General features: G+C 39.5%; 1 protein-coding gene and 1 long non-coding RNA gene across 3 annotated transcripts; one reads left to right on the plus strand and one right to left on the minus strand.

Annotated features, from left to right (window-relative positions):
* The first annotated feature begins 12745 nt into the window (after positions 1 to 12745).
* Positions 12746 to 188088, plus strand: SPON1 (spondin 1). The gene is made up of 16 exons (XM_040067957.2): positions 12746 to 13035; positions 19609 to 19715; positions 46701 to 46834; positions 66825 to 66898; positions 67599 to 67721; positions 71606 to 71754; positions 157446 to 157510; positions 176063 to 176264; positions 177211 to 177351; positions 178475 to 178550; positions 178972 to 179154; positions 179478 to 179648; positions 180698 to 180865; positions 181738 to 181902; positions 183383 to 183646; positions 184362 to 188088. Exons 1-16 carry the CDS (start codon positions 12813 to 12815, stop codon positions 184523 to 184525), a joined length of 2409 nt encoding a protein of 802 aa, XP_039923891.1. The 5' UTR covers positions 12746 to 12812; the 3' UTR covers positions 184526 to 188088.
* A 62093-nt stretch (positions 188089 to 250181) lies between these two features.
* Positions 250182 to 273018, minus strand: LOC120754162 (uncharacterized). Of its 2 annotated transcripts, XR_005701329.2 has the most exons (6): positions 272968 to 273009; positions 264443 to 264554; positions 263359 to 263708; positions 262906 to 262952; positions 262552 to 262584; positions 250182 to 254937 (listed from the first exon to the last, which is right to left on the minus strand). It is a non-coding gene; the product is annotated as an uncharacterized LOC120754162 (long non-coding RNA). The 2 variants fall into 2 exon arrangements; XR_005701328.2 differs by lacking the exons at positions 262552 to 262584; positions 262906 to 262952 and having other exon boundaries at positions 272968 to 273018.
* Between the last annotated feature and the right edge of the window lie 7616 nt (positions 273019 to 280634).

Consider the following 280634-nt stretch of genomic DNA (forward strand, 5'->3'; position numbering starts at 1 on the left):
TATGCTGTTTGTGGTAAAATCAAAGTGTGACATTTTTTTCTGTCTTTGAAAAAAAATTGAAATGACGAAACAAACATTTAAACTCTTTCTAAAGGCTAAATTTATTGATTTTGTTGGTAATTAGATGAATGCTTAGGCATTAATGACCAGCTACTGTTATGTCCTGCACTTGATTTATTAGATGCTGATGTCTTTACAAAGCGAAGGTAAATTATGTTGTATATTTTCACAAAGTAGTTAAGACTTTGTGTGTGTAAGAGTGCATAATTTAGCATCTGTGTCAGGCTGCACAATGAAAACACTGAAAAAATGAGATTATTAAATAAAAAATTGAACACAGCTAGATTCTTAATTCTTTCAGGAGATCCTACTGATGTCTTTGCAGCTTTTGGTACTCAAGTCTTATCCTGATACCTTCCATGGCCATGCCAATGATAGTCTCCAAGTATCACCTGTAAACGGGCTTCAAAAAGCTGTAACTCTTTTAAGATGTAATTTTAAAGGTATTGTTGAACCCTAGTTCATTTACGGCCACTAACTCCAGGTACACAGGTGGGTGTTACTCTTAGCTTACATTTGATTACCTTATATTTGATTGTCTATTCCTCTAGAAATCTCATGATTTCTAGAGGAATAGACAATTTCTTCTGGGTTACTCTCTCAATTGCTGGGTTTTCTCTGATTCTGCAAAAGCCTACTCATATTTGTCTTTTCCTCAGTATGTTTCAACAGTTCTAATTCAAACCTATTTTGTGTTTCCTATGAACCCTCCCACACTGCATAAATTTAATTGTGAGGACCTGTATGTGACCATAAATTCTTGCAATCAGTAGAGCAAAGGAATACTCCAAGAAGTTGCCACTCCCAGCAGTAATTTTAGGTCTAATTTTCTCACAGAAAAGCATTTATGAGTGGCCCATTTTGTCTCCAGCTGTTCCTCATTATGCAAGGTATCTTCTCTCATGAACAAAGATTCTTCTAAATATTCCCCAGTAATTTCTCAAAAAGGTCATATTTCATCAAATGTAATTTAGATTTTTCCTGTGTGTGAGATATTTCTGCTTTAACAACCTGTTGTTCTTTTAGAGACATCTTGCCTGTTTCAGTGGGAGAATTTGTAAGATGCAGGAATGTCATTGTACTTTAAATTAGGGTGGAGCAGGTCCAGTCAAGGAAATCGCAGGTCCTTTAGTTAATCTTTTCACTTCCCGCTACATATTAAGATGCCCAAATGAAGGTATGTGAAATTTGAGGGAAATAGGACTGCGTGTCTAGGTAGAGCTAAGTCAGGCAACATTTTGACTCCCAAAAAGCTCTCCCTGCATTCTCAGGGTGTGGGATAGCTTTTGCTTCAGAGGTTTTGAGTAGTCTCCCTGTATGGTGGTTTATTCTTTGATGAAATCTCCAGGTAAAGAAGATAGCTTATTTCATTATTTTTCTCTCAATTTCAGTAATCTCAGACTTTAGCTTTTTAAAAAGGATATGGTTTCCATAGTTACAAGTTTAAATCACCTTTGATGCCATTGCCTTTGTGCACATATCTTACAAAAGCATCTTGCTATGGTTTCAGACAGCTTCAATTTTCAAATAATTTCTGAGGGCAAGCTAAAATGTATTATCTTTTCCAAGTGCTTTATAATTTTCAAAAGCTCTTATCTATATGTCTAGAACTTGAAGTAAACAGACTGCATGTATTTTTTTCATTATCAAACAGTGGAAAACAATATTGTCCTGCTAGGCTAGTTGGGATTTATTTAGTAACAAACCAAGAGAGGTACTTCTGTGCATGTTGTTATAAACCTTGACACTTCAAAATAATTTGTTGAAAGTTTTATAGCCTGAGCAGTGCATTCTTTGCAATGAAGTTTCACAGGATTGTTCCTGTGATCCAATCACAGTCATCAATAGCATGTTTGTCAATAGCTGCTGTTTCGATTAATTTTTCATAAATGGGTCTACTGTGGAACTGAGTGAGCAGTAACATGATTTATAGCACTGAGTGAAAGAGTATAAAGACTTTATTTTTACAAAATACTAAAAAACCCACTTTTTGGCTTCTGGATTACTGTCTCAAGTCATTTGTGGTGTACCTAAGGAGCAGAGGATGATTGTGAGTTCTTAATGGAACTAATGAGTGGATACGAAAGTAGGAGAGATATATTTGTGTACCTCTTGGAGAACTAACAAAACTTTTCTATGTGAAAGTTATTTTTTTCACACGTTTTGCTAATGAAATCATTTAACTGTCAAGGAGGGGAGAACCAACCCAACTGCAGATGCATTTCATCCCTGTGATAATAACATACTTTGTTAACCTTAAAGTCAATTTAGGATTTTCAAGGTCTTCATTCAAATAATTTGGGCAGCTGCCATCTTATAAAGTTTATTTTAACACAAGTTTACTTGACTTGTAATTTTGGATCAGATTTCTAACAATTATAAAGACTTTTGAAGAGCAGTCTCTACAATAAGTGTTTCAGGCCCATTTCCCTTAAGTTTGTTCTGACTAAAATATTTAAGTGAGCAAATTGAGCCTCTGCCATTTTTAGTCTGCAGTATTTTTAACTGCAGTAATTTTTTGCAATTTTTTTTTTTGTAATTTTAACTGCACTTACTAATGTAATTTTGTAATTTTAACTCCAGACATTAATTATTAATTATTTTAAATTAACTATTGGCAATTAACTATTTTAAATTAGCTATTAGCAATAACTTAATTAATTAATAAAATTATACATTATTATATATATACATCTATAAAATGTTATTATATCACATAATAACCAATTATTTATTCTTGGTATTTATTACTTATATGTTTATTAATTATTAAATATTTTGAATGCCATTACTAATGTAATTTTAAAATTTTAACTGCAGTCCTGCTGAAGACATCCAGGTGAATCTGTGAATTGGTTTTTTTGGTAGAGGGAAGTCTGTTTTATACTGGAAATTTAAAAAACGCTGCAATGCACCAATGTCATACCATTTTTAATGGCTTTTTCTGCAGGTATCTGTAAAAATGAATGAGGTATAAAATAATAAATAATATCTTTATTATTTTTGACTGCTAATGCTTTTCAGAGTTGATGCCACAGTAGTCTTCGCAGAACACTTTCCTTATAATTGCCAAATACATTTGGTAAGAAATACAATTGATCTGGTTTTGATCAACAGTGGCCCAAGAATAACTCATTTGTTGAAAAACTTCTGCCCTATTTGAATCCCACTGAAAGTGTTAACATTGAATGGAAGACAAGTTGTGGGTGAGGCTGGATTTAAAATGGAACAGAATTTGTACTGGACAACACTGTTTTTTCAGTGTGATATGAATTTTTTATGGAGACACCTGAGATTAGCTGAATTAGAGCGTGGTTCTAATAACACCGTGGCCATGGTTTTGATCCCTGTATGGACAAATCACTTCAGATCCGGACTCAGTGATCCTTGTGGGTCCCTCCCAAATCAAAATATTCTGTGGTATATAGGTCCATGTGCATAAATGCACACCTTTTTATCCTATTTTCTGTAATTTATAACTAAAATATACAGAATGCAATTACAGCTGACCGTGTTTATGTAAATGCTATGTTCAATATTAGAATAAGATATCATCAAGGTTTAAATATTTATTTTCATGCATAATACAGTTTCCGTACAGTACAAGTTTCTGACAGCCAATAATGGACATTTATTCATTTTTTAAAAAGACATTTCCATTGAATCAGATAAAAAAACCTAAACTTCTGACTGCTGAGTTTGTTCTGATAAGCTCAGTTCCACAATGCAATTTCCTCATATCCTTACATTTGAGAGTAAAGGACTACTTATTTCTCATAGACCCTTTCATCATAACCTTCTTGTGGAATTGTTTTGCTCTAAGAAAACCTCGACTTTAACAAAAAAAAACAAAAAAAAAAACAAAACAAAACAAAAAAACAACAAAAAAACAAAAAAAAAACACACCACCAAAACAAAACAAAAGTTACTTGTTCATAAGGAGGAATACAATGCTTATGAATTATATTCATTGACATTATTTGATATATTAGAAGTGAAATGAAACAGACTATTTTGAAAGAGAGGTTATAAGTGAAATGATACAACATTTTGAAGGATAGGAAGTAAATTAAATGTGTTTTACTAACAGCAGAAACTTTTAGTTGTCTGCATAGAAAAGAAAAGGTATTGATATAAAACTTTTTTTTCTTTTTGATACTGGTGTTTTACACTTGACTTTCTTATGTGACAGTACAAAGTAATGAAAAAAATCTAAATGACTGAAGGGGATTGATAAAATATGGTATTAAGTGATACTTTGCTTTTGGCGGGAGAAGGCAGGACACTTGGTAGTTTGAGAAATCCATGCTGTCTTTGCTTCTGTGATTTAATTTTAAAAAGGAAAAAAAAAAGATAGGTATGTTTTGTAAGTGTGTTGGATTCTACGCTTGTTTTGTACAGTGGGGTTCGAGCAGCATACATAATTCTGTGTCCAGAATTACCCTTGACAATTCTTCTGATTCATCCATAACCATTCCAAGTGAATTCCTGTCAATTTTCAAAACCAAAGTCTGGATAGAGCCTGTCAGACTTCATCATCTGCTCAGGCAAAAATGTGACTTGGGAAACAGATACTGAAAACAAAAAAACAAACAGTAGAATCAATTTGCTGACCATTTTGTCAGTCCTCACTGTGCTTGTGGTTACTGATGGATTGTGTGTCAGGGAATGGGACATCTCTCCCAGGACACCAGTGAACCTCTGGGGAGATCCATCAAGGGCATTACTCCCAGCTGCCATTCCCAAGCTTTTCCCAGTGAAGTGCATCTCTGTCTTTCTCTGTTCGTATCAATAAGGAAAACTTGGAAAATACTTTCCAAAGCTGAGCCTGCAAACCAAACTGTAGCAATATTTGGGGCACCAAAACCCAGAAGCTTGCTGGAGGCATATTTTTATGGCATTCTCCAGGACGGCTCTCCCATGCAAACTGCTCTTTATTCTGCAGGCTGTAAAATATCTCTTTCACCAACTCATCACTGTCCTCCTCTCTCCCTGGCATCTCCCTCCTTCCTCCCTTTTAGCACCCTCTTTTCTTCATAGGTACCAATTACCTCTCTCCTCAGAGATCTTCTAATGACTGTGTAGCCAGCTAAACTCTGAGAAATCATTGTGAGCATGCATTTAGCTTTGTAAAATAACTTCAGAAAGGCTGCTGTGTTTGAAAGCTTGGAGATTTTTTCTCAGCCATACCAGCTGCTCTGGGAAAAGATATATCCTCCTCCCAAAAGCCCTGTTCTGCATTACCAGCTTGCAATTTTAGCCTTGTATGCTGGTGACAATTAAAATATATCCACAGAACACACAATGAAGTACATTGCTAACGTACCTTTGCAAATTAACTAAGCAAGAAATGATAACTTTTAGTGTACAATAATTTTCCCATGTATATGGATATCCATATTTGAAGTATCTTCATATATCTATATTTTATCCACTTGCTGTCAGATAGTTTAGATTCCTTTTAAAATTGCAGACACAAAACTTCCTTTGATATAAGAAAGATGTGGGTCTGCAAATCTTCAGAATATTTTCACAAAGCTCCTTTAATATTTGAGCTGGAAATCCGAGATTTAAGAAACCTTCTTGGAGAACTATTGGGGTTTTTTTTTTCCAATATCCCCAGCTGCAGAATCCCTCTGCAGAGATTCTCTGGGCAGTGACTATTTGCTCTTCGTCTGAGCTCCTGGTGATCCACAGGAATATCTAGCAATACTTGACATAATTTGAATTTCACAAATAAACTGAAGGAAAACTTTCAAAACCCCTTGCATTGTGCAAAAGCTGCCTTGAAACCACGTTCTAACACTTGTAGAGCTTTAACCATTGCAGTAATAATTCACAGGTATTGTCTGTCCTTGGGTGATGTTTTTACCTGGAGATGTTCTGTCTCATAAGGAACTGAGCTATAGAGGGACATGGTGACCTCAGTGGCAGAATGAGTTCTGGAATCGGGTCTCCTCTGGGTCCTGAATTCTCAGCTTGGCCATGATCTCTCCTTGGTAGGACGTTGTGTCAGATGAACACTTGCCCCTTGAGAATTCATTGTACTTCCAAATATTTAAATTTGCATCTGGCTGGAGGTAGAAGTAGCTGATTTAGATTTCCAGGGACAATGGGTCTTGTAAGGGAAGTGTCAACAGTCCATAAACCACAGGAGTGCTGCACTTGGCAGCCTGAGATTCGAATAAACCTGCCAGCTGATGATGAAAGAAGATGCAATGGTCTAGCATGGTACAGTAAATATTTCCTTTAAAAGGAATGGCTGTTGAATACGGCAGGAGAACATGTGCAAAATAAATTCATAACACGTAGCAGGAGGTTGTTGCAAAGTGCTTGCTTTGGGAGACAATTCTATTCTGCAAATATCAGAGTGCTTGAAGTATAGCCCCTGTTCCCAAATGTGTCAGAGAGTTCACTGATGGCATCACCTTCTATTTATGATTTATTCTTGTTTTTGTCTTACTTGATTTCATGGTCAGTGCCAGAAATCCCAAAGAATTTTTCATCCTTCCCTTATCTGCTTGGCTGTGAGTTTTTGTTGGTTTTACTTTCTGGGGTGGTTATTTTTTTGTTTTGTTTGTTTGGTTTTTTCCCTGTTTAGTTTTGGTTTTGAGGGGTTTTTTTTTGGTCTCTGAAGATGATCGTTCTTGCTTTTGAGCCTGTTTTGTTCGTGGGATGTGTTACTGCACATTCTCCTTCCATATTGCAGTCCAATTAAGACCTATGCCAACCAGAGTTTACTGAAGATTTAACTACTTACTATACCACCATAAAAATGATTTTTGAAAAAGAGGATGGGTTGATTGAATAAACAATGGGCATGTGTAAAACTTTGTGGATAAACCATTCCTTTTCTTAGACAGTGTAAGTTGGTTTTTTTTATATTCTTCCTGGAAAAATTTCCAGCCTGAAATTTGGTAAAGAAATGTTTTCTTCTGTATGCAAAATTTTATTTATATTATGACTTTGGGAGCTCAGCTACTGAAAAAAAAAAAAAAAAATAGGAACTTTAGCACATACCTCATGTCTTGGAGAAATACAAATACAGAGTGAGCAGGTGAATGCAACAGCCAATCTACAGGTGTTGAGCAATTCAAGGATAAAATATGGTGATAAGAAAGCACTGAATAGCTGACTTTGAATAGCAAAAATGCCAAAAATCTGCATTCAGTTTGGTTATTGTTCATTAGTATTTTAGCCAGATATAGTCAAGTTAGAGGCATTGAGGTCAAGGCAGATAGAGAAGAACATGCAGTCATGTAAAATCAGTGACAGGGGATTCAATAAATTACCAAGATGCTGAATTTTAGGTTGGTATTGAGGTTTTAAATTAACACAAACTCCTGCAGAGTTATTTGTGTGGCTTAGCTGGAAGAAGCATTGATGAAATATTGGGGGGGGGGGGGGGGGGGGGAGGTGTGGTTTATGGTTTTTTCTGCCCTGTCTGTGGAAACTGGGAAGTTCCTAAAGGCAGAGGCTGCTGAGGGAGAAAGTTGGGTGTAATTGGAGGGGATGTGACCTAGAAATGGCTGCTCCAGGTTTGCAGCAGTGAATTTTCTTAGGGCTAAATGAAGCTCATACTGGTCTTGGAGGAACCGGTTGTTTATTCTGCTCTTGGGAGTTTTCAGGGATTCCCAAGATAGATCTTGAGTAGCTGTGTGGGATCAAGGGAGAGATTTTTTTAAAGAGCATGTTTATTTTCTGATATTGGAAGGAACCCTGAGTTAAATATTCCAAGAAGCCTGGGTCTTTCCTTAGCAAACCTCCTCCCTAAAACAGACTGTGTGTGGAAGATAAGCTTCTGTCAACTTTTGATCTTGAAAAATCCATTCAAGAGTGGCCTTATTTTAAATCACATTCTGGCTGTGCTATCCAGAGTGCTGCATAGACTTTTCTAGATCTTTTGCTGCCCCTGTGTTCTTGCAAAACATGTGTTTTGACCTACAGTTTTCCAGCTTCATTGAGGTTTTGCCCCAGTTAAGCCCAGGAGGAACCTGAATAGAGCTGCTCTCTCTTCCTCCCTTTCTCCCAGCATTGCAGTGCTCCTGCAGTTATATGTATGATGCTATTCTCACCGTGTCAGGGACGAAATATTTCTATAAAATTCCCTGGAAATGAAAACTCTCTGCATTGTCAGTGTGAAAATATGCTGAAGGCATGCATGACTGAACAGGCAAATATAACGAGCTGCTGGGAAGTTTAATTTTGGAGATACATGGTATTGACTGACAGTGGTGTAAATGGCGAGCAGACCTCTGCAAACATTTACTGTCATTACTTGTCACTGCTTGGATTCTTAAGAGAAAAGAAGTTGAGAACAGTGCTACAGAAAAGTAAGAAATAATTTTAAGTGTCTCCCAAGCTCTTTACTTTGTGTAATACGACAGCAGATATCTCTGGATCCCTTTCTCTTCATGCTTCAGACAGCATGAACTGTATTAGAAAAGCCTCATTCTTGCTGTAGATAGAAGGGGATTTTAATAGCAACAGGGTTATTATTCCATCTAAATCAATAGAGGGAGTTTCTATCTTGTGTAAGAAAAACTGACTGTGACTGCTGGAGCAGTGGGAAAAGAGAGAGATGCAAATTAGACTAATAGCTAAATCTATAGTAAGACACAGAGGTCTGAAAATGAGATAGGCAACTTTGAAAGTGCAGTCCTCAGATTCCCTTCTTGCCCTCCCAGTCACCGAAGGTTTTATTGCAGATTGTGTTGCAGTGTTTTTTCCCAGTCATCCAGAGCACTCTGCCTGAACAGCAGCATCCTCTGCCCCGGCATCTGTGAGCAGTGGAATATTTAGCTCATGAGGAAAAGTCAAAAGTCACTTTTGGTGACATTCCTCAACTTAGGTCTCTTAATTTGGTAGAGGTATTCAGAATGCACTTACTGCAAACTTTTGATACTAGGTAACCACCTGAACCCCTGGAGAGCTTTTGATCTCAATACAATTAATATCTGATGTTGAGAAGGAAAAGGCACCCTTGATTTGTCTCCAGAAAATCCATTCCAATTGATACAACACCCTCAATCTCCTTTCTCTCGTTTCAGCATCAGTTCAACTTTTAGAAGTCTAAAATTTCCATCGGGGACTGAGAGTGCTTTGAGAAGGTTTAAATTTTCACAATGAGCAGCTTCTTGAGAGATGAGGATCTGAGGACTTGCAAACCAAGTAAGGAGCTGAAACCCATTTATCTCTGACATTCTACAGGAATATTTTAATCATTAGCTCTTGCGGAAGAGCGGGTAACATTCCCACCAGCCATCTTGGGAATGAGATGTATCCCTCTGTTATTATTATTACTGTGCTTGTTTATAGAAAATTACAAAAGCTCCTGGGGTTAGGGAGGTGAATCCTACAGCCCAGAGAAGTTATCAAGCACCTGATGGTTGTGAGATTTAGGGCACCTGCCACACCACAGTATTTTATTTTGGCTGGGTTTTTTGGCCTCTGCTCTGGGAACTGGCTCTTTTAAGGGGTCTAATATTCATGTAATCACTTTAGATATTTACCTGAGGCATTTGTTTACTTTGAGGTATAGGGTCTCTAAAATCAGGTGTTGTGTGGCCAAGCGTTGCATTGCACCGTTGTTGCTTTGTAGACAATTCCCAAGACTTCAAACAACTAATTGAAATCACAGAAGCAGAAGGAAAAAAACCTATCAAATACCCCCTATCAGGAGTATTCTGCAGTAGTTAGGGCAGTCTTCTAAAATGTCACTTGAAAAAATGGGCTCATTTATTGGAGAAGCAAAAAGTAAGGAAGACTGCTGACATTGTGGAATGATTTTTGTTTGTTAGGAAAGCCCACTTTGTGGAGTCGAGGGGGAGGGGAGAGAGAGTTTCCTGCAACCATTACAGCTCCATCAGATGCAATATTATCCCAGTAATGATTGTTATGCCTAATAGTCATGGACAGCAACTTTATTCATCCTAGAAAGTGCACAAAGGAAAGCAGTGCTGCAATCTCTCCAAGATGTGAGGCTTCCTCTGTTAAATTTGCCATGGATGGTTGGGCTCATCAGTTTGCGTGCATCTCTGACTGATACATCATGCTGGATGCTTTAGGCAAACACACACTAATTAGTAGAGCAAATAGAAAACCTCAAGGATGCCCATGCTTAATGACATTGCCCATACTCTAAACCATCTCTACAGCAAATTACTCATTTCATGGCTGTAGGCGGTGCAGGTTAATTTCTCTGTATCTGTTGCTAAGTTGAAGCATTCACTTTTAGCAAGACACTGTGTCATGCCTTTCTAGGAAACTTTAAAGTGCTTTTGAACAAAGAGGTATCAGAAGTAACAGAACAGGCCATTTCAGGAATTAAAAAGTAAGAGATATAAAATCTAATGGGTGCTAAGAGTCAATAGATGCTGATGAATTAGTTACCATGTAAAACCCAAAAAGATCTGAAAAGGACTAAAAACACTTCTAGGAGTGTTGAGTTAGAGCACAACACTGGCTCAAAACAAAGGTGGATTGTGCAGAAGCCGGTGCAGTTCCTGTCAGGAATGCTTTAGTCAGGTAATTGCTTTTCAATCAATCTCAGCAAAAGAAATGAGAAGTCAAATACAGAGAATTAATCAAATTCACAGGCATCTTTGAGGAACCCACATAAAGCAAAGTTTGTTCTCATAAATGAATGGGGTGAAGATCATGGTCTAATGAGACCCAGGAGTTTATGACATTGCTGAACTGTAGTCACTTAATTGCCCACATGAACATGGGTCTTTGGAGGCACAAAACCTAAATATTCTGCATAACTGTGCCAACTCAAGGCTTCAGTAGCAAAAGCAGGCTGAATATTATTGCCTTAAAGATGATGGATCAGTTTGCCCTTGTACTGGCAGGTTGAGTGGGAGGCAAACAGTGAAGGGAGCAGACTGAGTGAAAACAGAGGACCTGGTGTTCTACACTGGAAAGCCAAGATTGCTCATTCTCCTTCCTCCAGTGGGATAAGAGGAACAGAAGAAGCATCTTGTGCTGCAAAGACCTCTTATCCTTCCCTAGCCAAACTCTCTTCTCAGCAGTGGAAGTCTCTGCAGTCAGCCCCAGCCACTGCAGCAGGTGTCTAAGCAGGCATGTCCTCACGGACAGGATTTTTCCACTCACTTTGGTACCAAAGCTTGACTGCCGCCTCTTCACAAACATGGAGGGGCATTGCCGGTAGCTCTGTGTTTGCAGCAAAAGCTAAAATCTCACCCAACCAATCCCATCCTTGTTAACATAGTCTTTAGTGAATGAAGAGTTTGAGGCTGTGACAGTTTATGTTCTTCATAAGCATGTAACAGAGACTGAAATATAAACAAGCTTAGAGTAGCAAAGCTCCTGGCAAGTGATCTTTCAGAAAATAAAGGTCCTGCATCCTCAGAGACATCTTATATAAACACCTCTGTTGACACCTTTATTCACACACAAGGTGAGGTTATGGGTAATCAACTTCCAAAGGTAAGTTCAGAACCCCCAAACTGGCAAATCTGAGGCTAACGAATGCCTTAGTGGGGTCCAGGAGGACTCCCAACTGCTTGCTGTTTCTCATACTTCTCGGGAAGTTGTGCATAAATGCAGTTGGATTAATCCATCTGCCACAGTCCTATATCCCTAGAACGGGATTTGTGCCCTCTTGTGCATCTGTCATCCTGAAAGTACTCAGGTCCTGCTTGAAGACCTTTCCTGCTTTCTCCTCCACCTACAAAGCAGCAGAGGGAGGGAGAGAGAGAAGAGCATTTTAGGATCAAACCCCTAAAGTTAGGGACCCCGGGGGTCTAGGTTCACTTTCTTTTTTCCACCCTTATAATCTTCTTTTGTGGGTTTAGATAAGTCATTCAGTGTCGTTGCGCCTCAGTGTGCCTTGTGTGAAGGCAAAACAATGAGCCCCGCTTTCTCTCGCTTGCATCTGCTGGGATTTTCCCGGGTGTCGGAGCGGACCTCCCACGCTCACTGAGGTGAGCACAGCCGCACACTCGCACAGCCTGCGGCTCTGATGGCAGGCTGCTGTGGAGACGGATCTCGTGTTTCTGGCACAGCCACCTCCCCGCATCTCCCCGCATCTCTCTCTGTCTCCTCCGTGGTACCCGAGGAGCTGCAGCCGATGCTCCTCGCTCGTCAGGCGTGCGGAGAGCGAGGCTGTCTCGGTCCGTTCGCGCTGTTTAGTTGGTAATGTTTATCATGTCTTCTGGTTCGGAGAAACAGGGGAGGGTGGAGGGGTGTGTCGGGAAATTCTTTGAGCCTTGTTATCCCTACAGTAACTATAGACTTTGTCGGGAATGCGGGTGATGAATGTCAGGTCTGTGGGCTCAGCCTGAGCGGCAGCGGCTCCGCGCTGGGTGTCTGGGAGACAGCAGCGTTCCCTGCTCCGCTCTTTCACCGAACCCTGCGAATTCAGCTCGCCTAAGTAAACACTACCGAGCTGCTAATCACACGCTCTGAAACAAAACAGCACTTCAGTTCGGGATCTGGGCAAGATCAGACTTCCCTCCCTCCCTCCTCCCCTCCCCTTCCCTGCCGTCCCCTCCCTCTCTGCCCCCTCCCTGCTTTTCCCCTCCCTCTCGCCGGCAGCAGCCGAGCCGGTCCCTCCGATCCGACCTGGCAGCCTCACGCTGGGGCCGCTGCCGGCTGGGGCTGCCCGGGAGCGCTCAGCCCGTCCTGCCGTGTCCTGCCTGCCCTGCCCGCCCTGCCCAGCCCCGCCGTGCCCCCCGGCCCTCTCCCACCGCCGCCGCGGCCGCAAAAAGTTGTGCGGAGCGCCGAGGATGGGAGCGCATCTGCAGCCGCTGGCCCTGCGGCTCCTGGCGCTGACTTTCCCCTTGGTGGCGAAGGGTTTTCCCGACGAAACCTTGGAGAAAGCCACGAAATCCGAGGGATATTGCAGTCGGATCCTGCGAGCCCAAGGCACCAGGAGGGAAGGGTACAATGAATTCAGCCTCAGGGTGGAGGGCGATCCAGAATTTTACAAGCCTGGAAACAGTTACCGGGGTAAGTTGGCCATCCTCTGCGTCCCATACTAACGATAATGGTGAGGATAAGTGGCTCTGGAGCTGTAACGTGTCTGCCTGTCATCCCTGGATCCCTCTTGGCGTGTGTGTGTGTGTGTGTGTAACTGTGTGGGTTAAGGCAGGGTAATATCTCCCCACGCATTACTTTATTGGGGATGCTTCCATGACAAGTGAGAGGAGTTGGGTTTCAGTGTATCACTTTACTCCCAAGCATTCCTCATTAAGAGGAATTTCCTTTCTTTTACGAACCCTCTCTGCCGGCTCAGCGCTCGCACAAGATCACAAGTTGCGGCGATGCAAAGCACACTCTTCCCCCGTTTACCCACTTCTGTGGGATTTCTTCCTGTCCCTTTAAATATAACCCGGCACATGGGAGAAGCTTTAATTCAGCAGGAAGGAGAGCAAACTCGGAGTTAATCGTTCTTGCCCTGAAATATGAATGTTAATATAATGAGTTAGCATATAAGCAAACATGATGCAGTGCACTGCCAACTTCCCACATTTTCCACTTGCGTTTATCCCACCCCCCTTTATTATTATTACTTTTTTTTTTTTTTTTTTTTTTTTTTTTTTTTTTCCTGGGTAAATGAACAGATGGTTCAAACAGGAAAGAGGCAGAGATAGTGCTAACGACCCCTGTAAATAAGAGATGGAGGCATTGGTTCTTCCCTGAGCATGTCACATACAACCCTTGGAATGAACTTCCAAAGAACATCTGTGTCTATTTTACTAATTTACAGGCAAATACAGGTTTTGGTCACTTTTCCTGCCTCACTATATGATGCTTTCAGAAATAAACCTTCTTAGAATGTACTGTTAATCTTGTATTATAAAAGCACTTTTAAAAGAATTTGGACGTTTTTAGGTACCATAGCTAATATACTTTTAGGAAAAAAAAAAAAATTGGGAGATTTTTCAAAGTGTTTCTTAGATCCAGGGTAAAGAGCAATGATTTCCCATTTCATGAACATGGAAATCGTAGTATATATAGGGAGAAAGAAAGTGTGCACGTAGCATAAATATTGTGTTTCTTCAAAGGCTGAGAAATACATCTGCAGCAGTGGTTCACCTGTTTTGAGCACCAGTCTGTAACTTTGCATGCTATCAATTTGATATTTTTCCCAAAAATTGTTTTGTTTTAACATGATGGGAGGGAATAAACATTACCCACAAGCTGGGTAACTGTTCCAGGCATTAGTACCCTGAGTCTGAAAGATTTCATGTGGCATGTCAGCTTGATACATCTACTAAGCAGGAAAAAGATGTGCCAAGTTTTTTGATAGTGGCAAATGCAAACATTCTTTAAAAGTTTTGGAATTCACTTCTGTGAAAACTTTACTGGTCAATTTCAGTCATCTGCCAAAGAAGTTTCTATTGCCTAGAAATGTCGGAAGAAAGAAGCTCCCAGATGAATTAGTAGAACTAATTTTCTGGAGATATTAGGTCTTGGCATTAGGAACTCAATTAATAAAATCACATTAGGCTATTATAGCTGCTTGTGAGTGAGAAAATGACTGCTAATAGTAAAAAGCTAAAATGTAGAGCAGAATATTTGCCTATGTTTCTGACACTTAGGAGTGAAGTATTCAGGTGGCACATTGGGGTTTGTAGACTGTTCTTTAAGGACACATTCCTGAATGGTTGGAAGAACAACAATAAATATTGCTGTAATGTAGCAGTAGTTTAAGCTGACAACATAAAGGAAGTTTTGAGAGCTTGTTTTCAAAGGCATTTCTACAGTCCAACTGGAATTTATTATTGTTTTATGCAAAGAATGAAAAATCCAGTTAAGGATTTAAAAACTGAGATATTATGACAGGTTTGTGGGGGTTTGTTTGTTTGTTTGTATTTATTTATCTGCAAATTACTCTGTATGCAACATGGCAGAAGGCTAGCACAACCTCCTTAGCACTGGAGCCAGATATTCCTGTTTCCATGGCCCCTGCTTGCATTGATGCAATCTGGGTCCTTGGCACATTCCCTAGTGGACTCTTGGAATAAACTAGTATTCTCAAGGTGGATAACACAGGAATTATCTGTACATGCAAGTGTACTCCACAGAGGTGTCAGTGTAGGGACATCCATTTATCTTCACACCATCAGCTGGTGTGACACATCAGACTTTAAAGCCGCAGTGACTGGAGGAAATATCTCAGCACTCTTGCGGTGTGCGACTCAGGAGACCACAGCTCACAGCTGCTGTTTGCCTCTGGGGGAGTTTTTGTGGCTCCCCTGCAGTTATTCACCTTTACATCAACCACGATCTATCTGTCCTGAGGGGAAAGTCTGGGTGGATCTGTGTGTAAGGAGCTGTGAGGCCTCGGTTTTTCATCTCTGGAGCTGTGATAGAAAACACGGGCCCTGGACACTGAGTAACTTCTCTGAGTGGGTTTTCACCTCCTCTGTCTGCCACTGGCAGCTGTAAATAAGGGCACGTTCTCCTGTCAGACAATTAAAAATGTCTTCCTGTTGAGCCAGGTCATTCTGTACGACCAGCTTTGTGGGCACACCATCCTAGGGTTGAGGTTCTCTCCTCCCTGCTGGGTACCCTCGACCTTGATGGAGCTGCTCTCTTCCACTGAAGGTCAGAGTTCTCACTGCATTCAGAGGCACAAATGAGCCTTGAGTTTGGATGGTGACACAAGGTAATGATCCTTGAAAATACTCAGTCCTGGCTTTATTGATTGTAGAGTTAGATTAATGGTTGCATGAGATTTCCATGAAAAAAATGAGGCTTCATGCTATTAAAATGTGAATAAACTTGCTTCCACAAAAAGGCAGTAGTGTGCCCATTTCACATGCTAACATGCAGTAGACATACTTTCTGGTACGAAATCACGAAGTTATTATTCTGAAGAGGAAAAAGAGTGCTAGACTAGTTGTAATCCTTACATATACCTTCTGTGTGGATGCTGCTTCTGGTTTTAATGGAATTTCCACTTGTAGGTCAGTTCACACTCTCGGTTTTTGAGGAAAGCCTCATTTGAGGTGCTGTGCTTCATTGCATTGGTTTGGGGACTTGTCTTCTAAGGAATGTTGAATCTTTTTCTTTCCATTTCTTTCTCCCCCCTCAACGTGCAAACACTGCACACAAGCTCTCATTCTCCAACTACATTAGCCATTCCCACATTTCACAAAATATGGATGAAATTTGGAACAGGTATGTCTTGGTACTTGTGCAATGTACAGCACAGGATGTGCAGTTGTGTTGGATGAGAAAAGTCAGATTTCCTGCCTGAAACCGAAAGAGCAACTGCTTTGATCACCCCAGCTTCAGCTTGGGACACCGGGGAAAGAGGAGCATGTTGAAGGCTTGTGCCAAAATGCAACTTGTGGAGTAATTAGAGGTTTGCCGAGGGATGGAAGCAGCCAAAAGTAGTTGGCTGATATGTAATCTTCCCTTTAAAGTGAAATCCTTAGCTCTGAGCCTAGCACTGAGATTTAACTGATCTTTGCAGGAAGTTCGTATTATTCAGTGAAAGTTAATTAGTGTGAGGGCGGTGTGAGCAGGACACAGCTGTTGTTTAAAATGGCAGAGTTTAGCCCGAGAGTTCGCAGCTCTTGCGCAACAAAGAGCCGCTCCCTTGTAAAAAACAGATGTGATCTGGCAGCTTCCCAGTGCTGCCCGTGCAGGGCGAGCCTCTGCCGTGCTGGAGCACCCGGTCCGGAGGCACAGACTCCAGAACCACCCCAGAATTTGGGAGTGCTTGGGATAAACCCTGGGGCTGTGGTGTCACCTGAGCACACGGATAGTTCCGAGCACTGACAGGAACCTTCCCAGCTCAGGTGTTACCCGGTGTCCTGGCCTAGCTCTGGGCCACCAAAGCACTCCCCGCTAAAGGTGTAAATCCCCCAGCGCAGCCCCTGCTGTGCTCGGGCGGCTCCCTGCCCTCCCGGTCCCTCCCCGTGTCCGTGTGTCCCCGGCGCTGCGCAGGGATGGACCCAGCTGAACCCTCCGGCTGGGCTTGGTTTGTTGGACTTTTGCGCTGGACGCGTTCCCGAGCCCAGCTGCGAGCACAGCTGCCTGGATGCGGCTGCTGAGTGAGCGGCATCGCTCCTCGTGGAGGGAGCGGGCATTTATTCGGGGTTCCAATGACTGGAACCCCAGCCGGGGGTATTGCTAACCCCAGGCATGCAGAAACTATGAGTCAGGCTTTGGAATTGCCGTCCTTTTGCCTTTTTTTCTGACGTTTCTGTAGCATTTCAGGTCTTCTCTGTTTTATGGCTAGGTGTTTAGGCTTTTGAAACCTGTTTGGTTTGATCTGTAACTTTGTGAGGGAAATGAAAACTGTTGAGTCAATTCACAGCTGGATTCTCTGTCTGCTTGCACACATATTTAAGTATTTCTGGTGTAACCTTTTACTCACGGTGATTTAGAGTCTTTAATTGCGTATGATATGGAAAAATTTGTTGCATGTAAAAGACCTTTATGGCAGTTAATTTCTAAGAATCACTGCTGAAGCAGGAGTAATGCGTTCATCTCTGTTGAGTTCAGCAGTGTGCTGTGCTCCGTTATTGCAACTGAGAGGCTGCCTATGGGTTTTCATTCAGCCAGAGCTGCAGAAGTTTGCAAAATTGAACCAATCATGCTAATTGTTGGGCAGAAAAACGAATTAATGAATTGGAGCAGTACTTTGTAAAGCAAGCAGAAATTTTAATGGGATTATGTTGTTATCCCATTTTGGAATATAATATGTGAAGTTTTCTTTCTCGCCCAAAATCACAACATTTAACCTCATCAGAAGCTTTCATGGAATGAAAATTGTGTTGAAAATCTTGAGAGCTGGGGGACTTGCTATTGTGCCAATCACTACCCCAGATTTGTACAGGTGTTTGCAGGTTTATAGATCAAAGCATGGCACACAAAAGTTTGAAAATTGAAATAAATCTCTCCAATCCTTTTTTTTTTTTCTTTCACATATAGTCAGAAAAGTTAGGTATTTGTACAAACACCATGCGTTTTAGACCCAAATACAGCTGCATAATGCTAGAAATTTTAAATGGTCTATTTTATATCTTTCCATTACTGAATTTCTAGACCAAAGAGCTCTCCATATGTTCCAAATGAACTCTGGGGCATATTTTGAAATCCCTGTCTTTTAAAGGAGATCTGTAATTTTTAGCAATGGGATTGAACCCCTCGTGTGGCCTTGGTCTCTTGTGGATACTCTTCTATGGAGCAGCCTTGGTAGTTGCGGTTTGCTCTGAAAACTGTGGGTGGGCTTCAGTTTTTATTGTGCCTGTCAGGGTTAGAGTGTGTGACAATAAAGTAGTATGAGAGACCTCTGCATTATGCTTAAAGCAAAAGCTACTTAAAACATTAAGAGTTCAATTTTATGTCTCTTTTAGCTTAATTCTAGAACATTTTTTTTTCCCCTAAAATTTACCCCTGTTTTGGGAAAGGATTGCTGTAAGTTGTTGAAAAGTTTGCCCCAAACAAACTTTGAAAGTTTGTTTTCAAAGTTCTGCCCCATTCTCTCTTTCTGAGAGTGTTCAAAAGAGCCTCAGCTGATGACCCTGAGATTATCTCAGCTGGTTAGAGCCTGCTGCTAAAAACGACAGTTCAATGCCTGTAGAGGCCATTCACTTAGGAGCTGGACTTGATGATCCTTCTGGGTCCCTTCCAACCCAGAATATCCCACAATTCTGTGAACTCAGGTGTTGCTGGGTGGTGCTTGGGTGCTGCTGATGGTGAGTAGACAGATCACACAAAGCTATCTCGCATTGGCATCAAATCAGGGATTTAATCCTGCTGCTGAGCATGGTAAAATCAGATTAGTCAGCACTGCATTACCTGTGCTCTGCTGCTGGCTCCAGTGCTGCCTTCCTGGTCAGGACAGGTGTATGAAGAGGAGTGTTTGCTGGTGTGTGGGGCTGGTTTGGCAATCAGAGCCGGCAACACAACCTTTAGGGGCCGTCTTCAGCCAGGAGTTGTATGTCGTGTCCTGTTTTGCCCTGAGGATGTAGCAGAGGAAAGATATTTTAAGATCCCCCATTTCCAGAAGCTGGAGTGCCTGTTGAGTGCAGCTGAGCTGGAGCAGGCTATGTGGTCATCTGGCATTACAGAGAGACTTTCTGTGCACTGAAGTGCTTTGTCTGTACTCAGAACTGGATAAAAAACTAAGTCAAATATTTAGGGATGCTCCTTTACATTTAACACCTCCTTACTCCCCAAAACAAACAAACAAAAAACCCTCACAAAGAAAAAAACCCAAAGTAGAAAAACCCCTTGCACGTGTCCCCATCCCCAAACCACCACCAAAACATCTCTCCTGTAGTTCTCAGCAGGTTATAAAACTGCTCTTAAAAAAAAAAAAAAAGTGGGGGAAAAAGAAAAAAGCTGAGGTATTTCATGCCAGTGTTTCTCAGTTTGTGTGGAAACTTGGACTGAACATTTTGTATTCTGGCTGGTTCGGCTCCCTGTTGTCAGTGCTCTAACTCTAGTTAATGCCAGCTTAGAACACACGCCTTGCAAGGTGTGAAATGATATGCAAGTGGCTGATTTCCCAGTTAATGTTGTGTTTTCGTTATTTCTCTGTTCATCACACCCCAGTGACGCTTTCTGCTGCCACTCCTGCCTACTTCCGAGGGTTCACACTGATCGCCCTCAAGGAAGGGAAAGAAGGCGACAAAGAGGAAGACCATGCAGGATCTTTCCAGGTGAGAGAACGTTCCCTGACCTACACCCTTTGGAGTCATTTTACTGCTTGCGTGGCTCAAAGGGGGATTTTATTTGCACAGCAGAATGCAGACCGCGTTCAAGTAAGCACAAATGTTTGTGGATGTTGACATGAGGGCAACGTAGCATGTTTTATATTCCATGCATGTTCGAGGAGTCAAAGCTCCTGTAGCTGGACTTCAGTTTGCCTTCCCACTTTCCTACAGTTAAAAATGAGGATCAGTTATTTGAACTAGAGCCTAGGACACCTGAACCTTTTATCCAAAGCGAATATCAAAAGTGTCCTATTCATATTTTGGTTTTTGTGTTTCTTTGCCTTGATATTTTTGTCTGCTGAGATGCAGAATGTCACTCTGAGAAGTGTTTACCGCGGCTGTAATGACTGTTTTATCATTCATAAATTAGATTCTGCTGTTTTATTTATGCTCAGTAGTACTTTACTTAATGAACACATTCAGTGGGATGAAATGCTTGTTATTAAAAGGATTAGAATCCAGAAGGATGATTCATAAACTGGTATTTTCAGCTACTCTATGCAGGGAATTCTGGAAACTGAAAATATATATCATATTTATGAAAGAAGGTAGAAATTGTGTATGCAGGTTTGATTCTCACATGAGGTATTGTTTGCTGTTTGACTTTCCAGGCTTAGGAGCATTGAATTGTGTTGGTTTATAGGATGCATAATAATATTGATAATAATTTTAATAATGATTTCTGGGTGGAAGATTTCACTTGCCTCAGGTTTCAAGGTTTTCAAGGGAAATAATTTCAAATTCCAATTTTGGTGATCTGCAAGGAGACAGAAATTAACATCTCTTCCTATATTTCTTCTATATTTTTGTATATAGCAAATACAATCTGCAAACTCAATAAGTAATTGCTCAGTTTTCCTACTGAGTTTAGAGGCCTCTGCCTGGTTTTCATACATTTTGTAAGACAATCTAGAATAAGTGAGGACTTCTTTGAGGTTGGAATAACTCCATCTTCCTTAAAATGAAACAAATTCTGATTTGGGAGAAATCTTTTTAATATGGACTTCTTAATAAGGTTGTGTTTTTAAAGAATTAGCTAGTTTTGAAGGATTGGCTCCTGCTAAGAAGTAGAAGTAGTGATGCTTCATCTATTTTAAAAGATGCTTGTCGCCATTAATTTCTTCATTTCAGTTATTAATATCTCTGTAGCTGTGGCTAATGGGAAAAATTTGGCCTGAGTTTTGTCTTTATGTCCAATTCACAGTGAGAAACTCACTAAGCTTTGCTGAAGTACAGAGGCATCTTGAAGTTAGCAGAATGGGAAGCAAATGGAAATTCTATATAGGGGGGAAAAAAACCCAAAAAAGCCCAATGGATCTCAGTGGAGGGAAGATTGTTTAATAAAGTGCATTGAATGGGTTTGCAGTCTGAGCTCAGTGTTCTTATTGGCAGGTGGGAGTTTCAAAGGTTATCCATAACTAAATTGGAATATCTGTTGGTTAAACAGTACTCACCGTGCTCATCCCACCTTAGCACAATTCCCTGAAGTTTATTCAGATGGTGTCTGCTTGTTCTGCCTCTGTGGATACAGATGTAAGGTTCTCATTTAAGTATGCAAAGATTGCTTGCAGTGGTAAATACAGACGTCCCTTGTACCATGGCTGGGTGGTAGCAACCAGAAGAAAAAAGATGTTTGCTTCAAGTGCTTGCGCTATGTTTTTGTTAGAAAGCAAAGATGCCAAGGGGGGCTGAGCAGCTGTGCAGAGTAAGGAAAAGCTGTGTGTGCAGAAACGTGAACGGCGCTCACAGTTTTGTTTTCCCCGCGTTCACAGGGAACATGTGTCACACAGTGCAACAGAACCCAGGGGTAATTCCTTAACAGTGGTGTGAGACTCTGTGCTGCTTTTGGGCTGCGCCTCTGCCTCCATGAGGAGACAAAAAATCCACTGCTCAGAGGGCAGTCAAACAAAGCACTGCATGAAGCAAGTGAAATTCATTCGCATTAGGAAACTTCCTGGTATGACCAGGATAGAGTGAAACGGGAGCTGACCAAATGAGACTTTCCTTCCATGGCTTAGAGACTGTAAAACACTTGACTTGCAAGCCTCTGAGTGCCACTTTCAAACTGTGAAGTGTGAGCTACAAGAGGTTTCATGGAGAAAACCTGACTGCACTCTGTGCTCAGGGCCAGATCTGTGTTAGGCAGTGCCTCCAAGCACTTTAAAAGAGCAGGTGCTGGAGCAGCCAGGTGGTGAAGAAGGGCTAACATTGAGTTTTTGACATGGACGCGGTATGCTTAGGTGGGGAAAGCACAGTTTTCAGGGGTCACAGCCCGGCTGGAGCAGGGGGAGTGCTGCAGCCCATCTGGACATGCACCAAGCATCTGCTGTAACCTCCTCATGGCTCATTTGCTCCTGTGAGACTCTGCAGCTCACCAGGTACAGTCAATCTCCATTAATCATCGAGCTTCAGGGTTGTGATCCTATAAATGGATCAGCTGTTAAAATTCTTGGTTGGACAGGTATTTTTTTCTGTACATGTTCTGGTTGCCTCTGTGCTTGAGACTTTTAGAGAAGTGTGGTGTGGACTCCATCGTTCTGAATGAGACTCCATCATTCTGAATTATTCTGTTCTCTTCTGAGACAACTGAGACTTTAAAATCTGATTTTACTTTTTGTTTACTTAATGCAGCCAAACTTCCTTGTTTTGTTGTCCTTGTAGTACACACAGGACAATCCAGCCTTAAAATAAATCATTCGATCTCCCAAAACCACACGTTAAATAGCTAAATTAAATACGGCTAGGGAATCCAAGATGCCAGATTCAGTCATAGAAATTTGGGGATATAGCGATAGGGTTCTTTTGTATGCCAGTGGTAATTGTGCAGCTCGGTGAGGCTCTGTGAAAGCTTTGGGTATCTGTCCCATTGGCCTCTTTACACATTCCCAGCTCTTGTCATGCAGACTGCTGATCCTTCTCTTTTGTAGGGTTTAGCAACAGTCTGCAAATCGTTTGGAAGGCAAATTAAACCCGAGGGCAGCAATCACTACTGACTGACTACAGAAGAGTGTCTGTATAGGCCATTTAAGTCAACATATGTATGCGATGTAATAGATTCGGTCTGATAAATAATGTAGAATATTAGAAATGTAGCGCTGAACCTCATCTCATCTATCTTCCTTGTTCTCTGAGGAAGGATACATATCCCAAGAAAATTTTTGGTGGATGTGAAGAAGAAATTAATCTCTCCAAGTTAAAACACTTTAATATATTATATTTAATAGGAAATTTAAGGAGAATTTTGTAGACCCTTTACTAACATCCAAACGGAGTCTTCACTAATAGTGATTAAGTTGCTCTCTTATAAAATTGTCTACCGAAGTTAAGAATTTTCTTGATAACCTGAGAGGAAGGTAGTCTGAAGTTTCCTTTATTCTCCCTCCAATTCCACACACACGCTACCGGTTCCTTATTCAAATTTTCATCTTTTCATTGTAGGCCATCTTCTTTCAGCTTTGCTTTTGCTGCGGTCAAGTTGAGATTCCAGTCTTATGTTCCTCAGAATGGTAGACAGCAGTCGATCTGGACTCTCAATATAAAATCATAGTATTTGGATACAATTATCCCTAGAGTGACGCAGAAAGAATCTCCCCAGACTGTGCTTTTTTATTCTTATTTTTTAAATGTAGAGCTTCATCCACTTTATCAAAAAAGTTATGAACTGCAATCCTGTCCTTCAAGACGCCCTTCATTCCTCCAAAAGATGGTACTATTTGTGAACATACCTGATAATTAAACACTCAAATAAAGAAATGGTGTGCAAACACGATCAGTTTCTCTCATGCACAGTGATAAACTGAATCACAAAGACTCAAAATGAAGCACTTCCTTGTACTGCTTTGGCATAATCACTTGTTAGATCTATATCTTATACCTGCCTTTCTGTGATAGTTTAGTGTTAAATGGTTCATCATAGTAGTTCTCCCGGAGGTGTGCTTTTGCCTGTTTTTTGCTCTAGAGTGGACCAGAAAAATTTTTAGTTTAGGCTGCTAAATTTAACGACCCACCGTGCAAAAGCAATTTAAGAAAGTGAGCAAACGCAGCAGCAGCAAGAACGAAGATTTCATTAAAGGTGTGGCATTTATAAAAGCTTGAGGCTGTGCTGAAGAAGAAAACGTTTAAGGAAAATTGGAGTACTCAGCTAAGTAAGGTAAGTGGTCCTTTATCTTTAGTCCCTGAAACAATAGCCCAATCATGTCCTTTGTTTTTGGTCACCTCATTCTTTTGATGCTGTTTAGTTGACTGATGTGCTCAGCAAGGCATTTAGATTAAAAGGTATTTTTACAACCTCTCAGAAAAGCAGCTCCTCTAATGCTGTGTTCCAGCATTTCATAGGAATCTTACATCTTCTTGATACAGTGCATTTTGAAAGAAGCAGTCTTAAAAGGCTTTTAGCCATTTCAAATGATTTAGTCTTGTATTTATAAGCAAAGTTTGTTTTATGGTTTTTAAAAGAATTAATGACTGCAATGGCTTTCTAAGCTTTTAATATTAAAAGTTCAGGTATACTTGGGTCATCTTGATGTTCTTTTAAGCTTGTATGTTTGGGGGTTTTTAAGCTTGTATCTCAATATGAAATCTTCAGGCTACTTTGTAAATAGTTTATTCTGAGGTGTGTGAATTGATGTAGTTTTCTTTACCAGGTGCCCAGAACTTAAAACTATTTCGCTCATGTTTGCATTCTCTGCATTCCCTGTCCCAGCATCTCATCACTGAAACAGAGTCTGTCATCTTACTGCTTAAAAGCATGTGGAGGTAATGATCCATAACTTTAATTACAGGAGTATTTTAAATAGAAAAGAATCAGAACATGCCAGGTATAGGATTTGTAGACTGAGGAGGTAGACAAGAATTCTGAGTCTGTAAAATTTAAATCTCTTGTTGTTTTGCATTTGCAAGAGTATTCCCAAATTCTCTTTCTATAAGAATCACTGCAAATATTATTCTAGACATAAACCCCCTGTATGTTATTATGGAAAACCAAACTTTAGTTCACCTTTCCAGTAGGGTGGAATTGTTTAACCTTGATGAATGCTTTAACACATTTTTTTTAAGAACTCCAAGTTCCATATCATGATATTCAGGGATTAAAAATGAGCTTAAAAATAAAAATCCCCCAAAAAAGTATCTGCCACTGCCAGTTTTAGCATTGACTGGAAAATGTGAACACTTTGAGTGAGATTAAATAGAAATATCTATGGTGGAGTGGAAAAACCTCAACCCAAACCACTTATAGGCAAGATTTTGGTTAAGAAGTTGTCTCAGGAGGTACTTATGCCTTCCTCTAGAACAGTAAAAGGTCATGTAAGAGAATGATGAGAACTGGGAACCTGCAGAACAGAAACAGCTTTGATTGTCATTATTTGCTACTTATGAGGCTGAGGAAAAAACAAACTGGATTCCAACTGTGCAGTTTTTTGCTTCCTTCCTTTACATTTTTGTTCTGGTTTCAGCTTGTGCTGAGTGAAATTAATGAGACAAAAAAAATCTTTATATTGTGATGTTCTCCAGGTTTTGCATGACCCAACTCTGGTTTGTTACACCTTGGGCACTCCCCCAGCTGATTGTGTACAGAGCTGCTGTGTATAAATGAATGATTCAAACTATAAAATTTCACAGCCAGAATCGAAAAATAGAAGAATTTTCTGAGTACTGTTTTGTTATGTATTTTATTACAGTGGATCTTTGGACTACTAACACAGGTACAATGAGGAAATAAATATTAAATTGTACTTGCAGTGTAACTTAGTTCACTGCTGAACAAAAACAGGATTCAGTCTCTTAGGCTGGGCCCGCTCTCCTGTTGTCAACTTGCTTGTCTCAGCTTTGCCGGAGTGCCTTTTCTAAGGGTTTTCTTGCTACATCACTACCATCACTTTTAAACCCAACTTTTTAAAGTTAATTTGGCTTTAGTTTATCTTCTGACATTTTTTTTCTTCACCCTTTCCCTATCTCCCTGCTTGGCTGTGAGAAAAAAAACATCTCTTGAGAATGACTTCAAATGATGATTGTGTCTCAGTCAGAGCTTATGTTTTTTGGAAAGGATTATGCCTAAACAAATATTTAATTTGTGATGATTCAAGTTCTGTTTTGGAAAAATACCAGCCAAAACACAAACCGGAGAAACCCTCTAAAAACAGTAAAACCAAAAACAGGAAGCAGGCTTTTTGAGATTGGTTAGCTGAAACTCCAGGCTCCTCTTCAGATCCAAGGCTTATCAGAGCTGGGTTATCTCAAGTGTAACTTCTGCCCTGCTTTGCACACTGCCAATGCAGCAGGGGCAGACTACGTCATGGTAAAATATCAGAATTGCTTAATTAAATCCCCTGCTCAAGAAAAATATCTATTAGTTTACTCTGTTCTTTGGATTAGCATTACGCTGCAAGACTTCCTCATTCTAAGAGGCTTCCAAAGAGACTCATTAAAAAATTGTTTCCTAGAATTTGGCACTTAACAGTTAACAAATCAATCCTCAAGAGAGGAAATTACACTGGAAGCACTGTTCCTTTCTGCCTTGGGTATTCCACTCGGACACACCGGTGTTCAGGCTCCCATTCTGGGTCTCTCAGGGTTTGGGATTATTGGATTCTCTGTTCAGGTCTTGCTTCCAGTCTAGAGGCCAGTTTTGCGTTTGTAATTGTCTCATTCTGAGACAAAGTCTGGATCCCTCTAACTCTGTTTTGTCAATCAGTACAAATGGTATGTTCTTCCCCAGGCACTGTTTAAGTGGACATATCTGTCTCAGTGACTCTAAGGGGATTGACTTCAAATATCCATTTATTTCCAGCCCAGGTAAACTGCCTAACTCATTGTTATTCCCTTCTCAGATAATCTTTCTTCAGATGGTGGCACCTGGGCCATGTGAAATTTTAGTAAAGACATTTAACCCCTCTGGCAACAGTCAGATACTTTACAGGTGCCGTCTGGCAGCTGTCACGGGCTATAACTCTAGGTGTGTGTAGGCTCCAGGTTCATTGAAACGTCTATTCAGCAGCTCTTTCTTCATTTATAATGTTGCCATTAGGTTTTCCTTCCTAGATTTCCCTTTTTGTCACCTATAATTCAGCAGCTTCATCTAAGGCAGCCATCAATTACTCTGCTGAGTTTGTTTCTCTACTGAGAGAGATCAGCATAGTTAACTCTCAGCTCCTATCCCCCTCTGAAATGCTCCAAGAATTACCTCTGATGTAGTTTGCCATTCTGCAGCATCAGGAAACCTTCAGCATGTCAGTTCCAATCAATGGGACCTTAGAGCAAGTGTTTGTTCTTTGCACTTCCACTTTGCATCAGGTTAGAGAGCATTTATCAGGTATTCCCTCCTGATCTGGGCTGTTTGAGCCATCACTGCCTGTAATCCTCACTATGATAATACGGATCTGGACATGTGTGCTACCCCCAGAATGACACAGGGCTTTAAAAGGAAGGTTTTTTCTGGGAAAATGTGTTTATTCCTCCACTTCTCTCCAAATAAACACTGCCAGCCTACAATGACAGGCTGTGGACATATGGAATTATGTCTGTGCCTGAGTGTCTTTTCCCATGATATGTTTTCTTTTCCCATCATGTGAATTGGGACAGGGGATAGAGGGGAGAAGGGTGAATGGAGATGATGATAAAGGCTGAGGCTCAGCTTGACAGTTTCTCCAGGTTATGTGGACTATAAGAAAATATTGTTGTCAGTCCTCTGGACTTCTGAAGGTACACAGATGCCAGTAGAAAGTCTCCCAATTAAATTTAAATTGTGCTGTCTTTCTTTTGTTATTATTTTTTTTCTGTATGTTTGTTTTGGTTTTGTTTTTTTTTTTCCTCCACTGTGTTGAGAGGTTTTGATGACTTAGAGGCAGAATGGCTCTTTTAAATTCAGGAGTTTACCTACCTGACTTATTCAGGAGTGGCTGCTGTAGGCAAAATCCTTCCTTCAGGCTTCATGGTCAGTTCTCGCTGCAACTCACTGCTGAACTAATTGCTGCTAGACTGAAAGTACTGCTTGCTATGCCTGTTGTCTTGAGAACTGCTTCCTGAATTCAGAAGGCACTTTTGCATTATTAAAGTGACAATATTTTTAGCTTCCATTATTCCAGGCTGCATATGTAGCCTTCTCTGACCTGACTGTGGACTGCCTTGACCAGTCCTCCTTCTCAACTCTTCCCTTTCTAATGAGGGTGGTGACCTCTCAGTGTTTGCCAAGGATATTGTTTCAGCTTCCACCGCTGCCCTGAACAGTTGTAATTGATTATTGTCTTTGCTGTGATAGCTCTGTCTCATGACCTAACAACCCAGGCTTGTTAGTCATCTGATCACTGTGTATTTATCCTGCCTCAGAAGGATACAAAACCTGGCCAGGAAATGAACATACCTTTGGGTTCTGGTGCCTTCAACATGTTTGCCTCTTGGTGCTTTCTCTTCACATACCTTCAGAGATGGCTTTGGTCGTTTCAGTTCTTGCAGTGATGAATGGAAATCCGTAATGGCGTCCTCAGAATGATGTGCAGTGGCTCACACAACTGAAAAATATGCCCTCTCATCCTAATCCCATCAGATGTTTTGCTTCAGTGCTAGTCTTTACTCAAGAGACTTTGCAGACGTGTTTCTCATCAGGATGCTCTGTTTTTCTTTGGTTTGTTTTCTCAGAAAACTGCGCAAGGTTGGGATGTAGCTTTAAGAAATTTTCTGTCCCTGACCGGGTTGAGGCTATTTGGAGTCCCAGACAGAAAAAGCCATAAAATGTTGCTCTTTCTTTCATACTTACACAGAATTTGTCACATTTGGCACAGTGCTGGACCACTTCAAGGTGAAGTGACCTTGTTCATCTGCATGAAGTCTGGAACTGTAAGGATATTTCTGGCTGAAAGTACTTACACAAAAGGTTCTCTTCAGACATACAGAACAAATTCAGTCCTCAGAATTTCTCCTGGTCTGTTATCTCACATCCTGATTTCTTTCAATCTTTGCTGTCCACCTCAACCAACCTCTGCTTAGTTATCACCTGAATGAGGTGCCCTTCCCTTAGAGTAAAAAATTCTGGAAGCATTTGGACAATGCTCTTGGGCATGTGGTGGGACTTTTGGGGATGGTCCTGTGCAGGGGCAAGATTTGGGCTCAGTGATCCTTGTGGATCCCTTCCATGTCAGCACATTCTGTGGTACTGTGACCTTTCCTCTAATCGCTCAAACCCATCCCAGCCTGTTCCCTGAATCTCGCTCTGTGGGGGTTTCCTGGCTACTGTTATTGCTGCTCTAAGTGTCATGCTTTCATGGATGCTTTCTCACCTGGTAAGATGAGAATTTTGTTCTGACAGCCCTGCTACCTGTGCAGGACTGACATCTTACTCAGTAGATGAAGCCAGGAGATCTGGCTTTCACTTCCATCAGGAGATGAAGTGAGATAAGGTTGTCTCAATCAATGCAAGGAGCGCTCTTGCCTTCTAAACTGGCTGAGCCAAGCACTTTCCTCAACCACTCATTTTTGTGTGTTTGGCAGGGAAACAGCAGGGAACAGCCATGAGTAGATGTGGCCTCACCACAGACCCTTCTGAGCTAGGTGGTTTGTGAAGCTGTGCTATGGATGTTCTCATTCCAGAGACTGGAATCAGGACTGACTTACACGACCTTGACTTACTAATCAAAGTCTAAAAATTCGAGGTTTTGCCTAGAAATAATGTACCACCTGCCACTATATTTACATAGTTCTGTCTTCTGAAATGATTCTTGACTTCTACTACAAGCAGTTGTGCCTTTGGAAGGACCTGTTATTGGGAGTTTCCCAAAGTGGAAATCTACGTACGAACAGTCATTGAAAGGGGACAGAAAATTTCTTTGTGAGTGATTGTGTTCCTCAGAAGAGGGTTGCATTTTTTTTTTTTAACCTATTTATCTCAAACCATCCTTCTTCTGCTCTGCTTTGTCTTCTTTTTCACTTGCTGTGAGAAAAACTGAAAATCATATATTCAGCTTCACTTTTCTCATAGATGCATGAGAAGGCAGGATGTGAATGTATACAATGTGTTCTGCACAACCAGAATTTTCTGGATTAGGTACCTTTGTTTTCAATGGATATTGACAAGTGACTCTGAAATGAATACTGATACAGGCAAGATATTTAAACAAGCTGTAATTACTGGTAATCTGTTGAACCTTTGGCACAAAAATAGTTATTTTACCAAATAAACTCTCAACCAGTACTTGCCAGAAGATACTTTCTATTTTTCATGCATAGTTACTTTTGATTCTTAAAACACCATTGAAATTAATTTTCAGGCAAGAATAAATCAAGAATAATAAAGAAATTCCCGATCCAGTTGCACAAAAGCTGATGTTTGGCTCTGGAGAATGCTTTTCATAGCACTCAGTAATTAGAAAGGGAAATTCCCCACTGGTATAGAGCTACCATTTTGTTCCCTGCATTGTTGCTGGGGGTAGGGTTATTATGCAATCCCTGGCAAGCTCATCCTACCAGACTGCTTACTAATTTGTAGGCTGTAGGTGTAAATTGAAAAGCCTTCATCCTGCTTCTGTTTACTTCACAGATTGAACTGGGCTCTAATTATTCACATCTATGTGAATTGAGGCACTGTTGCTGCTCTTGCCTCTTTTTTCTCCTTGTGGGTGGGCACAGTTCGTTTGAACCTGCTTTTCTTTTCAAAAGAAACATTTAAAAGAATGAGTGTGTAAGAGGTAGCCTTAGTACTTAGTGTTCTATAACTTAAATGATTATATATCTTGATACAGTCCGTTGTGTAGTAGAGGTTCCTTAGGACATTGCCAGAGTTTATTCATTATTTGTCAGGCACACCATCAGGGTTTTGTTCTCCCAGATCTCATTTAATCTTTTTTCTTTTTCTTTTTTCCTCCTACTTTCAGCTGGGTGAGTAAAGTTGACTCTGCTTGTATGGGAGACTTAATTCTACCTACTATTGCTCTCTTTAGCCTGTTAATCACAAACTTATTTTAGCTAACAGACTGCTTGTAAATTGGAAGAGTACAGAGTAAAGGAGACATAAACTAGCAAAAAACCAATAAAAATGCAGAAATACTTTTCACTACAATCTCTCTTGAGCAATAGGTCACTTTCCTAGGAAAATGAACTCCATATTTTATACCATTAGGTGAGGAATACCTTCTGGAAGCTTCAGGGAGGTATTTTAAATGGTTGCTAAGGCAGCAGCTTGTCTCTTGTTGCTGTCCTTTTGCTCCGGCCTCTCTTTACATGATGCTGTGGGAATCCCACATGTAGGAGTAAAGGAAAAACCTCCAGTCAGTAAATCACTCCCCCCTCACTAATCCTTCCTGTTAAGCAAATCTGCCCACACATTGTGAATAAATCCCAGATTAAGATAATCATAAATGTTTTCGGTATTAGCTGCATTGGGGTTTTTGACTGTGCAAAGTTTCTTGGCTTCCTTTAGAATCTTTCAGTAACCCAGTTTTATTGTCCATAAAGGTTATACTAAGTGCTTGTCTGAATTAGAATTGGGTTATGATATATTTAGACACTGGGCTTATATAATGGCATTAGCTTCAATACTGTGTGTTTTCCAAACAATAATTTCTTAGACACTATGTAAGATTTCCCCAAAAGATGAAGATGACCCATATGGTACCTTCTCAGAGCTCTCTATTTGTCTGTTTTGTTTTTTCTTTTTAGTTCATCTGATGTTCCACTGATTAAATTACTTGCGAAATGAATTAAGCCTACATTCTAAACAGTCAGCTTTGTGTGTGGTACAGATGTTTTGCAACTGGCAGCTTTGACAGAGAGAACATTTTGTACATGGCAGTGTTTTTTTAGGTTCCTGAATGCATTTGCCCTCTCTCTGTTGACTATGAGAGAGATTTGGGCTTTCCTCTTGGGAGGAGCAAACCTGATCCAACCTGTGTGAAAGCTGGTCTTGGAGTTTTACCATTTCTGGTCATGTTTTTACATCTCGACACATCATGCCCTCTAAAAACTTGGGATATGCCTGAGCCTAGATAAGCTAAACTTTCATAAATATGGAAAGAAATACGGCAGGGTTAAAAACATGATGAAAACATAAAGGCAGGATAAAATGCTAAACTCATTGTTAAGATACTTCATACATTCTCCTGAATTTTGAGAAATCATAACTAAAAGTTTTTCCAGTTAAATTTACTTAGTCTTGTCCTAATGCTTTTCCCTTGTCAGTGCTCCACATTTGCACATTTGTGGATATAATACAGCTCTCAAGCATTCTTTTATATTGTCTTTCTGATTAAGACTTCAAAGTTTTTACATGAACGAAATTCTGTAAATATTTTTCCTGGAATATGAATTTATGATATCCATTTTACAGAAGATTAGGTTTTGAAGGAACTTGCTCAAGATTATGTATCCCTCTTGAGCCATGACTAAACTTCAGGGGTTCTGCTCTTCACATGCAGTGGTCGCCTCCCAAGTTAGAAATGTTTCAATAATCTTCCTTCTCCTTGCATGTAAATGTCATCCATGTATAAAATAAGAAATGTTTGTTAAATGCATGACCTTCCAATCATGAGTGTGAAATATAATACCGAGATTTGAAAACAGGGGAGCACAGTCTAATTTTATATATTTGTTGGGAGCCATAAAAGCAATTCCAGTAATAATAGCTGTTGTCCTGGTATGTATCAAAAAGATAAGCAAATCTTTCCTACTACATGATTAAAGTGATGAAACCCCTCCAAATACTCTCTAGGCTTAGTCACTTAAATGAATGTGTTTGGATTCATACTATGTTTTAATTCTTCCTGTTGTTTGGCACAGAATCAGAAGCAGCTTCGTTTACATGTACTTTGGATTACTGAACTGGATGGTGTAATGCCTGCTGTGCTCTGTATAACATGGAAGTGTTGTGGTTTGAGTTTTTTAAAGTGAAAATAAGACATAATAAGAATCTCCTCTATTAAATATAATTCCTTGCCTTTAATTTTAATTCTACTCCAATTACATAGTTCATATTCTGGAGGTTAGCTGTCATTTTCAAGTGTTGGTATCGCCTGCAAATTATTTTTTCTTTTAGATGTGGTTGAATATCTGACCATCAGGAGCTGTTTTTCCCGTTCTGAACCAGGTTTTATTTTTATCCTTTTTGCTCAGGTTTTTTTGCTGTTGAACTCCTTACAGAATTATTTTCTCAAGGACCTGTGCAAAATTTGTATGATTAGTCTCCAAAAGATGGAAAAGCACAGAAAAATAACAGATCCAGGGTGCTGGCTTTGAGCTTTATACAGCTTTTCATTGAAATTTATTGCAAATAATTGAGAATTATATTGAAACTATCAAATTCCTGTGAACAAACACTGGTGTGATTGATTGTCCCTAACACCTGAGACAGATTTCCTCTATCACCAATATTCAGCTTTAGGAGGGAGAGATGGCTTGACACTCGTCATGAGTTAGAGCTGACCTGCAGGGCAATATTCAGTTTCTGCAATGAAAATATGAGTTATTTCTCCTTCTTCCATGCTCATGTTCTGCGAATGCTTAGATAGACGGGCTAGATTACTTGTGCCTGTTACAGTGAAATTCTCAGATAAAATCTTGCACAGTCATACACTTCAGATCCTCAAATGGGAGTCAAGAAGAAAGGGACAGCTGTTTATATTCCTACACACCGACACTTCATCTGTTTGAGAAGGTGGTTTTTGTCTGGACTCGTATTTGGTGCTGCACTATATAAGTTTTTTGGAGAGAAGGTTAATGAGAAAATGAAGTCAACTGGTTGAAAGAAGCTTTGTTCCAGGTTGGAAAACCTAGCTGTAGCAGATCAAGAGTAGGGAAAAAATGCAAGGAACTGTAAAGATACAATTTGTAATACATATAAAAAATGAGAGCAGAAATTCACTGAATGTCTACTTCATAAATTCATGGAACATTGTAGATTGGAAGAGGCCTTTAAAGGTCATCTGATCCAACTATTCATGTGAAAGGGGGTCTGGATTAAGTTATTTTGACCCTTGTCCAGACACTTCTTGAAAACCTCCAGCAGTGGAGACTCTACCACATTCCTGTGAAGGCTGTTTAACTGATTAATTATTCTCACTGTGAAATTTTTTTGATAGAATCACAGAACATGCTGAGTTAAAATGGACCCCCGAAAGAAAATTTATTTTACCATCCTCTCAGTCTATAATTATATATATTGAATTTCTACTCTTCCTAATGATACTTCAAATCAAACAATTTTATAATCTGGGGCAAAAAAAAAAAAAAAAAAATCACCAGAATTCAATGCCTTTGAGATTGAGGTAAATTTGTGGGTTTTTCTAAATTTTTTGTTGTTGTTCCATATGCGTGGATGGAAAGATGAGAGTACAGTTCTTTAATTGAGAAATCTATCCACAGACACAAAATTGACACACATAAAGAAAACTGTTATTTCAAAACAAAATGTGCCAAAGCAGCAGGAGCTGAAAACTTAGTCTAATGCTTTTATATAAGGTTCCTCTGAAGCTTCAGAAATCAACTGTCCCTTATGCAGCCTGTTTTGGAAATTGATTTAGAAGGTGTAAAAATGTCAGAAGCACATTTAACAAAATCACTGCCTTTCATTACTTGGTTTAAAAAAATTGTTTTATGCCAAGGTCTTGATGAAATTTGTGGCCCATGTGTAATATGGAAATAGCAGTAAGTGAACGTTTCATTCAGTGTCCTTGAGATCAGCTCAGTTATTACAGCGTTGATCTGTGTAGAAGTAGAATTTGAGACATTGCCATTTAATTTTACAGCTCTACTTTTAGAGTAGTTCAGTTTGCAGAGGGATTAAGAATTTTATTAGAAACCTTTACCAAATTTCTTTGTTATTCTACTTTTTTCAGAATCCTTTTTGCATGATTAGTTCCTCCAAAAGACATCCTAGATCATGGGGAAATACACTGCTTGTGTTCAAGACAGTAGAAAACCTCCTTGGAAAAAAGCACAGAAAGTCCCAAAATCAAACAAACCCGCTGACACACAACCTCACACGCAGACTCATACAACCCCTGAAGCTTTTACTTACTTTTCTGTTACTCATGTCACCGTTAAGTTCCCATAATGAACATTTAGTGCAAGACACTGTTCCAAGTAGTGTCTAAACCACCTTTTAATGTGGCCTTCTCTTTTAGTCTCAGCACTTAACTGACTTGAACTTCAGTCAGTGTTTGAGGAGAGCTTACCAAACTCTTAATAAAAAAATCTATTCTGCTCACAAGAGTCTCCTTTTTGCCAAATTATGGCTTTACTCTTGTCTCAGTGCAGTGTGTCTTTCTCAATCAGGATCCTCTCATACTGGAAGGGAGAACGCAGAACTTTCTGATTTCTTGGAAACTCTCAGCCTGCGGGTTTAGTTTGCTGGAAGGGTGCTCAAGGAAACATGAAATTTGGCTTTATATAGAGGCAGGCAGGGGAATTGATGATGAATAGAGCATATAATCTGTGATGCCCCCTAAGGAGGGAACGGGAGAAGCTGTGCATTAAGTTCATCAGCCTATCAAAAGTACAAGGAGCCAGATCCTGGATTATTATCTCTTACCTCGTCTAAACGTTCAAGCACACATTCACATGCACACAAAAAGCGTGGTGGCTTTATAATTGCTCACAACTCTTGCCAGTGCTGCCAGAAACCCCTCCTGACTTCCTGTAGCTCTTCTGCACCAGCAGCATTCCTGACCCGACAGTGGATGCAAATTGCACAGCAAAAGATTTGAGAGCTTTTTTAAGGAAGTAAATGCCTTCTTAAGTTTATCTGCACGAAGCGTGTAGTTCCAGATCACCGGTATTTCTGCTGTAAATGTGGTTTTAGCAGTGGATTAAGACTCTCAGAAATAGATTATGTTCTGTACACAGTCATCCAAAGGCTACAAGAATTTGTGTGGAATCAGCTTGAGCTAGGTTGGGATGTATATTTTGGCATTGAGTCACTCACAAGGAACATGAATAGCACATGTGCCAGAGCTGCTGATGCTTTAAAGCTCCAACACTGGGCAGGACAATAATGCTATTAAAAATATGTATTTTCTGTAATCCTTAAATCCCTTCTTAAGTGAGGAGCTCCAAGTGAGGTAGCTATTCTTGGCACTATAGTCATAATGCTGAGTAGTGTAATATTTCCTAAAACGAAGGTTGAATGAAAAACCTGAACAAGCTAAGCAACTGGGAAATGCTGATTCAGTAAAATGTGCAGACTCACGTTTTGCCATGTATTTCAAATGACCTTCATCAATTCTGGTGTTCCTAAGAGCAGAAGAGGCAATTCCATTGTACTTTGCTGCCTGTTGTTACGTTATATTGCAGAGAAGTGTCATCTCTCTAATAACATTATTATTGATTATGTTAGTGAAGAAGCCCCCTCAACCCTTAAGCCCATCTTGGACTTTATACTCCACAAAGTCATATTTAGAAAAGGCTCCTTTGCCTGGCAATTAATGCACTGACAAATGGAAAAGAGAGAATGGTTGGGGAGGAAGGCAGTCCCTTATCATTCCTCTGCAGGGAGAACCTGACACACAGAAAGGTGCTTCCAAGTGCCCAAGCTATGTATGTTGTTTGCCCAGCCACTATAAAATTTCTTCCTTATCAGATCTTTTATGTGCCTCCTCAAATTTAACATATTTTCTTTGATCCGTTGGTGTCACAACTGCGTTCTTATCTGTGAATTTGTTCCTGAAATAAAAATGGCAGTTCCTGAGTTTTAAATTGAATTGACAATAAACCTGGAGTTCCTTGCCACAGAAATGTAAATGAGGAATGCCAATGTGAGCAGAAGATAAGGTCCATGTCTTCTTCTCTGTGAGTCCACAGCAAATATTTCTGTGGCACCCACATTACTTATGCATTGCTCATTATGGGGCTAGGGATGTTGGTAATATGCAGCAATACAGGAACGATTATCTTATCAAAAGATAACAGTGTAATTAATTTCAAATGGCAGAGACACATCATCAGTATCATTTAACACCAACTTTATGAAAGTACTGTACTGTAGTAATTAGTCAGTAGGGACTCTCACCCAGCCCACGTGGTTTGTTCTGATAGCAAGGTCACGTTTTCTTGACTGCCCTGAGCCAGACTTTCTAGAACTGATAATAAAAATAGTGGATTTAGGATTAGCTCATGCCTTCTCTCAAGTATTGTTGCATTATGAACATGAGTGTCCTTTTTTTTTTTTTTTTTTTTTTTTTTTAAATCTCTTCACTGTGTGAGTGCTTGAAGCTTATTTTCAGGGTGAACAGAAGTTCTGGACCACTGAATTTAAAATATGCTATTGACTGGACCTCACTGAATGGTGACTGGAGGTCCTTACTAATGAAATATCTACTAGTCACAGTGGAGGCACATTCTTTCACGCATTTATAAATGGCATTTTTGTGCAAAAAATTCTGTGAACAGAAGCAAAGACACATGGGCTCAGGCAGATAATGACAGTCACTGCAGAAATTGAGTAAAATCCTGGTACTGGTATGAAAAGTTTCACATTATTTTGATGAATTAAGAATGTGCTGACAGGATTTTAATTTGCATTTAGCAAAAATTAAAATGTTGATTTTTGTCACAGAAATTAGATAGTCCTTCAGCTTTCCAAACACATGTCCATAAACATAAATCCTCTTTACCCTGGATTCAGTTATGCCAGGTACTGAGCACTCTGCATCAAACTTCTTAATGGCCTTAAATTTTTGCTTAGGATATGACCCGGAAGTTGGTTTAAGTTCATATTTATAAATCTTTGGTTTGTGCTGAGACACAAAGAATCTGAATGTATTCTTCCCCATGTGGATTTGGAAAATGTGTTTGAAATGTACTTTATGCATTGTTAGAGTTTGGTTTAGATGCGTGTGCCCTGGTTCAAGTCAGCACAGAAGGCCAGGTCTGGGGAGGAAACTCAGAGCCCTGTTTTGTCCCTTTTCAAACAAGGGCATTTGTGGGGGTCATAAATAAAAGCAAAAGGAGCTTTGTGATTTGTTTTTTGGTTGAACATTTTAAAAAGTTCAATGGTACCACTCCTAGAACTGATGCAATTGCAGTCTTGGTCTAGCAAGCAAATCCTAGAAGGAAATCTTAATATTTTGGGGAAACATTCTGGTCTCTTGTCTCCCCAGAAAAGCAGCACCAATATATTGACCTTTTTAATTGAATATATTGGTTTTCGCAATTTTTGGGGGGCAGGAAGACTTTTCTTCCAGATATAATTCCCAGCTTGAAGTAGAGATCCAACACGAGTCAGAGAAGGATTTATACCTGGATGGGGAGAAGGTTCAGGTGTCCAAGCCATTAGAACAACAATTGTACCAGAGAGGTCTGTAGCCCTAAAACATGCTTCTCCGCACAGCACCAGTCTCCTCTAGGACAGATTTCACTCAGCCTCTTTTCCTGCATCCCTCTCCTTTGGAAAACTGAACTTCACTAGACCAGCAGGGATGAGGCTGAGCGAGTCATCAAAATAAACAGGGCAGAGAGTTGAAGACACATTTCTAAGTGCTTTTCATTACCTGTCTGCCAAGCCAGTGTTTCCCCTTGGTTCAGGGCATACGTGGGGTAGAACAGTTCAGAAAAGAGACTGGCTGAAGGCTACTCATTCTGTAAAATCTTTCACTGACAGTGAACAGCCTAATTCAGAAGAGATTTGTGAATCTGCATCTTCTGTCTCACAAGCAGTCTTCAATGCTGGTCCCAGAGCACACTCTAATAGAATGGCTCAGCTTTTTGCAGGATAAATAAGGTACATAACTAAATCAGTTTTGTCTTCTGATCCCACTGTGCAGCCAAATGAAACTATAAACCATTTTTTTTTTCACAAACGGAGGTTCTTATTTTGTTAGCACTATTTAAATTTCCTCTTGCATTAATTGTGCCACAGTCCCTGGAAACGCTGAAAAAGCACTCTGGTGTAGAAGATGTAGCCATCAAACTGCAGCTCTGCCAGATTTGTTTTTGTTCTGCTTCCTGGGTTCTGTGAGCATCAATGCACCGAGCTGGGGGATCTTTGATAGAATTTGGCTGTTCTTTCTACGAAAGTGAGACAAAGGGTTAGTACACAGGGAGCCACTCCAACTTTATGTCTTCCTTGGATTTCCCTGGCTTAAATTCTTGTTGACTCTCTAAGCTACTTTTCCTTTTAATTTGAGCAATTGGTTCATCACAGAAGAGCCTGAAGATCTGGAATCTCAGAATTAATCTCTTCCCAAAGAACTCCTGTTTATGAAGCCTGAGAACAATTGGAGGTGTGACAAGCTGTTAAGAATAAGTAAGTTATCATAGAGTGTTTAATATATTGGTTTGAAAAAGGAGCTCAGTGTCTCTATCCCTGCTCCACAGACTATGCTGAAGTGGTTTGGGAAAGGCTGCTCAGCAATCCAGGTCACGTCTCACTTCCAGTCCAGGGTTGTGTGCACATTGCCTGGCTTTATATCACTTTCTTTTATGAGGCTGCAAAAGCATTTTGTTCTTTAAACAACTTCCCAAAGCTTTTTTATCTAACTAGAAAATCAGATTAAAAGGCACTCTATAATGTAAGGTAGCTAATTGCTTTTCATATATCTGGTTATAATGGTGGGAAATATATATAGGAATTAACAGCAGTTTTCTCTCTTTCTAGGAAAATATGTGCATTATGGACTTGAATGAAAGGTCCAAACTGTACAGACTGAACCAGAAATACAGAAAATCCTTAAACTTCTTTCAAATGATTTTTATCTAAAAATTCTTGATTTCTATACAGTATCCCCTTCAGCAAGCAATGTTTCTCCCAGGCTAAAACACTTGAGACATCGCCTATCAAAATCTATTTTTTACCAAAGAAATAATGTTCACTCTGAAATAGTTTGACAATGGAATGCTGGGTATAAATAATATTTATATTATAAATATATTTCTATATTGGAATACTTCCACAGAGAACCCTGCATGGATCTTTGTTGAGGTTTATTGTGGTTACGTTCTCATCTGAAATGAGTGTTAGTTTTGTCATCTTGGAAGAGCTGTTGGCACTCTGATCTCTCCATTACATGGAAGACAGAAATAAGAAATCCAGTGGGAGCCCTAAGTGGCTGTGCTCCAATTTTTTTCTGTTTTTCAGTGTTGGATTTAATTTTCTGTAGCTGCTGTTTTGGGTTGGCCTTGGCTCACCTGTCGGGAACTGGCCGGAGGACTGCTCTGACTAATGCTGCCTCTGTTCCCAGGGGCCTGCTAAGGGTCATCACGGCACAGCCTTCACTGGTGTCCTCATCATCCTCACTGGTTATTACTCTGTTTTAAGGCTGCAGTGGGACAGCTCTGCTTCCTAAATCTTGGAACAGAGTTTTGGAAGTAAAATGTCTTCATTTTCATTTTAAAGTCATAAAATTTACTCCTTTTTCATCTGCTATTTCTTGCTTCCTAATTTAAACTATACTTAGACCATAAAACCCCCTCTCATTTCATATAAAAGCAAATCCATTTCTTTAGCTACTGCCTAAATATAATGAAAAAAAACCTGTAACCCAGAAATTAATGTGTTTTAATTGGTCAGCACAATGAGTCTGACCTCAGTAAATTTACTCTAGATTTAGATCTAACTTGATTAAATTGTACATCAAAATGGGCCAGAAGCCCTGTTTCTTTGAACCAGAATTTTCAGTCTTTCCCAGAATCCACGCACATAATTTCAAATGCTTTAAAAGCTGCTGTGTAGACCGGAGAGTGGGAATGAAGTTAAGCCATTTGTCACGCAAGGCACAGAGTGACTCGCTGCTTTTGTGCAAAACGTCACACGGAGCTCCTTTGCACCATTTCCTCGTGCTGGTGCCCCTGATGCTGTGGGTAATTTGTATGCTCTGATGCTCGTGCCAAGGTACTCTTTTAGGCAAGAGCCAGCTGGGGCACTTTGGGTCTCTGTGTGCCAAGGTGTGAAAAGCAAGTTCAGTGTTCAAAATAATTCCTAGTTAATGCTGAGCATTGTTGGAGACCACTGGATGTGCTAAGGAGCTAGAATATTTGAAGGGATTTCAAAAGATGATGGAATTTGTAAAGATTTTGTCCTGTCCCTGCTGGAAATTAGTGTTTGCAAATTGCTTTTTAATATGAAATTAAAGAATTTTCCTTAGTCGAAGTAACTACTTCTTAAAGAAAATTATCAATGGGACCCAACGTGATTTATAGCTATGAGAATAATGACAGCATTCTGTGCCTGATAGAGTCTCTCTTTTAGAGATGATAAAAACAATGTTATCTAGGAAAAGCTGGATTATCTGCCAACTCCTCTCCCCAGTAATACAGTCTGACAAAGTAGTTTGACTCAATTTAGCAAACTCTTTTAAAAGAGATGTTAATGTTTTGGTCAAGGAGGAAACTTCATGGGAAACAAAGATGAAACTTTGGACCTTAGGTCCTCTCTTAGTGACTACTTAGGTGAAAACTGCCTTGATTCACAACAGTGCTCATTCAACTCTTGAGTTTTAATTCATCTCTTAATTGGCCATTTTAATTTTACAAGCATAAGTCTTCAGTGCAAGCTTTATAATTCAGCATGTTATAACTTTAACTAAGAGTAGTTCTGAAGCAAGAAAAATACACAGTATGGCATTTTACATTTACTAGATACTGTCAAGCTACTGTTACCTGTTTCTGGCAATACACATAGTCTCTTTACTCTTTTCATACATATTAAAGAAAGAAGAAATAGCTATTTCATTAAGCTCCCCACTGCCAGGCTTGGGCAGGAAAAGCTGCTTAGTAAAGCTGGTGGTGTGTAGTGTGGTATCTTTACTGCACTTGGGGCTCCCGTCACCCTGAACTGCCTTCTTTTTCACTTTGTTTGAGCTGCACCTCGAAGTAGACCCTGCAGCAGCCCTGCAGACCCTGTCTGCCCTGCAGGAATAAAATAGCTCAGGTTTGTTTGGACTGAAGAGCAAAACACAGCAGATTCTTAATAGATTTTTTTTTTTTTTCCTCAGGTAATGATTACAGAACCAAATTTGATTTCTAATTGCAACTTTGTGCGACGTCTACATAAAATTTGTACTGGAAGTTGGCAGAACGTAGTGATAAACTACAAGTATATTTTAGCAATGTCTTTCTTCAATAAATCTGTACTTTTCTCAGTGCTTCAGAGAAACCCTAAATCAAATCCTAGCCCTAACCCTTATCAGACAACTCCAGCCTTGTGGTGCATTGCTAAGGATGGACAATCTTCTGGGGAGCCCAGCAGTGCTCAGTGGTTCTGTACAACCTTGAATCACAATCTGCAAGACTGATTTACTGACACTGCATAAAAAAGTCCCTGTTTTGATTCTTCTAATTCTGAGCACTGACTCTGAGAGAAATGCTGTCCTTTAGTCAGACAATGTGAAGCATATCTTTGAGGTAGGGTTTTTAAACTGACTTTGTACATCATTAATTTTACATTCCATATAATAAGCTCTGTTCTTGATTAATCCCTAAAGGCCAAATATTATTGCTGTTACATAGACCCAATGTTCTTTTTATAATTGGAAAGTTTCCTCAAGGAGAAGACAGTTTTGCAACATTCATATTAGCTCTTCCAGAGAAGACATCTGCCCACAAAGAGGCTTATCTTGTGAACTTTAAGCTGTGTTCTTACTTTTTTTCCCCTTTAATTCTGTTGTTACAGTAGAATGCAGCTGTTTCAGTGGGTGGAAAGTGATGATGTGTCCACAGAACAAGAAATGGTTCTGATGGTCCTAGCCAGTGGTTTCAACTAGGGAAACGGATACAAGCCAGTAGAGGGTTTATGTAACTTCATCTCCTTTTCTACTCAGTGCTAATCCCTTTCTTTGTGACGTATGGTCTTTTGAAATTTTTTAACTTTTTTTTTTTTTTTTTTTTTTTTTTTCAGTACTAGTATAAATTTAAGGATAGAGAGTTTAACTGCTTGTTTTCCTTGACTAATAGTTTACAGAAACCAGAAACAGCAAGCTTTGTCACTCAGCATGAAATGTTCCAATTCTGAGAAAACCGATTGTGTGGGGTTTTTTGTTTGGTGGTTTTTTTTTGTTTGTTTGTTTGTTTGTTTGTTTTTGGGTTTTTTTGGTTTAAAAAACCCAAACAAACAAACAAACAAAAAAACACCAAAAAAAACCCCAAAAAAAAAACAAAAAACCCACAAAAAACCCCACAAAAAAACCCCCCAAAACAAACAAACAAACAAACAAAAAAAACCCAAAAAACCAAACCCAAAACACTAAGCAGTTTTCCAGTACTGCTTTTCAGGAACACCCAAAACTTGTCCTCAACCTCATCAGTGTTTGGAATATGCAAAGAATGTAAGACTGAACCTGGAGCTGGTAAATTTTTCCTTGTTGTTTCCCTTTTCTTATTTTCATGTTTGTGTATTTATCTAAGCAGCCAAATTCTACTTGTTGTGACACTCATTTGAATCCTAGTTAACTCCAGTAATCTTGTTCAGGATTTACACTAGTTTCCCTGAAGGATTAAATCAGTTCAATAATACCACCGTCATAATGGGGAAAAAACAAAACCAAACCCAAAACCACACACACAAAAAAAACGACCCATGGAAAAAAACCCAAAACCAACCAACCAACCAAAACAGCCCTCCCCAACCCCCCCACCAAAACAAAACAAAACAAAAGAAGCCCTAAAAACAAACAACCAACCAAAAAAACCCCATACCTAAACCTAACCAGAATATTAAAAATCTAATGTCATTGCATTTGTGTATTCAAAAGGATAAGTCACATAGAGATCATTTGCTCTGAGGTTCAGATTCCTTGCCCAAGTGTTCATTTTTTGGTTTTAGGATTTTTGTACAACACGTGGGTAATTTGCTGGTCCATTCTTGAAAACATAAGGCTTCCCATTACAGATAACCTGGGGTTTAGAAGCTATAATTTTGCAAATGCAATGTTTTAATCTGCGTGCCTTTTCCCTGCCAAATCTTTCCTTCACGCCTATGCGGTCTGACTTGGTTCCAGAAAAAAAATCAGGATTGCATTACATGTCTCTTTTTTCCCCCAGAATTGGCCAAGATACTGTTGCTTTTCTCCTACATAGGAGTGTAATAATATGATCCACCACCCTAAAATATCATGTCATTTGTAATCCTGGAGTATAAATCAGGATTCCCTTCTTATCACTCCTAAGAAACTTTTTATTAAAAAATTGAATCTCCATGGATACAGAAAAAAATCCCCCATTTTTTTAACAAATAGATTTGAGAGGGTTTATCTGAAATCCTAGAATTTGGAAAATTCTTGGGTTTATTACATATCGTAAAATGACTTTCTTTAATCATCTCAAATCAACTGGCATTTGAGCCTTTCCAAGTATTTTAGGAGTTCTGTACTGTATTCTGTCAACATTAGGAGACTTCACTGAGAAAGCTTCTATCCAATTTTTCTTCAAAGGAATGGTTTTTGGAAGACCTTATGATTTTATCCTCAGTGTTTTCTAGTAGACACTCATTGCATAAGTCTTCTGCTTTGATGGTTAGTGATGCAGGAAATCGTGATGTAGCCTTGAGGCTCAGCCACTTCCTGTTCTTCCAGGATCATGTTTTAAAATGCAGCCAGAGCTTTCAAATTAGTTTATTACAGAAATACTTGAGAAAACTCTTTACTTGCTAATTTACAGGAATCAGGTATGCAACAAAAGTGCAAAAAACGTTTCTGTGTTTATTTGCTGCAACTGGAACAAGGATGTGCTTCAATGTAATGGCTGTCTAGAATCCAAGCACATATTTCAGCTTCTGCTTTTGTGGGAAAGTCATAAATTTGGCTTGTAATAACTACTCACAGCTGCTCACAACTCCTTCCTTTGGTTTTTGGATTTGGTTTTGGAGTTCCTTGTGGTTCTGTTCACTGTTGGGGGAAGAAGCAGGATGGATTCAACTGCAAAATTCAACTGCTTTACTTAATGTTCAAATGTACACATGTAAGTCTACAATGATGACTGCTGAAGGAATGATCTTTAGGGATATGAGAGCAGCTAAGTTCTTGTTAACTGAAAACAGTGGTTTTATACTTGGAGAGCACCAATTCATTTCAATTGGGCTTCTCAAGAAACATTCATTGGTGGAGCATATGTCAGGTAAGAGCTCAGCTAGACTGGGAATAAGTTTCATTGGTCATTACGGAATAGCTTGTATCTGGTCAATCCTATTCATACTTACATGGAATTAATTACATAATCTTGACCTGGAGTGAATATAGTCTTAAAGTTTTTATTCAAGAGTGTGAGTTATACTGCAGCAGCATTTTGCATCTGACAAGGGAGCCAAGTAATTTGTATAGTAATTCGTAATATTTCCATTTTTTAAGAAAAGCTGTCCTTTTCAAGAATTTTCTGATGACCTCCTAAGAGCCTTTTCAGTGGGAATTATCATGCTTTTGTATAACGTGCAATAGTATTTTATTGTGTATGAGATGGTATAAAATCACTCATTCTTCTCTCAGAGCTGCCACCAAAATTGGGTTTTGATTGAGAATGAATTACTGTGAGATAGGGATAAAAGGTCAATTGAAATGGTCCTGAAATAATTGAGACAACCTTTCTGAGAGATAAGTAGGCAGTTTTATTTCTTTATTTTACTGATGCAGGAATAAGGCAGACAGAATAAGTACAGTTGGTAGCCGAAATGGAATTGTTGATCAGGGATTTCTTGGTGCTCAACTTACACACATTAAATTGTATCCAGCAGAAGTAGAAACTCTGCAGTCAGCTTAAGCCTCCACTGGATCCCACACTTCCCACTGCTTACTGTTAATTAGAACCCAGCAAATGTGCACATTGTGTTTGGTTACACAGATTCCACAAAGCATTAAAAGACTTGAAGCATATTAATGGCTTTAAATTTAAAACTCATTAGCCACTGCCCTGTTGACCAGCTGAAGAGAGTTTCTCAGCACTCCTCTGGGCCAGTGCCACTTCATTCTGTCATGGAAATACAGAAATGTTTGTTGGCTTAGCTAAAAATGTTTGGGAATTCTGGTGGCATCCTTGGATGAGATAGCGAGGATGCCTGCTCACTAAAGCGGATCTGGCCCAATTAAAGATATTGCCTCTTTTTTTTTTTAGAATGCAAAGGAGTATTTTTTCATCAAAATTCTTGTTTAATCTTATGTCTATTGCCAGAAGATTTTTTTTTTTTTTTTAAATATAGTTTAATTGGCAAAAGTGTATGTTTGTTTGTGTGTGTATGTGGTTAGGACCGGGATTCTGAAAAAGACCCTTCAGAGCTGAATCTTGCTACAAATTGATAAATATAGCTTTTTTCTAATTCATTGCCTGAATGTTGATCCAATGTTGTGTAAATTGTGGCTTCATCAAATGAAACAGGATCATGGAGCATTTTGAAGAGAAATTTTGCAATATCAGAGCATCACCAGTTTCCAGCTAAAACTTAACAGTTTCTGATGAAATTTCTTTGAGCTCTGATGAACAGAAGGCTTAAAGTACAATCCATGAAACACATATGCAGTGAGAAAGCTATTTTGACATGACACCTTTGAGTAAAATCCTTGGAACACCAATTCCAAATCTGCTTCTCTGGCTTTTGACTTGTACCATTTATACTTTTCTGTTAACCATCAATCAATCAATCAAAAAAGCAAAAAACCCTGCAGTTTGGACTAAATAATGGATTTTCAATCATCTGAAATGATGAATATTTTATTATTTTCAGTTCATTAGTATTTACAAGGAAGCTCCAGTAATCAGGATCCACAAAAAAAAAGGTTATTTGAAGCGATGCTCCTAAAACTCTAAATTCTCTTTACCCAAAACTGACTTATTTTTCTGTCTTTATTTTGTGAGCTTTTGGTCTTCAATTCAGTGGCAGCCTGCATGTTCTAAATAAATTCACTGAAGCAGTCAGTGCTGAGCTAAGCAGAGAGAATTAAAAATATTCTACACAAAGAAAACATGAACCGACAAAACATACAGGAAAGACGTTGGCCAGGCATGTCCTTATTTTTTCCCCTTCTCTTTATGTTTCCCTAGATCATAGATGAAGAAGAAACGCAGTTCATGAGCAATTGTCCCGTTGCTGTGACTGAAAGCACACCTAGAAGGAGGACACGCATCCAGGTGTTTTGGACAGCTCCTCCCTCCGGGACAGGATGTGTGATCCTGAAGTAAGTATTTTAAGGCATAGTAAAGTAAAATTCATTTAAGAAGTCAAATATTTATTGGAACCAATGGAGTTCTTAATTCCTTTTTTTTTTTCTTCTTGGACACATCTGATCAAGTTTAGTTCTGCTTGCACGGTGAAGTGTTGGCAATTTAAAGCCTAAATATTCAAAAGGAACTCCAAGCCTTCAATAACCATTGAGTCAGCAACCTTAATTGTACTTGATAACCTTTAGTTTCACATTAAAAAATCTAAAAATTCTTAATTTTTAAGATCAAAATTGCATCCCTCTGGTAGGTAAAAAACATACTCTTAGTTGAGAGGAATAATAGGAGTGTTCTGCAAAGTCATGAACAGAACTTTATCAGAAAAACCAGATCTGTATGTTTAGAGGTGAATCCTTTCATTTTAGACCTAGAGGTCATTTGCTGATATTTTCCTACTGTTACATACACTCATGTGAAATCATGCTTTTCAAGCAGTAAATAAAGATAACTCTATGTATGTTCACTTTGCTTTAGGGTTGTTCACTGGTCTGTAGAATTAAGAGTGCCAGAGAAATATTGTCCTGTCCCTTAAGACTTTGTTTGCTGCATTTAATTGGACAGATTGGTCAAATATTCATGGACAATTGGGATTTCTTTGCTTGCTTTAATCCATGTCTGGGAGAAGCCTTAAAAATTGCTAAGATGTGCCCTGCAGCACACCAAAGTATTTCAAAGAGGCTTTTCAGTGTTGGGGATAGTGAGTTTTGGGCTTTTAAGGAAAGGCTATCACAAAGGTTGTGCTGAAGATAGTTCAGGCCTATTCAGGAAAACGTTATTAGAATTGCAGTTCATTTCTGGACAGGCTGTGAAATTGCCACCAGCAAAAACGGTCCATGGCTGCTTTCTTTTCACCCTGCGCTTCACTTCCCCTCTTGCTGATGAGATGAGACAGACAGTTTCTCCTCTTTTACATCTCTGAGGGTTATTTAGTCTCAACTCTGGCTCTGGAAAGCTCTCAAATCTTTGTCAGTGTGCTTCTACTTTCTGCTTCTTAGTTTCAGTATAATAATTTTAAGAATCACCTGGTTTAATGTGTACTAAAGCAGCTCAAGAATATATTTACAGTCTTTACAGCACACTCAGACAAGCATACATCAGGCTGCAATAAAACCTGTTATAAGTTGTGTTATATTTATAGATGGAATATTTCAAGAGATTCTTTGGCAATCCAGAAGATTCCTTGAGTGTTGCTGAGCTTTTTATCAGTAATGCTCCTTAGTCTTTCCCCAGGACTGAGCCCCTCTTAGCTGCATAACCGATACTGCTTGAGGCACTTGCTATTTAATTTAATTAATAATAAGGTGAAGGTGTTTTATATGCTTTTTAAAGAGACAATATTTAAACTTTAATCCAGTAATGATATTCAACAACACAAGTTGATGGATTTATTATTTTTTTAATTACTGTCTTAACGGAAATTGCCATTACAAACAAACAAACAAACAAACAAACAAAAAACCCAAACAAAAACAAACAACCCCCGCCACACTCAAAAAAAAAAAACAAAAAAAAAAAAACCAACAAAAAAAACCCCACCAAACAAAAAACCACCACCAAAACACAAAAAACCCCACCCACAAAAAGCAAAACCAACCAACCAACCAAAAAAACCCCATTAAGGTCTATACTTTTCTCACTGAAACTTAAACATCTGTGGTTGAAGTTATTTCAGGGGTCTGTCTGTGTCTTTTCAGAGAAGGAGTGCAGTAAAATACCACCAACTGCAGGACCTTGATAAGTGTTTCTTCTCTCTACTTGCTGCTAGTCAGGTCATGCTGGGTGTTCAACAGTGATTTTTTCTGTAAAGTACTTGAATTCTTGCAGAAGAGTCAAGAGAGGCTACAAAATGTAGCAGTCATAACTGCATTTCTGATGTTCTGCAAATTAAAATATAAATTTGCCACTGTCTCAAAGAGTGTGCAGAGTGAACCAGTGGCTTACAACCTTCCCAGGCTGCTAGATGTGCCATCAAAACACTGAAGTACCAACAAAGAGCTAGATTAGCTGGCTGGCACCAGTTTTCATAACACATTTGGGAAAACAAAAGAGCAGCTTGGAAGTGCAAGTTCCAGGAAAAGGAAAAAATGTTGGTGTAATGACCACCTACTTACAGTGTGCTGTGGATGTCTTTGGTGTGTGCGCGCTGCTGAAGAGTGAAAGGAAGTTGATAAGTTACTTTTAGGAAAAATTATATGAGAAATAGAAGCTTCCTCCCAATGAATGCTTTGTTGACCTCAGAAGGTAAGGAGCAGCTCCATGCCCAGGGCTGTTTAAAGAAAGAATGACCATTATTAAGAGTTGCTGATGCCAGAAATTAACCCCATAATGTGGCATTTGTTTGTGCTGCAGTGCAGTCCTCCATGGCCCCATGCATAGCAATCACTTCTGGCATTAATAACATTTGCATTTTCTCTTTTGCACATAAAGATTTGATGGCATGTGAATTAGAGTTTGTAGTCAACCTCCTTCACAAGCCTTCTTTATGGTCTGCTCCCATAGAATAGAATGGAAATTTTGGAAATAATTTGGAAATAATTATTGGAACATCAGCATTGGAAAAAATTATTTCATAATTATTCTAGGTGATAAAAGCAAAAGTCTAAAAGCAGGTATTGTTTTTAAGAGTTTAGTCCAAACTCATCATGGAATAATTCTGAAATCTTGAACTTTAAGGGAAACTAACCCTCTGTATTTTTCTTTCTTCTGTATGTGATGGGAATGCAAATATTTCTTTAATTGTCAATATGTATCTGATTCAATCCTTGCAGACTATCATAACTTTGTTTTAGAATTTCCAGCACACAATGGCAGCATTTTGGAGCCTGTTCTGGATCATGAGGATTTACTTTTTTCCTATGTCCTGATCTACTGACTTCAATATATTGAAAAGTTGAATGTAACTGATCCATAAAAACTTACTACAGTTTAAGTGCCAAATAATGTCTTTTTTTTTTTTTTTTTTTTTTTTTTTTTCTAGTGGTGTAACCAAGTAGAGAGTTTTCCAGGAAGCTTTTCTTGAACTAGAAGTGAGGTTTTGGAACAGCGATTTTTCTGCAATTTGTGAAGTCTGGTAGCTTTGGTAGAAAGATTTGCTCAGATTTGGGTAGCAGTCTTCCCAGCTTTGGAGGCATAGTGCATGTGATCAGTGTGGCTGTGACAAGCCCAAAATGACACAGACAAATGGGAATTTCTAGCTGTAGGGCTCAGCAAGGGATCCTAAATCATTTGACATGTGCATGCCTGTGTGTAGTGCTAGATTTCCTTGTGACTGCAAAATACAAAGTTTAAGAGAAAAATATGTTTGAATTTGACTTATTGTCACTACCTTGCTTCCTAAAACATATCTTTCTGCATGAAGGCTTAGAATTGTGAGGAGAAAAAGAAGAAAATGGATTAACATATGATGTTGTGCTGTAATTGTTTAGTTGAGAATAATTCATTTATTTGCTTCATTCCCAACAAGAGACAACAGTGAAATACCCTAAAGGTTTGAGTCCTTCTGGACTCTACGGAAACTGCCAGCACTAAATGTGCTTCTGGAATGCAAACAATAGCTGAGGCTCCATTTATCTACACGCTTAGACCTGTGCTTGAATCTCACTGAAGACATAAGATAAAAGACTTTTATTTTACACACCTCAAGCTTTAAGCCCTCTTTCCTGTTTGTCTATTTGGATCTTCCAAGCTGTCATGCTCTGCACAGTCTGCTTGTTTCCATGTTCACAGTGCACTCTTTCTCTCCCTGTTTTCTTTTCCTTCTTGTGATTGATGGAGCATCGTGTCACATGTCAAGATGGGAGGGCCAGGTCATTCCTTCATCTTCTGATAAAAGTTTCTGTTTTAAGCTTCACTTGCTAAGTTTCTGAGCTCTTCAGTATGCGTTTGCTTTCTAGGATCTTTGAAAACCTACTGTTAAAACTTTCTTGAGAAAAGTTTATGTTTGTTTTTGCAATGTGCAATATTGCCAGAAACAATTACATAGACAATAGAGCTGTGGCAGAGCCTGGTGGTGTTTGTATCGTCACGTGAAAGTAGAGAAATTTTCAGGGTTTTGAACCCTGTCTTAGTCAACCTGTTTTAATATTTTGTTGAAGTGAGTGAAAACTGTTTTAAGAAATACCTTTTTTTTCTACATGTAAATTTTCATGCTTGGTATAGCATATTCTATTTTTCATAAAAAGTAGAACAGTACACATGCTTTTTTTTTTAATAATCTGACAAGCTTATTTATTAATAAGCTAATATTCAGAGGCTGTGCTTAATTCTATAAAAAACCTCCAAGTAATGGAAATTTATCTTGTTAAACAAGGAAAATCTGAAGTATAGATTTCAAACAGCGATTTGTCCCATTGAACAAAAAAAGACAATAAATGTTTATTGAAAGCGTCTTAGCAGTGATGGAAAATCACCCCTTTTAGGTTGCTTTGAGCCCCAGGTTTCTAGATTCAGCTGGTTTGTTGTGTTCCTCAAGTCAGTGTCTGAGTTGAGAGTGCCACTGAGCAGGGTAAAGGTCTGAACCAGGTAATTGGTGGGAAATAAAGAACAAACAGTTTTCTGGAAGTCCTTTAGAATTCTGTGATAGAATATAAGAGTGAAGAAAGTGTTGTCAAGTTCTTAGGTGGTCGCATATTAAAATTTCATGGTTGGGAGAATCTTGTTAATATCCAAATTGAGTAACTCTGTCAGATGGTGTAGATCTCATGAAGAGTCACGTACTGTGAGATGGTAATTATCTTCTCCTCCTTTAGCATTTGCTACTTTTCACTGAGGCTGAGATTAATTATTAAATTCGATAAATGATGGCCACATGCAGATAAGTTATATTTAATTTACTGTTTAGCGAAGAAACTGCAGTTGGCTCTTGAACTAATTGAGTTCTCAGACAACTTATGTGACTTGTATGGTAAATGTAGCAAAAGTTCCTGCAGACAAGTTATTTATTTCTGCTATACATATCATGCTTAAACAACCAACAAATTAAAATCTGCTATCTGTAAATACTGTTCATTACCATTAGTACTTGCAGAAATGCACCGTGTTCATCGTAGTGACTGCTGTTTGTTTCTGGAAATGTGTTCTGAGCCATCTCTAGGGAAATGTTTTATGATTCTTGAGGAAAAGTGTGGAGCTTCTTTTTTTTTTTTTCCCTGAATATGTAATTATCATCATGATTTTAATTACACTGGCTCTTGTTTGCATATAATCAGAGAGAAGAGGATTTTTAAAGAATTGCAGCCTTCTAAATAAAAACTATGGCATATTTAGTGTATGTCAAGCAAAGTCTTTTAGATAGTTGTGCTACTGGAGCAAAGCTGTCCTATCTACGAGGACAAATTCCATTTCAGTCCATGGGTCTGTGGGCCTTGGCTACAACACTCAGCTTCCAACCTCCTTGTGCGTAGATTAGTACGTGACCAAGTCATTAACACTGTGTTAAGAGGAATGTTTATGAGGAATGCCAAACTGAGGTGCTCAGAATGAAACCATATTTCAGTCTCTCTTACTAAAGGTGTTGGTATTATGATTCCCACAAAGCCAATATTGCATAACTTTGCTTCTAACAGAAAGAATTCCAGTTGCCAGACTGCTTTACATGGGTGGAAGCTGCAGTGCTTCTGAAACTCTTGCCAGTCATATAAAAACAACATCTGATAGATGATCACAGAGCTGAACTTAAAAAAAACCAATAAAGAACAAAGAATTATGTACACTTTCAGCTGAAAAATTTGTTTGGTACTTTTCATGCTTGTCCTAAATCCCTCATCAGTACCAATGAGCTGGCACAGGGAAGGGAAGTCGGACATGGTTTGAATTTATTCAGGTTACCTGACTAAGGTGATGAAGTTCTCTAAATAGATTCTTTGCTCCTCTCTGATGTTTCCACCACTAAAACATTTCCTTTGCTTGGCTCTACTTACCCAATACATAATTTTTTTCTTGATTTTTTGTGATACTTACCTGATTAAAATATAGCTCCACTCTTTCTCCATATGCTTAATTGGGTGTTTATGTAAATGCTTTGTGTGGAATGTACTCTTTAAATCAAGCACCCTATTTGCTACAAAAGATATGAAATGATGACCTTGCATGCTCTTTTAGGATTCCTGAATACTTTTGGATTATAATTCTTGAAGGAGATTGATGGATTTACACTTTTTGAAAAATCACACTGCTTATTTTGAAGCAGATGAGTACAAATGGCATGTGGTTGATGAGCTATGAGAAATTCACTCTAATGTTTCTAAATTTTCCAACTATAAAAACTAACAACACAGAAACCCTGTTTATTTGAATCAGATATTAAATTTGTTATTCTGTCTTTTCCATTCATCGTCTCAGATTGTCCAGACACTTCATGTCAACAGTTTTACCTGTTTATTAGAATACTAATAGTGGAGCAATTGAGCACAGTTGTAAAGCATTTACTGGCAGCTTTCCATGGTGAGTGAATATAACTGCCAAGGAAAAAGAGAGACCAACCTTCCCTCTTTGTCTAGCGAGAGCTCTGTTTATGAAACAACAGAAGATAACAGTGTTCATGTTATAATTAACTTTATTCTTTTTCCTAGTAGCATCACTGAGTCTTCTGTGTGCAGAGAAATTATTATAATATCTGTACTACAATTTAAAAACCAATCAAAATCTTTATCTTCTAGTTAGCTACCATATGACAGCATCTTCTGAACCTCATTTTTGATAGAGATAATACCAGTACAGCTTAATATTTCATAGCTTAAATAGAATATTTTATATAGACATTTGGGGTATACTTCTACACAATTAAGATACCAAACTAAGATATCTCCGTGCTTTCTTACAGTCCAGAGAACAAATGCCACCTTTGACAAACAAAAATGTGCACTTTTCGATATGAGATCCTTTGGATATGCCTTCATTTTGCCCCATTCTTCACTTTTAGGAGATGTAACAGAAATGTGCCCAGCTTTAAACATCATGGGGCATAGATTGAGGATGAATAGATTTGGGTCCATAGCTCTCCTTCAATGCTGGGTTATTACGTACAGCTCAAATAATTTTTCAATTTTTTTCTGTTTTCCCAAGAGCAGCTTACAGGCCAGTGACTCTTAGAAACCACTTCAGGATAGGAAAGCTTGTATTACCATCCTGGTTCCTTTAAAATAAATTAAATTTTTCTTTATCCAGCAATTTTATTTTTTTTTAAACGAATAGGACAAAAGTTTAAACTTTTCAATGAAACTAACTTAGAACCCTGTATTTTATTTCATAGGTGAAACACCGACAGGGAGTGTACTTGTGTTAGGAAGAAAGAAAAACCTCCATTTTTATATAGCTTCTATATTTATTAGCTCTACTATTAGGTGTAAGAATGCATATTTTATCCAAACGTATATGCTAGCATCAATCTCCTTGACACATCGACATTTAAAACCAAAAGCCATTTCACTTTCGTTTTCCCACAGGTTTAATATTGTTCCTTTAAATTCACAGTGGGAGCATGTGAATTTGGAGGGTGTTATAAGTGGTTTTTCTTATGATTTTGTGTTCTTCTAGATAATCTATTTTATGGTGCAATAATTAAAGTAACCCTATAAAATCTAGTTAGGTTCATTCATATGGTGTTTTGTTTGTAAAGCTGTAGTGTTGCAAAACAGCTTGATGGTTTTGCTACTGAAAGATGGGTTTATTCCTTGAGGAGAGCAAAGCAATAGGAAAAACAATGAGAAAAACAGAGCTAGGAGAAGGGTGGTGGTCTTTCTCGAGCAACAGGGGGAATGTAGTTATGGCTTTATTATGAGAGATAATATTTTAAAACTGTTTTAGACTCTACCTTGAAAATGCCTACAATAATTTCATAATTTTAAAAAAATCAGTGTTATGGCACATTTTGTGGTAAACTGAAGGCATGTGCAGTTACTTTCATTGGTCCTTTTATAAATATATATATATATATATATATATTCCCCCCCACACACACACACACAAATGTCTTCCTGTAAAACAAGCCATTTTGTAAAAAGAAAAAAGTTGTGCATCAATGTGCAGTGGGGTAGGAATTCAGGCACTGGGAATGTTCAACATGCCTTATAACAAGATACTGATGTCAGCTACATTTTTGATCATTATTATGTTTTCTACAGACTTTGTGGGGAAATACTTCAATAAAAAGTAATTAGTAAGGTTAACAGTGGACACAAACACAGAACCAGTCAGAATTCAACTGTTCCTTAATTTGGCATTTTACAAAGCCACACAGGACATTTAACACTTTAATTTTTATTTCCTAACCATAATCCACACCGAATTCCTTGATCCTTCCAGATTCTCAACACTGTTCTAAGGACAATTGTGTGTTTAAATTGTGTACTTCATAAAGTCATGAGAAGTAGAAAATGAAGTGCGGTGCTTTCTAGTGTTCTTACTTTTTGATCCCAAACTTGAAGATAAATAAGGAAGCCATAAAAAGTGATGTCAGAAGGGACTTTAGTGAACTACCCAAGCCCTTCCTGTCTGACTTTACTGTATGATAGTAGAGTGTATTACAAGCTTCCCCTGCACCTGTGTATTTACAAATCTAAATAGATGTATGGAAAATCAAGAAAATTTCTTTCCAATAGTTCCCCTTATTGACAAAATTTGCATCAGAGAAAGAGAAATCCTCAATGAATTATTAATTCTATTTACATATCCTAGAGGAAAATGCAAAAAAGGATTTAAGACGTGACAGGAGGGAAGTTCTCTGAAGTATCTTACACTGAAATCTGAATTTGTCTGTCATTTTGCACCCTGCAAGTGGGGAAATACAACAGTAAACTGTGATTTCTTTCTGGCTGAGTCTCTAGGAGAGTCTGCATTTTCATAAATTTCAAATAGAGAGATGGAGGGAAAAAATCAGCTCTGTAATTTGCTTGTTGTTTGCTGTTTGTAATGAAAATCACTGTTAATTTAGGAGCCTGACAGCTGTAGGACATTTGCCATTCGGCAGCAGCTGTCAGTAGCACTCTGGTTTATTTTGCAAACAGATGTTTAATTTGACTTCAAGGCCATTGTCATTTTGTGAGGGGGAAACAAAGAGAGAAAAGGAATAGGAATAATAATGATAGTCATAATTTGATTTCCTTTCAAAACATACAGATAGTCACTATTGATGACATCAGAAGTGTTGTCATTTTTTTTTTACTGAATGTTTGCAACTAGTTTTTTGTAACTGCCTGAAGTTATGCATGATAATTCATGTTAAGGAGTTGATTTGTCTTGTGTCAGGAACTGAAGGCTTTATTTTAATGAAATGTGATGCATTTTTAAAATGTGTATTTTATTCATGAATTAAGATGTCATACTATTTCTGCAGGTCACAGATAAGAGATTTTGGTCTCTGTATTGAAACCAGCACTCCAGTGGGCCCAAATATGTTTTGCATACTGTAGTATAGCGCTGTTCTTGTTGCACATCAGTGAATATGAAGGGCCAATTGAGTACAGCAATGATGAAAGGAGGTAATCAGAAAGTTAAATAGTGTAATGCAGTTAATTTTTAGTTTTAGTAACAAATGATTTTATCCAATATATGCCTAGTGATTGAGGCTTTAACAAAACTTGCTGTTTTAACATTTTGGCAAGATCCTCTGTTACTCAAAATGTCTATTGATCCAGATAAAAGAATGCGGATGAGCAGTGAATATTCTCAAATCTACAACACAACAGTAATTCCAAGGTCTAGTTTAAGTTAGTCATAAATGTGCCACAACTGGTCACTTGCTTCTTCGTAATACAATCATTATTTCAAGATTGTATTCTGTGAGGGTGTGTAAGCAGTCCTGCAGTTAAACGTGAGAAGCTGCACTGCAGGTATGGGAGAAAATTTTCATTAGAAAAATTTTTCTAGCAGGCTGATGTATGTATCTGGTGAAGTGTCTGCATGCCCACAGAAATCTAGAGCAGCTCTGCAGAGCAGGATTTGCAGTTACAATTTCAAGCACAGCTCTATTATAGTATGAAAGGCAAATGGATGAATTAACAAGGTGCTGGATTCTGGCCATCCTTCCTTGTATTGAATAGCATTTCAAGTCTCATGTGAGTTTACATTTGTGCACTGGGGAGTCCCTAAGAGTGGTCTGTAATATCATCAAGGGTCTCAGAACCTGAACACTGTATTTATCTTGATTCCTTGCTTCATGCGAAGCACCACAAAATCAATTCTGATTTGGTTCCTTAAAGGAGTAGCTATTTGTATTATTGCAGTTCTTTAGAAATTCTGAAAAACCACCCAGAAAAGGAATTGCTCTTTGCATGAACTGGCTGTGGAATTGATTGTTGTTGTCGTTCTCGTTACCTGGGTCGACAATTTTAAGGCTATTGTGAAAGGATCGAAACACTAAATTCAACCAATAATTGGGTGGGCCATTCCTTTTTTTTTCCCTTTCAGTAATTAGATACCCACTTTTCCAATTTTTCTACATCATTAGACATGCATTAAGGATCTTTGCTATCTGAACAGCAGCAGCCTGAATGCTTTTAGCCCTGCTTTCCTGAAAAAATGGATTTGTTGCTCCATCAGTTCACTGCTCCAGCAGAACACGGTTTGAAGCCTTGCCATGCACCAAAAAGCACATTTGATTTTTTTTTTTTTTTTTTTTAAATGGTTTCTGGGTTTCATTTGCTGCAGAAAGGGCTGGATTGGAGACCTGTGTCTAGGGAGGGACTCAGCTCTACTTGTTAGAGGGATAATGGGCTTGATGCTCTCTCACTGCTCTGTGTGGAGCCTCATGATAACCTTAATATCAACCAACTCATTTAAGTTTTACAGATTACCTGTCATATGGTTTCTTGCCCTAGATTCCTCTGACAATGGAATATAGACCAGATTTATATACACAGAAATAAATTTGTGCTCTCTTACGTTGCAGCTGCCTGGCAATGGTGGCTGAAGTAGATGTATGATGATGCGAGAAGCTCATATAAAAAGAATGTTCCACATGCAAAGATGTTCCATGTCATGATTGGTCATAAAGAAGTTGTCTTGCTCATCAGGCTTAATTTAGACAGAAAAACATTAATGAAAGGCATTTTTCTAGTTTCTTTGATTTAATTGTGGCCAAAACATTGTCTTCAATATGGCGAAGAAACACAAATAATTATCATTCTTCCTGCTTTTATAATAGTAATCTGTATTTTTGCCACACAGTTCTACTCACAAAATGCTAAATAGGTTCAGGCAAGTAAGTAAAATGAAGCTAAACTGAAGAGGAGGCAAATTTGACAGGTACTTGGATATGTATTGTCTGCATTGTCTTTTTCAGTAAGTGGCTTGGCTCAGTGAGAATAAAGTTCGGAGTGCTGTCCTTAAAATCTTCTGGTTTTCCAGTGGCCTCTCACGACTCATAAGAAATTCAGGCTGCAATTCCCTTTCTGATTAAGTGAAACTGAAGTTGGTAATTGGTTTCAGGAGAAGGTCAGTCAAGTGTCACTACAGTGTCACCTAGCAGAAGCACAAGACTGTGGGACACAGGTTTTCCAAAGACCCTCCATGTCAGTCTATCTGTTTTGTGGTTTTAGTTTTAAATTTTACGGTTTTAGTTTTCAAAGCATGCAACTTTTTTCTGACTCTTTTTCAGTTTGAATGTTTGGTGGGAACGAATGACTCCCCACAATAATAAACAAAGTCACATAGTTATACCTTATCTTTTTGTCTACAAGATCAGGAAATTTGTTTTCCTTGTTGCTACAGTTTCAAAGCCCTAGACCAACATTTGGAAATGTTTAGATGGCACTGCTTGGTTGTCAATCTCAAAACCATAATGGGCTCACCTCTGCCTGAAGGGTCACCCCAGATTTTCTCCCCAAAGTCTGAGCAATGAAAAGCTCTATTTACTTCTGTATCTCTAATCACACTTGGTGTATCTCAATTATCCACATTAAAACGTCTCCCTCTTGGAGTTTCTAATGAAGTTAAGAATCTAATTAACTGCACTTTTGTTCCAAATAAAATGTGGTAGGGCTGAATTCCAGCTCCTAGTCTATGCCTGCTTCTCAATATAAAGGGTGATTTATCATTCTAATCCCTGTCATTACTGCTTGCTCCTGTTCACAATGCTCCTTTAATAGTCTTATTCATGTGGTCTCCTTGTCCCGATGATTGAGGGAGATAACAGACTCTGGATCTTTTGCTTAATCCCTGGTCCTCTAAGCACAGTTGTAATCACTTCCTCTATGAAAGGCTGACCTTTATCCGGATCAACCAGACTTCAGGAACCCCACTGAGGCAAAAAGCTTCTTGAGACTGAAGGGTTTGTTTCCTCTCCCTGCTGCTGTATGTTGTTGTGTAGAAAATGCTTAAAATCGCCGTGAAAAAGGAATCACAATCTTCCAAGGAGTTTCATTAGCCCAGAGTGATTTGGTAGGGTGGGGGGTGTTAATGTTTATAATTTAAATATAATCACACCCACAGTCTGACAGTCTGCTGCTGAAGCAAAGAGATGTGCCTGGACTTGGTTCTCATCCTTCCTATGCATTTATCTTGGGCATTTATTGATCCATTTCCTAATCAGTTTCTGAATCATTCAACACTATTTACTTATCCCTAAGAGCCTTTTCCTGATTTTTGTATGTTTAGCAGGCCTTTTTTCTCCATCATTTGCTTGCTCTGTTGTAGCCAAAGTGCAATCAGTGCCACTGGCGCTGGCGGCTAATCAGCCATGAGAAGGTTGCATGATTTTGGCATTTTTAGGGCTGAAGTGGGAAGACCAAAGACCCTGATATATGTGTTCTCTACCGCTGCATTCTCCAAAAGCCTGTGTGTCATGACAGGTAGATGAACTATAAAAGAAAGGCCTCATAAAATCAGGCCTGATCTATTAAATTAATAGTAATATACCTCTTCTACATGTAGTTAAGCAATTTGCAAGTTCTCATGCCAAAACAGTCTTGATATGAAAACTCGTTATGATAGCCACCTATTCCGGGGTTTAAAAACAAATAAACAAATGCACCTGAAACAACAAGGGATTTGTCCCATGAAAATTGTAAAAAAACCCCCCAAAACTAAACAATACAAAACCTGAGAGATTTGACAGACAAGTAAAATATCTTTTAGTAACCAATAGAGTAATTGGCAAGAAAGCTATTAGTCAATTGAAGTTGCATACGAGGTCTGTAAAAACTGTATAAAATGAGTTGTGAAAATAAAGAATTGGCTTTTCCCTGCATAAGGATAGTAGAGTCTCAGCTAACTTATCGCAACACCTGCGTACCACAGTTTGGCAACAGTATTTGCTACAAATCCCTACTGCAAGGATTTCAGCAAGCAGAACAGTTGTAGGAGCTCGAGGCATTACTCTAACCCTCTTCTTAGCCACAAGCAAGAGTTAAACAATGGCAGAGAGGCTTGCTGAAAACAACCCTAACAATGTGGAGGAATTTAATAGATTAATTCTATTTCTTTGATAATTATGTGTTACATGAGCAGGGTGGTCTTTCAGCTGTTTCTTGAATGAAATTTGAATTTGCCTTCTTCCCTATATGCTGCCCCTTCAGGATGAGGGAAGTGGAAGAGCTACCAATAACAATGCTTTTACTGGTCCTTTATTTTCTTTCCTTTCCCTGCACTCCTGTCTTTCAGCATGAACACAGTGCCAGTGTCTCCTGGCATTATGTGGCTGAATGTTCAGTAGGCTCTGCAGTCCCTGCTGTCAGGGAGAGCTCTCGGAACAACCCAGGTAGATGAGTTCCAGTTGTTTCAGGCACTAATTCTTGGCAGATGAGATCCATGTCTCAGCTGCACTAGAGAACTGAGAAGTGTCTTCTGATGGCTCCAGTTCCACTCCTTAACCTCAAGTACTAAAGACACTGCATCAAAGACTTCCTCAGGGAAATACATTCACAACAGTAAGGTCTCTTTTAAGAAGCAGTATTAAGCATTTTAATATTAAATTAAGTTATCCTTGTTTCAGTGGGTGTTAATTTGTTCCATTAATTGTGGCGTTCACCTTCAGGCTGCTATTAATTCAAATGAAGACTTTTTTCGGATTTGAAAACATCAAATACATTATTCCAGTCTAGATTCCTGCTACTGACTATCCATTAATCAGTATTTGAAGAATGAGTGGGCTTTGTTAGGATATTGCTTTTGACAAATAAATTAATTTCTGTACAAGCAAATAGTTTACTTATTTAAACATAATTTCAACATCATGCTAGTTGACAGCTTTAAAAAAAATAATGGAATGAGAACTCTGTTATTTTTGTTTAATCTTCAAATTCTTCTTCTTCATCATTCATAAATATTAAAAATTTAGAACAATTTTTCTAAATTTTTGGAATTTTTTCTGGCTTCATTAACTGGGCACTCATGGTCATGCTTTAATTTTAATTCTTTTGGTTTGTGTGGTGTTTGAGTTTGGTTTTTTTTTTAATATATAAAAAAGTGGTGGTTCTTTTTTACTGCCCCAACCTGGAGTGGGAGAAGATTATTCAAGTGGGGAGGGGAATATGAGTACAGTATGAAGATTAAAAGCAATGCCATAAAAGGGAAAATATGCTTTTCCTGTATTTCAGCTGTCCACGTGGGCTGTGCAATAATGGCAAAATTCTTATTAAGAGAGGTTGAGCAATGACCTCAAATCAAGTAGGGAACTTGGGGACAGGTGAAGGGATATATGTGAGGGTTTGAGATACGGCCTTTGCCTGCGTGGTTGGTTTTCTTCCCCATCCTGCCGTATCAGGTCACACAGGCTGGCAAAAGGGGCATGGTTTGAAAACACAAAGAAATTAAGTGTTGAAGTTCCCAGTGTAAGTGGCCGAGTTTTACACGGGTTGCAGAGACCTTAAGCTGAAATAAATTGCTGCTTGATAAGGGTTTTTTTATTTTGCTTTATTTTTCATTTTGTTCTTAGGATTTGTTAGTTAGCACACGAGTGCTTTTCATTGGTTCTTACCACAGGTCAGCTCAGTTATCAGATAATATAACTTTGGGCTCACTAGCTTGAAAAAAACCCCATAGTCCCACCTTTGGTAGATTGTTTCAATCTACTCTATAAGAGCATTGCTTGGAATAACAAGATAAATCCATCCTCCAAACACTCAGTCCCATCCAATCTGTTCTGACTTGCCTTTGCCGTATAATTTATAATGCTTAGCTCTGAAATTCAAAGAGATTGCTTCAAAAAGTGGGGACTATAAAAGTGAAGATATAACCCATGAACAGCAATAGGCTTTAACTGATGTTGCTTTTTTTGTTTTAGTTTCTTTTGGGGATTTTCTTGCAAGTAACAGATGTAGCATTCCTGTCAGAAATTATCGTGTCAGTACGGCTTTTTATCCTGAAGATTTTAGTTTAATATTTATGTCCTGTGGCCATTCAAGCGAAGAACAGAGAGATTTTCTGAGGGAAAACAGAAGATAGCAGCATGCATAGCTGTGGTTTCCCCCAGAGCTTTTTGTTGTATTGTATTCATATATTGAATAGGATAGCCAAATTAGTCCTGAAGTCAGTGAGCCCCCGTGTAGTGTGTGGTGGCAGCCCCAGGTGTGACATGAAGGACACCAAAAGGGTTTGGAAGCAAGAGGAAATCTGTAAGAAAAGCTTTAGAGCTCTTTGCTCTTGCTGTGGCATTTCTCTGAATTGTATTTTCTGACAGTACATGTGAAATGCTGAAAAAATGAAACAAGGATAATCTGGTGTGCATTTATGTACTGAAGCTTTTAGAAGGGGAACATGTTTTATTGTTTTTCATAGGACTAATCTATTGGAGAAAAGATCCTCATACTGTACAGGCATGTAAATGTGGAATTATGGCAACACTGGTAATTTCATCTTTATTTCATCTGTTTTATCCGACATCAAATATCAAGTCTGGTTTGGGTTGTTTAAACTGCGTTAAAAACACACCTAAAACAAACTGATGAACAAACCCCACAAAATTACAATCAAAAATGCATCTTTTGTTTTAGCTTCTAAGTTATGCATTAAAAAATAAACAGTTTGATGCAATTTTTTAGAATGTTGGCACTTGTCAATGATGGCAGCTGACAGATTCTGATCTAGATGGAGCCTGTCATGGCTGAGACAACATATGTTCCTAATTGAAAATTATTTTTAAGAATTTGGTTGTCAAATATACTATTGGTGTAAAAAATGCTGGACATCTTTTGGCTGAAGGGTTGTATAGGCTTTCAGAGGAATTTTAATTTCTTTTTAATAAAAGTCTCCTAAATACTAGAAAAAGAAGTAAATATTGTTGGCAAACTTCTGTGAGTTTTTGTTTTCCCTGACCTTGTAAGTGCTTATCAGAAACACAGGGTTGGCTTGTTTTTAAAGACAACATAGAAGGAAATAAAATGAGAACATCCTAAATAATGCATTAGAATGACAAAACCCAATAGCATCAACAGAGTCGCAATAGATGTAAATTTGTGGTTTTCACATCACTTTCTAGTGTTAAAGTAAATGGTATATTTAGAAATTCTTTCTCTCCAAAAAACCCAACAAACACAAAAAAGAAAACTAACTTAACATCCTATTAATTGTTCTCAGTAGCTTTCTGGGTGGAAAAACAACTTATCATACAGTAATTAAATCAGTGAGGCATGGAATAATTAAATAAAATAATTTTGATAGCTAGAAGAACAAGACAAGTTTAACTCATGGGTAATATAGAGCAGGAAAAGTGTCTTATCTGCAACTCTGTAGATTATTATTCTTTCTCAACATCCAAGTAAACTTCGAGTATCCTCACCATCTCTGACAAAACCTGTTTTATTCAAATGTAACTCTAATACTGTACTTAATGGTTTTGATGTAAGCTTAAAAAATGTCATAGGAACAATTCTTACAAATCCTCTTCCCTACTTCTTTTGTCACATCACTACACCCACAGAGGTAATTTAAAATAAGAGTATTTCTTTTCATGCTAGGATTTGACAAAAGGATGAGGAAAACAATCTAGAGCTGTTTCTTCTGGTGTGAACTGGAGCATTTCCAAGGCTGGCCTGGATTTTTATGGTTTATGACATTTCCTGTTTCTTAATACCCCAAATGCCATTTCTGTGTCTTTGGCAGAGCTTTTCACAGGAGGGTGGTACAATAGTTGTGGGACTGGGCTGAAGAGGCACTTTTTTATTCCATGGAAATCTTTCAAGGCAGTTTTTTCCCACTGCCCTCAGACATGGTCTGACTAAACCAAGCCAGGATGGGGACATTACAAAGGGATATTGCCAAAGCAAATATTACAGAAGTAACCAGATATTCTTTCCTTTTCATGTGAGAACTAAAAATCAGAAATTATTACTCTTTTTGGTCAATTAATTTATTTGGTTTCCTTTATTAAAGAAGATGCTTTCAGGTGTAGAAATACCTTTACCTTAGCAGTTTTGCTCCTTAGTTTGGTGATGGAAAAGCTTAAGCATAAATCCAGAAGCCTTGCCTTGCAGAAAATGGGAAACAACCAGGTTTTTGAGTCAAATTTATTTCCTTCTTCCTTTATCTATCATTTTTTGATAGTCAGAGAGAAAAAGGTCAACAAGAAAATCAAGAAATTGAAGATCTACTTATATGTATTAATATGGGAGGGAAAGCAATTGGACTGCTCCTTTCCCATTAAGTTCAGAGAGCACTGGATGTTTGAAGTGGTGGGAAGGATTTATGTAAATTAAACATATGTATGCCTTGTGTAATTTTTTAAAAGCTTTCTTGCCTCTTCCTAGAAGTTCACCGTTCCATTTTTAGCTGTTTTTTGTAAGTCTTGAAGCCAAAGGAAAGAATCCTTGGTCCAAGGATCAGAACTTTTATAGAAGAATAAAAATTATGTCCAAAAAAGGGGAACAAAAGTAGCTATAAAAGCTAACAAATACTCTGAGCAGATGTTTTGGTCTGTGTTCAGTCTAAAAGCTGATTATTATAATAGTTAATATTTTAAAATGATTTATTACTGAGTATTTGTAGAGTTCTGTGCCTGCTTTTGGTATTTATGCAGCCATACAATGTGCCCACCCTGGTGCATTTGGAATCAGTACAAAACCTCCCATTTAAATTATTGGCTCACCATATAGTTTCAAACACAGCTGAAGTGACAATGACTCAGAAAGCTGTGAAGCTTTTGTTATTAGAAAAGGAACTGTTCCCTTGACATTTTACAGTGACAAGCTAACTGCAGCAAAAGGAATAATACAAGTACACTTCGGGCTTCAAAGAATCTTTCTCTATTTTCCTTTTTTCTGAAATAACTGGTAACTGCTTCTCAAATACCCGTTATATCTTTGTTATCTGCAGAATTGAGATCTTTGCCAAACAACTGATTTTGTATTTGTTTGGACTAAGATAATAGAATAATTCAGGGACTTCTGGAAGTCGTTTAGTTCATTCTCCTGCTTGAAGCAGGTGCTGAGCCTCAGTTTGGTTGTTCCCTCAGTAGGTTGCCAAGGCATGGATCTGAGCACGTTTTTTATATTTCTGGAGAGGGATGTTGCACAAACTGTCTAAGCAGGTGCCATTCCAGGGTTAAATCTCTTTGATTATCCTCATGGTGAGAGAGGTATTCCTTGTATCTGCATGACATTTCTTGTACCCCCACTTTCTGTCTCCTTGCAGTGTAGCATCCAAAAAGTCTTTGAATTCTGCTTTGGCTTTCAGTTTGAAGCCTGGAAGCTTTAAGGATCGTGCCACTGTCACAGTTTGGCCATTGGACTCTTATCCTTCCTGGCAGCTGTTCTGGTAGTTGTGTTTGTTCCATTTTCCCCCCTTTATTTCTTGTTAGAAACCCTGAAAAAGGTTTTTTAGAAAGGACGAAGAGTTTTTTGCACCCTTTTTGGGTTGATGTAGCTTTAAGAGGTTTGCTAAACTCAGTTATTCTCCCAAGTGCTTTGTAAGGTGAAAAGAAGGATTCCTTCCTCTCCTACACTGGCTTTGCCTCTTGGCAAAGGAAGCACAGCAAAATTGCATCTCATTTTTGGTAATTTTATGGCTGGGACGTTGTCAGAGGAAGGTTACATGACTGCAACAGCACATCTAAGCAGTCTTACTTCCCTTCTCACCTAAACTATCATGAGTGAGGAATAGTTCTAGACAGATTAAGATAATTATTTGACTAATACTGAAGTAAGACAAGAAATTGGCCCTTGCTGTTTAGAGTGTTAAATACAAGTGATGGTACAAAATGTTGCCAGAAGAATGTGTGCTTGTACTGGTGAACAAGGAACAGTGCCAGCTCCCAAAGCGTGTTGTCCTCAGGAAGCTCTTTGTCCATAGATTGTCTTTGAATTTAATCAAAATCTGCTTTCTTATGGAAAGAAAATAAAGTTTACACGTGAATTAATTTTTTATAGTTAAAAATGGTCAAAGAAGGTAGTTAAAGTTTAGTTGGCACTAAATCTATCCAGCCCCCTCAGCTGAGGAACTGAGGCACAGAGGCTTAGCAATTTACATTTTGTTTGAACTATAAGCCTCAATAAAATATTCCAGATTTAATTAATTTTAAAGCAGCTTGTCTTTTGGAACCTGTGAATTACTTTCAAAGACTTTACCTTATGCCAGCCTTTATTCTAACTTCTGTTTTATGTGATATTTGCACTGAGTTGCTGTCATATATCAGAAGTACTTATCTCTTTAGAATGCCATGTAATTTCCTATGAACAGCTGCTCACTATAGCTGTTGCATTTTTTGACTGAAATTGAATACAATTTTGGTATTTTAATATAAGATTTGACTGAAATATTGAATGCTCAGTTGACTGTCATGCATTTCAGTAGCACAGGTCCTCACCATATGCCTATGACCACTTCTCTAGAGGTAAATATATTTCAGGCTTCTGTAAAATGTGATGAAATGAAAATGCAAGTTGAAATAAAAATATCTTATCTGTAATTCTGTATTGTATTGTCAGTACAGGGACATATAACCATGTTTTAGCAGAAATCTATCACTCCTTTTTTGTTTGGGAAATCAATGTATTTCAATTTTTTTCCTCCCCTTTATAGAGCCAGTATTGTGCAGAAGCGCATAATTTATTTTCAAGATGAAGGCTCCCTCACCAAAAAAATTTGTGAACAAGGTAAGGTAAAGTAAGATATCTTTCTGATCTCCTCATTGTGTTTTGCATTTTTCTCTTAACACATTGTCTCAAACAAAAAGTTGGAGGTCTTGGACAGTTTCATCCAGGTTCAGATTTGGGATCTTCTATTCAGTTATGTTCTTCCTTATCAGATGTACTCCATTTCATGCAGTCTTCCTTGCCTCCCCCAAAATGTGATACTTGTAACTTTTTACCTGCTCTTTTTGTGATATCCACTGGTCTCCTGGGCACTTTGTTATTGAATCCTGGGCTATTTTATCCTTTCTCAAACCTAAATGTTGCAGCTGGTTATTGATCCCACTGGAGAGTTCATTCACTTTGTCTGTTCAGAAATTTCAAGCCTATTGTGTTTTGAGGTCAGCTGAGGTTGGTCCTTATCCAACAACCAGAAACAAACCCCTTTGGAATCTGAAGATAACTGAAATATTAATGCCTTCTGTTTGAAAATTGTGGATTTAAATCATTCCATCCACTTATAAATCTGGTAGAGATATTTCAGGGTTGTCGTTTAGTCTAACATTAAACTTAAAATGAAATTAAAATAAAGAAAAAAAGAAAAAAAAAAAAAAGAAGCATGTTTAACTCAGATTAACTTCCTGGAGTATTTATTATGGCAGCTTCACTGTCCTCTGGTTTGGAGTTGCAGCCATTTCCAACGGGTACTTTGATGATTTTTCAGACTCAGCCTCGGAAGGTGTGACTGACAAACCGATTTTAGACTGTTGTGCCTGTGGTACTGCCAAATACAGGCTGACTTTTTATGGAAACTGGTCAGAAAAAACACATCCCAAAGATTTTCCACGTGAGTATCACTCTTTTCCTTGTACCACACAGGGGCTCTGACGAGGGTTGGAGGTGGCTGTGTGACACAGCGTCACTTATTTACAGCTCAGCAGCGTAAATTGTGGCATATATGGAATCCTGCCGACACTCAGCATTGAAAATCAGTGCATCTTTCTGCACTATACATTACCAGTACATTCTATTGATTTGCCTGGCATTTTGAGCTGTGGTGTGTTTGAGATTGTATTTGCAAGATATCTTTGCGGGGAGAAAGGTTCCTTTCGTTTTGTTTTTTTTCTGACTGAAAGCTTAGAATGGCTTATAATGTAGAGGTAGGAAGCGAGATTTTAAGAAAAAGGACACGAAGGACAGGCAGGACACTAATATTGTGATTTTTCAGCTGTGCCAATCTACCTAGTTTGTTTTACTTCAAAGTATTTTGAATTATTTCAGTTAATTTTGGTGAGTTTTGAATCTTGCTGCCCAAGGATATTAATTGTATATACAGATATAAGAATACTCTGTCTTCTTTGTCATTGTTGGTTGAATACCCAGGTAAAAAGCACCTTCTGAACTTGGTCTGTCTGGGTTTTTAAGTGTCTGAACTACAGAATCAGTATTTTTGTTGCAAGTTTGCTTTCTGCAGTTACCCAAGTATCTGTAAAAAGCTGGAATTACAAAATTCTGTGTTAGTTGGTCTTTCATTGCTGAATCCACAGTCTGTGGAAAAAAAGCCAGAAAAATATTTAAAATATGAGTCACATTTGCAGGTCTTTAAACCTTGTTATGTTTTCTGTGGGTGATGTTTATTATAGAGGCTTTTTATGTTGATTTAAAAAAAAATATTATTGTCACAATGTCAGAATATCCTCATATAACTCAAATATGGTTTGTATCAGCTCACAGTTTTAACCACCTAAGCAATGTTGCTTGTGTTGAGTTTGAAGCACAGCTTTGTTCAAATACTATTGGTCAGCATAGCACGGGGGAGATAAAATAAGCAAAGCCAATAATTGCAGGAATGCTCTTTCAGGCTATTGGATGATTTAAATATCTGCTGAGTGTGAGCCTTATGTGCAGTATTTGCATGGATTCAGCCGGTGGTTAGAAATAGGCCATGAGAAAAGGACTGAGAGCTATGAAGTTACTGTGGTTGGTGATGTACTGTTGGGGATAAATGGCCTTTTCTTTTACCTCCAAGTCGGTGAACTTGTGAAGGATATGGCTGCACGATGGAAAATAAGCAAGTTGCAAGAGTTTGCCTGCTATCTCTCCCCAGTTAAAAAATGGTGAATTAAATCAGTGTCTGCCATAAACTGGAAAAGTGAAAAAATACCCATTTGATATGTGATACATGATTAATCCCAGCAATAACAGCTAAAAAGATTTTGAATTAAAATTTCTGAAAGTTGAGGGAAAGATCTCATCCAGATACAGTGATGTTAAAAATGAAACCTAGTCATTGGCATTATTCTTAAAAATGTTGAGCTAGTGCAGCAATTACATTAAAATAAAATGTTATTCATTGTGGTAGGTCACAAATTATTTGCCAAGCCACAGCATAAAATTTTCTGCTCTATTCTTGTACCATCAATAAGGTTGGAGTAGAAAGCAGATCATAAACTTTTTTTTTTTGCATCTCTTCTTTATCTTCTGATTTGCTTTAAAAAAGCCTGAAGGACGTGCACTTTGTGCGTTTATTTTCTCTGGGTGTCACCCATTTTTGACAACAGAAATCCATATGGTCTTCATCATGATATGATATGAGCACTTCTGTGAAATGTGTCAGAGGATAAATTCTGATGTTGTGATGGCACCTTGATTTTGCTGCAGAAATGCTCATGTAAGTGTATTGAGAAATTGAGAAACTACTCAAAGCTACAAGAATGTAATGAAATAACAGCATTGGAAAGCTGTCAGTGTTCTGCTGGCTCCCTTAAGACCTGGAGAGTGACATTGGATGCAAAACAGCTCTGGCCTCATGCTGCTCAGATTATGTGATGCAAAGAAGTTTCTTTGATGGTCAGAGGAAAGAGCTTAGGAAATACCAAGTTGTCTCTTTGTTCTCACCAGAAATGGACGGCTCGAGGTGAGGAGTGAAACATTTGCAAATGTAGCAGAGTTTGGTGAAAAAGTTGAGGGTAGGTGTGGTAGGACTTTGAACAGCTCATTTGGGCAGGTAGGTGGGCCAGGAGCTTTCTCTGCAGAACCAGTATTTTTAGGGAAGGCTGCTTGGTGGAACGGGCTGTGCTCTGATTGCAAAGGCATCAGGTGTTCCTGTCCTGGGCAGGGCGGGAGAGAAGCTTTGGAGCACAGGGGACAATCCCTTATCCTTTCAACCAAAGACTTAGGGGCACTCAGGTTCCTCTCTGTGGTGACCCGTTTCTGCTCTGTAGGGACTCTTCTCTTTCAAACAGCTTGGGTGTCACTTGCTGTGCCTCAGGGTGAGCTGCTGTCCATGGCTTGTGGGCCAGTCAGACCCCTGTGCCAGGAGAGGATGGGCAAAGCCAGAGTTCTCCTCACCAGGGCTGAGTGCCAGCATCTCTCTGGGCTTTGACATGGTGCCACTGTGTATTTAAGGAACAATTGCTAGATCTTGGGTCAAGAAACCAGCTCCTCACGTTGCGGTCTCTTTGGCCATGGAGGAGGGAAGGTTTAGTTTTGTTTTTTCCCACACATATGTCTTAATTACTGATTCGCTTTAGTTGGTTGTGAAAACATCAGGACTGGTACAGTTCAGAGCTCTGGAAGTGTATTTTGGTCCAAGTTTAGGAGGGAAACTATGAGGGCTCTGTTTGCTGCTCTGCTAGGCCATCTCCCTCATCTATCTATTCTGCTTCCTACATTTTTCTAGCTTTTTTCCCCTGCTGTTGGTGTTCATTTTTTTATTTCTAATCTATTTTCTGCTCTCCCATGATTAGGTTCCTGCATCTGACTTCATACAATTCTCTCACTGTCCTTTTCAATTTCATTGTTCCGCCTCTCACATCTTAAATTTGCATTCCTTTTATTTACTTCATTATTCATTTTTCATTCATTTATTCAGTTTGCAGCTGTTTTTTACTGCTGCTCTCTACCTTTCACACTGCAAAGAAAAATGTTAAACCTTGTCTCACTCCATCATTCTGACTCCCTCATCTCCTCTGGGCTCTTCCTTGTTACCAGACTGTCTGCTTATGTGAGCAGTTCATTTTCTCACCCTTTTCCTTTTAAGCCCATATATCTGCAGAAAGTTACTTGACACTTAAATGAATTCATTTTTATTCCTGGGACTGTGGGACTTCTGTGACTCCTTATTTCTGCTCAATTCTCTTTTCGATTCTGTCATACTTCCCTAACATATTTTTCTTTAAAATTTCATTTATTTATTTATTTATTTATTTATTTATTTATTTATTTTTCTTCAACAAGACGAGAAGCAAGATTGGGAATCCTTTTGCTTAGCTCTAAAGCTCTTACATTATGAGAAATCTGAGCAAGAAAACTCAGTGAAGATAGAGGTGAACACAGAAAAATTTACTTCTTCACTGCCTTCAGTAAGGAAAAAGCTTGCTTTTAAAACTGAGGGTGACCACTGAAGTCTCCCCTTGCAGGTTTCCTCCTCAAAAATATTTTACATAGAAACTTTAAATTAAAGGCAGCTTAAACTTCCTGAAGTGAGACCTTTGGTGAGGAAAAACTATTCTAAGCCTATTTGTTTTTTGGGGCTGCTTTATACTTGATTTCAGTCAGTCACTGGCTTGTTCTTCCTACTTGAAAGATGTTTACTGGTATAGTGAGAAGTGACATCATGCAAAACCCTCAGGCGTGGGGGCTGCAAAACTTTATTAAAAGTCAGGAATTGCACTTTGAGGCTGTCTCGATGGTTGTTTGATTTGTTTTGTTTTTTCCCCCCCCGGAAAGGACGCACCAACCACTGGTCTGCCATCATTGGTAGCTCTCACTCCAAGAACTACATCCTGTGGGAGTATGGAGGATATGCCAGTGAAGGTGTCAAGCAAGTCGCAGAGCTGGGGTCCCCAGTGAAGATGGAAGAAGAAATTCGACAGCAGGTAGGTGCATTTTAGTGCATGCTTTTAAAAAAGGATCCTCACTTGGCCTGCGAACAATTTGTCATTGACATTGTCTGTGAACGTGATTTTGCTGAATAATTCTCAGTTCAGTGGAGAAGGAGTTTTGTGTGTCTTTCTCCATTCATTCTTACCCTGGCAAGAGTTTTTGTCCAGGAAAAGACAAGTAAGTAGCAGCATTCTGGACTTTGAAAATCTGTGTGCCACTGAAAGCATAAATCAGAGGTAGCAAAGTGAAACTCACCTTTTCTGGCTTAATTGTGAAGACACTTTTTTACAAGAAAACTTCGAAGACAGCAAGCAATGCCTCTGCCTTAAAATAGGGAATGATTATTTGCCATTTAGATTCACTTTGCAGGGTGCTACGTTTTGCTTCTTGATGAATCACCTCATTTTGTGTTATACAAATATCTAAAGTGCTGTGTTTCCCTGCTCATCATTATTTATGTAGCACAAGCATTCTTTCCTCAATAATCCCTTCTTCAATGAAAATAATCTGTTCCTTAATGTTGAACATGTGCACAAACCCCTCTGTACTCTTCCTCACTTTTTCTAAATTTCTGTGGATCTCTCCTATGTTTGACACTTCTGAAGATGAAGTCAGCAAAAATAAAAACATAGTTCAAGATTATATTGTTGATTAATCATTCTCCTTTTTTGCTGCATGTTAAAGAGACAGTATTTCGAGACCTCCAGGGTAGGTTGTATACAGGGTTACACTGAGACTTAAAAAAAAAAAATAAAAATCAATTATATTTGTATAAACAGTGTAAAGCAACCTCAAAGACTGTTTTGAGAAAACTTGTACAGCAAAAGGCTTTGTGTGCTAAATTTAATTTGCTTTTTTGTGATGCTTTTGTGTATATAATCATGGTACAAGAACAGCTGGTGTATTTGACAAGAAACTCCCAAATCCAAGAAAAATAAAATAAAACCAGCTTATAACTTAATATATAAAAGGGATAGAAAAGGGATATGGAGGGGAAAAACCAATTTCAATGTGGGGTGAAATGTGATTGTGGTTACATTGTCTCTTTAAACCATAATAAACCTTGGTATACCTGGAAATAGAAAGTAGGCCTTGATGCTATGCAGAAAAGTGGTTGGATTTTATCCCAGCAATATAATATAAACCCAGATGGATTAAAATTGTAGCAGAGTATTGTATATACCACATGTAACTTATCATTTTTTGCTGCTTACTTGGGAAATCAATATTTTCTGGTACTAGGCCCACATGGAATGAAGAAAATAGACAATTTTTTATTGCAGGAGAAAATTTCTGTTACAGTCTTGGTGAATACTTTATAAATGGGGGTTTGGCACATCAGAATTGGGACTGTACAAAGATTAGGTCTTCTCCTGAAGCAGCAGGAGCAAGAGGAATGTGTTGGGTGAGGAGCAAGCAGGGGTGCACTTGTGAAAGGTCATTCTGAGTACTGAGAGAAGGGCGCAGGATTTGAAAGAAGTATGGAAAAAAATGAAAATCATGCCTGTGCTTTCCAGATCTGGCTTCTTTATGTCATTATGTGCCATGTATTTGCAAAAAGGGGATGTATTTATACACTGGATTCAGCTCAGAGGACATTGAGTGAATTCCAACATCGAGATGTCTGATTGGGTCATCCCTGCAGGAATTCCCCTGCTTCTCCTGGGTTAGTTTGTCCGAGTAACCAGCCAGTATTCTAAGTGGATCTCACTTAGAGCAGTGCAGCATATCATTGAATGCCGTAACTTTTTTTGTTGTTTGTTTATTTGACTTTTTTTTTTTTTCCTTCTTTTTAACATGTACTTAAACTGCACTAATATTTTTGAGGGATTTTGAGGTAAAATTCTGCAATGAAGACAGCAGAGTAATGGAGTAATGCCAGGTGCTAATTTGCTGACATTTAAGTCAGGCTGGTATTTTTCTTCTTTTTTTTTTTTTTTAATTGCACTTTGTCCCTTCCAATATTCCTACCTGCCTAGAAACTTGAAATTTGATAATTTTGTTTCCTTCCCCACATGTTGCAATCTACCTCAGGATTTATTTGCTCCTTTTCAATTTCTTATTTTACCTTTCTTTCCACACTCTACTGTCCTACCAGTCTTGTGGTGCGGATTGATGGGAGGACGCAATTCATTAAAATCACTCTCCAAGCAGCTTTGAAAATGCAGGAAAGGCAATGTTTTGTTTAATTCTGGTGCCTGGAGTCAGAGCTCACTCACAGCAGTTAATGCACTTCTTCCAAGGCCATGCTTGGATTTGGGAATCTGCTGTGTGTCTGAGTATTGTAGGCTGTTTCTTAGACAAGCATGCAGAGACATATTTATGCAAACAGCATTCATCACTGACATTGCCCAAGGTTCTATTAAAGGAAAAAAAAAAATCTAATTGTTCTTGTGTTTTATTACCAAAATATTTACGGCGTATAAAGGAAACAACAACAACAAAAGGTCTTTCTTTCAAGGAGCTTTATTAAGTAGTGTCTTAATAATTACTGTGCCATTAAATAAAATATCCTGAAGCGTGAGCATTGTGCTCCCTGTATGGCAGGATGCTGCATCATCAGCAGCTTTTCTCCCTGACCTGGCACCTTGGGCTGCTCTGGTTTGTGTCTTTGCTGCAAAGAGCCCGTGGGGGGTTTTTGCATGGATGATCCTGGGCACTGTAAACTTGCTCTGTATTTTGTTTATCTGGGAGATCTTAAAGGAACTAATCAGCCTTTTTGTTAAACTGTTCCTGGCAGCCTGGAAGGAAAGCCTGGGCACATAAGAGTTTTACTAAAACAATCTGTCAAGTGGTTGATGTGTACAATGGGATAATTCATGCGTTAGACTTCAGGGGTTATAAATGAGCAAACAAAGGCTGGAAGAGGAATTATGTGAGGGGAAGAATGTGCACTGACCTCACATACCTCTGAGATATATTCACACTTTCACTTTGTTTTGAGAAATTCTGATTTCTCCTGAACCCACTATTTGATAAACTCGTAGGAAGCGAATGCAGAATTTGAAAGGGAAATTCTGCATTCAGATTGGGATTGCTCTGTTTAAACAAATGAACAAACAAGATGGTTAAAACATGAATCAGAAGGAGTAAAATGTAGTTCTAAATCTCATATTCTAGGCTGATGAAAAGACTAAAATAAAAACACTGTTTTAAATATCTCTCTCCTTAAGAGGAATAATTTGGTTTTTGCCTAATTCTTGCTGAATAAATATTCAGTCGTTTTGCCACCAGTTCTTTTTTAAAGCAAGATAAGTAATATTCTGTAGCTCGCATCTTTCTCCAGAAAATGCAGTATGAGCTGTCTGCATGGTCCCTATGGACCCACAGGTGACATTCTTACAGGTTTGGTTTAATGCCCTCTGAAATGTCAGTCAGTGGGATGACTTTTTAGATTTTCTTCAGCATCCTCAGATGAAAGCTGAGAGTGCCTGAAGACCTTTCAGAACAGCAAGTGCTGTTTTCCAGGATGATGCTTGTGAAGTTTTAGACACAGGATAATTTAAATTGTCCATGTGAATTGAAGGTGAAACCTGAAACAGCAAAAAAAATCTATAGAAAAAATATGCAGTTGTTATGACCCAATGTAAACATTTATCTTTACAAAACAGTCCTGATTTGGATTTTTTTTTTTAATAAAAAGAAAGAGTAAAAATTAAAGTAAATTCATAATTGGATTAATCTTCATTGATTGATCATTTTTTTTTTAAGTAATTGTAGTTTTTATTTGAATAATTACCATTTTCTGGCCTGTTTTGTAAGGCAGTGCTGTATTCTTCCGCAGAAGAATGGGGTCATTAGATTTTCCTGGCTGAAGCTGGTAAATCACCTGAATTACAAAGAGGAATCTGCAGGATATTGATCATTTTTTTATTATAGCACTGGGCAAATGATTGTGTTTACTGAGAGAAGCTCCAAAGTTTGCTTTTTGAGTCAGCTGTTTTTGTGTGCTTAGGGAGGTTAAAATCAGCCTGGGAGGTTCAACTCAGTTGACTTGTGCTTGACAGAACAGCTGAAAATTCTCCCTGAACACTTCACCTCAGAGACCAGGAAACCCCTGACAATACCTGGCAATTAGGCTGGGAATCACACTGGGAAAGCTGATTTTTGTTGATATAGTTCGGTCTGTGTTTGTTTAAGGGTACTAAATTAGTGACAACATGGTGGCTTGGCCTTCCTCGGAGGAGGAGATTGGAACACATGAAGGGACTTTGGGTATTTTGCCGTTAAGTGATATTGATATTCCTGCTGCTGGTGTTACTCAGAGGAACCAGAAGGAATTGGCCACCTGGGATGTTTTACCTTTTCTTGACCAAACCATCTACGTCCCCACAGAGCCCCTTTCTCCTCAGTCCTCAGGGAGGGCATTTTTGTTCCCATCCAGATTCCAGAGGCACCAGCCTCTCCCTGTTGAAAAGACAGGAAAATTATCGTGGCCATAAAGCAGGCTTTATGAAAAGCATGGCTGCTGCACTCCCAAACAGTCCTAAAGCCCTTTTAGGTTTCTGTGAGAAGCCCACAGAATTTTTCAGTGGTTTTGGACTTGGTGTAGCAGTGAAGTAGCAGAACTCTGTCCCAGCATGCTTTCCACTTTAGTTACAGCCTGACAGCACGGTTTTAATGGGGTATTTATTCTAATTCTGGACAGATCAAGCTGCTCAGTCATAAATTGGCTTCTAGACTTCTGTTTGCTCAGTTAGACTCCTTTGCACTCCGTGCACACACCTCTGCTGTGAATTATGATACTTTTTAATGCCTTTTGAAAAGGCTAGATGGTAGATTTATCATGCTTTCCTTTTGGAAGATCTACCTTATATAATGATTCAAAATCTCTGGCATTTTGGTAATTAGAAATTTTGAAACCCTTGTGTACTCTGTTAAATTTCATAAAGTATTTCTGCCAGAAAGAAATAGTTGTCTACTTATGTCATAAAGAGAAGCTTTATGTGCCAATAAATAACTCATACAGCAGTGCTCGAACACCTCTTCTAGGGGGGCTTCCGTCTTTTGATAATCTTCTCTTGGGAGCTGTAATTACAATGATTCAGTTGGTGTTGTTTTCATTAAAAAAAAAACAAAACAAAAAAAACCCAAAAAACCCCCCAAAATGTTCATCCCAACTCCATTCTTCTTTAGTATCTGCTGATAATAAAGATATGCTTCTCTAACAAAAAATGAGCTGATGCTGCATTCTGTGCCACAAAGCACCTTTTCTTAGTCTAAAAGCCATTGAAGGTAATGTGACTCTTTCACAAAATTAAGTTCTGACAAACCATTTTTAAGCAGTGCATTATTTTCTGGGCCAAAACATGAAAGATTCAACACACTTTTACTAGTTCAGCCAATAAAAGCTGCATAGAAAAACTTGTATTTGAGTCCTCTGAAAATACCATTGTGCTAGGGGCAAACTCTCAGTGATTAGAGCACAGTCCTTGTGCCACAGTTGCTCCATGTGGGTTTCTTCTGTCTGTAGGGTCGTGAGAGCTGGCAGATGTTGAACACATTTTGTACAAAATGTCTTTTCTATTATCGTGGTCGTCTCCCTGGTTTGGAACACCAGCCAAAATGTAATTTCGAACTTTTACGTAGCCTTTGGTCAAAAACTTCAGCAAAATAGTGGCCTAGTTAATAATGCCTTATTTTCTTCATTCCTTCCTGCCTTCCCTCATCCCTTGCCAGCTGAAGGCTTTCTTTCTGATAATAGACAAGGAGATATAATATTTGGAAAACTAAACTTTTTTTTTGCTTTAATTTTCTGTGCCTTTAACAGCCATTGCTATTTGATTAATCAGTAAAGCACCTAAATTTTTAAAATTCCACCTTGTGAGCTCTCATCTCGCTTAATGAATTCCAGAGGTTTCACACCTCTAACTTTTATGAGAGTCTTTGAGATTTTGCCCTCTGAATAATTACTCAGTAATTGATATGAAATGATTTGCATAACCAAACAATGATTTATGGTGTTAAGTTAGCTCAACATTTAATTTCTCCTTCATTTACTTCAAATTGCCTTGCTGCTTATTTTCTTCTAGTCATCACAGACTCTCCATTTCTGATAAAACTGGGAGAAACACACCTTTTCAGTAAAATCCACTAATCAGCTTCTCTTTGAATAAAAGATCTTCAAACATTTTTTTGCAGAAGACAGACCTTCCAAGAATAAAAAAGTAGGCTTTACTCCAAGACCCGTCTTCTCAGTGAGTTCTGATACTAAGTTGTGTCGAAATGGGGCCAATCAAAATTCCTACCGTTTTTTCAATCTGTAATAGCTAAGAGTCCCATCAAAGCTTATGGAGATTTTCTCTGGCCCTTTGATATCTGTCTGGATTGCAGCAAAGCAATGCTAGAGGAGGAAACACTTGCTTCTGGTAGATCCATTCCTTTGGGTGGCATGCAGTAATTTTAGTTCTCCAGCAGACAGAAATAAAAATCACAAGGAAATGTCACCTGTTTGGGACAATATGATTGGATTTCTAGATATTATTTGCTAATTTTAGTTTTTTAAAAGATCTTGCCTTTTCATTTCCTGCAGTTAGATCTTATCATGCTGTTCTGCTGCCACAAAATTATTACCATCCTGTAGCAGATTTCTCCAGTGGAAGGATGTGATGGAATGACTTTCAAATAATTTTCCTTCAGTCAGTCACTGTAGTTTTTTTAAAACATGAGAATTTCAGATGATTCTTCATGTGCTGCTGATACTGAGGGACAACCAGCACCTGACAGAAGTTTAGCACTCCAAAACCAGACTTTGGTTAGAGAAGTTGGTTGTGTTAACTGCAGCTATTCAGGTTTGGAATGGCAGCTCTAAACCCTGATGGGGCAGAGCAGTTGCATTTGAGTGACTCTGAGGCACTCAGGAACCTTCTTGCAGCAGCACTAGCGGAATGTTAAGTGGCACAAACTGCAGAAGAGGCAATACCAATAATGTTGTTTTTGTCAGGCAGGCAGAGCAGAGTGTTGGGCTCCTCCTTCTGTGGGAGACACTGCCCAAGCTCATGTGGACTTCAGCAAACTTTGCTTTAAAGGGTCAGAGTAGCACTAAAAGTTAAATTAGGGACAAGTCAATTTCTCTCTGAACGCTTTCCTCTGCAGTGGCCCAAGCTGTAATTAAAATGCAGTGCCTGAGTAGCTGGTGGCATTCAGCTGCCTATTAAGGAGGTGCTGCAAAGGCTAAACAAAGGTCTGAACCCTCATTAGCAGCATTTGTCAGGAACCACAGGATCTTCCTTGTTTTCTCTCTTGTTGCATTGTAAATATTGTTCAAAGGAACAGCGTGCAATAACAGCTGAGGGTGAAGAGTCCTACTGTTGATTGGACTTGCAAATGCTTAATTGTTCAGACAAATCTTCAACATGAACAAAAACTGAGGAAATAACCCAGGAAGCAAAGTTTGTCATTCTGGGATTAACTTTTTGGGGGAGTTATTTGCTTAGGAACCTCAGTTCAGAACTCTCACTCTGTATCAAATGCTTATTTCCCCCTGAATTTCAGCAGAATACTTAGAAAAATACCATGTACAAACATATACATGGACATTTCTTAGTTTGTGTCCTTTTCTAAGACAGCTCTTCTCAATTCGATATCTAGATCACAGAGACTGATTTAAAATTTATTTACTGCCTTTAATGTTCGGAGAATAGAAACGTTCAGGTTTTGTGTTACATCTGTGTTAATGTGCAATGGATCAACTGGTTCAAGACACAGAATAGGGAGGATATTTATAAGTATTTAAATGAAGTTTTAACTTTGTTTTCCTAAATTGCTTTTCTAGCCTGAATTCTCAAGAGGTCTAATGTGTTACCGTTTCTGACAGAACCAGAAGCAGTAATACTTATTTTTAGTAAGGGGGGAGGTTAATGTTGTTGACTAGTAGCTCAGGAAAGAATGACATGCTTGCAGATTGTGTGCTTCTTTGAAGTTCATCAGTCAAATACGGATGGAAAATAGCATATGCATGAATTTAGGGGCTGGAATATCTGCTGCAACCTGAAATAGCTTCAAGGGCTAGCATGGGCTTGGATTAAAATGTCTCCTACTCTAATTAAACTGCTGGTTAATCTCTAGATGCCTCTCTAGATTAAAATTATGTTTCTGGATTCTCCCTTAGTCAGCTCTCTCCTTTAAACTCATCTCAGCTTATTATATTCTTGCTTCAGTCAGTGATATCTTCAAATAAATGCCCTCACTTAGAGCATGGGGTGTATTCTGCTCTTCCAGGAACAATCTGTGGAAAAAAAGCCACATAGAAGTTACTGGAAAGGAGACTAGAGTGGAGAAGGTCTTGTGCAAGTTGTTACTTGCATTGCTATTCATCACTATTTAATGCCAATATTTTTGCAAATGATACAAAAGGTTGGGCTCAAAGTAGGTGCATTCATAATTAGAAATATTCCACAGAAAATTTGTTTTCAAATTAAAATTTAAGGGAGATATTAGGCTGTACCACAACAAGGAAGTTGATGCTTTGCCTGGATAAACACTGAGTACCTCAAATGTGTATTTTCTTTCTGAGTGAGAATAGGCCAGCACTAAACCTGGAGCTGTCTCAGAGGAGTTTAAACACCTTAGACCTTACAGAAAGTCACCAAGTTTAGACAAATCAGTTTATACCTCTTAACACATTTTCTTCTATAAAATACTCCTCAATCTTAGGAAAGGACAAAAAAATTAGCTAAGAGACTGCATAAATTAGTCTATTTACAGAAATGGAAAGCATCTTAAAATTGTTTTCTCTGTTATATTCTCCTGTAAGCTGGCAATACTAATTTAGATGTCAAGGATTCAATGTTTCTCTCATTCTTTTATTCAAAATTCAATTGAATTTTTGAATACTTTCAATAATTTTAGTGCATTCAACGCTTTAAAAATATCTTTTATAAGTACCAGCATAGAGAATGGATTTTTTTAAAATTACATTTTTGAATTCCGTTGAAAAATGGAAAGAAGAAAGAGTTTATTAAGCATATTTAAATTACAAACTGAAAACATTCAGGATACACAATTAATGGTGCCATTTTTATTCACAAACCAGATCAATTATTGATATTATTTGCGGGTTTGAGGGTTGTTTATTGAATGTCTGAAAGATGCACCTCTAAAGCAAACAAGCATTCAGAAAGAGTGAGTGCATTGGTGCTTTAAGATGGTTTAAGTTAAATGATGTGAGATGGGATTTTAGTGCTCTTGATTGGATATATATCCCTACATTAGTTGACAGCAGAGGGACAGGAGAAGAGAATGGATGATTTCTTGAAGAGTTTAATTTTCAGCACACATTCATCAGAACTGTGAGTTTTCTGTGAGGGTAAGAGGAATGAAGACAAGGAAAAGGGCAGTCATGGGTTTGCAGAAGGTGGAAGACAAACCCTTGTACTTCTGATCCAGTTTGATTCATACCCACGAACTCTTTGCAGTGCACTGTTCCTTGTTCCATACATTTGTGCTTCAAGACATCAAAACCACAGCATTTTAGTTCTTCCAAAACAATTAATTCAATTTAAATACTCAGCTGTAACATTGTTGTTACTCCACGCTCACAGCTTTAGTTTCTCACAGCAATTTTCAAAACGTGTGAATTTTTTTGCTTTTTGTTCCTCCAAAGCTGGGTGCAGTGCATTCTGCCGAAAACTTCATGATGTGATTCATATTTTTAAAATAAAAGCCAAAGGAACAAATAGATCTTTGTCATCATCAGCTAGAAACAATATTCACAAAGCAGAATATTGTATATAAATGTGTATAATACACAAAGGCATACATGTCCATTTAATATACAGAGTTTAATGTTCAAACATGAGGAAACTGTTTATAATAATTTTCTTTTCCATGTAAACCACGTCAAAAGTCTGTAGCTAGACACAAAAATGTAACCAGGTACACTGTCTAAAATTTGCTTGAGCATCACTAGCTTTTCCACTTTTATTAATCACTTGTCATTGGCCAATATACAGCCATGAATAGTTTTCTTTCTAAACCCAAGATGCGCACATCTCCCTGGTCTTTCAATTAAGAAAGGCATCCAGCAATTTTTAAAAATTATTTGCCATTGAGGCTTATTGCTATATCTTCATTTCTCCTTGGCTTAAAAAAATCCATAATGCTACAAAGAAATAAAATCTCTTGGCTATTTAGGCTTTATGATGGAAAATTGAAAACTGATTTTTTTTTTTTTTTTTAATGTATAGGAATTTGAATCCCTCACACAGACTTTCTTAGAATTGTAGTAAGGAGGCTTTTTTTCATTTTGCAAATGAGAATGCAATTTTTTCTACATCCCATATAAATTCACTTTAATAATCACTCCCTAAAAGTAAGGTTTGCTATGTTATTAGTCAAACAAAAAGGTTTCATTTGAGTTATATAGGCAAAGAACTATACTCACGGTAGACACTTATTCATAGGATTAAAAAACCTGTCAGTAAATTATCTGTCAACTGCCACTTTTGATATTTCCTGTTTCTTTTTTTCTCTCCATAAAATGTTGGGTAGAATTAGGGCACGCGACATTCATGTCAATGATATTCCTGTTTCATAATCCAGTCTGGAGCCTCACAGGTGATTTATTCAGATCATTGGGGCTTTGGTAGACAAACTCAGAGTAAAAGAAAGATGGGGAGAGACTCTTTCCAAGGGTATTTAGTGACAGAAAAGGGGGGAATGGCTTCAGACTGAAAGAAAGTAGGTTTGGATTGGATATTAGAGAAAAAATTCTCTGTTGTGAGGGTGGTGAGGTCCTGGCACAGGTTGCCCAGAGAAGCTGTGGCTGCCCCATCCCTGGAAATGTTCAAAGCCAGGTTGGATGGGGCTCTGAGCAACCTGGGATAGTAGAGGGTGTCCCTGCCCATGGGAATGAGATGATCTTTAATATCCCTTCTAACTGAAGCCATTCTGTGAAGATAAGAATCCAGAGTTCTCTGTCCCGAGAGCTCCTGAGTAGAGGCATCTTTCCCTGAATTATTGCATGTAGTATCAGTGCTCTTTAGATTCGTTTGAGAGGCTCCTCATCACTTTAATCACTTGAATCAGCTCTTCACATTTTCACAGCAGGCCCTGTGATTTTACTTGGAAAGTTCTGTTAACTTTTTTCCTTGGAGGTGGCGCGTGGGTTTGGGATGTACAGATCTTTTGGGCTGTGTCATCTCATGTCACCTGACAGGGCAGCGTTCTAAGCCAGAAGTACTGAAGAAGCTAAAACCTCCCCATATGAAATTCAGGTCATCCTTTCAGGGTGAAATTCCAGGGGAGACAAGTATGCACTTTGATATGGGGTAGTATGTTTTTTCAGTTAAGCAGGATCAGAGTTTATTTATCTTTCTTTACCTGTTCTTTTGACCAAAAATTATTGTCTGATTGTTTTGTGGAATCGTGTTTATACTTTTGCAGTGCTTTCAGGAGAAATGCCACTCTGTCCTTTTGCAACAGTGTTAAGGAAAGTAGATGGAAAAGTTCATTTTCACTGAACAAAATAGGGAGAAAGCCTGCAGTGTTCCATAGACACAAGTTGTTTCAAATGCGTCTCTTTTCAAAAGTTAATTATGTGATTGCTGCATTACTTAAAAGCTGAGAAGAACATATCTGTAATGAGCAGAATCTGAGTAGATTTTTAATGCATCTCTTTCAGCTCTCCCTGTGGCTAGGAGTGCTTATTGAGTTGTTCATTTACAATAGATTACTGGTACTTTTTTAAAGTACTTTCCCTCTCTCCATAATTGATGTATTAGTATATCCCCTAAGCATATTTTCCTGCTCATGAAGATTAAACAGAGTGGTCATTAGATCATAAAGCAATAAAATATTCACTTTGCTACTTACTGCAAAAAAGCTGTCAAATATAAAGATTGACTTTGCCTTCAGGTACATTTTTAATGGTCCTTTAAATATAGCCCTGAACCACTGTAACACACAGTAACAGATGAAGGACTTCCTTCATCAGGGGAAAGTATATCTTAATTAGGTGTCAGGCCCAGAATTTTTCGCTCAGCCCATGCTCTTTTCTGTGAGAGATTTTTATCCATGGTTATATGAATTCATGGCACAGTTGCAATGCAGGTTAAAATTAGGGAGACAATTTAGACTTTATTGCTTGCTATAGGACTTTTTAATAGGTTTTAATTAAAATGTCAAAGATCATATAATAAATATATATATATGTTTGTTGTTCAAATAGCTGTGGAGAATATGAGTATGCAAAGATATGAAATAACCTAATTTTCAGTGTGCAAGCATAAATTGCATGTGTGAAGAGGTGTTCAGTCATGAAAAAACCCCCAGATTTTATGTTTAGAAATTTAGGCTTGCAGAATGGTGTATGTTTCCCTTACTCAGTGTAGCTCCTCATTACTTTTCTCCAACACCTTCTTCTTCTAAGAGAGAAAAAGAGAATGTAATGAATGGTAAGAGCAATTTTCAAAGGTCATCAAGGAAGACAGAGGATGCTTCTATTTTGGAATTGAATGCTAACAGGTATAAAATACATAAAATACATGCAAAGCTGTTCTTGTCAGTAAGGGTCATATTTACTACTCACCAAGCTGGATATAATTTGTGAAAGAAGTATGGTATAAATGACTGAGTAATTCTTATCAGGAGAAATTGCAGCCAGATTTATTTTGTTGATTATCTCTTTGTTGATATTGTCGTGTCTCCAAAGTCACAGTGTTCCCAGACATTCAGAAAAGTCTCAGTATTCACTAGTTGTGATTGTTACTGAGTGTGAGTTCTCTCAGTCAGTGCTGGTTCTGGGCCACTTTTTTGTCTGCCCTGAGATTACTGAAGTAATTAACAACTTGATAACACTCAGAATTATAATGAAAAGCTTTGGGATATTCTAGTTTATGTTTATTGGGTTTTTTTTAATGATGTTGCTAATGTCTAAAATACGTGAGGTCTTCCAAGGGAAAAGCCCTTTTCCCCAGAAGTCTGGTGTGCTACAAAGGCATTCTGTGATTTTATTTTGTTGGAGATTGTCTTGGGAATGGTGATCATGAAATTTGGTGTTTGATTCTTGAAGTAAGGAGAGGTTTCAGCAGAATGGCTGTTTTGGACTTGTGAAGGACAGACCTTGGCCTGTCTTGGAGACTGGTTGAATGAGTCCTTTTGGAGGCATTCCTGAAGGGCAAAGGAGCCCAGGAAAACTGGATATTCTTCAAGAACAAAATCTCAAAAAGCACAAGAGCAGGCCATCCCTTGTGCTCAAAGATGAGCTGGTGGGAAACGCCAGCCTGGCCGAACAGAGAACTTTGTCTGCAACTCATGAAAAGAGGAGAGCTTGAGACTGTTGGAAGAAAGGGGCAGGCAGTTTGGGAGGACTCCGAGGGTGCTGTGAGGCAATACAAGGCTAATTAACCTTCAAAATAACAATTCTTTGCCGTCAAAGCAACCAGTTACTTCCATCAATGCTTCAGTTTTGTCACTGCAGACCTTTCCTGAATGCTCCCAGATCTCCAGGGCTGCCTCAGCCCCCCACGGTGTTCTGATCTCAGCGCTGCTGCCTCTCCCAGCCCAGGGTGACGGTGCTCTTCTTTCCTTGACTCGGTGTTTTGACACACGTCCCTGAAGTTTGGGCTGCCTTGTCACTGATTGGAAGCACAGCCCCTCTGATGCTTTTGGCAAATGTTATTTCTCCCTTTTATCAGTTTTCCTTGGGTGGAAGCACATCCCTTGCTCATTATGTAAAAGAGATAATTAGCTGATTACTTGTGCTCCACTTAGCGGTGTGATTGGATATGTGTCACTCTTGTCAGTGTCGGAGAATCATCTTCAGAGGGGGACAGTTCCCCCTGAAGATGCTCTTCTAGTGCCACCATCAATATCCTGGAGACCCTGCTCGCCCTCTGCTGGGTTCCTTGTGTTGGTCCCACTGTCTTTTTATGGCATCAGACAACTCTTATGGCATTTTATTGCTCTTCTTTTTATGGCATTGGACAACTGCATCCACTTGACCTAAGCCCATCACTGTGCCTTTATTCCCCTTTTATCAAAGGCTCTGTCAGAGCTGGAGTAAAGTGCCTTGATCACCTCAGCGGAACTTCACTGGAGACAAGGGCTGGAATTATATTCACAATAAATAATCAAGATAATTTGATCCTTTGACACTTATCTGTGAATGTTTTTGGCAATGGCACTGCCATTTCGTATGTTTTTGTTGTGCAAACTAGAGGAAATTAGTTTTTTACCTGCTCAGTCCCACCTTTACTTTTCATCTCCTCTCTCTTTCTGATCTTCCTATATTTGCACTAAAAGAATTTAGTAAATTTGTATGAACTTCTTCTGAAATTGTATTCTAGGGTTCTCTCAAAGAGCACCTATGATTCACCTTCTCCCGGAGTGCGTCCCATTATTTGGCCAATTCTTTTGTACTTAACTGTAGAACTTTACAGGGTTTGAAAGGTATATATCCTTTTCTTTAAATAGATTCAAATGAAGTGAAATAATTCAGTTGCAAGCCATTCATTCATCCATAATGTTACACGAGAAAAAATTTCAACCTATTTGTTTGTTTCTGTGGAAGGCATAATAAACTAGCTTGTAAGTCCTTTGTCAGTTTTTATTTTTGCCTTTATGTCTTTACAACATCTGCTTCAGAACCACCAGGCTTTGTTTCTATTCCAGTTTGTTTTGGCCAGTGTGTACTGAAAAAAAGATACCGTTAAATTTACAAATAAATGATAAGAATTCCTATATACTTCTAATAGGTTTTGACTGTGCAGATGACAACCTAAACCTCTAACTTTTCCCATGTGCTGGTGACTTTAAAAAGAAACGAAAATAGCAACCCTCAAACAAATAACAGTTAACATAATGGCTTTTCTTACCTCTACACCACAGGTCTGGCATACAAAGCAGCAAAAATATCTTGTCATTTACAGAAAATAATAGATTTTTGTGATCCTGTAAAATTTAAGTTTTTAGTAGCAGAAGATTTTGGGTCTTGCCCACCTAACACAGCCCCGCCTTTGTTAGCTTGAAGCACCTGTAGCCAAACTTCCACCTAAAAACAAAATCTGTGGTATGTGGGGGACTGAGAGGAGCAATAAACTCTCAATATCTCAGTTACAGCTGAGGATTGTTTTGTTTTTCTAACCTGCTGTTGCTGCTGAAATGGAATGATCTGAATTCTGGTGGATATTTTGAGCTGGTCAGAAGTTGTGATAGCTACCTGTTATTTGCCTCTTAGATGAGCTCACTACTTTTCCATGTGACCCCATGTAGACCCAAGTTATTTTAAGGGATTAAAAAGAAAGACCCTAAAATATAGAAAAAGAAAGGGATATCCAGTTTGGGACTAGGCAGTAGTCTCAGACTTTACTGAGTCACCACTACGCTTGACATTGATTTTTCCTTGGGATAGTCACTTTTCTCCTCAGAATTTTATATATTTTTTGGGGAAAAAAAAGAGATTTTTCATCCTCTCCTTCTCTTTGTGTTGGGAGAAAAAGATAAAATACATTAATTTAGTGCATGTTGGTGAAGCATACAAAAATGCAGAGGGAGGGGCTGGACTACAATGTTTTATACATTTTGTTTAACTGATGACATAATTCCTTTGTAGCATCTTTAAAACAAGAATTATTTTCCCACAGAGATATCCAGTAATATTTTCTATTCTCAAAAGGTTCATCTAATGGTTTCAGAGCATGTTAAAACATTTAAGAAAATAAATTTCTTAATACTCAGACAACTTGGCCATAGAGGTTTTATTGGCATAGAGTGGTTAAGCGCCTTGCATATGTTATATATCAGAGAGTAAAATGGAAATTAAATTTTGGACCAATTTGGGTACAAATAAATTGGTAAAGATTTTCCTGGTTGCTCTGCAGAAATAGTTCATTACCTCCATCAATAAGTATTTTTCACGTTGATGTCTCTCCATTGTGTACTATCTCTAAGACCGAATTGTGAAAGAGGAGCATTGTGTACCAGTTTAAAGTAAAAAACAAGTCAAAGGGTCTTTTCTTTGGCCACTGCCTTTGAGTAGTGTTTTTGACTGTACGTGACTTTTGGGGCAGCTTGCTTGAGACTGAACTCCAATTATGAGGTGAAAGAGCAAGTTTAATTTGGATGGGAAGTTGCTGCTTAAGAGTTAGAGACATTATTGACTACTTAAACAAGATGGGTAATGTAGAGTATATTTTCTTATTTGTTTTTTTTGTGTGGGGACACAGGAAGTTGTCTTGACTTTTGTCTGAGGCAGAAAACAGTCAGGATTCCTTGGCTGTGGCCATGCCATTGCTTCCCTCCACACTGGGCTCTGCAGTCTGTCCTCTGACAGCTGTGGCAGTCAGCCTATGAATTCTCTGTGACGCGGGACAGGGATCTCCTGCGGCAGTCACTGTTGTCTGTGCTTCTGCAAAGCCTTCTAAAACGTTGCAAAGTACTTTTCATCTTCAAGAAAGGAAATCTGTGTGGGTCCTCTTGATACCCCATGCAGGAGTGAAGGAGAGATGGATCGTTCCAATATTTTTAAGGCAACAGGCAAAACACTCCATCACCGTTTGAGGAGGAAAAGGAGATTCTGTAGGAATTAATTAAAATCCTATTAAAAATTTTGCTCATCTGCAGACGTGAATGGAAAGATTTCAACCTGTCCTGTCCATGAGAGCTCACACTTGATGCTACTGCCTTCACTTCTCGCAGTTTGTGAGGCATGAGGAAATAAGATGGGTTCCAAGAAGAGGGATAATTCTATTTTCCACAGTGTGTGAGGAGAGAAAGGCTGCCATGTGTTGATGAGATCACCACTTTAATAGCAACCATTTATCTCTGAATGCTCTCTGGAGGTAAACACAATGATGACTTTTAAAGTTAAGAGCATAATTCAGCCTGGTTATTTTCCTAATCCTGTTCTTATTGAGGTGGATTGGTACACCTGATCTGCTTAAATGATGATGAATGCAGAATATTTTTTTGAAGAATGCCTTTTATATTTGTTTCACCTTGATTTAGGATTCAAGCACAGATTAAAAAAAACAAAAACAAAAAAAACCCCAAAAAACAAACAAACAAAAAAACCACAAAAACCAAACCAAAACAAAAACTCAACAAAAACATACAACTCCCCATCTTTTGAAGTAAAAAACTGATTTGGCTAAGAGGAAATACACAGGAAAAGAAAAAGCATTCTTCTTTATGCTGCACTTGGGAGGTGCAAAGCTGGCGAAAGGTTGTTTTGCAAATGACAAAAAAAAATCCTAAATTCTCCTCAGGAACAACAGAGATTGCTGCAATCAGTTTGGATTCTAGGAATAATGCTGCTTTGTACCCAGAGTAAACTTCCTGCTGAGGCATAGGTAGATTGAACCTTTTCACATTAAAGCAAGGATTCATACCTGCGGGAGATTTTTATTAGAAGCTGGTTGTAGATGAAGTTAGTTGAGATAAAATTATTAGAAAAAAGCATTATCCTCAAATCAAGAATACAGTGGTCTTGCAAGAACTTATTCCAGTCTGATATAGGCCCTGATAATAAACTTTTCCGCAGCTATTTTGGTTGCTGGTGCAAGGGAACCACAAGCTTTTGCATCCATACCTTCCATTTTGTACTTGAGAGGGTTTAATACTCCACCCTTTTTTTTTTTTTTTCTTTTCCTCCACTCCAATGAGATTTTCAACTTTCCTGTAGATCAGCATCTTATCGAGCTGTTGTTCCCTTTCTTTCCCTTTTTTCTGGGATTCTGCTTATACAGAGCAAGACCATAAAATGAGAATTGTGGTATGTTGCAGTGAGTTTTGTGAATGTTGGTGTTTGAGTGTTGGTTCACACTCACAATTTCATCCACAGAATTAAAGCGGGATCTTCTCAGTGTTAAAGAATTTCTCTCTTCAGATGTATTTATAAAAAAAAATAACTGTTTTTAGGGACATTTGTCCATAAAGAAGACACTTCCACAGTCATGTAGGACAATTTCCTGTCCTAAATTCAGACAAAATTCCCAGGATGTCCATCAGAACATTCACCTGGTGGCAGTTTGGGTTTTCTTATGCATATTTCTCAAAATTTCACCTGTAAATTTTGCAAACAAGATGAAGTGTTTATCAGAAAACTTTCAGTAAATTAATCATATTATTTCCATAGTTATTTATTCCCTAATATCCTCCTCCTTAATAAACAGCTCTAGAAGTTTGAGCTGTTAAAGTTTTCTCCTCTGAAATGAAAATACTGTTTAAGAATAGAACCCCCCCAACCTTGTACGTAATTGTCTACTTATCTTAGGTTTTTCCTTTAAGTTTTCACATTTACTTGACTTGAGTTACTGAGTTTAATAATGGTCAAGATGCAAGTATAGACATGAAAAAAAAAAGGGATACTTAACATTGAGGAGAAATGTATTGATTTAATTAAATTCCTGTCGTATGCCCTAGGAAGAAATGTCAAATTAAAGCCAGTTATATTGGTTAGATATTTCAGATGTGACATAAATGAAGGCTTTATTAATTCCTAGGTTCCTAATTGTTTTATTTGCATCACAGCACACCATAGCTCTTGGATATGGTTCTGCTCTTGCCCTCCCTGTAATTACTTAGGATTTGGGCACAGGAGGGAGAAACCCAAGCCTGTCTCATTAATTGCTTGGTTTCTTTTAATATCCATACATTACCTGCAAGATTTATTTGATGACCACTGCTTCTGCTGTTCCCTGAAGACTCAGTTCAAAATCTTTTTTATCTCACGGGACCTCTTGAGGGCCAGGACGTGCTCTTATCCCCAGTGTAGATATAAAGAATCAGGCACAGACAAAGTGGTTTGTTGAAAGGGTGTATGTGAAATCTTTGGTTCTTGTACTCATTCATTCTAATTTATTCACATGATTTCATACTAGTAAAATAGATTGCTTTTTTCTGCTTTTTAATTTTTTTTTTGCTTTTTTAGTTTCCATAGTTTTGCTGTTACAGTTTACTTTACATGGTTCTCAAAGGAGCATCTGAAAATGCATCATCACTAGTGTGTGATGGAGCAACATGCAGAATTAGTGATTTCAAACAAACCCACACACTTCAAATTAATAACATAAATATTTTATTTTAAAAATTGGCGATTCAAACAGGTTCTGATTTTCTTCCTAAATCTATTTTTTTGCTAGACTGATTTTTTTATTGTGATAGGAGTAGAAAACCTATTTCATGCATTGAAATGACCAACAGAATATGAATGAAAAATGTCACACCCAGCCTTTATGACCAACATCAGGAATACAAAGTTTTAATGTGGGACAGAAGAGGAGCCAGAAGAATTTGGCTTCAAGAACAAAATTTATATTGAAGAAGATGAAGTCCCTGTGAGAGATGATGGAAGAGAGGTCAGGACAAGTCTGGTTCTGCTAAAGCAGTAAACTGCTAGATTTGTGTCACATTAATGAGAATTATACTGGCAAACAGCAGATTTCCCAAGTTTGTAGAGGGAACTCCCTTGGAGTCTTGATAGGCAGGATCCCCCCCAAGCAAAAATCCTGAATCACAGTCAGATATCAGCCTGTGCCTACAGCGCTGATGTTCCAAAATCAACATTTCTCTCTTACCTTGGGAGCTTCTTTATCCAATGCACACATTCTTTCTGAATTACAGTGGGAAGCCCAGGAGAAACTAGAATTAAAAGAGTCCTGGTCCGTCAAGCAATTTTGGTTTTGCCTTAGTGGTTTTTTCTTTCTTCTTTTTTTTTTTCTTTCTTTTTTTTTTTTTTCTCTCTTTTTTTTAAGAGAAGAAACAACTTGTACAGTGCCAGACACAATTTTAGATTAAGATCTCTGCAAATGTCAATAGATTTTCATTTGAATCTCCCATGAGAGCATTTAAAACCTGATAGCCCTGTCAATTTTAAGACAATAAAATTTAAAAACAGCTATATAAATAGGAAGCTTTTTTTTTTTTTTTTTAATTTCTTAGGTTGTGAGAATCTTACTGTGCTCCAGCTGCAACTGTGGCACAAGGAAGTTTTGTCTATATGTCTTCTCCTTCGTCATCAAGCTTTTTTAGCTTCTGTGTTGACCTTGTAGTCTTGGCACTCTTGCTGCCCTCAATCTAACAAATAGGTGAGGCCAACACTGAGCCCTGATTTTTCTTGGCGTGCAAGGAAAATGTGGGGAGCAGTTCTGTGGATCCACCCTTGGTTTTCTGCTGCTCACAGGGTGTACAGCTCTGATCACTGCAGGATCTAAGAGTGTGGAGCTGCAAGCACAACACATCAGCCAGTTTCTAGACCTGTATCCTCTCGCATTACAGACAGAAAAGGGTTTTACTTTTCCATGGAAAAGTTATTACTGCATATATGCCTCTCCACTAGCACTGATTCTGACCCTCAGAACCTTTGGCTTCCTGTGAAATTAGACTTTTGTTTAAATGTTAATAACTTTTGAGTGGCTTTATGCCAGTTTCAAATGCAAAATTGTGTCAATAAGGTGGAAATAAATTTAATAGGCTTAATGGCGCCTGTAGAATAAAGCAGCTTGTCTGTGACCTCCTCATTAAGGTGTTTGCTGACAATGCAGACTAACAGCAGTAGGACATTAATACTACTGTGTGAGGAATTACTTTATTTTAAAAGACTTCAGCAAATTTCCATGCCTTTATCCGTCCCCATTCTGTCTGGCTGCTAGAACCTGTCAGTACTTCAAATACCTTATCTTCCTCCTTGACAGGGAATTTCTAAACATACATAAATCTATGGACTTAATTGCTGTTGAATATTTTTTTTCAAGCATGTTTCCCAGGAAACAGTCTGAACCATAAAAATGCTGCACCATAAAAGTGCCACGACTGTGAAGTTAAGGTATTTATGCCATCTACACCTTCACTCTTTTCTTTAGATTTTGGCATACCCACCTTCTTTTTGAAACAATTAGCGTTTTGAATGTAAAACCAGTGAGCAGTTAGACTGAAATTTAATCACCTGTTTCTTCTGAGTCAGCTCTGGCTTTATCTGAAAACAGAGCGTGCCTTGATGCAGTAATGGAAGCTCATGGTTTGTGCTGAAATGCTGTGCTCTGCATTATTCATGTGCAACACAACTTCTTTATTACCCCTAAAATAGTTGAATAAATGTAATTGGGAGGTCCTGCAGCGCTTTGGGTGTGTCAGGACTGTGTGTGGATGAACTTGAAAGGTGTGAGCCTGGCTTGAAGCGCTTGGGCGCAATGGTTTTCCAAATGGGATTTATTGGTGCATATCAGCTTTTGCACCGGTCTCGTGTTGGAATGGTGGGAAATGCACTTAATGCAATAATTTGCCAGAGACAATTGCAAAATTGACTGAGAGTGAGCAACTTTCAGGGAGTGATATGCTTGTCATGTCACGCATGTGGTATTAACAGATGATGGTAATGGAAGCAAGATTGAAATAGTCTGAGGTGAACCTTAATATTTATGAATTTTGTCAAAAAGTGAAAAAAGCCTCAATTACAAGAAAAACCTAGCACAGGATAATAAACCTTTCAGTTATACATAGCTCTTCCTGATTTAACAAAATCCACTAAGAGAGTTTTAAAACAAAAATGTTGCTATAAGAATGTGCTACGTGCTAGTACTTGAAATTCACATATTAGAGACTGAGCGAGAGTATGGTCAGCATTATTCAGGGAAATGCCTGTTGCATTTTATTTTCCTCAAGAGCTGCTTTTTTTATTTCAAAAAGGGTTCTCAGGTGCTTTACAAAATCAGTGTTTTTCTGCTGTTACAGCTAGAATTAGTGTTATTGTCTGGTTTTGTGTCACTGATTCTTCATTTCAGCAAATCATAACGCAACGGTTAACACTGACTGTAAGGTGAAATGTGAGGGCTCAACATGGAGTGTCTTATTTTAACACACAAATACTAAAATAAAAAAATTTAAAAATATATAAATATATATTTTATATATAATGAAGTTGCTTTTTCTTCAGAAATCTTTACACTTTTCAAATTCTTAACTTAAAATATTTATTCAGAGTAATTCACAGAGAAACAATGGCGAGTCTGGTCATGGAGCTTCATTGTGCCATGTAATTTAGGGATACAACACCTTTATTTCATTATTATCCTCAGGTTTTTCTGGGTTTATCTGATCATATATAATCAAAATGATGTTAATGGTTTGGAATAGAACTGCTTGAAATAAACAGGATTTTCTTTATGATTATCAAATGCCTTAACTCTATTTTTGTAATTTAGCTATTTTCCAAACCTATTTATTGCTTTGTAAATTCCACAACAAATTAGTGTTGTTCCTTAATGATACAGTCCTAATATAATTTACAGTTTTAAAAAAAACAGGAACAAAACCAAAACCAAACAAACAAACAAGCAAAAAAAAAAGGAAGAAACCAAATATTCCTTGTCATGAAAATAATCTTAAAATCAATTTGTAAGAGCAGGGGGAGATGAGGTTTAGAAGAAATAGAAACTTCCTCTTTCTGTGAGTGTTCATTTTTTTATTATATATTTATATTTCCAGTTACTGGACTACAAATAAAAGAAGTGGTTTTTTCTTTAAAAAAAATGAGGAAATTTTAAAAGTCACCCAAGTCCTTGAGATTTTGAGTAAGACCTTGAAGGCTGTAATAGCTTTCATAAAACTGCAAGATTTTCAACTGGGTATAACCTCCCATCTGTCCATATTTTACACCCTTCTTTACTCTTTAAACAAGTCTCTAAACCCAAGACTCTAATTCCTGCATTCTTCACAAAGTATTTTAGGGTAAAACATGACTAGGAAGCAGCTTGCCTCCTGCTGGCTCCAATATTATATATATACATCTTCAGTGCACTGTGGCCCCCTCCTTTAGCTGAATTTTAAATTCCCCACAGCATGTGCTGTGTTCTGCACCTATCAATTACAGAGGCCAGGCCCTGGGAGCACAAATGAGACCTCAGCTTCTCAAAGGACTTGAATGCTTGTTTTTCTTTGTCACACGCACTCGTTCCTCTTTAGCGTGGATCTTGAACTGTAACACTGTGGTTAAAATATCTGAGGAGCCTGGATGTTCATTTTTAGATTGGTTTCCTAAGAAACTGCAGTTTACGTGATTGTGCTGTTCATCTGTCAGCTGTAAATCTGAAAACTACTGAGCAAACCTGAACAAAGGGTAGAAAGTGAAAACGAGTTTGTGTTAGATGGAGATAATTAGGGAAGATTGTCAGGAGGTTAGAGGGGAAAGATGCAGATGGATTACCTTTCCCTGAGAGAAGGGCACTGCACAGAGAGATACTCCCTTTTGGGCTCTCTACTTCGTGAAGCAAACTTCAAGCTTGCCTTCTTGCTGTAGTCACGTTCAGCCACGTATTATGTTAATATTTCCTTTCTGAACAATATAAAGCACTTTCCTGAAGTGCCAGTGAAGGATTCCTGCTTCTTCCCCCTCATATTTCTAAGTGGAGCTTGAGCCATTAGAACACCTTCCACTGCTCTCAGTTTTCTGTATAAATAGAGGCAGAATCTCATTTTGTACTTTGCTGAAGTGCAGAAGCAGCTGCTTCCCTTGCAGTCAGAGGTCTGTCAGCTCAGGATGAATCCCCATCAAGGAACTGGTTTGGTAAGAGGGACTGAGAGAAAATAAACCCATCTTCCAGCCAAACCAAAGGGATCTCAGACTCTTATTTGGGTATTAAAACTCAAATCTTTAAAAAAGAAAATGCTTCAGCTTTTTTTGGTTTCTGTCCTTTTGTTGAAGGATAGACCTGGTTCAGATGATGACCATCTCACAAAATGGGTGTTGTCAGGTTTATGTCAGAGAGCCTGTTAGATTGACATATGGATTCCTCAACTGCCTCAAAACCAATAAAGCAGGTTATTGACTCTCTGGCTTCATTAATTCTCTATGCATCACCAACAAAAGTTTTCCATTCTCCTTGCGTATTCTGAAGAATTATGGAACACTGCTATTTATCTCCCAAAATGCAGAAGTGCGAAATTACGGACCCCGAATGTTAATGTCATAGCTCAGCTTTCATTATACTTCTTGTGCTTCAGGTAACAACTTTAAATTTCTTTGGTCAGCATGTTCAGGTCATCTTATAATTTGCAGTTATATCAGTAACATTTCTCAGGCTTTAAGTCTCCCCAGTGACTGGATTGCGACTGTCCTCTAAATGGTTGAGTTTAGGGATGAAGTTTCAGGGAGCAAAAATGTAACTACAGTGCACTACTGACTTAAACCAGTCCATGATTTGCTTTGGTGGTTGAATCTAAAATGTTGCTGGCCATTAGATTAAGCCTGTTAATTTCTTTATTACAATCACATTTTCTCAGCTTTTTAAATTTTCCCTTCTTGGTCATTAAAGTTAATGCAGAACCTCGGGTTTGCTGCTGCTTTCTATTCTGAATGCTGAGTGCGCCTAAAATTGTGTCACTCCTGGTGTTGGGTCTTTTCCTCTTAATTTATAATCAGTTAAACAAACAAATATCTCCTCCTGCCATCCTTATTGCCAGCATTCATATCAGAGATTCCTGGAGAATGTGTGTGAAATATTTTATTTACCTAGCATCATCATGTTGTACAAGCTTTAAAATTTTGGTTCTCAGTGGTCATTTCATAACCTAATCATGCCCTAGAGAGCCCATGACACTTTCAAACACCAGGTTTCCCTGTGCAGCATTTAATATTCATGAGGTCTCTACCAATCCTATTTATTTTCCTATTCTGTCCTTTAATAAATATTATTTTCTCCTTCATTCTTTTACCTACTCCAATATTCACAAAAATAGTAACTCTCTTGTTCCTGGTTTTATCTACTGTATTTTATATTAATTGCCTGGTTTTGTTCTATATCCCACTGAAATTCTATTTCTTTATGAAATGATTGACAAAAGCTCTGTTGCTCTCTTCATGATTCTCCTTTTGGAGTATATCCCAATATATATATATACACACACACACACATATATATATACATACACACACACACACATATATATGTATGTATGTATGACAATAATATGATGTTTCATTTTATCTAAGACCATAAATACAGGCTGTTCTGTCTACCAGAATAAAGGTGGCTTTTTTCTCTGAGTGCTTTACTGAAGGTAGGAGTCATCCTGTTTCTCTAGAAGAGACAGCAGAGACTTCATCTAATAGGATTATTGACTACCTGTAAATGCAGCTTTTATGCACATTTATGCCTTTCCAAAATACTTTTTTGGTGTTGGCAGTTTTTATAGTCTAGGTTTAACATTTTTTTGTGATTTGAATGCCTGATAGGATTAACCTAAGTGCCAGAAATTACTTGTTTTTCTGTTAGGATGCTGTAGACTCCCAGGTTGATGTTCAGTGCATGGAACACTCACAGTTTTACTCAGGGTTCCTGCAAAACCACTTCTGGAAATAAATATTCGTAGCCTGCCTTGCTTTCTCAGTTTCTTCCAAGCAGGTCTGAGCAGGAAACCTGAAAAGACAAGGATAATCTGGAACCCTGGAAGAGGGAAAGGGAATGAGGGGGAGCAGTGCTAAGAAACCCAAGTTTACTTTCTCTACTTTATGTTGTTGCCAAAAAATTGAGTACCCTGGCTTTGTTTCCCTCCTGTAAGGTGATGACTGTAGAAATCATGCAGATTAATTAATTGAAGACCTTAACGCAGTCATAAATGATGTTATTGCAGCCATATATGGCAAGAAATAATCAAACTGGTGTAAAAGTTGCAATGTGATAATTTTGGCAGAGTAGGAATCCTTGTAGCACTTCTTTTTTGTTTTGCCTTTTTTTTTTTTTTTTTTTTTAATGTAGCCTGAAATTTTGCCAGATACATATCTTGTTTTCATACTTTATGTAGAATCAAAGGATCATTTAGGTTGGAAGAGACTTTAAAGGTGAGTCCAACTGTGTGGTCCCTTATCTTTCCATTCATGATTAAGCAATCTGGTCAATTAAGTAATTGTGAAAAAAATAGTCAAAACACTTAAGGCTTAATCAAGTTATATTTCTAAGAGTATCAATACATAGAAATCACCAAATTAATAAAATTTAAAGCTTTAATTGCAATAAACAGGAAGAAAAAGCTACTAATAATTCTGGTTTCAGGATGTTTGTTACGTGCTGAGGAATCCACTGATCAGGAAAAAAACTGTAAAATATCTTTAATTAAATATTAGGAAAAAGTATGGTTGGATGCTACTGGTAGATGAGGCTTTCCGGTAAAGGAATTAATATGTTAAGATATATTTAGGAAAAACTTGAAGATGCCAAGTATTTGATGTGATAATTCATAAGAACTTAAACCCATTGGATTAATTAGTATTAATTACATTTTTACAATGCAGGGAATTAACTCTGTTTTTATTACCAAATAATAAACATGGAATCGATGAAAATTTATAATATCTGTCAGGGGATGCTCTGGAGAAACAAGAAATTGTTTTCTTTTTGGAATAAAAGGAAGGAAATTCTGACCAAATTTTACAAGCATAAGACAAACCCTGTACCTAATCTAGTGAACAGCTGAATTTCCAATAGCAAAGCTGCTTAGTTCTGTAGGCTAAATATGCTGTAAAGATGGTGGTTTATTATTTTACTCCTAGGGACGCTTTATTTTAGTGCTGAAGCAAAAGTAAAAGGAACACATTCTTGTTATTCTCCAAATTGTATGTAATATTTTTAAATATCATGAGGAAAAGGGAAAGGGAAAATCTGTTGAAAGTGAAAGAGAGGAAACTCTGGCAGAAGTAGATCTGCCAGTTTAGACCATTTTGTCTTGTCACGCAGTTACAATGTTTAAGTTAATAAAAGCACATCAAAACAAATTTACACATTTACCATGCTGCATCTGAGAGAATGCTCCTAAGGACAAAACTTTTATTGTTATGCTTTTGTTCAAAGAATTACTGGTCTTTTAATTGTAATAAAGGTACAGTTTCCTGGGTTTAAAATTAGAAACCAGCCCAGTGACCAAAGGGTCTGTTGGTAGCTAGATGAAACAGATCACAGCAAGGAGAGTGTTACGCATTGTCAACAGCTTCCTTTCAGTGAATGATAGCCCTAATCCTTGAGGTAAAGAAGATTTCTGTTCAGCTCACACACTTCTCGAGTGCAGGAAGCTTAGTTGGAGAGCTTTATCCCATCAGAGGTATCTCAACAGAGCTGGTTTTCTCCTGTATCCTATTGTCATGTATGAGCACTGAGGAGGCTTCTCCGACTTTCTGTGAAAAAAATGGCAGCAGCGGCATAAAGCAGCTCAAATGTGCCTCACACATCTTAACAGAGCAAAGAAATATTAAACCCTGCATAATGATGAATATATGGCATCCCTATATGGCATTTGGGGGGCCTAGAGCCTGATGGCCAGTTCAGGGAGATTCCTGTACCACTTCCTTAGTCCCTTCTCATCTCAGTCAGTTCTGCCTCCCAAAACCTTAGCAATTAATTTTAATCCTTATTTATTTAATCCTCCTGTTTGCTCCTGAGCACATCACCTCTCTTTCTACAGCAGCTCAGCCAGGATATTTTGCTAAGGCTCACTCTGGGGAGCAGATCCAGCATGATCATCCCAAAGAGGATTACTTCAGAAGGAACAAAATGAAAGAGGGCAAGTGGGATCACAGTGGCACAAAATTGCAACTGCATGGGTACGTGTAACCTCCTTGCTCCCACCGTGGACCTGCCAGGGTGGGGGAAGCTCAGCAGAGTTAATTGGGAAAGCTGATTCAGCATTTTCAAACTGAGAAGGCTGATTCACAGGGGCTCTGAGCAGAGGTGTGAGTGCTGGGTCATTCCTGCCCTGCAGCATCACACCATCTACAGCTGCAGTCCCCTCTCCACTGTTTCTTCAACAAGGAGTTTTTCCTGGTGGCTGGTCTCTAAAACCAGCTCTGATAGGGGCTGTCCAAGTTTCCTGCTTCCTGCCCAACAGAAAAAACCCAAAACTTACTTGTGACCTTTTTTTTTTTTTTTTTTTTTTTTTTTTTTTTTTTTTTTGAGGATATTTTAGGAGAACTCTGCATGTGGCATGCAGCAGCTCTCATCAGGAATTGAGGGGCATGAGGATGATCAAGTAGGTGAGGTTTCATCTGCACCTAGAGGAGTTAAAAAACATATATGGTTGTGTTCCTCTGCTTGTCTTTCATCAAAATAATAGAAATATAAAGCAAAATCTTGTTTAATCCTCGTGTGAGAAAAAATCTTGCGGTTTTACTCCTTCATGGTGAACTTCTGCTCAACCCAAATCTTGAGGTTTCACACGCAGCATGATAAAGTATGAAAATCTGATGTTTCTGTGTGGCAGGTTCTTTGAGGTCTGCTTGTTTCAAAAGCCAGGGCTAGAGCCTGTGCCAGGTTGTAGATGGGACTAAGAGATTTCATTGACCCAGACTGCAAAGCTCTCACAGGGACTCACTGAACTTTATTCTGAGTGTGGTTTGTGTATGGATCTGCCCACCTGAGACCCTTGCTCAGTGGCTGCAGCTGGGGATAACCAAATAATGCTTCCACGTTCAAATGAGCTTTGAAAATACCTTTTTCCTCATTTCCTCATATATTGTCTCCAAACAGGGCAATATACACAGAGCAGCCCTGCACTGCTGTGTATGAGCAAACCAGGCAAAGCATTAAAATCCAACAGCGCAGCTTCATGAAGAAACAGTTTCCTGATGGCATCTAATCCACTAGGCATATTTAGCGAGCACAAACCCCCAGATCTGGAACTCTTCAAAAGGGCTGCATGCTGCTGCAGTTCTGCCCAAATCCGTTTTGTTTGTACTGCCGTGTGGGTTTGAGCTCGAGCTGCAGAAGCCGAGTGTTTTACAGTCACAGAGGTTAATGCGGATTTTCTTGATGACTCTTCATGTTTTGTCACATTTTCTCATGCCGCTCCCAAGAAGGCAATGCATCTTCATTCCTGTGACAGGGCAGGTGCCAGCTGAATGGGAATAGAGCTTGTGCTTATCTGTTGATACCTCAACAGTGGGAATAGAGCATTGCGAAATCCTTCTTGGCTGTCAGAGGAGCGGAGGCATTTTCCTCGTCTCCTTTCAATTCACTTTTCAATCTCAATAGCTTATTGGAATGACAGGGTATCAAAACGTCTGGAAAGCTAAAACCATACATCAAGCACCTGTGTGTTGCAGAGGTCTGGCAGTGCCAACAGAATAGATGGATCTTATATAATCTCTGTCTCCTGAAAAGAATAAAAGGAAAATTTTATAGGCTTGACCTCTGATCTCTGAGAAATAGTCTGAGTTTTGTCTGGGTGGCTTGGCAGAATTGGGTACACTGAATACTATTCCACTTGGTATTTAATAAGCAGAAATGCCCCATGTAGAAGAGTAGTTGTGAACATTCAGTTAAACATGAAGGAAATCTTCAGAGCAATGGTCCCATTACTTAGAGCCAGATTTCATTCCAGTTGCTGATCTTGTTTCAGGAATTTGAGTTTCATTACCGCACTGCCTCTGACATGTTGATAAGCTGGGCATTTGAAAGAATCAAGATAACTTACCTCACCTCTTCATTTTCACTGAGACTCAGGAAAGCTTCCCTTGTTTCCTATTTTCTCTTTTCAACTGAAGTGAATTATCTGCTGCTTCTTTAACTCCATCCATCAGCTCAATACCTCCAGTCGACAGGACAAAGTGTAATATATGTGCAGCCCACTGAATTGCTGGGATGCTGTCCAGAAGTCCTCTCAGAGAAGGAGCACAGTTGGAAAAATGGATCCCAGCATCCATGGACTCAAAGGAACTTACTGTCTCTGCTGCCTGCCTCTTTTCTACCACTTTCTTGCAGTGTCTGCAATGGCAGATGGAATTCTGAGCTTGCATTCTGGGGATAGAGGTGGGGGTGCATTTTTAGGAGGACCAAGTTGTTCCAGCAGATCTTTATCTCACACAGCACAGCTTCTCCTACTGGGGAGCGACCAGCCCTGTGTGAAAATTGTTTCAATATTGATTCAGTGTCAGGGTAGCTGGGAATTCAGAGCTGCAAGTGGTAAGAACAGATCACCCAAACAAAAACATCCTAGGAGAAGTGAGTGCTGAAAATGTGTAAGATATCTGTGTGTATGTGGAAATTTGCAGGAGTAACACGGTTGTCTATCAAAGATCCTCATGGTGCTGAATTGAAGAAGAAACATATGTAATGTGGCTGTGAACAGGGAGGTTTGGGGAGCCTGCTGAATTATGCATTCTCTGGTTAAATTGCTACTTAGTGCTAGAACTTGGCTTATGGAGGATGCAAATATGCAGCATTTATGTAAACTTTGCCATGGAGGAAGAATGGTGTTATATACAGGACATGTTGGAAATCAGTATTTCCTCATGCACTGTAAAAATTAAACTGACTCAGTTTACCAAAATAGATTTTTCTACTTACTGCTAAGAGTGCTTGTTGCTAAGTTTGTTGTATAGCCATATTTAGGAAATAAGATCATGAGTGAGTTGAGGGAATTTATGCTATAAGGAGTTTACTGTGCAGAGTACCAATCTCAAATAGATGGAAAAAACTATAAGTAAAATAAATTTTTCTTAATTACTTCACCACAGCGCATAAAGACATTATTTTTGAAAGGAGAGTCCTGGGAGAATTTTTCTGTCTGATCTTTTGCCCTGGAGATGTTCTGTGCAGCCAGGATCTGTTTCTTATCTGATTGCTGTTCACCACCTACTCTGGGGGTACAGCACCAGTTCTGGTAAGCTGCCCTCATTAGTTACGTTTTTCTCAAGTTATGTTTTTTCTCTACCAGCATTGTTTTTGAAATAATATTTGGAAAGTCAGGAACAAATTAAGGGCGTGTAGTAAAATCAAAAGTAACAATTTCTCCTCACAGATAATTAAAACATGGTAAACGTGAGGATTTACTTAGGCTGGGAAACACTGGAACCTCATCATAATCTGTTTGTTTGTTCCAGTTGCCACAAGCATTCAAGGACTGGTATTAATTAAAGTACTTCTAAATGGGATGTTAACACTGAGTTCAGTACTAATAGGCTTATTTATCTGCATTGCTGTTCCATTCATCTTATATTTGCCTTGCCTTTTGCAAGCTAATTTGATGTGTATTACTCCTTTACTATATATAACTCCTTCAATGATTTGCAGAGCAGTGTAAACAATTTATGCTCCCTCTGTGTGTGCTCCCTTAAAGTAAGGTACATAAACCTATTAGGAAGGTGGAAGTGGAGTATCCTTTATAGGAATATATCAAGTCATAATGGGATTCCTTGAGATCTCAGAATTCACTTTGCAATGTTGTTTATATCTATTGCAAAGAAACAAAAAAAAAAAGAAAAGTTTTCTTCAGAAGGTGCCATATTGATAAATACAGCTTTTTCTTTTGTCCCACCAAATTCATAAATGATCTGTTCTGGGCTTGAGGCTTCCCTGGGCTCTCAGTTAAACAGGGCTCTTTCCTAATGCTAAACAAATGCTGCTCTTGACTGCTTCATGCTTCTGAAAGAACAATGAGAAATGAGGAAGGCAATAGGAGAGGCTTTAAGTGTCTTCTTTTGCAGAGCCACATGCTGACTTACTAATATTTTAAATAGCTGCTTGCCTAACTAGCTATTGTTTTCAAGTGCTTCTCATTCTTGTTGTGCACTCACAGTTACTTAGTCTTTGTTTTCACTTTGCAGTGGGGAGGTCGGAGGGAGGTTCTGCTTGTACAGCCTGGAGCTATCTCAAGAAATGGGTTTAACAGTGCCAATATAAAATGAGCTTGTTGTAAGCAGGCAGTACTCTCAGAGCCAGGGATGAATTTCTGTGGTTTCTAAATAAGCAAGGTCTGTTCCAACAAACAGGCCATGGAGGCAGATTGCAGTTGCTGCAGGATTTTCTTATGGCACAGGAGAAACTTCTCTGGCCGTACATATGAGAGGCAAAAAGCCTCTCGTTTGCTTGGAATTTATGGCTTCCTAATTACAGATGAGGTGACACTGTGATTTACTGTTTTACAACTTCACAGAACACTAACTTGTGTTTATATAATGTTTGGATGGTCACCTCCAAGCTCTTAGCAACAATTGTGGTGGAACAGCTGAACTAACCTATACTGTGAAGAATAAAAACCATAGCGCTTTACTGATTTTTTTTTTTTTTCCAGTGTTGGAAAGATTTAAAGAAACAAGAGAAAATTTGTAATAATATTTCACATCTTTACAATTCAGAAGTATCCTCCTTTGTAACAGGTATTTCCTACATCTGGATTTTCAGAATTAGAGAAATAAGGCTTTGATCTTAAAAAATGAAGCATTTTTTACACTTAATGTTATTCAGTGATAAGTTTCCATCCCTTCCATCTTAAAGGAAATAATACAGAATTTCCTTGGAAGTTATGTTCATGATTTGAAAAAGATCTACTTGTGATTCAATATTTAAGGATCAGAATCTCATGTCTGAGCAGCATCTCATATGTCTAGGAGACTTTCTGGTTCACATCTTCATTTTAACATTTGAAGTTAAGGGAGGAAACATCCATCTCTAATGGGCAAACTAATGATGATTTAGGAACGTTTTGAAAGGATTTTGAAATTTAAAAAGAACCTGTATTAGACAGGAGACTGAGTTAAAGGAGTACTAAATCTTTAAGTCCTTTACAACAAGATTTAAAGAAAAAAAATGCATGTTTGGGCTTTTTTCCCAATGGTTTATGATTATGACTATCATTTTGGAGGCAAAAATATTTTTGTCAGTGATATATGTAACACAATCTGTAGAGACACTACAAAAAAACATTGTTAAAATAGGAGTCTAAAATTTTGGCTTTACCTTTGAAAATTTAAATACCTGGTAACAAAACCGGATGAAAAGCTGAGTAGGTCATATAGCAGGCACATGCCTTTTATTAGCAAATAAATGTAGATCTAGCTAGAAGCCTGGGCTCTGATGATGTTCTAAACTTCTAATTTTGGAAAATGGTACCAAGACCAAAATATCACTTGAGGCTTATTCAGGCTGTTGGTATCATCACTTCATGTCATCATGTGCAAAAATGGCAGCAATAGTAGACTTTACTAAGAATTGTATTAACATGTGAGATAAAGTAAAATATTTCTCATTTTCTGAAGTATCACTGCAGTGTTAGCAGCAAGGAGAAGTAATAAAAAGTAATTTATTGCACAAATGCCACTGTGAAAACACCCAGTAGAACTTTGGATGAAAAATGGACCTTGTTTTTATATATATAAAAGAATTCTCATCATAACTGCACATAAAAAAGTTATATTGGCTCACACGGCCCTTACTGTTTCCTAGTAAAACCTTAACTTTCTGGTCATTCTAGACTCAATAGTTGCTCTGTCAACGGCTTTTTTGTTTCTTGACATAAAATCTTCAAAACAGAGAAATCAACGGCACCAATCTCCTTTTTCCCCCCCTTAGTTTTTTTCAGTATTCCTTGAGCCCTACCTTATTGATTCACTGTTAAGTGACAAAGATTCAAATTAAAGAATGAAGAGAAAAACTGCTGGAATAGCCAATATCTTCACAGAGTCAGGGTTGTTTCCTTTAACATTTATTAAGATTTGCATCAACTTGCTTTATTTAGAATCTGTCTTACACATAATTTTCTTAAAATAAGCAATGAGATGATCGCTCCATATGCAGATGGACCTAAACTAAATACCTACACTTACTTTGATTCCCAAACCTGAGAATATGCTTGTGTTGTTTAGTTAAAAATTCTGGTTTTAGCTTTCAGTTTGCATGGAAGTGTTTCCAGAGCTGGCAGAACCTGCCTCTGCTCTATATCTTTCTTGTACTCTCTGTGTTATACACCTACTGAGATCCTGTACTGCAATTACTGCCATATGGGAAAGAAAGTTTAATTTTACAGTGGAAATCCAGCGCTGGGTAATCACATTGCCTGTCTAGGAGCAGATACGCACTAGGAGTAAAATCATCCCATTAGATCTATCAAGCAAATCTCAGATAAGTAGCAGAGGCTGTGATTTTTCTGAGATTATCCCCAGAAACACTAATGTTATCCCTGAGATTCTTTCATGTGGATTTGTCGTTTGGAGCTCTCAATACTTTTCTGGCTTGCCACCAAGGAATTGGAAGAAAAAACAGGAAGGGGAATATGGTGGGTATTTTAGACCCCCTTGTCTACCCAATCTATTAAGTTTCAACTTTTCCATTCTGAAACTGGGTGAAACAGGGCTCAGGTCTGGTGCAAATGGGAGGTGAGCAGTTTCAAGGTTGGCTGTTGGTTTGGATAAGGAACAACCCTGCCCTGGCTGCTGGGGCCTGGGAGAGCAAAGTTGCCGTGCCCCTGAGTCCTGCTGGCTCTCAGCAGATGGAGAAAGGCGTAGCTCTGCTGGGAGCTGGATGGACAGCGCTCAGGTAATGGGATGTGACACGCTGTGTGCGTGTTCTCGGTGCTCTGGTGATGGCACAACACTGCAGTGATGCCTTGAGAGTCTGAACCTGGAACAGAGACCAGGCAGAGCTAACAGAGTAAAGTAGATATTTATTGAAAGGCTTTAAGAATACACCTTTAGCAGTACAAGAGCTTGGCCAGGGCTACACCCACGGTGGACCCCAAATGGTCACACAAAGGAGAACCGGTCATGAGGTCTCACACTTTTATAAGTTTTGGTCTATTTGCCTATTGGGGTTTAATTGTCCAATTACAACTTCAGATTATGAAGTCCCATCTTGTTTTCTCTCTTCAAACCACTGTTGTTTGTGCTTTTGGGCTTGAAAACTTGTAACCATTGTCCTCCAGCAGGGAAAGGATTTGTTTTGCCTACCTTCTCTGTGAAGAGAGCTGACTGACACTCAATGTGAGGCTCAGAACTGCACACCTAGACAACACAGAATCTGAAAAACATTCAAGCTAACACTTAAAGCATCAGTAGGACATCCAGGGAATGCTCCCTGCAGAATTCAGCTGCGAGCTCCTCCAGCTCAGCACAGCAACTGGTGATGGGTATGGTCCAACAGCCATATGCTCCTTGCCTAATTACAGGAAAAGCTGCCTGTGTGCCTAAAGTTAGTCAGAGGAATCACGGGGATGCTGAGCAGCACAGGAGGGAGATAGATGTTGGTGGCGCAGGGACAGCAGTGCTTTAATTAGTGCTGCATGGATTGCATGAGTACCTGTCAGTGAGGAAGGACTACAAAGCCCGTCTTTTGCAGAACTGAGGAGCTTTGTCTGCAGGAGTTAATGCCCAGCAGCCCTGCTGGGTGGGAGTTTCATGCCTTCACACCCACTGTGCCTGCTCTTCCCACATAGCTCAGGGAAGTCAGCTCCCACAGCTGAAAGCAGAGGGAGCATCCCTGGTGATGCCCCAGCCCTTGATGTTCACTGGAAAACTTGATCGGAGGAGATCAACTGTTGAACAGATACCGACATCTTAAAGCAATCCCTCATAGCCAAGCTCCTACCCAGTGGAGGCAGTCATTCACAGCCTTTAAAATAATCCTTTTTCTTACATAATTATATGGCTAGCCATAAACTTTCTTATATAATTGCAAGAAGCATTGTGTGTCTTTCCTTTTGCTGAAGTTTTATACACACAGGCAAGCAGCAGGTCTTACACATGTAAGCACGCCCATGTGGGAATAATTAAAAATTATTGTTTTTAAAAAAAGCACTTTGATTATTTGACTTACATTATGACCGTTTACAACAATTTGTGTTGCCAACGTAGAGGATATCAAAAGAGGCCTGGGGTCCTCTGCAGGCATAAGCTTTGCTTTACCACAGGCAAAACTGGAGAGCAAATCTCTGCACTGGGGAACAGCTCCGAGTGGTAGCTGTTTTGGAAGTATTTCAACTTTGGACTCCAAAGCCAGAAGCCCCAAATCTCTGTCAAACTAGGAGTGATCGTATCCTGGAGGAGTTTTCAAAACAGCTGCCTTTTGACCAAACTGGCAGCCTCTCCGCAGGGCTGGTGCTGCAGGCAGCTACAGCAGTGGTGTGGGGATGTCCTGCAGGGCAGCTCACCTTGTTGTGCTGGCTTAGCATCAGCCTTTGGTTTTAACAACATTCATGGTGGTTTGGAAAAAAAAAAAAAAAAAAAAAAAAAACAAAAAACAAAAAAAAAAAAAAAAAAAAAAGGTATTGTAGGCTGTAATACAGAAGACATTTCATGTAACTTGAAAAAATTAGCTTTAAATGCTCTTAGTGCAACTCAGAAAAGTAGTTTTGTGTCTGTTTAATGTATTTATTAAATCCTACGAGAAATAAAGGTATGGGTGAGAGAAATTTATTTAAGATTCTGAGATACCTAAAGAACATAATCAAAGCTGGATAATGTTGGGGTTTCTTGCATTATTGAAGAAGATAATTTTTTTTTTTTCTAATTTTGGAAAGATGTGTCCAATGTCTGTATGGTACCACTACATAACAGGCTCCACCACAGGATTCATTCATCTTTGAAAGGGGCAAGATTGAGGAAATATAAAGTTAGAAGGTTTTTTTCTCATTATAAGAACGTACAAGACAGATCATGGAAGATGGAGGGGTATGGCTTTTCTGTGAGGAAAGCTCTTAAAGTTTTAAATTATCTTGTGTCATCTGAAAGGAAAAAAACTTAACCTAGGTCTTAGAGTTTCTCATCTTCCTTTTCTTTAATTTTCTGCTTCATGTAGGTATATATCCACTCAAAACCCTCAAAGAGAGCTACATAAACATTTAACACTGCAATTTGAATGAATTTTATTACTTAACAGGACAGATGCCAAAAAAGCTCACCAACTTTCATAAGTTAAAGTTGTGCAATTTCCAATAGACAAAGATGGCACAGAAAAGGTTTTTATCACCCCAAAATAATAGAGAAATCTAGAATCTGCCACTATTGTGCAAACATTGTGTTTTTAAATAAAATAAATTATCTAACTTGCCAGCTCAATGCTACCTACCAGTACCTAATTTCCACACAAATGAAAATCAGTTCTCTTCATTCCTGCTCCTAGACAGCGTGTTTCCCCTGTTTATCATTAAACTTCTAGATCAGTGTTTACTTATTGCAGCCCAGTTCTTTTAGAAATTAAAACCTATTAAAACCTGTAAATATGTTGCATTGTGGACATAGGATGTTGAGTGGGAGAGCTGCAAAGTACTTGCTGAATAAAGACAGTATTTCAGTAACATTTTCATTGAAAAACAGACAATTTTATGTCATTTCTGATTATGATGCCTCCTGTTTCTAAATTATTTTGAGCTTGGTTTCTTTCCCATTTAAAAATCGATTTTGCGAATGGACTGAGGCTATTAGGATCTCGGATTTGGGACAAAGTGCTACAGGTTGGAGCTGCTTCTGCACTGAGACGAAGAGGTCTTTCCTGGCCTTTTATGGAGGAGGATTTTGTGATCCACGGCAGAATTGCCCATATTTATTCTGCTGCATGCATGGGCTGGACTGGGAGGGAGCACTGAAGTCAAAATTGTGAGTTTGAGAGTCGAGCTGGGTGACACCTGCTGTCTTGAGGGGCCATTTTCTACAACCTCAAGTGTATCCAAGCCTCCTACATTTAGAATTGTAACATACAGGAAATTAAAAACTTTGGTGCCAAAGGTATAACATTGCCAGGGATCATACATTTTATAAACACTTGTGTTCGTGCTATACTCAAGTTTTCCCTGTTTCTTGTTTTGAAAGTAACTGGGTATTTTTTTTTTCCATACTGCATTAGGTAATGCTCTGTGCGAATAACAAGGGTAAAATGTGATCTTTACAGTTTTAGGACTCATTTTCCTGTACTATTTTCGCTCTTTATTACATTTTAGCTCTAGAGATTTATGCTTTAGACGAAAAAGCCCTACAGGAGACTGAATCATGCATGAACTTTATACAACTTTCTGTTTGAACCTGATAGTTTTTTTCATCTTTCTCATCAGAATGATCAGTGTTTTACTGAAGTGTTGGCAGGCAAGTAGCAGAAATTGTGCCAACTGATGATAACATTTTAACAACAGCAGGAGGAAAAAAAAAAAAATGACAATAAAAGAAAGAATAGCTGGGGAGTATACTGTTTTTCTGGAATTATGTCTTTTCTCAGAGTGCTCAGTTCTCCTTGAGCTGAGGCTGCTTCCAGTCATTTCTTAATGTGTGAGCACAGCCAGGCTTGAAGCTGTTTTAGGTTTCAGCTTCCAACTGCTCCATTTATCTCCAGCCTGACAAGGTAGCATGGTAACCGTTGTATTAAGCCACAAGAGGAAAACTCATGAGATGAATTGTGGCTTTTCCTTCTGTTCTCTATTCTCGTTTTTCTGTAACCATGTAGAGCAGGCACTGTAATGTGTTTGATGGAGTTAGTAGTTCCCAGCACACAAGAATGATGAAGTGATGTTGGTTACAGCTTGTTGTGACAAATATTTATATTAGTGCAGCTTTATCATTCGTCCCAGCAGCTCATAAAAAGCAATAATACAAATATTAATATGATGTTCATGACTTGCAATAAGCAGACCAATGGTTCAGCCCGTGGAGGGCTATGCAGAGACTGAGGGTTTTACTTGTGATGCTGATTCCCTCACCAAACTAAGAATATAATCTCTGTGTGCCTTCCCCCTTGATAACACCTCACTGCATTTGTTTCCTCTATTTGCCATGCAGGCTGTTACTTCCTGAGCATGTTCAGAGTTACATGTTTTGGAGTAAGATATCACCAAAAAAGCCCAACCTGCTTAAAAGAAGAAAGTGTTAGCTGGTGGTATTTGACAAAGACAATTCCTGCCTTGTCTGTTACAACAATACATCTTTATAAGTGGTCCTGAGTCATAGTGCAGCATTTCTCAGTCATTGAATTTCTGGTCTCCAGATAGATGAGGTTATTATTTTTGGTTTGGTCTTGCCCTGATGTGCAATTCTGTGCTATTCCAAGTAAGTCTGACCCATTCATATTTAACTGGTGCAGACTAAGGCCTGAATTTGCTATGGATATTGGACTGACTTTTGTAATGAACTTTTTTGTTTATACATTGAGTGGTGTGTAAAGATACGTGAATGTGGGCATAAACTTTACAGTAAACAGGATAGAAACAATGCTTGCTTTACCTACCTGATCCCAAATAAACTTAAACAAAGTTTTATTCCTGCTACGTGTAAATCTGTCAAATGTCCTGCTCTCAGTTGCTCCAATGGGAATATTTTTATTTGTTCTTGCTTTTAGTTGTTCCTTTCAAATATTAAAGTTCATCAGTCAAAATTTTGCATTCTAAATTGAAATTTCCATCAACATTGCAATTAGAAGCTAACTAGGTACTTATGCAATAAGCAAATACCACCTGTTAAAACAGTGTGTACTAAAAAAAAAAAAAAAAAAAAAAAAAAAAAAAAAAAAAAAAAAAAGGTATTATTTATGAGGACATTAACTTATGCCAAGGGAGGTATCTTTAAAGATTTTATCATTTCTAGGAACATTCAGGAAATCTCTGTCTTCTGGGGCAGCTGCTTGATATCAAGGACAATGTCAGTGCCAGATTTATAGTGTCAGATTTTATTTAAAGCTATTTAGAGCTCACCACTTATTCCCACTGATGTTTCAACAGGTTTAGTTTGAAAAACTTGAGTTGTTATATCTGAATTTTTTCATGCTCTATCTGAAAGGTTTTTCTTACAAAATCTTTTTGAAAAGACATGTTCGAGCTCTAATATTTTCTTTCAACAAGAACTAAGTAAACCACTGGCAGAATGGAAGTGAAAAGCCAGGATGACACATTTGGATAAACAATGAATTGCAGTTCTCAGGGAGTTCAAATGAACCAAAATGAAATCTGAACTAAAGAAAAAAGAATGGCTGTCCATGGAAGCATTAACAGAGGTAAATGAAATGTACAGCATACTAAGGGGTCTTATAAGGAATTTTGCAAATAAGTAAAGTGCATGGGACAAAAAAAGTAAATATATGTCTCTGTAAGTGAGACCTCTGTATTTTACTAGACAGTTAAGCTGAAATGGATCCAAGTTTCTTCATTGGTTTTCACTGCAGGCAGGATCAAGACAATGTATTCTTGGCAAGCATTTTATGTGAAACTTCATTATATTAAGCATTATGTCCTGGAGATAAGACTGATTTATATGTCTAAATTATAATTGTCCCTAAATTATAACTGAGAAAACTCAGGAATGGAGTCACAAGGATGCTAAAAAAATGGATATGAGGTGTCATTGTCAGTCATCTTTCTGGAAGAAAAACACTGAAAGGGTCAGATTTATACATAATGTAAGACTTTGTTTATTTGTTAGTTTGACAAATTAATCAGTTAATACATCATACCTAAGAAAGCCCATAAGAAATGTTAAAAATAAGGCTTGGCAAACATTGCATCTCTGTGGTGGAAATGTGGAATTCATTGCCATGATTCTTTCTAAGTCCCATTCTAAAGAATTGTTTCAAAACCTGTGATGAATGTTGATTTTTATATACACATTTGGCCCAGCTAAACAGTATAGAATAAAAGAAGCATACTGAGGCTTGAACCCTAATTGCCTGGGCTTATGAAGAAAAATTGTGTCATAGAGGCTGCATAATTATCCTCCCTGGGTTTGTTATACGTTTTTATGAAGGAACAGGCTCTTATCACACAGGTCTGGATATATTGGAACATCTGTTTCAGTGATCTTGGCAGTAATTACTCAGAGACACTGAAAGGCCTCCTTCCCGTTAGCTCTGGTGGTAATTGGTGACAAGTCAAATGACTGAATTTTCCCTACCTTTTTGGGATCAGCAGGAAGCTGCTGGAACATGGGCAGTCTCCCCTTTTTTTCTGAAGCCATGTCTAACACACGAGAGCTGCTTATCTGTGCACACTTACCGTCTTTTCTTCTCTTGTTACATTTCAGCTTTATGGCTTATGTCCATCTTTTCTGTTAGACTCCGACAATTTCCAATTTAATTTTGAATATCTGTATTCAAATGCAGATTTTGTCTTTGTAGCCAAGACCAAGTCGAAGGCATCTTTGAAGAAATGCTAATAAGAGTGCTGTGGTAAGGCGCTGCTTCTTAGGCATCCCTTCCTTCTTAAGAACATTTCTTTGAAATCTAGACTACAAAAAAAACCAAAAAACCATTTTTCTCTTATCAACGTTACTTTAACGTGCTCAGAATAAGTTGCCTGCATAAACCAGAAAATTGTTGGGTGATAGGGATCTACTCCTTTATTGTGCTGAATGTGGGTGAGTCTGCTTTAGTGCAGTCCAGAAGGGGATTTTGAAAGAAACAACTTTATGTTCCTTTTCTTCTTCTTTATAATTTAGCTGATTAGCATCCTGCATTTACTGGAATGGCACACCAGCCCTGAGCACGTGATAAACGATGCTAAAACCTGGTTTATCATCTGCAAGGCAGAGGTGCAGGATGCTTCATCAAAGGAATTACTTGGCTGGGAAATGCTATCAGGGTGGCTTGAAATCCAATACATAGAAATTTCTTTTTTCAGAAGAAGGAAAAGAGAATGCAAAACCTGTAAATGACACTCTTGGGTGAAATTGGAGAAAATCTAAAAAATAGCAGGTCCTGAAAGATTCTGTCTCTTACAAGACAGAGAGAAAACTTTCTTCAGTGAGAAAAGAGCAGCCAAAGAGAAACGTGTCACACACGTGGCTGCTCACAAGTTACTATGACTAGCTTCATTTGCCAAGTTACCCCGGCATACTCAACAGTTGCAAAACAGCTTTAAAGTTACAGAAAATTCCTAGTAACTTTATTATTCTCTCTTAAAAGCAGATAAAGTCCTTTTAACTGCATTTGGTATCATTTTTCATGAGGACCCACTAGAGTTAAATTATTTCTAGAAATAGCTCAGTCATCCCAAATCATTTCTGTCTGGTGTTCAAGCCCTTGATAGCATACTTGGAGTTTGAATTGAATTCTGAAGAGACACTGAGCATGCTAATTAGATTCTCTTTGTGCTTTAAGAGGGAGGAAAAGCAGAAGAGAGAGTTTTTAACATTTCAGTTGAGCAGTGTTTGCAGTGCACATTCCTCTTTCCCACAATATTACATGGAACTAGAGATAGAAATTTCTAGAACTGACATGTTCACTACACTATCTGGAATTGCTAAAGGTGTATGTGACTTTTGGATAGTATGCATCGAGTACAGAGTATTTTTTTTAGACTACATTAAAAGTTATATTAGCCTGAGTGTCTAATTTAAATGTTAATGTATGTGGGTGCTACACCACTGTTTTATAACACTGAAACTGCACAGGAACTCAACTGAGACAAAAGTACTGAACACATCAGCTGAACAGGGGAAAATATTTATGTTAGCTGATCCTTGTTTGCACAACCACGACACTTTCTTCCAAATCAGTCCATACAAATGGGGCAACAACAACAGCAGCAGTGGTCTCAGAAAGGTTGATTAGGGGAGGCAAAGGGCTTTGTCTGCCTTTCTCACAGGCACTGGGGCGTGAGGGCCGGGCTGAGTGCCAGGAGGCATCCCCCAAAGTGCACTGGAATCGACACTCCTGGGATTTAGAGCAGCCCTGCATGCATCAGCAGATGAGATGAGGACAACACTTCCTGCTGCAAACGTTACCAGGGCAGAGAGGAAAGCCAGAAAGTAAAGACCTTCCTGCATCTTCCTGCTCATGCTCCCAATTCTGCTTCCAAGAGGAGAAATGAAGTGGAACAAAACAAATTTCCTCATTACCGATCCAAAGAGAAATGAAATACAGCCTACGAAAGGAACAAAAGTGGTATTTATTGTCAATGCGTGCCAACGTGCTCAGTTGGCAGTGGTTGGTAACACACTGAGGCATCAGAAAGGCACAAAAGAAGTGCAGGGAGGAAAGGGAGAGCAAGTTGGAACCTCTGGAACCTGCCCACACTGGCAGTGTTGGGAGTGAGGGGCTGGGTGAAGGAGGTGGCTCAGCTGAGCTCGGGCTCCCTGCAGAGCTGCCTGTCCCTTCCACGCTAAGAGAGGGAGTCCAGGTGCTGCCTTGGGAAGGCTGACCTGGAACAGAGACCGGACAGAGCTAGAGAATAAAGTAGGTATTTATTGAAAGGCCTCTGGGATACACCTTGGGCAGAACAAGAGCCTGGCCAGGGCTACACCCAAGGTGGGCCCAAAATGGTCACAAAATGGACAACCAGTCACAAAGTCTCACACTTTTATAAGTTTTGGTCGATTTGCATACTGGAGTTAATTGTCCAATTACAGCTTCAGATGATGAAATCCCATCTTTCTTGTTTTCTCTCTTCAAACCACTGTTGTTTGTGCTTTTGGGCCTGAAAACTTGTAACGGTTGTCCTTGGTCTCCAGCAGGAATATTTGTTTTGCCTACCTACTCTGTGAAGAGAGCTGACTGACACTTAATATGAGGCTCAGAACTGCACACCTAGGCAGCACAGAATCTGAAAAATATAAAAGCTAAAACTTAAGGCATCACAGGCACTTACCACCAGCAGAAACATTATGGATCTGTAAGGAAAAAGGGATCTGACAGCTGTGAGAAGAGCTGGCAGTAGGAAGACTCAGAAAAAAATTAAGCCCCAGATGAAAGAGAATTGAGGTCAAAACAGGAACAGATGTGCACTAAAAATAGAAGGACAAGAAAAAGATAGATGCAAAGGTCCTTGCAAGTATACCATGAGGGAGAGACATCTTATTAAAGGAGAGATGGAAAAGCAGTGATAATACAAAGGGAAAAAATTGCAGCACAAATTAAGAAGCCTCTTCTTTTAATTTAAGTTATTCTTATTTAGCTCTAACTAAATCACCCCTTGACCCCTCAACCTGCATTATTACTCAGAAAAGCAATGAACCTTGTATAAGGGGCACCAGTGTAGATGCTACTGAGCACCTCTGCACACTTGAGATAATGACATTAAGGGAATTAATAGAGTTAAAGTACAGCCTACATTTAGTTCTAATTAGACAAGAGATAGCCAAGTTGCCACTAAAATTTAGATAGAGAAATCAAACAAGTAGTGGAAACTGTGGAAATATATAACTTCTGGGTTTAGTACATTTCCCTGAAATCTCCCTAATTCTCCATTTTGCTGTTTGTTCCCAGTAATTTCATATAGTCTGGGGAGCCAGACCTCAGGCACACCTGCATTTGAGCCCCCAGCAGGTACCTTGAGACGGTTTTCCCGTTGCACTTCTGGGAGGAGGAAGTTATTTCTGGAGAGGGGACAGAGAATGAAAGTGAGGTTGCCTTCCGAGAGCAGCAGAAAGAAAGAACCGTAACCAACCCTGTCCTTTAGCCTTTCCTTCCCACAAACACAAAAATGTGTAGCAGGAAAAGTACCAATTCTGGACATTTCCCTTTGGGTTTCCAAGTGCAGTAAGTGCGCTCACCAGTCTGGTTGTGTAACTTCCAAGTATTGGTGTGCAGTAACCAGTGACTATCAAGCAATATTTATCTTGGCATTTCCAGTGAATTCCTCAAAAACTGTCCTGTGATTCCCAAATATCTAATTTTCTTATTTCACTCAAGATGTTTTTTAAAACAGACCAAATCTGAGTTACAGCCCCAAGAGCATTCTTACAGTGGGACCTGAGGGCAACAAACTGACCTTGAGAATAGATTATGGTTGCTTGGTGAAGAACAGCAGTTTGAAATGATGCTTTGCATAATGCTTTGCATAGATAAATATTCTGTAATAGCAGGAAGAAGTCTTTTTTTCCTCTGTCTTAATGAACATTAATGAATAAAGATTTCATTTTATTGTTTCTGTCACTATCATTACTATTTTTATGCCATGCTCGATTTTCTAAGATTCAGGTGACAGTAGTCTTACATGATTTTTTTTACAGTCTCTTTCCATTATAGTCTCATGTTTACAGCAGACTTTCTCCTGTTCTTCCCTCTAGCAGTTTTGTTATTATTCTGCCTTTAAATTCCTTCAAGGGATTTTCAGTAAGCTGGTTGTATGGTCTTTCATCAGGTACAAAGAGAACACTTGGCAGATTTTCTGCAAGTAAAAACAACATTTTGTTTTTTGTGGCAGTGCTCTAAAAAAAAATATAAAATTAAAAATTATAGTACATTGGTCCCAATTAACAAAATTACACTGGTAATTATCTCACCCAAATGTTGGTCTAGATATATGTTCTTCATTTTACATGGGAAGGTTTTCCTTATTAAGTTCTCTTTATTTGTGGCAGTTCGTTAGCAGCCAATCCATAAGCAGTCCTGTCCATTTCATGGATCTCATTTCAAGGGGAGGGGTAGACCACTGCTAGAAAAGGCTATTTATGACTTGTCTCTGTCCTCCTGCCTGAATTTCTAGTCCCCTTTTTACTTGTCTCTGAGTCCACATGTCATTTCCCCTGTATTAATGATTCCACAGCTTCTTTTAGCTGCTATTATATTGTTTATATGGAAAAATATGTGTGCATGTAACTATAGGCAGTCCTCAAAAGTAGCTAGTGTAAAATTTTGGGTTCTTGGGGGTTTTTCATTTATTTCCTGTAAGATGCCAAGCCAGTCCATGAACAACACATTGTTCAGAGAGAGGGAAGGCAGGAGATAACACATAAATTTGAGACTGTTAGAGAGGTAGGGTGTAGGAGAAGTGAATACAGGTGACCTTGCCCCTGATAAGTAACAGCTGTGTTAATTACCCAATTCAGCTTTGCCCCTGATGAGTCATATCTGTGTCCAGTAAGTGTGATAAAAGGGAGTGGGTTAGCTGGGGAGGGGGAATCATGAAGGAGGAGGAACCTTGAGAAAGAGGGAGTGTGAGGAACATGAAGAAGGATCCTGGGAAAAGAGAATCACTGCTATGAGGTCAGTCTGTGTCTGCAGTCACAGTCTAGCTGGGTGAAAGCCTGCAATCAGAGTCTGCAAACTGATCCCTGCAGTCAGAGGCTGCAAGGGAAACCTACAGCAGGAGCTTGCTGCAGCCAGAGTCAGAGAATGGTTGGAGTCAGGATGGCTGAGCTGTAAGGAGGAATAAACCAGGGCCCTTTTCGTGTTGTGATGAACAAGGAGTCTGTGTCTTGGCTCATGTCTACCCTCTAACAAGAGAGCTACTGCGACAGTAGGGTAAAGACCATTAGCTTCCAGAAAAGGAAGAAGTGCAGCCCTGGTGCTTCCCTCTTCTGCTTTGCAAGGCAATGTGATAGAGGACAAACAGATATAAGGTGTGGATTTGGGCAGAGGAGGGTGTGATGAAGCTGGTAAGGAGGGGCAGAGAGCAGAGCCTGGCTTTCTTTCAGCAGGTTGATAGGGAGAAAGGGTAAAAATAATAGCAAGGAGGAAAGTGAAACTTTGACAAGTTTTCAGTAACAGCAGAACAGATGCCTTTGCTCAGGAGTTGTCCAAAAGGATGTTAAATATGGGTAAGGAACATTTAAAAGTAAATAACCCTAGTGAGGCACTTGTATGCAGGGGAGGGAGGGGACCAAGGGGTGATTCCTGGTGTCAAAAGGATGCTGAGGGCCATGACTGAGCATGGCAATATGTATGTATTTATATGTACACTAAAATTCCTGTATTTTCTCCTTGATCAAATATGCAAAGGTAACAAGATAAATACACACCCACAGAGTATCCCTGAGTTGAAGGCTGTGTTATGGTCCCATTACTAAGTCACAAAATTGACTGTTTGCAAATATTTCACTGGCAAAGCTTTCCATAATTGTATTTGTGGCTTCCTAGTCTGGGATTTTTTATTTAGTTAGGGGGAAGTCACTGACTTAGGACTCTTGCTGCCTCTGTTCCCTCCCCAATTCTATCCTAATTAAACAAGTTTCTGAAAGATCTGCTGGTTGAGTCATTTTAAAAACTGAGTAAAGATGTCTAAAGTTGTTCTTTAAGCTTGTAACTTCACAGTTAAGTATGGTAAGTGAAGTATAAAGCCTGTGATGGAGTTGAGTTTTGATGTTTCATCTGCCACCAGTGGAGCCCAAGTCTCTCAGCTATTTCTGGGAGCCACCTTTCCAGTCCCGTCTGGGCCAATGAGCTGGGGGCATTTTCTGTTTGCTGCCTACACCCAACTGCAGGCACAAAGCAGTCTTTAATTTATTACACCTTTTCAGTGTAGATCTGGGTGGTCCCACTTCCAGAAGAGTAGAGCACTGGATTGCATTTTGTAGCAAGCGCCGCTAAGCCACCTGCCTCAGGGCTGGGTAAACAGCCTGGGACTCAGGTGACCACTTCTTCAAGACAGAAACAAAACCTATTGATTGGGAAGAAACATCTGCTGAGTTGGCTGAATTATTTTCTGCTCCTTCAGTTCTGGGTCCTAAACTCTGTGATGTAAATGACCTAATGCTAGGCCAACCTCAGTGCACAAACTGCCTCAGGGAAGAATTGTACCTAGTATTTATTTATTTCTTTTTTGTTGGGCTGTAATTAATATTTTCAGTATACCTAGCCAGTGTAGTTCCTCACATGTTTGTGCTTACCCATTCCTTAAAAAAAAACACCCTGTTTCAGCTTTTGGAGAAAGGTTGCTGCTGAACATTCCTTGTGTAAGTCTTAAACATGTTATTTTGGAAGTGGATTCATCCTGCATGCACTCTGAAAGCAGCCTTGTAGAGCTCTATGTACTTCATTTGTAGTGAGTGTTAGGAGAAAATTTCAATGGATTTCAGTGGAAATTTTCAATGAATTTCAGAAACAACTGAAGTGTAAGGAAAGGGAGTTTAAAACTGTCATGCCATACATAGGACCTGAAGCTTCTGTGACAGCTGTGAGCAGAGACTATCTAGGTGAGAAAACTCATCCTAAGAGAGAGTTAATTTATAGAGAAGCATCAGAGATTCATAGTTCACACAATATATTGCTGTAAGTTTTCACAGATGTATTTGTAGTTTTCAGGCTTCTGACTTTGTCATCCATCCACTGTGCAAGTTTTCATTAAAAATTCTTTGCAAATTAAATTGTGTTCTGAAATATGGGTGGAGTTCTGGACTCATTCTCAATTACTGATTTCTGTGTTAATATTTGTTAACTGTAGAGAAAAGGCCTTTCCATTTGCCTGCCTGCAGTCTGTGTGCAGTGTCACATCTTTAATATCTATATTACCCTGCACTAAATAAAACTACCCTTGATAGTGAGCAATCTGATTTTTTCCTAGATTATAGCCCTGATTTCACTGAACTATAGTCCTTGTTAGTTTGGCTAACTTGACATCTAAGAAGAAAATTCTGAATGTTTCAGTTAATAAGAAGCAGACAGGCACAAGTTTGCTCAGATCTTTAGCTGAAAGAGGAGAAGTGATGAGCAAAATGCATTCTTAATTCTTCAATCAGAAGATTGGACTCCTAGCTCCCCAGGGAAGCAGAGTCACTGAGTGAAGCTGTCAGATGTTTACAGCTCTGCTTTTGAGAGCAGAGGCATATATAATTGAAATTATGTTTCAAGGGGATCTGTCAAAGTATTTTTGGCATATGGAATAACATTCACTTAGTGAACAATTTGGAACCACTGTCTCTTTCGTCCCATTAAACGTCCAGATGTTCCACATGTTTATCTTCTTATTTGCAAGGCAGAGAAACACCATTGCCACTGCAGAGTAAGGCATGGAAATGGAAATGAGGCAGATATTGCTGCCTGTGTGCTGATTATTTGCTGCCTGTTTGGGGTGACATGGCAATGCCACTATTTGCAAGGGAGATACACTTTCTATAAGATTTTTAAATTTTTCTATATTAAATTCTCAATGATCTAGCTGTCAATAAAATTTTATTTTAATATAGGAAGTATATTGGTGTGTGTAAAGCACACAGAAGTGACACAAAATGCTACATGTGACTTGTAATTAATTGACAACTCTGTTATTAGGGTGATGGATAGCTGAGGAAACTGAAATAAAACAGCAAATGCCACTGATAGGCCTAGATCCAACTGGAATTCAGCCAAGACAGTAGTGCTGGGAAGTGGTGCATCATCAGCTGGGAGATGATGGCTATTTGGGAAATGAGTTTTGCATCCTCAAATTCCTAACTCACCTCCACAGCTTTACAACTAATGTCTGGGGCAGCCTATCAGAGGAGATGCCAATATTTAAAAATTCTGGTGATACACTATTCTCTGCCTTATAAAAGTCACCCTGCTTCTGAAAAGTTAAGATGGAAAAACTGAATTGCATAAGGAAAACTTAAAATCCCCAGCTCAGCTGGCCATCCTCTGAGAATGGTGTTAGTGGCAGAGGAACAGTGAGAATCAAACTTTAGGACTGGCACATCCCCATCTTTGCAAAAAAAGTTATAATATAAATAATTATAATGTAAGATAATATAATATGTAATGATATTATAATGCAATATAATATGATGTAATAGCTGCTGAATGTATTTTATATTTAGGTCTAGAAATGTCAGTAACTTGGATCTGTAGAGTGAAGAGTTTCTGGAGTCAGAATTCTGTCTCTGTTTTTTCCAAAGCTGGAGCACAAGGCTTAGAGGGTTTTGGCACACAGATGGCAGCAGAAGGTTTGATGTAAGGGAGTTTTAAATACATGGAATAAATACAGCTGAAGTAATCTAACAGTGAAGTAGGAGGCCCTAATTCCATATCTCTTGTTATCTCACCTGAAGAATCCCTTCACTGCACAGTTCCTACCATAACAAATAACTTGACATTGGATATCCTTGTAGAGGCTGTGACCTGAAAGTAGCAAAGCTGTTTTCCTGTTTAATATCTGTTTCCACGGCCCGTAGAATCTTTCAAACTCCCAATTTTGAACAAAAATAATCCTACCCTAAATACTTCAAGTCCCAATAAACCTGCCCCATTAGAGATATTCTCACATTAAGTGGCCTTCCAGGTAGAAATTTCCACCTTAATTCAGAGTGGACTTTCTCCCACAGCAGCTTTCAGACACTGGAGATTCTTAGTGCTTTTTTTGCCCAGATTGGATAAGCCGTATTTCTGGACTTTCTTGTGTGTCCAGAAACCCACTGTCTGCACCATGCAGAAATGTTAAACCAACTGCTCCATTTGTCAAGATGTACAAAGCACTGGGGGAGATTTCCATCAGTCTCCTGCTGCAAAGCTGCTCCTTCTGTGGAATCGTGTGGGAGCCTGGGGGTGCCTCCAGAGGCTTTGTCCTTGGGCACCTGCTGGGAATAGGCACGACAGTGCTTTCATAAAGACAGGAATCAGCTCTGCTGGGAAGATTTCCAGGGGTTTGTGTCCTGCCACAGCCCCAGATGTGCCCAAACAAATCCTTGCATGAAGAAGAGGGCTGCTGCCATCCTGTCTCTGTTGGTAGTAAGGACTTGCAGTTTCCACTTTCTCCTCAGGTTTAATTTTTCAGGGTCTTGCTTGTCACAGAGGGAACAGAGTCTCTCTGGGGCCAGGGCTGTCCAGGTGGGTGAGTCTGTTTCTGCAGGGCAAGTGTCTCGTTCAGGGCTTGGCACAAAACCCTGCCAGAAAGGAAAGCAGGTCTGTGCTGCTGCTGGATCTCAGCCACTCCTGAGATGCTCCAGGAAGGGGCCAGGATGTTGCTGGGACTGCAGCTGGCCGTGGTCATTTTGGACAATTGACAATTGGAAACAGCCCAGAGTAGCTCCTCTTCCTCCTGTTAGTTTTCTGGTCAAATCTATTCAGCACACTTGTATTTGATCTGAATTTCTTAGAGGATTAGGACAATCAAACCAGTATATCCAGTATTATCAATTTAAGAAGGTGATTGTTAGTTTGAGAAATAAATTAATTTTCTAAGGGAAATTCTCTTCCTGTAGTCCTTGTGCATTTAGAAAGAAGAATGCTAATGGAAAATAGTGTTTTGTTACTTGTTACTACTTGTTATTACTGAGCAGATGTAGTATAGAAATCTGACTAATGATCTAGTTTGTATCAGTTGTATAAAACCAAGCACTAAGAAAAAGAGCAAACTTTCTAGTCCTTACTGATTCAATTTCATCACCAAGAAGTGCTGAAAATTCACCCTGTGAATTTTTTCTGCCTGGTAAATAGGGGCAATATATACTGTCAGAATTGAGCTTCAAATTGATATCAGCTTAAGATAGTCTGGCAAGGAAAAGTATTTCAGGTGCTGCTTTTCCTTCATGCCAGTGATTACATAGTGTAGCAGTCTTGATTTAAACTTTGAATCACTTAAGTGAAAGTGTAAGACTTCCAAAAATATATGTATGCTGGACTTATGTGTAACTAGAAAACAATATAAGAAGTAGTTTTCAGCTTTTTCAGATACAGTGCTGGGCACATCTAAGCTGTATTAGAAGTAGCACTAAATGAAAGCTACTCATTTTGCTCTATGCTTGATTATTTTTTACCAAGTTTATGCAGACAGGTTTTGCTGTAGCCAGTTATGCCAGGAATTCAGAAATGCTAACTTGTTGTAACTCAGCTATTTCATGCTCAAGTGGTTCCTGGAACAGCAGGGAGATTTTTATAAATACATGGTGGGGCAGATATTGTACTGATACCTGCCCGGTGAAAATGGGTTCCCCGTTTTGCTCCCCATCTCTGCATGTTTGAGATAATCACAGAAAAGTGAGTGGTAGTGAAATGCCATTAAGTCTGGTGCTGCCACACTCTGGGGATGCTTATCTCCTGCTACATTTTTTTAACTCTATAAGCTCAGAATAAAATCACAAGTGCAATGTCTACAACAGTTTGGAAGCAGTCTGTCTTTCTCATTTGCTCTCGTGCTCAATAAAGAAATATGGCAGTGGTCCCTGGCAGATCCTGCTGTCAGAATAATGATGTGATACAGACTGTCTGGTTGTGCATAAGTACTGATAAATAAACATGTCCTTTTTAGTCCCTCTACTTCCCCCACCCCTGCTATGCGGTTCAGGATTCAGGGCACTCACATGTCCAGCTTTATATATTATGTGTCCAAAAAGGTTGCCATGAAGTTATACAAAAGCTAATGAAGAAAAAATAAGATTCCTCTGAGTATTAATATATTTTTTTTCTCTTTTCTGGACATCTACAAAAGACCAAGACTGCTTTGAGATGCTCTTGCTGCAAGTCAGCTTTTCATTTCTCCTCTCCTTCCATCCTTCCATTCACCTCTTTTATTTCTTTTTTCCTGTCTCTTTTGAAAAGATGGGAGAAGTAAAAGCCACTGAATAGTTTAAAATACTTGAGGTGATAAAACAGAAAAAAATTGAAGCAGGCAAATCTTTCCTAGTCCTTGAGTAACTGAGAAAAAAAAAAAAACAACTCCTGTTCCAAAATTTTGCCATGTCACTGGCAGGGCATCTCACCAAACCTCTAAGACAGGTCTTCATGTCAGAGAACATTTTGGGGATTGGAAAGATGGGCACTGCAGACTGGGACATATCTGATTGTCATCTCTTTGTTGCTTCCAAGTTACTTTCTAAAAGATACTTGTTTAGAAGTTGTCTTAAAGCATATTAATGAAGGTAGGAAAAAACCTTACTTCTGGAGAAGATTATTTGAACACATTTCAATTAAATTTGAGTCAAATGCCAGTCTCATTGATAGCCCTTTACAACATGGGATCTTTTTGGCTTAAGAGCTGCCATGCTTTGATTAGTAAGTAGTGAGTGGGTCACCTCCTTAACTCCGCAGGACAATAAAGAGTCATGACTCAAACCTGACTACGCTGACAGATATAACTTCCCTTGCTTATTGCTTTTGTGTGCTGATGTGAGCACCACATTTTACAGTTCCATCTTTCTGCCTTGATGTTGCCACCATCAATATTCTGCTTGATCCCCTGATCCTCTGATTCTTAATGATCAAATAATGTTCTTGCTTAAATAATATAGTTGCTTAAAATGCACATAAAGATGGGTTTGTGCTAAGGTTTCAGACAAAGAATTTGGGCTCTGAGGAGAAGGGATGTATTGCAACCTACTCACAGGGCCACATTCTAAAAGTGCAATAGAACTTTCAGGACTAGTTCACGAGTTGAAAAGTTCAGCAGTACTGGCAAAAAAAATCAAATCCTATTTTTGTTTATGTCCGTGACAACCAGAGAATGTGTTTGGCCTCTTAAATAGATTTAAGCTTCTAGAATCACAGAAATAGCATTTGATGAGACAAGAACAGAAATAAAGATGATGAGGTCAAGAAGGATTGTACTTTATTCTTTGAAAGTGAAGTAATTTAATTGTTTTAACTTACAAAATGATGTGAACAATAGTTTGTGATAATGAAATTAAAACTCCTAGTGAAAATCTTGAACGTATTTTCTGAACATGTTTAACATTTTCCTAGCAGAAATGACAGGAATTTCCAAATGCTTCTTTAAATGTATTTTTGATAGGTCTATTTTCCCTACTTCAGGTAATATTTTACTGTTAACTCTTCCCCCCCCCGCCCCACCTTTTGTGTAATTCTTTAATTAGAGGGTGCAGAGATATGCTGAAAAAACTACAGTACCCCATGCCATGGGAACTTAATTAAATACAAAAAAAGTCTTGTTCTCTTCGCAAACTATCAAGATATCTTCCTGAAAGAAAGAAGAGTTTTTAATGCATTTGGCTATGAGCTTCCAACTGTCGGAAATGTCTTCTTTTCAAATGCATTGGAAAAAGGCAAAGCATACCCCCTCTCATTTAAAAAGCTTATTTCAAGCTTTTATTATCAACTCTTACCCATTTTGTAAGCTTTTAGATGATACATTTCAGTCTGAATTATGACTAGTATGGGCCTAAACCTTTGAATTTCCTCTTGAAAAATCACACTTCCATTAAATAACAAAAGCTAATAAAACCGAGTCTTGACTCTTAAAATAATAAAAAATGCAACTTGTCAGTATTAAAGTCCAAAAGCTGACAGCAATCAAGGTTTGTCTTCATTAATAACATTTATCTGCATTAATAACTAATGCTGTAAAAATTGTTCCTTGGAAAAGTGGAAGGAAGTAGCCTAAATGAGCAATTAGGAGGCCAATAAAAAGTATGTTTTCTTCATATCTTTATGGGCTCATTTTCAGGCCATTAGGCTGCAGATACACTTATTTGGCTGGTGAACATTTCACGTTAAAATTCTGAACTTGACAAGCTATTTATTAAACTCACTCCTTCTAACTGGCAGTATAATTATGCAAGGGATTATTGTCTTTTCATTCATTTTTCTGGAATGATTAGCTTGTGATGCTATAAAGCTCATTTATGAGAGTGACTGATACTTATAATATTTTAATTAAATTTGGATTGGGAAGCAAATGGGAAAATTTACATTCAACGTATAGGGTTGCGTCAGACATGTTTGATGACTCTTGTCTTTTTATTAGCTTAGAATAATTAGTTGGGGTATTTATGTACTAATATTACCTAATTAACTCAGCAGCGAGGTAATTAATTTAGTTAATGGCAGTCCAAGAAAAAAAAAAAAAATAGTGTCCTAGTATAAAGATGCTTTAATTTCACTAGATTCTTTTTGGTTAAATGATTTATCAAGTAGATATTGTTTCTTAAAATGATTCAGAGAATATATCTGTTTTATTGGATAGGGCAAGTTTTGCATTTTACCCATGATAAAACAAGGTCCGGTGTAAATCATGTGGGGAGAGAGCGGAGGAATTAGATGTTCTTCCTTTACAAAGGAGCTGTTAGGTAAGGTGCGCTCTATCCATCAACAGCAATTGCAGTTCTTCCATTACTTTTAAATTCAAAATGCCTTTTTTTTTAATGTCTCTTATTGCAACATTGCAACATCAGTGAATAACATATTGCGTGAGAATGCTGGGAACTGAGCAGATAATTTAACCAAAACAAAAGTATTCCGCACACTGATTTCCCAAACTACGCATGGTTTTCCCCATTAAATCCTTTTCTATAGACTTGACCTATCTCACCCTGAATGACTTAACGTGTCCTGTGGGGCCCTATGATAGTAACCACATATTTAAAGTAATTCAAGGGTCATAACTGGCTTCTCTGTCAGCTTTGAACTTGTGCACCATGAGCTTTGTATCTTTAATTCTTAGAGAAGGTGATTCCTATCCAGTGACTGAAGTCTGTGTGTGCTATAAGCCTTGCAGGATGGTGGTTTGGCCTCTCCCGCTTTATTTGTTTCTCTTTAAAGAGTATTAGTTTCTTTTCCTCTGCTAAAAAATGTGACTATTCACGTCAGATCAGTTCCTAAGAGTTCTGTGCAGTAAGATTTACTGTTTAGTCAGGTAGTAGTAGTAGGTGAGAGATTTTTGCATCAAATTGGATGCAAAAAAAGGAAAGGTTGGGAAAATCAGCACACCCAAATGCCTAAAGGACTTAAATTAACAGCTGTCACTGAACTCTGAAAAGTGGTTCTGTGAAAAGCATGTGGGCATCTTTGGCTCCTGAGGACATCTGGTCAGTTTAGGGGAGGGAAGAGATATAGCCACTCAAATGGCTTATTGACTTTAAAGGCCAAAAGGTCAGGCCAGAAACCTGCAGACTGCCCAATTAGACATAAGCAGCTCCTTACAGATCTCTATAAAGCTTTAAAAGACTATTTCTTTTGTCTTTTCTAGTGCCAGCTTTGGTAGCTCTGTCCTTGAGAAAGTCGATGTCCTAAAGGAGCTCTCAACTCCACACTTTTAATCACTTTTAATCACTCACATAACCTCTCTCGTACCTTTCCTCACAGATGTTTTATTTTTATTTACCCTGCTGAATGATCCCCAGCAGAAGCCGTCTCACTCTTTGCAGCTGTTTTGAACACCATCCTGTAAGCAAATTGTGTGCTAATGTTTATCTTTGATAGTTTATCATTATCAGAAAATGTTGTTGTGCCTTTTTATTTGTAGCTAGCAAGTTCCAAATGATATATATATCATAATAATTCATGCACCATCATGTCTCAGTGCCTAATTAAAAAACTGATGACTTAAATTCATCAGTGTTTCTGCCAGTCCCTGAAATACCCTCTTACTTTTGTCATTACTTAACTAGAGAAGCTCCTTGGTTGATTCATAAGCCTGGTGCTAATCTATAGACCTGCAAGTGAGAAAGTTACATTTCTGATTTATGTAGAGGTGGAGAGGTTTTTTCAGAATGGCAAGGTTAAGAATTAGGCTTTTCTTACACGAGCCATTGGGATCTTGTTCGTTTTTGTGGTGTTTTGTTAGGGTTTTTTTGCATACCAGATTCGAGAACTAGCTGCTATCTGAAGTATTTTCACTGTTAAGGTGTAAAAAACTGGAACTAATTGATTCCATAACATTTCTGCAAAGGAATTTGATAAATCTAGTGTCCTAAATCTTTCATTTAGAGGCTCTTTTTACCTTACCTGGATATTTTTGCATTTTAAAATAAACTTCTCCCTCACACTTTTATTCTTTTTTTTTTTTTTTTTATGTGAAAGCCAGTACTTGCATTTGTCCACATAACAAGGTGACAAATACTGTAATTTACTTTTTCCTGCATGTTATTTACCAGATTATACATAAAAGTCTGGATTAGTAGTATTCGTGGATCATTTTAGTTAATAAGTTGCAGTTTCCTAAGCCATTTCCAGAATTATTTTTCTGGTGTCCTGTTCTTTGGAGCATATATTCTACATGCTTTGTTCCTAAAATCCAGGTATTATATTTCAATATATTTATAAACCCCTGCAGTGGATGAATCAAACTAAACAAGTGATCCTTAGAGTACAGCTGATCTCTTCTTGACTTTCTGCAGCACATTGCCCAATTTGGCATCATATGAAAATTTTTTATCAAGATTTCCATATATTTTTCTCACAAATTGCCTCTTTGGTCATACACGGCTGTGTGCTGAGTCCTCGTTCTTAGGGAACCGGGAAAGGAGGGAATCTGCAGATCAGAGCATGTTATCTGTGTCAGCAAATTATAATCTCCCCTAGCACTGAGTTTGAGAAGGCAAAGTTTTTATGTATTAATTTTCATAATAGTGTGATCAAAGACACCATGTATTATTTATAATCTTCTAAAGTGCAAGTGTCTCCCGTACCAATTTTTAATGAATTTCCATATTCCCTTGTTGCTAGGGAAATACCATTACCCCTACTTTATTACCTGGATAAATATTTCAGTAATGTAGTGCGTTTTTTGCACTGCCAATGGAGTTGAGATTGTAGGATCCTCAATAGGTGGCAGCTCCAGGCATGGGTGGCAACACAAAACCTTTTTATTTGCCCATACACACATTTCAGAAGTCTACATCAGTAAGGTCACTGATTGTTTAGGAAGAATAATGCACCTTAGAAATAAATTCTCCAGCATCAGGAGGGCTAGAAATAAAAACAAAACAAACAAAAAAGAACATCTAATGATCTACCAAAAAAAAAAAAAATTTAGATATCCACACACAAAAATGCTTCTATCTCTTTGTATAATTTAAAAAACACTCGTCTTCAGTATCCCATCCGCAGTGTGTACCTAGCTGTGCCAGGGGAGCATCGTTCTGCATGTTCCAAAACTCAGAACCTGGGCAGTCTGCTTTTCTTGGCTGCTGCAGCGCCACAGGACATAGGAGTGGAGCAGCCTGGTGGTTTTCCCTCCCTCTTGTTGTGGTTGCACTGGGCTGGGGGCGGGTGGAGCGGGGGCTGTATTTTTAAATAGCAGTGGTTGACACCTCTTTTAAATGCTTCCAGTAGCACCAGCACATGAACACAGTGACTAACAGCGCCTGACAATTTCAGTTTTGCTGCACTTATGGATTTGACAGGCCTTGACTCTCTGCCAATTCAGTTAGAAACAGGCTTTATATCCCTTTTGCCCCACTGGCTTTCCAGATTCTCCCTCTCTTTTTTTTTTTTTTTTTTTTTTTTTTAATTTCTTTTTTACTTGTGGCCACCTGTGCTGTCTCTGCAGTTAAATCAAAATATATTCTGAGAAAACAGGAGAGAGGGACATAATTACAACTTTAAATGATCTTTTGCCTCTGTAATTTTTTAATAAAAATGTCTGACTTGAGCCTTACATGCAATTGTTTGGTACTTCTAAATATTAAGAGTAAAGTTAATCTGTCCATTAACAGCCTGCACTCTGACCTTGCCCCCCTCTCTTGTGCCATGGATGTGGTATTTCTGTGTTCCCTCAGCCTGTTTAGATGACATATGTACTCCCAGAAATAAACAGCAGAGATTTATCCTTTTACTGATTCCAGGCATGGTGCAGGTATAAAACAGGCAAAAACTCTTGGAACTTATCTGTTGAAGAAAAGCCCATTTTATTGAGAAAATAAGAGGAAAGTCGAGGACCGAGGCTGAAGTTCTCAATAATTCATGATACCTCCTTTTCCAAGTTTAAGCCCACGAGTGTCTGTAAATATTTCTAATTGTTACTGGGAGGAAATAAGGTTACTGAAGTTGGTCAGAGCACTTGAGCTCCTGGCTCCCAGCTCAGAAGGGCAGCTCTCGGGAATTGCAGCTCTTCGCAAGCTGGGCTAAAATGGGTTGCTGATGTCAACTTATTTTTAAATAGTCGCGTATGCACAACGCAAATCTCATTATCTCTTCTGTTCTGCTTCCTGGGACTACAAAGGCTCCCCTGGCACTGGGGATTGAGTTATTTCTTTGCTCTGAATGGTGCTGCCAGGTCTGGGCTGGTGATGTACTGGGTGTTAGAGAAATGACGCCACCTTTTCATGTTCTCCAGCTTTTTGATGGCTTTTTTATCTCTTTATTGTTGTCTTATAGCCACCCACTGGCAGAACATTTGTGAGAAATATAGATGTATTATTTCTCCGGGTAAACTGATAGCTCAGGGCTATTTGGGGGTTTTTTGTGAGTTGTTTTTGGTGGGTTTTGTATGGGTTTTTTTGTGTGTGTGTTGGAGTTTTTTGTTGTTTGGTTGGTTTTTCATTTTTTTGGGTTTTTTTGTCCACATGCATCAGTACTTCATTGTTACGGAGAAGTTAAAGATTTAAGATAGTATCAAAGGAACCGACATAAGCTCCCCCTCCCCATAGATTGCATTAATTTCTGAGTTTTCATGGTTTCTTTTAAATGAACAGAATGATCTTCTGTCAGAGGCAAAGTTCTCAACATGGATATTTTCTAGAGGAAGATTATGAAGTGAGAGCAGAACCCACAACAGCTGATCCCAGCGTGAGGGGTCAGTCAGTTGCTAAAACTCATTTTCCTTTGAGAACCAAACACCTCAGCTCTTCTGTAAGGAAAGAGTGAAAGAACAGAGAACACCCAAGGAAACACTGTGGAACCTATAGAAAGAATGGCTGCTTATTGGGGAAAAAACAGTTTTAGAGTAAAAACATGTCTGAACTATTGGTACTCCATAATCATTATGTTGTGCAATAGCCTAAAAGCTACCATCTGGCACAGAAAATAATGATTACAACCGATATGTTCATAGTGAGGAAATTTATTAGCATCACTCTGGTGAAATGGCTGGTCGTGGCTTCCCATTTGCTATGGTTTTTCGAAGTTATCTGCTTTCTAGTAGCAGTGATAAACGGACATGAAAACAAACTAATAGAAGTTTTAAGAGGATTTTTGTAATATTTGTAACTTGTCATTTCTCAGAAGAAATCTGCTGGGAATGCTAAGATAATATGGGCAACACACTCAAGGCAGCTGTCTAGATTCTCTCTTAGGGTTTCCCATCCCTGAGGGACACCTATACAATGTCTGTGCTCAGACCCTCTCTATTGTCCACAGATTTTCATCCCCATAGGACATTCTCCAAAGGATGGATGCAGGATGAGAATTTCTTTGGATAGGCACAAGAGAGATTCAAATAACATTCCATAATGTGGAGATTTGCAGTTTAGGTCAGTCTTTAATCATATGTTGACTTGATCATCTCCACTCTGTTTATAAATATTTAAATCTGCAGGACAGTCTGGCCTTCAAACACATGAAAACGGAATATGAATTTCACATATTTATATACATTTTTCTCTGGTGCTGCAGCTGTGCTCTAGTTTGGATGTACTTTTTCATGTTACTCTGGATCAGTACAGAACTGGGCTTCATAGTTCTTTGATTTTGAAATCTAAGGCTTTTCTGACTGATAAATATTGGATACTCACTCACATTAAAGTTCAAGCAGGGTTTTATGGGGAGTAATAACAGAAATTATATTGAAGTAGAATGAAGAATTCCAAATATTTTATTGACCTGAGTGCTGGTAAATTCAATTCCAGTTTCATTTCAATGAGTTTTCTGGCCCATTGGAGCTGTAACTTGTTAGGTGTGATTAATACTCTTTTACTTATAATTTTTATACGAGACCAAATATATACGAAATAGAACTAAAAAATTCATAATCAACTGCACTAAATTGTCAGCTCAAAACCTTTGATTATAAAACAAAGCCCATATCTTTTGTTGTTAAAAGTTCTATGAACAGAAACAGCTGTGCTTGGGTACCTACAATATATGCCTTATTCTCAAAAGGAAACATTTCTATATTATTTACTTTAGTTTGCTAGAAATAGTTGATCTTTCAGGGTTTTTTTCAGTGTAAATAAATTCAGATAAAAGCCAGCTGACACTGGCCATTCCGGGATCTTCTGGAACTCATTCTAGTAAGAGCCATTGTGAGTTTGAAGCTGTTAAAAGAAAATCCATATTTTTTTCTGTGTAAACCTCTGCCTGTAGCTGGAACAACAGTTAATTCTGATTAAAGGTAATTAAAGAAAGAGTTACACTTGACTGATTTTTTTCCAGCTGGTTTTTATATTTGGGTAGTCTGAGGACCAGAGGAACAAAGCTCATTCACAGCTCTTCAATATGTTGAAAATATTCTCAGATTGCACACCAAATTAAACCAGATTGTTGGTGAGGGTTCCTCCACGCACTGCTCCCGAGATGAAATGAAGATCTCTTTGTAGTGGCAGAGAACAACAAAGATGCCTTGTTGTAACTGTACTGTGAATAATAACAATAACAACAATAATAATAATACTCAGGCTATTTGTGCTCTGTGTCCATCCTGCCTATTCATGTGGTGTGGGAATAAGGTATTTAGAAGAGTTAGAATTATTTTCAGTCACATATAAGGCAAAATGTTGTCTTCAATAGAATGGAAAGAGATTTTTTTGGTGGAAATGTTTTGCATGCTAAATGCATATCCTAGAGCAGGCTGACAGAAACATGTTCTAGTTAACATTTGATAATAACTGTAAATGAAATATTTAATTATGAGCATAAGACAACAGCTATGTCTGTAACCTTTTTGCAGCTGGGTTGATATCACTTTTCCTGTCTTTGACAAGAAAATTAATTGTGTCGCTGAAGTGTGAATTTAAAGCTGTTGATTGTCCTTTGTTTTTCAGCAGCGCTAGTTAATATTCAACTGTTAAAGATGACTGGATGAGGTTTGCTGCAATTCTGAGCAATGCTTTCCATTGTTTCTTCTTGTGTCACAAGGTTCCTGGTGAACTTGGTGTCCCCCAGGACCCCTGGGATCTTTGCTGCAAAAGTGCTTTCCGCCCAGTCAGCCAACACAGTCTGCCGTGGTGCATGGGGTTGTTTCTCCCAGGGTACAGGACTTTGTATTGCTATTTTTTGAACTTTACAAAACCCATTTCTCCAGCATGTGCTTCCCACCCATGTGCTGTCCCTCCCTGTCCTTCCCACCCTGTGACAGCAGGCATGGGCCAGCCACTCCTGTGCCTTTCAGGACTGTGTTTTCCAAGCAGGTAATATTCTTCTTCCAAGCACATGATATTCTTAGAGTACAAAAGATTTCTAAAGGATGGAAAAGGTTTACTTTTTGAGAAACTGGTTGTGATGGGGAGAAAAGCATCTAAATGCCTTTATGAATACTGCTGCAGTTTGAACAAGGTGATGTCCTGATGTGAGCTCTATAGCTCAGTTTCAGAATTAACTGTCAGCTAAATCTTCCTTCATCAAAATGTCATTGTTTTGGTCTTGAATGTATTTTTCATAATGTCTTAGGCTGTTTGTACCTCAAAACCCAAAAGCTGTTAAAGATATAATTTCCACAGAAAATCAGTTATCAGTCTGAAAGAACATCAGGTGAAAGACTTCCTTGTTGAAGATTTTTTTAATTATGTTTTTTAATTGATCCACTTTCATCTCGCACTCTCCAGAGTATCAAAAAGAAAAGAGGCTCTTCTGTTTTATTGCTCTTTCCACAAAGAAAGACATTTAAAACAAACATGGCTGCAGTTTGTAAAGGTCATCTTTAGCTCCCAGGAAGAGAGGGGCTGTTCACATGTGAGAACAGTTTACATTTATTAGAGAACTATTTCAGAAAGACTCGTGTCCTCCTCTGGTACAAGACACCAGGGAGGGCACTTTCAGAAGTAATGCTGTGGAAAAGATAGTTTTGGGGTTTTTTTGGATGTACGTCACAGATGTATTCAGCGGCTGGTTTGAGGACATGTCCATTGAAAGTTTTTCACCTGTGTTGCGTGGTGAAGCACATGGAAGCTTTTCGCTCTCCTGATGTGTCATTATGTGAGGCAAAAAAAAATGATCCTCGACCCTTCTGCTCCCTGCAGCTGGAATATACTCAATTGATCAGTACAATTGGAAAAAAAAAAAAAGGGCCATCAAAATCCCCAAGGCCCAATTACTCCACCTATCCAGCGTCTCTGAGGTGAGCTAATGGAAGCTGTTACTGACAAAGAGCTGAGAAATGAGCAATAACTCCAGGCACAAACTGTCAAACCTGGTCACTTCTTAAGGTTGCTAAAGGAGCTCTGGCATCCTCAAGAGTGGAAAGAGCCTTTTAGGGGCTTAGGAGACTGTAGCAACCCCTAGATTTTAGCAAATAACATAATTCCACCTGCAGAATCAAGGGGAATAAAGGGAAAACTTCTCACACCAGCCAGCTTTTCTGCAACAGCTGGAAAATTTTTGTCATTACTTCGATTTATAAATATTTTTCAGAGTGCTGTCTGTAAGTGGTGTCTCAGTCCATATGGATGCACAGCATCTTCCTTCAGGGTTTTTTTTTTTCATTGCTGGAAAGCAGCCTTAGTTCATTGGGGTGTTCCTGGAATGCTGTAACAAACAATAAGAGATTGTAATGGAGCAGTCTAATATAATGTAACATCATAATAAACACTATAAAAATCAGCATTACGGGTAAGTGACTGCTGCACTTAAACCCAGCAATAACTGAAATCTAGAATCACTGGCAATTCTGGAGAAAAATGCCCTTAAATGAAACAATGACTAAAAATAACCTTAAAAATCCCTATAAAAAACCTAACTTGGGTTGAATACAATTCAAATCAACCTCAAAACCTTCCTAGTCTTTCAGTGTTTGGTTACAGTTTTAAGTGTGCAGGAAAAAAACATTCCACACAGATGGAAGAATAAATGTAGTGAAAAGGACTTTGGAGGATGTTTGCAGTCTTTCACCTGCCAGGGCTCAATGTCCCTGAGCTGTGTTATGGGCAGAGGGATTATGCAAAGTCCCAGGAGCTGCCAACGAGTCAGATATTTTCTAATTCAGCATATGGATGATGGTTTATTTTTTCTGCTCCTTTGGGTTTTTTATTATGTTTGGGTTTTCTACCTTTTTTTTTTTTTTTTTTTTTTTAATTGGGAGGTTTATTTTGTTTATATGGCTTATCACTAATGCATTTTAATCTTTACTGCATCATCTGGGAAAAATAGAATATGAAAAGCTATGTAAATCTGTTTATAAACATGTTACTGAGCACAGCTCTTTGCCAAGGGGGAGGCATCTAAGATGTTTTAATTGTCAACCCAGTTCAAGCACACACGTCTCTTTTGTGGGTATCTCCAGTATGAACTGCACTGCCATTTATCCTCAGGTCTCCACTGAACCCATTTTCAGCATTATAAATTGGGACACACATGGATGATAGGTGCAGCAGGCTGAGCAGGGAAAGTGTGTTCATAAGCAGAGTGCACAGCAATAATCAATGTTCATTTTCATGAGTGAAGTACAGCCTAGTCAGTCACAGAGCAGAACAAAGAGGAGGTTGTGTTGTGTTGTGTTACTCAGAGAATGACCAGTTGTGAAAAAAAGAATTTTCAGTGGATTTTTAAAAGGTCAGAATAAAGAAGTATCAAGTTGAAGAGTTCAGCTATTTTTTTCTCAGACTAAAAGTGTTGAAAGCTTTTTACCTTTCATCAGAGAGCAGAATGATTTTGAGTCAAAGGAGGGAATATTTAAAAACTGTCAACAAAACACATCATTAGGCATGCACACATTTCTTAGGATCTATGAATGTAACTCATTTCCTATTCGACATTCAACCTGATTTTTTTTCTTTTGAGGCAATTTTGCATTTAAGTGTGATAAATCGTGGTGTCTGGGCTGACAGGGTAAAATTATTTGTTCATGGCAGAGTGATGCAGTAAAAATAATTCCAATATGAAAATGGTGAAATTCTGGTTTTGGTAAGATTTTTACTCATAAGAAATCTGTGTTCCCAACTGCAGAGTTAACACAGCTTTTTATTTAACCTGTTCATTCTCTAAAGGACAGATTTTCAGGTAGAATTCCATATGCATACATATAACCTGACCATACAAATAACATTATTTACATGTATATAAGCTCCCTCTTACTGCAAACGTATCAAGAAAATTGAGTCTCTGAGGTTAAGTATTGAAAGTATTATTTTTCATCAGCAGAATGCAAGAGCGATTTTTAATTTTTTTTTTTTTTTTTTTTTTTACTAGTAGGGATTATTCAAAAACCTCAGTCAGAAATGTGTTTGGCATCACTTGGATAGAGATGTATGAAATTTGGCTGGGGTCTTGGTTGGCAGGGTTCACTCTTCATGTAAGGCAGCACCACATGCTTCTCAAAAACCCCTCTGAGCTTCCAAAGCAATGCCACTCCCACACGCTCTCCTTGTGCATCATTCTAATGGTGTGTCTCCACACTATTTAGATGCACAAAGAGACAGAAATGGAGCTTGCTTTTCACTCATGCATAATATAGATAATCATCCTGCCTCCCACATCTCTTTTGCATGCTATTTAAATGAGACTATTGCCTACTTTTTAGTCAATTTTAAGCCAAAATATCTAGTGGCTTAATAACAGCTGTTTCTCTTTAAAATGCACTTAGAAATCCTGTTTTGGGTGCTAATTTGCTTAAGGATGGAGCCAAACTACATTTTCTGTTTAATAAGAGCTCTTTTTGCATTTTAATCTCCTCATCAACAATAATAGGCTATGGATATATAGAGGCAGGGTAGTGCTTTTTAAGAGAGGGCATTCCTAAGTACTCATATACAGTTTTGTAAAGTGTATGAAACATTTTAAGATGCTCCTTCAGCACCTTAAGTATTTTAGCTCACCCAGTCAAAAAAGGCTGACTCACTGTGGCATCCCTGGGCCATTGGAATAGTGACTGAACTCAGAGTGGCCTAAAATAAGCAGGCAGTCACATCGATGTTCAGCAGCACAATATTTGGATTTCCAGTGAACTGGAATATTCATTCCACTTCTGTGGGGCTGTTTTGTGTTGGGGCCTTTTTGTTTGTATGTTTGTTTTCCAAAAAGTGAGACAGTAATGGCTGTCTTCAACTCCCAGAAAATTGGCCAGGGAAATGGAAGAGCCTCAAATTCAGGCAAGGCTCCCAGTGCTGCAAGAAGCCCACGCTTCTGGGCAGCTGCCACAGCCAACAGGCAGCTTGGAGATCCAGAGAATCAACCTCATTTCAACTCCATGGCGGGAGTTGAATCCTTAAAGTCCTGGCTTGAGTGATAGGAGCATATGCAGTGTGCTCCTGGATTTGTCAGGCCTTTAAGTAGCAGTTGTGAGCAAATTGAGTGAGATCCCAAGCTCCCAAGCAGCTTGCTAGATGGGAAACCGAGAGTATTTCCAGCAGAAAGACGCCCAAGTTTGGAAGGAATTCATCAAAACAAATATGTATTTCTACAATCTGTTTTGTTCTCAGCAAATTAGCGTTGTTTCACTGGAAGATTGTCATCCAGCTGTAATGATATTGACCCTTGATTTACCCAGTGTCTTGGACATTTTTCCAAATTTCCTGTTCTACTATGAGCACCACTTAACAAGGCAGAACTGGTTGCACTAAGGAAGGATAATACATAACATATTGCCTTAACATGGCTTTAATATACCGTCTTAATCAAAATGAACTCTTCTTCTCTCTCCTCTCTTTCTGCTCCTGTCTCCCTCAGCGTTCATGATTCTGGGATAGGAACTTGTCAGTCCTGACAGCAGCGCGTGGTTGTGGCTTTGGATGACATGGCAAAATCTTGTGTTCATTGTGCAAGTGACTCACCCTTTCTGCCAGTCCCACTTTCTGGTATTTAACAGCACAACATCTGCTTTGATGGGCTAGGCTGGCTGAAAAATCCCTCTATCCACACAGGGAGCTGCTGAGCAGTGACTGAGGAATGTGGGATGAAGCTTCCTCAGCAAGAGCAGTGGTTTGGGCACATCCTGGGCTGCTTGCAATGACCTGAGATGACTCCAAACCCACAGGAGTTTAAACAGGGACTTAGGGGCTAAAGATGACCCAAAGCCAGGTTCTGTGAAGTGAAGCCTGTTTGGTGGTGGCAGCCTTGTGCACAAATCTCCAAACTGGCTTTAAACTAGTTTACCTGTGGCAGCAAAGAGATGTGCACAAACTAATTTATCCTGCAGACAGAAATCATCACCTGACCCTCAGCTTAAATCTTCTTGGACAATCAACAGAGACAAAGCAAGGGAATTATGAAGGAACTCTGTTGCCATACCTACAAAGCCATTAATTTCTAAATAGTTTCACGTATAGAAACCTTCTTTCATTTCTGCTACACAAAGTATTATTGATTTTTGCTGTTGCAGCAGTGCCTTAAAGACCTGACCAGGGCCTCCAGGTGTAGATGTGTTCTATTTTTATAGGTGTGCAAGACAGAGATAATCCATGCCCTAGGCAGTTACCAAGTCGAAAAGCAACAGGATGTTAAAAATATATGGGAAGAGGAGGGGAGTAATGAGATAGTAAACCTACACATGAACCAGTGTGAACCATACAAGAATAATACTGAAACAGGAAGATGAAGTTGCTGTTTCTCTCATATCACATGTGAAAATTAATTAATGTTAATCACTGCAGCATTATGGGCTAAAGCAGTGATTTTAGTGCTTAGGATGTGAATATTTCATTAACAAAAGACCCTCTTGTTCTTGTATCAGGTGTACAACAGGTCACTGTAGACCCACCAGATACCATCTTGTTAATGTATCCATGTTAGTGTGTTTTCATCATGTTTTGGGACATTAATTAGCTCAGGCAAAACAGCAGGGATACCATTTTTAATGCTATTGGAAGTATCTGAAACAAAAAGCAGGAAGTCACATTTTATTCTTGTCTTGGTTTGGGAAAATAGGTGTCTGACAGGGAAAAGCTGGAGCTCCCCTTGAAATGTAAAATGTAAACCCCCTCCCTCCAAATTATTATAATTTGGCAATTAGGGGCTTTCAGAAAAAGATATGGGAATAGGAATAACAGTTCTTTACAAAAAAAAAAAAAAAAAAAAAGGCAAACAAAAAAATAGTCCTAGAAGCCCTGACAGAGTCAGAACACAATCTGACACCTTGTTGGTCAGGGGATTGGTAGCAGTCCAACTAAGTCCTCCTGGAGTGATAGATGTGGTTCTGTTGGAGCGGAGATGATCCTGTGGAACGGTGTAGTCTCCTTCTGAAGGTGCAGTGGTGGTTAGATGGGTCTGATCTTCCTCTGGGAATCCAGTGAAAAACAGGCTACCCTGGTGTTCTGAATCTCAGGTTTTATCCAGCTAGGAATGCTTGGCTCCTCCCCTTGGGTGGAGCATCTCCCAATGGGATGATGTAATTTTATCAGTCATGCAGTGAGCCTTACTGGCCCATTAACAGAAGATATCCCTCTGGAGGGAGGCTGGGTCATAGAAGAGATAAAGAAACACTGCCCCACCTGGTTTTAACAGCCAACCCAGTAACAGAAAGCATCCACCCACTCCCCCCCAGCCCCCAGAGTTACAAGGAATGGGTCATGGAAGACATAAAGAAAACACCTCCCCAACCCAGTTTCAACAGATTGGGAATAGAATACATCTTGTATTGCAAACCAAGACAACTCTGCACTGCAGCACATATTCAAAACTGAAAGGACTGCTTGGAATGAGGCTCCACAGATGAAGGCAGTGGAATTTATCGGGGTTAGTTCCAGCCAACAATAGTGTTTTGATAGCCACTAAATGTGGCATGTTTATACAAGCCTCCCAGGTCAGATCCACTCCTCCTGGAAATCCCTGTTCCAGCGGTCTTTGTTCAGCAACAGAGAGAGATCTGCACCCTTTAAACTTCTGTTCTTAGAGCACTGCCATATTGATTTTAATTTTTGGATCTCGTTAATTCAGTTAATGGAATTGCATATGAATATTTCTTTGTTGTCTTCCTTTTTCCTGCAATGTTGCCACAACTCTGATGCTCCGGGGTGTCTGAGCCTGAGCTCCATGACAGCACAACCACAGAGGGGTCAAGGCAATCAGTGAGTTGGATCAGTGATGGTATCCTCCTGTCTTGGAGTGACATCCCATAAAAATGCTACCAAGAGTGATAAGAGCCCATTTCTAAGCCTCAGTTATCAGTCTTTTACCTAGTGTGAATATATCTTTGCACCTCTATTTCATGCACAGATTATGTGTGGATTTAAGATATGCAGAAACTAGATCAGGACTTGCACATCTGAAGTGTGTATATGCAAGCTGCACCTTTATATTTTAAAGTAGAAAATCTCGATTTTCACTGATTCAATGTGTTCATTGAATAAATGTCTTCTTTTTATTTCTTTAAAAGCCATGCCTACACCTTCTTCTGTCTCACTTAATACAAAGACTCATCTTCCAGTTTTCCTGCATGCTGTTTTCCACACTCCTATAGCAAAATAAGGAATTCCTTATAAAAGTTCAGTTTGTAAAAAACCTTGCTATGATAAGTGAAGAAAGGCAAATACTTGAATGAAGACATTTATGCAGTGCTTATGTGAAGTACAGTAGAAGGGAAGCCAATCATTTTCTATTCATTATTGTTTGAAATGCCATTATGTGTGTGTAAATAGAGCCCTGTTTATACAAACAATTCAATAAAAGCACTCACATATGCTATAATTCCTGATAAAATTATGTGTTTATGCTACACAGTAGATTGGATGAATGCATGTTGGAAATTACAGCACTTTAACTGCAGGTTAAAATGTGTTATTGAAAAGTTTATTTTATGTTTTAAGTATAAAATAGCCACGTTATAGCAGTATATAAAGTATAACTTTTAAATACTATTAATGGCTAGTGCTCTGTTATTTCATTAAACAGAGATCTGCTTCTTCTAAAATAATCTCTCAAGCTGTTAGGGTGGTTATTTTCTTTTTAAGGCAATGTGTTAGAAGTACCATACTGCACAGTATTCTGCGCAAGAGCAGCTGTAATTCAAGAGTCATTTCTCCATTCCCCAGACAATAAGAACTTTATGACAAGAGCTTTGCCTCACAGATATGTGAGTATAATGAATAAATTACAAGTTCTTACCAGATAATAATATTATATTCTTTATTGTGCTTGGGCCCTCACTTAAAAAACAGCCAAGAAATGTCAAACACTTAGATAAATAAGCTCTTACTGAATTTTAGTTCTCTGGAGTCCTGCACGCATTGATGGGAACAAGTCCTTTACCTCCACGGGCTAAAATACAACTCACCCCTGAGGCAGACGTTGCAGAAGCAATGTGTGGATGAGAAGATAAGCCTGCAGAAGGTATTAACCAGTCCCATGCTAATTGATTAGTTGCTATTGCTGAGAAGAGATGATCCTACAGACCCCCAGCCATCAGCTGCCTGCTAAGCTAGATGGAAATCAGTGGGATGAGTTCAACAAGGGATTATTTCAGGCATTTTGTTTAACAGTGACTCCTAAAGTTATAATGTATTCCAGAAGAAATTGTGCTCTAAAGATGAATAAGCAATTGATTATTTTCACTGAAGCTATTTTAAGAAAAGCAATCTTCCACTAAAATGGAAAATCCAGTCTTCCAGCATTGCTAGCTAATAAGGATCTTGGACTTCCTTCAATCACGCCTTAATAATAGCAGCAATAGCTTGTGGTGATTTTAAGAACTTGTGGTGATCTCCAAGGCCAAATTCCTTGTAAGGTATTTCAGTTTCACAGCCTGGAATAAAAGCCCGAGTTTTTTTGAAAAACACAATAAATACTGGAGGTCCTACAAACAAGATGGGCCTCTTGTTTCTCAAGAGAGCAAGCATCCAGGGGCTTTTTGCTAAAATACAAGCAAATGTAAATTTCTAAGTGAATATAACAGTGATTCCTGTTAGATGTATCTTCTGAGACTTTAGTTGTCTTCTGTGAGATCTGGAAATTTGATTGTCCCACTGCAACAGGCTCTCCAGTTGAGAGGCTGAAGATTATTGTGCCTTTTCCCCAATCTCTTTATTGCATGGTCCCTTTTTGACTCGCAGACATCCATAGCAATATATTTCGCAGGTATCACTTTGAACTAAATGGATCCACTATTTCTCTCCCTAAAATTTTCTGAGACAGATGTCAGCAATAATCTCAATACTTCTCTGAATCTTTCCTTTTTCTTCTTTTCCTCTCTAAATGAATCAAAGTAAAATCATTTTTGAAGCTGTTCAGGACATCCAGATGTGACCTTCAAGAATCTGCCATAGTTCTTTTAAACTTGCTGGTTACAAATCTGTTTCCATTTCATACATCTACCTAGATGGTTCTTTGATCTTGGAATACCATGGGTGACCGTGATGAGGAACCTGACCATCTAAAAGCACAAAAGTTGCAAACACTTGTGAGCGGCTTAACACACCCATTTTATTTTGTTAGGCTTGGAGCCCAAATGTTCCAGGAGCTTTCCAAACGTGGAGATGGATCCTGTCTTTGACCTTGTGCCATTACTACCAAAAAATTCCATGGCATTTTGTTGATGTGTTTGTCTCACTTAATACAACCCTGCATCATGGTGTTCATCATTAATCCATGTAACTGAAATTCTCTGTTCACTGCAATACACACAAAGCTCTTTTTTCACCTTCAATGTATTGTTCTGGCATAAAAATCTGTGAACATGGCCATGAAAACTTGCTGAATGTTCTTTTTTTTTTTTTTTTTTCCCTAGCATGTTAATGAAATAGAATGAGAAATCATGATGTTGGAATTTATTTTTTTAATGATTATGCTTCAGATAATTACTTCATAAGTCATTTCTAGGCCCTAGAGGTTCCTGTGACGCATCAGAGCTAATGTTGTTGTTAAGATAATGGAATTAAGTGGAATGTAGGTGGTGTAGATTCTGAAATGCTGGTACTGTGCACTCATTAAGCCTTCTGTGGGCTGCAGAGTGATGGAGCTCCTAAATATCTCTCCATTTGTTTGCCTTGGTAAGCAAACAGATGTAAACCCAAAACATGCAGAGTTTGAATTCTGTAAGAGCAAATTCTGTAAAAACTCCCTGCTCAAAACTAACAAGGGATCGCAGCAGGAACAAATGCTTGACCTCTTGTCTTTAATAACAAAAGTTAGATTCTGTCTTCAGAAATGCAGATAAATATTTATATCTGAAAGGAAGGGTTTGACCCAAAACAGAGTGGAGTACATGGTTAGCATTTCTCTGAGGCTCATTTCTCACTGTCAGTCCATGGCTGGAGAATGGAGGGGTGTCCTTTGGAAGTGGTCAGGAAACTCTGATCAGCACTGTTCTGAACGTGGCTACAGGGGAGCTGCAGGACAGCTGCAGCCTGAACATCTCTGCAGGAGTGAGGAGATGTCACAGCTCAGCTCCAGCTGCAGCCATGCCTGGCTGACAGGTAAAGGGAGACTCTGGCGCAAAAAGTTTTCTTGGGGTGGCCTCTCAGGGGTCACCACGTTGGGTTCTTCCTGGCCCTTCCTTAAGAGTCCACCACGGTAGGAGGACAAAGGTTGAAAACTGCTCCTTGGAAAATGGTTCTCACTCATCCTAACACATTTTTCAGCAACCAAACCCGTTTCTAGTGCTGAATAAACAAGGCTCAGATTCAAAGTCATGTCAAGACCCTCACAGCAACTATTTTGTTGTTGTTTGCTCGTTAGTCTAAAACTTCTGCTCCTTCCCTTTGTCCCTCCTCTCCGTTCTTTTGAAGGTCAGTGCTGTGAGGAACAGGAAAAGACTTTTAGAATGACAAAAGTGGCTGGAAAGAAATAGAAAAAAAACCCCAACAATTACAGCCCACTATGACGTTACCCTTGTGCTGCACAGGGGGTTTTTTGGCAGATATACAGAATCAGAAGAAACAGTGACCACAGATTTTATTTGCCTATGTTTCAATTCTGCATACTCAGTTAAAAAAGAAAATGTTACAAAAATGTACAATACCTTGTTCTCTGTTTAGCCAGATTAACAGTGGCCAGTAGCATAGAAACTGAAAGCAATTACCTGGTTTGGAACTGGTGGACAATTTTATCCTTTGTGGTTATAAAGTTTCCATGTCGTGGAAGTGCATCAAAGTGTTTAGTAGAATTACATAAATATTTTTAATATCTGATGCTTCATGTGTGTGTGAAAGAGACAATAAACAGTGCATTCCCAGGGTATTTTTTCGTGAAGTATTTCCTAAGATCAGGTCAACAGAACATGGATAAACCTGTATCTTCCACGTTCACCAATGCTTCCCACTTCCATTGCCTAGAGTGCATTTTTGCAATGGATTGTGATGTTTTTGTTTTTACTGATTATGATCTCTCCCTGGAGAAATACCAGCTTACCTGTATGCTCAGTATTTCCCCAGATGCAGCATAAATGTGCTCCTGCAGACAAATTGCATACATATATCAGAGGCCAAGGACTTTTTCTAAGGACTTAGTCCTCTAAAAAAAGACTTTCTCCTAAGTTCCAATCCCTAGCCTTTAATTTAAGTGAGCATTTGATTCAGGACTTGTCTTTGCAGCTGAAATAGAAAACCAGTAAAGCAGTCTCTCAGGCTTTTGGAAAAAAGACAGAAATAATCTTATCCTTGTACCATCCCTGCTGGTCTTTTTAGCAAGAATCTCCCAAGAATGCTCAGCTAGGACACACTTCAAGGAAATGCCACCCTTTATCGTCATACTGAAATGTAAAACATTTGGGAAGTGTGGTGATATTTTCATCAAGAATGTTATTGTAGGAAATTCTTTTGTTAAGGAATTGTGATTTATCTTGTTTTCCCTGCTCAGATGCTGAAGTTTCATTTATTTGAACACTGCCTTTAAAGTAGCTATTAAGAAAACAATAGGGCCACTCATCTAAAATAAAATAATATAATTAAAAAGTAAATCATTGCTGACACCAAAGTGTATTTAAGAGCAGCTGCAGTCAATGAGATGGTTGGATTTTAGTTCACAAATATGAAAGGCATGCACCCACATGGGACCAATAATGCTGGATGATTTACAGTAGAAGTTCTGTTGTGCAGAACAAAGCAGCAGAAATGTGGACCTGAAAGTAGAAAAAAAAAAAAACTGGTAAACGTGTAAGGCTTTTTGTAGGTTCTTGTGGAGCCATAGGAAGCAGTGATTTAAGAGAAGTCTTTGAGAAGGATTGATACAATTGGGACTGGTCAGGAAGAGAGAGGCATTCAGAGCAGTTTAGAGATCCCTGCCCCTGGAAAATGTACAAAGACCTACATGTAAAACGGGTGGAAAGTAAAATAATTCTGATTACTTCAGAAGTCTGATCAGATCTTATAAAGTGTTAAATTGAGATTCACCTGGTCACGCTTATAGCAAGTAGTACCTCCTTCAAAAAGAGTTGTAACTTTTGTACAATCCAGTTATTTCAGAACATTATTCATGAACAATATCTGGCCTTTCAAATGTTCTTGCCTGTTGTATAGAGCAATTCTGACTCAGAGAATGAATAATGGATAAGGTATAAGTCTGTGAGCAATTGGGATCTTTTCAGATCTTTGAGCGAGAAGGAGATTTGCTTTCATTTCTAAAATGAGCGGAACATTTTGGAGAAATTGAAGCTGGGTGGTTCAGAGCATTAAACCTTGGCACAGTGGAAGTGGGTTTTCTTCCCAGAGTTTTCACAAATGTTTGTCTGATGGGAGGAAATTCTGCAGGAAGAGGTAATGTTTAAAATTTCATGTAATTCTGAAGTCTGAACACTGACTGTGTTTAATTAATTAATCATCTGGGTGGTGGAGGAGAAAGACCATGTGAGACAGCAGGAACTGTTCATCAGCAGAGAGTACTTTATCTAAGTTTCCAGACTTTGAATATTTTTTGTAGAATTTCTTGACCATCAGAGTAGATCTTACTGGAGACTGGATTTTTTTTTTTTTTTTTTTTTTTTTTTTTCCTGACTGTAGGATTTCTTTCTAGGTTGCATTCTGTCTTCTCTTTTATTTCATTTGCAGAATGCATGTGAAATGTCATGTCCTCTGTTTGGATTTTGTAACAGCAAATAGCACTGTATGGAGTCTATTGGTGTGCAGAAAACTTTGTTTTGACGTTTCTACTGTCAAGACTGAATGGAGTGGCAAAACATTACTTGTCTTCTGGGTGGAGTAGAGATGGATGAGAGTGAATTAATAGTTGGAAAGAATTTTTTTTGAAGGCTGATTTTTTTTTTCCAAGCATAGATTGTAATGCAATGAATCAAGAACAGGTTGAGAGATAGCAGGTGTCCAGCTTTTTGGATGATATTAGGAGAAAGGAATTGATTAAAATTGGTCGAAAACCACCAGAAACACCAAGATTCCATGAAGACCACCAGAAATCCCCAAAGATCCCCCAAGAACCCCAAACCCCAGCAGGAACCAAGAAACCCTAACTGAGAACCCCAAAATGTGACCAGCAACCCCAAAATCCCACTGGAAATCCATGGAGGCATCCAGGAATCCATGGAGAACCCCCAGAAACCCTAAAACCCCACCAGGAACCCATGGAGAACCCCAAGAATCCTCGGAGACCATCAGGCACTCATAGAAGCCCCCCACCTAATGGGTGACCCCAAACCCTAAATCCCCCCAGAGTCCCCCCAAAGACCCAAATTCCATCCAGGTGTCCCTAAATCCCACCCAGGTGTTCATGACCTTCATCCTGAAGTTCCCCAGAACGTTCCTCACCCCCACATGTCCCTTCCTTAGACATGTGTCCTCATTTATAAGCCAGTTCTAGCCAGGTGCATATCAAAGGAGATGGTTTTGCTCTTCAAAGCTGTGCCTGCTCAGAGCCTGGTTTGCAGTATTCCTTTTAGGTTGCTTTTACATGGATTTTGGCTTTGTGAAAAGTGTGGTTTGAGCCATAATTTATCCTTATTTGTTTCTTAGTTTGCACAAAATTAACGTGGTTAATGTGTTTCTCAGACAACTTGATTGTGCTTGCTGGATTAATCCATGTTTTACCCACAAACTCAAATTGATTGTGGATGGCGCCATGTTTGCACGTAGCTGCTTTAGTTTTCAGAAGGTGGAGCAACGAGTCATTCATTCAGTGTAGGAGAAAAAGTTTGGTGTCCTCACCTTTACCTGTGGATTACCTGGTGTCACTTTTCAGGGTCTTTACATCAGAGCAGGGACAGTTTCATTCTCCGGCTTATTCTGGCAAGGCCTGTAGTGTGATCATGGTGCTGAGGTCAGTGGTGGCGTCTTGGCGGCTAGTCAGACAAACGCTTGTCAGGGTGCTTGGAAAAAATTCTTTCTGAACTCTAAGTCGTGTGTTTGTTCTGCCAATTTTTCTGTAGTTTGTGTGCATGATGGTGCAAAGAGGAGCGCTCCAGAACTCTGTCATTTAAAAGCATTTTAATATTCTTTGAGGCAAGGTGCCATGAAAATACAAAGTGCTATTAATTGGCTCGTAAGACTTGAGAGAATGTGGCAGTAATTGCATATTTAATAGACTCCCACCTTATACTGTGGTGCAACAACTCAGCAATTCTGTTGTGAGCGAACATTTCCATCGGTTTATTTCGGTGTACAACTGCAGTGTCAGGAGAAGGCAGGAAGGGACACCCCTGTGAATTCTGGGTGCTTTTGCATTAGAAATATGAATGCTGCAGACATTCATTCTGATTAGCCACAGGGTGATATGTTCTTAAAGGCACTCCAGTGGATAGAATCCAAGCACTGGCTTGGTAATAAGACGTGGCATTTACCTTTGGCTTTGCTACTCCAATTATTAACCCCTTTGGGAGTTTGCCCTTCAATAACATGGCTGTTCTAATGTCTTTGGAGATTCGTAAAAAGAAAACAACCTAATTTTATTTTAAGGGGTAGCAAAGGATTTTAATAAAGTGGCCTAACACCTGGAAATAGAACTTCAGTGAGGACCAGTCTGGCCTGATGCTTTTTTGTCCAAATAAAATGGTGAATGACGGTGGTATTCAGTGTTGTTCTGGAAATCCCTCAGCAGGAGCCTGGTATGGGCGAGGATTTGAGGGAAAGAAAGTAAAAGATGAAGGAAATGTCTGCACATAGTACCCCTGATTTAAGAGATCTGAGCACAATTCTAACACTGGACAATCCTGATCACAAAGAGTTTATTAGAGACCTAAAGGAATACAAATGAGATGATCACAACAGAAATACGTGCTTCACTATGGGAATGAGAACTACCAAGGTTTATTAAACATGCAATTACTGTGACTATTTTGAGACTGAACATGCCATGGAGTATTTAGAATGCCTGTTTAGTGGCATAAGAATGCATTGTGTCATTTCATGATGACATGGCTAACAGCTAAGCTCCGAAATTCAAACCTAATTTCAGAACATCAGCTTAGAGATAAGGGTGTAAACAGGAGTTTCAAAACAACTGATTTCAAAACAACAACGTGAAATAACAGGGGGTGCACTTCACAACAAGCATTTTTAGCTGTACACTGAGGTAACAGCCTTAGGGCGTGTCCCTACCAGTCAGTGGTATCTCACAGCTAAAACTGAAATGCTTAAGTTTATCCTGACCTCACTGCAGTGCTTGTTTCTCACTAATTTCTTACTTTTAGAGTTAACATTGTGAGTAGAGCGCAATGTGACAAATGCCTGCCTTTAGACTGCAAGCCTCTGTTCATGGTCTTTAACTTAGAACTATTCTAATAATAAAATAACTACACGAGTGCTGCAGTCGTCAATCAGCAATTTGATATCCATGGGCTTTTCCAGAACACTTTAGAGATGTTCCTCTAGACAAACACCTTCATGTCTGGCTTATTTCAGAGACAGCATCCACTGGTTCTGTCTGGTTACTATAGGATGCCATGCAGCATTGTGGCTCCAGGGTTTAACTCTTAGTTTTCTCTTCTGTTTTTGCATTTCTAAACAGGTAAATAGAGACCCAAACAGGACCTTCTACAGTGGAATTAATAGCTCTTCCCTAGTATGTGAATGTGCAGATGTCACTCTAGTAGCATCTCCTAAAGTACCTAATGCTGTATTATGTAATTCCTCTTTTAATATTAATCCTACTCAGTGGCACATGCAAAGTGTAGTCATATTAACTGATGTAAAGATGCTTGGAGCTCTTTAAGCTGAATTGCTGTGGGCACCAGGTAGGGAGATAACCTTCATCTCACTTCCCACACTGCTCTGAGGGAACAGTTAGTGCTAAATAACTTACGAAAACAAACCAACAAACACCCAAACCCCAAACAAACCCACAACAACATGCCATTTCCCTGCTGTTTAACTGCTGGAAAGTAAGAGTGAGTCCCCACAGATGGATTACATCACCCACACCCAGACCACTGAAATTTCTAAGTAGCAAGGACATTTTCGGGGCCCGTCTCAGTTTCTGGATTTGCCCCTGTTGTTGTGGATGGGGAGATGCACTTCTTGTAGGACAGAAGCCTCAATATTAACAAGGTTCCATGGTAAATTGCTCCAGTGGTTTAACAAGGTCCACCTGAGTATTTACTGCACTGAGGATGGGGTCAGACAGAACTGTCAGGGAGATGCTCCCACTGAGCCACGGGGTCCAGAAAAGACCCCCTTGCAAATCCTCACTGGGAAACAGGACAGGAGAGTTCCTTGTCGAGAGAAAAATAAAAGCTCCCCGCTGCCATAAAAGCCAGTCCTGTCTGCAGGATGGGCGGTGCAGTCAGTCTCCTTCTCTCTGTCCTCACTCACAGGGGTGCAGAAGCAAAGCTGAAGCAGAATTTAAGTCCAGCAGCGGAATCAGGGCAGACTGGAGCTGCTCTCTCTGGAGGAATGCAGGGATAGTCCTTGGAGACACACAGTGCAGACGGAGCTGCTTTTCAAGGGGAGAGGAGCTGCAAGGAAAGGAGGTGGTAAAGGCAGCCCCTGATGGGAAAAATGGCAACAGCTCCACTTCTTGGAGAAATCCCTGACATTCCTCTTAAAACCATGCTCTCCTAAGTTCTGGCAGAGATGGAGATGACTTTGTCCCAAATCCCAGACCGAGGTGTTTTGGTCATTAAACTCTGAAGCAGGTTAATGTCAAAGCATAAACCGTGAGGCTGCTCTGTGCCGGAGGAGGGGCTCACATGGCAGCGTCCTGCCACAGCACTGCTGAACTGTTGGAGGCTGGAAAGGGATGGGAAGTTGATTTCCCTAAAAGAATGATTGCCAAACTACAGAAAATTCAATTCGTGGCAGGATCCTCAATTCCTTAATTTGCTAAAGCGCTATATTTATGTTGGGTTTTTTGGTGAGTTTTGGTTTGGGAGTTTTTCTTTGGAAGAAACAGAAAAGAGTGGCTCAGACATAATATCTTTGCTGAAGGGAAATTAGGCTGTTGTGATTGCCTCTGTACAGCAGCTAAAGCACATTTAGAAAATTTTATTGTACATCCTGAATGGACTAAAACCCCTACATTGATTTGTCAAAGTGCTATCGAGGGTGAGGAAAGCTCACCTCCTGAGCTAATTTGCTGGTCTTATTTAAAACCCTTTGCTATTACCCAAATAATTATTTCTCCTCTGCTCAAACTCCTGCATTTGGCTAATGTGTGAGCAAAGCACCAAGAAGAATAATTGTGACACCTGGAGTCTCAGTGCCAGCATTTAGCAGGTGACAGAATTTTTCTGTGCCCTTGTTCCCTGAGCTGCTTCTCAGAGCAGACCCAGCCTTCTCCTGAGGTTTCCTGCTGATATTTAAGCAGTTGAATTTCACTTATTCCTAGCATGCCCAAGAGCCTGTCTCAATGTTTTCATCCCTGACTGTTTCGAAACCATTTCAAGGAGCCTGAGCAAAAAAATGCTGTTGTTACCTGAATATGAATCTGATGAGTGAACCTAGTGATTTACACCAGTTTTATCATTATCTCCAGTGAGTGCAGGTTTTGCCTTGCCACTCGGTTGCTTGCAGCTGCTTTATTGCACGCAGAATGTGTTGGATTGGTGTCTAGGGCTTTTTTCCCCTGTTTCTTTCTGGTGTCCAATCTTCTGAGAGTTTAAAATAGCAGTAGCTTTATATTACTTGGGTTTAAAGGCTAGGTTAGCCCAAAGGATCGATGGAATTGGGAAAATTAAGACAGGAGGAGGTCAAAAGGGTGTGTGTTGGATAAACCTATTAAGCAGAGGGTGGGAGTTGCACTACTTAAGGTCAGCTTCAAAATCTAGTTTGATCCCCTGCTTTAAAAAAATAGCCATTGTGAACTGTAGTGCAAAGATTTTCCCTTGGGTTTGGCAAAGTAATTTAGGATCCCAGAATATTTCTGTAGTCCTAGAGACAGCAAAGCATTCGATGTAGAACGAAGCAAAATGTGTGGTAGAAACTCAACATGCAATCAAGAGCTGGAATCCTGAGGGAGAATCTTTACTAAGGAACCTTCTTAGGCAGAGAAAATGAGAGCTCAGATCCTCAGAGCATACCTAGGGCTCATTAACACACACTGCTAAGCTTTATACTGTGCAAAACATGAATTATTGCTTTGTTGGGAACACCCCAGATTATGTAACTGCACCTTCACGGAAATAAACCAGCGCATCTGATTTTCAACGTTGCCATTAGCAACAGCTCTGTTATCAATTTCAGCCCACATTTCACCCCCTGGAGCCTCCACCTCAGCAAAAGGAACCCCTGCGGGACAGGTAATGCACAAGGTTGTTAATGCAAAGTGAGTCAGTGCCTTTGGGATATAAACTTAGATTAACAATGGACACGTTTCTTTTTGCATCCCATCCTAGTAAAATTTTTTTTTTTTTTTTTTTTTTTTTTTTTTTTAAGTCAGGAGTTATAATTCCTGTAATACCCGTAGAAAGCTTATTTTAAAACAGGCAATATCAGCTGACATCTGTGCAGTCACCGTCCTGAAATGGTGAAGCTTTAACACGTATTTCCATGTTTCCTGGGAAATATGGGCAATGCCCACATTTGGGGAAAATTCTCAGCCTGATTATCTGACAGAGAGGTTTTTCTTTGTAAAAGTGAACGCAAAATTGCTAAGTATCCAACTCAGGAATGCCTTTCTGAGGCACAGCAGTTAAGCTGGGACTGTCTGAGGCGCTGTGTTATTTGCTCTCCTGAAGCAGGGATGTTTCCAGGCAGCAACAGTTCAGAAATGGATTTAAGTGCTCAGCTTTCCTTCTGTTTTTATTCGGTTTCACCCCAGCAGTGTTTCTTTATCTATCTCAAAGCCAAAACTGTGTTGTTTGTAATTGACTGGTTATTATTAAAAGCCTGGAAATTCCCCCAAAATTCCCCCAGACTTTAATAACTGGTGAACTGAAAAACTCAGGTTTTGCATTCCCTGAAATGACACCACCTATTTTTGAAAGAAAATAAACACGACTTTTTAATTAAAGAAGCAGCTATTTGTACAGGGAAGTACTTGAATTTGTAGGTACTATGATCAGAAAATTAATTCCATTTAGGCATGTTTATATATCTTATACTATGCAGTTTTCTCAGCTGCCACAAAATTGCTGTCATAAACATAGAGAAGTCAAAGCAAAATGGACAAACACAATCCTGGTATAACTCCACTGGCTGAAATGCATTTTTGCAGTTGCTTATGATAATGCCAAACCTGTGCTACTGGCTTTAAGTATAATCTGCCTGAATCTAAGTCAGTCATAGATTTAAACAGAATTTAGTTGTCATCAAATGATAAAAAATAAGTCTTTTTCTTTAATTATGGATGTTTTTCCCTCTCAAATGAAGCAATTTGTGACTAAGAGCTTAACCTTTTCAAAAATGTTCTTTTTTAAGGAAAAAAAAAACGTAGTTGTACATACTTTTCTAGAAACGTCTCTGCATGTTGAACTGCATCTCAGCCCTGCTTTTATCACAGAAATATTTTGTTATCACACAAAAGACACCCACTTCCTTTTTCTTTTGAAGTTTTACAAATTTCAGAAATGAGCCTACATCAGTGTCCTTTTTCATTTGAGTACATGTGCAAAATTGAGGTAGGAAAGTTTTCTACGTATTTTATCAACAGGAGAAAACATGCCATACTTTGAGTAATATGCCATGGAAGTCCATAATTTGTTGAGCATTAATTACCCAGGTATTTTGCATTAGATAATACTTTAAAGGCAAGATAGGGTTTTCATTCTTCTCTGTGATTTCTGTGTGTCTGCACACAGTGGAGGTGGAATAAGAAAAAATTATACCAATCATAGAAGACCGATAACATTTTAAGAGCAGCCAACAATCCCTCCAAAGCACTACATTATTGTAATTTTTATACCATTTGGTTCCCCACAGAACTGTGCAATACACTTTTTCGTGCTCACTTTATCTCTTTCTCTTTTAATAACAAATTGTTTTTGAGGGGAAGGATGATCCTGCAGGGGAAGATGCTATCTTAGAACTCAGATATGTAGGTTTGTTTCCAGAAGACATTCAATTCATCATCCAGCAATGGAAGATAATGTTGCTTTTTCTACTTTTCGAGAGTCTTGTGAAAGTTAATCCACTGTGGATAGAAAAGCATTCAGATAGTGCGAGGAGTGTTGTGGAAGGAATTAAATGTTCTATCTTCTAGAACAATGGAATGAATGCCAAGCAGCAGCGATATGAAATGAGTGAAATTGAGCTCTGGCCCAAACCAGGTGTTTTTCATTCTCACAGTTCATTGGCTCTGACTCTGATTTTGATCCCAGATAACACGCCGATTTGTTTAGCTGAAGCAAATCATATTGTTACTGCAAAGTGCTAAGTGAACTGCACAGTGATAGTTTCTAACGTTATTTGCAGACCTAAAATAAAAATAGTAATGAAATTTATAAAAATAGCTTGGAAATAGTATGGAATAGATACTAATAATTTGGTTGGTTACCAAAAAGTAGCAGGAGCACATGGAATAACTTAGAGGGCTTTCTAGAGCCTGCTAATCTCTCTTTCATTCCAGAGGTATTCAGATCATACTTAAAACTTTTACTGAAAGCTTTCATTACTTTTTTAATGGATTTTACCCTTCAAATATGTTGTTTTAAGTCCCCTTGGTTGAGAAAGACTTCAAATCAAGTTCTATCTGTAATGCTGCCTTTTTGAGCAATGTCCCACTTTCTGTTCTTGAAGTGAGGAAATGCTTTTAGTCTTTTGTAGTAAAAGGTTTTAACTTAGCAGTGGTTTTATGCCACAGGGTTCTTTGTGCTGCCATTTAATTACTTTATTCTACATGAGTATTCATTTATACATTGCAGGAACAAATGGATGTAAAGCAAAGGATTAATTTTTACCAACTTCAGAGTAACAGTAAAGCTGTCAGTATTAGAGAATGGCATTATCAACCATTAAAAATGATGCCATTAGGAATTTTTGGAGAACAGTACTTTCATAGAGGACAGCTATTGAGTCAAACACTCAGCCCCAGCTTGAACAGCAGTGTAGAAAGCGTATGTGGAGAAAAGGAGAGTTGTTTGCAAATCTTTGCATGTTTTAATTTAGGCCACAGTCCAAATTAAATTGAAGTCAGTCTGGAAAACCCTTTGGCTCCACTGGGCTTTTTGAGCAAGTTTTAAGCATACAAAGAAGGAGCCACTCTATTTCAAATGGAAGCTGGAATCCTATATTTGTACATATAACTGAAATTGCAGAAGCAGCTTCAGGAGAATGACCAAGTTCTGTCAGTGATTATGTTTAACCACACTTGAAGGATTTTCATCAGCTCCAAGCAGGAACATTGGTGCCCTTCCCTTTAACTTCTGACAGTGTAACATTTTGACACTCCATCATTTTGCAAACAATCTCGTTTTCTTTGCCAAACTGTAAGAGTGTCATAACTTTGAATAATTTCTTCCAAGATAAATACAAAATTGATGACAACTTGCAACATACCACAGTGGAAAAATCCCAGTTCTCTTTTCCATATTTTGGTGGAAATTTGAGGTTTTGTTTATTTAAATTACTTTAACTAAAGCAAAACTTTGGGGATATAAAGAGAAGAGTAAAATGGGTACAAATCTAGGACAGCAAGCACTAAGAAAACGTTAATAAAATTATATTTTTATAGTATTAAAAAATGGGGTGTTTTTTGCCTCTGCTGTAAAGTCTATGCAGTTGGCTTATTCAAGGCATTTGGGTTACATCAACTGGTTATTTATTACTAATTTGTGGGTTTCTCTTCAGGCATTTCATATCCTCTCAGCTTCTACCATCTGCCAATAATTATAGCTGAAGAGATTGGCCAGCAAATCCAAGCACAGCATCTTTTCCATAGATTGCTCTCCATCCATGGATTTTTCACAAGGCTGTGAATTCCTGGATAACATCAGCTTCCCTGGGCTGTTTAAATTTATCATGTTTATCCTCAAAAACGTGGAGGTCAGCTGGAGGGCCTGGAGGCTGAGGAAGGTCACTGCTTTCTGGAGGAGCTCCCCAGCCTGGAGATCCCTGCAGGAGGCTGGGGAAATGGCAGGATAGTGGCCACAGTGGGGCAAGTGGGGCTGGAATCCCCAAGCCTGGCAGCCAGATCTCATTAGAAACGTTGGGAATGCTCATGACAGAGGCGCCTGCGTAATTAGAGCACCAGTCTGGAATAGTAACGACCTAACTCAAGTTGTATCTTTAGCCTGTGTAGTTGGCAAGGAGCTCTAGGTATGAAAAATGTGTATTTTTTCATTCCAGGGTCAACAGAACACCACATTCTGCAATTTTATTTATTTACTTACTTATTTATTTATTTTCCCTAAACTTTTGATTCAGCAGGTGTCCCTGAATTCAGCGTTTGCATCTGGATTTCCACCTCCCTTAAAATTTCAAGGATGTCTGAACACACCACATACTGCTCCTTATTTCCTTCCCTCTGCACTTACTGCTGAGCTGTTAGGTGTCGCTCATCTGCTCTTGCTGTTGATTTTTAATTCGAATGGCATGTGTTGAAATGCTTTCAGACATGTCTGATTTTGATGCTAGTGACATAATTACTGCCTGCTATTAGATAAGCAGTGTATTACTTTAATAAATGTAACCATCTATGCTCATGACAGACTTTCGTTGGGATGTAAAATGCACAGTTAATAATTATGAATGCAAATCTCTTCTCAAGGAAAGTAAAGGAAGATATGCCTGGCTGGAAAGTTTTAGAATATTGGAACAAGGAAAATTAAAAATTAAGGAAAATTCCATTGTTGGAGACAGACAATGTCCATTAATTTCAAGCCTTTTACTTCATTCATTTAATCAGTTTCTTTTTGAGCCACCTTGGGTCCAAAACTGTCTTGTCTCCTTTTGAAAGCATGGAGGTGAGAAGAAGGCTGCCCTAGATGAACCTGGATGTGATGAATCTCTTCTGCATGGAGCAGGAAGGTTGGGAGGGAGTGCTGAGCTGGTGCTGCTCACCCAGGGTGTGCTTGCCCCAGAGGATCTGCCTTCTGGCACAGCCCTGCTGCCTGCTGTTTGATTGCTCCCTGCCATCACAAAATTCTCTTTCTTCTACCTGTATCAGTAGTGTGGGAGCTTGGTAAAATATCTTTATTCTCCCTTGCCTTTGTAGAGTTGGATTTTCAGCTGTCTTAGCTCAGGAGGCTTCATGCAGTATAGGATTTTTTCCAGGCATCTGTGCATAAGCACAGATTTCCAAAGAACAGATTTTCCAATACAGATTTTCCACTAAAAGTGATTTCCAAAAAGTGGCTTTTCCATGCACTCAGGCTAAGGGAGAGGTCATACCACATTTATATTCCTGAGGCTGAAAGCCTCCTATGACAACAGAGAGGGCCATCAGCTCTTAATGCTCTTGCTTTGGCAAAAAGAGGGACTCAGAAAATATTGAGAGTGGTAGGAACTACCAGAGAAACCTGTTTTCTTTGAACTGGGGTGTATATGGACTAGGGCTAGTCTGGGGTGTCAGAGCTATTGCTATCAAGCAAGAAATGGCACTGTTATCACTAAACTGAAAGGTCAGCTCTGCTGGAAGTGCCAATTACTGGTAATATATGGAGTGGGGGTTTTGGTCTAATTGGGAAATATTTTTAAAAGCCAGTAGAAATCACAGGAGTGAATTGTGAGCTTTGTGTCTCTCCAGGTGACTTACTGGTGTGGAATCCTAAGGGAGATGGGGAAAATGCTTCTGAAGAAGTGTGATAGATGTCTTTTGGGCATCAGAGCCACGTTAATGATCTCCTGCCTTTGTCCCAAGTTTATTGCAGCAATATAAAGTTTAAAAGTGCTGATGCAAGGATTTCAACAGACTTGAGGAAATGATCTTTGCACAGTGCTTTGTGCGCTTCCAGAGATGGCTGCTGCATTTCACCCTGTGATTTTCACATGCATAAATGGAGAGCAAAGAGAACGTGCTACTGGTGCAGTGCATCCACCATGGAGCCTTTCCATCCTTCCATACATCCTTCTGTACATCAGGATAGTAAATAACACATCACACATGCTCACATAGTGTGCTAGCTTGCCCAGACCAGCAGCAGCCTCTATTTTTTATCTATAGATCTGTCATTCCATTAAGAGCAATTTTTCTGTCCTTGCTTTGTATCAAGCTGGTGAATTCCTGGTGGAAGCTTTCCCTCAGCTCATGTTGCCAAACCGCTGTTGTCTGCAAACTGCTGTTGGTGTTTAAAGCTCGTGGTCACAGTTTGATCTAGTGTCTTGCACTTTTTTCTGCTGCAAAATATGTTGCTCTCGTGTAAAAATGTCCTTTGTCTCTTTTCACAGAGCGATGAGGTTCTCACAGTCATCAAGGCCAAGGCACAGTGGCCAGCCTGGCAACCTCTGAATGTGTAAGTAAGTAGGGAATTGTCTGTCTCAAGACCTTTGGGTAAAGAAATAACCTAAAAAAATTGTTGATGGATGGGTTTGATAAGTCTTTAAACTCCCCCCCCCCCCCCCGAGGTGGTGTGTGTGCTTGATTTGTTGTTTTGTTTTTGGTGGTTTGTTTTGTTTTGTTTTGTTTTTTCCGTTTTTTTTGGGTTTTTCCCCCCCTACACATCTGCTTCTCTCTTTCTTTCCTCTTTAGCATCTCTTCATTTTTCACACATGTTGGTTGGCTAACTTTGGCAGAAGGACTATACCATGGAGTTTGTGCCTCCCACACATAAACAGGGATGTTTATTCAATACTTTCTCAAATATGTTATACTGTTCTGAATGTAGCAGCAGCACTTTTTGGCATCCTGTCTCACACTCTCTGCAACGCACTGTTACAGCAAACCCTCATCCACCAACAAAAACCTCTCAAAGGACTAATTCTTCAAAATGCCAAACTGAAACACTCCATGATGACCTCCTGATCCTGGCGGTGCTATGACATAACCATGGTTGTTTGGCCAAGTGAGGCAGGAATTTGCTTCCCAGGGTCCTGACTCTGGGCTCTTTAGACTCAGCAGAAAAGAGGAGAAAACTCCTCCTTAAGGAGACTCTTGAATTTCCTACTGGGGAGGTGTCAGAGCAGGCGTGGTGGTTCCTGGATAACTCATCTACACTTGGCCCAAAGTTCATACTCATTGTCCAAGCCCAGATGAGTGAGACCTACAAGAAGTCACTAAAGATGAGAACACAGTTAAAGAGATCTGAGCTGACAGTAAATTAAGTCCTTGGACAAGCAGGGCAATTAGTTTACTGCAAGACTGTACAGAAAAATAGTCCTGTTTCCTATTTCCTGGAAGCAGTTAGTGAAGCACTGTGTCTGACTTTGTCACCTGTATTTCAGAAAGTATGTGAAAACCCTAAGTCTAGTTAAATAAAACCAACAAACCTGCAAAAGAGTTTACTTTTCAGAAAACATCCCCTACCCTAAAGGGACTTAGAAACTCTTAAGCAGCTTAGGACTCAAGCTATTCACTTCATCCTTTTCCCCTCTGGGGAAAGAAAAAAAAAAAAAAAAAAAAAAAAAAAAAAAAAAAAAAGAGGTTAGGAGGTGAACTCAGCTTAAATAGTGAAAAGATTTCCGATAGCTGATCCCTCTTTAATCTAGAAAACCACACCCAACAAACAAATGAAAAAGGAAAGCTAAAAACAAAGTATCAAAGTATTAAATCCCTCCTAGCATGGAAGCTAAAGAAATTTCATGACAAGGAAATGGTTTGGGAAAAGGCTTTACCACTGTGACTAGCCCTGAGAGCAGCTTACCTGAGCAGAAGATGGATTTTTCCATCCCTGGAATGTATTTTAACCCTGAGACAGGATTGTAGGCTCTACACAGGAGCTGCAGGTTAGGCTTTTTTGACCTGTGTTATGCAAGAGGTCACAGTAATGCCATTCCTTATTTATGGTCTTATCCTGGAAGTTCCCAGGATTTGACAGTGTTTGCCATGTAGCAGCTGTGGATAGCACTTTTTTCCTTCCTGCCTTCTTTCCATTCACTCCAAATCAAGACTGGAAAATGGAAATTTTCCTCCTTTTTTTTTTTTTTTTTTTTTTTTTTTAATTGGAAACTTTTTCATTGTTCTGCTCTGATGAGAATCTTCTCAATCTGAAACAAGCCATTTATTTTTTCCACTCCAACTTCAGTCCTAAAGCAACACCTACATCTGATGCTTCTGTTTTCAAAGTGAACAATACCACCTGGCTCTGGCTGCTTGGGAGGCTTTGGCATGGAGCAGGTTTGTATTTCGTTCACAGAAAGATGGAGAGAGCATCTCCTGCTCCAAAGTTGCTATACATCATCTTGAATGTATTACACCACAAAAATTAATGCTAATTAAAGTGTGTTTTCCCCCATCATTGTTCCTAATTTTGCACAGCCCCAAGAAATGTCACAAAAATCTTGACTGTGAACAACTTCAAATGCTTTTTAAGACATATTCTTTCACAGACATGCCTGTGAATGTTTTTGCAACATCCTCCAGATATTTTTCCAGTCAATCCTTACCTTTTCTCTATGGCAGTTCTCACCTCTCAGTAACATCAAAAAGAATAAATCTTGTATTTTTTGCTTTCAAATGCTCTGCAGGTGTTCCCCTAACTCTTCACTTTACAGGTTTGATTTTTGGCTTTTTAAACAGTATTTTTTTTATCATATTTTGACATGGCTTCCTGCTTTTTGATTCCACTTAAAAATATGATCTAAGCCTCACAAGAAGACAGAATTTTCAATATCCTTTGTCTGTGGTTAGTTTTACATTTTCTATAGTGGATTGTCCTTCTTGGAATTTAGATTAGAGCTGTGCAAGTATTGGATAATGACTCCTCAGGATAAAGATTTTTGGTTTTATTATATGCAGCACAACCATCTTACTAATCAAGAATCGACTAAAAGTCATGAATATTTTATTTTTTGCATAATCCTTGGTTATGTATGTAATGGATAATAGGGTGTGATAGTTGTGCCAAGGTGTCATTACAATGTGCCATGATAAGCACAGCATAAAGCCCCTCCTGAATGTGCTTCACAGCAATTATAAAATGCACAATAATATATTTTTATGGAGGTGTGTAGTGTCCAAAGTTGGAAAATTCAGCCTGCTCTCACTTCAAAGTTTACCTCATGATTTCCTGTCATCTCCCAGTGTGATATAATGTGGAAACAACATCCTGCCAAACTTCACTGTCTGTTTTTTGTGGATCCTCTCCGCAATGTACCTGCTCTTCAGCAGTTTTCCATTTTTATTTTTCTTCCTATCACTCATCTTCATTGCCCTTAATTCAGTTTTTTAGTTCAGGGCACCAGCGTGCAGAAAACTCTCCTGAGTTTTTCCATGTAGGAGACAGGTTTGAGTGATTTTTGTGAGCCGGTTTTATGGTTGCCTAACTGAAAGCAGGAGAAGGTGGCATGAGAAGGATGAGTGCCAGACCGAGCCATAAAACATTTTGCTGTTGCTCCTATTTGAATCACCAAGGCACGTGTCTGAAATTCTGACTTTAAAGGACTTGCAGGGAGTGCATTCTTCCTTGAGCACACTGGTATCAGTCTCCAGCACGCTGTCAAATCAAAGCAGTTTTTCTTATCTTTCTTGTATAAACAAGTCCACAGCTCATTGCTGCCTTGCCCACAGCCATGTTTCAGGCAGAGTCAAATCTTATTTTCATACCCAGCTGAAAATGGTTGGCCTTTGGCAGTATGGAGGATAAAATACATCAAAACATGATAGTACCACTGGTATCCAAATCTGCATATCTGGCACCTGTAAAATAAACAAGCCATGACAGAAAACTTGGGATAAGGAAGGCAAGACTTTTAAAGTTAACATCCATCGAATTCACCAGGAGCGAGTGTCTTTTTAAATTTTGCTTGGAATTCCCTTTCCCAAAATGTATGCTTTTTTTTCCCCCCCCTCTCTTTCTTTTGGCTGTGCTTGTTATTCCTTTGTTTCTTTTGTTTCAAATCTGGACATGACTACTGAGACACAAAAGGAGAAGCATTTGAATTGCAATTCTTGTGTCTAATCACTTTTTTAATATTCCTTGTAAGCCAGGGAAGCACGTACCCCTATGCAACACTGTGGAATTTGAAATTCCATCTACAGCCTCCCATTAATAAATACAAGCACCGATCCCACAGAGGATGGAAATTATTCTCCAGTATATAAATTTAAAGTTCAACCTATAGAAAACATACTTCAATGCAAAACTTCAAGGTATTTTATCTTGGTAAACAGGATGGTGAGAGAACCTGACATAGTACACAAGAATTCTCTCTCATTTTATGTTTTTTTCTTTGATGCAAAACCCCTTCTTCTTTCCAACCTTTCTGTTGCCTCAGTCCATTCTCAGTTACAACAATGTACCTTGAAGTGAAAGGCGTTCTTCTTTACTATCATTCTGAACTATCTGAAGTTCAGAAAACTGTCCTTTCCTCCCTCATTGTCCCTCCTGTTTCCATTTCACCTCTCTGTGTGGTCTGTGGGAGTAGTCATGGTCCTGTGGTTTCCCAGTGCCCAGACTCGACTCTTTTCCCCACCCATTTAAGCAACTCTTTTCCATTTAATTCCAGATTACCTGAGAACACTCCAGTAAGCACTTGTGAAGTTTAGCAAGAAAGGAGGCCTAGTCCTTTGTAATTCCTGTGGATGGAAGTATTTAGCCCAAAGTTTATAAGTTAGTACGGTTACCTCATCATCCCCTAAAATTATCCCATCCACCTCTTTCCACTTCAACTTTTGCATACCTGTGATCTCTTTTCTCTGACTGCAAGGGTGTTAGGGCTGTTTTCCCTGGTGTGCATGGAGGATATCAGGAAATGGGGCAGCATATTCCCGAGTGTGGGTTTTTAGCGTTGTTATAGGTAATGTGACTTAAACTGTTCCAGAAATCAAAGAGTAATCTATAGAAAGTTGATGGAAAAAAAGAAAAACTGGTGTGATTCAAAATAAGTTTGAGCTGATAGGTCATACAAGCTAGAGGGAAAAATGCTGACATACCGGCTGCATTTTCCTTCCTTTATTTTTGAATAAAAGCCCTTTCAAACTTCCAGAATTCCTCTGCCACCATTTGATGAAAAATGTCCTGTGTAAATTTTGATCCTTCAGTGCATTGGCTCTGATCACTGAGTTTCCATTACATCATCTGGCAATTGGAAGTCAAGCCACAGATGTGTACATTTGGTCTTTCTGTGTTGGTTTGCTTCTCGCTTTACTTTTATTTTACATACATTTTTAACTTTTTCTGGGGTTTTTTTGTTTTTGTTTTTGGTTGGTTTTTTTTTACTCCGCTGTAATTTGCTGCTGGTCCTGTGCCCATAAAACTTTTCTTCCTTAAAACAACCTCTGCATTTTGATTACCGAATGATGTGGTGGTGTTAGATATTGTTAGATAGAGAACATCCTAGGTCAGAGTTGGAACGCCTCACTGTCTTCTGAAATGAAATAATTCCTTCTCCTCATCTTATAATTCTTTGTTAGACAGATCCATTTATTGTGCTGTAAACACCTAATTCAATTCCTAAGGTGTTCACATACTAAAATAGCTACTTGTAACATTACCATATGCATAAAAATACAACCAACAACCCCGCATTCTGTTCCTGGAGAGCAGAAATGTCTTACTCTATTTCCACCTCTTTTTTTTCCTTCTAAACTCCTTTACAGTACTTAAAACAAAATGCATGAATTGGGTAAATTTGAAAAGAAAACACTTGGATTTGTCTCCCTTTTTGATTGTTGTTTACTGAATTCAACTTAAAAACCACAAAGTTGCTGTTCAACCAAAGATGCACTTTTAAAGTAAATTATAATTTACTTACATCTAGTTGAAATTTATTTTCTATTACTTGCCTCATTTTTCTCCACTGAAAACGGGAGGAAATTACAACACTTGTGTTAAATTCAAAATAAATGGAGTTGTTCTATGGAATAAAAGTTTCAAGCAGACATTTCTTTTTGTGATGTCTTATAAAACAAATATGTGATTAGAGGAATCTTTTTAAGATTTTTCAGAAAATCTGATAGAATTAATCTTATTTTTCAGGATTTAGGTAATCGACCTGTAAGTCTGTCTGCAGAATTGAGAAATTGCCAGTTCATCTGTGTGAATTATCTATTTCTCTCTAAGCTGCATTTATGGATAAAATAGGTGCATATAAAACACAAGTACAGCAGGCATTTTCTTTTTTTTTTTAAATTATCTCTTTTATTAAAAAGAAAATATTTGTGGGTTGAAATCAAAATCAGTATCTTGCTGTTCTACCTACATTTGGAGGGATTTGTTTTGGAGAGATTAATGTGGTCACTGTTGGAGGAAAAAGAAACAGATGTACAGAGTGGATTTGTGGCCTTGATCAGTGATTTTACTGGAGGAAAAAAAGATTTTTTTATCTCCCTTTTTAATTGTTGCCTCAGATTTTGGTAAAACCAAGCTGCTTATTCCCTTGTGTCATGTTTTAATTTTGAGACAGTCCACTGCAGTTATTTATTATAAATGCCAAGGCTCAAATAATTAAGCAGTAAATGCCAGTTACATTTTTTAAGGCATGTCAGATAGTGCTGTTCTTCTCTGAAATGTACCTTAAATGACCTTCCCACAGAGCCGCTTTCACTTTCTGCAGGAAATGCTGCGTTTTTCTAGGGCCAGAAGGTGTTTGTCCAGAGCCTGTGGCGTTTGTTCAGGTGTTTAGGAAATCCACACATTCCAGAGAGGGTCCATTTCGTTGTGTCAGTAGGACATGAACCCACCCAGGGGTGCCCTGGCCTCGTTTACTGCCCCAGTGTGGACACACCAAACCCAAATGGAAACCCTCCCTCTGTTTTCCCCTGGAGGCAGATGTTTGCTCTGTGTCCCTCGGAATCCAAGTGGCAGGGCCAAGTGCTGGTGTCTACTGAATATTAATCAGCGTCGAGAGGGGCCGGTTCAAGTCAATGCACCTTTCAGCTTTGATAACAGAGAGGCTTTAGATGAGAAAAATAGTGAAACACCCAGAGCCCTGCAGCCTGGAGACCTGGCAGTGTCTCTAAGTTAATTCTGGGAATTTGTCTTCTTGGAACGTCTTATTAAGGATTGATAGAAATATTCACAGGTACCACACCAAATTCCTCAGAGCTTGTAAGCCAAAACTCATTGGAAAATTCCAACCAGTTCCTATCCGTCCACTTAAAATATTTGAAATTGTGCCTTTATTTATTTTTAAAATATCATGAAGTCACAAAAGTTTAGTTTTGCATTAGGTGAGTAAATTCTGAGGTTGGTTGCTCGTTTTCAGTTCATCTGACCCTTGTACTGTCCCATTAAGTGTGACAAAATTATTTCCCAGCTTGCCATGCAATAAATAAATACGTGATATTGGTATCAGAATGTAATTTATAAAAATATACAATAGAAAGGCGTAAATTAATTTGGTTGCTCAATTAATCAGATCCTCAGACTACCCAACTGAGATTAAAAATAACAACAAAAATCCACATTTGAACATGCACATTTGAGTTTGGGTTTAAATGGCATTGAGAAAGGCAAAATGCAGATGAACTGTAATTACGCAGCTGTAATGGGCATTGTCTGTATTTGTTGTTGTGTCCAAAGGGATAAGAAAAGATCATATCATAGTCCTTTAATCATCTCTGCACTGGATGGCATTAATATTTGGTTATACAAATTGATTATAAACACTGTTCCACCTAATGATTTGAAAAATAAATCACGTATGGATAATTTGTTTTTGTGTGACTAAGAGTCAACAGAGAGTTATATAAAAATAAGGAAGATTATTATTTATTCCTTCTTCTTATATTTCTTGTAGTGCTTTTCATGCTACTTGTTAGACATTTTCTCCTAGGTGAATACTGCATTAATCTGATTTCCACTTCTTTTGTACTTTTAAAATAGTAAAGCTTGTGCATTTTCTTGCCTTCCAAGTTTTTATATCCTTCCATAGCTGCATTTAACCCATTGAACACATTATGGTGTGCCTGTGGTTGAATTACTTTTAAGGGTTTTTTTAATTTAAAAAAAAAAAAAAAAAGTCATCTCTTCTTATACAAGTAACAACATCACTCCCTAGAGTAAAGCAGACAGCATGAACAGCACAAAAAGAATAACTGATTTTGAACTAAAATGTAGACACAGAGCTAAGGTAGAACCCAACTATTGCCTGAAGCGAACTTTAATGAACTTCTAGGGATTCCTGGGGGCAGAAACATCTTGGGTTGTTAATTGCCTCTAACAGCTTGCAGCAGCAAAAGGTCTCTGACCACAGTGGCGTGAACATGGCGCGTGGTTGGGAAGTCAGCCAAAACCCCCAAACCAGTCATTGCCATTAGAGCAGCATCATCACTGTGCCTTACCTGCTGTGAATTCACAGTAACATCCCTCCCATCAACAGCAGCTGCATCCAGGGTAGCAAAACTTCCAGCAAAGAAATAATGACATTTGCACAAGACCATCTCGTTGGTAGCAAGCCATCACGAACAACGAAAAATAAAAGGAAATAAAACTGCTGGCAGCTAAGGCATGAAGAATTGAAATGAGGAGCAGACTGATGAATTGTCTGAGCTTCAAATTCCTTCTCAGTGGCTCGCCATTGTAATGAGTGAAATGTGGTTATATTTGACACCTCATTGGATTTATGTCATCCTAGAAGAAAATACCTTTTTTTTTTTTTTTTTTTTTTGACTTGAAGAGTTGTGATGTGCTTTTCTCTTGACAGATGAGTTGATTTAGATTTTGAGATGCTTGAAAGTATTTTTTAAATTCCCTAAGTGGTTGTCTCCAACTCCAGCTATGCTGTTACAAAAATAAAAGCTGTAATGCTGTATTGTATGGGCCATATTTTCCCGTCAACAGGCACCCTGGGAATATTTTAAAAAGATTTTGTGTGAGGTATGCCTTGTCTAAACTTAAACCCCTGCATGCTAAGTATGCAGATTGAAATTTTCATGCCAAGCTGGAGGAAATAAAATGTTTTGCTTGCGTTTAGAGTGTTCTAATAGCTGTTTATTGATTGAGGTTTTGTGTTGCCATCCTTTGGAAAAATGACTTGACAATCAACGAGTTGAAAAACTCCTCCAAATCTGACCAAGTTTAATGAATGCACAGAAATCTCAGTGTTCCTGTGACTGCTTGGTAGCATCTGGTAGCTCATTATTCCTTCAGAAGCTGACCTTATCTGAGATAAGCCATAAATAGATGAACACAAATTCTGCAGAAGCCACAGTGAAATCCAAAGAAATGCAGTGGGAACCAAATCAGAATGCAGAGCTCAGGGTGATGTGGGAGACATTTTTGGATTGAAGCTTTCAGGAATGAAAACCAATTTTTAATAGTAAAAAGTGAGCTATTTTGGTGAAACTGCAGGAAGAAAGCCACTGAATTGGCTTTTCAACCTTATATCACAGCTGGCACAAGTCCTCTTGCAAGATTGAATCAGGACCTGAATTTATATAATAATACATAAATGGATGTAAATGTGAAAACCTCATTCTTAGTCAAAATAAGGATGTTTTCCTTTCATCAGTTACAAGTTAAAAAAAAAACACGTTGAAGCCCTAAAACTAAAAAAAAAGTTAAATTCAAGCTGATTTCCTTAGAAACTAACATCTTTAAAGTAAAAGCATTCTCAGGAAATATAATAAAAGGCATAAAGAAGCCATTTATCAGAGGAAAAAGATTTTCTATATAAAAGAAAAAAGAAGTACTTCAACTAAAGTAAAAATCTTGTTCATATTTATGCACCCAGTTTTCGGATGAGATCTTTTGTCCTAGCTGTGTGGCACAAATGCTTCCTCACAGGGTCTTATGCAGTGACAATGAAAATGCTTTGTCTTTTAAAAAAACTCGGGTTTCGTAGTCAACTCCTCAGAAGGAAACAGGAGTGCAATCTTTAAAAAAATAATATTTCTGCCTTTGGATTTTCAGTAGACTGGTTAGACATAAGCTTTGGAAGCAACAATTAATAGCCCCAGCACTTTCTAGCCATCCTGTGGTACCCACTATGCACTTTTTGGTATCCCTAAAAAGATACGTCAAGAAAAAATGAAAATACGATGTTCTGGTAGCTCCAGTCTTTCTAATGTAATATTTATGAATGTGGATGTACAGTTGGAGCATTGAAAGTCATACTAACTTTAGTTGTTCCATGATATGTGCCCCAGGAATTTAATATAATGATGGCCTGTAAAGATTTCTGTTGCTTTCCCTGAGATATGTCGTCCTATCAAGCAGCTGTTTTTATTCTTGCAAGTCAACAGTTTGTTTCAATGGTTCCACTGCAGCCTGTGTCTTTACTTTTTGATTTCTGTAAATCTCAGGAGGGTCTTTCTTCCCCCAGGAATCCTTATCTTTCTTGTCATCTCCCACTGTCACATTGTGCTGCCTACCCAAAAATGGGGTAAGAGCCGATATCTGTCAATCCTGCTGGAAATTAAGTTTCCTTCCCCAGAATGACAGTGTGGTACCAGGAAACATTTTCAAAGTTTGGAGGTTTTGTGTACAAAATGACACAGGAATGAGGAGGCCAGACAGAGTCTCTTGTTTCTATGGCAACACAATGATGTGTCTGGCTCAGCTATTTTCTCCTTTTATGATTTTACAGATAACTGGGATTCGTCCAGGGAAGTTTGATATTGTCAAAAATAGAATCCAAACCCCCAATCTAATCAGAAACAGTAATGCAGAAAGGACAATCCAATATAAAAAACCAAAATACAGCAGAAAAGTCAGCTGTGACTTTTGATAACATGAAGAAAAATACATAAATTTCTCCAGAGCTGTGAAATAGTTCTGAGTGCTCCAGCTCTGTATTTGGCTAATGGTTAAACCGTATTTTGTGTCAGAAAATTTCCTGTGCTACATCCTCCCTTCCTGGTGCATCTCATTCCTTCACACTGTTCCTGTCCTGTCCTACAGACCCCAAACCCTCAGGTGTTCCCCACCTGTCTGACTTTGGAAGGTTTAGTTGTGTCCCTGAACTCCTGACAGTTGGATGCAGGGGAAGTTTTTGTCGAATGAACAGAATATCATCTGTCAGCAAACCTAATTAAAGCACTTTTGTTAAAAGGCTTTGACTTCAAAATGGAGGCCTTCATGTAAGAAGTGGACCTAAATGGAAAATTTTTTCTTGCATCTCGAAAAAATTAATTCAATTGAGTGTTTTAAGGTTTCTTTAAATATGAAATCTATTTTTTTTTTTCCACAAAGTGGACGTATTTGTCACACCAAACCCGAAAATCTCAGAAGATATATCTCACCAATACAACATTTTTCAAAATTCCACCTAGATTAACAGGCATTTTTACTTCAGACAGGGTGAGATCGGGCTCAAAGTGCATGTGTAGATTTAATAATGATTGTAAGATAAAATCTTTAATCATAGGAATTTCCATTTTATTGATACTTCAGGAACTTAACAGCAATGAGTGAACCCAACAAAACACTGCCCTCACAACTTGGTTGCTGTATTTTAATGTCTTTACAGAGCTCCATTTAAATGAGAAAATAACTCAATCTCTTATTTTTTTCCCAGACATCAGGACAAAACACTGCTGAGTTGTGTTTTAACAGCTCAAGGTGACAAATTTCTGCCTCTCTTGGCATCCATTCCCAGGCTTTTGTGAAGTACCCTGTTACCTGAAACCAGGTCAGCTGAGTGCCATTTCAAATTATATGCATTTAATAAGGGTTGACTAAAAAAAAAAAAAATCCAAAAACTACATGACACTTATAAAAAAGAATTGCATTAATTGTAATGGATATTACTGGGACCGAGGGAAACGTCAATGTCTGGCAGATGGTCTTGACACCCACATTGAAAAATTCATAATCCAATCCCAAGGAAAAAAAGTTCTAGGTAAGAACATATGTGTTTGTTGGAAAAGAAAAGAAAAAAAATTTCTATCGATCTTTTTTTTTGTCAGAGCAAGCACATATGGCAGCTACATTTTCTGTCACCCTTTACTTTCTACTTAAAATTCAAATGTCACTAAGCAAGGAAAAGAGTTGAGTATTAAAACCTAGGAAAGGATTAACTAAGAACAATCCCTGCAAGAACTTTGTACTCATTCATGGAAATTAATGGCCATCCAGTTAAATCAAACTTTCTCATCCCCTTCTGCAAACATCTCATCCCTTGCTTTTTTTTTTTTTTTTTTCCTCTACATGTTCCTCCCATTGGTAATTACAGTTTTATGATTATTTCCCAACCATCTGCTGTCTTTCCTTCAGCCAAAATAATTTCCCTTTATAATATGGTGAGCAATCACGTCAGCATCATTTCCATGCAATTACACGCGTACTCACTAACCCTGCCTCCTTATTCTTGTGTAAGTACTCACCAAGTAACTGGGGTGATTTGCCATCTCAGTTTCTAGTGAGCACAACTCTATTTGCAAAAATTCAACCTGCTAATTGTTACCCTTTTGTAGTTTGCTATTAATTGAATGATAATTAAATGTTTGCTCTAATTCCCATCTCCAGACACGGAAAGGCATGTGCAGGTTGGATGGAGAGGGATGCTGGATGAACTGGAATGGGCATTGTATTAATTAAAGTGCTGGGCATCTTCAGAGGTTACACTGGGACTGGGGAGATGCAAAATGCAATTCCCATCTCAGGATATTTGCAAATTAAGTGGTTTTGAGAAACAGGACAGGGTTACTTTAAAATCCTTTAAAGAACTTTGAAGGAGTATCCACAATTTTAGGTATTCCAATCAATAATAGCCTCATGTTATCTCTTGTTAAAAGGAGATACTTGCTATAACCCAGTACTCAGAACAGATTAAATTGGTAGCAAATCAGAGCTCATTGCTGAGCAGGTCGTAAACAGATCTGTGCTGTTTATCTGATTTTGTTGACGGGGAGGAGAGGGTCAGACCCCGGGCTGTGACGGTTCTCACGCCAGGCTGAAGAGCTGCTCTGCCCCTGCTGCTCCTGAGGCCAAGCAGGGTTTGCAGACCAGCCAGGTGAAAAAGGAGATGGAAGATACAACGCAAAAGTGCTCTCACAATTAACACCCCATGGGATTTCCTTTGTAAATACAGCTGTAATTACTCCAGGCAGACAATTTGTAGCCCCAAAAGCTCCTGCAAAACGAAGAGAAATTTTCTGAATCTCTCCAGTGACTCCTGAAGCGTAGTTTGATTGTAAATGCACAGTAAATAATCCAAGAAGGGGCACAAAGCTCTTCTAAGCAGAAGTAAATATTGCCAGCATCATAACCACACCTTTTTCATGACAAACCTGCAAGGGACACACAAAAAGTCTGCAGTTTCAGAAGCTGCAGTCATAACTTGAGGTGCCTAAGTTTTTTTTTTCCAGTGTAGAAAACCTGCTCGCATTTTTTAATCAAATCATTAAGGTATGCCCACAGATGAATGAAGGTATTCAATCAAAGAACTGATGTGTTAGTGAATAAATATATCATTGTTATCTACAGTAGCAATCCAGGTATTCTTAGAGGACAATGTGAAAATGCCTGAAACGTGCGCCAAGTCCCTTCCTTTTGTAATGCTTTCTAAAACCACTCAGATTAATGATATTTTAGAGCAGCATTTGTTCTGATGAGTGGTTTAAATGCCAGTGGTAATGATACAATCTCCCAATTCAATATGTAATACCATACCTACCCCTTTTAACTGGTAATAGCAATGTTCTCATTTTAAAAGCTGACACACAGCAAGGTAAGAGGTTGTTGTGTAGGGGGTTTCATAGTCCAAATGCTAAATGTATAAGAAGTTTTCTGTCTTTTTTCGTTCTTTCCTTATGAAATAAAATAGCCAGACTCCTACTGTCACCTCCTCTGTTTTGGTGCTCAGAGAAACCAATAGCTTGGCATTAATGTGCTTTTAAACTTTTTATATGGTTGTCAATCAAATTTCATTGATTCAGTGCTCATGTTATTGTAGTTTTCCTTCCCCTGGCCCTTTTGGGACATACACGTGTTTAAATTACTCATTAGCTGAAGTGCTTACCTGCCCTGCATTTAATGAGAGCTAAAGATTCTCCCCCTCCTTCTGTGCAACCTGAAATTCTGGGTTTATGTTCAGGTGTTTATCCCTGTGTATAAAACTTCGTTGTCCATGCCGTGATAGTAATTTCCATCATTCATAAATGGTTTTTTTCAGTAATACATCATCTAAATATGCCATAGAACTGGTTCCGTTGGTTGCAGACTTGTAAGAGCATTTTCCATTCAATTTTAGATCTTAATTCTCTTCTCTTTTCATTGAAGCTATTTCACTTTCCAGGATGTTCTGACTTTAAAGTGTATTCAGTAAAACAGATGCTGTGTAAATGCTGCTGGTAGGAAGTTCAAGGGTGTGAAGTGTGTTTCCACACTCACACTGTTATTTGTATCAACAGCAAAGGTTCTGAAGATGGGTAAATAGGAATGTTCATCCTGGAAATTGTAGATGTGATGCAGCACAAGTCTCTGAAAACAGAACAATACTGCTTTTGCTTACTAGAGGTAGAATAGAAAGTTCATTTAGTATTTCTGAAAATACTTATTTTCATGGTCATGTAATCAGCTAAACTCTTAATTAAAAAAAAAAAAAAAAAAAAAAAGTGTTTTTTCAGAACCACTTAGACAATAGCAGTGGCAGTGTGATCCACAGTACTTTCAACTCTCTGCCTCTGACAGGCATCAGACTTCGAAGGGTTTCTGTGTTTCCAGTTTTTCCTTCCTATTTGAAAAGGCTACTGCATCATCCTGGGCACAAGTGAGATCAGACCCTGGTACACTCAAATAAATCCAGGATCCAGACCCTAAGAATGGGGTTAGGGTGGTTATAGCCTAACACAGCTCTGTGACAAAATCTAGAGGGGTGTAAGCTATTTCCAACGACCTTACTCTCCATATAGTTATTCAGTCCATGGTGTATATCAGACTTTCCCCCCCCAAATAAAATCTATAGTACTGCCTGAATTAGAATTTGATTTCAAAGGGGGGTAAAACCTCAACCTTATAAATGGTCTTATTACAAACCCACCTCTCCCCCGCAAAAAAGAATATATGCTCAGGCTGCCTTTTGCTTCTTCTTTTACTTGGCTAATAACTTACTTTACTTTGCTAATCAAACATTAAACCAAAAGTAACCATAAAGTTTCATTCTGCCAAGTATTACTTTTGCTATTTTTATTCAGCTATTCTGCACAACCACTTTACCTTTCTCATGGACCTCAGCAGAACACAATAATATTGATTCAACACTCAAAAATGTGTCTTGCAGCAAGCTGAGTTTTCTGTTAGTTTGTCAAAGACTTCCTTAACCCCCACCCCCAGCAGTGATAGCAACTAGGTTGTCACTTAGGGAGAAAACTTGTGAAGCAAAATCATGTTTGTGCTCTTTCAGCCTTAAACGGGGGGGGGGGGGGGGGGGGGGGGGGGGGGGGGGGGAATTTAAAAAAAAAAAAAAAAAAAAAAAAAGAAGAAGAAGAAGAAGAAACCATTAAAAAACCCACAGCCCAAAACACCACAAAACACAAATGCATAAAAATGGGGAGGAAAAAAAAGACCATTTTCCCACACTGCTGAGTATATGGCATCCCTATAGTTGGAGATCCTAATCCTGCTAACAAAAATAAAATTGGATAGAAATATAGGAAATGGAAAACGTTAGGATGCAGGATGCTGCCTGGTACTTGCCTCACTCTGCTGTGTGACAGGAATTGCCAGCAGGCTGCTCAGGCTCGCAGTGAAAAAGGACTGTCTGCTTCAGCCAAGGAAAGCAGGGCTCCCCTGCCCCGTGGGGCTTTCAAGGCTCTCACCTGGCACTTTCCTAATGGTGAGGATTTGCTCTGCAACTCTCATTTGTCACTGGTTTTAGGCATTTATCTGTGCAGGGGAAGGAAAAGGGACACATTTGTCTCTTGCAGAAAATTCTGAAGTTATTTACACTTGAGCCTTTTCCGTGGGCTTTACAGACATGCGCAACCTGTTGCAGAAGAAACTTGCTAAAATTTTAAAGATAAAAAAGATTATCTAAATTCCTGTTTATCCAAAGTGCTGACAATACAAAAATGAAAAAAAGTTGGGTTTAGGGTGTACTGAATACATTTTTGTGCTGGTTTCCTTCATGGAGATCCACAGTGCAGTCTTAGGGCATTTGAGCCAGATGTGTTGCTGAGGGATGCAGGAAGAATTCAGGTTCCTGCTGGCTTCATGAATCTATCATTCATGTGCATACTGGAAACAGCTGGAATTTGTCAGATTACTAAAAAGCTAACATCCCGCCCCCCCGAATTTTCTCTTGCATAAGCCCAGCCTGTGCCTATCCTTACACCTGGGTAGAAGTTATGGTTGGTGCCTTAGATCAGTCCATTTCCCCTCAATTACAGCAACTCAGGAAGGACTCTGGATTTCGGATGTTGCGCAGCATTAAACTACTGTTGTTCAAGTTTGTATCCATACTCCTTACAAGTACTTGTCAAATTTGGGTGCCTTTGGAAAAAAGCCTGCACAGGAGTGGGGGAAGGACGAGAACAAGCCTCCATTTGCCCTCTGTGAATTTTCACATTTCTGTCTTAACTTGTTACAGGATAAAATACAGCAAAATGGCCATAACATTATCTATCTGCCCTAACAAAGGAGCAGAATAGGGGTGATTTTTGGCGAAGCGTTCTGAACTGGAAAACTGTGGCAGACTCAAGTTTACTGATATCCAAAGTCTTGGAGGCAGAGTGAATCTCACACTGACTCAACTGAATTTTCAACACTGATATGGTTCTAATTTAGATACAGATATATTGTAAACACACACATATTTTTATTTATATTAATATAATGATGAATATTATGTTCTTCCATGTCTGTGTTAGACATATTCTCCATCTAAAGATCAGCTACACAAACACACTTCTCTCTCTTTCTTTTATAGTGTATTGCTTGCCCTGTTTCAAATATAGAATTCCTATAGGGAATTCGTAGAAACCCTTATAATGCAGTAAATCCTTTAGCTACTTGAAGTCAGTTAATAGGCTTTTTAAGACTAATCACTGCTCTATGCTTGACAAATATATCAGGATACTGCACTCACTGAGGGAAGCTGATACCGTCATTCATTATTTTATGACTTTGCATTAGACAAACTGAAATCAGACTTCTATCTCTAATGAAGAAAAAACCCCCAGTCATTTGCATTTCTTTCTGGGAAAGGCAGGATTAATGACATCAAATACTTAGCAACTCTTCTACTCAGAGTCTTTAATTCAATGTGAGATAATTTACACAGTAAGAAACAACTTCTAAAGACTCTGGAATAGAAGCGGCAAGAACATTTTACACATTAGTGAATTCTTCTCAACTTGCCTCTTAAAGGGGAACTAAACAGGTTAACTTTTAGATATCTTACTTTTGAAACTTCGTGATAACTTCTGAAAAAAATGTCTTTGAGCTGTTCTGGTTTTCTTAATGTACTGAGAGTGCTTTGAGCCAGAAAAAAAACCCTAGAAATAAATACCAAATTTTTTAAAGCATTTATAGGAAGAATAAACTCGTTATGACTACAGTAGAACAGTGTCTGTGCACTATTATGCATGCATGGGCGTTATTACTGCTTACCTAACTAAAATAGGAAGGACAGATCAGACTGTAAAAACACCTCATATAAAATAAGTGTGGTCTTTAGATGCTCTAAACCAGTGTATTTTGGCATAAAATTGAAAAGAAAAAAATAACCAACAAAACCTTGACTTGACTCTATTAACCTGTAGCTAAAGAAAATTTGTGTTGACAGCAGACCAGAATCAACCAAAAGAATATTTTAAATAATTCTGCATTTGTTGCTGCTCACGAGAAGAATGCCACGGAGGGTTCCAGCTGTTCACCTTTGAACAGAAGCCTCCAGTCAGGGCTGCTTTTGCTGCCATTTGCCCAGGAATGTGGGAGCTGCTGTCAGCGTGGCAGAGCCGGGGGTGATTCAGCAGATTCCTTCCCCAGGGAATGCCTGGCCAAGGCGGGATGAAGAGAGGCGTTCTCACACAGCTGGCAGCGATCTGTCAGAGTCTTGGCTGAGCCTTCCGGGGCTGGCAGGGACCGCTCATCCCTCACGTACATGAGCATTAAAACTCTGTTAAAGGGTTCTGTTCTGCGCACACAGCAGCACTCCCGAGAACTTTTGGCCTTAGAGCTCATGTTAGCTTTAGGGGCGGGGGTAAAAAAAGGTAGCCCAGTAAATCAAGGTATCTATCTGCTATTTTAGCCCTGAACTTTGCAAGAGTTTTGACAGATATTTATTATTATTATTATCCCACTAATGCATATCAGTCCATTCCCCTTCAATTACAGCAGCTCAGGAAGGACTCTGGATTTTGGATGTTGCACAACAACTTGAACTGTTGTTCAAGTTTGTATCCATACTCCTTACCAGTACTTGTCAAATTTAGGTACATTTGGAAAAAGCCTGCACAAGAGTGGGGGAGGGAAGAGAACAAGCCTCCATTTGCCCTTTGTGAATTTTCACATTTCCGTCTTAACTTGTTACAGGATAAAATACAGCAAAATGGCCATAGCATTATCTATCTGCCCTAACAAAGGAGCAGAATAGGGGTGATTTTTGGCAAAGTGTTCTGAATTGGAAAACTATGGCAGGCTCAAGTTTACTGATATCCAAAGTCTTGGAGGCAGAGTGAAATTCACACTGAAGTGTTCCTTAACAGACTTTCAACACTAATTTCTAATTTAAATACAGATATATTGTAAATACACATGTATTTTTATGTATATTAATATCATATCAGCAAGCAAAATTTCTGCGTTATGACAGATGTTTTTATTATTATCCCACTAATTGATATCATAATTTTTTTATTATTATTATTATCCCACTAATGCATAAGCACACTGCTGCAGTTCTATATTTCTTTCGCCTATCAAAGCGCAGACCTCCCTGGGTGATGCTGAAGCTTTCCGGATCCAATTCCCTCTGGCAGCGAGCCCGGCTCGGTCATTAACGCTCTTCCCCCGGATTTGCAGGAGAGCTGCTCCCTCTGCCGAGTTTTCCGTGGATCGCCACCGGCACCTGATGTCCTTCCTCACCATGCTGGGCCCCAGCCCCGACTGGAACGTGGGGCTCTCCGCCGAGGATCTCTGCACCAAGGACTGCGGCTGGGTGCAGAAAGTCGTGCAGGATTTAATCCCCTGGGATGCTGGCACCGACAGCGGCGTCACCTATGAGGTGCAGGCACTCTCTGTAATTTCTTCAAATATTCAATAATCAAATGAAATATTCTATTTGATTTGAATAAAACGTTCAAATATTAAAAAAAAAAAAAAAAAATCAAAAAAACCCCAACAACACCTCAGAGCAGTGAAGTAGGAAGCAGTTTGATCCGTGGTGATGCCATCCATTCCTTTATAGTTTCTACTCTGCTAAAATTTTTTTCTTCAAATTAAATAAAATTCGTTTGAACAGATGTTAACTACCCTTCCCTGTGGGTTGTTTTGCCCAATTTCCTTCAGCACTAGCTGTGACAGGATAATATGACATTCACCTGTGGGATTATTGCCACGGAATGACAGGATGGGTAAGGCTGGAAGGAAGCACAGCGAGTCGTCTGCTCCAATCTCCCTAGTTAGGAAGGGTCATCCTAGAGCAGATTAAAAGATTCTGTACAGTTCTTAAGTATCTCCAGTAAGGAAGGCTCTGCATCCACTCTGGGCAATCTTTTCCAGGGATTTGCCGCACCTTAATAAAGTTTTTTTCATTTCTGTTCACCTGACCTATTTATCTATTGAATAAACACAGGGCTTTGGTCACAGCCAAGCCTTTGAGTGCTCACCCCTTTTGTACAGACCAAAGCAGTGCCATCAACAGCTTCATCAGCTCGAGCTCGGGGCTGTTTCCATCCAATGCCAACTGTTCTGTTTGGCACAGGGAACTTCAGCTGTTTCTTACAACGAAGCAGAACAAAAGCAACGACAACAAAACCAAAACAAACAAACAAGCCCCACAAAAACAAAACAAAAAAATTCCCCATACCAGTAAGTATGAATGTACCAACTTTACCTCACACTGGAATTTTGCACTTCAGCATTTCAGAGAAGTTTTAATTCCTGCAGATTAATTGTATTATTAACTATTGGTTTCTTTTATAACTTTTTTTTTTTCTTTTTGATTGCAGTCTCCTAACAAACCTACAGTGCCTCAGGAGAAGATCAGACCTCTTACAAGCTTAGATCATCCTCAAAGCCCATTTTATGATCCAGAAGGAGGATCTATCAAACTGGTGGCCAGAGTTGTCATTGAGAGAATTGCACGAAAGGTAGAATATGTATAAGTAAAACTCTCAAGCAAGCAAAAATGCACTTCATAAGCCAAGAATCCAATCAATTCTTTCTCCCCCTTCCCTCCAAACCTATGCTCCCCAACCTACCCGCAGCAAAGATAATGACAGAAAAAAAATTTAAACTATCTTGTGATCTTAGTTCTCCTATGTCTTGGTTTTGAAAGACAGTTATCTGCCAGGGAAAGCTAGAGCCTCCCTTGGAATGGAGAATGTAAACCCCCTTCCCTCCAAATTATTATAATTTTGCAATTAGGGGCTTTCAGGCAAAGTTATGGGAATGGGAGTAAGTGTTCTTTACTAGGAATATGAAAAATAAAAAGAAAAATACAAATATAGTAGTAAAAACAAACAAACAAACAAACACACACAAAAAAAAAACCAAGCAAGGTAAACAGGTCCTGGAAAAAACCCTGACAGAGTCAAGGATATGACCTGGCACCCTGGTGGTCAGGGTGTTGGAAGCAGTCCAAATGAATCCCCCTGGAGTAACAGATGTGGTTCTGTGGAGTAGAGATGGTCCTGTAGAAAGTCCACTGGTGACGAGATGGGTTCGGTCTTCCTCCAGGAATCCAGTGGAAAACCAGGATCCCTTGTGTCCTTCAGTCCCGGTTTTTATCTAGCTGGGAACAGCTGGCTCCTCCCCCACTGTGTGGAGCATCTCCCAACGGGATGATGGAATGTGTCATGTCATTGCTGGGCCCTAATGGCCCATTATCAGAAGATGTCCCCTGGAGGATGGAGGGGTGGTGAAAGAGATAAGAAACACTGCCCCACCTGGTTTTAATGGCTGGGCCATTATCAGAAGGGATCCGCTCCCCTCCCCCCTGGAGGGACAAGAGAGGGACAAAAGATCTCCCAAAAAAACAGCCTTCAACAGATGAAATAGAATACACATTTCTACCTTACATAATCCAATACTAGCATTGGATTCTAGCAATTGTTGCATCTGCTTATTTGGGGCTTTTCTTTATGTGTGCCTAGGAATTTGAAGAGAATGAAGTGCTGCAGACACAATAGTGCCTCACTATGTACTGGTTTAACCCTTTGTGGACTCATGGAGTTTCCTCTCTCCGGTGTTCACAATAATTTTTTTTTGCAGGGGGAGCAGTGCAATATCGTTCCTGATAACATAGATGATATTGTGGCTGATCTAGCACCTGAGGAAAAGGAAGAAGGTACGTTTGAAATGAGTTTGTGCATTACTAATAATTTATATTTTGTTCCATTCCCTGCTGTAATTTGCAGAAAAGGTAGAAAACTGACTTAGGAGCAAAAATTCTGCTCAGTGTCAAACAGTGATTTAGGTTTTCATCTCTTCTGGTCTCTCCTATTAGGCTTCCGTTGTACAGAAAAGAAATACCTAGGAGATGACAATTACAATGCAGGCAATAAAAGAGAGAATACTTCTGGGGTTCAATTTTTTTTTTTTTTTTAAAAGAAAGTTAGCAATTGGCAATTCTTTTTTCTTCAGGAGAAGAGGATAGAATGCAGAAGGAAATAATGTATTCCGTTGGAATCTAGAGTCATCATCAGCCAAGAAAAGGGAAGAAAATGGAAGACCATTTTTAACATTCAGTGCCTTTCCCTACTTTTCAGATGATACCCCTGAGACTTGCATATACTCAAACTGGTCCCCATGGTCGGCCTGCAGCTCTTCTACCTGTGAAAAGGGCAAGAGGATGAGGCAGAGAATGCTTAAAGCTCAGCTGGACCTCAGTGTGCCCTGCCCAGACACCCAGGACTTTCAGCCCTGCATGGGTCCGGGCTGCAGCGATGAAGGTAACCAGGAATGGGAGGTGGAGGAGGAGAATACCTTGTAGGGTTTGCTTTTCCTTTGAAGTTCTCGAGGATGTCGGTTGCTGGAGGATGGCTTGAGTTGTGGCCGAGCGAAAATTGCTGGAGAACACGAATGGAAGCTGTCTGGGGTAAATTCTGCCGTGTCTCAGCTGTGTCAGGGCACGAAGTACACAGAATTATAAGGGAGAGGAGGGAAGGGTGCAGTGGAGGAGAGGACAGGGCGAAAGGCAGCGTAAAAGGGATGCTGCACACAAGTGGGCAGCAGCTCTGTCAGTGCCCACAGCTGAACACTCTCTGTGTTTCAGATGGCTCCACCTGCATGATGTCTGACTGGATTACGTGGTCCCCCTGCAGCGTCTCCTGCGGGATGGGAACCAGATCCAGGGAGAGATACGTGAAACAATTCCCCGAGGATGGCTCCATGTGCAAAGTGCCTACTGAAGAGACTGAGAAGTGTATTGTAAATGAGGAATGCTGTAAGTTTTCATTCAGCTTCATGAAATCCAGCTAATACCAGGAGCAATGCCCAAACCATTTTTTATATGAGTCTTACTGGGGTCCCACAGAGCTCCATCTTAGGTCCTGTGCTCTTCAATACCTTAATAAATGGCTTGGATGCAAGGTTGGAAGAGATGCTAAGCAAATTCCCAGATGATCCAAAACTGGGAGGAGCTGCTGAGTCCCTCAAAAGCAGAGAGACCCTGCAGAGAGACCTCAACAAATTAAAGAACGGGGCAGTCACCAACCACATGAAGTTCAACAAGGGAAAGTGCCAGGGTCTGCACCTGGGCTGGGCAACCCTGGATGTATGGACAGACTGGGGAATGAGAGGCTGGAAAACGGTGCCAGGGAAAGGGACCTGGGGGTACTTGGCAAGCTGAACATGAGCCAGCAGTGCCCTGGAGCCAGGAGGGACATCTCTGTCCTGGGGACATCAGGCACAGCATCACCAGCTGGGCAAGGGAGGGATTGTCCTGCTCTGCTCTGGGATGGCCCCACCCCAAGTGCTTGGGACAGTTTTGGGTACCACAATATTAAAAATAAATTATTAAGCCATTAGAGAGTGTCCAAAGGAGGCCATGAGGAAGGTGAAGGATCTGGAAGGGAAGCTGTTTGAGGAGCAGCTGAGAGCACTGGGTCTGTTCAGCCTGGAGGGGACTGAGGTCAGACCTCACTGCAGTTACAAATTCCTGGTGAGGGGAAGAGGAGGCACAGGCACTGATCTCTGCTCTGTGGTGATAGTGACAGGACCCAAGGGAATGGCCTGAAGCTGTGTCAGGAGGGGTTTAGGTTGGATATCAGAAAAAGTCTGGGCACTGAAACAGGGTCCCCAGGGAAATGGTCACAACACCAAGCCTGCCAGAGTTCAAGAAGCGTTTGGACAACACTCTCAGGGACACGGTGTGACTCTTGGGGGTGACCCTGTGCAGGGCCAGGAGTTGGACCTGATGACCCTTGGGGGTCCCTTCCGACTCAGCTGATCCTGTGGTACCCATGAACAATTTTCTCTGTGCACTTTGAACAGCTCCCAGCAGCTGCCTTGTCACTGAATGGGGCGAGTGGGACGAATGCAGTGCCAGCTGTGGCACGGGGATGAAGAGGCGGCACAGAATGATCAAGATGACCCCTGCTGATGGATCCATGTGCAAGGCAGAAACCACTGAGGCAGAGAAATGCATGATGCCCGAATGCCGTGAGTGTCTGGGGGCTGCTCTCACCTGCTCTAAAAAGAAACATCATTTCTGACACGTTGCCCCAGCACACAAAGAACACAGCTAAACCAGAAGCGATGCTGTTTTTCCTTGTCCTCCTTAAAATAGGAGAAAAATCTTAGGGATCGTGCATTAAGTAGCACATTGACTATCAGGATGAGAGCATCAATAAAAAATGTTCAGTGGTATCATGCTGCTGTATGACCCACACAGTGGTGTGTGTATCAGCAAGCCATTCCCAAACAGCCCTAAGTTATGCAATTTGAAGTATATTTAACCATAAGGCTAGAATAAAACAAACAAAAAAAACCAGTGCCCTCCCCTTTTAAGTCATTGAAAGTTTAGAAACTGAGGTGTTTGTTTCGTGCAGTCATCCAGCCACAACTTTACTGTCACTATTAATCTCTTAGGAAATGTTAGATTTTCATCAGAGATAATTTTGAAAATAGTTTTTGGTAGATTAAATATGGAAATTTCACTTTTTAGACTAAATTGACTACCAGTTCTGTTCACTGCGACAACGTTTTCTTTTTCTGTTTTTACAGAAGTTATGATTGAAACATAGCTCCTTAAACTTTTTATTCCCTAGATGCACTGAGAGCCAGCAGATATGACTTAGATACAGAAAAAGATAGCAAAGATATTTAAATCAAGCACACCTTTCAATTTAGTATAAAGTTTTCTGAGCTGCTTCAGCAGCACCATTCAGAAAGGAAACTATTATTGGCTGATGACAGATAAAACACAGCACATTTTCCACCTGCATTGTTTTCAAAATGTGTACCTTCATAATTTATTTATAATAGGAAACCATTAATAGGAAGAATTCATTACCTTTTTTATTTCCTACCAGATACCATCCCCTGCCTGCTCTCTCCCTGGTCTGAGTGGAGTGACTGCAGTGTAACCTGTGGGAAGGGAATGAGAACCCGGCAGAGGATGCTGAAATCTGCTGCTGAGCTGGGAGACTGCAACGAGGAGCTGGAACAAGCAGAGAAATGCATGCTGCCAGAATGCCGTAAGTTTGGAAAATTCCCTGGGAAGAGGAGGCTAATTTTGTGTCAAAATCTATGGATCAAACCTCTGTCACCAATTCTTAGCATCACTTCTTAGATAGATGGGGTGTCAGCTGTCCATTGTTTAAAAAATTAAATAAATTATTATTATTATTATTGTTGTTATTGTTATTATTGTTATTATTGCTATTATACTACACTTTCAGCAACTGAGAGCTGAAATACAACCATGTCTTAAATTCAGCTTTGCCCTACTTCACCCCATGATAATTCCCAACATTTCCCTGGGAATACAGCCCTGCATGTTGAGCACACTACGGCTCTAGGCGACTCCCCAGCAGGAAATACGTCAGAATTATAAAACGTGGTTGATCACTCAAATGCAGACCATGTGCCAAGAAAGAAAGAAAAGAAGGAAAAGAAAGAAAGAAAGAAAGAAAGAAAGAAAGAAAGAAAGAAAGAAAGAAAGAAAGAAAGAAAGAAAGAAAGAAAGAAAGAAAGAAAGAAAGAAAGAAAGAAAGAAAGAAAGAAAGAAAGAAAGAAAGAAAGAAGGAAAGAAAGAAAGAAAGAAAGAAGGAAAGAAAGAAGGAAAGAAAGAAAATTGAAATCACCTGTGTGATTCTTTTAGCTCAGAAAGAGCACAAAAGAGGCTTTGTCCACCTTTGATACACCTCTGAATGTTATCACTTTGCAACCTGCCACTGGATGGTGTGGAGGCAGCTGCAGAGATATTTTTTACCTTACTCCATTAAAATCCCCCACTTCTTGGGTAGAGCAAATTTCTGGTTGCTTTTCAGTCTTTGTGAAGTGCGATAGCCTAAGGCACTGCTGAATGAATGAGATATGATTGCTTTTAGCATCTGTTGCCAGCTGGTTTATGAGGTTTTATTACAAATTACATTATTTTTCTCAGAAAGTATTGGTTAAAAAGGCTTTTACACTGTAATTGCTCATTCAGCTTTTCTTAAATAATCTGAAATATCATTTTGATTATTATTCACTGGGGCTGTAAGTGTTAAGCAGCGCTGAAAGATTAAAACTTTTTAAGATATAATGGTGTTAGTGAATATGACTTATTGCATAACACTGCCAGCAAAGCATGGCTCAGATTTCAGTGGTAGCAAATTCTTTTTAAATATAACTCAATTTTCAACAGCTTTTCGTTACAAAACAGACAGATGGGTGGGAAAATTGAAGACTGCACAGGAGAATTATTTATATGTTCTTTGTAATTTTAGTGATCTGCCAGCACCACTCTTGAAAAAGAAATTGAAAAGCGTGTCAAATAACACTTATGCTAGAAATGGACTCAGAAAATTTGGACATGCAGCCTCCAAACAATTGCTGAGGAGATTGGAGGCTTAAGCAGAGTTCACGTAGTTGGGGTCTAAAGCTTCATTAGGGACACCTGTGTGTTTCTTTTCTCTGTGTTTAGGTCTCATGGATTTTGTGTTGTTTTTTTGTGCTCCTTATTCCCTGCAGCCATCGACTGTGAGCTGACGGAGTGGTCCCAGTGGTCCGAGTGCAACACCTCCTGTGGCAAGGGCCACATGATCAGGACGAGGATGATTAAAATTGAGCCCCAGTTTGGGGGAACAGCTTGCCCTGAGACGGTCCAGCGTACAAAGTGCAGAGTGAGGAAGTGCCTGAGGGGAGCAGGAATAGAGAAAAGGCGCTGGAAGGAGGCCCGGGAGAAAAGGAGAAGCGAACAAGCAAAGAAGAATTTAGATAGTGAGCAATATCCAGGTGAGTGTGAAACCACTTTGAGCACGTTCACGTGCATTTTCTGCGTGGCAGGAGTCTGTGAGCAGCACCACCGCATTCTGTGGTGAGCGTCTGCAGCACTTCCATCCATCAAGGGAAAGTTTCAGCCGTGCAGTAAAACACAGCCACTTTCAGTGCTTGCCCATCACCAAAAACACCCAGCCCTGGAGAAAGGCCCACATCTGTCCATGTCCTGGAACTAAAACTGTTTTAGCCACTCCAAACAAAAGTGTGAAAAGGTTGAAACTTCACACCCGGCAAAGGACTGATTGCAGTTTCTGCAGATCTGGGTGGTTATCTTCACATCCAGTTAGCTTCAAACATTTAAAATAATTGTTCCTGGATCCGATGCTGAATTTCAAAGCTGAATTAATTCCCACCTCACCAGTCTGATTCAGACTCAGAATGCCCCAACAGATCTGCTCAAACAGTTTTTCCAGTGGGGGACAGTATCATCAAGTACAGATTCCTCAAATAAACAAAACGTATCTTGTGGTATAATCAACATTATCTGGATAGGAATTACTGCTAAGTTGTCTTGTCTGACATTTGACAATTTCATAATTATCTGTCTTTTGTAATGTAGATATTAATAATTTTTTTTTACTTTTTCCGGTGTTTGACAAATGCCACCTGATTATACCTAGCAGGGGTTTCTACTAATAAAAACTTAACCAAAGCACTTATTTGTTTTCAGTTTGTAGGCTGAAACCATGGACTTCTTGGACAGAATGTTCTACCCTCTGCGGAGGTGGCATTCAGGAGCGTTACATGATGGTAAAGAGGAGGTCCAAAAGCACTCAGTTTACCAGCTGCAAAGACAAAAAGGAGCTAAGAGCATGTAATGTCCATCCTTGTTAATGAAACACAAGGTTCCAAGCGATGCACTCTGAGCTAAATGGAAAGTCAACCTTGGTTTGTTTTTTTTTAGAACAACAGCAACAAAACATAAAGTGTATATTAGTTTTCATTTTTGCAGTGTGGTTTGCTTTTTAGTCTTGCTGGTGCAAGAAAAATATTTTATAAATATTTCCTCACGGATTTATGCTGAGAGTATGTCTTTAGTGCTCCAGCCAGCCCTAAATGCATAAAAAATAGTAAAGTCATGGGGAGTCACTTAACTAAAATACAGACACATCCGTGGACATGGAATGGCCATATAGAAATAGCACTTGGGAAGACATGGGATGCATGCATATTAACAAAACTAAGTTAAAGTGACAAAGCTTCGTCTGTGGGAGGATTTCTCTCTAGGTTTGATTTTGAAAATCCAAAGCAGTGCCTCTGTCATTACACAACTATGCCAAGGAGTCATTTCAGTAATGCTGGTTCAATAACATTAAAGGTGCATGTTTATGTTTTTACACTATTGGGTTAAGCTGATAGTTGTTATTATCATAATAATAATCCTAAACACTTATCTTCACATGGATGCTGTGGTCCGTGCAAGAAGGTCTTTTTTTTTTTTCTTCAAAACTTTAAAAGGAAATAATTTTTGCAGCTTAGTTGTGATGTCCGACCACCACACAATCGCAGTCAAGACAGCACATAAAGAAAACATGCAAATATCATAATATGTGTACAGTCCATGCTGGGTCTATCCATTGCCTTTCAAAATGGACACAGAACTAGTAGAAATTGGTCCAGAGTGTTTTCACAGCTGTGCCACAGGATGTCTTCCACGTGAGAGACACTAAAAAATTAGATTGAGTTTCACAAGGATCTTATTCACAGGTGAAGAAGGAGACAGATTTATAATAAAACAAAAATGGTAGAGAAAAGGTGAGCCAGACTCTTGTGCATCCCTTAAAACTGAAATGAGCCTCTGAAAGGAAACAATGACAGTCTTTAAAAAAACCTGATTATAGATTGGCACAAGAATACATTTACAGCAGAGTCATTTATGTATTTTTTTACTCAGAGTATAGAGTAATCTAAAAATTATTACATTTTTGAGAATTACCTAGCCAGGTTAAATGTCCTCCCTGACTACTTAAGTGATTAAAAAACTGCCTGAGATTAGAAATACCTCTTTCTAATTGCAATTTTACCCCATCTCCTGCAGAATTTAGCTCTTGTCCCTACACTGAGTCAGGTATAATCAGGGAGACCCTTGGGCCCCGCTTGCTATTGGAATACAATATTTTCCTGTGATTTTATTTTCTTGTAACAATCTAACAGTAAGAGGGGAAGGTGATGGGTTACCTTTTGGTCCAGGCAAAGCAGCATACCCCTATGTCTCTACAGAAGTAAGAACACTGCACTGAAAATAAGGATTGTTGACGCTGACTCTTAAGCTTGAGAGAAATGAATGGAAAGAATTTTTTTTTTAATGACCTCTAAACCAGCCTTAAGTAATTTTCTCGCTTCCTTAACACTTGGTCACTACCCTGAGGTTTTAAATATTGCTGTGCACCACAACCCTCTGAGCTGTTCATCTTCCCCGCCACCACCACCCTGGGGATCCTCTGTACCTGACCATGCTCGTTGGGCTGGTGGCATTAATTGTGAGGATGTTCGTCAGCATCTCTCCGCTGAACACTGCAAGGGCTGCTCAGGACTTCCACAGCCATCACATCCCACCCCCTCTCAAGGTATTTTACTCCTTTCTGCAGATATGGAATGAAGGAAAGGCCAGGGAAATAATGGAACCAATGGCAGTGTGAGCCCTCTCCTGCTGCGGCTGAATGAAATGGGTGCGCACCCATAGCCAACCAAACCAGGAGAAAAAAAGGAATGCAACCAGGTTTAATGCTAAAACCAAACATTTCACTTCTTGCACAGCTTGGCTCACTTAATAATATTAATCCAGATAGTTTGCCTCCTTGTGCCTATTCAAAAATTGTGCAGTTTATGTCTCTACAGCACTGCTGTTACAGCACGGCAGTAAGATTGTCCCTCACTAATGCATTTAGGACCTTACATTTCCCTTTTGTGACCAAAAATAAAGAAAGCTCAATTAAAACAAAACAAACAGTAGAATGATATAGGTACTGGAGGAGTGACCAGCTGAGAATATTTTGGGTGAAGCAACTGCAGAGATGGGCCACAATGATCAGTGCCAGGAGCTTGGCCAGAGCAGAGCAGCATCTCTGGCTGAGCTGGCAGAGGATGTCCCAGCTGAGGCCATTCACTCAGAAAGGTAATTTTTGGCCATAAAATGTGTGGCAGAGTGCTTTTAAAGGCTTTGAAGGATCTGTGAGCCTGGCATAGAGGGAGCAGAAGTTTCTCCTGAATGGAAAAAATTTGCTGAGTCCAGGAACCAGATTTATCTCATCAGCCCTTACCACTTGTTTATCTTGCTTAACCATGTCTGTTTCAGCAAATAATCAATTAAGCCCAGTGTTGTTTCTTCATTTTCGTGTTCGTTCCAGTTCATCAAGCTGTTTTGTTTACTAAATACTCCCTTTGCCAAAGGCCCCATAGTGCAAATACACATATGGAAAACATACGCCACCTTTCTGAACATGCCCACGATATTGTCCATTAGAACAATCTGGCATTCCGTTCTCTGTGCTTCTTCCTAATTTGATTCTCCACATCCTTTTTTTCTCTCCCTCTTAGAAGGCTGTTCAGCACGATTTCCAGTCATTTCTCTTAGGCTCATTAAAGTTCTGAATGTTGCAAATCGCTTTTTCCCCCCGCCTTGTTAATAGATGAAATGACAAGGTAATTGCACCTGGTCAGAAATGTGTGAGCACTCCTGCTTAGGTTCAGCTCTTCACGCTTCTTTTTCTGTTGAAGAAATTTTACAGATCGCTTCTCTTTCTTCTAACTTGATACAAGAGAAACATTTAGGCTTGTTACATTTTGTAAAAAAAAAAAAAAAAAAAGAAAAAAGAAAAGAAACACAAATAAAAACAAACAAAGGAATAAAAAAAAGAGGTTGATTTTCTATTCAGAATAAAAACAATATAAAGCTCTGATATACAATATGTAGAAGTCTTGCATTGTTACTGTAAACTTTCTAGTAGTGTAATAGGCACTGGTAATCAGTCAATATAAAGAACTGTTACTGTTCTGATGTCCTGAATAATCCTGCTGAACTCAAAGCACAGATGTCACACCAGTTTTGTAGACCTCAACTACCAGATCTTAGCATTGTGCGTACGTTTTTTTATTTTCTAATATACAAATGATAGAATCTTTACACATAATGAAAAAGAAAAGATAGGGGCTTAACATCTGTACAGTAGGACTCTGTTTGTGCGACATGAGTTAAAGTTTTGTTTGGTTGCATTTTTAGATTTCCTTTGTTGTTTTTGTTTGCTGTGAAATTATGAAAAAGCTCCCATGAACATTTCTTACCAAAGTCTTGTGTAGATGTTTTGTAGCTGTCCGCCTAACACATTATTATTATTATTATTGTTATTATTATTATTATTATTGTTATTATTTTGGAATAAAGACATCTTTACTATGAATTTTACACTTGTATGAGGTTCTGTTCAACTAATATGATTATGTACACCAAATTGAAAAATTAATATGAGTCAATATGATGTGTTCTTATTTACATTTTCCTCCTGTTCAAGGTAACAGGATGTCAGGAGTGAGTGGATTTTACTAGAACCTGTCATTCTTTCTACTTGGAAGTTGTTTTTGTCAAGGTCTTTGTCAAATAGTTTGTTCTTCTTTTGAAATCACTGGGTAACTTAGGAACATCACGTAATGTACTTGTGCATTACTCCCGTGGGTTTTGTCTCATTGTCAGTTTTTAATAACAGAGAAAATATTTAAAAGAACACATTTTAAAGCCTGGTGGTACATGAAAGGAAAAATCATTAAAAATTAGCTCTCAGAAAGTCTGAGATTTTATGAAACTTTCAACCGGTCCTTTGTGCAACTGGAAAACTGCTCTGGGACGCTGCGGGTCCAGGTGTGCCGCTGATAATCACCCAGAAATCATGGAGGTGAGGAGGGCCACACAGATGCTGCTGATCCAGAAATCCAGTTGTCTGTGACATTTGCAGCCAGCTAAAAGTGACCAGTGTGTTCACAAAAACCCCCCTCCACCCTAAAACTGAAGTGTAACCAGGCTGAGGGGAAGCTGGGGGTAGTAATTGAAATATGCTGAAAACCCCAAACCTCTCGCCACCAAGTTGAAGGCACTTAGCGTTCTTTGCTCCACGTGCAAACCCATCTAATATTTTTATTGCAACACTTTCAACCATGGGACTCAGCCACTTTGTGTGGTGTTGTGCAAATCAAAGAAATTATTTCGAGCTGAATGATGCCGGGTTCTGCCTCCCCTGCTTTCCAAAAGACAGAGCAGTTTGTCCCATCACTGCTGGGCACATTTACTGCTCAGCAGGCAATGACAGTTTCCACAGGTGGTCCAGGGGTCTTCATGCACCTAAAATGTTAATGCTGGCAGCTCTGTGTTCTCCTCTTCCTCATTGAGGCCTTCAGCAGCCTCAGTTACTCTGCCATCAGTAATAAACTTGCAAGCACTGAGATTGGAGAGCCCTCCCTCTGTGTAAGTGCCACATTGGCACAGGGAGCAGAAATCAACCCTGTCACAACTCACAGTTTGCTTCCTTTTCATGGCATGGTGTTTTGAGATAGGTCTTTTAAATTATAGGCTTTATATACATTTCAGAGAAAGACCAAGAGCCTTAAACCCTCACCCACCGTGGCCCAAGTGCAAAAGGCACCCCAAAGCAGCTTGGGTGTGCACCAAACCAGCTGTACCTGAAGCGCCTTTTTATCTGAGAGAGAGAGACAGAGCACTAAAGCCAAAGATGGCTCTATGACTCTATAACCTTTCCAAGCAAGGCTCTCCTTCCCACTGATGCTGCCAAAACTATGGTGATACTACAAGGAGAATATACAGGAGTAGCCAGTGGCACTTCAACAAAGTCTCCTTAAGTAACCTCCTAACTAACCCTGAGGCTGAGGTTGGGATTTACACTTCTTCGTAAGCCTTGAGCCAAGGGAGCTGGGCCAACAGCTGATAAAAACATAAATAACAGATCCCACGCTTTGCTTGTAAACCTCGAGATTTCACATATTACTTCATTCGTGTAATTCAGAAGTTAAAAGGGTAAAAAAAGAAGTTTTTCACTTACTATATCCTTAAGGCCACCTGGGCAGTCAGGGAAACAGAGCTGTGTCTAGAAAACACTGAGTTAGGCTATAAGTAAAAAAACGTGAAAAGGGTCTAATGACGTGATTTCAAAGTGCATAAATGGTTATGAATAGTATCATATATTTTTATAGCACTTGCATAAAAAGTTACAGAAAACAAGGTGCACAAGTACAGAAACAGTGCTCCCAGAGCAAACAAGCAGCTGTACTATTTTAAAAAATCAAAATATTCGCACTCGTTCTCAAATGTCTCCACTGAAGGAAAAGAAACTTCTGTCAATTAACCTATATGCAAATATATAGTTCTATACTTTTTTTGCTACTTTTCAGCTTCCGGTCTACACGCACCTTAAACGTCAGAAATGAGGATAAATATCTGTAAACGGTTCATTCCTGGAGGACACAGCAGTGTGCAGAGAGGAATCAATGCACAAAAAAAAAGAGCTGAGAAGTCTTTACCGGAGCAATAAAATGACATCCCACTAGATGGCACTGGAAGCCAACACAGACAGCTGTGTGTGGCTATTAAAAAAACCAAAACCAAAACCCAACCAACCAAAAAAAACCCAAAAAAAAACCCAACCAAAAAAAACCCCAAAAAACACACAAAAAACCCAACCCAAACCAAAAAAAGCCGACCAACCAAACCCCCCCCCCAAAAAAAAAACCAACCCCAAACCCACAAACTAACAAAAAACAACCACCCAAACCAAAAAACCACCAAAAGAACTAACAAAATATAAACCCCAAGTAAGCAACCGAGCCTGTGTGCAGAGTATCAGCGTGGGAAGGGGCTCTCAGACCCTAAATCAGCGTTTTTCTCTGTATGTGCCCACTCCCTGCTAACACCAAGGGCATCACCCCTGCAGCCAGGCCAGCCACCTCGCAGGGAGGCTGGAATCTTGTCCCAGCCTTCCCGAATTAGCTCAGGGATGCTCAGGGGTGCAAATCAGCTGGGAAAGGGGGGAAGAGGGGGCAGGAAAAGGAGCTACAGGGACACGCTGGTTTTCCCTGCCCGTGAAGCCACAGCTGCACACTCCTCTTCCAGCCAGGCATCCTTACCTGGCCCTACAGGAGAAAAGAAAAAAAAAAAAAAAAAAAAAACCCAAACCAAACCAAAACAAAGAAAAAACAAACAAACAAACCAAACCAAAAAAACAAACAAACAAAAAACCCCACCTCCTCTCCAGGAGTGTTTGAAGCCAGCCTCCCTGAGTTTTTGTGCCAGGGTGAAGGCTCTGGTGACCCAGCAGAGCTGGGAGCTGGAAAGGAGGAAGATACCTTGGCTGAAGCCAGGGTTAGAATTAGAGATGGGATTTTGAGGCCACTGTGACTCAGAAGTCACTTTGGTGCCTAGTTTCGTCTTGGGCAAGGTTTCCTGTACTGAGACAGTGAAGCACCTCTTATAGTTGCGGTGACATTGTTTTATTCCCTGGTGTTGTATAAAAATAAGCATTTTTGAGATGGAAACCGTTCAGAACTGCTAAGAAAGCTGAACAACTCGCTTTAGCCTGTGCACAGAAACGCAGCCCCAGCCTTCTGCTGAATTTGAGTGCAAAGGGCAGCTCCATCACACAGTTCTCCTACCTACACAGAATCTCTTCTGTGCTCAGATAAAAGCAGAACTTACAGGTCTGGAAAGTCTTTGGGGTTTTTTTATTTTTTTGACTTCTTGAAAACCTGGAGGAAGCATTATTTTGTGGAGAGCCACCCAAGAAGAATTACTGTGTCATGCTCAACGATCCCCACACCATTAGCAAAAGGCAAAGTACCTTCACCATTTATCATAAACAATGCAAAAATAAGAAATTCTGCAATACTTACTTCATCCAGGTCGTGTCCAGAGCCATTTCCCAAGCGATGCGGGCAGCATCAATTCCCTGCCCTCCTTGTAAGCAGGACTCGCAGCACGTGAGGATGCGTTCCATCAAAAACATCCCAGCTGTTTCTGATGGAATGTTTTTTGATGGAGTTCCCCCAAAAAAACACCCCAAACCACAATGGGCCAAAGGCTGGGCTGAGTCCCAGCAGGGATTTCAGGCTTATCACAGGAACTTATTCAGTGTTCCCTGGAAGTTTCGTAGCTCTGAATCAGAGAAGGAAAAATAAACTTTTAAAAATTAATCATTTTGGAGGTTAAACAAAACCTTAAAAAAAAATTCATAGGAGAGTACCCGCTTAGAAACATTTTTGCTGCAGCTGATATTAAAAAGTCAAAATGTATTATTTAATTTCACACGAGCTAACTATTTCAAAACAGATTTTTCTCTTTATTTCCACTAAAGTACATTTTAAAATTAGAACGGTCTTACAAGTCAAGAAGAAAGCAGCCTTGTCCATTTTGATAGAATTTGAAAATGGCTCCAGCATGAGTCACCTAACAAAGCAGAACATTTCAAGCTCTTTATCAAAAAAGTTAAATTATTTAATATTATTTTTTCTATTGTTGTCAATCAGGAAAAAGTCACAGTTTCAGTTTTCAATAAGAGCAACAGGTACTCATATTATTCCAAGTCCTTGTTGACAAACTAATTCTAATTTGTAAAAGACACTGCTCTGTTAATTAAGATACAAATTTTCACTGGTGATTACAACACACGGTACTCGAAGAATACTCCTAACATTCTTATTTTAAGATCTATTTAAAAAAGCTGATTTTCTTATTTTAGGGTTTAAAATATAAAATATAACTGCCAGCGAACTCAATATTTCTTTAAAATAATAGATTTCTCGCCAAGATTTCTTTTTTCAGTTTGTGTTTAGACCATTAGCTGAAAATTTATGTTAGCCACTGGCTTACGGAGAGCATCCTACCTACCACCTTCCAAGAAGGGAAAAGTTGTTCAAGCAGTAATTTGTGAGCAGAGCTGTACTTCCATAAATCCTTTTGTGGCTGTAGGGATAACAGGACATCTGGGAAATCGGTTTCAATCACAGAATTTGCTTACTTTTGTATTGCTAGAAAATGAAGTGCTGCATTTATTCTAAAGTACTATTAAAAATTAAAATGTCTGGAGCTTAGTATTTCTATTTTATATGCTTTTGAACACATTCATAATTAATAGTCTGCCTTCCTGAAGAAGTTTGCCTTCAGATGAATGTCTTAGAGCTTTGCATTTCTGGGCTGACCAAACCCAGAACACCTTCTCTAAGCGGGGACAACTCAGTTTCTCCTGTCAGGATGCCCCATCTGTGTGTTTGATGCATTCCAGGGAAAAAAAAAAAAAAAAAAAAAAAAAAAATTCAATTAATACCTTTGAATTCCTATTCAAGGCATGCATTGAAGCTTGAAGCTGTTTCCAGAGCAGAGATGTGCAGGCAAACCCCAGGACCTGAGTGTCCAGCCCAGGCTGGAGCTGCTGCAGCGCGGCTGCAGGCGGCAGCATCAGCGCAGCTTTCCAGCGCAGGATGCTCCGCTCTTCCCCGGCCTCCCACGCTCCACCAGAGGCTCAGGCAGCGCCGGGAGATGAACGGCGGCAGGCAGAGCTCCCCAGGAAACAGCAGAGACCTTTTGGCACCGATGTTTTTGGGCTCAGCCACGCAAACCCAGGCACGCCGGGCACAGCGAGCGGATGGGACGGTGCCAAAGCCGATGGGACTCGGGGCAGAGCAGCTCTTCAGACTCCTGCTGGTGATGGCTCTGGCTTGGAACCGACCCCCTGCACATTATAGTGCCACCATCCCTCGAGAGCAAGGTTTCTCTTTTAATTAAGACAGCACTCTGCAGCAAATTATCTTTGGTGTAGATCCAAAAAGGAACCTGAACTGTTTAAACCATCGGTATTGTCACGCTTAAGCTTTAGGTGTGTGGCCCGCAGAACATCCCTGCACCAGCAGTTCAGGCACCTGAAACCTCTCTGAGTGTTTTGGAAGAGCCAGGCCCCCCAGAAAGGATCCCATAAATAACAGCAGGAAATTGATTGCTCAGCCCTCAGTTTTCAAACTGCTCCTTTAGGTCTATTGCCTTCCCTGAGCTACTCCTGCTGGAATGAAGGGATAGTGTTGGTGCAATTGGGAACTGGGTGACAGAACGACAGAAAAGCCAGAGCAAAGCACAGTGTCAGCAGAGCAAACTTTCCTTGTGATACAACAAAACCTGTTCCCTCTTCCCTCCCCTCAAATCCAGTAAAACCAGGATGCTATAAAAGCAAGAACTAGGTTGCTATGACTACTATAAATTAACATCAACACGTTCTTCTTAATACTTTCCCTCTTCAAAATCTAGTTTCTGATTGTACGAGCATTAACGAAAAATGTTCTGTCACGGTAGCAATTTAACACATATGTAGAACTGTTCAGGTATTTCAGTAATTCATTTAGGAGAACATAGAAACACAGAATTGTTTACATTGGAAAAGGTCTCTCAGATCATCCGGTATTACTTTGCCCACAATTAATTTTTACACCCCACCACGCATTGTAGCAAGGACTTAGGATTTAGCAGGGGGAATTCATTTGTAAAGGACTGTCAACGATTTCTTTTCCCACTCTTTTTTTTTTTTTTTTGCCTGTCAGGGAGTGGGTTGATCAGGCATTGTTCTCTGGTGTGTGGATTATGTAACAGGTCTTCACACGTTTCTTGTTCACTATGTATTTCCTCAATGTAACGGTAATAACAACATCTGAAAACCTCTGCAAAAAAAGGATCCTTCCCTGTAGCAAAGAGGACTGACAAAGTGAATTGGTCATACTTTCTTCCTGAAACAGGGTTAAGGTTACGCATGTTTGGAATCCTGTTAGTAAATTGCATTACATTATCTCTGTTTGGTACAGTGAAATTGCAAATTAACCCCCTTTAAAAGTGGGTCAGCTCCCATCACCTAAAAGATCAGCACTGTGTGATCAATCTTAACATCGTTACCCAGTAATCTGCAGAGAAGCGCCTGGCGGGCGACGCGCTCTGACTCCCTGCCCGGGCTCCTGCTCTGTGATTAATGGTTCTGCTGTTCCCCATTTCAGCCCTGATAAGTTACACCTGTCCACCACTTAGGCAGGCTGCGTCTGGAATTCATGGAAGCACTGAAAATCACCAAAAGCCATAGGGAAAAAAAAAAAAAAAAAAAAAAAAAAAAAAAAAAAAAAAAAAAAAAAGATGAAAAAAGTTCTCAGCGCTCACAGGAAATGCTGCTGGGCGTTCACATTTCAGACTGACACTCTGACATCCACATCCTCTCAGTGCTTCCAGTGTGACACTTTCCAGACATGCACAATGCTTTTTACATGAACAACTCTGAATCTATGTTTACCATTAAAGGCAACTTTCGCTATTATATTCTTAACCAATTTGCCAAGAGAACCAAATCTATTGTCTAAAGATAAGACTAAGTCAGGCTGCAGTCATCCAAGTACTGGCTGGTGAATGTGTGTAATGTATGGACAGCGGATATTTGCGTGATACTATTTAATTGAACCAGGTATTTTTGCCCCGTAATATTTTCTGGAGAGGTTGCTGGCTGAATCATTGTTGATTTACTGCCATATGTGAGCCATCTCTTTTGACTGCTTCCAGTGCTGTAGTTCCTCTTGACACAGGCCAGCAGCAGGCTGTCAGCTGCTCAGCATCTCTGTCTGCTCTTTAAGTGGGGTTTATACATGACAGTGGCTTCATTTTGGATTAAATGCAGCTGTGGGTATTATTAATGATCAACACAATTATGAAATAATTCCCTCGGCTTCTTGTTTCGCATCATGAAATGATGGGTGTATAAAAAGGCTTAATGGCCTTGACACCTCCCTGTTTTTGACGGACTACCAGCCCACCCCACCCGGTACAGCATTTTTGGGGGTTAAATTGGGTTCTGGGCACCATTCTGGCTTAAAACGGAAGCAAAAACTGAGGGGCTGCACATGGAGCAGAGACAAACTGGAGCAGTACCAATAGTCTTGAGCAGCTTGCTGTGCCTTCAGCAACAAGTGGTAGATAGCACCCATAATGCAGAGGAAGAATCATAAAAATGCAAAATATAACTTCCATATAAAATATAAAAGACATAACAATATAAAATTTCCATATAAAATATAACTTCCATGTTAACAATAACACACAGAGCTGTTTGCTCCACCTACTCCAGCATTTGCACTAACAATGGCTATGGACAATGCAAGGACAGGAGCAGGGAGGAGTTCTTTACCCCATAATTAAATTCTGAGGCATTATATTGTTATGCACAGCTGCAATTTGTTTTATTTTCCTGACAGAGATGATTTCCTGATCGTTTTTTCCGAACAGCTCACTGGCTGCTGGTGCCACGTGCTGGCATTTTGCAACTATAGCCACACAGAGGGCAGAAGAGCCTACACACTCCCTGCCCTCCAAAAAGCCCATTTAGAATAAAGAATGTGATGGTTCAGCACTGGAAAAAAATATTTCCTTCAAAGTCTTACCAAGAGAAATAATGGCAAGGTAATTTTTGGTTTTCTCAGGCCACACTTGGGTTAGTGGTCATAACTTAGTTCAGCACTTTTCCTCCATGAGTCTATGGAAGCCAAAATGCTTCCAAAGTGACTTCAGCAAGATTTCAGTGTCTAAGAGGAAATAAAGACCATTTCTTCGGCTTTCTTTGCTCTGTCAGAAACTCTTCGGGATCCTCTCTTTTTGTTTTCTGATTTAATATTTAAAGGAATGTTAATCAATCTCTTTGGAAGCCCTATAAAACTGAGAGCACGTCTGGCTGCAAAAAAAAAAAAAAAAAAAGTCGGCAGAAACTGTATAAAAACATAACATTAACATGGCTGATTAACTTAACTTTTCAACAATTTCACAATCCTTTATCTCTCCAAGTTACACATTTCCCGCAGCCAAGAGATGACTAAAATGATTTAAGTGAATTTCACAACTTTGCAGATAATAACTGAGAACAGCAGGCAAAATTGCAGCACAAAAAACCCCAAACATTTTTCCTCCCCTTCTCAACAAGGACTTCATCTCAGCAGCTTGCCACAAAAAAAAAATGAGCAAACCTTCCCAGTACAAAAAAACCCAGCACGAATCTCGTGATTTTTAAATTAAGGCATGTGAGGGCTTGGTTTTTCTTATCTAAATCTCACTTCCACGGTTTTCATGAAATGTGGTTTTTATGGGTGCCCCATAGAAAGCTCTCGCTGGACGAGCTGGAAAAGGGGGTTTCTAAATGCAGACAGTTGCTCCTGCAAGATTTTTTCACAAGAATTTGGAGCTAAAACATGCAGAAATACAGTCCCCACCCTTCCCCTCCCAGGAGGTGGTGGTGGCTCTCATCAGAACCAAGCAAGTTCTCCTGAAGGAGGAAGGGAGAGAATTGCACATTGTGCTGGCACAAGGCAGGAAATCCAAGGAGAAAGCACATGGAGGAGGCTCAGCTTCCCATCCTGCTCTCCCCAGGACTGAGGAAAAGGGCTGGGATTACAGATGTCCAGATGGAGGAGGGAGAAGCTCCCATGGAGTGGCTCAGCAAAGAGCGAGGCCCCCTCATCCCAGCGCTCTGCACAGCCCTGTGCTGAGCCCAGGATTTGAACCATCTGCCACAGATCCCCACAGCAACAATCTAGTGTTTTAGTTGGCCATAAAGTTGGAAACAAACAGCAAAAAAGGGATAAAGTGCAACAAAAGCCAGAGAAGTGACAAAGCCAATTTAAACGGCTGGGGAAAACAGAGCAAATACATAATAAATATCATTTTAATATCTCCTTGCACTGGTGAATTGACAGGCAAAACCAAGGATGACTCAGATTTTTTTTTTAAAAAAAAGTTAAAAACTGAGCTGTTACTCACAAATCACTTGATTTTATTTTTCTAGATATCCTTTGGTTTTGTTGTGCACACACTCCATACTGGGATGAAGTGCTTTATTTTGCACAGAAGCACAACAAAGTGCCGAGCATTCGCATGATCTGCTTCTATATCGTGACCAGTTGGGGTGGCTACAAGAAGGGTTTTCATGATTTGAAACCTTTAATTTATACCCACTGAGATTTTTTGAGGGGAGAAGGGTTATTTCTTTAACATTTTTCCCAAGAGAAGGGAGGCCAGGAGAGCTTATTGCTCTTCTATATTCCCATCCTCCTCCCACCCCAGGACCTTTCATTGTCAATGTTGGACACTTGATTTTTTTGTTGTCCTTGGAGTTTTGGTTAGGTTTTTGTGGGTTTTTTTTTGGGGGGGGTGAGCGGGGGGGGGGGGGCGGGGAGGGGAGGTTTGGGTTTGTTGCTGTACGTTTTTTTGTTTTTGTTTGACAGTTTAAAAGCTCCTTAACTTTAACATTACAATGAAGTAAAAGACAGTTTTGGCATGACTTCACTGACTCCCATGGAAGACCAGCAAAGACTAATCTGTTCTACAGCATTCTTAAAAAAAAAAAAAAAATAAAATAAATTACATAACTTCTATATGAGTTGTAAATCCAAGGTATTGGATCCCACAAAAACCAAATTATAGAAGGAGGAATTATGTAAAACCTCATGAATCCTGGTATGGGCTGTCATTCCAAGGTGGATCAGGTACACGGGTTTTTTTGCCAGAGATTTCAAAAGTCCTGTTTTCATTTGGATCCCCTTAGGGCAACAGAAATACTTTTTTCTTCTCCTCCTCTGGAAAACTGTTTATATTTGTCTTACTTCACAGGGCTACAGCGTGCAAAAACTGTATTTTCTTCATTAAAAATAAACAGGAATCCTCTACAATAACACCCTGCTTTTCCCTTAGAATAAAACCAGGAGGGGATTGCTACTTCACTTCAGCTGATATTGCTTTGAGCAACTTGGTCTGGTGGCAGGTGTCCCTGCCCACGGCAGGAGGGGTGGAACAAGGTGAATTTTAGGATCCCTTCTAATCCAAGCCACTCTATGATTCTACTGGGAATTAGAGAACTGACACATTCCATCCATTTCTGTCTTTTTCCGCCTCTGCCAGTCCATATTCTGACACTGCACATTTTATGAACGTGTTAAGTTGTGAGCAAACGTGAATAATTTTATGGTCCAATACAACAAAATCAGCCATTCATCCAAAGCAAACGGGAAGTGGAAAGAAGAAGGAAGCACTGGAGAGGGGAGGGTCTGTGGAAGGAGGCGTTGGAGAGGTTCTGCTTTTAGATGATGGAACCACAACAAGAAGTCAACATTTCAGGCCACCCACTCGCTGTCTCTGACCTGCCCTGTCTGACATTACCCTACATCTGTGGCAGGATATATTTTTAACCTGTCCTAGAATGATGTCATGCAATAACCAAACCTCTGTAAATATGGATCTTGTCGTCACCAGTGAAACAAAATTAGCTTTTATACCAGAGGAGAGCTTGTAACCCAGCCAGTGATGTGATCAGAGGGGAAAGGAGAGAATAAATCTTGGGCTCTTCAAGTGCAACACAGGTTTAAGTGCAGATCTTGAGTGCCTTGAAAGCAGAACCACAACTCACACATTACTAGAAAAAGAGCTGGGAGAAGGGAGAGTTCTTTTCCCAAAACAGTATCAGCATGGAGACAGCATAATCCTGGAAAACGTGATGGGGGGGGCAGTAAAGGAATAGCTCATGGTTCTACCACAAAAAAGGCAGGTAAGTTGTTTTTCTGGTGTCTTAAATCCTAGATAAAACTTGATTCTATCCATCTCCCAGTGTATTCAGGCAGCAGTGGGTTCATCTACTTCAGTTTCCATCACTTACAGCAAAATTTTCTCCTCTTGCAAAGAATTCAGGTGCTGCAAGGGCAGGGGAGGAGAAGGGAAGGATTATGCTAAAGAGAGTATACAAAGTTGTAAAGATTTTATTTTCATATCCATATAAGAGCATAAAACAGGCACTGGAAAAATAAGAGAATCTGAACCACAGCTGCTTTATATACATCCTGGTGTTGTTTCTCCTGTGAGAGTGGTGCTGATGTATTCCTCGTCTGCTCCACAGATCATTTTAATTAAAGCATTAATAGATTTCAGACTCTCAAAGCCAGGGTATCTATATCCAGCCCCTGTCAAAGTCTGTATCTTCACACACACGGGCTCCCATATGTTTTGTTTGGTCTCTCATTGAATTAATCAAACACGGCAGCTACTCCTAATGGCTTGTGTTAATCAGCTGCATCCATCAGGGTGCAGGCAGGGCTGGGGAGCCCTGACACAGCCACACGTGCTGAGCCCAGCTGGGCCATGCCCCCTGTCCCCACGTGCGGCTCACATCCATCCTCTGCTGCCACAAGCCACCTACTCCTCTTTGTCACCAGCAGGAGATACAGCTGCAAGGCTGAGGCACTGAGCTGCCAGCTTTGGTCTAATAATGGCAGGAATTTCACCTTTGCCAAATGCAGAAAAGTGGATTTTTTTTTTTTTTTTTTTTTTTTTTTTTTTTTTTTTGTAGCTGTCAAAAAATACCCAACTACTCTGTCGTGTTTCCCCAGCTGTTGTTCCAAGGAAGCTGTGTTTTCTCCCTAACCCTGAAATATCTCTTGCAGTGCTGCAGGAAAACACGCTCAGATGATTATTTTCATACTTTTAAGTACATGGGAATCCTCACATTCTACACATTTCCCCCACTTCTAACGGAATTGGATTTTTTTGATTCATTTAACAGTGGCTTCAGCTTAACCCCTTTGAGTGCATCCATCATTTTGGGCAGGATCATGAGTAATGGTGCCTCTCAAAACCTAAATAACATACTTGAGTGAAACACTCGTCTGTTATGTACATGTTTTCCACCCAAATAGCTTCACCTAATAACTCATGAAAGCCTTTAGCAGAGGAAAATGATGAGATTAAACATGATGCTTTTTGATACACTTGCTCCCTTCCGTCTCAGAAGAGCAGTATTAGCTAAAGCCATTCATTTTGTGTAAAGGGATCTCTATAATGCTTCATCTGCTGAACAATTTCATTAAAATCTCCATCCCTGGAAGAAATGAGGTGCAATTTAAAGCAGCCAGGGATTTTGGCTGCCCTTATCACTACAGGGGAGCAGCGAATCCATATTTATTCAAGTCTAACATCAATGAGATGATCTGCATATTACAGGACCTCCCAGGATGTGACTCATGAGGCTGAACTCATGGAGAACAAAGCGCTGTCCTCTCACCAGCGCCATTTGTCACAGCATTTGCAAAATGTCTGGTACCGGACAAGCATTGGCCAACAATAATTACGGCTGCATAAATGAAAAACCATTTCAAACCAACAGGCCCATATCACCACTGAATCTCAAGCCCCATAACATGGTCTGCTCCCTTGCAGACACTGGTTTCAGAAGGCTGGAGAAGAGACGAGGCAGCTTTCATCACACCAAGCAAATTAGGGAATACTTTTCCTGCCAAACTGAGAACGCGGAGGTGGAAATCTCTCTGCTGTGGTACGAACATCCAGAATTCTGGCACTACCAACATTTTCAGAGGTTGATTTGCTTTGAAAAAGTAGGTTAGAATGTTGTGCAAGGAAGGTTCAGGAGGTACTTGCTGATGGTTTTGAAGACAGTGTTAAATATTGTGACTTCCACAGAAAATATGGAAGCACACGTGTAACCTTATCTCCAAAAAATCATGGTGTGCTGTGCACACATCACTAGTTAAATCTCACTTGGCTGTGAAGATACTGCATCCTTCAGCTATTAAAGCATCAGGAAAAAAAATGTATTCTGAAAAAAACCCCAATTATTTCTTGGAAACCCGCCTGTCTGCCATGCATAGAATGGGTGCAACACACACAGGCATTGGCCTCACAAGTGCCGTGGGCAGGATTGCACAAACCAGAGGCATTTTTGGAGGCAAGTTAGTTCACTCTCTCCTCATAACACCCAATCACTCACCCAGCCCTTTTAGCTAGCTCATTCTCCTGGTGCATAGTGTGCATCACTCTGGGAGGCAGCAGAGGGATCAGCTCCCCATGAGGAGGCTGCTGGATAGGGAAACCTTCTGCAGCAGAGCAGCTGTGGGTCAGAGGAGGGGAAACAAGAGTTATAATCCCCTGCAGGGTCTATGGCTGTTCAAATACTCTCATACCACAGCTGCAGGGTCTGTTTTGGGGCTTGATTGTTTGTTCTTTCTTCCTGTCTCTCTGCATGGTTTCATCTCTGCCTCCTGTTTGAAGTACACAGACAGTTTTCATGGTGCCCACACAAACGTTTCCATAGTGAATATTTAAATACAGGAGCGGCATCCACATCAGATGTTACAGCAAACCGTGCCCTCATGAGGATGCACAGCACTTTAGAACCCGGCAAACAAAGTTTCAGCCAAGTCTTAAAAAGGATGGAAATGTCACACCGGAACAAACAGTGGTTTTATACTAATGAGTGCCCTCGGCAGTAGGGTTGAACCAAACCCTGTATCAGTCAGAGCTGCCTCAAGGAGAGCACCCACATCTTCAGCAGCACCCTGACTGAAGCAACCCTCTCCCATCCACCCAGAGACAAAGGGCTCTTTGATTTGGAATGCCATGTGGCTGCACAACCAAGCATCAACCAGCCCGGAAGGCTTTTGAAGGTGCCGAAGAGAAATAATTCTGAACAGGGATTAGCAATGGAAGCTTCTGTATGTTTCTCAGTAGCTGAGTACAGCTGGTAAAAAGTAAGTTTGGGGCAGGGGGGTTATTCCTGGAATAACAGAATAAGGACGTCTTTAGAAAACCTGAAGACGCAACTACTGAAAAGGCTTCTGAAAATACTGAAAATAACAGAGTTCAAGGAAAGGGGAACAACAAGAGAGGTGCTAGGCGTTCGCACACACATTTTCCTTTTTGAAACCCTCAATCTGGGGAGAAAAAAACTATTCTCAAGAAACAGTGTTCACCACTCTCCTGCCCTGATTTTTAAGATGATGGCCGGAGGTCAGCGTTGAGCAGGGCACCGTGACACCCAGAGCTCCAGCCAAAGGACATTCCCACTGCAACTGAGTGGAATCAATTTTTTTAAGTTTCATGCAAGAGGTGTAATATATTCTGATACAATTTTCTATCTGCAATGCTTCTGAAGCATTGACATAGTTCTCCTGCATTTATTATCTGTCTGGGATCACTCTTTTCTCATACTCATCATCTCGCAGAATGAGTTTCAGAATCAAATTCTGGTCTCAGTATGGGTGTATTATTACTCTGTATAGAGCAGAGATGCTGTTTGAGAATACAAGAGAGGCTCATACTGTAGTTGTACAAGCTCCTTCATATCCGTGCCTTTTGATCAGAAAAATGAAAGGACTCTTCTTATCCAGGTGCTCTTCAGCTGCTGGCACCCTGACCAACACTGAACAGCGCACCAATTTCCCTCAGACCCCGTGTCCTGAACCTGGATCTGGGGTCTGACGCTGCTAACACACACCTCTGTCACAAGGATGAGTGAGATCCCCCAAACACAGGGGATCTCAGACCTAGGTAACACGTTCCTGACCCTACATCAGGGAATAAAGGCCCCACAAAGCTCTTTCACTCAGCAGCATTTTCTTTCTTGTTTCTGAAAGCTTTCAGACCCAAATTCATCCTCCCCCTGCCACCAGGCACCACAAGTTACCTACCTTAGAACACACAGGCTGTGTGAACAGGGAGCCAGGGAGCACAGGACTGTGCAGGCACGAAAGAGATCACGTTCTGAAATCGGCTAATTCGCATTCAAAAATCCCCAGCCACAGCTGAAACAGCCCTGGAATGAGAAATGGTTCTGCCAAAGGTCACAGAGGCACCAGAGATGCCCTTTTGCACCAGCCCCTGTGCTGCATCACTGTGCCCAGCTCCGCACTGGATCCTTTCTTCTGCTCTCCTTATTTTTAACCTCTTCCTGCCTTTGACCATTTTCTGCTTTATTCCATGAGACACCCCGTCCTGTTCCCCATGGTTTCTGTGTCCAACTGAAAGGGAAAAACACCCCTAAAACATCAGGATCTTACACTCTCAATCAGGACAGTGTCTTCCAAGTCGCGTGGTGTGTTTTCCTGTGGCAGATTTAGCTACATACCTAAGATTGTTACACACGTTTAGTGTAATGCAGCAGTGAAACTCCTGTCTCCTTCAGTAACTCCTTCCATTCAGTCTTCCTGCTTTGCTTCCCACCCTGTGTTCCCTCTAGGTGGAGGAAGGAAAGTGTTTGGGGGATTTTTTTGTTCCTCCTAGAGAAATCCAGATTCCACCTGCATAATGTTTCTGTCATTTTTTGACAGATACTTAAGACAGCGGAATTTATATCAAAGTTTAACAAGAATTCAAACTTTTTAATGAAAAAGAATCCCATATAAATGGAAGCCTATCACCTAAATCTTCAGTGCAGTAGGATTTCCACATTTGAATGTTTTCTGAAGGGGAGAAAGCTTTCCTCTCCATGATCAGAATTCACAGAAATTGTTGAATCTACAGAAAGGAAGCACAGGGCCACTACAACACTTCATTATTCCTTCTGAGCACTGTTCAAACACCAGTATTTACCTCTGAGGCTGTAACAGAATTTCATGTTTCTGCCCTGGCAGGAGGAGCCTTCGAGAGTCAATACCCATATTGCTGTGGGGAAACATATTTAATCTCCACATAAGCTCTCTGTAATTTTATTATTATTTATAAGATAATATGTTGGGTAAATAGCAGCAGCTCCATCTACGTGTGGTGTTAGCAGGAAGCTGCTTTCAGAGAGCAGCAATCTGCAAATCAGCCCTCTGAAAATGAAGGTAGGAACACAGCAGCATCTCACTCTGTGGAGAAGATCTGAGAATCACCCCTTGAACCTCTTCCCTGGGTTCTACACAAGACTGGGGGCTCAGCACTGAGTTGTGCCTTCCCTCCAGTTCACAGACACCATTTTTACTGAATTAAATATTATCTCCAAGCAAGGACGGGAGGGGTTTTAATTCAGGCACTGCACAAACACAGAATTTGAAGGAAATACACTTTTCAGAGGAGTATAATTATCTGGACCAACAAACCTGGGAAAGAACTGGAGGGAAGAGTGGTGCCACCCAATTCATCCGCACAAATGTACAGGGGTGAAGTGTGCTAATGGCTTCACAGACTTCTTGAGAGAAAACACTGATTTATTGACTGTTCCCGATGGTGATGTCATATTAATAATATCCTTTTCCTCCAATTAAAGATTTTATATTGCAATAACACTGTAATCACAAGTAAAAAAAAAAAAAAAAAGGGATAGAAAATTAAGGCCAGCCTGCTTGGAATGTACAAGAAGATAAGCACTCATTATATCAATTTCATATAGTGGGAGTTATTAATTTGGCAATTCAATTGCTCAGGGGCTGTGTCATTAATAATCAGGTGATTATAATGAAACAAATACTCTCACTTGTGGAGTTAGACAATGAAAAAACCCTTAAGTGGAAAAACTGAATTATAATGTTTATATTTTCCTCAAATTTCTATAATAAAGTCAGTGCATGGACTAAATTTTGGTAGCAATTTCTTCTTTTATATCTGTATCATATGTGCCTGTCTTTGCCTTTTATTATTACTGTTAAAACTACATTATGAAAAGGACAGAGAAGAAATGAAGCTGGAAAATTTGATGAAGTACAAATGATATCTTTTTTCCTTTCAATGCCTTATCCTCCTTAAAGTTAAGCTCTCCCATTAAGCCAGCAGTGCCATCACTGCACTGCCTCAGAATAACAAAAATATGCAGAGGAGCCATATCTGCTTAATTTTCCCTCTTTCCCAAAAGCGACCCTGCTGGATTTAAAGAGCAGTAAAACTTCAGCAGGGTTGGTCCCCACACTTAGAGGGATGAGGGATTTTTTTCCTGCTGTGGTGTCTGAGAGCCTCTCTGTTTTGAAGACTCTTCTTTCCTTTCGGATGTGACAAAAAAGCCAGAAAGCCCCACAGCTTCAATGCACTTTCTAGCTGTGCCAGGCGGTGTAATAAAATAAAGAACCTGTCAGAAAATCACTTAGGTTGGAAAAGACCCTCAAATTCTCAGGTCAAATCATAAATCTGACCCACCCCTACAGCCTTCCCTGCTCCTGGATCCTTTGACAATATCTGCAACAGAAATACGCTCAAGTTTTTATATCCCACTGTTTTATTCCCTATTGATACAGTGAAGGAACAGGAAATACACTTTTAAATTCCAGGTTGAAATGAAAGAAATCTTAAGAAAACAGTTGTTTTTCCTCACATATACAAGGGATTTAAAATAAAAACAAAACCCCAATGAGGAAGCTGCAAGAGCAGTGCCCTGGGAAAAAGGCAAAAACTGGATGTGAAAGTCTGAGAAAGAAAAATCTCAATACAGGTATTGTTTCATGGTACTCACCTTAAAATGTTACGGGAACTCTGAGAAGTTATCTGTAGGACAGAACAATTCATTTTTCTAGCAGCAGACCATTATTTAAATTCACTGTGTTACTCCATTACCGTATGGCAGGTAACTGAGGATGCCGTGCAATAAAAATTAAAATAAAAAGGGGAGTTTCCCGTGAAAATTTGAAAGATAATATCAGATCATATAACCAACATCAAAAGCTAATATATTTTATGTATTTAAATTATTGATACTTTTTATAAAAATTATAACCTTAATCTAGCTATGATTTGAACAAAACAAATATAAAAAGCAAATATATTTATGACCCTTTATGATCAGTATTGTCTGCTTATTTTCTTATCAAACAGGAACATATTAGTCCAGTTTACAAATGCAAAATTTCAAGGAAAACTACTTCAAAAGCAAAAAGCAGAGATGCTAGATTCTTGACTTAATTCAGCCCATGTCTACTGGGCAGAGGGCAAAAAAGAGGGTGTCCCTCTAGTAAAATAACAACACTACTATAAAGCACCAGCCATCTGGTTTGGGTTGTTACCTCTCTTTATGAATAAATCTAGCATAAACTGAACAGCACAGCAGAAATTAAAATCTTATACGAACAAAAAGGATTTGGATCATACCTCGAGACTCTTGCCAAATGGCAAATGAACCAGTTTCTGAAGGCTGGAAGAGCAGAGGGAAACACATATGCTGAACCATCCCTGAGACAAAGGAAGCTAAACTCAGATTACTTCAATTTCCTGAAAGGTTTCAGCAAAGGTTATACAGGATTTCAAATACAGAAAGTAAATAGGGCAAGAACTGGCGTTATTGCTGGCATTTCTAGCATTTACTAATTTGGGTATGTAAACACTGCGAAATCTCTGCATAATTCCACTGTTTAAATCCATTGATGGAAGGTGCATTGACATTTTTGGCCAGTCCATTTGCTTTTAGTTCAGAAAGAGGGTTTATTCAAATTCTGCTGAGAACTGCAAGAGAAAAATGGAGGAAGAACAGATGATTTGTGATTCTGTCTTCTGCTGAAGGTGGGTGATTTTTTTTCCCTATTCTCAAAGAAAAAGAGAAGACGATAATGCTTAGAGCATACAGCAGTGGCACTGTGCCAAGATTGTTTTTCTGGGGTTTTTTTTGTTTGATTTGGTTTTGGGCCTTGAACAGGTCACCATTGTGGTATAGTTCAGATACTCCTCATTCTCGTTTGGGAGGTCTTAAGTGGGACACCCAAATACAAGTGAACTCTTGGAATAACAGCTCCAAACCCCAAAATATATTTCTTTGTTACATTATTTGTGAAGGCAATAGCTCACAATACATGAAAACAAAGTGGAACTAAAATTCCCTCCATGCTAAGGGAAAACAGGCAATGTTCTACTCTTTTATTTAAAAAAAAAAAAAAACCAAAAAAACCCACAAACAAACAACAACAACAAAAACCACCAAAGTCTATTACTTATATAGAATGAGGCAAATTTTGTGAAGTTTGGCGATCAGTTACATCAGTACTGCAGATTTCATTGTCTTTCTATCTCATAGTTTAAAAAGGTAATTTTTATGATTTTCTTTGATCTCTGTAGATTGTCCCTCTTACTGTCAGAGCGTATTGGAAATTTCGCTGATGAGATAATTGTAGAATTAATAGATTCAACATGAAACTTGATTAAAAAACTGCCTGCTGGATTTCAAGAGCAGAAACACAAGAAACACTTAATTGTCTTGCTGGAATTCATCTAACTTGAGGTGGAACACTTTGTATAAAAACTGTATCAACTGGACTCAGGAAATTCTGTTAGGTTCACACAAAGAAATTTCCTTTTAAGCCAAGAGAGTCTGAACTGGAGGAAAAGCCCAAAAGAGACAGGGCATCTGGAAAAGTATAATTTTCAGGCTTTTTTTCTACCACCCAGACCACCCTGTATATGTGCATTTTCAGGGTATGGAAGAGATCATGCATTTTTGTTTCTGGGGGAGAAAAGAAAAAAAAAAAAAAAAAGAAAAAAAAAAGTATCTCTAAAAATGGAAGTATTCCCCAACACTTTCAGTTCTAATTCATCAGATTATCTTGGCACAAAGTAGATAACAAATCATGACCCAGAAGTTCTTTTTCACTTAAGATGCTTCTTCTGAAGGGTTCTTTCCTTCTGATTAAAGATCTGAATCTTTAAATTGCCCTGATTACGAAGTGCCAAACAACCCAGGGCACCGGAACATTCTTGAGAAGTTCATCAGCACAGGCACAAACCCTGCAGGGGACTGAAGGACGTGACAAAGGCACGGGGCAGGGGTGGCTGCCAGCAAAACGCAGCCAAGGCAGTGCCCATTTTCCCTCCCACAGGCAGCATCTTCAGCTAAAAGAGCATTTGGGTGAAGTCACCTTTAGCTTTAAATCACACAACCTCTTTTCCCAGGGGAACTCATCCCTGTGCCGCTGCCTGTGTGCTCTGTGCGAGATGTGTTTTGTGTGGCAGGTCTGACACTGATGGCAACAAAGACAATAAATCCATCTTTCTTCAAACAGCATTTTTGGGGAAAATAAAGAGAAGCTGTTTCTGCTGGCTGAAGCTTCCTGTCCATGAGCCTGAGCTTTCCCCTTCAGCTGGCTCTTTAGCAGCAGGAATGCAAGCAGGGATCATATTGTGAACAGTCTGACTGCTGCAAGGCTGCTCTGTGTCTGTATAAAAAAATACAAATTAGCATGTGATTCTTCTATATACAATGAAAGCAAATTGCCTGGAAGAAATCCTGCAGCTACCCACTTTACAATTTACTTAAGACAAAAATTTATTTCCAGTCAGAAACAACACAGCAATTTTTTGACAAAGGTGACTTTTGGAACTGCTGGAGTCCGTACAAGGAAAAGCTGGTACCAAGGAAAACAAACACACATTTACAGAAGGAACCCTTATTTTACAGCTTTATAAATTATAGAGTCTCATTATGTGGGATTAAATGTTGTAAGATTTCTGACATCACTGTAACACTTGACGAAACCCTCTTTCATTAAGGTAAGAACCAATATCAATTTAGTCCCTGAAAAAAAAAAAAAAAAAATTAAATCCTTTTCCAAGCAAAGCTTCCTTTTAACAAAAAGGAGAACAAAAAACTCCATAAACCCTCTCAAAGGTTCTTTTTCTGCCAGCCTGGCTTATAGGAAAGGCCTTCAGACACATCAGCCAGGCACAGACAGCAGAGGAGAAGCAAAGCAAAGATTAAGAAGGTCCTGGTGAGTTTGCTTCCAGATCCCAGCAGGAAAACCACAGCACAGTCAGGACATTGTGTGCACACAGCCACAAACCCTCGTATGTCTAGATTTTGATCAGGTATGTTTACTCTGAGTTCAGACCACTTGAGCCACACATACAAGACTAAGAAGAAAATAAGCAAAATATTTTTTTAAAAGGTAAAACAAAGCAACAACCCCCAAAACGCTAAAAAAACCCACTCAAGCTAGTTTTGTATTTTCACATATGACTATCCTACTTATAAATACATTTTTAAAGGGACAGTTAGAGTAAATATTACCAACCCTCATCTCTCTATGTGTTGAATCATATACTCCAATTTTTTACATTTCATTTTACTGCAGATCTACAAGGGAAAAATTGGTAAACATGATTTGTTATACAGAAGCAAAGAGGAAAAGGGATTACAGTTTACTCTCACATTAGCAACCATCTGAGCACAAGCACATTAGAATAACTCTATTGCATTAGAACCTAAACCCATCCTCTCCTGTCTCCTGCTCCCAGGAAAAGGAAAAATGTTCAGGCTGTGCTGCTTTCTCCAGCACACCCTGCCAGCCTTGCCTGTGCAACAAGGAAAAGAATAATGACACAACTGGGCTTTCTCTGCACTAACAAGTGACATCTAGGGTTTAAAATGCTGCAAAATATTATCCCCAGACTTTACCAGTTCCTGTTTATTGCATTTCACACACCTAACTTCTCATACATACATTGGAGCAGGATCCCAAAGCGATGTGAGTTGTGAGCTGTTAAAACAGGACCTAATTTTTGGATGAAGGTCAGTACCTACTTACAGGCTGGGTTTCAGCTGAAGATACAGATGTATTTAAAATAAAGAGCTGATCAGCATGTCACGCCAGGCTTGTATCAGTCTCAGGGCTCATCCACGTAAAGTTCAGTATGTTAGCAGGGGCCAGTGGTAGCACAGTAAAGATGAAATCCCCCCTGCCCAAAAAAAACCCAACATCAGTTTCACCAAACCAGGAGAATACCCTGCCTTTTCCATTTGCCTGATTCTCTTTGGTTTCTTTTCAGTTTTGAAACACTGTCGCTGAAATTTGTGCATCACGTCACATCACTTCATCTCAGGGAACCTGAGAGGAAGGGTGAACTTAGGAAGTTCATACATTTGCTCATGCACCTGCAAAGCATTGAAAAACTGCACAATTATTTAGATGTACACAGGCAGAGGGGTTAATTTTTACTTTTCTTTCTCCCGTGCACTAATCCTATGGAAATCTCCAGCAAATTACAGGCATGGGTATGGACACACACCAGCAGGAATAAAAGGCTGAAACCTCAGAAATCAGTGTAAACCAGAGGTTCTGAACACAACTGGTCAGCACCAAGAGCCAGAGGTGTGGGCCAGCTGCAGACTCATGGCTTTGGAGAGAGCAGAGAGTTTTGCACAGGTTGCAAGGGTTTTTACCTTTCTGCCTGTTGAACAAGCCAACAGCCTGGGCAGGGCTGCTGCTGACAATTCTCAGCAGTAAAAGTAGCTGATGAATCTTGAATTAGTTTGAAGTCAGGCTCATTAAATTTGGAAATGAGCTACAAAGATGTTTTCAAAGAGGATGAGCAAGTGAGTAAATTTTTAATTACTTATTAAGGAGGGCTTTTCAGTAGAGGTCGTCTTTGCAACTATGCAAAGCAATAAATATAACAGATTTACAGCTGGTTTTGTTTTTATGACAAACACCCAGAATTTGATGGGAGTACAGAGATCAAAGATGCCTTGTTTTCACCAATATTTATGTAATATTCTGTCTTCCAGTGCAGAGACAGAAAAAAACATGAACATAACATTCTCTTCTCCTTAAAGGAAATAATCCGTGTATTTACATTCAAATAAAAATAATGAGACCGTCTGTTCAAGTCATCTTAAAACTTCCCTACATTCCAATTGTACAAAGACAGGCTTTGATCAAATTCCGGTGCTGGTACAGTGAGTTCAACTGCTGGAAGTTTCTGCAGGTCATTACTTGTAGCTCTCCTCGCTCGTTCTCACATTTAATCTGCCTGCATCGATGCAACGAGTGCGAATTAATGGTGACAAAGCGATGGACTGAAATGATCATTCAGGCCACTGCGTTTCACGGCGCTCTGCTGTAGGTTCTGCTTCAGACCTGGAGCTTTCCCTGGATGCCTTGGATGTGGAATTTACCCGTGGTCTCCAAGCAAAAGGCATGACTGCCTGTCAGGAGCAGTGGTTCTGGACGGGGCAGAAGCCCACACCACCAGCAGTGATTTTTGGGATGTGTTTTCCTTCCCCAACCACCAGGAAATTCCTCATTTCATGCCACATTGTCTTAGGTTTCAATGCAAGATGTAACCAAAAGTATGTATTCTGTCACGATCTGTTAAAAACAGGTGGGGCAGTAGTGTTCTTCACCTCTTCCATGACCCATCCTCCCTCCGGGGGATACCTGCTGTTAATGGGCCATTAAGGCTCACTGCATGATGGATACAATTACATCATCCCATCGGGAGATGCTCCACCCAGCGGGAGGCAGGAAAGCGACACACAGCCAAAGGTCATGTAGCAACTGCCCAATTTATTAAGACCTCCTGTCCTTACATAGACGAGAAGGCACATACAGTCAATCCTCGTCGGCTGGGCCAGTTGCCACACGGCCGACAGCAGTCTCAATGTCCAGCGGCCTGGGCCTGCTCTCCAATGGGCCTTACTGGTTGAGTTGCATAATTAAGGTAATTATGTAATCCATCAAATTTCAGTTATAAGATTGTAATTAATTATAACTGTGGGGCCTACAGGCCAGCTGTAGGCCACCACAAAGCTCCACCCAGCAAAGCATGGAGGAGCAAAGCCTTCCTACCTGGGTAAAACCTGAGAGTGAGAACACCAGCACAGGCTGTTTCCACTGGATTCCCAGAGGAAGATCAGACCCATCCACACCACCACTGGACCTTCAGAGGAAACCTACATCCCTCTACAGGATCATCTCTGCTTCAACAGAACCACATCTGTCACTCCAGGAGGACATAACTGGGCTGCTACCAGCACCCTGACCAACAAGGTGTCAGGTTATATTCTGACTCTGACAGTGTTTTCTTTTTGTTTGCACTTCTTTTGTACAACTAGTTTTTGGGGTTTTTTTAATTTCCTAGGAACTGTTGTTCCTATTCCCATATCTTTGCCTGAGAGCCCCTTAATTTCAAAGTTATAATAATTCGGAAGTAGGAGGTTTCCATTCTCCATTCCAAGGGAGGCTCCTGCCTTCCTTAACAAACACCTGTCTTTCCAGACCGAGACACATGGGTAATCCAGAAATCCTTTATGCCGTGCCTAGCACCAATTGTCTCTGTGATCAGGAGACCTTAACGCACCCTGAAAGGTAAATAACGCACGTCACACAAACGCCTTCTCTCAAAATCTTGAGTGTGGCTGTCGCAAGGGCCTCCACGACACCACCAATAGCTTTTAATGCATTTTAGTGCGGCCCGAGGACATCTTTGCAGCCACTAGGCCCTGCACAGAGCCATCATCACAGGACCAGATGGCTCTTGACCTCCACCACACCACCAGCACCAAACCCGGGCTGCCACAACCTGCCAGCACCAGCGTGCTCTGAACAAGGCAGCACAGAATAAATCAGAGCCACCATAGAGCAGCCCTGAGTGGTTGCTTTCAGCAGATGACAGCGTGTTTTTATTCTCAGAACAACAGAAAATGGAGATTTTGAGGCTAAGAGAAAGCATGTCAAAATGAGAACTTTTTGCTTGTGAATAATTCCTTTTGCTAAAGCTAGATCAGCTTCAATAACAAATAACTGGGGAAAAGAGACTTCCAGCAAACCTAGGAAAGATGTGACATGACACCCCAGCAGAGAAAAAGAAGTGATCTGTGGGAGAATGGAGAAGGGAATATTTTACATCATTGTATGGATGTATAATATATTTCTATGTATATACATATATATATTTAACATATATTTAATATTTATGTATATATGTACATTAATGTAATGTAATGCAATGTAATGTATTATACATTCTTATTCTATTACACAGGTGAGCTCCCTGATTATGAAAAAGTGGAGTTTAACCCCAGCTTCCAATCCTTCCCTCTTTTGAACATGCAAAGGATTGGCATCCTTACTCCAGAGAATGAAATGCATCCTTACTCCGGAGAATGAAATCTGGGTATAGGTGCTCATACTCAGCAGAGAGATTGCAGAACATACCAGCACCAACAATGTTGTCTGCCTCCTTGGTGAAGCATCTCCACATATTTTGAAATGCACTTTCATGACAGATGGGCTTTGCAAGACCAAAACCAGTTTAGCTGATTATTTTCAGCACATATTCCCCCAGCACTCAAAAGATTCCAGAAACTGACAACCTATTGCTGAGAAGTATATCCTTTCTGATGAGAAGACCTAAGACTCAGAATTTGGATTTTTTTTCTGGGTTACTAAAATTTAAAGCGCTGAGAATGAAAAGTTTCAATTAAGTCAGTCCTCAATTAAATATTTTGCATTGTCAATTGTTACACTCTGAACAAAAAAAAGTGACTAAATCAGTGTAAAGAAATAAGCAATAGTTAACTAGTAGAACTTAGCTGTAAATATTACCACTGTGCAATGCTCCCGTGGTTTGGCAAATATAATCTGTTGACAAAATTCTCCCTTATGAAGTATTCGGTCTGAAAAAACCATCATGGGGTGATTAATTAAAAAAACATATCAATAAATAACTTAAAAGACATTCTAGTTTGAAAATTAAGTACTGATTATGTTGCTTCTCACTCCTAGAAAATATAAAGGAGCTCCCAGAAATCAAATATACTTTTACCCTTTCGAGGGTGAGCTCTGCTATAAAGAAAAGTCATCAGGAGAAATAGTTTTTAATTTTACTTAAGTATTTTTAATAAAACTTCTCAAACTTGGAGTATTTAACATTTCATTCTAAATGCTTACAGGAATTCTGAGATTTTTGAGTTCAACTTCAAAGACCAGCACCAGGATTTAAAGCTTTTTAAAGGGCCATGAAGAAGGAAGCTTCATGATTTAGGTGGGTGAGTGAATGTCCCAGTAAAAACTATCAGCTTTTGAGTAACAGTGGAAGGAATCAACTCCCAGTTTGAATTTCAGGTTCTCCAGGTATCTAAACTTGTAGTCTCCCAACATCCCCAGTGCTGCTTTTTGCTTTTTTGGGAAAACCAGCTTGAGCGTTTCTTGGGAAGCATCCAAACAGGGAGCTGGTGACTGCTGAGGCACAGGACTTGCTCAGTCCTTTGCTCAAGGCATCCTGAGCCTTGACTGAGGCTCAGGATGCCTTGAGTAAAACTCTCTGTCTATAGGATGTATTTTCCTACTTGAGGTCTTTTGATCCTGCCTTGCCATGAGGACACAGCCCTGAGAGCTGTGACACAAAGTGGCTTCCCCAGCCCCTTCATCCCTGGCTGCTCACACTCCTGCAGGTGGTGGAGGGAGGGTGAATTATCTCCAGAGAAACCTGCTGCTGTTTCACTGCCTAAGCTGAGGCTCAAACCACCGAACTGCTACATCAAAGATCATTCCACTACCTTCACTTTTAGTCCACTTACGAAGAGTGCACTCTGTGCACCTTTTTAATGCAGACCAAAGCTTCAGCAGATGGCACAGAAATATGTGCACTCCTAGAGCACAGAGCCAGGCTCCTGGGGCTCTGATTCCACGGCAATGAGTAAATTTTCATTCCTGCTCTCTCTCAACTCATTCAAAGTAGGTGCTCACAGACTGGGCTGAATTCCTGCTGCCTCGAAATGCTCTTCAGATGTGCCTCACCTTATTCTGCAGCTCCTCTTCCACAATGATTTAAAAGTTCATGCAGAAACCACCTAATAGTCCATGTTCTGAATCTGGGTTCTGGATTCTGTGCTTCTACAATCAATGCCAAAAGGTGTTGCAACACTTAAATTCAAGATAACCTGATTTTTTTTTTTTTTTTTTTTTTTTTTTTTTTTTTTGGCCTTGCTTTGCAGTCAGCTACTAATCTGTATAATTATTTGTTTTGATACAAAATTCTTAATTGAAGGTACAAAAAAAAGCAACTAAGTTAAAAAGAAAACAGCTTACCTATGTTTATTAAGTAATTAATAAATGATGATGTACATTGACTAAATAAATAAAGAAGTAAATAATGTTGATGTATTTTTTCCAAACATATCTAGGAATCTGACAATTCAATTTCTAATCCCAAATCCTCCAAGATGTTTAGAGAACTGCACTCCAGTGTTACAGAGCACTATAGATACAGGAGCATTTGTGCAGAGACTATTTATTAAGTTCTGGCTTGGAAGACTTACTACAGGGAAAAGCAAAGTCATGCCAGGATGTGGTTGGTTTGATAAATAATGGAAGGAGATTTCATAATACAGAGCTCTATTATTCCTTCAGCATAAAGTGCAACGGAGGAGGAAAGCTAAAAACACAGGGGCATAAATTTGTCCTAATGGAGAGCCAGGCAGATTGGTTCCTCAAAGGGGGCAGGATTGGGATTTGTAGAAGGGCTCACAGTCCCCTGGCCAGCCCTGCGCTGCCAGCGAGGGATGATACAGCACGCAACTTGTCGTGATTTCAGCTGAAAAACAAACCAATAAATGACATTGCGTTATTCTTCTGGAGCGTTGAGAAGCGCTCCAAGGTTTAGCTGCTTTCAGAACACCATACTGCTAGGTAAGGAGCTGGGGAAAAAATACAGGATTTTTTGATGAAAAAAAATCTTTAGAAGCTCTTTAAAATCTTTAAAAACTTTCCTTCATTCAGTCTGCAGTTCCGTGTTTGTAACCCACCCTCCCAGGGTTCAGCCACCTTGTGTTTTGTCAGTTCTATCTCTCCAGCCATCCAGCACTGTCACCAGATTCATTTCTTGGGGGAGCATGGGGGCGTGATGGAACCACGCAGCAGAGCTCTTTGAACGATTCCGTGTTGTCTGGGTATCCCTTTGCCATCCATCACCTAAGAAATTTATACTGCTTTTCAGATCAATCAAACGAATTAAAGCTCTTCAGGACATAATTTCTTTCCCTGCAATTTCTTTTCCTGGCAGAAGAAAACAGAAATTCAATCTGTTTTCACTGAAAGTCCAAAAAAGTATTACACTACATGCTCACGCTCAGACAGCTGAACATAAAGGTGTCTGGCTCTATATATCTTAATTTTCCTCACCTGGAATCAAGACCAATCATTGTATGGATGCGGCGTAAAAGCCTGTTCAAAGCGAGCCTGGCTGAGGCAGAGATCATTTCCTTTGGATGCAGCACAATGCAATCAACATCTGGAGGAAACAAAAGCCTCTGTAAGGGCTTACAGAGGGCAAACAAAAGAGAGACACGAGGGGCAGATAATCAGTTTACACAGAACTCACTGTACCCATGCTATCGAGATGGAAAACAGCAGCAGAAATTAGGCTGAAGTGAAATTCCACTTTAGGATTGCTAGGTCTGAGTGGAGAGCCACTCCCCTCGGCAGGCAAAGGGCTGAGCAGGCACTGCCAGGTCCCTCAAAGCCCTTGAACTGTCACAGAATCCCCCTAGGAGAATCCAGTAGCAGCTGAAAGGACCTGGAGGATGAAGCACTTTGGAAACCGCCTGCGAACTGTAATTTGAAACACTCCCAATTCCCATCTCCCGCCTGCTGCCACCAGCAGCACCTGTGTCTGCCACCAACAGAAATCTCTGTTCCACCTGTAAAGTAGAATTCATTTCTGAAATCTCATTTCATTTAATTAATGTCTCTCTTCGCCCTTAAAGCCTAATTTTGGGAGTTCTAAAAATGAAACACAACGCAAAAGGGAAAAAAATTGTCCCCCACCTGTGAATAATTTTGGTTTAATAAAAATGGCTTTTCGGCAATCACTTAAGCATACCTTGTTTCGTTGACTATTTATCCAAAATCACTTCCCTGGGTCTAACCATGGTCCCAGGGCACTTCTGTGCTATGTGAAGGTCCAAAGTATCATCCCCTGCCTGTCCCAGTAAAATCACATCATAAAAAACCCAAACTTTCTACCTACCATATTTTCAGGATTCAGCGTTTTTTTTTTTTTTTTTCTTAAACCATACTGTGCCATAACATGAAGCATCTATTATTGCACCAGTCATAAAAGACCTCAGAGATTTGTAATAGATCAAACGTTACTAACCCAGTCTGACATCAGAGGACTCAGGTCTAAAGCGTTTCCTCGGAGGAACAAATGTCTGTAAATAACAGTATTGTGTTAAAAGGTCTGAGAGCAGCCACTTTACGACCTGTTCAGTGCCTGCTTTGGATGTGCTTCCTTGTAGAGACCCCAGCAGCATTTTATATATTGAACAGTTTCTATGGAAAGAGATTTTTATACAGTAGCTACTGTCTGTAGGCATCTGCTTGGAATATATTTAATTAAAAAAAAAAAAAAAAAAAAAAAAAAAAAAAAAAAAAAAGTGCCTTAGGAGGAATAGCCCCATTATATTTCAAAACAAATTACTTCTGTCATAATTCTGCTGAGACTTTACCACAGGTTGCCATTTCACCATGACAGAATCCTCACTCTCTACACTCCCTCTTCTCTATCGCTATCACCAAAGTAATGAAGCATCTGAGACGAAAGACAGCGAAAAATTCAGTATCACCACCACGAATTCTTCTGTTCCAGCTGCTTTGCTTCTCACTTCAAATTACAATCCTCTACATAGCCACAACATCCTATGCAATAGCATCAGAAGTGATTAAGATATTACACAAAAATGAAGGATTATCAAACTGAGGGAATCCTGGCTGGAGTACAGAGACGAACAGATGAGTAACTCTGATCCTGCATGGAAAATAAAGAAGTAAAATACATGTTCAATGAAATAAAGTACCAGCTGTGACACAAATTAGTATTCCTCTCTTGAATTTCCTGGAGCTACGCTGATTTGCATCAGGCAAAGATCTGTTCCATGTTTTAGCCCTGTTATCAGTAACTTCTTCACAAATTATTAACTGTATGCTGGAGGCCAAGGAGGCCAATGGTGTCCTGGGGTCCATCAGGGAGAGCATCGCCAGCAGGTCAGGGAGTGACCCTGCCCCTCTACTCAGCCCTGGGAGGCACATCTGGAGTGCTGTGCCCTTTTCTTGGCTCCTTGGGACAAGAGAGGCAAGGAGCTCCTGGAGCGGGTCCAGCAGAGGGTAACAAAGATGATGAAGGAACTGGAGCATCTCTTATCAGGAGAGGCTGAGGGAGCTGGGCCTGTTCAGCCTGGAGAAGAGACAAGTGAGAGGGAACATCGGTCAGCGTCTGTCAGTGTCCACTGGGAGGGGTCAGAGCATGGACCAGGCTCTGCTGGGTGGTGCCCGGCAACGGGACACAAGGCAATGAGCAAAAAGTGATGCACAGGAAGTTCCACCTGAACATGAAGAGGAACTCCATTGTGCAGTGATTACACACTGGAACAGATTGCCCAGAGAGGCTGTGGAGTCTCCCTCACTGAGATATTCCAGACCCATCTGGACAATCCTGTGCCATGTGCTCCGTCATGGCCCTGCTTGGGCAGGGAAGCTGGACCAGGTGTCCCACTGTGGGCCCTTCCAGCCTGACCCACCCTGTGATCGTTTTCTGTGTTATTTCAGTCATCTCTTCACTGCATCATCAGCAACACTCTCAACATACACACAGCCTCCTCCCTGGCGTCCTCGATGTCAGCCTTATTCCACAGCGACTGTCATATTAGACAGTCCTTCTTGAAAAATGAAACACTTCTAAAGCAGAAGTTATTTAGTGCTATACCAGTTATTCACTGAGGATCTGACATGTTTGCCTTAAGTAACTGTTCTCCCTCTTCTAAATCATTTTGGGGTTTATCACATTTAGTAAGCAATACATTTTTAATTTTTTTAGACTCCAGTTCCAGTCCTTTTACCTTCTGTATGCTGAGGCTGTGTTCTCACTGAAAATGCTCTGAACAGCAAATGACAGTCCTTCATCTCTCTCACGTGGCTATCAGACTCCAGTTTGTTAGCCAGAAAATGACTGCACATCTCATTTACCACACATATTGAACCTATGCCTTTGTATTTTTCTCTCCAGGCTGATGGAAGAAACCACAAGGCAAAGACAGAGGACAGCTGTAAGGTAATAAACTGAAAGGATTTACTTAAACCTTTGAGAGCAATGTCACCCTTTTAAATTCACACGTTCAATATTCTGATCTCCTAAGTAGCTGCCTGTATACACCTTCTCAGGAGATAATGCTGCTAAAAGTCAGCTTGCACATGCTAGGGAGACAAAGGGCTACCTTGAGGTTTTGTACATATTTACTGTGAGTGGCACAAAATAATTTTGGTCGTCTGCCAGCTGGATTTACTCCATGCAGACTTTTGAAAACATGCTTCCTCTATGCTGCATATTTTAGACTAAATTGTTGCCAGAATAAATAATAAAATAAATTAAATAAATAAAAGCGAAAGAAACTCCCTGGCTCCCTCGTGTGAATCTCTGTATGGAACCTGTGAGAGGATGAGAAAGAATAACAAAGAGCATCACTTGTGTGCAGTTAGACTGGACTCGGATTCTGTAGATTCAAAAAAGTATGAGATGACGCTTGAGTTGTTTTCCCCCTGCCTTCCAGCGTGCTGACATATGCTGAGCTTTATTGCTTCTGAAAGCACCCTTGCAGCCATTCCACGAGACTTTACATCCTCCCAGTGACACACTGCACATCAACTGCTCTTGGACTCTCTCACGGCTACTTGGGCCTGGCTTGAGCAATGTTAAATGTGGCTAAAAAAATGTTGCTGTGCTGATGGCGACACGGTTCACATCATGGCTGTGCCCAGAGACCCTGCCAGGCTGAACCGGACACTCCTGCCTGGCCCTTGGAGCACATCACACTAATGGATAGTGCAGAAGAAACAGGAGAGAAAAAATATGAACTTACAAAATTTTGTTTAAAGCTTAAAACACATCTTTTGACTTGTGAGCCAGTACCTTTAACCAAACCCGGTCTTTCATCCTGGTTGTGCACTGAGCAGTGAGACAAAACACAGCATAAAGCTGCTTAAAATCACATCTCAAAGATTTCTCCAGTGCTTGAGGGCCCTCAGAGCCCTCTTCTTGATGCTGCATCCATCACTTTTAACCCTCACCAGTCGCAGGTTCTCCAGCTGGGAAAAACCCAAGGTGCAACTCATTTCAGAGTCCCTCTGTGAACAGAAGTATGGATTCTGCCAAATCCTCCCTGCTCCCACTTGTTTCAGACCCAAAGTGGAAAGTTGGGGAAAATGAAGGTTCGTGCTTGTTCACTTTTCTCACTCCTCAGTCCCTGAGGAAGTTGAACCACTTCCATTGGGGTAAAACCACTCAGTTGTGCCGCATGACATTTTGTCCACGTTTTTGTTTATAAGGGCAGCAAAATCCCACGATGGAAAAAATGAATGAGTACTCCCATCCTGCTCATCCCACTGGACACAGAGGCTGACTGAAACAAATGCAAAGTAAATTGCCTATATATTATCAGACAAAGCTGAGTCCCACAACAAACAAGCATGAAATCTGCTTCCTTGCTGCCTAAACCCCAGAACCTCTGAGAAAGAGATAACAAAAAAATGTAAAGGCATACTGAATTACAGCCTATTTAGAGGCCTATTGTGCAAGGGATGACCGCACAAATGAATATGATGAAACCTACCCAGAAATTTTTTTCCTCTCTTTTCAAAATGGGCTGAGGTAAATGAGACTATTTTATCTGGTTCTGAGCTGAAATTACCTGTCTCAACAGTTCCTTCAGAAATGTCTTGCTTTTGTCTAATACCTTCACCTGTAGCAGAGTTGCTCTCCTACTCATATGTGTTTGCAAGGGAAATTGGGCGTGCCACTGTGGTAAAAAAACCCCTCAATTCTGCAACAATATCACCCTGATTCAAGCTTTGAGGAATTTCTGCTTTCTCCACCACTGAGCACGCTGCTCACATCGTGTGCTGTACGTACACGTCAGTGCTGCCGTCTCAAGCTCCGAATATTTCCTGGGTTTTTACATCCCACTTCAGCCATGTCTTCAACTCCCCACTCATTCACTTGTCAGCATCTGAGTAGGCAAACACACCACAGCTCCTCTGGATCTTCACTTAAGTCTCCAATTCCCTGACTAGCTCCTCCTGCTGATTTACAGGCTTAAACCTCTGCAACTACCACTGGGTTTGCAATTTCTGAAGCAATCTAATATCAAAGGGAGTCATTACATGAAAAAAACAAACCTGTGCTTCCTACAAATAAAACCCAAGGTTATTCAAAGGTACATAAATACAAACTCGCTCCTGAAGGAGGCAGAAAATTAATTTATGATACAGGCATAGTTTACCTAAGCTGCAGGATGACAATTTACACTCGTACAAGATTGGACATTCACCCATTATTGCTGTTGCTTCCAGGATCCGATAATTTCCTCCTCAGCTTGGGCTGCTGGTATCCATGGCAGCTGTGCATCCCACCAGGGGCCTGCCCGAAACACCCTCCCAGAAAGGACACATGGAAAGTACAGACAGCGGGCAGAAGAAAGAAAATAACGTGGGGTTTGGGAGGCAAAAGGGCTGCACTTTGATATTTTGTCAGAAAAAAAGTCATGCTAATTAGAGATTTCCGGAAGTAAGTCAGAATACATAGACATAAGTGATAATTAATGTGTCGCTAAAATAAATGCTAGAAGGCAAAACCAAAGCAACCCCCCAAACAATTAATCTGTAATAATGAGTAAATAGTGAATCCTGCATATTTTTAATGCCCTTTTCCCTGCGTTCTCCTCACAAACAGGCAATTGCATCATTAAGAGCCAGTTCAAAGGATATCTTGCCACTGATACCCAGAGGGTAGTGGAGAAACAAGAAAATCACAGGTGTTTTTTCCAGGGACTCCTTCCTTAATTCCAGCCACTACCAGTTTTCCCTGAACATAATTCAGTCAAACAGAGAGAATACAGAATTTTGCAGAAATGTCACATCAAGATTCTGCCAGTGAAGACAATAATTTAAAAGTCAATATCTCATGTAGCAGGACCAAAGTGACACAGAGGTCAGGGCTGGCTGGGAGCACAAGGGTAAAGCCAGACTTCAAGCATCACAAATTTCAGGATTTGTTAAGGCTAAGAAAAATGCTACTATGTCCAACTAAAACCTTTTACCAATAACATGTGAACCTCCAAGAGGCATTTCTAGTACAAATCCAAGCAAGGCATTCCTCAGTGCTGCCCCACCTGAACACCTGCACTATTTATGTTAAAGGATAAAAATCTTTCCCCAAAATTTTATTATGAAACCCAAATACTATACTCCTGAACCTCCTCTTGCAGTAAAATCTAATGGAAGATGTGAAAATACTTATCTGAAAAAACAGCCCCGTAATAAGAGGCCATTTAAAACCCTGCCTAGCTCATAGAAAGAGACCTATTGATTAGAGTATGTGATTGATCAAAGCCTAAACCAAAGCCTTGCAGGGTTATGTCTGCCAGACACTTCTTTTTAAATCTTCCGCTAGAATAAAGTGCAGCAGGAAAATTTCACATACGAGGTGAATGAGGAGTTCCAATCACCAAAATTATTGAAATCCACTGAAAACTTGTCACTAACTGTGAACTTTTGAGAAAATAAAACTGGATACAGCAGTTATTGCTGCCACTAATAAGACATAAAGCTGGAATTTCGTGGAGAGCATTAATAAGAAAACAAAGCAAACATGTTATCACAATGTCTGAGGGAGTGAATTTATCTCCACGCTAATATTTCTATTAATAAACAAGACAAGAGAAAAAAAAAAAAAAAAAAAAAAAAAAAAAAAAAAAAAAAAAAACACCAAGAAAAAAACCCACTGTTTTGAGAAACTATCCTGATCATCCATCTGCATTTAAACTCTGAATAAAAATGCCCCTGCAGTACTTCTCATGAATGCTAATTAATTTTCTGTAGCAAATCTCAACAGATCTATGGGATCCAGGAGAAGCTTGAGCCTTTTGAGCTGGGGCAGACTGTAAACCCTTGTCAAATTCTTGTTCTGGAAACCCCCACATCCACCCCAGGGATGGGATCTGGTGCAGCCCCAAGGTCCAGGAGTCCTTGAGTCGTGATCTTCTTTACAAGGTGCTCATTAGAAAATGCTAATCCTTTTTATGGGAAGGCGGCAAAGTAAAAGGAGAACCATTACTTTGCTGCTTCCAACAGCTTTACTACTAATTTTTGCATTCCCTTTTCTCCTATTTTATTTTTATCTCTTTTGAATTGCCCATGATTACGGCTGTGAGATTAAAAATACCCCCCAAAACTTACTTGAGTTACAGAAAACAAAAAAATAATTTTCACAGCTCAAGCAAACAAACAAGCCAACCCAGAAAAAAATAACAAAACCCTCATCTGAGAGGAAAATGTAGAACTTTTTACTTCTGCTTGGTAACTCAGGGAGTACAGTAGATGATTAGCCATTAATTATCCATTCACAGAAATTTTTTATCCTCTTAAATGGGATGGGTACTTAAACTTAGGAAAAGCCTTTTGGGAACTGCGCCTTATCAACAGAAAGTTTGGGTTTGCGATTTCTAATCTATTAAACTAAGGTCAGCATTTTCTGCCCTCAAAATAAGAGAAAATAGATTTTTCTTTTCCTGTTATTTTAGATTCTGAGATTGTATAGTGCCTCTTTTATCTAAAGCTCTCCCTTCAATATTTGAATGGGCAGAGCTTTGGCCTGGTTGGAGTATAAACTAATCAATAACAATGTTTCTGCACCTTAGCTAGAAAAGAAGAAATTCCACAGCGAAGTCCCTAGGGCAAATGCCAGTACAAAGCAAATTTAAAAGCCACCCCTTCTGGGCTGAATGTAAAGGCCAAAAAGTTACTTTTCTATGAGTTTTTCTGACACTGAAATGTTCACTAAGTGCCAACACGTAAGAATATGCTGACACAAACTTATTTTGAATTCAAATGGTTGAACAAAACCCTGCATCTTATGTGGGTTCTTCCTACTTGCTTTTGTGCCACAAGAAGTTCAAGCCTCCTAGGAAATTGTTATGTTGTGTATTAAATCCGTAGAGAAATAGGGCTTGTGCTCAAGTCTCTCATCCAGAGGGAAAAAATGGTAAAAGTCTAAGCCTTACATTTTAAATCTTCTAGCCTTCCTCTTGAAGCTGGAGGACAGCTGAGATCACCTCCCAAGGATTCACAGGAGGAAAACCACTTCAGGCTGAGAGCATTTGGGAAGCTGCTCCCCAGCTCCCTCATGTCACTTGCATCTGCTCCCTGAGCTCTCTGCTGCCCTTCCTCACCTGCACCACCAGTCTAATAAAAGATACTTCACAACAGCCCTCCTTCCTCTCCTTGCAACAAAACATGAGGTCTTTCTGATGTTCCCAATGGTCCTGAAAAGCTCTGAAAACTCACAAGCTGTGGCCGTGACAAAACCAGAATGCCAGTGTCTGTGGTTGAATTTGAGTATCTTGCACCATTCCTCAGCCTAGGCTTCCATTTCTGCTCTTTCTTGCCTGCAGGAGCAGCAAAGTAGTTCCCAAATTTCTGGGAAATTAAATGAATTAAGCTTGAGTAATTCATGTCTTTAAAACACCTTGAAATTATTGTACAACAAATTGAGCTGCATTGATAGGTTATGTTACTTGGATTATATTTTAAGAGAAGATGTGTAAAAGTATTAAATAAACAAAACCACATTTTAATGTTAAAAAGCAGCACAGCTAGACTTATTGCAGCCTGAGGTAACAGATAAACAATCAGTATTTCATCTAAACAGATATACTCAGGTAGAATTACTGAAATTACAATACCCAATGCTATTCTCTGGAGAGAACTTTAGAAGAGCTAGGAAAAGCTCTTTTTTACACAAGAACTGCCTTGTCTATAAAGTTAGCACAAACACTCTGCTCAAATACATCACCAATTATTTTAATCAGATTCTCCAGCAAACCACCCCCTCAGCCATGTGCATTATACCCAGAGACAGCACTGATAAGTGCTCATCACAAAATGTTAATTGCATTCCATTAAAAATACTCAAACAGCCTATATGATTTCAAATATTACATGCCATTTCTCTCTAATTGATCTAAAAGGAATATTTTTATTTACCTTTGGTTTCCATGTAAACTTCAAAATTGTTCTGGAACTTGACAAGGACAAACACTTTGATGTTCCTTTGCGTTAGGAAAACCTTTACCCAATAAATTACAATTATGTAAATATTAACCCCCCTGGGGTATAAGTTCCTCTTTGAGGCATAAGATGATTAGAGCAGAAAAATTATTAGATTTGTCCATGACCACGCTATACTTTCCTTCCTCAGGAAATTCTGTTATCAAAGACTTTAATCCTATTCCCACTAAAACAAGTAAATTTGGCCAAGGAGTTAAAAGGAACACTACTTCATTTCACCCATTCAGGCAGTCCCCTAGAAGCCTGGATGACAGTAACATCCCCAGCGTGAATATTCAGTTCCAGTTTTTAACACCGTGCTCTCAGAGTCGTGAGTGGTTTCACCCATTCCCCTTTGCGCTGACGCCGAACCTCGGGAATTTTCCGGCTTCTCTGACAGACTGCAAAACGCTGCTAAACCCAGCTGGCAGCTGGACAGGCAGCATGGAACAGTCACACCCCTGGGAGGTGCAGGGGGATTGCCTGCTGCAGGTGCGGCACACAGCACTGCTTTTGACATCAGCGCTCGCTGGGCGATGGCCTGATCTGATGCTTGGAGGAAAACGTGTTCCTGCAACCCTGGCTACGTCACCGAGTCCTTTCTGTCCCCTCTGCACGAGGCACAGTGTGTACCCTGCTCCTGGAGGCTTTATTTTGAGCTTAAGAGTCTGTCTAGGCAGCAGGCAGTTTTCTCTGTTCCATCTTTGCTTTTGTGATTACGAAAGGCTCCAACAGAGCTTAACCTCCTTTGTCTCAGAGCACACCAGCTGGTTTGGGATTCGGTGAAGCTGTTTCCCTACAGGTTTCCTCATGGCTGAAGGCCATAAGACAGCCAGTCCCCAGCAATGCAAAGGAAGACAGAGCCTCTTACCAGCAAGCACAGTGGATCTGTGCTGGTTTATAGACATACCAGGCTCCAGTGAGGGAAGGAGGAAGCATTATCTGAAATCTAAGGATTTATCTTCAAAACCCGAGGCCAGAGAGTACAGCCTCCTGAATAATTTACACATGAATGTTCTGAAACACATTTAGGAGAATGAATTAGGCTTGAGATCAGGGTGGAATTTTTAAGAAAGCTTTTTCTTCTATACATGGAATAAAACAGAAAGTGAATAACGTTACATGTTCATACCAAAACACAGAGCATATCGCCACTTTGCCAAAGGGTTATGGCAACTGAAGTGTCTAGCACAGAAATAGGACAACATGCTAGATTCCAAACATGTTGAGAAGCTTTTGAACTATTTTCCAGAAGGGAGATGACTGTTCCATAGGTTTGAGGTCTTGTCACCTTCTTTGAGCCCGTAACACCTGCTTGAAATGCTTTCATACATACATGCCTGCATGAAAAGAACACCTTTCTTTAGAAGTACAAAAATAATTATCTAGAACTTTGGGCAGTGCTGATGGGCCTAGAAAAATCCTAAAGTGTTATGGGAGTATTTGATGTTCACACCCTCAGGTGGGGGCTCTTGCCAGCATAGCTGTGGAACACAAGTTTCCCCTTTGTGTCTATTACATCTACATTGTGTTACACACACTACTGTCTGCGTATTTGTGTTTATTATGCTACACAAAGAATAATCTTGTTTCCGTCCCTCTGGTGCCATATTATTTTTGCACACAAAATCGGCACTTATGAAGGTAATTAGAGTTCACCAGTCACATGACGAAATTAAACCAGTGGGGTCTGCTGACTTTGAGTGCAACTCCTGGTCATTGGAACCTGGAACTCACCATTCCTGGAAGTATTGCCTGAATATCTGAACAAAAGTTACAAGTTCCACCCTGGTTTTCTAGGGGAAAAATCTCCTGCTGGAGAGAGGGATAGTTGAGCTCCCAAGGGCTGCAGAAGAATTCTGAGAAGAAGGATATTCTGCTGTCAGTAATGGGCAGGTCTGGCTCTGCCCCAGCCCACAAGCCTACTGAAGTGCCCATTGTAACTGATCCATGCACTTGAGTACAAAGGAGATTAAATTTTCTTTCTGGTCTACTGAATATGATTCAGTCACTCAGCTTCCTTTTATTTATTTTTTTTTTAAGGTTTTTGAAGAGAAAGAGTACAAAAGCTCTGCCAATCTTGTTTGCTTTATCTTATCCCATACCCTCCTTCATACAGGAGAAGCTGCAAAATATTCTTCTCAACTTGTTTACCTGAAGTTTTGCAAAACCTATAGCATTTTGAAAACCTTAAAGCATTTGAGGAGAATTTCTTTGTAAGGCATTGCTAAAGAATGCAAATTAACTTTCACAGGGGCCTGTAAGTACCTTCCTTTACCAGGTAATATTAGCATGAAAAATATGTTACAAAATCTTGTCTTGAGAGCCTTTTTTTAGGTTTTCCACCTTTTCAGTGCTGCAAAGGGAAAGAGAACCCTTCTAACCTTGAGAAATATGGCTAGGCATCACCCAGAAAGGATTTATTCTCTTCCAGAGAGATAACTGTAGGTACATTCAGATATTTGTACACCATTCAAGCTGAGAATTTGTTCACTCTTATTACTTAGTGATAAAGTTCACTGGGATTACAGCTCCAGACTTTGGCCCAATCAGTCCAGCACAGCAGATGTTTCAGAGAAATCCATTGCATGCACTAAAATAAACTCCACACTGCTATCACTGCTGCTAATAAAGCTGCAGCTTAGCTCCATTCTTACTGAGGGTAATAGATTATTCTGTAACTGATTTGAGCCCATTTCAACGTGGCCATTTTATGTTAAGGCACAATTCAACAGCGTTAGGGAAAGCAAAATCAGGATCTACTACTTATTTTGTACCCTTCATTAGCATCTCAAAGAGAAGCAAAACAAAATGAGCAGCTTTAGCAAAATAAAACGTTTGAAAGCGTGTTTTCGTTTTTCCCTTTTCTTCATCCTGATGGGTGATCCATCTGATCCTGTCAGAGCATTGCACTTTAACTACTTTAACATGGCCTCTATTAACAAACTGCTATTAATTTTAACTTCCTCAGCAATACTATAACATGTCTAAATTGCTTTGGAGGCCCTCCAACTGATTTGAAGGGTATCTGGTCTTAATCAACTTTTCTCACCCTTATTCAAAAGAGTTGGTATTGCACCAACGTACAAATTTGCAAATACTGTGGCAGCTGTGTGGACTTTTACAAAGAAGAAAAGGATGCATTTAACCAGTAAATATTTATAATATGTGGTCTTCATCAAATCATCTAGTACAAAGAATGTTAGAACAAAAATTAAAATAAATAAAAATCAGTTATCTCCTTTGTGGCTATTAATCATTCTTAAGAAGTTACATCCTCACCACTTCCAAGGTTTGGGACCTGCTTTCTAAATGTCAAGGCCATCTCTCCATAATTTTCCTCTCAGCACTGCAGCTTTTCCCCTGGTGATGATTTTCAGGTAAAGCAAAATTTCAAAACTACAAAACTACGAACAGCTGGTTTGGACGCCATTCTCTCTTTTTACAGACAATAGAAGAAGTTTGACTTACAGACAATTTTCTCTATCCTTATACATCTGGTAGAAAATTTTTGTTACTATAATTATCTCAAGACAACAGACCAATGCAGGGTAATGAAAGAAATAATTTAAGATCCTGAAAAACTTAATTCCCCAGTACAGGCAGGTAGCTAAAACCTGATAAATTATTGCTGCATCATATATCTTTCTTAAAATTGGAAGAGAATGGACAAAAGGAGCACTAAGAGGGCTGTTGTGATGCATGAGTTGGAAGGAAAAATAACTACATTAGAAATGTTCCAGATCCTATTCAGCAGTAGAAATTAATGGAACATTGTCAATTAGCCTGAAACACTTAGCTTAATGTATTTGAAATTTGAATGATGGATGGTTTATGTAACTCCATAACAAAGCTCAGCACAAGAAAATTGGTTTCTTCAGCTTCTGAAACGATGTGCCTCACAAACTGAAACAAACAAAAAAAATCCATATATACACGTCCATGTAACATTTCCCAGGGGTAAAGTCAGGCATTTCTTTCTGCATTAAGGCTTTCAAATGTTAACCAGAAGTAAAGGCCCTGCTAAAAAGCCCAGAGGAACGATCTGAGTAGCAGTTTCACATCAGACAGCTCCCAAGCTTAACTTACACGTGGTTGTAGGACTCTGAGGAATGGATTCTAGATTTCAGACCCCTAAGCGTGCACTCGGCTATCCCACCTGCATGAACTGCAGGCGCCTTCTGATGGTCACCAGCCTGCTCCCCTCAGGTAGAGCCACAAACAGGTGAGTGATAAGGCAGTGCACCAAGCTGCACTGAGACTGGGCAAAGGGCCAGCATCCAACTCAGGAGCTGGTCCTTGAAAAGGAAAGGAGAAAATTCCCCTTGCTTATAACTCTCTTCTTCCTGTAAAACTGCAATGAGAGCCCACTTGGTGGTGCTTCTCCTGGACTAGAGGTTGGTTTGTGTAATGAAAACAGCTTGTGAGTTTATGAAGAATATCTTGTGACCCAAATGCAAGCATCTCAACAGAGCGTTGCTTTGTTTTGTTTTAAATTTGGGATACAGGGAATTTTAAAGAAATCCCTAGTCATTGTAGCATCTCTAGACTAATTTAATATCAACGTACTCCCCTGATGCAAGTTCAGCCATCTGTCAAGTTTCTTATGGAGAAAGAAGACAAATGCATAACACATTTTAAAAGTATGAACTATTCATCAACAGCCAAGACCTCCCCCAGGTTGCTCATGAAGAAGCCACATACTGGTACAGTTATAGAGTAGTAACTGCATGTCTTGTTCCACTTGTTCAGGATTTACTTTATCAAAAGATTAATTGGAATTAAACCAATTTTACATTCTTAGGCTTACTGCTGCTTTCTGTTGGGGGAAAAAAAAAAAAAAGAAAAAAAAAGAATAACCTTCTTCTCTGAGCTGAACTTTATGTGAGCCCCTGATAAAACCTTTGTCAAATCAAACATTTTATTGAGCATTTGGCATTTGTCACATGTAATAGCCCCTTCCTTTTTCATCAATCCTGTGTTAAGGGTGAGATGAATTCTGTGTGGTTCCTTGAGCTAAGACCTCCCCCACCAAAAGTGATCACTGACCTGGAAAATATTAGAAAACCTAGAGAGAGCTACAGATGGTACTTCTGTGGCAGTCCACAGTGTTTAAAATCACCCTCCTCCCAGAGCCAAACCCAAACAAAAATAAATAAAGCATCAGACGCCATTGCATATATCAGAGTTGCACACTCAGTTTTTCACTTTTATTCATGGAATTGAATCATATTCAGGGTACATGGAGCAAGATAACTTCACCCCATCACGTTCCGTTGTTCCCTCAGAGAAGAAGTTTTAGCTAGGGGGTTATGGAGTTTCCAGGGGATTTGTTGGCACTATCTTCTCCCTACTTTCCCCACAACCAGGATATTCCTGCAGTGGGTGCAGAACCTTCCCCGAAACTTCTTCAGAGAGCATGGCACTTAGAGGGCAGATGAGCAGGGGCTGAGAGGATATGGGATGAGTTTCCAAGGGAATGGAGGAGACCAAGGAGTGTTTCAGGTGGAGAGAAGTCAGAGTGGTCCAAGGAGAAGGTAGATGGGCACCCCTTGGCAAGAACTCTGGAGTGTGGAAAAAGGAGCTGAAAAAAAAGGGGAAACCACTGACACTGAAATCTAGCCAGCTTCAAATTCAAACAGATTAAATAATCCTCTGTTCTTTTTATTTTGTTATCTGTATACAATTAAAACATCAATTGTCTCACTCCCAAGCAGGGAATTTCAGAATGATGAGTTACTCTGGACAGGAGCCCTGCTTCCAAAGGAATTTAGACCTCCATAAATTTGGTACGGTTGCTGAAAAATTTATTTTTTAAAACTTCACTCCATAGCAAACATTCATAATGTACTCCCCTTCCAAATGGGCCCAAAGATGATGATGGTAAACAGTTTTCTTAGCTGTGGTTTTGAATTCCATATTTAATAGTGACATTTATTAAATATTAAATTGAAAATGCATAATTTATATTACGTGGTTAGCATAGGTGAGCAGTTCTGTCACTCATGACCTCTGCCTCAGCACTAATCACTATTTGTACTCACTTAGCAGGTGAAGGTTTAATTTTATAACTCTTCATTGTGCTTGAGTTTCCCAATCGATTTAGCACCCACTCATGCTGGAATCAATAGATGCCCCTCTGACCTCATCTGGAAGCCACCAAGAGCCCAGGGCAGAAGGAAAACAGCCTCTCTCCCATTTCCATCTCTGGAGACTGAGTAGAGCAATAGAAAAACCTGCAGAAATTCATGGCTGAGAAGCAGTAAGAATAGTTTTTAGGACTGCATTAACCAGAACTGGCTTTATGAATGCCCCAGGTCTATTTCAGTTCTGAGCCAGGCCAGGCTGAACCACCACTGGCAATAATTTAAATTAATCGATTTGATGCTGCATTGAAAGCTCTGACAATGGTCACTCAGACAGTAACTAACAAAGAAGTTGAAAAAGTAGTTTTAGTCAAGCCAATTATTTCTTCTCACTTTGCAGTTACTGAGGTGTAGAAGACAATATGGGACATGGATTTTAGAAAGGAATTACCAGGAGGTAATAAGGAAGAATTGATTGGTGCAAAGGCGCTCATTGGGCTTCAGATGTGCACTAGTAAACCCACAGCATTAACCTGAACAAAGCAAGAGAGAGATCTGTGAGCTCCCTGGTCAACATGATCAGAACAGTGCAGAAAATTCCCTGGCCTGCACAGATCACAAAACAACTGAGAGCGTTTGCCGTAGGTCCTTCCTGCAGTTCTGTTCACTGTTGGCGACACAGAGAATATTATTTCCTTACATTAGCAGGTGATGCACAACATTCCTATTGGATTAAGCACTGAAGTCAATGTGGATTAAGAATTTCCGGCATTTCATTAGGGTGAGATGCCCTGAACACGCTAAATAGGTATTAAAGAAATCACACCTTTAGTCTTGAGTGTGTATATATATATATATAAGCATAAAAATCAAAAGCATTGCCAGTCATTTGCTTGTAACTGCAGTTCGAATACCAGAGGGTAACTGTCAGATGAACAGATTAAAATAGTACATTTTCTTCATTTAGTCCCTTTCCTGCAACAACCAAGGAAAACACCAGGATAAAGCACAGCAGCGGAGTTGCATTTACAATCCCCAGCCTCCAAACTCTGGTACGACAGCCACATAACAAATCTCAAAAAAGGGACCTGCTTAAAACCAAATTGTTTAAATTTTAACATTTCAAATTCTGCTATCTCCCAACTGTAAGGCAATTATGAAAGGCAACTGAGAATATCTTTGCAAGTGCGTTTTGGAACTTGTAAGCAGTTACACTGACATAAAACCAATGCAGTGCCACTGAAATCCATTAAATTTGATGGACGCAAAGTTGGAGAAGAATCACAACATCAATGTCCAAAAGTTAGCGAGAGGGCACATCCTATTCAGCAAATATCAAGCATTACCTTAAACCTCTTTGAGTCCCATTTTCAAAAATTTAAAAATATTCTTTGGCATGTGGCAAATGATCAGCTCCAAATGCCTCATTCCCACAAAGCCAAACAGTTCAATTTTTAAAACTTCTTGCTTCAAAATCAAAAATCAGTGAAAATGAATCGTGTTCTTAACCTAAAGTGTCATAAAACAATCCTGTAATATCCACATCAAATGAATAGTCTGGGGTTGGAAGGCTTTGCTGCTGATTTTAGAGTCACTCCCTGCAAGCTGAAATTGGAAAACCACCAATAGCACAATTTTTCTTCTTTTATTTTCTGTCTATAAAAGATATCCGCCAATACTGGTTCAAGAAAATAATTTAAGTATATCCATAATAAACTAGATGAAATATGCAAATGAATACACAAGATATAAATTATTGTCTTTTTAAAAGTGTCTGAATATGTTCATTTTAATTGCTGTTCAACCCTTCGTGTAACATCACAAATCTGAACTTCTGGCCTGTAGATTTTGGCCTGAGTGTTGTACATCACTTCTCAGAGAACTGGGAGCAGACAGTGATAGCAAGAGTTCAGCATCCTCTTCCACTTCTGTACTCTGTTACTAAGCTATAAATAGGAAAATTAAAAATTTTGAACATGTTCTGGAAAATTAATGTGTTTTGAACAGTATGTAACAAGCAGAAATGTGTTCACCATCTCTGACATCCTCTGGTCCCTGACTTTCACAAATCTTCTCATCTAAGACACAAAATGTGCAATAGGCAAATGTAGTAAGAGATGAGGATCAAAGGAATAGGTATAATATTTTAGTGGAGATTATCTGCATGTGAAATCCCCAAGCAGAATGATCCTAGTGTTGGATAGTAAATGTTTATTCAGAAATACAGGCTCTACTACTTCAGCCATGAAGAAGAGCTGCTTGCTCTGTCTTTGCAACTTCTTCCACAGCAGCCCAAAATTACTAACACCTAGTTAAATTCTAGGAAACACATAGGTAAATTCTAGGAAATGTCAGATTGTTGATCTGCAATCTGTCCTGAAATAAGTGAAATGTGTGAAGTGCTGTGCAGTCTAACTGAATAAGTAGTCTTAAAATAAATACTAAATACTGTTAGAAAAGCAGAATCTCGAGTTCTACACCAGAGTTTTTAGCTAATTTATCAGTGACTGAGACTAATATCACTTTTTCTAGCTCCATTAGGCCACACACCACGCCGCCATAACCCAATCTGCAGCAGAGGTGATGGCAGAGTCAGCACAGCTTCTCCCTCTGTCTTGTCAGTGTGTGATCCGGCCTTGGCAGGTGGCAGCTCCTCCCTCCCACTGCTCAGGAGCAGGAGCTGTACCTGGGACAGGTAAACACTGTGTCTCTGCTACCAACCAGCACGGGACAGAATCACGTACCCAACCCAGTCTGTACCTGGATTATTTCAGTTTCTTTTTAGCTGAGAACTGAACACTTCTTTGGGGGCTGGCAGGCAGCCCAAGAGCAATCCCCCTTCCCCAAAATGGTTTTGGTTTCCAGAGTGGCTACTGCCCTCCCCTTCCACCCCTCTGCACCCCAGAGCAGCCGGCAGCACCAGAGCAGCTCTGGAAAACACATCCAGGAGAAGAGCAGGCAGCAAACTGCCTCGTGCTGAACACCTCAGATCCTGGCACTGCTCCAGGCTCCTGACATCCTGGTCCAGCTGAATCACTCAATAAAGCTTTTCAGGCAAGGGAGAGGAGAAAAGGCAGTAAGAGGGTGCTCAAGGAAATTTTCAGCAAATGTAAGTAACGTTACTGCAATGCGCTCTCCCAAGCATCCTGTGATGTGGAGCTCAAGCAAATTTTGAGGCAGAGAACATCTTTTTATTTAGCCCTAAGAGAGTTCCTCATCCATTCATGTCTTTGATCTGCTCTTGAAAGCTGTGTAAGCTATCATCTTATTGGAAAGGTTTCCACTGTCTGATAGCATTGGGTGAAGAACACAGAAGCAAAAATGAAGATTAAGTTTCTACTGTGAGCTTATTTTCTTTGAGTGTTCCCTCTACACCTTGATCATCTATCAGCCTAATTCTCTAGCTTCTTAATTCTGATGTGTTTGAAAAAAACTTATTTATTATTCACCTTTTTTCCCCCCCTTCCCTCTCTTGTTCTTTTACATTTAACCTGCTGGAGTCCATCAGCCATTTTACTTTCCCTTTGAACACAGGTTCACCTCTTGGCTGGGCATTTTCCTGCTTCTTACAGCCTCTCTTATTCAGCTCTTCAACAATGACACTTGATTTATGGGGTTTGCTTTTCAAAATATTTTGACAAGTAGGTTAACTCAGTTTTTCTGCTTCAGCATGGTTGGACAGTCCCCATTCTGCCTACAAGATATTTACTTTGGTTTGAAAACAATTCCACATCCCTCTAAGTGTTAAGTGTCAGCATATTAATCACTGTTTTGAATTCAGATAAGCCTGTCCCTCCTGTGTAGACTTCCACTCCTCCAGACAGTTCTTTAACCTTGATGAAATCATTCCCCTCGCCCTTGTGGGCTCTCTCCCACATTCCCAGCTGCACGTGGAGTCTTTCCTGCCTCACGTCACTACCTGTGTTTACTTCCAAAGGGAACCACAGCCTGAACGCTGCAGAAAAAAGCCAAGCACATCATGAAAATCTCATTTCAACCCTCAAGTGGCCTGTGATTATATGGGATAATCCCAGATTTACCACCCCAGTGCATAATTAGCATCATTTGGGTGAGTTTGTTCAAGCCACGACACCAAGAATTGTGACCTGTTAGTGCCAGTTTCTGCCTGCTTTTGGAAGCAAATCTTAATCCTTTTTTTTTTTTCCAACCACCAATCCAAAACAGCTTCTGAAGATTCATCTCAAAGGACTGCGAATGAGTTGTAGTCCACCAAATATGACACTGCCAACATCTCAACCTACTAGTTTTAAGGGAAAAAAAGAAGATAAAACAGAGTAAAGAGCAGTTTGACACCTAAGAGAAACAAATCACACTCTGAACTACAGTTCATGCAACAATTTAGTCAGCAGGGAACATAATGGCAAACAATAAATAATAAAATTAAGCCCCATGTTAATAAATATCAAGCAATCTTCCACTAATTTTAAAACAGTGGCTTTACCAATGCTTTCAAACAAGCAGATCATTATTAAAAACACTGCTTTGTATTTCTTTAAAACTCTAAAAATACAGTGTGACAGGAAGGGGTCTAAAGAATACATTTTCCCACCATTACACCTATGAATTTCTGACATTTGTACCAACATTTGTGCTGATTCAACTGTTCCTAAAGCAGAAGCTATCCCAAACTCACCCCTGCTGCTTTGAGCAGAGCTGTTTTCACATTCATTTCAAATGTGCTTTCCTGAAGCAATCATTACAACATCAAATCAAAGAAAAAGATGGAAGAAAAGTCAAAGCTCTCATTGATTTTGATTTAATGTGCTAGAAAGTCTCTCATGATACATCCAACGCGTGAGCAGTGACTGGATTAGAACTGGAGTAAATTCTCCCAGCCAAATGCAACATTTGGCAGACACTGAAATGGAGTTCGTGATGTAGCACTATCAGAACAAAACACACATACAAAGGGAAAAAAATGGGGGGAAAAAAATCAGGAATTCTGCACACAAAGTAATTCAATATATCATCCCATCCATCTGCTTTATTACAGCAACAAGTAGCTGAGCAGGCAGAACTGTGCTTTGCTACTCTTACCCTATTGTATTTTATATTTTATTTATTTTGCTGTGATATAAAGGTCTGAGTTGGTGGACACAAGTAGCAGCAATGCCAGTAACACTTCCTGCTTAAGTTTTATTCCTGTCAAACTTGAGCAAATTATTATAGTGGGTGCTCCAGATTTCCAGACATTAAATAATGCTGAATCTGTGCACAAAAGTTCCTTGCCCTCTGTCCTCTCATGAGTTTCACAACACCGGTGCATTTTTCTTACTCTCAAGGGGCTTACCTTACTTTTTCAAGCACAAATGCTGCCAACCACACTTCCTTCCACTGCAGATGCCTCAGCATCCTGGAAGACAGATTCCTGGGAATCTGTGGGGTCCTCTCGGGACAAAACTGGGAGCTGGACACCTGGGTAGTCATCAAAACCTCCCCCCTTGCAGTCAGATTAATTTCTCCCATGTCTGACTTTGTCTGGAATAATGCCAATAACACAGAAATAATTTAAAATATTCTCAGCTCAAAAGGACTTCTACAGCACTCAAAGAAATTCCACTTCCTAAAGTTTTCTTTGGCAGTTCTCAAAAAACAGTAAAAGTATATAAATCAAGCACAAGTAGATGCTGTGTTACAGCCAAACGGCTCCTGCAGAGCTCTTGCTGTGTGGTTTTCTAGGATTCTGCAATAAATGCAAGTTAAAATACCAAAAAAAGCAAAGATAAGATCATGTACAGCAAAATGTACTACAGAAATATGGACTCTGGTATTAGACCCTAAATTAGAATAAAAAAGTAATCTTTGATCTATAAACCCACTTGTCTTGATTACAAGTCTACTTTCTTGTTCTGAATTTCCTCCTGAATAAGAGTCCTGTTCCCCCAATAAATCAAATACTTTTGAGTCTATTTTAATTCAGAACATTTTTTTGCCTGTTTTTTGTTTCTCACCTCAAGTAAACAGGATTGTTTCCATCATGAGTTCCAACAACAGTCCCCATTAACACAACCTTTTAGAGACTGAATGTAACTCTCTGCTGCCATTCAGTATTATTTGTTCATTTAAAATAATGAATATAGCTTACCTAATGTTGAACGACTTTAAAATGCTTTATTACTCTAAAGAGCTTTGCAATGCACTTAGGGAAAAAAAAAAAAAAAAAACCCAAAAACCAGTGTTAAAATATATATATATAAATGTGATGCTCCTTTCAGTACGCATTTCCATTTAACAATTCCAATACTTCTTGCAATAGAAGCCCACAATTATTTAGCTAATAATAACTCAGAAAGCCAAAGCATTTTTATATGATGATATGTGCCTATGCTATGCTGAAAAGATGGTTAAGAAATTATGTCTCTTGCTCACTGTAAGGGTTTCCACTGGATATTCAGTCACATCTGCAAGGATTTTATTTATTTATAGAAAATATCAGCATGTAATGGCATTTCAGACAAAATGCAGGTACAGCAGGGTGGGATTAGATGTGTTTTGCAAAAGAATCCTAAGGATGAAGAGAAGAAGAGTTATACTTATGCCAACTTAAGATGCAACTAGTTCAGTGCATGGCTTCTAGACAACTTGTTTTCCATTTATTTATGGGTCTGCAGGGAAAAAAAATTCCCAAAAGACATTTGTGAGGCCTAAACTCAAGTTGGCAAGGATTGGCAAAGTAGCTGCCACATTCTTCCTTAATTTTGGCAGCTCATCCTCACAGACAGGCCGTGGTTTTGGCCTCTCCCCAAGCTTGGGACTGTCATGAGAGGTGGTGCCTCATTCCTGGAGGTGACAAGCGACCACAAGCTTTTAACACCCCCAGCCTGGAAGACTTATGAAAGCACCAGTCCTTTAGAGAACCTTAAAATCCTGACAGAATACCCAATTCTAATAGAAAAACCTATTCATGTTGGGCACAACAATCAAATATTCCTGCAATATTTTTTTTTTCCCCACCTTCAAAGTGGCTCTGCTGGAGTCCAGCACTTCTGCCAGGAGGCACCAAAGAAGCTTTTCTTTTCTTTCTGTCTTACAGAAAGATCAAAAATAAAGGTTCCTCCTGGACCTTTACCTTCTCTCTCTTAGGTCTCCAACTCCATGTGATTTCAATACCAGGTTATTTTCACAGCTCATACCAGAAATGAAGTTTAAATGCTTTTTACCCAAACATTAAGAAAGCAAAACTGTTTGCGAACAAAAGGGTCAACCATTTTTGAGACATAACTAATATTCTTGAAGATGGCAGGTTTTTGAGGCATAGGTATGCTGCAATATATCTGCTCCTGTCTGCTTCAAGTTAATAAAACTGAGGGAACCAGATGTCTTTGAGATTATTGCAGATTTTCACTGCCAGTAACAATTAAGCCACAGCAGGGAACTCATAGGGTAGGAGAAAACTGTAAAATTAAATTTCAAGTGCCTACAAACTAATCATACATTTAAAGCATACTCCACCAATATAGTTTTGAAACCATTGTTCTCTCATATTAGTTTTTTTCCAAATAAAATACAGACATCTGATGAAGAGTGTTTTAATTAAACAATCTTGGCAAGATGCTAAGGCTTAATCCTTCAAAATAGTATTCTTTAAAAGCTCAGTCTCAGGCCAAAAATGTCACCACGGAAGGAAAAGAGACAAGAATACAAAGCTCTTAACATTTTAGGGAGAATCTGAGAGCGTATGGGCAAAACTGAGGGGATTTTTAAAAAGTCCATGTTAAAAATGCATTGTTTATGAGAGAGAAGCAGACAGCAGTTCTCATATTCAGAGACCATTCAAATAGTCTACATTTAGGGTGGGTTTTGCTTTGAAAAATCCATACAAACTGTCGAAGACTCAGCAATCTGATAACAGAGCATACTTGTCTTTTAGAAGAAAAACCCAGCAGGTACTTTCCACCTGGCCTGGGTCTGCCCTGCGCTCACAGCCCCAGGGTGAGGTGAAAGACAGCGCTGTCAGTGGTGCTGAACTCATCTCCACAAAACCTCCGGATCCCTGTCTCCAGTTGTCAAAAATTAGCTTCACCTCTACGTGCATCTCAACAGAAAAACATTGTCCTCAGACAATTTTATCTCTCATATCAAACGCTGGGAACTTGTTAAGAGACAGATTTCTTCTATAATCATGGCCTTTCATCAACAGAATTATGCTGCCTATTAACATTACAGAAAAAAAAATCATATGGAGAATCACAACAGCCTCCTATAAATCCAGGATTTTAAGGATCACAAAGCCATACAGAGCTTTCATCAGAAATCTCCAGGAATTCTTTTTAGGAAAGCAACTATTTAGCTAATTTAGTTATAGTCTATGGGTTCAGGAATTGGAATAACTGTATTTGAGTTTAATGTTCCATTCTGGGTGCCATTATTAAAGGAAAAATTGTCTTAGGAACAATTCTTACGCAAATCTAAAATGAAGAGTTCATCAAATAAGGTTTGTTGATATTCCTAAAAGAATTCCTAAACTGCCCAAAAGAAAACCCCCATTGATCACTATCACCAAATATATAAAGAGCAATAAGTAAGGTGATATGACTTGAATTAAAAACCATTACCTCAATATAGATCAGCACAGTCCTTCCCAAATGTTCTTTGGCACATGCCCCTGTTTCTGCCTTCACAACACATTGATTGACATAGTGGCTACTTTTCTATTTCTGATTAAAGAAAAAATTTTGGACAGTTTTAAACAAATGAGACTCTACCTGAGCAACAGGATCTGTTGCGGTGACAATAATTGGTACTGCCAGTTCAATGAATCAGGCTCAGCTGGTGCTTTCTATTAAACTGCTACAAAAGAAAATCTTTTTCCCATTTAACTTTTTTACTCTTAAGACACAGTCAAATTTATTTCTTAGCCAGATCTTTTAAGGAAATGGGGTTTATGCACTGAAACTGCATGACTTATAAATCCATCTGCAATTTTTCCTTAAAAGCAATGGAGACGTAAAAAAAATCCAGGTACTGGAAGTGTTTATAAACTCCATAACACGTTCAGGGAGAGAGGCTTTTGCAGTCCCCAGTGATGGCAGGGAAGGCTGCAGAATGAACTTTCTCTCCGAGAACAAAAACATGAGCTTAGTTTTCAGACATAAATTCTACTTATTAAGAAATAAATTGTGTTTTTAAACTTTCTGAACCTAAAAAGTTTCATCACCAGATGAGGGCTTAGGGAACATCACATGTTTTACCACTCAGTCTGCAACTGAAATACAACTTTCATAATTAATTTCAGGTATTTCCTAAAAGCTGCTCTCCAAAAGCGTTCTGGCTGGCTACCTGAGCAGCACTCATGATTTCAGTTCAGCTCTCAGACTGCAGATTTCTGTCCTCAATTGACTGTGAAACATCAAGAATTTTCTTTCAAAGCTGCAGAGTGCAAAGGCGATTCAAATAAACCCTCAGCTCTCCAGATCCAAATTGTATATGCACCACCAAGACCTTAGACTGCATCCACCACGTGCTTTCTGGACAGCAGAGACTTTTGCCTCTTAAGCTCCTTATCCACCCCCATCCACGAGCACTGGATGTGTTTCAATGCTATTTCATAGGAAGGTCCACCCCTGCACCTTTGCAAACAGCCCAAGCTAAAACTTGAACAGGAGAGCAGCACTGACAGTTGACGTGATTTAATCAGAAGGAGGAAGATAAATGTTTTGTTGAATCAGGCATCTGGGGACCTATCCAGGTCCAAATCATCACTGGAATGAAAATGACAGTATCTCATAAACAGCTGGATGGTACTCTTCACCAAAAGAATTTATTTACTATTAATTTTTTTAGAAGAACATAATGAAAAACTAAATTTTCTTTAAATTTATCTTTGAGTAGAGTGAACAAATTCTGCCATCGAGTGTACAAACAAAAATCCCTCCAGTTTGCCCTCAGAAGTCAGAGGAAGGAATATGTGTTCTCATACATGCACACAATACCAACACAAGAACAAAACGGGAAAATGAAGGCAAAAAAACAACAGAACTGACAAAGCAGCTCTTTAAATTTGCTTTAATTGCAGCACATGCTAATTTATGGATGCTTACTATAGAAGGCTCGTTCACATCAATGTCTCAGTATTCAGATATCTGAGCCTAAACATGATGGTTCTGGTTGTAACAGCTGCTGTCAAACCTCCTCTGCTGCACCCTGCAGCCATAACTCAAAGAAGGCAGCCAAGTGACATCCAACATGGTCAATTTTCCCCCAGAAGATGCGGTCCCAAGCCAAGCACATCATTGGGAAAGGAATTTTAATGCCCACATTGAGATTTTTCAAAGTGTTTTTTCCATTTCAACCAGTAAGGGACAGACTTCAGAGCAAACAGTTCTAGCCGTGAGCATAATGAGGCCTGTAAGAATCACACCTTATAACATTCCCATATAATGTCTTATATTGTAATAGAGACTGAAATTGTATGAACACAGCTTCAGGAAACCTCTACTTCAAATCTGCCTCCTAGAGCTATCAGAATAAATATTCAAGTTTATTAATAATGTTCGCAAACTTCTGCTGACTTCTGATTGCCCAGGAACACTCATGATGGCAGCTCTGCCTCCACAGGTTTGGGATAAGGCATATTCAGCCCCAAATTAAGTAAATATTCCTGTACCCCAAACTGCACCCCAGGGTAAAGTTCTCCACAAAAACTAGGTTTTGTTCTGAAGTAGCCTAGCACAGAAATAGAGGAAGTCTGAGGCATTAACTTCAAACACTTAAGAGCTTTGCCCATGCCAGCAGCAGTTCTAGATGCTAACCAATATTGAGTTAATAAATAAAACTTGGAGGTCATCTATAAAAAGACTACAAACGACAGAGTGCAAGTATATTTAAATGGTTAAAGTTTCTAATTAATTGATTAAACTCAAAGAAATATAATTTACTTTCTTTATTTAATAGCAAAAATATTTGTGCAGCAGCAGCAAGGACTCAATGGCTTAATACAGAAAAAAATAAAAGTCCAACATATCTGAAGCCAGGAACATTTACTGCAGAGTTGTTCAGAATACAAACAACAAAAATATTGTATTCCTAGCAGCATTCCTTTAAGCCTAGACGCTGTGTTTTGATCCCTCTCTCTCACACAATTAACCTGAGAAAACATCAGTTGTTTTGTAATCCTCCATGGTTTCTTTATGTACCAGTCTATTCCTTGCTATTGGCATCCTGTGAGGCCAATAATGCACGTTCAAAGGGATAAAAGCTATATTTAGAAGCCAAAAGGAACAAACTGACAAGGGAAAAACTGCAGCTACAACAGAACTCACAAGAACATATGCAATGTGGAACAACAGAGGTCATCCTTGCTGGAGTGAGTGGTAAACAGGAGAGCATTGAGCAAAACTGACAGGAAAGTAGAAGAAATGAGACTGATGCCTTAAGTTTTAGCTTTCATGTTTTCCAGATTCTGTACTGCATTGGTATATAACTCTGAATTTCATATAAAGTGTTAGCAAGTTCTCCTCGCAGTGTAGTCAGACAAAACAATCCTCTTCCAGCCCCAGAACCAAGGACAGCACTGCAGCTTCAGGCCCAAAAAGCGGAAAAAACAGCAAATTGAGGAGAGAAGCCTGGGAGGATGGGACTTCATAACCTGAAGCTGTAGCTGGACAAATAACCCCAATTTGTAAATGGGCCAAAACTTACAAAAGTGTGAAAACTCATGACTTGTGGTCCACCTTGGGTGGAGCCAGGGCCAGGCTCTTGTACTGCCCAAGGTGTGTCCTTTGAAAGCCTTTTAATAAATATCTACTTTATTCCTTTAACACTGCCCAGCCTCTGTTCCAGGCAGCATCTCAAGGCATCAAGACCATTAGTTCCAGACAACATGCAGACTGCATGATATCAATTTTTCACTTTTCAAAGTTTTAAACACATCACAGGATTTCTTAAAATTAATTCTCTTACTTTAAGCTGGTCCTTACAGCTCATTTTAACTCCTAACAGTAACACCTTTCTTTAGTTTTCCCAGTTTTCAGGTGATTTCTTTAAACAACCTTGGTTTGATTTAATTTGATTTCTACTTCATATTCTCTTCATTTTCATACTAATACCACATCTCTGTATTTACTCTTCCCCCAGATGCCTACATTATCTCTTATCATGGAATTCATCTTTTCATACTTAAATCTACTGTTTTCCTCTCTAGTCTAATTCCTTTTTACTTTCTGTGGTGCAGCCTGACCCTTTTATTAATTATGCCATCACATTTCTATCATTCTTCCCTCTCTAAAATTACTCCTGAAAGACTGCAGACCTGAAACAGAGATCCCCTGAAGATCATTGGTGTCTGGAGAAGAGAGATTACAGTTTTTGACATCAAAAAAACACCTTGTTTCAAGGCTCTTCCCTCTTACAGAACCAAAAATTTCACAGCACCACAAGAGTGCTCTGCCATTGCATTTGACATTCTTTTGGGGGATGTGAGGACTTGAAAACTCCTCCGTGGCTTGAAAATCTAAGGAGCTAAATAGTGAGAGGTGACTCATTAGCCTCTCACAGGACACAGGAAAATCACAGGAGGCTGAAAGAATAGGGAAGAGCTAAAAGAAGGCTTGTCTACCATCCTCAAAAGCCAGGCTGTATGGTCATGTGAAAGCCTGCCAGTCAAATGGGCATGAAAAATGTTATAAATGACCTGAGAATGGAATTGCAGTGTACAGTCATGTGAAATGTGTCTCCAGCTGCAATAAAGCCAAATTCAATGACAAGCCTCAGAAGTGTCCTTAAAGAGAGCATGTATTTGAAATCACAGTGAGTTATGGCTATAACCAAAGTACAAAGAGAACCTCTTTTGATGACTGAAGGTACATATTAAGTTATAAATTTATGGATGTCAATGAATATTTTCAGAAAATACCTTCAATATCAATCAAAGCAGAGCTGCCATTATGAAGAGGTGTTATTTCTCAGCACTGAGAACAAAATCACTCTTAATCCTCACCACAGCTTCCACAACTCAGCTGTTAATCACTGTGTTGTGACATATATCTCTCTATATGAAAGGCTGGAGTGTTGAAAGGAAACAAAATAAAAATCATAGTTAAATGCATAGCTGAGCAGAGATCTGCTTTGAAATATCCCCACTTGAGGTCTAAACACAACTGCACTTGCCAGTTAGCTTTTTTCTCTTATTTCATGGCACATAATGGCTAAGAATCCAATCCTTTCAGTTTCTCACCTGGCTGTTCATCGTAAAATCGTTTAAAATGTCACCCATAGTAAACTAGGGGTACCAAGATATCACTTGCTACAGGATCCAAAACATCATCTGGCTGTTTTCAACTTCAAACAGAGCAAAGCAGATCCATCTTGGGAACTGTGAACTCTCGCCAAAAAAAGTTAAGAACCATTGTTAGGTATTATAAAACCAGGGAACCTAAAAACAAAGTGAAATGTTCATCCTGCCTCTATCACCCAAATGTGCTGGGGAGAACGAGGCACTCCAAGTGTGCCCCAAAGCCAAGGAGCCTGCTCACCTCCCACCAAAGAAAAGAAGGCCTTACAAGTATAATCTTAAGCCTTGTTTTACACCATGGAGTCTGGCAAATCAGACAGAAAAAAAGAGAATTCCTCAGAGAGATTTAATGCCACTTAGAGCTCCGCAGTCTGAAACATCATTCAGTCCACCCCAAAAGTCATTGAAAGAGCATGAATTGTAATGATGCTCACACACACACACACATCTACATCTTCACAAACTTAAACAGCTTTGAAATAAAAGCCCCATTAAAACTGCTTTCTCTAATCCACTTGTGAAGATTAACCATTGCTAATTCTTCCTTTATTCTACAAACATCATCATTAGTTTCTTCAAAGACTGACCCAGACCTTTCAGGTTATACCACAATGGAATAAGGCAAACAATCCACAGCACATTATGTTAACATCATAAAGTTGTCACTGTTAAATACTACTGACATTATACTGCTGGTCGTAAAAATATTACTTATTAAATGAGAAAATGAATGGATTTTAGAGTATATGGTAAATATTTACTTTAAATAAATGTTTTAGTATGGAGTGCTTCAGAAAAGAAAAGCGTGTAATGTTAATCTAATACAATGAGTATTTTAGGATATGGGATTGGCATCTTACCTAGAAAAAAGCCTTATTGCAGGACTTTTTGCAGTATTTTCTGTCCCATACCATCCTGGATCCATACCATGATTCTGGTTCTGTCTCTCAGGCTGCAGTGTGCTTTTACATATCCTCTGAATTGAGAGAAAAATTTTTACTGAATATTCTTTCAAATAGATGAAAACCATTCAAGTTAAAAGACAATTTTTGATCCATACTCACAGTACTCCCAAGGGGTCAAATCTTGTACACTAACAGAAAAAAATTACATCTGTTTACTGTTATTGATTAGGAGCATGCATTGATTTTTTGGGTTGATTAACTGACTGGCAAACTGTTGGATTAGACAATGAAGCCGCACAAAGTGGAAAAAAACACATTCTACCTACTGCAGCTATTTTTCTACAACAATTACTTCTAGGTGAGCAATTACAACCCTTTAAGTTCCATCCATAAGTTTATTAGGATTATGAAAAAATTACCTTGTAATATCCTGACACAATTTCCCGTGCACAAACCATCTTGGCATGCTTGCAGCTAAATGCCATTTCTAATGTGGACTTCTGCATTACCACCTGGTTTTGCAGCTAAACCAAGGAAAAAGGTTATTTATATAAAAATCTTCCTTGAAGTTTCATGATGAATAAGAGGAAAATCATATTACTTTTTTTTTTCCTCTTTGCATTCAAACTCCTTAAAGTGTTGTGTTTTGAAGAGGCTTTTAACCTTCAGTTGGGGTTCATTGTTACTGCTGCCACCTGGATTTTTCAATTCTCTCAAAATATTCTATTTACTGTGTACATTATTGCATCCTCTAAACACACAGGGCACAGTCCTGACCCAATGATCAGATACAACAGAGCTGAAAGGGCTGCAGAAGCTCCCTGTAAAGCTGCCTAATCACTGCACAGTCTCCTGAGAATGTAATAAAGTTTCCCTGGCAGCTCTAGCAATAGGATCTGTAGCTACTGCAAAGGCTGAAGCCTCTCTAAACAAACCCGGCAACAAGAAGAAGCTACACGAGGAGCTGCAAGGTCAGCAACACCAGATGAAAGAGAGGAGGAGTAAATATAACCTCCAAGTTAAATCCTTGCATTTTCTTCTACAACACCACCTAATGTCCATGTGCACACTTTGAGAAGCGGATGCTGGTTGTGAATTCCCCACAGGTGTCAATTGTTCCACTGCCAAGGTGTTCCCCTGCCAGGTGACTGCAAACTCCAGCACTGAGAGTAGGTGTCCCAGCTGTGCAAGCAACACAGCTCATGGCAGAGCTCCCTCCTGCAGGAATATCTCCAAATATAACATTGTGGTGAGTATAATTGATTGCTCATAAAATAAGTCACTTCAGCTGCAGCATCTCAGAATTACACACTAGAAGGAAAATCAAAAAGCTGCCAAATTCTTTCTTCTAGAGCAAACATGAAACTGGAAGAATCAAGGGTAGGGATACAGAAATCCACTTTATCTGGGATTTAAGGCAGGCAGTGCACCCAGGGAAGGATCTGGCTGAGGCAGAAGAACCACTGCCATTTAACTAAGAACAGGGTTAAGTAGTTATAACACAGAAATACGAGCTATGGCACAAACACAGGGCTCCCACAGACCCAGCTCCATGCAGTAAGCACACTTCTGGTCCTTTTCACCTCTAAAGCATCTCCTAAAGAAAGAGTTCTGCTGAGGAAGAGGCACGGTCAGCTGTTGTTCGTAATGTAATGCACAGGGATTTCACAATCAGCAAGTGCATAACAATAAAATTAATTCACAAATGGTTCCTGTCTTTTTCTAGAATTGTTGCACACACATTCCATTTTCATCATGCATCTGAACAACCTTTACGAAAAGTTGCACACCCCACACACCACTCAGGGGCAACCAATGCAATCAGCATTTCACTGGGGCTAAATTCTTTCTTCTTTTTGGAAAAATGTCAGATAACAATCAGACCTCTCTTTCTCCAAGATAGGAGCTGTTTCCCAAAGTTTATACCTGAATGGTTTTCCTTGGCAGAAGTGACACAAAACAACTACCCATTAAAACCTAAGTGACTTTACCTGTATTCTTTCTTGCCTACAGCAAGAAAAACTACTTATTCCAGTATAAAACCACAGTGCAGCTTGAAGTGGGTTTTTTTTTTTCCTACTTTTGAATATTAACCTCCCAAAGGGAGAAGCATAATTTAACACCACCCTAAAAGCATGGTCTTTGTATGATCATAAACACAGAAAGGAGTGCTTGCTACCCTTGGGAGTGCCAAGAGATTTCAAATGTACAGTATTTCTTTCACTTCATCTGAGGCATCTTACGGCATTACCTGTTTTCACGGTGTCTCAAAGATACTGAAGTTTCAGCATGCTTTGCCACAGCCAAATGGCAGCTTAGCAGAGGATTACCTGTTCCCTCTCTGCTGGTTATTTCTCCTTCTCACACCAAGGACTGTTACCAGCAGCGCTGTGCAAGCGTTAATGATCACCCTGCTGCGCCGCAGCACCACGGAGCAGCCCCAGCTCTCGAAATCATGGCCCAGGGGCTGGGCACAGCAGCCTCACTCCCAGAGCCACGAGGATGAGGCACTGGGTGAAAGCAGAGAGCACAGCACGTTCCGTACCAGCCGCTCTCTCCAAGCGGTGCCTTGGCATCACAGAGCAGCGCAAGGAGGGGAATGTCTGGCACAGCACAGCTGCTCATGACAGCCCTCCCGGACTCATCTGACACAGGAATTAAAGCAGTGCAGAACAACGCAGAAAGCCATATGCCTCTTTCTATCCCTAAACAAAGGGCATGATCATTTTCAAAAAGCCCTTTCCCAAATCTGCCCGGCTGCTGGATGAGCAATCGCTCATGAGTAACTTCTGGATGTTCACAGGTAGTGTGAAAGCGTTAGAGAGAGCTGCAGAGTTCTGTGTGAAGCCCATAATTAAGCAAGCTAATGATCTGAGATGATGATCCATGGTGGAACTGGTTTGAGTTTATTTTGAACTGGCTTTAGAATTCTCGAAGAAATGTTTTGCATTAGTGGATAAAAGGCCCTGGTAAATCATTTGTGCTTGCTGATAAATGTTAAATGCCTCTCAGAGAGCATATAAAAAGTCCCTGAAATACTAGAGATTATTACAGGCAGCATTTCTTTCAGTTAACATATCCAACCAACAGCAAAAATCAGAGAATAATTTTAAGGTTGAAAGGGACCCTCTGGGCTTCATGTGATCAAATCCCTTACTTTAAAGCAAACAAAAGTTTGTAAATCAGGGCTCTGGAACAGTATTTTCAGTCCAACCTTATCTCTTGCAGGACACGAAATAATGATGTGCACAAGTCTCAAACATGCGTTTAAAGGCATGAGATTTTCAAAACCAAAAAAGGGTTCATTTTATGTGGCATTAAATCACAGCAGCTCTAGCCCTTACAACCATTTTAAAAATGGGATATGGAGAACAACTGACACTTCGCTCACACAGGCTGCATCACCCAACACTCCTAAAAGGCTTGAACCCCCTGATTTGAAATGCCCCATCTGTACCTCACAGCAGCAAGGGCTCAGCTTCCCCCTGGGCTTCCCTTTGCTTGGCCGCCTTGGGGGGTGACATTTCCAGCAGCTCATCCTCCCCGGATGAGTGAGTGTCACACGCCACAGGCGCCGCGCATCGGCACACAGGCTCTGACCCAGAAAGGGAGAAGGGGCTGATGAGACAAACTGTGCCTGTCCCGAGTCAAACACCAACACAGCCACGCTGCACTCGCAGCATACCCAGCAAAAATATCTGTTCTTTCTGAGGATTTATTTTCGTACAGCACTTCCGCAGTAAGCAAACATTCCTGATGGAAACTGTGTCAACGGTGCTGCTGAAAAATGTTAGAGCAGACACCCTGATCACATTTTCAAACTCCTTTATGTTCTTTATTTTTTACAAAGAATAAAAAAGTTGTCAGGATTTATTTGCCATCTGATTATTACTTCCGTGTTAATTTTTACTTATTATTTGGCTTAGTTCTAAATTTTTATTGAAACCTATTCTATGTGGAAACATTGTCCTTTAAATAGTTATAATCAGGAGAAAAGAATGTTTTCTCTAACATCTGCCATCCTCATAAGCAGGCTTTACTTCCTTTAGAATATTCATGGGGTATAAATAATAAAAAAATCATGAAAGCTGCTGGAATGTAGGTAGAAAATTTACTCTCCTCGCTAGTTCTTAGCTTTCACCTTACTTCCTTACAACTGGTACAATAACTTGAAGCAAAATCTGTCCTTTGAGGGAAACTTTAAGCAGTTAACAATGTACTCCATCTTTTAAATCCACACACTGCCACAGGATATTCATGTAACAGTCCCATCTCTGATAACGTACACTGCTGCCTATTCAGAGCAGGAGCTGGGGAAGTTAAAAAATGTTTTTCAAAATTAAGCAAAGGAATTTTTTTTTGTGCTTAAGCAGACAAAAGTTATGCACAGAAAATTTTAAAACAAACTTATTTCTAGTCTCTCCCAGGACAGTTCTCTCCCCACCAAACATAGCCTATTTTCCAATTTTTCTCATTTACCTTTCATTAACTGAGTAGTTTTCCACAGTCTCTTGGATTTCCCTGAGCCTCTACAGATACCATGCATGTAGTAGACAAAGTTCTGAGTTAAAAAACCCAAAAGACACCAGCAAGAAATTTAGATTTCTGTTATAAAAATTATGGCTCATTATTAGACAGTATTTCCCCCCCAAACTGTTGAGTTTATTTTAGTTAACTACTCAGCAGACATATAAAAGCATTATATGCCTTATAAAGCATTACTACTTCATCTGTATAATTAATAGTGTATACAGCAGTCTTGAAAAAGTACAGCTCAAGGTGCGTTTGCCAACAATTTGTGAATCATTTAAGTATGAACCCTTTCAGTTGCATTGTAGGTCTGCAATTTATAGAAACAGGAATTGAAATAACACAGCTTTGTTTGGAGTTTAATGGCTATGTCTCCTTTACTAGCCACAGAATTTTCAAAACAGCCACTAAACACTTCAATGAAGATTTGAAAGAACTGGAATATTTCAAAATCCCTCTTTATAAAGTTGTTTTGCTTCATGAAACTTTGATCAATGTACTCTCTTCAAAGTCCCAAAGCCTGTCTTTCAGAAATGGCTGTTAGCAACGTAGCGAGGTTATTGATGGTGTGGACATCCTTTCTGGAAGATTTTGGAAGTCGACTGTACATCTAATTCACAAAACTTTTTCAGGGCTGTTTCAGGAATGTTTTTGCCATGTTTGACTCTTCCCTGGCAGATCCAGCACAACAGGATGCGCCATTTAGTAAGTTAGTCATCTTGAACATCTTTGCCTTTCAGAGCACAGAACATTAAGCTAAACTAAGCTTGCGCTGAAAAAGACACCAGGGTTTCATCAAAAGAGTTTTACAAGATGCAGTCAACACTTTACATTATTTGTCCTTTCTTCAACTCATGTTTTGACATTATATTGCTACAATAGCATCAGTCACCCACAGCTATTTTTAAGCTATCTAGGTTTAGAACCAAACAACTCTTCCATTTCTTTAAATCAGACTATTTTAAACATAGCAACAAGTGTATTATTAATTTATCCAAATAAAACAAAGCTGCTTTCAAAGCAGTGACCCCAATTAATGGAAGAGAATGGTAAAAAGAAACCAAACAAAAAACCAAAACCACAAGAAAGATTTGCAGTGGGTTTGTCGTTTCATCCAAATGCTTTGGACGAGCCATGAGGCCTTGTCTTACCCAGCTCAGCTGATTAAAGTCCTCAAGGCAGTGGGTTTAACAGACTAAAGTGCACATTTAGCATGATTCTGGCAGTCCTCCTATGCCCCAAAGCACACCAAGATGCCCCAAGTTCAGGGTAATATTCAGCTGGGAAGGACTAACAGCTACCCTGCTCCATGCCATCCAAGAAAGAAAGGCAACAAACCCCAACTATCCTTGTTAGCAGGGTTCTGGGTCTCATTTAAGTTTTAGAGTAAAAGTATTTCAGGCCTATTTTTAGAATGGCAGAGTCCCAAACCCATCACTTATCGTGGGGTGGTTTGGGTTGGCAAGTCCAACATTCCTTCAAAGAGCAGGGATGTCTTCAACTAGACCAGGATGCTCAGAGGCCCATCTCCTTGTTCTTGTGCATCACCACCCTCGTTGTACAAAATACCTTCTTTATATCTAACCTGAATTGATCTCTTTCTGTCTGAAACCATCGCCCCTTTTCCCAACACAACATGCAATCCTGTAATGTCCGTGCCCACCTGTCAGCCGCCCCTTAGGTACTAAAGGGCCACAAAAAGGTGTCCACAGAGCTTCCTCTTCTCTAGGCTGAAGAGCCCAAACTCTCTCACAGCTTTGGCACAGCGACTGACTTCTACACTCTGCTGGCTCGATCCCACTCCTCAGCTCCAAACGGGATACCGTACTCCAAGTCCTGCAAGCCCTGAACAGAGGGGAAGGGTGCCAGCTCCACTCTGAGTAACACAGCCCAGGTCACAGCTAAACAACAGGAAGAAACTAGAACATATATTGAGACCTTACGTTTGTACTACATTTCAAACACTGCTAAACCTTCACAAATGCATTATTTGAAGAAAAGCTAAAATTTGTAATTAATATGAGCAGTTACATTAACATAAACACATAGGAGGCAATGAAAAAAAATCTGACAGACAAAAGGCTGAGCAGCTTTTTCCTCTTGGGCATAGTCTTTAATAACAGAATCAGTCAATCATTCTTTGAAATTCTGCTATCAGGACAAACAGAACATGTCTCCAGGAAATTTAGGATGATGGTGTCTGGAAAACAACAAAAAAGGAGCATTTCCAAAGCCTTCATATCTCCATCCAGCATTTAACAGATGCCTTTATAAGCCTTGAGCTGCAAGGACTGGAACAAGATGCTCTGTGCATTATTCTCTCACCCCCTCTGTCGAAATCCCTTGCCTGTGTTAATATAGGTAACAGATTTTATGTTCTTACACTGAAGCAAAGAGGTTTGAAATACAATGTGAGTTTTTGCAATGCTTATCCAACCTAATGGGAATTCACACACATCTCAGAGGAAGATTTACTGCCTTAAGACAGAAGCAGTGTAGAGTGTGGTTTAACAACATTTAGTATTTGCTGACCGTTAAAACATTCTGCACCACCACAGCAAACTCATATTTTAGAGACACGTGGGCCCAGTGTCCTCTCCAGTCTCAGTACAAAAAGTGGGCTGTGCACAAGCCAAGTAAAAATGTCCAAAAAATATGAATTACTAAATTACTCCTAATCACATTATAAAGCATTGTTCATCTGCAGCCATGTCTTGATGGTTTTTGATGGTCCAGCAGTTGGACTCTAAAGAACACTGAAGATTCCCATGCAAGTCAGCCTCAAAGGCATATATTTGCCAAATCTTTCTTGCACATGCAAGAGAAAATAGTGAGGGGTAAGAAGAGAGAGAAGCTTTCAATGCAGAATAGAGGAAAAAAGAAAAAGCAGCTTTTTTCCTAACAAGACTCCATCACATACTTCTAATTATATTTACTCAGAAGTAATGTAGGTATTTAGAGTGATAATAAAATTACAAAGGCAGTACATTGCTAAAAGCGTTTCCATAGCTATTGCAGTGTTCTTTCCCCCAAGATGAATTATTAACATTAGCATCACTGCATTTTTTGAAGTCAGGGATGTGGAATCATGAATTCACCACCGACAAGATAGAGATGCTGCACACATTCGCAAGGAACAGTCTTAAAATGGTGGCAAAAAAAAAAAAAAAGCAACAGCATCTCTTGTTTGCTATTGTGAAGAGTTATGCCTCATTCTATCAAGGAGGAGCAACACATGATTTTATTTCTTTCCAATTCAGGGAGTCCAAATTTGCAAGGAGAAATACTGTCACGAGTTATTTACAAGTGGGTTGTACAGAATTTCCCTTGCCAAAATTATTCAGCAGATATGTAAATAATTTTGAAGAGCATCTGGCTCGAAGTTACCAGGTTTTGCACACGGATGTCACTTTATGCAAATCATCCCGTAAACACATCGGCATGTTTCAAAATAAGACAGAGCAATGGACAAACTGTTCTAACTCAACCAGTTGTGGCAGATGGCAGGATCCAGGATGTCTGGAGCCTGCCAGATCCATGGTTTCATCTGGAGAGGACAGCCTTGGGAGACATGGCACTTGACCACTATTTCCTTCCCGCCTCCATTTTTTTTCCTCTTTATACCTTCTACACCCAAATCCAATAAGTATTAAAAAGATTAAGGTATGAAAAAAGGATATTTAGACCCAGCCAGGTAGTACAGCTAAGGACAGGTAAATGCCTCAGCACAGAGTTATAATATAATTTTTCATCAGACGCTCTCCAGAGACCAAGAGGATCTTCAAGAAAAAAATAATTACAAAACCCAAGGAGGGTTTTCTTGTCTAGGATAACTTGCTACTGGCAATCTGCTGTTTGGAAGCCTCTTGAACCTTGGCCTGCTTTGTTTTTCTTTTTTCTCCATAACTCTATTGAAATTACTTTCTGAACTCTTAGTCTTGTTCCCTATTGCATCCTGCAAAAATAAGTCTCACAGCTTGCTTAACTATTTTAGAGGAAGACCAAAACAAGACACCCAAAATAGCTCAAAATTCATCATGACAGTATTGCCCAGGAATTCCATATCAAAGCCCCAAGAAAAGCAGCATCGCCACACACACACACAAAAAAAAAGGAATTAAAAATTACCATAGAGCTCAGCATCTCAAGTCAGAAGGGTCCTACAAGGATCATCAAGCCAAATTTGCAGCTTTCAGGACTACACATAAACCATAAAGCTAAGTGCAGCCCAGACACTGAATTCTGACAAGTGGGGTTATGTTCCACATTTACACTGTATATCTACACAGAACTTCTTCAGCACAGCCTTGTGCAGAACACAAAAATCTCTAGATATTTACTCCAGAGACAAAACATTTTGTAGCTAAGGCCCAAAAGTTATGTTATTTTTCAATTTTAATTGTATCTTTTCCCAAATGTACTCAAATTATTCATATTTCTAAAATACATACCATAAGTGTCCAGCATGGCACCGATGTATTAAAAACACCCTGTCACACTTAGAACCTTTTAAGGACCCTTGCAATGCTTCCCATTCCATGATTCAATATATTTCAGTACAGATTAAAAATGATAAAATTAAGAGCAAAATGAAGAAACAAAAAAATTCAGTCAGCATTGAATAGTTATCTCCCAGTAGAGTTTTTCGGCTTGCATCTCACACAGCTGGTGCCAGCAGCTCAAGAGGGAGTTGGGCAAGATGAAATTTTTCCAAGGACTCTGCGTACTTTGAAGTCAACATAGCTATTATATTCTGTTTCTTAATTCCTGCTTTCTGAAAGTCTGGGAGCAGCCGCTTCTGTTTGATTCAGAAATTGCCTTAAAGAAAGGGGAAAAAAAAAATTGAAAAAGAGTAGAGATTGATTTCATTGTAACAGAGAGCAGCACATCATTCTGATGATTTTTAACTTTTACTACCTATTTACTGTACACTGCACCCAGCTGTCTGCATGGGGAGGTTTGATCCTTATATTACAGCATATCTTATGAAAGTCCTTTTTAAATCATTAAAAAAAAGAGGAAATTGTTTAAGCATTTTAGAATTTCTCCTGACTCTTCAGTAAATGCTCTAATATTTGATTACTTTTCATATTTATGCTTGCCTAATGGCAGTCTATGTGCATATAACAGCTCAACTGGAGGTCTTCTATCATGTTCCAGAATGCACTGCTCAAATTTGGTCCAAGTAAAATCCAAATAACATTTCTCATCTAATGATTCCTGTCTAGTCATGATAAATCATAAAAGGTCACAAACAAACTTACTCTAGGAAATTGATGTTAAATAGCAAAAACAACTGCATTTGTTGCCACATTTATCTTCACATGGCAAGGCAAAAAGAAGCTGGATGCTATGTTAATGCACTGGCTCTTTCCCAACAACCTCTTGAACATCTGTTGTATCTTTCCCCTACAAAAATGCAAGTAGCTTCAGGACTTCCATTGCTTCTTACCCAGCAACTTAATCTAGCACTTTTACTACCCAGAAATGAATTCTAGCAACATCCTAATGCAGCCATCATTCTTACTTCTCTTTTTGAACCAATGAGAAAGATAAACCTAATATTTCTAAGAACTAGAATATTTTCTAAGTTTCTGTAAAACTCACAGAATCAACAGGTCAATAGGATATGCAAGAGTTAGTAAATCATCTTCTGGTGCTGCAGTAGCAATGACAAATAAACTGAAAGAATTATGAAATTATTTGTTTTGCTTGGAAAACCACACCAAGGGAATCCCAGTTTCCTCAGTAATCTACTAAAATACTATTTGTACAAAGACTGTTCTAAAAAACCCAGAAGTTTTGGAACTGACTGGTTGGTTTCGAATTTGACAGACTGTATAGCATTAAGTGATGAAATTGAGTAAGAGGGGATGACTGAAATAGTATAAATAAGTTTCTTTCAGACAATATTAAAACTTCATACGCATCCCTTAGGACCTTATTAAAAATGCACATATGCTCAAGAGACCTTTAATCTACGAGCAGTCTATCAAAGTCACCAAGTTTTAACAGAGTAAAAACATTTCCACAGAAGAAGGCCTTCCCAATCTGCCTTTCCTACCCACTTACATCTATTACATAGGCAACATGAGAACTTCTGCATTAACTTTCACATTCTAATTAATTTCAACTGTATTCACCTTGAGCATTTTGGAAAGCGAGATTACTTGCCATCTCCTGGAAAAGTTTTTCAGAGATATGCAAAATCTCTCAAAACTTAACGTTAGGCTAATCCAATAAAACACCCAAAGCATCTCAACCAAACAAAAAAGAGTTTCATGTTGAAAATTCCACCTTGCTGACAAATAGTTTCATGTAAACTTGACTCACGTCCATAACTCACAGCATTATGCAGGAAATAGTTCAAAAGTTCCAGGGTTTTTATAAACTCCAAAGAAATCTATGCATTAGTATTAGAACAAAATGTTTGCTTTTATATTTCAGCTTCTTTTCCCAGTTCCCTCTGGGTGGGATAAAAATATTTCAAGCCAAGCTGCGGTTAGTTACTAATACAACTTTGGTGCATACCAAAGAAAAACAGATTCATTAAAATACGGTAGAGATCCTCCAAAAAGCAGAGAGCTACCACAAGTCATACCGTGCTGACTTCAAAAAGAAAGCAGAGCTGCATTACACACACTTTATTTTCAGCTGAAATTCAGACTATCGTTTCAAGACTCTTCCAATACAAAACACTTTTAAAATTCTATTATTAATGCTGCTTTCTTTGTGCTGTTGAATACTCACACCAGAACCATGGACACAAACTGAAAATGTTGCTAAAAAACTTAGATGCATAAATCTAGAGTTTAATCTGGAAGTGAAGGAACATCACACCACCTACAGCCAGTAAAGACTTTATTAGCCCATCTCAGCTCCACTTAGTGCACCCATTCAGCTTCCAGGATTATTCCCAACAGGCTAAAATCCTGACAGTATTAGTCAGAAAAATTAAATTAGTCTTTACCAAACCACTTTGACATAAGTTATTCCAGGGCTCATTAGATCAATCCTGAACCATTAAAACACTTTAGTACTGACTGGGAAAGAGTGAGACAATTCACAATTGATTTCCATGGAAGCTAAATTAAATTACACGGAGTTATATGTCTAGTTCAAAAAGGGCAACAACAAGTCAGTCCTGTGTGCTTTTTAATGAAAAAAATTCTCTAATCTCCACTTCCTACAACAGTCTTTTCCAGTTTCCATAGAGAAAAATCCAATTGAAAAAGGCACCTAAGTGCCTGGATAGTAGTTTGGAGATATTTTTTTATGGTTTTTTTTTGGCAAGCATTTTGTGAAAAATTTGGGGCTTTTGATAGGCTTTTCCAGAGAGGCCTAAAAAGACAAGACACTACACCTTGGGCTTTGTAAATTCTGTACATAAGACTTCATCTATGGCAACTTCAGCTTTATTTATATAATTTACATGCAGTCTTTAGCTTATCATTGTTTTTTCATTGTAAGCTTCCATGGCATTTTTGAGCAGCCATGCACTTGGCTGCCTTCGGGTTTGTTACTTTTGAAAATACGTCCCCAAGGTTTCCTCAGAGCTGAGAACCAAGATATGACCTCACAGTCTACAAACACCATAATACCTGCCCCTAATGGGGCTCACCAGAGCTCCATCCTTGGCCCTGTACTCCGCAACATCCTGAATGACTTGGACACAGGATTTCAGGAGATACTAAGCTAGCAGCTGATAAAAAATTGGGAGGAGCTGTTGTCTTCCTTGAGCCAGGGGGCCCTGCATAGAGACCTTGGCAAATTAGAGGCCTGGCCAACCACCAGGTGCAAGAATTTTAACAAGGAGAAGTGCTGGATTCTGCACCTGGAGTGGGGCAACCCTGGATGTACAGACAGACTGGGGAATGAGAGGCTGGAAAACGGTGCCAGGGAAAGGGACCTGGGGGTACTTGGCAAGCTGAACATGAGCCAGCAGTGCCCTGGAGCCAGGAGGGACATCTCTGTCCTGGGGGCATCAGGCACAGCATCACCAGCCAGGCAAGGGAGGGATTGTCCTGCTCTGAGCTGGGATGGCCTCACCCCAAGTGCTTGGGACAGTTTTGGGTACCGCAATATAAAAGAGATAGAAAGGAAATAGAGAACATCCAGAGAAGCCTCAAGAACAGGGAAGGTTTTGGAGGAGAAGCCATGTGAGGAGCAGCTGAGGGCACCGGGTCTGTTCAGCCTGGAGGGGACTGAGGTCAGACCTCACTGCAGTTACAAATTCCTTGTGAGGGGAAGAGGAGGCACAGGCACTGATCTCTGCTCTCTGGTGACAGTGACAGGACCCAAGGGAATGACCTGAAGTTGTGTCAGGGAAGGTTTAGGTTGGATATCAGGAAAATGTTCTTCACCCAGAGGGTGGCTGGATGATGGAACAGGCTCCCCAGGGAAATGGCCACAGCACCAAGCCTGACAGAGTACAAGAAGTGTTTGGACAATGCTCTCAGACACATGGTGTGACTCCTGGAGTGTCCTGTGTAGGGCCAGGAGTTGCTCTTTGGAGATACTTGTAGGTCCCTTCCAACTCAGAATATTCTATGAGAATAAAAATTGGGAAAATGTTTTAGGCAGACATATCTTCCTACATTTTGTGCTACTCAGTTTGTAATCCCCTATTATATTGTAAGTCAGGAAGAAGAAGCAGTAAGTTTTTCTTATAAATGGTAAAAGACAGCCCCTGTGCACAAGTCATGGATCCCCATTCCTGTCCCTTTGAAATGCAGTAATGGTTAACCAAACACTGTGGAACATTAAATGCTAATAGAAACTCATGTCCATTCCTCCATGGATAAGTTTATCTGAACACACAGAAATCCCTTAACAATCTTTGCTTTGCACAAAAAGACACTAAATAGTTATTTCACATTTTTGTTTCAGACTACAAAAAGCTTCCCTTCAGGAGACTCATTGTAGCACTGAAAGTTGGGCTCCAACCACTGTTTATCAGGACACATGAAAATAACCAAAAATCAGGTCCTGAGCTGGGAAGTCAGAGAAAGAACATGTATGCGAAGTATTCCAATGCCAAAACAATTACTTAACATCTAACATGTGCCACACAACTTGCCCAAACACCCAAATGCACTTTCAGATCAAGCTTTCCATCAAACCATTTCTAGCTCTACAGCAACCTGCCCCAAGCAGAATGCAACAGTGCAAAGTCTGAACTTCTAAAATTCAGTGGACACAGTCACGAGATGTTTGAGGATGAACTGCTGTTGGTTGGCAGGGGGACAGGAGAAAGTCTGCTGACCAGGAAAAACCAGGAAAAGAGAATCAGAATGCTGCTGGGAGCAGTGCATCTCCAACTGTCATCACCAAGAGCCTTGTAAAAATAAGGACATACAACAAAAGTGGAAAGGAAACACACATTGTACCAACAAGGCATGATTTTTTAGTAGTTCAGAAATTTAAAAGAACAGAGAAGCATTGGAGACTGAATTTTCCACAAGAGACAATGTGGATTCCATGTTACACTAATTACAAAACTGCTATTAGTACTGCAGAAAAAAAATCTGCCAGTTGGACAGCCTAAGCCCACAACAAAGTGCAATGTGTGAAACAGTCAGCTCATGGGACAGCATAAACATAGCTGCTGCTGTTCTGGAATGGTGAAACACACTCCTGGCAACTAAACTGGCTGCTGCTAGAGAAAACATTCAGCAATTCATCTGAAGAAAAAAGCCTATATATATATATATATATAGATATAATTTCGCACAGAGATGCACAGGTTCTGTGTGAGTTTGTTCAACAGGAGGATTTTCAGACTGCTTTAGCATGTGATTCCTCTGAGCAGGTTAATTTGATGCTAGATTTCTGGTCACCTGCAATCTTCTCAAGTCAAAATCCATACCCAATGCACTGCTCTGCTCAGTCGTGAAAATGGATTTCCTCTAGTTCTCGTAATAGTCAAGTACAGAAGCAAACCTTGTGATTAGCAAACCTACCCTCTACAAGCAAAGTAGGGTTTAGAGGAAATCAGGAGTCAAGAAGATCAAGCTTCTTCTGTAATCTCTGTGACACCCCGTAAGTGTCATCTGGAGAGGAATCAGAAATGAATCACAAGATAAAAAAGCGAATTTTTCGCATGGCAGGAGCAATTATTTGCTTTAGAGTACATGTATTAAACTGTATGTAAATGTACATATTACACTGAAGAAAGTTCCTACTACACTCATCTTTCTAATGCCTGAAACCAAATCACAAGGCCAACAGTTGTGTTACAGATCAAACCCAATTAGGCTCCCTGCAGGTGGTCATTTTTGCCTGCATTAAACACTGCAATGTACAAGAAATAGTCTAGTAAATAAAGATGTTTAGAGACTCAATCTCCTAAGAGCATATCTGTCTAGTTGATGATTTTTGCCACAACTCCTTTCAGTAAAAAAAAAAACAAACAAAAAAAACCAAAAAACCAACCAACAACAACAACAAAAAAACCCACAAAAACCCCCACACATTTGTCACACCATATCTATCTTTTAAAGCAAATATACTTCTATTTTATCTGCTAAAAGTGTTTCTGACCTACAGTTAGTGGACTCTTAGCACCTTCCCATGTTCCTTCTCCTTGCAGTGCAGCACGCACTAGTAGCCCCATAACAACAGCTGCTTCAGTGACATGGATAAGTTATCTCTTTATCAACAGAAGTCTAAGTTTTATAGAAAAAACATATTCCGCAAAGCTTTTATTTAAGGCATTTGCATAGAAATAACCTTGCACTGAAGAGAAGACTGAACAAAAGACAGAGAAACTCCACAAACCACCAGGAGTAGGAGGTGAAAGGATCATCCGGCAACACTTCGATTTCTAATTAGAATGCAAGGTGCTTGAAGCAAATAGTACAACTGAGATGGTCAATTAAGAGTGCTGTTATTCTTCTTCCCCTGCAAGACCCCCTCCGCCTTGCAAAAGACAGAAAATCATTACAGAATTGTTAATGCTTCAGTGTCTAGGTAGCTATCCTTTGGAGAAGAAAAAGCTTACTTACATCAAAACACAGATACAACTAGAGTAATTTTATCTTCTGGTTACCAAGGAGACAAGTGACCTCTATAGACTTCTCCTAACAAGTGTATCAATGTCATATCATAGCAAGTAAAGCCATGAGAGCCGTAAGAAAGTACCTCACTGCAGAGAAAATCTGCTGCTCAAACCTGAAGTTTAACAACTTGGATAGCTTGCCAACGAAGCTTTGCTACTGGCGTCACTTCCCAAGATTCCTTTTAACAGAGCATTCTCTGTAGGAGGTATTACCAATCTTCACTTCAAGGCAAAATAAAAGGCAGGAAAGGCTCCAGTATAGAAGCACAGACAGTATATTACAACCAACAATAGGGGCAATAATTTAACTTTAGCCCTCATGGGGCAAACCTATCCTGAGACCCAAAATCCATCCTTTCACAGCCCATCAGCAACGCCTTGAAGCCAACATTTATGTGGTATCAGCAATTCTCTGTTTTGGTATTCCAGAACCTCAGGAGGATTCTGCTTTCTTCCTCAGCCAAGCTCAGGAAACCTACTGGAGCCCACAGTATGTATAATCTCATTTTCAATGCCTTCCTAATCTACAAAAAGCAGATTTATTTTTGCGAAGTGCACGGTTAAAGAGATTCTCCATCTTTCCCCATGTCCCTGTTGGGCGCCATGCATATGTTCCCAATGCATTAGTGAAACACTGAACCAGCTTTTTCTTGGAGAAACTGCTTCAAGCTTCTCCAGTTAAAGTTTACCATCCATCCCCAGGTACCTGCACACATTTTGGCTTCCTTGCTTGGCTCACCCTTGTTTTCCTGCTGTTGCTGCTCCCTGCATTTACTTCAGGCAGAATGAGCTGTAGAGGTGGGATGGAGATGGTGAGCTGCAGAACTCCAGAGTGCTGCTGGCAGCAAAGAGCGTGCCTGGGGTAACTTAGACTAATTTCAGCCTGTCCTGATCTAGCTCATCTGGCAGCAATAAAAGGAAGTTAATTTTTTTTAAAAAAAGTCAATAAAATATATGAAAACCTTAGAAAGCAGTTCTGCATTGCAATTGTGAAGTAGATCAAGGGGTTCTTCGTGGTATTTCTAAGATCAGCTTTAGAGCCCTGTATTACTTGTGGGGTAGGGTAGGGCTGGGAAAGTGGCCTTGAGAGATTCACAGCTGTTGATGGCAAGTTCCTGCATCCTAAACACCTACCTGGGCACAGACTAAACAAAAATTCAGGAAAAGTGATGAGGAAAAGTTTTGATTCAGGAGACAGAAAAAAAATAAGGTGGAAGAAACTGTTATTTTAGACCTGACTAATGAAGCATTTGAGAATATAAATGTGTGAAGGTGTTTTGAATGAGATCATGAGAGACAGAGCCAATGATGCTGCAGAAAACAAGAAGTGAGAAAAGCTGAACAGGAGCAAGACAGCTCTAGGTCAAACTCACAGGTACATCAGATGAAGCGCAATGCTGACAAACCTGGGGGGAAAAAACATCAGCATGTAATGCCAGAATTGAGGGTTGCAGTGTGAAATGGATTTGTGGAAAGACACAAATAGCAATAAGCAACATAAAAAAACTAGACAAATACAAGTCCAGGATTTTTCCAATAAGACAAATTGCAAATTAATAACTCCCCAAACACTTTCAACACCTGCTTTTCTTAATCTTCAAAGAAGACTAAGAGATCAGATATTGAGCTGGTGATAATAGAAAGCAAAATAAGGAAAAGAGTTTAAAATAAAACCAGCAAAATCTCAACACCACACAAAATTCCAGCATACACAATAATAAGGGTACCTCGCTGTGAAATAGATTTAGTTGTTCTGTTCCCCTTGATCCTGCAGCTGAAAAAGACCACAGAAGAGAAAGAAACAGAAGTAAACCCACGTGGCAGGGGCCCGGTGAATGCTCAGGTGCAGGGGCTTTAATCCACTACCAACTCAACAGCAGAATTGTCACCCGGGTTTTTTTACTCACTGCTATTTGTGACGGGTTTTACAGGCAACCAGCTGTAATCCAGGCTTCTTTCTACTACAGAATCCTACATTTTCACATCCTTTTCTTGTCCTATACATACTGCTCTATCATATTCTACCCCTTGACCAGTCAAACCTGCTCCTATACTCACATTTCATCAGTAATTCTCTCCTTTCCAACTGTTTGCTTAAAGGATGGTCCTTCACTTTGTATAGGACAAATAGAATCAGTACTCACAGAATATTTTTTTTAGAGAAAAAGTGCTTAACTTACCACTTTTGCACTTCCCTATCTCAGAGGTTCACTGAGAAATTTGCATAGCTCATTCATGGAGCATCTCCCTGGTACTGCGAGCTCTCATTACAGGCATAGAAAAGAAAATGAATCCGAAATCAAGTGTTGAGTATTCACAGTCCTGTGCTTGCTCTTCCTCCTCCTTGGAAGCACAGCCTCACCTAATTACAAGGCCCTCAGCACTCCCAGCTGTGTGGTACAGTGTGACACAGGTGTGCAGCATCCTTTCAGAAGCAAGATGAGAAACACAGGCCTCTCGCACTGGTAGCTCTTGTGACAGGGTGTTTTCCAGAATTCCTGTGCTGATAAGCCTTTGATGATACAGAAGGCTACATAAATAGACAGAGAGATGAAGGTAGATAAGAACAGATGTGACAGAGATTGACAAACATTTTGGGGTACAAGTCTTACGGCACAGTAAGCAGAAAGAACAAGGCAAAGTGCTATTTTACTAAAGTAAATCACATAGCATGGAGAAAGGCTAAGCAGGGCTATCAAGCCTTCTCCTTTCATCACAAATAAAAAAATAAAAAAAAAGAAGAGAGACTTTCTTAGAATTTAAAGAAAGGTCTGACTATTATGAACCTTAGCCATGGAATTTTCACTAAAACTGCTGCTTTTACAAAAGGTCTTCTCTCTCCCACTGGCAAACAACAAAGCATCGAGCAGTGTTCAAAACTCCTCAAACTAAAGGCGAAGTAACAGATTCAAAACCACAAGTATGTCATAGAGCTAGAAATCAAAAAGCTGCAGTATAACTTGGCTGAGTGTATGGGGTTTGGGTTTTTTTACTACAATCAAAGCTCTTCAGGTCCGTGCCCTTTGCCATTTATGGATAAACAGGTGAGTTGTATTTGCAGCTGCTCAATCTTAATTTGAGGGAAGTAAAGGACCTGCTTTGCCTGCCATAATGTAAGTTTATTATGGAATTGGCTATTTTATCTCTAATTCATCATAGGAGAGCACAGGATCCCTGCAGCAGGAAGCCTTCCAGTGGCTCACAGCTGCTGGGTGTAAGCACTTAGTTTAACATCACTGAACATCATCGTCTTCAACCACCAACCTGCTGATCTTTCAAGGCAGCAGGATGCTGGCAAGGCCTCAGCACTCAGAACATCTGGAGCACTCCAGGAATCTTAGGTGTTGCCAGCCTTCTTTTACTCTTCTCCTTGTACCTTTTGGAAAAAGGGTTCAAAGCTGACAATAACCTCATGCATGCAGTTAGTCTTGATAGAAAACATTTCCTGAAATTGCTTAAGAAAACAAAAAACCCCCAACAGTAGGTCATTCAATTCTGAAAAGATCTTGTTCAGTCTGACAACTCAAGGTCTTAAAACTGATTCTGAAAATTCAAGACCTGAAAACTGATTTTCCATTATTGATGTTGTATTAGCCAATAGTGTTCATAGATTCATTCTAATCTTGGTTTTCTGCTCCCAATCTACCACAAGAACCTCATCCTTCCAACCTAAATTCTGCTATTTACAGGTAGGATATGGCATTATATTCACACTGATTCCTTTGTAAAACTGAAAAACTTAGGTTTTTTTCAAGAGAGAATATATTTTATAAATATCCTTCATCATCAAAGTGGAAAAATATTTTAAAAATTCTACCATTCAAATGGTTGGAGAAACACACTTGGGCAGCTGCCTAGAAACATCTCTTCCTGAGTAGTGTTTGGATACATCACTGAAAATGTGCTTGGATTGTATTTAATCTAGCTGAAGAATCATGTGTACAGCTTTTTTGATAAGTTCATGGTGAGGAAGGCTTCACCACACACATCCATCCTGGCTCAGTTGGATGGGAGCCAGGCCTTCCAAGAGATCTGCTGCCACAGAGAGATCATAGCAGGTTGACACATTTTTCAAGAGAGCACAGCACACGAAGTACTCCCTGTACTTCTCCTAAAGAGAGGCTCTTCTTGGAAAAATCTAGCCCAAAGGGAAGGGTGGGGGTGGGTGGAGAGCTTGAGCCTTTCTCCTTACACTCTGAAAATGTAATGTAATTGCACAGGGAAAGGCTACACACAACCACTGCTAGTGCTATTAGTGAATAGGACAGCTTTCTGTCAAAGAACAGCCATCTCTGGGAGTGAAAGTGTGTGGATATATATTGAGTTGCATATGTAAATGCATTATTTTGACAGGCTTTCCAATCAAAATTTTAGTTATGATTTGTCCTGCTTAGGTATGAACTCAATTTAATCTACCAAAGTAAACAGAGCATAGAAATTAACAGTTTTGTATTTCTAGGCTAGAGGTGTCAAGCATAAAGTCCCAAGTCCAGAAAACAGAATAAAGAGCTAAGGTCAGTAATCCATACACAACTGCCTGAAGGTTGGGAAGAAGAGCAGGTGGACTCAATAGTACTAAGGATCACCATAGGAAGGCCTGTAAACCTTGCACTGTTTTTGGATTAGACCTCTATTTTGGACAAAAATTACTTGACTGGCTACCTAGAGAATCAGGTTGGTATCGCTTGGCTAGGTTTATTACTTGGAATAAGGCTCAGACTGTGAACAGGGATCAGGAAAGCAGGGGCTAAAGGCCTAAGATAATGTTTGATTCTAGCAATGATAAATTGAGGAAAAAAAAACCTCTTTATATAGGAATTCAGAGCATATTTAATCTGGACTCGTTGCTCCAGCCAGACATCTTACAGAGGATGGTATTCCAAAATGCAATTCAAATTCCCACAGTTTCAACCTGAGTAAGAGATATATCTTTCTTCCATCTTGCACATTTTTGGTGTAAGCACAAGTTAATGATTTGTTAATGATTTATAATTTAAATGGGAAGTGTGAGTCACATGGCCAGGGATATATTAAGGGATGAGGAGAAAAAAATCTTCAGGACTAGATCTTAAAAAGAGTTTCTAGCATGGGAATACAAATAACAGTGCAATGTTCACAGCTGAGACTGTAGTCAGGGAGGCTCAAAAAAGGAGAACTCATGAGGCTGAAACGGGCATTAAATCATAAAAGGCAAGCAAGACCACAGGTAAAAGCATGACAAAAATACATATGTAAGGAAGAAGCTCTACCTGAATTAGGACTTGTACCTGCCGCATTTTAGCCCCGCAGGTCTTGAAACAATCCAGCAGGCACTTGAGCCTCTCCCAAAGCCTGCAGAATGGACTGTGCCTTCCTGTCCAAAGCACCCACTTCAGCCCTACCTTCAGTTGGGCAGATGCTCCCGAAATGAGTTGGAAGAAGCAGGGCTAAATGAGCTGTCACTCCAATTCAGGCAAACACCAACCAGCCCTAAAAATCCACCGGGATGCAGCTTTCAGGAGAGCAGAGGAGCAGGAGTGAGATGAGTGCTGCGGGCTGAGAGCCTTGCGGGTGACCTGGGGACTGTGGACAGAGGTGTAAACAAGCAAGTCCCACTGCCAGGCTGAAAGACGGAATTCAGGCTAAGGATAGAGCTTGAAAAAGGAGAGCATATGCAGCTGAGTGATGGACCTTGACATGCTCACACAGCTAAAAGAAGAACTTGAAGAAGCAGGAAGCAATGTAATGTCACTCCTTCTAAAGCTGGCGGGAGCCTCGTGAGTACAGCTTGGGCTGTGGCTGGTCAGACAAAGAGAAACTCCAGAGGTGAAAACAGCCATGGATTGTCAAAGATGGGAAATGAAGACCCAGGAATGAAACCACAGAGGAATTACTACTCCTGCTATAGCAGGTACAGAGCCTCTGGCAATAATCCAGAGGAGAGGTTAGGCTGGTTTAAAGTTAGGAATGCAGAGCTGGAGAGCTGAAATTGATGGCAATTGTTTAAAAACTCTCATGGAAAAAACAAAGACAGAAGGGAGGAGAGAGAATTAATCTATCACTCTGTTTAAGACAGATACCAGTTTATGGTAGCAAAAAGGCCAAATTTAGAAATAAGGGCCCCCAGAAGGCTGTTACTGCTCTTTGAGTGCTGAGCACAGATAATTCAGTCTGCATTTGTCCAACAGCCTAAGCTCTGCCTTCCCAAAAATCAAGCACAATGCAAAAGCTCTAAAGGCTTGACAGAAATATCTGCCATAGAAGACTAAACTTCAGACTCAAGTAACGCTCCACACAAATATCACACAAAAATCAATGTTTCCTAAAAGAGCAAGTAGTCATCAGCAGTCTCCAATAAAGTGCTCTTCTTTTTAGCAGCTAACAGAGGTCCTCATAATTCATAAGTAGTACAGATGGTAGAAAAACATTCAGATTTCAAGCACTACCTCTCCGGAATTTTTAAGCATCTCTTGAAAGGCAGACCTTGTGAGGCTGAAGTAGCTACAGGCCTGGACTAAGAAGAAGGGAACTGCTTTCCTTGGAAAGGAAAACCCCTCCATTCTCTCCCACAACAGCTTTGAACCATTTTCATTTTAGGCAGGGGACACTGTTAAAGGATGTCTGGCATTAATATCCGCAGGTGGTTGTACAACACAAGCGTTGCCTGTAATATCTGGATTCTGTGGACTCATGAAGATGATGGATGAATGCTTTTGTTCAGTTAGAGACTGAAGAGCAAGTTAGCTCCAATTTGGCTAAAATTAGGTTAGTTATGGTTACCTCCCTCATGATTTAGTAAGGTTAAGAGTAAGAAAACATAGTGCAGTAGCCAGCTGTTCTCTGAAAATGCAGATTTTTTTGTGCTTTGCAATGAGAAAGAAAAGATTTTTGGCACCTTACATTTCAGAAAAAAGAAACTTCTATGATTATTAGTGAAGAAAAAGAAGGAATTACAGAATTTCTTAAAGAAGAAGGCTGTCCAAGCCCTTTGGATTTCCACATACAGAAGCTGACACACAGATGACAATCCCATTTGAAAGTTTTGCTTATTAATCTGACACCATCTGAAGATGTTTACAGTGTTATGATGTTTTAGTCCTTTCGCTTGGCACTTTCAGTTTTTCTGATGATCCACCCCAACTCCTAAGTACCAATGTTCACATTTGTTTAAAATCCAGGCTGCTGTAGTGTAGTTAAATACATCTCACTGTTTTTAATTTCATAACAGTTTTTTCATAGTTCCAATGCTCTTAGACTCACAGTGCATCCTCTGTATTTCTCTGTGTCACCCTGCACACTCTCTGTTCTTACTGATTTTTTTCAGAGTTGATGCTCAGCATCATTCAGAACATAATCTTATTTTAAAGACATAGGCTCTAATACCTCCTTAGGATTTGTCTGGTTATTGCTGTTTGCCGTGACTGAGATGAACAGGCAGTGCTCCCAAGGTCACTGATGTGGCACCACACAGGAGGGGTCTCTCCTGCACTCCGCAGCGAGGAGGGAATGACAATAACCAGAGCAGAAGCAGCTTGCCACCCCCTCCATCCCATCACAAAAAACATCTGCTGAGTCTGCTCTCTGTACATTAATGGGAATTGACCCTTCTGCAGCTCCCAAAAGGAAGCTACAAGATTTACTATTTAACCACACCTCCAGTTATTTTTGCTGTGTCCAAAGTAGAACTGTATTGCCTCAGGTAGCAATTGCCCCGTCTCTTGAGTTCAGGTTGTTCTGAGTTTAGGAACCTCTCCCAGAACAGCCAGAGTGCTATTTTTCCTAACCTCTCTTCATTAGGCTGCTGGCGCCACTCTGGGAGATACTGGAGATGGCTTTGAGAGAATGAATTTCAATGTTAAGGGCAGGATTGTGCAGATTTGAGACAGAGGAGCACAATTTTGATAACAAGAACTACATTCTTTAGTCTTGATATCAAGTATTCTTTCTGTTAAGTCTGCAACATCATCTGTCAGGGAGAAGTCCATGTATCATTCCAAAAAAGCAAGATACATTGCCAGTGTTATGCTCACAAATAACTGTAAGAAAACTCTTCTATGGCTGTCCATAGTCAAACATAAAATGCATGAGTAGAGCCTAGAAATCTTACCAAGTGCAATCAATGAAAGACAAAATACTGAAAACCACCCATTTCCTACAGCCATATAAAGATATTATGAGCAAGACAAAGAGTACTAGAAACTATAAAAGTAGGGCGTGAAAAGATATTTGAAACTCTTTCATTTGCAAGCCTGCACAATTTTAATTTTTTCTTTTCTGGGGTAACAAATGTTATCACACTCCAGGGCTTCAGTTTAAAACAAAGAAGCAAAACCTGCAATCTGCACAATATATATTTTGTTGCCTTAGATCTACGAGGTATATCAGAAAGCAACAAAATTCCACAAGGAAATTACAGTGTAAGGAGGGCTGAGAAGAGCAGCAAGCACGATGTCTGCTGAAATGAATCCTCACTTGTATTTGCTAGAGTAAAGTAAGGTGTATTAAAAGAGGCCTCCCTGATACGTTATAATTCTTCCCCTGACAAAAATAATGAAGGTGATCTTCTCCACACTTGTGGAATTATAAAGAATTGGTCTGGCTCGTGTCTTAGAATATTTAATCCCTTTACATCAGCAAAGGAATTCGCTCACAGAGAAAGCATGCAGCAGAGTGAATGCTATAATCTCATTCTTTAAAAACACGGTTGGCACAGAAATTGTCCATTTTACTCAGGAGGATGCAATTACATTTCAGCTTTCATGTAAAGCTGCTTCATGAAATTGAAAAGCTTGCGCATGAACAGAAACAGAACAGCAGGGAAAAAAACAAAGACTGTGGCTGGCTATGGATCGTTTCTCCTTTTCCACATGGTTTGAGGGAAAAATAGCTGTCTGCACTGGGTGAAGATAATCTGCAGTAAGCAGGCTGGTACCAGCCTGCTGACCTAATGGCAATGAGGAGTCTAGGACTGAAGACTTAAGACTCCTGGGGAAAGCAGATAATCCAGCCCCTCATATCGGTGAGTAAAGAATTTATGAGCTACACAGGAGGAAAAAAAAACCAACCCAAATAAACAAAAAACCCAAACAAAAACCACAAAAAAAACCCCCAAAATTAAAAAACCACACCCTCCAAAAAAACCCTCCCCAAAAAACCCAACAACAACAACAACAACAAAGCCACATGGGGGAAAAGGGGGAAAAAAAAAAAAAAAAAAGATACAGAGGAATGGGAAGTCATCTTAGGTCTCAAGGGAGGAAGAAGAATCATGTTAGTCAACCTTAATCCAGATGCTGGGACTAAAATAGAGAAGTCCCACTCACCGCTTGCTCTGCCAAAGCCTTCGAGAGACAGCAACACAAACTGCCAGGAATGCTTTAACTGAACAGGTTTCTGTAAGGAAGTGCCCGTGTGTTCATTTGGTTGAGGAATGTTGATGAGAAAAGTAAACTTTCTGAGAGAGTCAAGGAGAAAGGATTTAAAAGGTGAGTCTTAGTTCTTTCCTCCCAGCTGGATATGGGAATGGGAGGAAACTCACATAGAAGAAAGCATCAGGCATTTGTTTCAGGATGCTCTCTTCCCAAGATGACTGTCTTTGGTTCAATGAAGACAGTCCCACTTTTATCAGCAAAAAACCCGCCAAAACACTCTGAAAAAAAAGCATGTTTTCTGCCCATGCTAGAACAAAAGCTATCATGAAAGTCCTCAAAATTTCAAATAATCAGAAAGACATTTCTCATTCATCTCTGGTTGCATGATAATGAACAAAAGGAAAGTGGAAATTCAGATACAAACTGTAATTACACCTTTCACGTCAGAAACTCTCAGCTTAAGAAATTACACTCTGATTATGTAAAGGCTACAGTAAGTTAATTAAAATTTATTAGTCAATGTTGGATTCAATGTGAAAAGCAGTAAATCCAGACAGAAGAGACTGTTTCTACATTCACACAAATACGGCTTATGTTGCAAGGCATAACTGAGTGTAAATCTTGACCTGTTAATTATCAAGGTCTTTACTGGGTAGTTTTAGGTACTTTGATCAAAGGTTAAAAAACCCCGGTGAGAGACAGAGGAGCATTTGTAAAAAAAACAGTGATCATATTTTATTATCATTTCTCCTAGTTTTCTGAGTATCAGGTTGTTGGACAGAAGAAAAAGTCCAAAGATCTTTTTGATGAATATCTTAAAAATGTCTAGTTGCTATCAATAACAAGATTAAATTCTTGCACCCTTGATATTTGGCTTGTCTGCCAAGGAAGAGCAAAGTTATTACCAATAACGTCTTTGTTATATAACAAAGAAATTTAAGTCACCATTGACAGTTCAGTGAGGAGAACTACCAATAAAAAATCATATCACACACATTTCTTAGTTTGCTCACCTCTGTACTTTGATAAAGTACATGCTGAGAAGTAGACATACCTGTCTGGTTTGATCATTTTGTATTTTTGGAGTAAAAGTGAAAAAAGAGAAAGTGTGATAAGTCCACTGCGTGATTCAGAAGAGAGGACTGCAAAGGTTTCATCTCCTAATCCTTTGGTTCTATGCCACACTGCAGTGCTGAAGTGAACCCACAACTTACAATGGAAACAAGCTACAGAGGACAAGATGAGATCTACCTTGAATTAAAATCCCCACAGAGACAAACAAATCTGAGAACTGACTGCTGCAAAGTACTGAAATGCACCAAGCACAAGCACTCTCACAGATCACCTTGCTTCTACCCAGCTTTGGGAGTAAAGGCTGTTGTACAGTGTGGAAAAATTCACCAGTCTCCACAAGGAATTTGGTGGGAGTTGTATTGGATATTGAATGGCCTGAGATGGGCTGCATTTGGAACAATTAAAACAACCTTTTATGTTTTCTCTAAACTTAATACACACTCAACAGCAAGTGCAAAGGCATGCTTATTTACTCAGCAAAAATATTTTGAATCAATAAGTTTTTGCTAAACTAAACCACTTTTAAGACATCAATGTAAAATGCTTTTGCCTGATTTTCATTTGAGAAAAAATGCATTTTCACATAAATTCTTTTCTTATCTGGTTAGATTGCCTTCTATTGCATAGAAAACTGCATTTACTTTCCTATATGTTGTGTATATTATATTTTGCTCCATTTTTCTATGTAATCACACTCAATTTCTATTTGAAGAAGCCAGAAGACCTGGCCAGAAAACCAACATTTTTTTCCACAGTCATAAAATCACTCTCTTTTAGAAAAGCTTATGAAACATATTTCTTTTAGCTTTTTTTCACAGGCAATGCTTACAAATCATTGTTTTGTAAGATTATTTTCTTTTTTTTTTTTTTTTTTTTTTTTTTTTTTTTTTTTCTGGAGACTCTTCAACTCATCTATATCTGAAATCGCAGCATACAAAACCTGTGTTAGATGAAATGTCAGCAACTTCAAATCGGGATAATTATGTCCTTTGTCTTTCATGCAATATTCCTTACCATAAACTGCAGAGTCACGTTTGACTCTTTTTGCAATAGCGTCATATTGCAGCAGCCCTCTCGTTAGAGGGTAGAAATGAGCCAAGACATAGACTCCTTGTTTATCACAGCATGAAAAGGGCCCTGGCTTATTCCTCCTTACAGCTCAGCCATCCTGACTCCAACCATTCACTGACTCTGGCTGCAGCAAGCTCCTGCTGTAGGTTTCCCTTGCAGCCTCTGACTGCTGGTTATTTCCTGCTGAACCCTGACTGCAGGGATCAGTTTGCAGACTCTGACTGCAGGCTTTTACCCAGCTAGACTGTGACTGCAGGCTCCAACAACAGGCTCTGACTGCAGCCCCAGACTGACCTCACAGCAGTGATTCTCTCTCCCCAGGATCCTTCTTCTTCATGACTCCCCTCCCTAGCTAACCCCACTCCCTTTTATCACACTTATCTTTATTGGCTATAGTTGTGACTCATCAGGAGTGAGGCTGTATTGGGTAATTAACACGGCTGTTATTTATCACAGACAAGGTCACCTGTATTCTCTTCTCCTACAGCTTCATAATGTCAACTTACTCTATTCATTTTTCCCCAGGAACCTAAGGTTGTGTTCCAAACCCTGCTCTAGCCAGCACAAGTACAGGGTGGATAATACATTCCTCACTTTCTATTTCCTGCCGTGGGGGAAAGAGGCCACTGAATTTCACACACAATCCATGGAGTCAGGCACACACCTCAGCAAAATTCAAACTAGCTCTGTGACTGACCAAGGAGATTGCTGGCATCAACCAAGTGGCACTGCAGACACAGCTCAATACTGGAGCCAGCACCGTATTTTACATTTCCCCTCTTTCCTCCAGACTGAATGCTGGGCTCCATCAGCCACCTGGAATACCGTTTAGAGTCCTCTCCCAAAAGCAGGCACTGTTCCAGGAGGGTTAAAATCAAAAGCCATAGTAGCCAAACCAGCAGGATTTCAGTGTAACAGCACCTCGCATAGATCACATTTGAAAAGGTGAAGCCAGAAGTCATTTCATCATAGAAAATATTTTTTTCTCACAGGTTCTGGCTCACAGAACAACTTAACTTAGGCCTGTGCTCTCTGCTTTGCTAAAGCAACCTTAACTCTTCTGGCTGCAGAGATATTACTGCATTGAAAAGAACTGAAAACCTCCGTGCCTAAACAAGAATGAACAAGGCTCTGAAAACTAACAGCAGCTGACATAGGCTGGAGAACATTTCTGTGACAGCTTCACTATTTAACCAGAAAAGTATGGAACATGAATCTCAATTTTCTACATAGTGTTTTGGAGTGGACTTTAGTTCTGAAGTAATTAATGGCAAGAGAAACCCTTCTCACACAGCGAACTAGGTGCTTACCTAGTTTCTCAGCAAGCAACTCAGGTTTTCCAGACAGTAATCATTTATTTTTAACATAAATTCTGCTGTAACATGAAAGCTCAACTGCTACCGATTGTCAGTTTTCCCTAGATTTAGGCAACAATGTATTTTGGGAGTATGACTCAGGAAAACATTCACATGACCAAGTAAAGCAGGTGGCCAGGACCTACCACATAGCATCAGCTTCATCAGAACATCCTCACAGAAGGAAAAATAGCTCCTAGCTGTTTAGGGAGATGATCACAGGGTGGAAGAAAAAACTGTTCTAAGGTATAGGTTATAATTATTACAACCAATAAAGCAAACTGCAGAGTCTTTTGCCACAAAGAGATACATTTTTTTAAAAAACACTATTCTGCTGATGGAAATGTTTATTTCGTGTTGTCAGTAAGTCTTGAAAAAACTCATTTACACAAGAGACTTCAGTCATAAGTTTAAATTATGCCTCTGCCAAAGAAACAGCTTACCTGGTTTTCCCTCAAAAGTATCTCACACAGCAGCACAGCTCATTTATCCCCCCAATGTTTCAATAGCAACAGGGGAGAGGAGTTGTTTGTTAGTCTGTTGGGGAGGGAGATGTCCAGGATCCCATAAAACTCTCCCTGTCTCGTGCAGATTTATGCTCAGCTCTGGGTCCTGTGACTGCACAGAACAGGAGGCTGACAGACACTGCACCGAGATACCATGAGTTACAGTGGTGGGATTCCTTCCCCTCCTCCTTCACGTGGATAAGAGGGATTTGTTATTCCTGTCATTCCCTTGCCCAGAAACAAGGCTGTGCCCAAGTCAGCAGTTATAAAAGCTGGGCAAATTTTTCATCCTTAGCCAGAGATTTGAGGAAAGGATTCTGCCTCAGGATCCTCAAACCAGCACTCCAGGAGCACTCTGGGAACAGTCCTGATTCACACTGACACCTGGGAAGCATCTGCCTTTAGGGACATGGGTTGACCCCTTTAACTAGAATCAGAAGTATTCTGGTACTTGAAACAGTGTGCATGTATGTGCTTTAACTCTGATTTTAATTCCCGCTTGTGGCAAAAGGGATTGCACACCCAACCGCTGCCTTGAGCCCAGAACAGACATCATTTCTACACTTCCTACCTCAAGAGTACCTTGCAGAAAGCACATTCTTTATGGCATATTTAACCAATACTGCCTTCTGGATGGACTCTAGTTCATTTGATTATATGTTAATCAGAAATAAAGATAGATCGAAAAGGAATACAAATTTTCATCCATCCACAAGGAGACTTGTGGATTTGTTTTACATGCAAGCAGACCCCATCTGACCTGTCACTTAATTTATAATGTTTTCTAGATTTAGCTGTCTTTCAAAGAAGTTCATGACCATAGAAACACTAGTGACATCTGAAAGCCACAAAGCATTAATCAAAAATGAGGCCTTTTTTCTTGGGTATAAAGAATTTGGTGTTGGGTTTTAGTTTGGTTTGTGTTATTTTTCTTTTTGGGGCTAAGGCTCTGTTACCTTTTAAGGTTCAAGGATAAGGGACCATATCTTCCTCACTGAAAGTTACTTCCTTAGCATTCTCTTACAAATTCATCATAAAACCACCAAACATTTTCATTTCTTTCTCCTAGTTAGGAAATGTTAATATGTAGCTGCAAGCAGCTGAGTGGAAATACATTAGCAGAGATACCCTGCAGTCCACATTAAGACTGAGCTCAGATATTTATTCATATGAACTATACCACTCAGTGAGATTGTCAATAAGAGTTAATTTTATACAAGTTCTACTAGACAATATGACAGCAATTTTCAGACTTTTTTTTTTTTTTTTTTTTTTTTTTTTTTTTTTTTTTTTTTTTTCCCCTCCAGATTCTGATTTCTGAACTAGGGGAAAAATGCTTTAGAGGTAATAACATTTACTTTATTCAGTAGCTTTAAGAAATTATGAGCATGGTTCAGGTTTTATATAGAAGTCCTGAATACTCACTAGACTCTTACAAATATAATATTTTTCTGGGCAAACTGCTTTCATTGACAGGTATTGCATCATCATCCCACCTTGCAGAAAATGGGCTCTATATTTTATGCATTTATAAATTCTCGTATGATATTAACTTGGGTCTTTTTTTTTTTTACTTATTGGTTGTCAATGCACAAAATGCAGGACCAACTCCTGCTGTTATTGTCTGGCTCCCATTAGCATGATAATATAAATAACAAATTTCAGGGTAAGTTAAGATGCCCCATTTTCAAGAGGATTTTTTCTGATACCAAACTTTCATCTTTCTCAAGAATTTGGATATTCCAGCAGTTGAGGAGAGGATGGTGGAAAGAGTGACTCTTATTTCGCATAATATATCTCCATCAGCTTTCAGTGGACTATCTTCAACATCCAGGTCCAAAGTTAAATTCTGATTTATTAGTGTAGCAGGCTATCTATGGCACCGCTTGGAAGCAGGAAGGTCCTTCAATGATTCTTGAGTATTTCTTTTTTGCAAGACCAGAAATCTGGTGTTAAGAGATGGAAAGCCAGACAAAATTGCAGAATCCAAAGGGGAGATAAAAACCACCGACTGCAGAGACAGGACTTTGAATCCATGTGAGCAGTCAATAACAAAAACCACAAACCACAGACTTGGGAATTCAACAATTCTCCTAGAGCTCAATTCACTCTCAAGGCTGAATTATTCAGTACACTTTTTTTTTTTTTTTTTTTTTTTTTTCTCTCCCGGCAGAGTTTGCTAAAGCTGTCAAGGAAGAGATTGTCAAATTAGAAGGCAAATCAGAAGAGAAGTGTTTTCCTCCCTCTTTCTCAAGTTTTAAGGAAGCTGTCTTAAGACAGATTAAAATTGCATGTGACAAGCTACAGCGCCCAGAGTACTCTCTATTAACAATGTGAATGGTATAAAGATCAAGAAAAAAATGGTAATTTGTCATAAAGAGGTCATGAAAGTGGTCCAACATATCAAAGAGCTCGTGCTCATGTTAAGCTATTTACAGTCTCTTGGGCAGTATCTCCTACTTTGAGCTTGCAACTTTTCCTTAGGCAGTAAAGTTTTGTCCAATGGCAACCTGGAGAAAAGAACAACCGAACAAGAGAAAAATGAAACGAAAAAACAAAAAACAAAAAACAAACAAACAAAAAAAATCCCACTGATGAGCTGCAGTCTTGTTTTTGATCAAAACCTTCATTCAGACAACTCATTCATTATCCACACGCCTTCGGGTTGCTCTGTAAAACATAGCTGAGTCCCAGTTGTATCAGGACACTGGCTGTCAGATGTACATTCCTAATCCTCTGTACAGCACAGCTTCTAGTGACACTTGATGGCATCTCAGAGCTTTGACACACTTTTCCTCTGCTCAGCACAGGAGAGACTCTTTGCTTTTCCTTCAGGACCTGCTGTGAGGAAGTTCCCTACCATCACTCAGAAAACCCCGAAATGACATTTTACTCATTCTGACATGGGAACAGCCCACAGGCCTCCTGCAGAGGAAAGTACAAAGATCAGTACTATCCTAGCATTTAACACTAGTTTTATGCATTACATTTTAAAAATCTGAACAGATGTCAATAAATGATACGCGAGTTCAAATAAGAAGCCATGAGATTTTATAAAAACCAAAATGAAAATACACTATGATCCCTTCTTTCATCAGAGTATGTAATTCTGATCTCAAAATCTTCAAATGATTCGATTTTGCTCAAGGACAGCTATTTTTTCATGTTAACATCATCAAAGTGGTGATACCACCTTCCCTTTAGTTAACACTAACCTGTTTCCATATGACCTCTAGAAGTCGATGAAGGAAAGCACAAATGGGGACATGGCTGTTTTCTAAGTAACCTCCCTTTAAAGGAATTTTTAAAACCTTCTGTGAAGAATAACTAATTCATCTCAAGAATGACACTTCTCAGAAAATCATCCCCTCAAAAAAGACCCCAGTTGTAGTTACGCAGATTTCCATTTCTTGTATGGTCACCTAAGTATTTTCTACTTTTCAGCAGCAGCAGCAGAAGATATATCCATTAAGAGAAGGGCAACTGTATATAAGAGGGAGAGTGAGGCAGAAGGTCTGGCACAGCCAATAACAGAAAGATTTTTGATAGATGTATCCATCCTTGAGCCTATGATGGGATTTCCCTTCTCCAGCCCGGACTACAGGTTACTGCCTTTGGAGAAATGGCCTCCTTTAACCTCAGCAATGTTCTCCCTGTTTTCAGTCATTTTGTTCTCCTATTTAACTACAGATTCACAAATTTTGATTTCTTGGGGTGAAAAAGAAAACTTTGTTTGTTGTGTTCCATTAGTGACTTAGGTGCTCCATGTGTTTTCTTGATTTCCTGAAATACCCCTGGCCTCCCTTCCTCCCTTTTTTTAAAGAAAAAGGTACTCTCATGATGATCTGTGCCCAAATGGGCAAATATAAGTCAAGCTATTATAAATACTCAACACAAATACTTGATAAGTTCTGGTTGCAGCATAGCCGTACCAAAAATTCTGATGCAAGCTGCCTTACTTGCTTCCAAAAATGCATTTGTTTCATGAATGCCTCAGCTTTGAAGGTGACTTCATTGCCAGCAATCCTTGTGTTGCTGCCAGAACACTGGGGAAAAGCTTTATTCCAAGAAAAGAAAGACGAACGTGTCAATTGATGATGACAGAACTGTTGTAGGTCAAACATTTAAACTTATTGTGACTCCGTGTGTAGCAGGCTTGGGGATTTTTTTCCTAACTTCTGAGAACACTGCACTGTGTGAGGCCAGCTCTCAGCTAAACAAAAGAAAAAAAAAAAAAATAGACTTACTGTGGTCAGTACAGATTGCAACTCTCAGGTTAATAAGAGCATCCCACTGCATCACTCAATGACCGCCTAGGACCAAAGTTAATTAGTGCAGCATTTATTAGGGATCTCAAACATAAAATGGTCTCCTTGACTGGGGAAATCTGCAGCTGACACAGGAGTAAACTAGGAGTGCCTGCCAGAAGACAAACATGCTATCGATGATAACAAAATGGCAGATATAACCTGGTTCTCACAGGCAGGATCAGGAAGGAAATGTTGCACTTGCTTTGAGACACAGCTGATTACATTTACTGCTGTTATCTCCAGAGACATGGGCATTTGCCCGCACAGTGCACTTAGAGCTCAGAGCTTTGGAGAATAGATGCCTTTGTTTACAAGCAGTGATGTCCAAATAGTTTCCCTCCTTTACCAGACCGAAAAATTTCCATCTCCAAGCACCTGTATTGCAAACATCTCTGCGCCTCCAAACTGCTGCTATTTATAACAAAAAAATGAAGCAAGATTTTAGTTGTAGGAGAGAGATAAAGAAATTACCACCTCATCACCAGGCTGTCCAGAGCTCACTCTGCAGCAAGCCTGAATCCCAAGCTAGCAATGAACTTGTGGTCCCACAGGACAGAAACCACACTCTAGTAAATGCATTAATATCACTTTGCAGTTCGTCTGTCCTAGGCAGAGGTCAAGCTATAGAACAGCACAGTCATCTTGGTCAGTGCCAAACTACCAAATTATAGCCAAATGATATGATAAATAATATAAAAATTTTAGTCAAACTCTATACGGTAACTCAAAATCTGGCCCCACATGATCACTGGACTTTGTACTTTACAGATAGCTCTGCCAGTGGTCTTCGATAGCTCCTCTGTCCTCCCTCCTCTTGGACATGTCATCAGCATTGGCCCGGAATTGATTTTGTGTTACAAAGTTTCTGCCTCTAGAGAGTTTACATACATATGGATAATTTGAGAGCCCTCTTGAACCTGCTTTTCCCTAAAAGACATTCTGGCACCTCTACCTCTACCAAGTTCCTTAAAATCTGCCCCTTCTTCACTGCAGTATGTTAAGCAGCAGGACTGCTGAAGCCTGATCCTTGGTTTCAGAGAAAGAGCTGTGACTGACGGTACCTCTTACGAATTGTCTTTCTCCCTGCATGCTTGGAGAAACAAACGAATGGCATTGTTTTTTCCAGCACCAAATGAATGTTTGCGCAGCATTTATTGAGACTAGTAGAGAGTTTCACACGATTAGGTGTGAAAACGCACTGATGTCATCAACGTTTCTGGCCCTCAAGAATACGATTACAATGGTAACTGTAACAGCTACACACTATTTTATTATCTATTATTAATTCTTAACAACGACATGCCAGCCTGAGTGAGCCGCCTGATTACTGGTGGAATTATGCCTGGCTTATACAATTGTGTTTTACAGATATAATTTTTCTATTTTAAAGGGGGGGGGGGGGGTGGTGGAGCGGGGAAGGCCTTTCAGACAAAAGCAATGTTGTCAAAGCAGTTGGATGCAAGTTACATCAGTAAACAACTTTTTTTTATTAATACCCTCTCCTTTCCCAAAATGCATCTCATTTCGATGATATACTTTCTTCTTTGAGAAGTAAAAAAGCTTCTACTAGAAGATGATGCTATTTCTAGAAGCGTTATCAGCAGTCTTTAAACAGGAGGCTGAACATCCACACCAGTCTGAACTATCTGAGCTCACCGTGGCCTTTGATATTTGCCTAAACTATTATAAAAGGGAGAGAGAGAGGGAAAAATAATGAAGTTAAACGGAGCAGCCAGTTCTCAGCTTTTCCCCTCATGACACCCACCAGCCTCCCAGCCCACAAACCCAGA

This window comes from Hirundo rustica, chromosome 6 (assembly GCF_015227805.2).
Source record: "Hirundo rustica isolate bHirRus1 chromosome 6, bHirRus1.pri.v3, whole genome shotgun sequence".
Lineage (NCBI taxonomy): Eukaryota > Metazoa > Chordata > Aves > Passeriformes > Hirundinidae > Hirundo > Hirundo rustica.

Coding starts and splice junctions, on each gene's coding strand:
- SPON1 (XM_040067957.2), top strand. CDS start 12,813: ATGGGAGCGCATCTGCAGCCGCTGGCCCTGCGGCTCCTGGCGCTGACT. Junction 178,551..178,971: donor ACCTGAGGAAAAGGAAGAAG/GTACGTTTGAAA, acceptor CCTACTTTTCAG/ATGATACCCCTGAGACTTGC. Junction 181,903..183,382: donor ATGCATGCTGCCAGAATGCC/GTAAGTTTGGAA, acceptor TATTCCCTGCAG/CCATCGACTGTGAGCTGACG.